This window comes from Oryx dammah, unplaced genomic scaffold (genome assembly GCF_014754425.2).
Source record: "Oryx dammah isolate SB20612 unplaced genomic scaffold, SCBI_Odam_1.1 HiC_scaffold_25, whole genome shotgun sequence".
NCBI lineage: Eukaryota > Metazoa > Chordata > Mammalia > Artiodactyla > Bovidae > Oryx > Oryx dammah.
The window spans coordinates 74,442,838-74,729,868 of record NW_024070209.1 but is presented as its reverse complement, the minus strand read 5'-3'; the positions used below and the strand labels follow the sequence as shown (position 1 = coordinate 74,729,868).

Below are 287,031 nucleotides of genomic sequence, written 5' to 3'. Positions count from 1 at the left end.
CTTGATTGTTGTTGAAATATGTCACACCCTGATGGAGCATTGCAGGCTGTCGCTGCTGATGGATTAATGACAGAACAACTGCCTCACTCACTACAAGCCATGTAGAGGGAATAGGGTTTGGGGCTTTGGCTATAAGAGGCGATGCCTCCCTGGGCAACCTGTAGAACCCTGCATGGGCACAAGTGGAGAGGAGCAGTGACTCCTGGACAGGTCGCTGTGTCTGTCCCCTGCAGGTGAGGTTTGGGAGTCTGAGGCCCATGCTCTCCTAGAAATGTTTCTGAGATGCTTAGGGTCTGACATGGGCTTAGGGTCTGACATGGGCTTAGGGTTTTACTAGTTTTAGCCAACTTGCATTCTTCATTCTTCATGTCCTGTAATCACTTTAACCTGTCTGACATTATGAGGTTGTCTGTGTCTCATCTTTTACCTGCCCATGCCAACAGTGAGCACACACCCACGGTGTGCAGCCGCGGAGGCCTGGGTGCATCTGGGTTATATTATCTTGGGGTCAAGAAGGAGAACCCATCCTGCCCCCAGGCCCCTCACATGTATCATGTTGTATCACTTGGGCTGACTTGGGGTTGATCCTCAGTGTAAGTGACTGAAACGTGTCAAACAGGAATGCAAGGCTGAGTTGTGAAAAAGGGCCTTTCTCTCACGTCTAAATCCCAGGGGTGTAATCGTGGCTCAGCACACCCTGAGATTTCACATGATAGAAGGAGGGATCTGACAGCTTTAGCTCCCCCAACAGAACCATCTGGGCCTCCAAATACTTCTTTGATATTCACTGTCCAAATGCTGTACTCTTTCTCTTTAAGGCACCTTCCTAGACAACCCCTGGAAAGTTCTGGGCTCCCTATCTCAGCCGAGGCTAAAGTGAAGCTGGGCTCTGGGATCCCTTCCTGACTCCTGCTAACTCAGGGTGTGACCTCAACTGAGCAAGTGCCTTCTCTCTGGGCCTCAGCTTACCCACATGCCCAAGGCGGGGGCTTGAAACGAACTACCAGCTCTGAGTTCTAGTTATAAACATTTGCTTCTCACCACACAAGCCTGCACTTGGACATGTGCACACATGCACACATGTGTGCATATGTGTTCAATTGGGTCCTGATCCCTCACCAATGAGCCCAAGGTCTGTCCTCTCCATGTGAGTCCCTTCTGTGAAGCAGTGGTTGCTGGTGGGGGGAAGGGCAGGGAGCTGGGTAGCCACGTGTCCAGGGAGGGGCTGCAGCATGCAGCTGCTCCGTGCTCCCTGCCACGTCAACGATATCAGCCACCATTCAACCCCAAAGGATAGAGTAGTGCTACCACTGTGGGTTCTCACTGTGCCGTATAAATATTTCTCTTTGGCTTTATAACTCACATAACTGCCCTACCAAAAGTTTAGAGACTGGAGATGAGGGGAAGGGAAGTCACCTACACACCACTTCTCCAACAGACACCACTATCATTTTGTAAATTTCCTTCTTAATTTTTCAGATGTGTATTTTTTTTTCATGCATGGCACTGAACTGGGATGTTACATATATTAATGAGTTGAATCTTCACAGCACTCCTGCTGGTTAGGGGTTAATGGACCCCACTTTATGGCAGAGAAAGTGACTAGAGCTTGAATAGATTGCTGAAGGTATTTAGCTGCTGGGCTGGGATTTGAACCCCTCCCTGTCTGTGGCCCCGGAACCTCCCCCCTTCCCCAAGCACAGTGGTCCTCATATGTCGACTATATAAAAATCCCCAGCTTGCTGGACCCAGCTCCAGAGTTCCCGATTTGGTAGGTCTGGACCTCAGAGCCTGCATTTGTCATAAACTGCCAGGTGATGCTGATACTGCTGGCCTGGGAACCACACTTTGAGAACCACCCTGCCGGTCTATACTGCCTCCCTGTGCAGACCTATTTCTGTGGCCCGATTGCCCTCCTCATTCTGAGATCATTCCCCTATGTTGCCATTCGGCTTCACAAACATCACTTTCAGCTGCTACATGGTATAGTGCATGTTCTTTAAAAGAAATCTACGGATTATTTTGTGCTTTGGGATTCACAGACTATGTCTTGAGTTGAGAGCCCAGGAAAACCACCCACAGTTACATCCCTTCCTGAGAAGGATTCTGTGGGCCCTCCAGCTGGTCCAGAAGTGACAGTACCTTGGATCATTGCATCAGTCCCAATACTGTTTCCAGAGGTTACTTAAGTCTGTTCCATTCTTTAAGGTATGATTCAGCTTTCACCTCCACCAGGAAGCCCACCCAGCCAGCACCAGCCTTTCAGTATCTTCTGTGCTGAGCACAGTAACATGGGTGTTACTGTGGTTAATTGTCTCGTTTAGAACTGGGGATGAATTTTGTCTCTTCTAGAAAGTGATCCTCAAAACACAGACTGTCAGCCCTGCAAGGCCCAAGGACACTTGGGCCAGTCCCTTTGGTGTATAAATGATGAAAGTAAGGCCAGAGATGAAGAGACGTGTCCCAAGCCACACAGAGCACTGTCCCTATAAACTCTATTTTGAATTAATTCATGACGACCATAGATTTATTTTTGACTTTCTAGTTGATTTACATTTACTGTTTAAAATGACTTCCCAGATATCCCTACACTGAGAGCATACAGACTTGAGACAGATGGGGTACAGCAGCTGTCCCCACCTCACCCCCAGCCCACACTGCCCCCTGTCGTGCAGCCTGGGAACTGCCTCTGGGGTCATTGCCTCCGTCTCACCTGAGGGCCCTCTAGCACCTGTGTGGGTAGCCTCTGGAGGAAACGCCGGATCCTGGATCCTATACCAGAATTTTTACAAGGGGTCCACTGGAGCCCAGGCACCGTCAGCTCCTCTGACTCCCCAGGGGCTCGGGCTGAGTTTACAAGAGCCTAGAGTTTGCAGCTGGGCCCTTCATCTGAAAGTATAACCTGTGTGCCGAGCTCAGGATTGAGTGAATAATGTGGAAGGGAGCCACAGCTGCTCTTTCTCTGTGGGAAGGAAATATGCCTGGAGGCTTCTGTTTTTATTATCTAACAAGTGTATTTTCTCTGAAGCAGGCTCAAAATGGGTCAAGAATAATTATTCCCTGCAGTCCCACCTCTACCTTCTCCTCTCGGGGGACCTTGTGACAGGCCCTTGGCTGGCTCTGCTCCCCTAGTCCCTCCACCTGGATGGCAGAGGGCTATTCTTCATTTCAAATTTGCTCTTATATTTTTCTTGTTATAGAAGCAATATATATGTTCATTATTTAAAAATCAGAAAATATGAGCCAAAAAGAAATGAATGGAAATACCTCATAATGCCAGCCACCCCAAAGATAAACACAGTATAAAACTGGGTATCAATTCCAGATCATCTTTCCTTTCTTCATTCTTTCATGCAAGATTTTTATGTTCCTATAAACATGCTATTTGGGCTTCCCAGGGGGCTCAGTGGTAAAGAATCCACTAGCTAATGCAGGAGACACAGGAGACACGGATTCAGTCCCTGGGTTGGGAAGATCCTCTGGAGGAGGAAATGGCAACCCACTCCAGTCTTCTTACCTGGACAATCCCATGGACAGAGAAGCCTAACAGGCTACACTTCATGGGGCTGCAAAGAGTTGGACATGACTGAGCGACTAAGCAAGCAAGAAAACATGCTATTTGGTATTATAGAGCTTTTTTTTTTTTTCACCATAAATAAAATCATGATTACATATATTTTCTTTCATAGATTTCCTAACTCTTCTGCTGGTGGAGACTCAGGCCCAGCACTGACATTCTTCCTGCAAGGGGCAGGAAAGAAAGTAACATGCTTTATTCACTTAGAGCATCTTGGACACCTTTGCATGTCAGTGCTGAAAGATCCAATTCACCCTGGTTAAATGCGTTCTAGTCACTCAGTCGTGTCCGACTCTTTGCGACCCCATGGACTGTAGCCTGCCAGGCTCCTTTGTCCATGGAATTCTCCAGGCAAGAATACTAGAGTGGGTTGCTGCTGCTGCTGCCGCTAAGTCACTTCAGTCGTGTCCGACTCTGTGCGACCCCATAGACTCCCCCAGGACCCCATAGACCCCACCAGGCTCCCCCGTCCTGGGATTCTGCAGGCAAGAACACTGGAGTGGTTTGCCATTTCCTTCTCCAATGCATGAAAGTGAAAAGTGAAAGTGAAGTCGCTCAGTCATGTCCCACTCTTAGCGACCCCATGGACTGCAGCCTACCAGGCTCCTCCGTCCATGGGATTTTCCAGGCAAGAGTACTGGAGTGGGGTGCCATTGCCTTCTCCGACTAGAGTGGGTTAGTGTTCAATAATTAATAATGCTGAAGCACTGATTTACTCCATCCTCTCTTGTTGGTTATTTAAATTATTTTCAAAGTTTGCCCTATGAACAATGCACATATCTTTGTGTACTGCCCAGTTACCGCCAGTTAATTCACTAGGCATTTAAAAAAAATTTTTCCATTGGGCATTTTTTAATGGTGAAGCTTATTTATTCATTCATTCCAACAGGTGTTTACCATGCTCCTGCTGTGTGCCAGCACTATGTCACAGGCAAGGGCTGAGATAGCACCCAAGATCCCTATCGTAGAACTTCTAGAAAGGGGACATGGATCATAAAGAAAAAGTAAATTTACAAAGTCACTGCAGATTGGGAGACAGACTCCGAAATCAACATGTGATGGAGAGATAGAAGGAGAAGGTGGGTACATGGGAGGTCACAGGAGATCTTGCTGATCAGGTGCGTTTGAGTTGAGACCTGCAAGAGAAGAAACCGGGCTGAGCAAGATGAATGGGAGTTGAGGCAGGAGGGGCTGCAGTGGCCGAGAAAGGGAGAGGAGGCTGGGCAGATGAAGTAGAGGACCCCTGATCTAAGAAGAGGCTGGAGCTACTGGCAGAGTCAGAGTGCTTGGGAGCCAAAGTCTGCAGACACTATGTAGATTTCCTTCTGGGGCCAAGTGACAGGTCAGTGGCAGGGGGATGGAGAGGAAAGGAAGGAACTGAGATTTATTTTGGAGTTGGAAACTATAGGACACGCTGATGCATCCTGGAAGGAAGATCAGGGAGAGAAATCAAAGGAAACTTCCAGTCCATGGGGTCGCAAAGAGCCAGGCACGACTGAGCACACACACACACAAGCTTCATCCACGAGGAGCCTGATGCCGCCTCCTCTCTGATTTCCAGAGTCAGTGCCCTGGGTTGTCTAGACAATGCCAAGGGAAGGTCTCCTGAACTGGCCAGCCCCCTTGCTGGGGTTTCAGAGGACCCTCTAGTCCACCAGGCTTTGCCCTCCTGTTGGTCTCTCTAGCCCCTTGCAAGAAGGATGTCAGTGCTGGGCCTGAGTCTCTACCAGCAGAAGAGTTAGGAAACCTATGAAGCACATACTGAAATCTCTTTACAGAGTTACCAGGGCACCTGAATTATGGAGGCAAGAGACTTACCAGGATGTTGCCCAGACCCTGTTTTTCTTGGACGATGTGCAGGGCTGTCCCCAGGAGTGAGTGTGGGGTCAGCTTGGGGTGGGGGTGGCCACAGGCTCACACATCGCTATGCAGTGCTGTTCAGGTGTCCTGGCACCTGTGGGAGGTGGGACTGGGAAGAAACGGCACCCACTGCATCCCTGGGAAGATGCTGGTGGGAGGCCCATCACGTAGGTGAACAGATTCCCTACGAGACTTCACAGAGCAGTAACTATCTTTCTAAAAGATGAAAAATGCAGTCTTTAAAGTGCAGTAAGTTTTCTCCCTCTTGGAGGGTGTGTTGTGTAGTGGGATGTGTGCGAGTGTGTGGTCTTTTTAAAAAGCTAGGCCCGTGGGGCATGGTCCAAAGCCAGGAACTCGAGGCTTTGACAAAGAGCAGAACCATGGTTTTGTTTTCTCTGTGGGAGAGAAAGGCCTTGCCTGAACCCCCCATCGGGTGAAGGCACCAGTCAAGAATGCAATCCTAATTAAAACTTTAGGCAGTCAATAAATTACCCTTGCAGAGGGGACTGACGTTCTCCTGATTTCATGCCTGGGCCTTTGAGAAGGAAAGGAAGAAAGAAAGAAACAGAAGAGATTAAGATTCCTTCCCCCAGGCTATTTCTGGTGAACCAGTTCCTGGGGTTTTATATACATTTTCAACAAAGGACAGATATGTAGGACAGATGAAGTGGCTTTGCAGGGGGGCTGGGTCTAACATACTGGAAGTGGTTGTCCTTAATGGGGCGAGACTGGCTGCACTGAGCCATTACCAGGATGGAATCCTCCTCTTCCTCCGGACCGAGAGCAGGACACAAGCATTTTGCCGCTGTTGGGCAGCCTGTGCCAGTCATGGAAGGACTGGGGATGGGGGCGGGGGGTGAGGGGAGATTGAGTGACCCACAGATTGGGCTGTCTTCCCACCTGCCTGAGGGTGAATCTGGGAAATGGGGAGAAGGCAGGGGCTGGAGCTGCCTGAGGTGTTGCCTTAAAGAAGACTTCACAGAGCTGATGGAAACATCATTCCATACTGCAGTGCAGCCCGGTAAGGGTCTAGTATGAGGCACAGACTGGGTGTGATGGTGGGGTGAGGGGATTAATTCACTGGGGTACCCACCCTAACGGGGGCAGCCTTCAAATGTGGATTGAGGCGTCTCGGCAGCTTTGGCAAAATGGTAAGGTGCATTCATTCCGCGGTGTGGGAACCACATGACCAAAGGCATAAACATGAAAATGCATGGTGCGTGTCAGAGGCACAAGGAGGCGCGTTGGGATATGACACTGGGGAGGCAGACTGGGTCGGCTTCTGAATGTTCCTGCAGGCTCTCCTGAGGTCTGTCTTCTATGTGTGTGAGTGATGACATCATCAGAAAGATGGGTCAGTCGGGGAGGTCAAAGCCAGGCTGGATGGGAAAGAAGCTCCAGGCCACTGGGAGCCACACTGCCCTGGGGGACATGTCAGTCCTGAACAGGACGATCCTGGTGGCCTTGGCATAGAATCAGCAGGCCATGGGAATCAGTTTGGGTGACAAGGTCAAGGAGACATCAAGCTTAATTCCCAAGTTTGGGAAATGAGCTGCTGCCGCATGTAAATCAATTTTCTACTCCACTAAGTTTCTTCATTTAAGCACCCAAACTTACATTAAGTCTTCTTCAAAGAAGACGCTCTAAACAGTGACCACTGAACACCACCCTCTGCCTTTTTCAGCAAAGAACTAGAACTCCCCAAAGAGGGGAATGCTTCTATGAGTAGTTGCAACTGACCTCATTGTCACAGGCCCTCCATGCCTGTTGAGGTGTTTGGGACCCTTTGCCCCATCACCCAATGGCCCCAGGCTAGTGTCCTTAGCTAGTTCTCTGTCTTACCCGGAAACGGGGCGGGGGGAGGGGGGGAATCCATTGTTTCCTCCCCATTTTTTCTTTCTGTCTTTGCTCCCAGATGTCATTTCTCATTTGTAGAGCTTTTAAGACTCTCACGCTCCTACTTCTAATCTGCCCCCAGCTTTTCAAATCTACAAACCTTCATACAGTAAAGTATATGGCCACTCTGAGGGCTGTTTCCCTTGTTCACTGGCTGGTTCCCTCCAGTTTCTCCCACCTCCATAGCTTGACTGGGGATGATGAGCCGAGTACACGGGGATGGTTTTGTAGTCCTTTGATGTGACCTGCTGTGCCTGGCACTGTGCTGAACACGTTGTCCACACTCAGTAAACATCGATGGGTTTAAGAGAGGTAGGTAGGCTTCTATTTTTCCATCACCAGGGGAGTTTACCTTTTGGCTTCTGGTAGGCCAGTGTTTCAGAGCCACACTGCAGAAGCAGTTTCTCCTCCCTTCCGTGTCATGCTACTCGTGTGGCAATTGCCCACAGCCCTGTGGACGCCTGCGCTTCTGGAAGAGACTCACCCTGCCTTCTGCGTTCCCTCATTGTGGATCTCGGCACCCAGTGCCGCCCAGAGGAAAGCGGCTGAGTCACACGTGTGGATCTGTGGGGCAGCTCCAGTCGTTAGCCAGACAAAGCCACAGGTGTGCCCTCAGCAGGAACAGGAGTTGCGATGATTTTCCGGGTCTCGGATCAAGTTAGTTATGTGCAGACTTGAAAATGTTTTGGAGATGTAGCCAGGCTTCCACAGCTGTGGAGCAAATGAGAATGATTTCTGCTATTTGCTGTGCAGGGGGATGGGGTAGGGGGGGCACCATTTAAGCCCATGCCTTGCTAGGTCAACATTTTCATGCCCAGAGCTATAAATTAAAAACATGCCTTATACTTGGGTACCATCTCTCTGATGAAAAGCTGGGTCTGTTTATTCTCTTGCAGTTGCTAGGAGCATTACAGACTAGAAGGAAGGGGATGGAGGATGAATTATTTTTAAGCATATCTTCCAAGAGGAATAAAACAGCAAACACAAATTCCCACAATCCGGACAGTAACTGGTTTCCACCCAGTGTAGCAAAAGCTCATCGCAAGATCAAGACTCTGAAAAATCAATCCCCCGTGCTATGGTTTAGCTGGGTCACTGGCTTGATTGAAAGCCCTAGTTCAGCGGAATGTGAGGTCAAGGTGTAGCAAGTAGGCCAAGTCTATGCGAACCAGCCTCTGAATCGGTTACTTGAAACAACAGACTTGAGTGACATCAACAATCATCCTACTCTAGTTCATCTGGGAGCAGCAGTTTATCTCAGAATCTCATTTAATGCCACAAGATGAAGCTTGTTTTCTTGATACATCAGGTTGCAATTGCAAAAATCCTGCAGCATTCTGGTATTCCTGCCCTCTTTCATTTCGACGTGGTCCTTAATGACTTATCCCCACTTCCGGATGGTGTGCAGGCTTTTTCACTTCTACTAGTGATGACTAGGATGAAAGGCCTGATTGTTTACGTGGATGACAAGGCTTTGCTTTCACAGATCCAGAAAGGATCTGATAGAGGACAGGCTCTGCTAATTGTTATCTTAAAGACAGCTGCTGAATAATTATTCTAAATCCAAAGTCAACACTTTTGGTATCTGTTCTTCAGTGTTTCACTGGCTTAGAGCAAACATCCTGTCTCTGTTTATATACATTGCTGAGCAAAAATCCGTCATTAAAAGATCAACAGTCGTTAATTTGTCCAGGATACTGCAGTTTAGTAAGTCTCAGTTCATCGCTGCCTTTCGTGATGGCAGCTAGGACCAAGGCTGGAAGGTGCATTTCCAAGATGGCGCATGGAACTGGCTGCTGGATGGGAGCTCAACTGGGCTATTGATGAGAGAGAACCTCAGCTGTTGTCTCCCCAGGTGGCTAGGGTGGGTTTTTCACAGCATGGTGGTTGGATGCTGAGAGGAAGTATCTTAAAAGTAAAAGTTCCCAGAGGACAAGCCCCACAGTGCAAGTACCTCTCAAGCCTCTGCTTGTATCGTGCTTGCTTGTATGTCATTAGCTAAAACCAGTCACATGGTATGGTAGGCAATATAATGACCATCCCTTTCAAAATGTTCACATCCTAATCCCTAAAAATTGTGAATGTTACCTTGTACATGGCAATAGGGTTTTGTAGATGTGATTAAGGATCTTGAGATGGAGAGGCTGTTGTTTAGTTGCTAAGTTGTGTCTGACTCTTTGCAACCCCATGGACTGCAGAATGCCAGGCTTCCCTGTCCTTCACTGTCTCCCAGAGTTTGCTCAAATCCATGTCCATTGAGTTGGTGATGCCATCCAACCATCTCATCTTCTGTTGCCCTCTTCTGCCTTCAATCTTTCCCAGCATCACAGTCTTTTCCAATAAATCAGTTCTTCACATCAGGTGGCCAAAGTATTCAGCTTCAGCGTCAGTCCTACCAATGAATATTCAGGGTTGATTTCCTTTAGGATTGACTGGTTTGATCTTGCAGTCCAAGGGACTCTCAAGAGTCTTCTCCAGCACCACAATTCAAAAGCATCAGTTCTTTGGCACTCAGCCTTTTTTTCTTTCTTCTTTCTGGAGAGATTATCCTGGATTATATTGACATCCCAATCTAACCACAAGGGTCCTTTCAAGTGAAAGAGGGAGGCAGAAGAGTCAGCGTCAGAAAAGAAGATGTGAGGAGAGAAGCGGAATCTGAAGTAACACAGAGGTCAGCTTTGCAGATAGAGGAAGTGGCCACAGGCAAAGGCTTGCAAGCAGCCTGCCAAAGCTAAAAAGGCAAGGAAAAATGGTTTCTTACCTAGACCCTCCAGAAGCCCTGGCTGATACCTTCATTTTAGCCCAGTGAAATTCATAACAGACTTCTGACTTCTAGAACCATAAGATAATAAATTTGTGGGGGTTTTTTTAAGCCACTAAGTTTGTGGTAATCTGTCACAACAACAATAGGAAACTACTGCCAAGCCCAGAGTCAGTGTGGGAGGGATATACAAAGATCACATATGGGAGCCTTGGTTCACTGGAGGTTCATCAAGGGAACAGTCTACCCTTAAATCAAGATACATTTTACAAACCAGAATATGCTTGGGTTTTCATCATGTAGTTATCTTGCTCAAAGTTAAATATTTTTGTGGATGTGTATATGCTCAGTTGCTAAGTCATGTCTGACTCTTTGCAACTCCATGGACTGTAGCCTGCCAGGCTTCTCTGTCCATGGGATTTTCCAGGCAAGAATACTGGAGTGGGTTACCATTTCCTCCTCCAGAGGATCTTCCCAACCCAGGGATTGAACCCGCATCCCCCGAGTCTCTGGCATCTCCTGCATTGGCAGATGGATTCTTTACCACTGTGGATGCCTTATCAATTTTCCTGGTCAAGATGCACAGTTCGTTATCTATGTTCTATAGTTGTTTCAAGCTAAAATTGTTATTGCCATGCTGAATGGGACAGCACTTTTAGACCTTATTTTGGAATTAATGTAATATTCTTTTTCCCTTTCCCCAATTTTTATTATGAAAAATTTAAGCATAGAGAAAAGTTTTTTAAAAAAAAAACCAATAAAATGAATTTCTGGATACCTACCACCTAGACTCAATCATTGTTAATGTTCTGCCATATTTGCTTGATTTATATGTATGTGCATATTTATCTATCTGTAGATATATTGAGATAGATAGGTAGACAGATAATAGATAGGGAGAGAGGTGTGGGTTTTTTATGTGGAAGTTTCAAACATCCCAACTCTTCATCCCTAAGTACTTTAGCATATGTGTCCTAACTGTAAGGACATTCTCTGGTATTACCACATTACCATTATCACAGATAGTGAAAGAAAGTGAAGTCGTTCAGTCGTGTCTGACTCTTTGCGACCCCGTGGACTGTAGCCCACCAGGCTCCTCTGTCCATGAGATTCTCCAGGCAAGAATACTGGAGTGGGTTGCCATTTCCTTCTCCAATTATCACAGATAAGAAAATTATTAATTCCCCACTATCATCTAATATTTGGTATACATTCAAATTTCCCCAGTGGCTAAAGCATATGTTTTTTTAATAGCTTTTTAAGAATCCATTCATTCAGATCATTTACTTAATGTCTCTGGAGTCTTTTACTCTAAAACAGCCCTATACCTTTTTTCTCTTTTCAGGACACTGACTTTTTGAAGAGGCCAGGCACCTTGGGTTGGGAACATCCCACATCCAAGTTTTGCCCAGTTATTTCTCTCTGATGTTGTCTGACTTGTCCTCAATCCACTGTATTTCCTGTCAACTGGAAGTTGGGTTTCAAGGTTTGATTGGCTTTGTTGACACTTTTGTCAAGAAAACTTCATAGATGACGCTGTGTCCTTCACGTGTCCTCATACCCAGAGGTGCATAATGTCAGGCATCCCCTGTTGGTGAAGTTATGTTTAATCACTGGGTTAGAAGTGATGACCATCAGGTCACATCATTGCTGAAGTAAGTTTTTCCTCTGTGCATGCATGCATACTCAGTCTTGTCCAATTCTTTGTGACCCCATGGACTGTAGCCCACCAGGCTCCTCTATCCATGGGATTTTCCAGGCAAGAATACTGGAGTGGGTTGCAATTTCCTCCTCCAGGAGATCTTCCAGACCTCAGGATTGAATCCACGTCTCCTATGTTTCCTATATTGACAGGTGGATTCTTTACCACTGAGCCCCCGGGAAGCCTTTTTCCTCTGTAATTGCGAATAATCTTTGGGGTGATATTTTGGCACTGGGTAGATATGCTGTTTCCAATAACTTTTGCATACCTCGAGAACCCTTACCCGAGCCAATTATTTCAGGTATAGAATAGGGATTTTTCTAATTCCATCATTCTTTCTACGTTTATTAGCTGAAATCAGCCCCTTCCCCAGACAGATCTCATATCTTCCCTGTTCCAGACCTAGAATCAGCCATTTTCCTGAGGCACCCTGGTTCTTTTTAGTGTGAAATTTAAAACTAACATCTAGGCCCTAGGGATGCTCATTCTAAGGCCATTTAGTGGATAGAGCCAGGAAACTTATTTATTTAACAAATTAAGTGTTCACATTTGTATTTCCAATTCAAATACTCAAGTCTTTTTCTTCTTAGTTTTATTTGTTTGTATCTCCTCAAATGGAAATCTTCGATCCATTTTCAAAACATCAACATATTTACTTTTTTGTACTAACACACACATGAAATATTTTTCAACTTACAAAACCCATACTGTTACTAACAATAAAACTGCTGAGTGAAGTTTCTCTTTGCACTTCTTTTGACTTTAGAATATATCCTATTATGAAAGCACAGTCAGAGTGCTGTGTTCAAAATTCATTCTTTGTGTAATTGTGTTATCAATTTGATAACCAGCTTCATTTATTGACATTTGTCTTGGATTATAGGGTTTAAATTAAATTGTTGTTGTTTAGTTGCTTAGTTGTATCTGATTCTTTCACGACCCCATGGACTATAGCCCACCAGGCTCCTCTGTCCGTGGAGTTTTCCAGGCAAGAATACTGGACTGGGTTGCCATTTCTTTCTCCAGAGGATCTTCCTAACTCAGGGACTGAATTCACGTCTCCCGCATTGGCAGGTGGATTCTTTACCACTGAGCCACCAGGGAAGTCCATAAGTTAAATTAATCCTTCTTAAATTAATTTTTTGGGGAAATGCAAAGCCTTTACATGGTTTAAAAGTCAAATTGCATGCTGCAGTCCATAGGGTCACAAAGAGTCGGACATGACTGAGCGACTGAACTGGAACTGGACTTAATAATAAGGTTGTTGTTTAGTCACTACGTTGTGTCCAACTCTTTTGCAACCCCATGGACTGTAACCCAGCAGGCTACTCTGTCCATGGTATTTCCCAGGCAGGAATACTGGAGTGGGCAGCCATTTCCTTCTCCAAGGGATCTTTCCAACCCAGAAATCAAATTTGCATCTCCTGCATTGGCAGGTGGATTCTTAACCACTGAGCCACCAGGGAAGCCCATTTAATAAGGTAACCTCAGAGAAATCATGACTCCATATCTGTCTTCTCCATCACATCCCTCAACATAGGAAACCCTTTTGTTAGCTTTTGGTTTCTCTTTTTTGTATCCACTCTCATTTCCCCATCTTTCTTAGACCACAGTATCACAGTGTCTGTGTTCTTCCTCTCCTTGCTTTGTCCGCTTTTCAGTGCAGCCTGGAAGTCTCTCCATCAGCCCATCCTCCTTCTCCCTAGCTGTGCTGCTCCTCCTTGTCTCAGTGGATTCAGCCAGTTTCTATCCACAGGTGGTTTCTGAGCTTTTCTTTTACCAGCAATGCCATAATCAGTCATCTCTAGCATATGCTTTCTCATACATGAGAAGGTGGGATGAATGGGTCAAAAGATAAAAACATATGTAATTTTGCCAGGTATCTCTGAATTCTTCTCTCTGAGAGTTGTACCATTCTGTATTCTCCCAGTGATGTATGAGAAGGCCTGGGTCTCCACAGCCTTAACCACAAAATGCTTGCCATACTTTTGGATATTTGCCAATATGAGTAAGAGATGAAATTCCAGTTTAGTTTCATTTATATTTATCTTATTAGTGGGCTGCTATCTATGGTGGAAAAGGCAAAGGCAACCCACTCCTGTACTCTTGCATGGAAAATCCATGGACGGAGGAGCCTGGTAGGCTGCAGTCCATGGGGTCTCTAGGAGTCGGACATGACTGAGCGACTTCACTTTCACTTTTCACTTTCATGCATTGGAGAAGGAAATGGCAACCCACTCCAGTGTTCTTGCCTGCAGAATCCCAGGGACGGGGGAGCCTGGTGGGCTGCCGTCTTTGGGGTCGCACAGAGTCGGACACGACTGAAGTGACTTAGCAGCAGCAGCAGCAGCATTATGAGTAAGGTTGGGCATTTTTTCAGGTCTAAAGGCCATTTCCCTTTCTCTCTCTCTGAACTGTGTACACATTGTGTTTTTCTGTCAGGCATTTGGCCTTTTTATTCTCAATTTTAAGAGCCTTTCCTTATATTATCAGAGATAAAGGTATCTCTGATAAGAGTTGCCGATGTCTTCCTTTCTGGGTTTTATTATGTCTTTTGGCTCCACTTGTACTTTTGCCATCCGTTTGTCTTATTTTTATGTAGACAAGTTTATCAATCTTCTCTACCAGGCTATCAAGGAATTCATCCATGTCATCTTCTAGTTCTAGTGTAATTCCATTGTTTGTTTAGATCATTCAACCCATCTAGAGTTTATTCAAGTGAGTGGTATATGATAATGGATTCAAATTTAGATTTTTCCAAAAGCCCATGCATCTTTCCTCCACAGGTTTGAGATGCTACCTTTATCACATGCCAAATTTCTACATGTACTTAGGTCTACTTGCCCATTTTCTGTTCTGTTCAAGGATCTATCAGACCTGAGAATCATGTAGATCATCTTGACCCACCTTTGGGAGGAAAGACCATGTGTCTCTGTCATGTCCTTCCATTGTCCAGGGTCAGCCCAACTGCAGAGGATGAAAGCTCATGACGGATCACTTAACCTCAGCATGCAGTAGCTGTGGTCCATACAATCAGACTGTGATGGACATCACAGCAGACTCTCAGCAACCCAAATTGTACCAACAGCTTTGCTAAGGCCAACAGTACTTAGAGAGAAGGTCTAGGGAATGGTCAGTGCATCTAGTCCTCAGGAGTGGATGCTCTGAGAGTTCTTCCTGGGTCATGCTGGACACGCAGGTAATGTGTTCTAGTCTATGCTGGGCTTCCCCGGTGATGCAGTGGTAGAGAATCTGCCTGCCAATACAAGAGAGGAAGGAGACAGAGATCTGATCCCTGGATTGGAAGATCCCCTGGAGTAGGAAATGGCAACTCACTCCAGGATTCTTGCCTGGAAAATTCCATGGACAGAGGAGCCTGGTGGACTACAGCCCCTGGAATTGCAGAGTCAGACACGACTGAGCACGCACACGTACACACACCCCAGTCTATAGTCTGTTGGCTCCCTGAGGAACTGCTTTTGGTAAACAACCCTCTGTTGACTCATATGGTCCTGAACTGAGAGCTGTGTTAAGGAAAAAAACTGTGTGAAACTCAAAGGTATTGTTGAACATTTACTATACCATTCTCTCCCTCCGGTTTTATCTTTTTTTTTTTTTTTGGTATTTATCCTGATTTCTTGATTCTTTTTAATTTTACTTGTATATTTTTTCAATGCATTTTTGCAGATTGTTTTGAAGTAGAGGGATATATTTTCGCAGGAGAAGGGAAGGAAGGAAACTGCCAGAAGGATGGTTTGGCTCTGCTAAAATATATAAACAATGTACCATCCTTGATTTCAGGCTAGATTTACTGCACTTTCCAAAGGAACTTCTCTTTGACAGGTTTACCTAATGCAGAAAAACACCTTTGCTTCCTTCCAGGTCAAGCAGCTTTCATCCTTTAAATCTTACCGTTTCTAGAACAGAGAGGAAAAAATGCAGACGGATTTTAAAGGCTGATACAGGTTCAGACAAGTGTTTTAGTGACTAAAGTCAGCTTGAGGCATTTGTGTTTGACTTGATTGAACACGCGTGCACCCTGACTCACCTTTGCCATCAGTGGCCCACCTGGGGTAAAAGCTGCATTGGCAGGTGGAGCAGACGCAGACCTTTCTGTTGGCCTGCGTCACCACGCTGTCACTGTCTCTCTCACTTCCTGGTCCTCCTCATTTGGTCCAGCAGCCCTTTGAACCTTTGTGGAGACCACACCACAGCTAGGAAGTCTTGGCTGCCTCATTCCCTTTCAATTCCTTCACTCCAGTCCCCCCAGGTCTGGGCTCAGCTTGCACCTTAGGTGACAAAATTGACCTTTCCTGCTTCATAAGTTCATTCACCTTTCTCACAAGTGTGCCCAGAATCCCAGCACTAGGACAGCCCTCCCTGAGCAGCCTGTAATATCAGTCCTGTGGGGAGGAGGCTGGGTGGGTAGGACATGTCCTTGCCCTTCAGTGCTGCTGAGAGAGATGGCCTGGGCACCCGCACTCACGTTGCAGCTCTGCAGGAGGCACAGTGAGGGGGCCGTGTCTTGAGACTGTTCCGTGGGGAGGCCGAGGGCCATAGGTAAAATAAACCTCAGAGAAAAACGTGGTCTGAAAGGATACATGCACCCCAGTGTCCATTGCAGCACTGTTTACAATAGCCAAGACACAGAAGCAACTTAATTGTCCATTGACAGAGGAATGAAGAAAGAAGATGTGGTACATATATGCAGTGGAATACTACTCAGCCATAAAAAAGAACAAAACAATGTCATCTGCAGCAACATGGATAGACCCAGACAGGGCCATACTGAGTGAAATAAGTCAGGCCAAGAAAGTCAAATGTTGTATGTATACCTAATGTGCAAAATCTAAAAAAAATATGCAAATGAAGTTATTTACAAAACAGACTCACAGTCTTAGAAAAAGATGGGAAAAAGATGAAGAGTGTAGCAGAATACCGGCTACAGACTCATGGTTACCAGAAGGGAAGGGGGAGGGATAGTTAGGGAGTTTGAGATTGACATGTACACACTACTATATTTATAGTGGATAACCAACAAGGATCTACTGTAAGCACAGGGAACTCTGCTCAACATTATATAGCAACCTAAATGGGGAAAGCATTTGAAAAAGAATAGATATAGGTATATGGATAGCTGAATCACTTTGCTGTGCACCTGAAACTAACACAACATTGTTAATCAACTGTACTCCCATATAAAATAAGAAGTTAAAAAACAAATAAACCTCAGAATGAAACCCCTGCCACCTAATTGGCTTCTGAACACTGGGGACTGCTAGTTCAAAGCATGTGACTTCCGCCGGTATTCTGCTACACTCTTCATCTTTTTCCCAAAGTGATGACACTGCCCTCTGCTCCCCCAGAGGTGTCTTCCTTTGGTGTCTTGTCTTCCTGTTCTTTTAAATGTTTGAAAAGAGAAAATAGCTTTTCTGGAATCATTGCTTGGGAGGTGCCTGCATTTGTTGCATTCAGTCAAACATCCTTGCAAATATTTTAAAAAATCGCACAGCAGCCTGCCATGTCTTCTGAACACTACCAGCTGCCTTGGCTCAGACCCCACTGACCCTTTGTGGCTGGCCATGCACCCCTCAGTCTCAGTACTTAGGCCTTTGTCGTGTCATTATTCCTTATGCAAAAGCCCATCGTTCTTATCTGAAAATCTGAAATAGGGAAAGCTCTGGAAACAAGAAATCATTTGACAGCAAGTTCAGTTCAGTTTAGTCTCTCAGTCGTGTCTGACTCTTTGCAACCCCGTGGACTGCAGCACACCAGGCTTCCTGTCCATAACCAACTCCCGGAGCTTACTCAAACTCATGTCCATTGAGTCAGTGATGCCATCCAACCATCTCATCCTCTGTCATCCCCTTCTCCTCCTGCCTTCAATCTTTCCTAGCATCAGGGTCTTTTCCAATGATCCAGTTCTTCACATCAGGTGGCCAAAGTATTGAAGTTTCAGCTTCAGCATCAGTCCTTCCAGTGAATATTCAGGACTGATTTCCTTTAGGATTTGACAACAAAACCTGACCTAAATTGCCATGAGGCCACTTGGAGTCCTTGTTTATCCCAGTAAATGTAAATAGTCCTATCTTTTACTATAGAAATGCTAATATACCTGATTCTGGGGTACCATTTCAGAACCTCCTGGAAGTATCATGAGGTATGACGTTCATATTCTGAACTCCAAAGCGGACCTGGTCTCAGGGACTTGGGATAAGGGACTGTGACCTGCATAAAACCAGAGACTCGAAATGCCTATAATTTCACTCCATGTGACTGACAAAGTAATTCATGGAGACAAGTGACCCACACCAAGAAGACTAAAAGTATATGATATCCAAGACTCTGGAAATATCCAATGCAATCAGTATACTAAGAGCTTCTTCATCCCTGAAATGTCCAGAAGACATGCATAAGGTTTAGAAAAATGTGCCCAAATCAGATGTAACTAAATGTCACACAGTCCCCATAATTTGTCAACGGTGGGTTCCCTGACACCAGCAAGTTTCTAGAAATCTAATAGTAGAAAGATTTTAGATGCTTTCCACATGCCAGCACTGTTCTAATTGCCTGATATGGATTAGCTAATCAAACTCTTTTGACAACCCTTCGAAGCTTAAACTATCTCTGTCTCCCTTTACAGAAGAGGAAACTGAGATCCAGAGAGATGAAATGTCTCCATTGCAGTTCAGAAGCCAGAAAACAGAAACTCTCTGGCTATTTAAGCAAAGGTTACCAGAGGGGATTAGGAGTTTCCAGGATCATTAGAAGGCAGGATCTAGGCTCAGTCTCCAGAAATACTCATGCTATAGACTGGACCACCAGGCCTGCTACTTCCACAAGTGGGAAGGTTGGGAATCATGAGGTATGACGTTCATATTCTGAACTCCAAAGCGGATCTGGTCTCAGGGACTTGGGATAACGGACTGTGACCTGCATAAAACCAGGTTATGAGAACTAGCGACCTCAGAAACACCCACCGCCACCCAGAGACCACAAGGGGTCACCGAGGGTGTTGCTTCAGCGTTCTGCCTGCTCCATGGGTAGTCTGCTTGCCAACACACCCACAAAGCCAGTGACTGGTCTCCTCACCCCTGCCTGGCAGAAGAGCAGCCGAATCTATGATCATATGGCCTCCCCTCATTTCCTTGCCCTCTCAGATCATATTCAAGCACATTTGCTTGGGAGAACCGAAAACACATCTCAACCCCTGGAGGTGCAAGGGAGTAGGCCATTTTAGCATTCCTGCCTTTGAAATACAGGAGGAAGCTTGAATGGATGTCAGCTGAGCCAACCTATGGTTTCAGGCATTAACTAACTTCTCAAAGATGACACAGGAGTGGTGCAACCAGGATTTGAAGCCAGAAGCCAGACTGTCTGGTTCCAGAGTTTAAGTTCTGTAAATGCTACCACCTCTCCATGAGCTCACGCCTGGCTCGACTGGCCCCCTCATGACGTGTCTTCTCCATGCTCTCTTCCTTCAGCAGATCTGCAAGTGGTCCAGATGTCTATATGGTTCACAGAGGCCTCCAGCCCTAGACTCTGAATTTGGTGGGGGGCTGCGATTGATGATATCCATCTACCCTGGATTATCCCCATCAGTCCTATATTGGCTGGCTGAATCAGTTCCCTAGTGACCCAATAGTACCATGCAACAAACCACCCCAAACCTCAGTGACTGAAGACAATAAATACCGACTGTTGCTATTTAGTCTGTAGAATAACATTCTTCTGGTTTTAGCTGGGTTCATTCATGCCTCGGCGGTCAGCTGCAGGTCACTTAGGTGGCCCTGTTATCTTGGCTGGCCTCTCTCACACTTGGGCTGACCTATCTCTGGCTGGGTAGGCTGATCTCTCATCCTCCAGCATGATCTTACAGTAGCTCTTGAGAAGTGAGAGAGGAAGTAGGAAAGCACATGTACGTCTCCAAACCAAACCCCATGGCCATGCTCAGGGTCATGGCGGAAAGGGTACTATGGATACAAAGTTCCAGGGCAAAGGGTGTGGATACAGGGAGGCCATTATGTCAACCTTAGACACAACATCTAAACTCTCAGATGAGCCCATTCACCTGGTGCCAAAGAAAACACTGCTTAGAGGCTTTCTAGGGGAGGCATTGAGGGCCAAGGCTTCTGGAACCTCACAGCATCCAATCCAATGCAGAGCTCAGCCCCCAGGGGCTATCTGGCAAGGTCCTGCATAAACTGAATCGCCGGTTCTTTTGGCTGGTTCCATTCTGTGCTCAGGCCAGACTGGCAGCTGACTCGGAGACACAGCCCCTTGACTCAGGGCTTCCGCTTAACAGAGCTGCTGCTCAACAAAGACAGTCTCTTGACATCTCAAGCGGCGTGTCTGCTCGCTCGCCAATTAAAAGGCTCATGTCCTCAATGTGACAAATGCCAGGGAAAACAATTCTGCAATTCAGAACACAAGTGGGGAGAACACGAGCGAGGTAATCATGAACCAAGCGCCGGCCTTGTCCTCGGCGTTCATCTGGCTTCTCAGCAAGACGGCACGACTCTCCCAAGATTTCCTGGGTCATGCCAGCCACTGTGCCCATGCTGCAGGATCATGTGAAGGGTCAGAGTTGTTTTTCCGTAGCTTAGATTTCGGCAGGCAGATCTTACGTTTTCTTAATTCATATTTAATAGCCTGACAGTGCTGCCGGGTGGCTGTGCTGTGAGGACAAAGTGGAGATGAGGTCCCTGGGCAGCTAAGCCCTTCTCTGCCTATCAGGACAGGCTGCCCCAGGCCTGGGTCTGAGGGTCAGAGAACAGCTCTGATATTGGAAGACTGTAAGGAAAGCAGGTGTTCCTCCCAGTTTTTCCTCTGGATCAGTTTGTTGCCCTACGTTCCCCCAGTGAAAGCAGAGTTGTATATTCCTTGGTTTATATCCAGGCTCCTCAGTCCATGGGATTCTCCAGACAACAATACTGGAGTGGGCTGCCATTTCCTTCTCCAGATCTTCCCAACCCAGGGACTGAACCCAGGTCTCATGCACTGCAGGCAGACTCTTTACCATCTGAGCCACAAGGGAAGATTTAAGTTAAAAAAAAAAAAGTAACAGCTTTATTGAGATATAACTCACCTCCCATGCAACTCACCCATTTAAGGTGTACAATTCAATGTTTTTTTAAATATATTCACAGATACACGCATCCATCACCATTGTCAATATGTTCATCACCTCGAAAAGAAACCCATACCCATTAGCAGTCTTTCCTCATCCACCCCTCCCCCCAGGCCCCTGGGAACCACGAATCTGCTTTCTGTCTCTGTAGGTTTCCTTATTCTGGACATATCAAGTAGATGGCATCATATAATATGTGGTCTTTTGTTATTGGATTCTTTCACCTAGCTTTAACCAAGTACATTTTTTGAAGTTTCATCTTTGAAGGCAGATGAGTAGGTTTGGATCCTGGGTCCATAGCCTGTGTGGGATTAGGCAAATGGCTTGATCTCTCTGAGCTTCAGTTTCTCCATCTTAATATTCCAGTATTAATACACATAAAAGGCTTTGAACTGTGTCTGACGTACAGGCTTTGGTCAATGGGAGTTTTTAATCATCTTTCTCATCCTGGCTGTCCCTAAACTCTGTTTGGGGGGGTGCCCACTTCTCTGTTTTCATTCCCTCAACAATTTCTGCAGTCTGCACCACTCTCCCACTCAGGCTGCACCTGTCACCCTGCGTATGCCTTTTAAGTCCTCACAAAGATTCAGAGCCTCCTGCACACCACCCCTCTTCCCAAGGCAGCCTCATGGCCCCTGCTTGGGCTCCAATGTTCACAGTAGTTCAAGGAACATCACCTGGTGGGCCTCCGATTTGCATCCTCAATGTTTCTACTCAGCAACTGGGAGAGAGTGTCATCACAGCCCTGGTGGAAAGGAACCTCCCTCCCTTCGCTCCTACTTGTCCATATGCCATGATATATGAATGTTAATATTATAAACCATAAAGTGACACAGACACCTTTAGAAAGGTCACAGGGTAAAAGAAAAGGAAATCTATCCCTCCAGCCTGTACACGTACTGACTTCCTTCTGGAGTCTTTCCATCTCCAGGTGGGTAGCATTTTATGAGACCAGCGAACTCCACTGGGGGGACTCTGAGAAGACAGAGTGCCCCCATCCCAGGGAATTCCCCGGCAGTCCAGTGATTAGAACTCTGTGCTTTCAGGGCTGAGCATGTGAGTTCAATCCCTGGTTGGGGAACTAAGATCCCACAAGCTGCATGGCCCCCCAAAAAATTTCTTTTAAAGATTTATCCACCCCAGAGCACTAAAGCAGCATTTCTGTGTCATCACCCCATTTATATTGGGACTGTGGTTTCTTTGTGTGTTTTTATATCTTTTCCATGTCTGGGTTTATCTCCCCTGAGAGCCTGTAAACTTCTAAAGAACAAGAACTGTGTTGTCTCCCTTTATAGGAGTCTGTGTTTCATAAGAAAAATAAGTAAAAGAAAAAAATTTTAAGGTTTCTTATCTATGCACACAACCTCCTCTCATTGACATAAGGATCCAGTGTCTCTAGAAATTGTCTTGCAAACACTTCCCCTCACACCATGGTTTAGTCCTCATGTTCACCCAGCGGTGTCTTCTGCCCCAGAACTGTGTCATCTGTGCTGTATAAGGCGACAGGAAAATTCAGCCAGGGCCAGCGCTGGGTCAAGAGGTAGGATGTCTCTGAAGCTTTAGGATTTTGTTTGCTTATACTGCATATCCATACTGAGACTTTTCAGAAATGCTATTGAAAATAAAAGTTTCCTTCCTGCCGTATGGGAACTCTGGGAAAGAACCCACCCTCTATTCTGGGCCTTTGCTTTATTTCACACACCCGGAGGATGAAGAAGGAAGCTTTTGGTATAGTAACCAAGGCATCATCATGGCCTGAGACAAGGCTGTAGTAAATATTATAATCAAGTGGCTCACTTTTACTGCATGCCTACTGAGTGCCAGGCCCTTTTCTAAACACCGCATTCTCTCCTCCCACCTTTGCAAAACTCTGTAAAGAAGAGTTGCTCATTTGCCAGCAGGGCAACTGGGGCATTGACAAGAAACAACCTCAAAGCCCCACACTAGTCACTGTGGCACCAGGATTCCTGCCATACCAGCCACATCTGAAAACACAGAATAACGACCTCAAAGCTCAGTCCTTCTGGTTTCAGCCATCCTCCACGATGGGCAAAGCATGTGGCCCCATTTTCCCACCAGAGTCTCATAAACATCCTTGTGAGGTCAGGAGCAGAGTGTGCTCATGTGTGTGTTTCCACCCCATGGACTGTAGCCCACCAGGCCCCTCTGTCCATGGGATTTCCCACGCAAGAATACTGGAGTGGGTTGCCATTTCCTTCTCCAGGGGGTCTTCCCAACCCAAGGATTGAACTGGTGCATTGGCAGGCAGATTCTTTACCACTGAGCCACTAGGGAAGCCCCAGGAGCAGGTCACAGAGCCCAGATCTCCAGGGGGTATAGGTCCGGGCCTTGGGTGCACCCACTCCTAATCTCTCGCATCAACTGCTTCTTTCTTAACAGACAAAGATAAAGGGAAGGAACCTATTAAATCTGCACAACAGTCCCATGGAGCTCAAGTGTTAACGTCCCCAGAAAGGTTAAGAGATGCTCCAGATTAAATCAGGCTGGGAAGTAGCATCCCTCCCTCAGAGAATTGCAGGGCATATTTGTTATTTTTCATACTTGGTCAAGCACAGGACATCTGTGGTGTGAATAGGGGAATATGTGGCTTTATTTTCCCAGCGAAAGCTGGCGCTCCCTTCAATTCATGAATGTAGGCGACAAACCACAGTAGTATGTGGCTCTGTCACCCGTGGGGATCACAGATATTTTCCTCCTTGTTGCACATGTCTCAAAGTATCATTTATATTCACCACTACTTGGAAGTTACAGTAGTTTTAAACACGACTCTTAAGACTTCCCTGGCGGTATAGTGGTTAAGACTCCACACTTCGCAGTGGTCGGGGGCTGGGGTGGGGGCGGGGGTGGGATGGGATGTGTGTGTTCCATCCCTGGTTAAGGAACTGAGATCCTACATGCTGTGCAGCACAGTCAAAAACCCAATTAAAAAAAAATGACTCTAGACTTTATTATTTAATGCATTGATAGAGAAGGATATTTGAGATATTAACATTTGGTTTTTAACATTTTGATAACTATGTTTAAAAGTAACAGGTTTCTTGAATCATCCTATGCAATTTATTTTATATATTTAAAAGCATTATTCTAAAAAGGACTCTATGGGCTTTTCACCAGGCTGCCAAAGGTGTCCATGGCACCTGGCTACCCTCTACTCACAGTACCCAGAAAAGATGGGAAATTCAGGGGGAGTGCCTTACACACACACACACACACACACGCACACGCACGCACACACACACACACACGCACACGCACGCACACACACACACACACACACACACTATCCTTGATCCTCACTGACACAGGGGGGCCTTTGCCCTGGAACCAGAGCCCCTGCCAGCTCCTGGCAGCCCGGTTCTCTGAGCATCTCCAGGAATGGAAACCACTCCTGACTCGCAGCAAAACACCTCTTCGTTTAAGCCAGAGAAACACGATTTATTACCAGCATGTTTTCAGTTCCAAGCGATGCCTTGAAAAGGTCAGCTTATATGAATATTTAGAAAAAGCAGATCATAAAATAAGAGAGACTTGGTATTTTGTCTTTGTTTTTGTTTTTCCCTTTGATGAAGAAAATTCAGCGTTGCTCTTACTCTGGGCAAACTATTGTACTTGTTACTCGACCTGCATTTACTCTTTAAGGAGGAAGATGTCCTAGGACGGCATTTGGGGAAAAGATGTATGTCGTGGGAATTGTACAGCACTTGAAACTGGGGCAGCAAGCCCTGAACATGGGACCTACTTGTTATCTACTGTCTGTGAAGGCAGCACAGGAGGAGAACATGTCTGCTTTGAGGGGCCTGTTCAGTGCCTAATTGTTTTGTATTTGTTTCAGCTGATGGCCACTCTTTTCATTAGGGGCTTTTAACCGGTGAGTCATCTTTTGAAAACACAAATTTGATGGGGCCAGTTCTTCTTTTAAAATCTGTTGGCTCCCCCTTGCCGGAGGAGAAAGTACAAAACCCTTAACCTCGCGGCCAGGCCTTCATGCTCTGACTACAGCTTTCTTGCCAGCCTCGTACATGACTCTCCTCTCCTTCCTCCCATCCCTTCCCCTCCCATCCTCTCCCATTCACGCAGTGATGATTTACTGGATTATACTGTACAGTGAGCTTTGTAAAAGAGGAAGCTAGTATTTGTATTCTTTATTTCATGTAATAACTTTTAAAAATTATTTTTATGCTTAGTAGGATGGATTTTCTTTAAACCCTCAGGTTTTCAATCGGCCTCTAAAATGTAGTCTTGATGTTTTATGTAACCTTGATAAACATTCTTTGCAAAATTCTGGGTTTATTTTTTGGAAAGATGCAGATTATACATTTTAAAGCAGTTATTTGTTCAGCTTTTTCTGCTCCCTTTTCTAATTGTATCAGACAACTGAATAGTGATTTACTTAGTTCATTTGCACAATCTCTGATGATGGTTAGGAGGCTCAGCTCATAGTGTCTCTGATTTCTGCTATCCCTTGATTCTTGCTTTTTTCTAGTCTTCCCTCTTTCCCAGATCTCATCCACAGTGATTATGCTCTTCCAATTCCATATGAGCACTATCTCTTGGTTCCCTACTGCCCACCAGACTCTATGCTGAGTGCCAAGTGTAGACTGTGGAAGAAACAGCCAGGTTGCCTCCCCCTTGACATCTCATTCCACAGAGCCTGACACTTAAAAAGAATGAAGGCTTTTATGCAGAGTTTGACAACTTGTAGAAACAGAAGGTGGGGGCACGTTTATTTATTTTCTCATGTCCATACCCCCACGTGCAATCAGTTTGTAGTCTCTGGAGAAAACTCACTGTGAATTTAATAAGACCTCCCTTGGATGCCTCCAAAATAGACACTTCTCAGGTCTGGCTCCTTTGGGTAGTGTTTGCCTTTAGCCTCTTAAATAATCAGTAATAGCATTTTGTTTCACCTCTAAAATTAGACCACTTCTACAAAGTTTGGCCTTTTATGACTGATTTTCAGTGCTCTGTAAAAGGGTTAGCTAAATATATATTTTAGAAATGCCATGTTATTCAGAGTTACAGTTCAGGTCTAAAACAAAGCTTGTCAACTTAACCTATTTTGACTTAAAAGTGTTTGTAGCTTTGCTTGGTTTGGTTGGTTGTGAGCTGATCTACTAGTATTTTCATCATTGTCATCATCACTGGTTTAATTCATCTGTTTTCAGTGAAGGCTTTTGTTAAAGTCAAATAAATAAGTAGAAATCCAGTGAATGTAAGGTATTTGGGGATATGAATTGAATTCGTCTTTCTGCTCAAGAACTTCCTGGGAGGGCAGATAAGTTTGCCATTACGTGACGCATCCGGGGGGAATAGTATCCTGTTTTCCTTAATTCTACCATGACATAGTCAAGCATGTTCTTTAGCTCATTATTAGCTACTGTCATACACTGAACTGTGTATCCCCAAAATTGATATGTCAAAGCCCTAACCCCAAGACCTCTGAATGAGTCTGTATTTGAAGACAGAGCTTTTAAAGATGCCATTAAGATTAAGTGAGGTCCTATGGGTGGACCCGAATCCAATCTGACCAGTATCCTTAGAAAAAGAGGAACCTTAGACTCACAAAGACACACTAGGGATGTGTGTGCACACAGAGGAAAGACTGTGAGGACACGGCGAGAAGGCTGCCATCTGCAAGCCAGGACGAGCAGCCTCAGGAGAAACCGAAGCTGCCGCGCCTTGACCTTGGACTTCCAGCCTCCAGAACTGCGGGAAAACTAATTTCTCCTGTTTGAGCATCCCTATCTGTGGCATTTTATCTTGGTGGCCCCAGCTGACTGAGACAGCCACCAAGCCTATTTCAAAGGATCCCATTTCAGAGCAGAGTCCTGTGAAATGACACGAGCTGGCATCCTCTCTGTCTTTGTCAGTGGGGAAGTCGAGGCAGAGGAGACTGCAGGCTCTTGATGCAGTGGGGCGGCGGCAGGGCTGAGGGGAGCCACCTCTGCTGGACCCCCTAGCAGGGTCCCTACCTGGGGGCCCAGTGCACCTAGAGCTGTGCCAGGGACCCGGGAGGATTCAGGGAGGAGGGCCTTCTAGAATCCTCGGAGCAGTGATCTGGGCTTCACCCAGGAGTGTTCCTTCTCTTTCCCCTGGATCTTAACGAAACATCTGAGCACTAAATCTGAAACTCTTTCTCTAGTAGAGCCACGTGGTGCCTGCGTCTAGCACCCACGAGTGAAGAGCCGGAAACATTCTCCCACGCCAGCTCTGCGGGTTGCTGGCTACTTGTGCTTGGGTGTAAATGCTCACATTGCGTCTTCTGTTCCTGCCACATTTAACGCTTCAGCCTGGATGCAGCTTTATCTCTGCTTTGGGAATTTTCTACATCTTATTTATGAGTATTAAAATTCTGGAGTCTACCCCCACTGGGATGGCAGCGCCAGAAGAAGCCTGCATGGAGTTCAGGAACCTCCAGGCTGGCCGCTGGAGGCACCTCGGCTGGTCTGAAATGTGCTGACAGGGCCCAGCTGAGCCAGCATTGGATAGAGGGAGGTGGGAGGCAAGAGGCACGGTCACTCTAGGTCATGCAAGACACAGAAGAAGCAGGCCTGGGCAGGAGGGAGCTGGGCGGTGGCCATCAGCATCTCAGATGTCATGGGTGGTGCAGCTGGGATCCAGAGTGTTCTGAGGCCCTTCTGCCTTTCTTAGGTGTTTGCAAGACCCTCCTGTGTGCTTTGTGCTATGCGTTCCTGACACAGGGATTGGAGTTGGGAGGGGTGGTGACAGAGATGGGAGAGGGTAAAGCGATGGCGCAGGGTAGAGAGGAAGGAAGGGCCCTCGTGCAAATACAGTGAGCAGTATAGGATAATGTTGGATGAAAGGCTGAACTCAAAGTGAGCTCTGAATGAGAAATGGCCAGGTCTCTGGGGGCTGGAGTAGGGAAGGTAGTCTTATTCTGGACGGAAGCTGCAGTCTCCTGGTGGCCTTGGCAAAGTGGCAGGAGGAACAGCCAGGGGTGAGCAGGTCTGTCCTTGGGTCTGTCATGTTAGGGGTTTTGGGCTTCTGGGCTCCTTCCCCACCTAAGAGCCCACTGTGTAGCTGAGACTTCTCATGGAGTCCCCATAGTGCCCCTAAAGTTGGGGGTGGGCTGGGGAGGCACTCTGAAATTCCCTCTTCCTTCTTTAGGGCTGTCACAGGATTGTGACAGGGTCAGGCAGATATAGGATGGCCAGGGAGAGTTCCCCTGGCTCAGAAGCAGCCAGGAGCAGGGCACCCCATCATCAGATCAAAGACCCTTTCCTTACCCGTGGTGACCTGTTGGCTGGGAACCCAAAGAAAACTCAAGGAGCCCCACTCCTGGGCAGAAGAGTAGGGGTCGGCACGTCGGTAACAGCCCCCAGTATTCTCATGCAGGCCTGCAGCGGCCAGCGCTGTCCTAGAGAGGGCTCGTTTGAGCCACTCAGCAGACAGCAAGGCACCTATTAGAAACTCATTTATTCCTTGCTCGTTTACGCTCCACTTAGCGAATTTGTTTGGAATGTCTGCTTTCTGTTAGACACTAGTGCTCCAGCCTAGAGCAGGGGATGGCAGCCTTTTTCTTTTTCTTTTGAAGTATGGAACACTTCACGTATTTGTGTGTCATCCTTGTGCAGGGGCCATGCTAGTCTACTCTGTATTGTTCCAGTTTTAATTTATGTGCTGCCAAAGTGAGTACAGGCTTTTTCTATAGATTAAATATTTGGGGGATTCCCAGGTGACTCAGTGGTAAAGAATCCACCTGCCAATTAAGAAAACTCAGGAGATGTGGGTTTCATCCCTGGGTTAGGAAGATCCTCTGGAGAAGGAAATGGCAACCCACTCCAGTATTCTTACCTGGGAAATCCCAGGGACAGAGAAGCCTGGCTGGCTACAGTCCATGGAGTTGCAGAGTCAGACACGACTGAGCGACTAAACAATAACGGCAAAAAGACTTGAGCTTTGAGGGCCATGTTGTCTCTGTTGTACTCACCTCTTCTGCAGAAGAAGCAACCACAGACAATACACAAGTGCATGGGTGTAGCTTTGTTCCAGGAAAACCTGATGGACAGGCACTGGCCTGGATTTGGCCCAGAGAGCACAGTTAGCTCCCCACCCTGGACTGGAAACACAGAGGTAAACAAAAGTAGACATGGGCTCTGTCTGTATGGAGCTTACACTCTAGGCAAGGAAGACAGGCGTTAATTCTATAATTATAAGCATAAATTATCAGTATGAACCCAGGTACTTGAAAGGAGAGAGACCCTCTCTATAAATAGGAGAGTGATACAGCCTCAGGTCAAGGCAGGCTTCCCTTGGGAGCTGATACTTGACTTGGGCTCTGAATCAGCATTAACAGGTGAAGAGAGAGGAAACAGTGCATGGAAGGGCCCTGTGGCAGGAGTGTGGAATATTCTGGAAACTGAAACACGGCCAGTGTGCAGGAGCATACAAGAGGACCAGGAGCAGGGGGAATGAGGCAGGATGGAAAGTAGTCACCAGTCCAGGCACAGCCTGGAGCGGGGAGGCTTACAGCAGGGGAGGAAGAGGATCAGATGTGCATTTTGAGAAAAGTCTCTTGGCTGCATCAGAGAAAAGCAAGTGAGGACTGTTGCAAGAGAGGGAGGCAGCTACGGAGGTAAAGAGAGTTGGATGGAGATAAAGAATTCAGGAGTGTTGATGGGGTGGCGACAGAGGGAGAGGCTCCTAGGTGTCAGGTTTATCCATTCGATGATTAGCAGTGCTGTCTGTCTACCAGAGCCCTGGGGAAGTCCCTGATGCTTTGCCTTGTTTGGGTCAGAGGAAGAGGTGTGGCACGTTGAGCTGCCTTTGAGACATCAGATTAGAGGCGGTGGATAAGCAGTGAGATGGACAGATCTGGGAGGCAGAGGAAAGGTAGGGGCTGAGACCATGTGTTTTCAGGAGCCATCAGCATATGGAAGGTAAGAAATGCCCTGAGCATGGATCATGTGGGGAAAGGAATAGAGTATTAAAAAAAAAAAAAAAAAGGAAGAGAGCCTAGAGAAAATCCTCAAGGAACTCTGATATTTAATAGCCAGAGAGAGAGAAGTGTTCCTGCAAAACAGAATGAAACAGCAACCAAGGGAGTGGGGGGGAACGTATGAGGCTGGGAAGGAATTGTTTAAGCAAGGTTTATGTTCAGCTTGTACACACTGACCACTGATGCGCAGAGACTATTCTGACTGGTCAGTGCATCCACATGGCCGGTGCCGTGCCATCCCAGTAGTTTATATCATGATAGTCATCCCTGCTTTTAAGGAATGATCATCAGTATGGAAGTCTTCTGGGGTGGCAAACAGGATGAAAAGTAGAAACCTTCTATTGCACTCAGCACAAGTAGTATATCCTGGTGGGGGCTTCCCTGGTGGCTCTGGGAAAGAACCCACCTGCCAGTGCAGGAGACATAAGAGACACAGGTTCGATCCCTGGGTCAAGGAAGATCCTCTGCAGGAGGGTATGGCAACCCACTCCATTATTCTTGCCTGGAGAAGCCCATGGACAGAAGACCCTGGCAGGCTGTGGCCCATAGGTTTGCAGAAAATCAGACACAATTGGAGTGACTCAGCACACAAACACATATCATTGGTGACCTTAATAGGAGGACTTGAGGGGCAGTGATGGGCTGAGGAGCGAGCTGAAGAAGGAATGGGAGGTGAGCTACTAGACAGGAGGCCCAGGAAACCCCTGAAGAATTTTCACTGGGATGCAGGGAAGCTGAGCAGGACAGGTAGGGGAGAATCCAGAAGGGGATGGCGGTGGGAAGCTGAAATTTTTTTTCATAAGATGTTAAATGATGAGATGGATTTATTGGTTCAACACACCCTCTGTGTACTTAGTCACTAACCACACTTGTATCTGTTTCATTTGTTGATTCATTATTTGATCCAACATTCTCATCTCATCCTTGGTGGAGATATTTACTATGGCATGAGCACCAATTCATTTTATTTCCTTCTTTGCTTTTCCACAGGTATTTGTTGAGCACTTACTATCTGTCAAGTATGGGACAAGGTCCACTGATAGAAAGATGAGTAAGTTAGAGTCTGTGTGTTCAAGGGACTTATAGTTTCATGCAGTGGTTATCAACCAGGGATAATTTTATCCCTTCCCTTGCCTGGGGAACACTGGGCAATGTCTGGAGATATATTTTGTTGTCATAACTTGGGGTGGGCCTGTGAGAAGGAATCTAGGAATGTTACCAGCACCTGGTGGGTGGGGCCAAGGATGCTGCTAAATGTCCTCTGGTGCACAGGACAGTCCCCCATCCCCAAAATTAGTATCCAGCCCAAAATGTGAATAAAGCAAAAAGCACCTCAGTAAATGGTAACTGCAGGAGCTCAGAGGATAGGTATGTAAGCACCACATGGAGCTGGCCAGGCAGGAGGTGAGGGACAGACATGAGGGGGCAAGGTTCCTGCTTGGAAACTTCCAGTAACGCAGTATGAGGGCACCATGGCCAGAAAGGCTGAAGTCACTAGAGTAGGGCTGAGGCTACAGATACCTTACTGAGTATTTTGGCGTTTTTGTCTATTTAGTAGGAAGCCTCTAAAGGGTTTTCAATGAGAGGAAACCAGATTTGGGTCTTAGGAAGATCATTTAGGGGACAGACAAGAGCAAGCAATAAGTGCTAATATTTATTAAGAACCTACTGTGTGTCAATAGGCTTCTGAGTACTTTCTTGAATGCTTCATTTAATCTCCCAGCAGCCCTATGGGTAGGTGCTTGTGTGCCCATTATACAGCTGAGGAGACTGAGGCAGAATATCAAAATGCTGATGAATGGGGAAGTAGTCCTTGACTGAGACTGAGCTTATGCACAAACCTGAGCCAGCCTGCGGTTTCTCCCACCTTCCACTTTGGGTCTGGGCTCTCGGACCAGATTGGAGCGTCCACGGGGTCTCAGTTCATAACTCGTATGTTCCAGCTCTCCCTGCAGCTGCTCCCAAAGTCCCACACCTGCAGCTTTGAGGAGTGTGGAATCGAGGTAGCCAGTTTAATTCTTCCTGAATAGGAGTTCTCATGGAGCTGTTAATTTTTTAGCGACTTTGTGGCTGAGATGCCCCCATGGAAAGAGAAACACTTGCTTCTGGGAAATCGTATTCACTCTTTGCTGCCTGAGACCTCTCCGTGGACCCCAGTGACCTCATGTAGCTTCCCTATTAGGATACCCTGCCTCACTATCAGATGCACCTTTTCTCCTCTATTTTTGCTAGGGGTAAGGAGGGGGAAAGTGGGTTGGCATGACTTATAAAATTTAAAGTACATCTCAGGACCCAAATCCACATCATTAGCCAGCACAGATCTTGCTTTCCTGGGTTTTAATTACAGTGGCTCCTCCTCCCATTATCTGGGCTTCCTGGTGGCTCAGACGGTAAAGCGTTGGCCTGCAATGCAGGAGACCCAGGTTTGATCGCTGGGTCAGAAAGATCCCCTGGAGAAGGAATGGTAACCCACTCCAGTTCTCTTGCCTGGAAAATGCCATGGACGAAGAAACCCGGTAGGCTACCATCCACGGGGTCTTTCCTTTTCCTCCTCCCACTGCTGAGGCTGCTGAGTCGCTTCAGTCGTGTCCAATTCTGTGCGACCCCAGAGACGGAAGCCCACCAGGCTCCCCCTCTCACTAGGAGGGACGATCTAATGTAATGGCCCCTGGCCCAGGACTGACAGAGAGAAAGAGCTGGAGGCTGGGTTTGCCAACCAGGGGGCAGGGAGTGCTCCCCAGACAGAGGTGGGACCAGAGCACTCCCACCTGGCACCTTTCAGCAGGGCTTTTCTCATCTGGAAAGAAGACTGGAAATGGATTTTCATGTTTACATACACTTTTCAATAAAAGTGTCTTCACTTTTTTAAAACAATGGCAGCGTTCTGGCAGGGCTGAAGAAAAGCAAACTAGTCTGGGATCCAGAAGGAATACCCAACAGAAGAGTAGGCAGGGTTCAGTGTAGAGAAATAACCTGCTACCAGGGGATTCTTGAGGTTGGCTCTGACCAGAGAGTTCACAGCCCCAAATTATCCCCAGCTGACAGATGCAAAGCCTAGGCCGTCTGCTGTCACCTGGCCTGTTCATGCGAGAAGCCATATTCTCCTGCACTGTTGGTGGGAATGTTAAACTGGCTCAACCACTATGGAAAACAGTATGGAGGTTCCTTAAAAAGTTAAAAATAGAGCCACATATGACCCAACAATCTTACTCCTGGGCACGTATCTGGAAAAAACAAAAACTCTAATTCGAAAAGATACATGCACCCCAATGTTCAAAGCAGCGTTATTTACAACAGCCAAGACGTGGAAGAAACCTAAGTATCCATCAGCGGATGAATGGATAAAGATGTGGTTTATATGTGTGTGTGTGTGTGTGTGTGTGTGCGTGCATATGTGTGTGTGGGTGTGAGTGTGGGTCTGTATGTATATATGTGTGTGTATAGATATGTATATTCCATTACACACAATGGAATACTATTCAACCATAAAAAGAATGAAATTTTGCCATTTGCAGCAACATGGATAGACCTAGAGATTTCATACTGAGTAAAGTAAGTCAGACAGAGAAAGGCAAATGTTTACAGTATCACTTACATGTGGAATCTAAAAAATACTAATATTTACAAAACGGAAACAGATTCATAGACATAGAAAACAAACTTATGGTTACCAAAGGAGAGGGAGAAGAGGGATAAATTAAGAGCATAGGATGAACAGATATACACTATTACATATAAAAGACAAGCAACAAAGATTTACTGTATAGCACAAGGAACTATATTCAACATCTTGTAAAAACCTGTAATGAAAAATCTGAAAATATATATCACTGAATCATTTTATTATATACCTGAAACTAACCCAATATTATAAATCAACAAAGTTCATTTTTTAAAAAGCCATGTTCTTATTTTCAGGCTTCCTTCTATGTTTCACTTCTTCCTTTAAGGATTCTGTGGTAGGACAGAAAATTCTCTAGGCTTCAGATTTCCTACCCAATGAAAGGGCTGTTGCAGTAAAGACCTGCTCGTGTCTCTAAGTGGGTTTGGATTGTAGAGTAAACCAAGGCTTTGCCAGTAGGACAACTATACACCTATGGTGCTAAGGAAACTAACTTTGCACCCAAATGTAACACAGTTCCCCACATTCCCAAATAAAAGGGCTCCAAAAAAAATTTTAGTCCACCTGAATATATGGATATTTTTGGAATACAGTTTAAATGAAACAACAAACTGTTTACTTATAATATGTAATTAATTACTTTAGTTACACATCTTTAAAATCATAAAATAAGTAAACTGTTAATTTTTAAATACTACTTTCTCCCACTTTTATTAGATGAGTCATTCTCCAAACCTGTCAGGGGCAGTTCCCACCGCAGTGTCTTTTGTTCCCAGTGTATTTTTTTATCCCTAGCCTAGAGCAGGTTCTCAAGTCCTCTGACAGTTTACAGAGCTCATGAGCCTCACTTCCATCTACATTTTCAAGACAGCGCTTTTAGAATCAGTGGATTATGCCTTCCTTCAAAATTTTATCCGAGTCGCAGGTCCCAGTTCCCATAAGTTGAGGCAGTTTGCTTTTTTCTTTTTCATTTGCCTCATAGGTGACTATTCATGATCTCTTGCAGCAATTAACCATTGTTGGGTTTCTGTTTAAAGTGACTTTTAAAAGTCTTGTTTACAACAACCTCCAAACACTAAAATTATGAAGTCATAATCCCAAGAGTAATTACCACATCTCTGTTAACTAATCAGGTGGGAGAGTACATCTGAGAGATAAGAGTTTTTACTGATACAGAATCCATCAAATTGGATATTGGATATATTGAATTTAATATATTATTAAATATATTTATATATTTATATAAATATATATAAATACAATTTATTTATAGTAAATAAATTTCAATAAATTTATATAAATAAATATATATTTAAATAAATATGTATTTATAAATTTATATAAATAAAATTTGTATATATTTAATATATTGAATTTAAATTAATTAAATTCAGTAATATATTGAATTTAGAATATTTAATAATTTAATATATAATACCCTTTTATTGAAGTACAGTTGATTTACAATGTTGTGTTAATTTCTGCTGTACAGCAAAGTCACTGTACATATATACATATTATTTTTATACTCTGTTCCATTATGACTTACCCTTTTTTCTGAGGGATAATGGGAGATTCAAGGGAACAACCGTCATATATTAGGGCGTAGACAAAAAGTTTCAACTTCTCAATTCTCCTCTAACACCCATCAGCTTATTACATTGCACACAGGAGAATTTCTTTACTGGCTATTCAGTAGTTAGTGTCTGTCCACATAGGTGGACACATGCAATGAATCCAGAGCACAGAAAATGGTGCTGAGTCCACTGGGCCCCGCCAAGAACTCTGGCCACCACCTTTCCCCACTTCCTAAACACCAGTAACTGCAAGCCCCTTCTGCCAACCTGCCGCTGGGCTTTTGTGTGGTTTAATGAACATAGAGTCATTTGGAAATATGCACTGTGCTCCACAAAAGGAAACAGTAATATAATCAGAAATCATTATATTCCAGTACTTCAGCACTATTGCTACTATTAATGTCCATTATCAGTATATTACCTGAAATGTGTTTAACAGTCACAGGCACTAATCAAGTTGCCTGTCCTAGAGAATGTATATTCTCTCCATCTGGATCACACCATGTATTGTGCTGTGACTGTTTTAAACTTTTTTTTTTTTTTTCAGAGTATTGGAACCTGCTACTTCATATTCTGAAAAGTAATGTAGTGGGTGAAGCCCTGAGAGGTTCAAAGCCTAGGCTTCCATCAGGGAAATAATGCAATTTCCAGGCAGAATGATTATAATATTATTCAGTGATTACATGAAAGTGGGGGGGGGTCTGTTTTTGTTAGACTTTTGAAAGTGGCAAATTGAATTCCATCCAAGTAATCAGAGGTTATGAGTTTCCAGCACAGTATGTTTGCACATGTTGGAGGCTTATTTTCCCAGAGTCCTCCCTAGCCTGCTGCCCCCTGAGCCTTTGCTGGCCTCAAGGGACAGACCTGAAGTGCCTGGCAGTGAATTCGCTGACGAGAACTCTCAGCTGATGAGAACTGGGAGTTGGTGGCAGAAGCTCCAGCTTCCTCATAGCCCGGGTGGGGTAACTCTAAGACATGTCCTTCTCCTTCCTCCCAGAGGTCCCCGGGGACACTGGCCCAGGTGCCCCCAGTGGCATCCTGCTTATCTTGGGCAACCTCTGTTGGCTTCCTTCACTTACCTGTCTCCGTTCCCCTCTCACTGGCCTGAGCTTTCTGGCCTCACTCTCCAAGTAAACCACTTGCCTCAAAGCCTTGTCTGGGTTCTAGTTCCCAAGAGAGGCACACCTAGGCCCCCTAACCCTCCCCCTTCCTGTTTGGAGAGCACCCAGAGCCCTCTCAGGCTTTCCCAGTGACTCAGTGGTAAAGAATCTGCCTGCCAATGCAGGAGACACAGGTTCAATCCCTGGGTTGGGAAGATCCCCTGGAGGAGGAAATGGCAACCCACTCCAGTATTCTTGCCTGAAAAATTCCATGGACTGAGGAGCCTGGCGGGCTACAATGGATGGTGGTCACACTGAGTCAGACACAACTGCGTGACTGAGCACACAGATGCCTTGCTGGAGCCCTCTGTCCTTTAAACTGGCAGCACCCAGAATCTTCATGTTTCAAAGCATCATCCTCCTGAAAAATGAAAATTCTGAACCTTTTTTTTTAATCAGGAAAGTGATGGATATAATTTATTTCTCCCTCTTCTCTTAATTATTATTACCCCATTCATGTGAGACAAGATGATTTCATCCAGGTTGTATTTTAAATGCCCATAATCGATGTCCTCATTCTGAGCATGAATCTATGTGCTCTTAGATAATTTATGTATAATTTTAATAGATTTGTCAACGGCAGCCCTTCCTCATCTAAACAGGCTGCTTGCAGACAGATCACTTAATTTGCTCCTCGATGCTATTTTTCATACATGGTTGCTGCGCAGCCGACAGATAGCAGATGATCCCATTACAAACACATTTGACAGGGCATGGGCTGTGAGGATGAGCAAACTCAAGGTCTCCTATGGTGGCGAGCAATGTGTGTCTCCCTCTCACTCAGAAGGGGAAGTTCCAGGGCCCAAGGCAAGGTGCTGGGGCTGCAGTCACCTGCAGCCCTCGGGAGCTGACGAGCACTCCCGCTTACTTGCGCTAAGAGAGGTTGTTGGTGCCCAGCACATTCCCCTCCCTGGGGATCACCTGTTGACAGTCCCTGCTTCCTGCCTCTCTCTGTGTGGGGGTGCCCAGCCCATTCATGGGGCAGGCTGCAAGTCTTCGGGGAGTGATGTATCAAAAGCACTTGTCAATATCACTCAGCTATTAAAAAGAATGCATTTGAATCCATTCTAATGAGGTGGATGAAACTGGAGCCTATTATACAAGGTGAAGTAAGTCAGAAAGAAAAACACCAATACAGTATATTAATGCATACATATGGAATTTAGAAAGATGGTAACAGTGACCCTATATGTGAGACAGCAAAAGAGACATAGATATAAAGAGCAGACTTTTGGACTCTGTGGGAGATGGCAAGTGTGGGCTGATTTGAGAGAATAGCATTGAAACATGTGTATTACCATATGTGGAAAAGATCACCAGTCCAGGTTTGATGAATGAAACAGGGCACTCAAAGCTGGTGCGCTGGGACAACCCTGAGGGATGGGGTGGGGAGGAAGGTGGGAGGGGGGTTCAGGATGGGGGACACGTGCGCCAGTGGCTGATTCATGTTGATGTATGGCAAAACCCCCACAATATTGTAAATTAGCCTCCAATTAAAATAAATTAATTTTTTTTAAAAAAGCACTTGTCAGCCAATGAGAGGTGGGAGATGATGAATAAACACTGCAGCTTCCTCCTTTGTCTCTTGGGAGGACAAATTTGAGATGGGTTCTCCCCAGCCTCTTGGAGCATCCTCAGTAGGAATGAGCCCCAACTGCCCAGGCGGAAACTGGTTGATGCTTCCTCAATTAACTTTTCCCCATCTCCTACCTCACATTCCTACTTCCTCATGGTGATTCCTTGGATCAACTAAAAAAAAAAACCATACTCGCATCCAAATTGCTGTTTCAAGGGCCACTTTGGAGGGGAACTCAAACTGAGATGCTTGTCCTTCTGAATGTCTTCAGGTTGATCTTTTAGGCGTGCTTGGCAAGGAGCTTCCTGTACCCCAGGAATTCTCCCTCTTCTGACTGCCTCAGCCCCACCAGCAGAGTTAACTTAGCCCTCACCGTCTGCAGCCCTGGGACCTCCCCTGTTTCTGCACATGGGCGAGCGATGGAGTAGACACCGAGTCTGCCAGCTCCTTGCTGACCTGAGCTTCTGTCCGAGAGGTGATGGTGCTCCAACCACATCCTCAGTCAGGAGTGAAGACCAGAGGTGCCCAGCAGGGCAGAAGATGGGATAGCCAGACCACACAATATTTTCCCCCCTTTTAGGGGAAAAAAGTACAGAAACCCTTCCTTCCAAAGACTGATGTGAGCCCTGATGGATTATTTGCACCATTTCTGTCTGCTGGGGTAATTGCAAAGGCGAGTGTGCTGTGTTCCAAGGGAAAAGTGTTCCCTAGACACGGTAATCCTTGCCATGCCAGCTTGTGACAGAGAGAACCACATCAATTTCTAAATTTTCTCAATGGAGTGAGATGTGTGTAATGTGGAATAAAATATAAACAAGTCTTAAGAAGCATCTATGTGTTTCTTTTTATCAACCTTTAGATGCGTTAAAGCCAACCATAATTTCCTATGAATTCTAGATGATATGTAGTATTTTTATTTGCTACTTCATTGCTAAATGTTTCATATAAAACTGAAGAGGGGGGAAAAAAAAAAACACAGTCCCACATATAAAAGAAGCAGCAGATGGCTAAATGTGGCCGTGGGAGAAAAGCAGTGAATGGAGTGGGTTCAGAACAGAGGCTCCCCGGTTGGGTACAGGCCCGAGATTGGGTGGAGGGAAATTCAGGTATGAGGTTACCTGTGCTCATTAGCCATTTGCTTCCACTGTGTTTTAAGTAGCCCATTAGTATTCAGAAGAATCTACAGGTATCTTTGTTACATTTTTTTTATCTTTTAAATGTACATATAAATGAGTATGTGTTATTTATAGATATCTTTGGATTTAGAAACATCAAGCTTGCAAACTAATGCAGCAGGGAATGTTTGATTTACTGCTCGCTGGAGAGCAAGGACAGGGGTGGGGGCTTTCTGCAGGAAGGAAGACTGGATTGGGATAAGCTGTTTAATCTTTCTAGGGGACTTTCCTGGCAGCTTCAGTTACAGTTAAACTGTGGAGAGATGACTGGGTGGGGGAAAAAAGAGCAGCGGCCAGGGAGTTTACAAGCCAACGTTGTTGCCCCAGCTCTCCTGCTAATCAGCTATGAAACCTTCAGCTTGTCACACACCAGCTCTTACCTTTGGTTTCCTGCCCATATCTGGACATCAAGCCATGCCAGGCTGTGGCCCAGTGATTTGGTGCGTTTGTACTGATGGCTGTGGGCTCTGGCAGGACTCATAGGTTGCAGAAGTGCCATGAGTTTGGTGAGCCATGGTTCCTTGTTTTTTCAGATGGAACGTGAAGCTCTGGTGCGATCAAGCCCCTTGCCGTCACACTTTGGTAGAGACCAGGAAAACAGAATTAGCTTCTGCTTCTATTTTCAGTTCCTAGGCTGTTTCTATATTGGCCAAGAAAAGCAGAGAACTTAGAGAAATTCCTGGTAATGACTGCTTTCTGCCTGGGTATGGAGAAACTTGCCTGTCTGTGGTTTATTTTTAAATGGATAACTCATCATAACTGGATAAAAAGTACTGTAATCTCCAAAGACTTTTCTTTCACAATTTTTTTTTTTTCCTCTCTGAGAGTAGAGAAACAAGGCTCAGGTCTACTCAAATAAAATCATTTTCTGCCCGGTGAGGAAGTGACACCTCTCAGAACCACTTGGGGCTGGGAAGGGGTTCTCAGCCACTGGCCCTATGGCTTAGATTCAGAGAAGAAGTAGAACAAGTAGGGATTGAAGTCATGAAGGCGTCTGTCCTTGGGCCTGGTGTCTAGTAGTTGCTGGGGAGGAGAATGAGGGGATGGTAAGGGCTGAAAGTGTCCTCCTGGAGGAAATTCAGGGAGATGCAGTGAAGGCAGTGGGAAGCGGTAGCTGACCAGCGTCAGATACACCCAGGAAAACTACATACATGGTCAGCCCCTTGATCCACTAGCTCCCAAGGAAGATCCCTCCCCATCCATTTGTCCTCTGCGTGCTCACCTCCGCAGAGAGGTGATGGGAAAAAATGCACCACCTCCCCCTGGGTGAGGTAGGTGTTCCAGCCGTACCTAGTCTGTGCTTTAGTTGGCAGGCATGGTCATAACAATGTTAGAGCCAGCAGTTAATCTGTGCCATGGGCTATGCCAAGTGCCTTTCTTACACCCGAATATTTAACTCTCAGAACAACCACAGATGTTCAATAATGTCATCCCCTTTGGACAGGGAGGAGATTGGGTCAGAGGGTGGGAGTGGGGTGGAGAGTCTGCCATTTAGACCCAGGTCTAATTAGAGATTTAGAGCCAGCTCTCTCAGGCTATAAATATCCCATGCTCTTGACCACCCCACAGGCTGAGCCAGCCCTGAACCAGGTGTGTCAGGGTTTTCTAAGATGAAAATCCAAGGTGAGGCTTGGATCGTGCCTTATAGGCCATGAGCGAGGCTGCGGGGTTCGGTCTCGGGGAAGGGGCTCCAGAACCTCTCTGCACCTCCACCAGGAAATCAAAACCCACCGAGTCTATGAAAGCTCACCTTGTCTTACTCTGTGGAGCTGCTTTTCCCCATCCCTTCTCTCTAAGGCTATCAAGAGGCCAAGACCCAAAAGGTCAGTGGATGCTGAGTGACCTCGACCCTGGCAGCCGTGGTTTCGGCCAGGACAGGCTCAGTCCAGACCCTGGCAGTGAGCAGATGCTGGACCCGTGAGCTCCCTTGGCCACTGTGTCCTGTTCTCATGCTGTCTCCACCCCCCGATGTGTACAGCTGTGGGCCTGACAGAGGGCTGATGTGGTGGCGACTTGAATGCCTTGAACACAGGTCAAAGGCTCCCTTGAAGCACTGAAGCAGCCAGTCCCAGAGTCTGCCACCATGAAAGGGACAAGCCTCAGAGAAGAAACTGGAACAGAGAAGGTGGGAGGGAAGGGGGAAATCCCAGTCTCTCTGGGCTCTACTGAGGGTCCAGACTTGAGGTGGACTCTTCCTTCAGTGTGAATTCCAGTGTGGTTGGTGCTAAGATGGGGGCTGCCCCACATAGCCAGGATGGACCCTCCTGGAAAACAGCTTGGCAGGGGGGAGCAGCTTATCAGGCCGAATTCTACTTCCTCTTTCGCCTGCTCTCAACCCCCTCTTGGCCTGTGGTTCTGTTTTACTCCCCAAGAGTCGAGATAAATCTTGTTCAAATGTTACAGCCTGGCCCTGGGAGTGCAGGGGGAACCAAAAGAAGAGCCTTATTCACATTTGGGTCAGAGTTCTCAGTGGGCAGCAGGGTCATGCAGGTGGAGCCTCCACAGATGATCCACCCACCTGGCCACCTGGACGGAGCTGGAGAGGAGAGAACCCCATCCCTCAGCACCAAGAAGGAGGGAAACACCCATTCGCACCGCAATCCGGCTCAGCAACACAAGCAGCTGGCCTTCCTGTCTCTGAATTAGGATGCCAGCCCCTGCCCTGCCTCCCGCGGGGTCTGCATGGCCGTCTAATGAGGGAGAGAAGATGCAGAAAACACTCCACCAAGCCCATGGTACCAGGCAAATGTGAAGCGTCATCATGAAAAGCTTCAATTTATGGGTCTGAAGGAGAAGCAACATCTGGGAAGGAATTATTGCAATTTAAAGGGAGGATGCAGGCCTGGTTTATAAGAGCGAAATCTGGAAGCCACGTCTGATTTTTTTTTTCTCAAACTGGTTTGTATTCCAATCATGAAGCTGTGGTGTGAACGTCCAGATGTTCGAAGTGAAACTGTAGAAAATGAGTGGAGTCTTGGAGGCATTCTCGCTCCTTCAGCAGAGCCTTACTGAGCATCTACTACGTGCCAGGTGCCACACGTTCTGGCCGCAGCTTCCCGCCGCCATGGGCCAGTCGGTGGAACAGGTTTGCTGGCGTCTCTGCCCTTCTCTCCAGCTTGCAGCCCTCCGGAATTGCACGGTCATCCTGGCCCTGGATCCAGGCACAGGAAAACCTCTGTTAACCTGTGCAGGACTCTGAGTGGTGCCACTGACTTAGGGAGCCCTAGTTAGTTGAAGTGGGTCGGCCATGCAACCAGAAAGTAATTCATGTGGGAGCAGTTGATTTGCAACTTTCTTTTACTGAAACGTTTCAGTCTGGGTTTCTGGCGATCCCTGTTGTAGCAAGACTTCGGAACCAGTCAGTGCCTGGGTACCCTGTTGTCCCCATCTCCCCATTCTCCTTGTCCAAACCAGCCAAGCAGGACAGAAGAGGGGCTGCTGAGAAGCCTCCATTGGTGACACTGAGTTCTTATCTAACATTCCCAGTAATTCACTCCAGGAGGGTCTGTTCTCCAGAGAGTGCAAAAGACCTACTGGAGAGGAGTTTTCAGGAGAAGGGGTGAATGAAGGCAGGAGGAGGAGGGCTGGGAAGGAGGAGCAGGTGTAGGTCTGGTCACAGTGGTGGAGGAGAGCTGATGCCATCGAGGACACGAGGCTGGACACGGCAGGACACTGGGAAGAGTCCAGACTGGCCTGGGTTCTCCAGGGCCCCTGCCATGGAGGGCCGCTGGCCGGGGAGGAATGTGACCTGTTCAGGGTTGAGCACAGTCCCTCTGGCAGCAGCAGAGCCATGTTGTGGGGGGTATGAGGGGGTGCTGTGGCTATGATCCAGGTGTGAGAAGGGAAGGCCTCACCCCAGGTAGCCATGATGGAGACTGGAGAGAACTGTTCTGAGCAGTGACAGGGCAAGTGGTGGTGCTGGGCCCTGAGATGAGGGTCTGGCAGTAGCGAGTGTGGGGGATGGTGCAGTATCAGGTAGGCTGGGGCGGGGATTGACTGCTGGAGTGGAAGCTGCAAGAAAACCTCCGTGCAGTGGTTGTGAGCTACCAAACTCCACTCTGCCCGACAGCATCCGCCTCCTTAGAATAGAATTTCTCTCATAGGAAAGAATTTAAATTTCCTCTTTGGGATGGGGGAGGCTGACAATGAAAAAGGTTGAGAAACTCTGAGTTAATAGTAGCAAGAATCCGGATGAGCTACCTTCGTATTGACTGGGATTGGGGGCGGAGGGGGGGACGCGTCTGTGATCTCTCTGCTGTGGGAAGGGTCTGTGCAGGGTGAGGGGGGTCACTTGGGAACCTGACCACCTCGAAGCATCTGGGATTGGCCGACAAGCTGGCAACAGGGATCGGGGGAGAGGCCAGTTGGGTCATGGGGTTGGTTTGGGCTCACCAGGACCTGATTGGAATGTGATGTCCATTGACACCTGTGCTTTTATTCAGCCCAGGGTGATGACTTCAGAGAAAACACAAGACAACTCTAGGCTCCTCATTGACTGGGGTTCCAGGAACAAGTGGGCTGAAATTCAGAACAAAGACATAGGATAGGAGGACAAACCTAGAGCTCCAGTTCTAGCTCCCTCCCGCTTCCATTTGCTATGTGACTTTAGAGGATTCTTATTTTCCATGAGCCTCAGTTTCCTCATCTATAAAATGGGAATACTAATAGTAATGTATTCATAAGCTTATTAAAATGTACACAATAAACTGTGAACAGCTAGACATTGTAAATGTCAAATGTTATGAAAATATTGTTATTATCCTTCGGTGAGGAGTCATGGCCTCTGAAGATCCTGTCTTTCTTTGAAGAATATGTGCCTACAGAATAACTCGTCAGGCAGTGCATCCCCATCGTGGGGAATATGTAATGGGTCTCATCAGTGGCCAATTCTGGCCCTTAATGGCAACAAGAAGCCTCCACATTGTGCTGCATCTTAATTCTCTCCTTGAAAAAGCAGTGCCTTCCAGACCCCTCAGTCCATAAACTGTCGAGAACCTGATAGATAAACACTCAGAGAGAGTGTTTATTTGGAGATTGGCAACATGCCTGCAAGCCTTGGTGAGACATGGTTGATATTATTAATGGATGGCCTGTTTTTCTCTCTTCTCAAATGCAGGAGAATGTGAATGAGTGTTCCCCTTGCAGGATACATTCAGAGCAGCCATCCAAGCCTGTGCCAGGGGTGCCCGAGGGTCCTTCTCCAGTACTGATGGGAGGGTGGGTGTGGGAGCTGGTTTTCTTGCTCTAGTTTACAGCCTCCAGTTACTTTGCTCTTTTTCTTCTAAGGAAGAATCCTCGTTTCCCAGTTGGCTGAGGGGTGGTGAGCTGCCTGGACACTGGAGTCGTAATTGGGTAGTGTGGTCAAGACCCAGGCAGAGCTGCTCTCTGATCCTGCATCAAATGGGAGCCTCCCTAATTGGTTTCTCCTCTCTTAAGGCAGCTTCTCTCCCCCCAAAAATTGGTATCTTTTATAGGGAAGTAACAATGAAATCCTGGGGCCTTTGTTTATTATTCTCTTGGCTATCAATTTGGTTCATGTCAGGAACCATCTTTATTTATAGACTTAGAGTTAGAATGGGTCTCAAAAATATCTCTGAGTTTAATTTTGAGGATCTCCCAGTGTTTAGACAGTTATGTAACCCAAACAGCCCATCCATGGGTCTTGGTTTTATATTGGCCTTTATGCTCTGTCAAACTCAATTAGCATCTCGTAAGGGCCTTGAGCGGAGAAGGCAATGGCAACCCACTCCAGTACTCTTGCCTGGAAAATCCCATGGGCAGAGGAGCCTGGTAGGCTGCAGTCCATGGGGTTGCAAAGAGTCGGACATGACTGAGCGACTTCACCTTCACTTTTCACTTTCACGCATTGGAGAAGGAAATGGCAACCCACTCCAGCGTTCTTGCCTGAAGAATCCCAGGGACGAGGGACCTTGGTGGGGTGCACAGAGTCGGAAACGATTGAAGCGACTTAGCAGCAGCAGCAAGGGCCTTGAGAAGGTGAAGGATTTAAGACCAATTTCACAGACATTGACTTATTACTTATTTTTAAAACTTAAGTTAAAAAAGTCCCTCATCCTTTGGCTTTTTAAATTTTCTTTTCCATAGGCCTGGAAGCTGTCCTTTGAGGATGAGATTAGTGGGAGAGAAAAGGTTGGTTTGACCAGAGAGGTCAGAAGTCAAGTCCAGAGGTTGAACCTTCATCTCCCTCAGGGATGAAAATTCATACCTACTTCCCTGGAATTCCTAGTTTCTTTCCTGAGATTCATTTCCCCAGGCCATGATGTTTGGAAACTGAAGATTTTACAGTGTTATCTTGGGAATTAAATTGTTACTAGAAATCGGTTTCTAGTCATTTATTTTAAAATCATTTTAAGAACCATGCATCTCATTAGAGTAGAATATGTTTAGGTAGATGGATGGAACTTACAGGCTGTCTAAGAAGAAAACATAGTGCATAATGAAGGGTCTATACATACCCCCATGTGATGTGTGCTGTGGGCCAGAGATTCAGACATTAAGATAATGTCTGTTCTCAGGATGCTCAGGATGCAAGAATTAGTGGTTGGGTGGGAGAAAGAAGAGCTAGAAGAGGAAAGAGATGAAATTACTGAGACATCAACTAATGCTAAATATGAGCCGAGAACAGCTAGAAACCCCTCAAGGGAGGGGCCTCTGGTTGGGGTGGGCAGAGATGTCATGACGGAGGTGTGACTTGCCCCGGGACTGTGAGCAGGTGATGGCAATAGTGAGATGTTGATGCTTTTGCTGTGGATGATAATTATGTACCAGTTTCTCTGATACATTAATAAAGAGAAACGAGAGTTCATAGAAATTAAATAATTCAGTCAGTGTCACAAAACTAAGGGCCATGTTAGAATTCTAATTCAGATGTCTGGTTTCCACAGTCCTGCTTCTAACTGTCTCTGAGAATGTATTCATTAGGGTCTTGACAGGAAACAGACACATCCAAATGTGTAATCTGAAGAGAGTTCAATGAAAGGGCTATTCACAAAGGTGTAAACACAGTGGGAAGAGAGCATACCACAGGGCAATACCCCAGGGCTCAGAATCAGGGCAAGAGGAGGGAGCTGTTACTGGAAGGCAGAGCGAGCTGTGTCCTCCTCAACACCAGCCACCAGCCAGGACCTTCAGCAGCAGGTCCCAGCCATCTCATGAAGACTCTGCAAGGAAGGAGAGAGGGCAAATAAACACCTAGCCCCACCCCAACCCCGGGTCTCCTGCTGGTGTCTGCATTGGCTGAACATAACTGGAAGTCCCAGGGTCTCAGAGCTAGAGAGATGCTCTCCATGCTGACTGGGTGAGCCTCCCACGACACGGAAATGGATGGGGAGCTGACCTGGAGGAGCGGACAGAAGATACCCAGCACAGCCTGTGATGTCTAACGTCAGCTCGCACTAGCATCTTTTCAGAAGCACATTAGGGAATAGTGCCAGAGAACTCCACTCTGCATGCGGTTTATTTTTGTTCAGAACTTTGTTTCAGTTATCTCCTCTAGAAGGTGGCCTCCAGGGACCACAAAGGAGGAAGGAAGAGGCCATTGTCACGGAACAGTGTAGACAGCCCTGCTGGCTCGCCCCCTGAACTGCCCCTCAGCTCCTGTCTGGGCTGCTATATCCATCTGGCACAGCCCAGAGAGTCGAGCCGTCTGAGATGGAGAGAAGGGAAGCCAATTAACCTGACATGGCAACCAAGAGTTTGTCTCGAGAGTGAGAGCTCTTTCTAAAGCTTGGTGGCCAGGGTCTTGGGCTCTCGGTTAGTTAGTAGGCTTTACAGTGGCTCAGCAGTAAAGAATCCACCTGCCAATGCAGGAGACGTGACTTCGATCCCTGGGTAGGGAAGATCCTCTGCAGAAGAAAGTGGCAACCCTTTCCGGGATTCTTGCCTAGGGAATCCCGTGGACAGAAGAGCCTGGCAGGTTACAGTCCATGGGGTCGCAAGAGTCAGACACGACTTAGCAACTAAACCGCCCCCACTCTTCCAGTGGCCTGCAAGGCCCCACACAAACTGAATTCTCACCTTTCCAGCTTAATGTCCTATGTGGCTGTCCCATGTCCAGCCACGGCGGAGGTCCTTGCGGATCCAGGAACACGAGTCACTGATTCTTCCTCTGCTCTGAATGCTCCTCTTCCCTGGACACCTGCATGGCCCATACCTGCGTCACTTTCCAGCGTGCTCAAATATCATACTCTCACGGGGCCTGTTGCCCCAACCACCCTCTCTAATCTGTACCACGCCCCACACTCATCTCCTGCTCCACTTCTCTAACAAATAGTCCTGACTGCCTTCTAATTTACTGTACAATTTGTACTTATTTCTTAAGCTTCTTGTTTATTCTGTGTTTCCATCCACTAGAAGATGAGTTCCAGGAGGGCAGGATTTTTTTCTTCTGTTTTGTTTCCTCGTATTCCTAGTGCCTAGACACTGCCTGACGCATAACAGGGACTCCATTATGTACTGAATGAATGAATGGGTAAATAAATGAATGAGATCCTCAAGGATCTTAAAATGGACTGACCGCTGTCCCCTAGTCCTCTCTCTTCCCCAACACATATCTGCCAACGATCTTTCCCAGAAATACATCGATCGTTTGTTGTCACCAGTACTGTCAATACTTTGTGGCCAAAGGGTTCGATTTAACCGTGAGCTTCACGGAAGCTTGGTAGAGGAAGTGTGCTCACAACTTTGGCTCCATGTCAGAGTTAAATGGTGACCTTGGCTTACTTTGCTTCCCTGCAGAGGTTATTTCTTAATCATAAAGGGAACACACTATCCTTAGAAAAAATACTATTTTTGCCACTTTCAGCTTTAAAGTGGCTGTTCGATATGGCCCACGTGTCTGTCCACAGCAGCTGAAAAAGCTTAAGGTGAGAGGCTCAGAGAAAGACCCATTGTGTCATTGGAGTGAAGCGCATCGTAAGATGAAATTAGTTTACAATAACTTATTTACCTGTCCACATCCTTCATATCACATTAAAGCTTTGCCCAGCTAGCCAGGACTCTGGAGTGCTAAGAGGAAAAGGGAAAATCAATTGATAATGATATATTCAATTTAGAAAAATATATTGATCCCCAGGTAATGACATTGTGCATTTATTGCAGTGGAGGGTGATGTTGCCTGTCGTGAAGATGGTATTCACGTATATTATATTTGAAAGAGGAAACTAGGAATAACCCTGCCTCCCCTTAATAGATAGTCTCTTTCTATGAGGTGTTAATCTATATCTTTCATAAAAAACCTTCTCTTCCGGGAACCCATCGTTTGCCTCCTCAAGGTCTTCTGGTCCATTGTCTAAAACTAATGATATGTTTTGGTGATTCTCAAGTTTGTGTCCTGTTCTCTTTTCAGCATTAAATTAAAGATGTACATTTTTTATTTTTTCCCATCTCTGGAATTTCTTGGTTTGGATTAGATGGAAAGGAATGCCATGATTCTCATTCTTATTGAGTGATTATGGCTTTGCTGTGGGGATTAGAGCTTTGTGCATTGGGGAGTGGGGAATTGAGATCTCGTATCTGCCCCCTGGGGTTCTCTGCTACCCACTCAGACCCCCTTATCTTGGTGGTCAGGGCAGAGTTTGGGCATGGCCTGTGCGTGGTCATCCACACCAGAAAATCCAAGGTAGGGACAAGCTCCCATTTAGGGTGGGGATCACCTAAGATGCTGGAATTCCAAAAAGAGCTTTTTGAAAAAGATGCTGTCTTTTCCCCACTGCACCCTCACTCTTCTCTTCTCTCTTTTTAGACGGCCTGGCCTCCTGGTGATGCTCACATCGTGCTAAGTGTGGGTGGCCATCGAGGATTTTGCATCCTGGGGACGAATCCTGAGCTTGCCAGAGACGGACGGTGCAAGGTAGGTCAGCTCACCTAAAAGTCAGAAAGACTTTTCTCTGACAGTGATTACTTCGGGGAAGTGAGGTATAATAGATGTAGCTTGTCCTCTTGCCATATTCTTCATGAGATTTTTACCACAGACCTGAGATTCACTGGTACCCAGAGCCAAGCTTAGCCCTCTGGGGCCCCACCCTTCTGGAATCAATGCACAAGCATGACTGGCACTCTTGATCACTCACTTGGGGCTCTGGCCCTGTAGGAATTTGGGTCTGGGGGCAGCCAGCAGCCACGTGACTCTTAAGCTCCTCAAAAGTTGTAATTCTTCCTTTCTAATTTAACTTTCTCTTGTTATTAAAATAGTATTGTTAAGTGTCATTAAAATATTATTGATATTGTTAATATTAAAATAAATAATATTATAGTATTTGTTCATTGTAAAAATATTTTTAAAGATAGCACCTAAAATTATATAAATTATTTATAATCATAGTCCTGAGAAATAACCATTTCAGTGTCCCTTTCCTGGCTGTTTTCCTTTACATAGAGGGTACATACACACACAGATGAGGTCACATGGTGTGTACTACTTGGTAACTCATTATGTCGACTTCACAGTCTGTCCCAGGTACCTTTCCAAGCCACTAAATACAATTCTATAACATCTTTAGGGGGGGCCACGCCCTGAGGCATATGGGATTCTAGTTCCCTGACCAGGGATCAAACCTGCACCCCCTGTACTGGAAGCATGGAGTTCCAACCGCTGGACCACCAGGGAAGTCCCTCTAGTATTTTTAAAAGCTTCATATCATATGGCTATAATAAGCTATAAAGTTTACTTGTATGTGTGTTAGCTGTTCAGTCGTGTCCAACTCTTTGTGACCCCATGGATTGTAGCCCGCCAGGCTTCTCTGTCCATGGGATTCTCCAGACAAGAAAACTGGAGTGGGTAGCCATTCCCTTCTCCAGCACATCTTTCTGACCCAGGGATCAAACCGGGGTCTCCCACATTACAGGCAGATTCTTCACCATCTGAGCCACCAGGGAAAGCCCCACAGCTTATTTAACCAGTGCCTTAATAATGGAAATTCAGTGCATTTTCGATACATCACTCTTACCAATAACACTACAACAAATGTTTTTGCGTATGTGTCTTTACATAGTCATTTGATTATTTTCTTGGATTAAACTTATAGAGCTCAGGCTTAAAGTTTTGATTCAGGAGCCTCCAACCTAGACTGTGAAGACCAGGCGGTCAGGGGAGTTAAGGGGGGCGGGGGGGGGGGTCCCAGAATAATGAAGGTGGGAGATGGGGGCACAGGCAGTGGGATTCAGGCCTGTTGAGGCTGAATGGCCTAGGCTAGCACGTCTCGATGACACTCGAGCCTTTAGAGGTCCAGGGGCCAGTGTCACCCAGCATCACTCCTGGGGCCTGGTGCTGGGTGAGCTCAGGTGTGTGCTCTCTGCAGGACCATGCCCTGGTGCCCACTGACCAAGAGCCTCAGGGCCTCTGCCTGGGGCCAGCCTGGAGCCTGAACCCCAGCTTCCTTCCACATCAGGGGCCTTGGCAGCAGACCAGCCAGCTTCCTCCATGTCCCCATTGTCCACTGGTCAGAGAGCTTTCTCTCTGGACTCAGAGGCAGCGGGGCTGGGGTGCCTTCCACTCCCAGGGCCCTCACAAACAGAAGGGATCCCAAGGTGCAGCAGCCATGGCAGTCAGCAGGAAGCTGGAGGGGGCTCCAGGCCAGGCCTGAATCAGCTGCTGAAACAGAAGAAACATCCACATGCATCCAGCCTGCTGCTACCCAGCACCCCAGTAAGGGTGCCCAGCAGGGGCAGATGGGCTCCTGACCTTGAGAGTTGTTCTCAGAGCACCACTGGCTGACTGGACAGTTATCCGGCTACTCATCCTGGACCCTAGGGAATGCTTTGCTTCTGCGACTGCCGGGCCAGAGAGGAGAGTTGGAAAACTAGCTTCAGTCGGAAAACTGAGCCTGTTGGAGCAGTGGTAAAGGGTCCACCTGCCAATGCAGGAGACGCGACTTCGATCTCTGGGTCAGGAAGATCCCCCGGAGAAGGAAATGGCAACCCACTCCAGTATTCTTGCCTGGAGAATCTCACGGACAGAGGAGCCTGGTGGGCTCCAGTCCATGGGATTGCAAAGAGTCAACACAACTTCAGTGTTGACTTCAATGACCATGGCATTCAGTGTTTGAGAAAAGATTCAGGAGATGCTCTTCACTGAAGTCAGCCTGCCAAGAATATGTCTTCAAGTTCTAGGGTGAGTGTGGGTGGCAGAGAGGGGACAGAGAGACCCAGGCAACGGTTCTGATGGCCCTTATTTAGGAGTCTTCTCCTCCCCACCTCTGTTGCAGGGTGACACATGGCTCTTATTCATCCCAGCCTTGGAGAAGCCTGTATTTTAAGACTGGGAGGGCACTGAAGGTGACCTCACCAGGCATATTGATAGGATACGCTCCTTGTGGGCCTCACATCTCTGTGCCCACTGTGAGCGCCTGGTGATCTTCCCCACCACTTGGCCAGCCCTGGAGGATGGGAATGACATTGTTCTCTCTGTGTTCCCTGCCCCCATCCTACCCAGTGCCTGCGGGGCTTTCAATAAACATTCACTGTGCACTCAGTCATAACCATCCCTTGGAGCACCACCTCAGCACGTGGCCCAGTGCTGGGCTGTCCATTTCCTTCACGTGCAGGACTCCCATTGGTTCCCAAGAAGACAAGAAGTTTCCACGGCCCACTTTGGCCCCTTGGTGACCAGTGGTAGAACCATCACCTTCCTGTGGAAACTGGGTCAAATTGCTTTGCTCTGTATTTCCTGCTACAAAGCAGGATCTGCTCAGATAAAGAGCGTGGAGGGCTGCTCTCTGCTTGGCAGTGGTTTGATGAGAATCCTCTGCGTAACTGAGAGGATGGTACCAGAACCAGCCAGTGGGAGGGAGATCTGAGGCCAGCCCTGCAGTGTGTGATCCTGGCTGTGGCAAGGCTGAGCAGTTGGGGGTCAAGCTAAGGACCCGGTTTGTGTAAGGCTGAGGGTTGAGCCAAGAATGGCATTAATAGACACCTAGGCAGAGCTGATCAGTGGGTAGGAATGCCCCTGAGTAGCATCCCCAGGCCCCATCTTGGGACTCTCAGTGCTGCCCACCCAGGCCCCGAGACCCTCTGTGAGCCCGGCATCCTAGGAGGACATTGCAAATGTCCCCAGGTCTAACAAGACCTGGAGTTGTTCCAGAGAGGACACCATGTGTTGTGCCCTGGACTTTTGCACTCACAGCAGCTTCACCCTGCAAAGCCATCCCAAAGGTGCCCTTGCTGACCACACATATCCCCTCCTTCCTTTACTTCCTCGCTCCGCACAGCCTCTCTTCTGTGGATCCCCAGTCCCTCCTCCCTCCTTCCCTTACTCACCCATCCCCTTTTGGCTTCCACCCTGAACCAACGGGCTGGGGCACAGTACTTCAGTGGAGCCTTAGCCAAACCCTGAGCCCTGGCCGGGCATACTCCATGCATCACTGGCCCATTCCCGGCCTGGTCCCTGCAGCTGATCCCTTCCTTCCCTCTTGTCCTCAAGACCTCCTGCCCGCCCTGGACTCCTCAGTCAGGGTCCTTTGCGTTTCATGGAGAAATGGGGCCTCCCACCTTCAGCTTGGGCGGGCTGTATCTCCCTGCCTTTCTGGCCACTCCAGACCGTCTTCCCTTCTGCCTGTAAACGAGGCTGTTTGTGCTGCTGCATTTTCCTCAGCTTTCCTGTCTCTCAGCAGCGCCTCTACCCCCTCTGCTTTGGCTGTCCCCGGGGCTTGATTCTTGGGCAACATCTCTGTCCCAAGTTCCTGACCTCGTCTCTGTAGTTCTGAGAATCCATTACCTACCTGTCTGATTACATCACAGACTCGACCTGGCCAAGAGAAGCCACCTCACGGCTATGAAGCATCGCCTCTCCCTCAGCTCTCTGTGAACCTCTGTCTCCTTTGCCTTGAGCCTCTCCTCCTCCTTTCTGGACCATGAGCTTCTAGAGGACAGGGATCATTTTCTTATCTCCCTGTTATGACATCAGATGATGTTATTCAGTTCAGAGATCACAGGACTGTAGGACAGAGTGACCTCATAGACAGTGTAATGAATGGGACCCTGGAAGGAGAGACCACTGGGCTTTCATCCCAAACCCACCACTAGCTCCTGACAAGCCCCATGCAACTTTCTGGAGGGCATGGCTTCCCACTCCAGTAGTCTTGTCTGGAGAATTCCATGCACAGAGGAGCCTGGTGGGCTACAGTCCATAGAGTCACAAAGAGTTGTATACAACTAAGTGACTAATACACACAGGCTGTCACAAGATCTTTTTTCCTATGGAGCATATGGATACGCCCACATTTAGGATTTTGTGGCAGTCCGTGTCCATCCTGTCACCGTGACCCCTTGGCTGGGACCCTTGGGAGAAGTGTCTCTGATTTCAGCGCAGACATATTCTACCGAGCCTTCATCATAGTATCTCATACTGGATCATGTTGTAACAGATCAGCTCCTTGTTTGCCTTTTGCAAGTCTAAACAATGGCTTTCAAACCCAATTGCATATTAAAATCATCTAGGGAAATTTTTACAGGTCCGATATCCAGGCAACACAATAGGTCAATTAGACCAAAATTTCTCGGGCTGAGACCCAGACATTCATATTCTTGTGACACACCCCAGGCCATTCCAGTAGAAGGCCAAGGTCAGAGGTACCACCAAGCACGGAGGCAAATCTGACCCACTTGTAGCAAATGCATGGGACTTCCTACATGTAGTTTCATGGAGGCAGCATGCCTTGCACCATTGCCTGCCCCTACACTTGTTTGTCTTACAGTATCCTTGTAAGTCAGCTTCAATCCTTTCTGAACTCAGTGAGGTGAAAACAAACAAAATAGAAAGCTTCCTGCTTTTCCCTGGCTAGGCCCTGGGCACAGCTCCTGCTTCATTGGACCTCCCAGGAGAGAGGATTGCAGACGCCCTCCCCTACCCACAAGTGCCAGGCTAGAACGTTTGGTGCTGGTGATCCCACAGTGGGGAATTGCAGCCAGTCTTCCTAGAGCTCTTCCTAGAGTTCTCCGGGGACTGACAGGGTCATCCACCAGAGCAGCACTGTGCCCAGGATGGTGGCTGCACCCTCCTTGTCTGCCCTCCTTGGCCTGTGAGACTCAGCCCCATGCTGAACCATCGACTATCATCAGCCAAAGGCAGGCAATGCCCCAGGGGTGGAAACCCCGTTTCTGGAGCTGAGTTGTTGAGGAACAGAATGCACACAAGGGGTGCAGCTCCCCTTAGCTAATAGGGATGGGGCGGGGCGCACATGGCAGTATTCACTCCAGCTGCAAAACCTCTTTTGGCACCTGGGCCAGAAATAGCTTATCTGTAAACCTCAGAGTTTATTTTTGTGGCCAAGTTTGATTTTCCAGGCGACCTGTCTCCTTCCTTACATTGCACCTGCCCCAGAGACCAGGGCTGATGACTCACAGTTGTGAGTCTGTGCCCTACAGGAGGGCACCTGGCCGGGGGCCCCTGGGAGTTGACACCCAGCCTGCACTCTGCCAGCTTCATTGTGTACTGTGAGGGCTCAGAGGGAGGGCACCTCTTACTGATTTGCAGGAAAATGCCAGATAGACTGGTAGTAGGCCCTGCCAGAGTCCTGCTATGGGAGAGAACCATGCACACGTTTGTCCAGTAACCATGGAAGGATGCTCCTGAATTTGTGGCTTCTGTCTCTTATTGATTGTCTCGTATATTCACAGGTCACTCAGAACTTTTCAGCTTTTATCTTCTAATCATAAATTCTGTGTGTCTGAGTGAGTATGTCTTGCAACATGACAGACAGAGCCAGAAGCATTGAGGCTGTAGGAGGAATACCCAGCCTGTGGTAAAACAAATGTGTATTCCAACATCCATTCATTCATTTACTTAAGCACTCACTGGCAGCCACACTGTATATTGTTCTAGGTACAGGGTCCAGTGAGGTCAGACAAAAACCTGTCCTCAAGGAGCTGGCAGTCCAGTGGGGAGACCAGCAAGTAAATACTTTCATATAATAAGATGTGACAAATACAACAATAAGAATATAGACAGGAACTTACACAATGTGCAATGGAAGAACTCATTCAGTCAACAAATGTTTCTTGAAAGTGCCTGCACTATGCCAGGTATTATTGCAGCATGGGGGATATAGCAGTGATCATATGAGACCAAGTCCATGACCCAGAGCTCACGTCTGAGGCCATGAGAGTACTCAGCTGCTAACTTACTTTGGTCAGACCACAGGCTTCCAAGAAGAGGAAGCTTCAAGCTGGTAATGTGTGTGTGTGTGTGTGTCTGTGTGTGTGTGTGAGTGAGTGCAGGCAGAATTTCAGGCAATAGGAAGAGCTTGTGCAAAGGCCTGAAGGTATAAAAGGACAGGAGAGCCCAGAGCATAAAGGTGACCTAAGAGGTGGGAGATGTGGCTGGAAAGGTAATTGGATCTCTGCCGTGACGGGCACTGGGTGCCATGCTAAGCCCCCAGGAGCCACCCTCTCAGATAATGGAAACATGGCTGAAGGCTCACAGAGCACTGGTTAGAGACCACTGTTGCAGCCAAGCTTCCTGTGCCCTCCCTGACCCCAAGACTCTTTGGCAGCCCTGTGCCCTGGGCAGCCGCTACCAAGCCTCGCTTCATTAGAATACCCAAGGCTAAGGTCATATGACTTACTCTACTCTTCCCACAGCCCAGTGCCTTCAGTTTGCAAAGTGTTTTCACATAATTTCATCTACTTGGTCATAAGGGAGACCCTAGGAGGTAGACAGAGAGTGATGATTGTTGCCATTGTTTATGCCGAGCAGCAGGCTGAGGCTCAGAGAGGGTCGGTGTCTTGCTCGAGGTCATACAGCCAATCAAAGCAGAGTAGGAACTGGAGTCCTTGTCTTTTGATTCCTAATCCAGAGCTCTTATCTCCACATGAACTGCTACTCCATAGATTGAAACCTAAGAGCCCTGAGCAAGTGTCAATCTGCACCTGCCTGTCTTCCACAAACATTACTTGACCAGCTACTGTGTGTCAATCCAGCATCAAATAACCATCCTCTGGGCCTCAATGTCATCCCACCCATGGTGACGCAAGAAGCCCAAAGACTGCCGTCTGGGGCCCAGGCATCACCCACCTTCATCAAGTTGAACAGTGAATGGAATTACCCCCGCTGGCTGGAGACCACTCCACTCACTCCCCGCGTCCTCTCATCCAGGCCACTCGGAGGCGCGCTCGTTACAGCTGCTGATGCGTGTTTTTGCCCTTCCTTGTAAGGGAGCTGGTTGCTAAAAGAAGAGCGGAGACTTAAGCCTCATTCACAGAGCAGGAGCTTCCCTGTGTAAGACAGACGCAGCCTAGCAACCCTCACGGGCCATCTTTTGATTTGTAGCAACTCATTTAGATAAAAGCATCTGGTCCACGAGGTAGCAACAACAACGAAAAATCTTTAAAAGCATATTTCTGCTTTTACAAAGTAACCTAGTAACAGCACAGGAGGTAACAATTAACCCGTCCCCCCTCCTCCAGGTACACAGGCAGGTGCAGAAAATGGGAAAAAAAAGTCAGGACAGGGAGAGGGTGTATCCAGGATCCCTTCTCAGATCAATGCCCATGCTCACGGGTGTGACCAAGGCAGCCTCCGCCAGCCTGCCAGAGAGCCTCGTCCTCCCATTCACACATACAGGAGCCATCCTGCTTCTCCAACCCAGAATAAACAGTGTGATTATTTATTTAGCACCAGTTCAGGGTTTTCTAAAATGCATTCAAAGTGCTCTGCACCTTGCACAGGTGAGAGAACTGCAATATTGGCTTTGGGAATTGGATAAAGGAAGTCTGACCCCGTACCAGATAGCCAAGCTCGCCTCCCATGACATCCACCCCGGAACCCATGTACACACGCACACACAGCCTCTGCTCCCATCCGGACAGACCTTGTGCTCCTAACTGACCCCGCTTCTGTGCACCACATCTCCACTTGTCCTGCTAAGCCTGCATCTTCCAGCAGAGCCTCTCCCATCCCTACCTATCTCCCAGCAAAGTGCTCCCAGGCCACCCACTCCTGGTGAAAATTTTCTCTTCTCCTCTGATTTCCTGATGCTGTTCGTCTCCCTGGAACCCTTTCGTTCTTCTTGGATCAAGGGCAGTCCTTTCACTGTCCAGTGTGCTCAAGGCTCATCCCCAGACTGTGTGCTTGGAGCTGATTACATGTTAACACTGTAAAAGGACTGATCACAAGAGGTCAACTCACACGGCCTCTGGAGTCCCTCAGCCCCTCTGTCTCCCTTCCATCACAGAACCCTCTCACCTGGCACCTGACTGTTTTCTTGTCTGCTCTGGGAGACAGCTAGGAGTCCCCTGGGGCCAGGGGACTGGGTCTCAGTCCCTAGGTCCCTCCTCAAAGCCTGACCCAAAGAAGGCTCTGGAACATTGATAGGATGAGTGAGTGGCATGTGTGCCTCACTCAGAAGACTCTCTTAACCTGCTCACCTGCTCAGGATCCTGCCACACCCATCAGAGCAGCTCCCATCACCCACCTCAGAGCAGCGAAGGCCATGCACTGACCAGCCCTTCCAAGGCCACTGTCCCTGAGGACACCAGGCACCCCCAGGCCAGAGCTCATCTTTCTGCGGTTTCAAGCTCAGTCCCCCGGTCCAAGAGAAAGACAGGTTCCCCGGACCCTGCATAAACACAGGGTCTCAGTATTCTCAATTTAACATTTAAAACATTTTTGGTAAAGCGTGTCTCATATTCAAAATGACCTCACAACATTCATTCGTTCATTCATTCATTTAGGGATAGCTCAGTTGGTAAAGAATCCACCCACAATGCAGGAAACCCCAGTTCGATTCCTGGGTTGGGAAGATTCACTGGAGAAGGGATGGGCTACCCACCCCAGTATTCTGGCCTGGAGAATTCCGTGGACTGTATAGTCCATAGGGTTGCAAAGAGTCGGACACAACTGAGCGACTTTCACTTTCACAATAGTAAGCAGTGTAGTATAGCAGTCAAGGGCACAGACGGTGGAAGCAGACTGCCTGGATCCTAATCCCAGCCCTGCCCTCACCAGCTGTGTGACTTCGGCACATTATTGAACCTCCTCATGCCTGTCTCTTCACCTGAGGATTATAATCCTTATTATGAATACACATATCTGATTTGTTTTTGTTGTTGTTTAGTCCTAAGTCGTGTCTGACTCTTTGCCACCCCATGGACTGCAGCCACCAGGCTCCTCTGTCCATGGGATGACCCAGGCAAGAATACTGGAGTGAATTGCCATTTCCTTCTCCAGGGGATCTTCCCAAACCAGGGATCAAACCTGGGTCTCTGCATTGGCAGGTGGATTCTTTACCCCTGAGCCATCAGGAAAATCACCTACCTCACAGGGTTCATTTAGTAGATAATAGCTGATTAAACAGTACCACACCTAGACTAATTCATGAAACAGAATTTAATGCAAGGACTTGCTGTCATTAGCCTAAGGGCCAGGACCCTGACCGAGTCAGGGACTTACTTCTTACTCTCTTCAGGACCAAATGCACCTTCAGCGAAGGTCCACCCCTGCTCCCACCCCCATGTTGGTCACCCTGTGGCCTTTGCTTGCTGGATACACCCAATCAGCATGGGACTTCTGCTCCCAGGGAGGTGGCCCTCCTTAGCCCACAGGGATCCCAGTCAGCCACCAGAGATATAAACCGATTCTCCACGGCAACAGCGGACATCCTGGGGTCCCTCCTGCCCACTGCTGGTGGGGGATCCCCCAGCCCCCATCACAGAGGACTTGAACTCCTGCTCTGCCCACAGCTGCCCCATCGGCCCAAACCCGGACAGTGAATGCCTGACCATCAGGCACTGGGGCCTGCCCCACCCAGGGCTGCCGCTGGCCAGCTTCGGAACCAGGAAGCACGTCCCTGCCCCTCTGTGGATCTCAGTTTCTTTATCTGTGTCACGAGGGGGGTGGGTTCAAACTTGATCCCCGAGGGCCAATCAGGCAACATCCCTAAGAGTGACACTCTGGATGTGACCACATGGGGGCTTCGGGGACTCCACAATTAGCACTTGTGACAGCTTGTCCTTGGGGCATCTGTCATTAGCAATTATGAAGTCATTATCTGGTAAATAATTCATAACCCGAGAGATGGGATAAGCCGCCAATAAACAATAATCCATTTAGAACCAAGCTTGGCAGGGGCACGTGCGAGCGTGGAGACACGGCTCCCTCTCACCGCCCATGTCCTGCTGAGGAGCCCTCCCCCCATTCCCTCCCCTGGCTCATCGGGTTTAGTCTCTGGAATAACAAGGATGAATATCAAGTGTTGAGCAAAGGCCAAGGGCTATTTCTCCTCAAATCCTCCTAACAGCCCTCTGGGCGGATGTGGGTACCATTATTGTCCCCCTTTCCAGAGAGGTAAACTGAGTCTCAAAGTTCAAAGTGGGCAAATGGGGTGGTACATCACCATCCTGGGCACAGTGATGCTCTGGTGGACCTCCCCGTCGGTCCCCACTGGCCTCAGAGAACTCTTGGCAGAACTGGCTGCAATTCCCCACTGCAGCGTCACCAGAACCGAAAGTGCTGCCCTGGCTTCTGTGGGTGGGGAGGGGAGCCTGCAGCTCTCTCTCCTGGGAGGTCAGGTGGGGCAGGAGCTGTGCCCAGGGCCCAGCCAGGGAAAAGCAGGACGCTTTCTGTTCTGTTTGTTTTCACCTTACTGAGTTCAGAAAGGATAGACAGTGACTTAAAAGGATACTATAAGACAAACAAGTGGGGGCAGGCAATGGTGCAGGGCACGCTGCCTCCATGAAACCACACCTAGGAGGTCTCATGGATTTGCTACAAGCGGGTCACAGATTTGCCTCCATGCTTGGTGGTGCCTCTGACCTTGGCCTCCTGTTGGAATCACCAGGGGATCCTGGTGACTGATGTTAAGACACCTCCCTTTTGCTCATCCTCAAAACAGGAGTGCTTCCCTTGCATTCAGGCTCTTGTTCTGTGTGGCTGGTACCTCCTCTCCCTCTGGCAGCTCCAACTTGAGACCCGCTGTGCCAGGGAGGTCCCAGAAGCCCCCTCTTCTGGGCCGGCTCCCCAACCCCATCAGGACGAGACTTTCCGTGCAGGTTGTGGACCAAGTGACAAAAAACAAAGCTATGCTTAGGAAGTGGGAGGGGGAGTTCTTAGCCCGGGGCCGTCAAAGGAGTGAGAGAATTTGGCTTTTGTCACGAGGCAGAAAGCGTGGCATTTCCGTGGGCTCTGACAGATAGCCAGGGACAACCTCCGACAGTTCTCAAGAAATGATGCTGTTAGGTGTGCGCTCACATGTAATTGGTCCTCTTGTTCTCGGTAAGCGGGAGCTTTGGGGCTGCTAAGAGATGCGCACAAAGGAAGCAGAGCCAGGGGACATGCCAGTGAGCCTCATCCTCCAGTGAGCCCTGGGGATGGCTCAGCCCACGCACGAAAGCCTGCCCCCAGGTCTCCAGGGCAGGAAATTCCATCAGCTCCCAGAGTCCCTGCTCCGCTGGCTCCTACAGACCTTTTTTTTAATCTGACCTAAATCTCCCTTGCTGCACCTGAAGCCTATTTTCCTTTGTTTGGCTTTGAGTGGAAACAGAGAACAGCTAGAACCCAGATGCCTCCTCAGCTGGATAAATCAGAAGTCCTTCAAACCTCCTGTCACAAGGAAGTATTCTCAGAACCCTGCCCTGTTGAATACCCCCGCTAAGTCTTGAGAGAACTGCTTGCACAGTGATGCACAAGACGAGGCTCCATTCCCAGGGGCCGGGGGCTTGGTGGTGGCAGAGCCCCCCCTCCTTCGGCACAATAGAGGGGACCCCTGAGGCTGCTGAGTGAACTGAATGAACGGAGGTGAGGGAGAGAAGCAGAGGGGAGATGGGCGAGCGTGCAAATGGATCAGCCCCACACAGTGAAAATTGCAAGGATGGAATCTGGCCAGGGAACTGGGGAAGCTTCCAGAAGGAGGTGATACCCACCCACATTAAATGCTGAAGGAGGGAAGGAGTCTGCTGGGAAGGAAGAGACTGGCTTTCAGGTGGGTTCTCCTGCCCTCCAGGTCCCTGGTTGGGGGTTGAAAGCGTAGTTCCCTTAGTTACATTCCTCTTTACATTGGTCACACAAACCTTCCCTGGTGGCTCAGATGGTAAAGCGTCTGCCTGCGATGTGGGAGACCCAGGTTCGATCCCTGGGTTGGGAAGATCCCCTGGTGAAGGAAATGGCAACCCATTCTGGTACCTTTGCCTGGAAAATCCCATGGACAGAGGAGCCTGGTAGGCTGCAGTCCATGGGGTTGCAAGAGTTGGACACGACTGAGCAACTTCACTTTCTTTCTTACTCCAGAGCTTAAGCAGACTTTCTCCAGCCTGCCTCAGCTGATGGTGAGTCCAGATCCTCACAGAGTCCTCCACTTTTCAGTGAGCTTGCAGGCTGGGAATCGGGGCAGGCCCCCTGGATGCAGGCATCCATGCAAACACACACGTTCTGGAGCGGTTCTGTTGGCCTTGGCATCTCCTAGGCCTCTAGATTTCTGTCTCATTTTTGTGCCTTTTTACCTCTGGGAACAAGCCACCCCTACTTGTTCAGCTATTTTTCAGGCCATTGAAGCCAGTTCCTGGAAGAGTTGGGTTCATAATTTTTTTTTTTTTTAAAAATCAAATTTGATTGGAAAGCAGTGGGTCGCAGCTCAGTTCTGAGTTTAAAAACAGTGATGCTGAGTGTCCCTGACAGCACTCGGGCAGGGTGCGGTGAATGCAAGAGAAGAATTTTTATTTTTCCTAGGTCAGTGGAATTAAAACCTTCCTACTCTGTCAGATGAATGGAGAGAAACTGAATCCCTTTTTCCTAAGCAGTTATCTAACTGTGATCCTGAGATGTGAGCCATGTCATTTGACTTTTTTTTTTTCCCTAAAAGCCCCCTAGAAACTATTCCCCCTCAATACAAAGAGACCAAAAAAATAAAAATAAAAATGCATTGATTGGATTTAAATAATGGAATTGCCATTAATATCTTCCATAAAAGATGATTGATTCTGACTTGGATTTATGGGAAGTTAGGAGCTGTAAAAGTAAACAGAGTGGTAGGCATTCAATATTAATGTATTGCCATCCCACCTCCGTGTTGGTTAAGTGGATGGGCTCCTGGCCAAACCACCCCCATGCCAGCGGCTGGGTCATGGGGACCTCTGGAGGGTGGGGAAGGTTGCCTGGGCCCAGTCCGGTTCCCAACTGAGCCCCCTAGGGAGCCAGGCTGCTCCCTTTCTGCCTTCTTTCACATTAAATTCTAAGATGATCTCTGCCTTTTTTGTCAAGAAGCTGTGGGTGAGACCAGCCACTCTCTGCATTGCTCTGCAAAACCCACTGCTCCTAATAGAACTGAGGACCCCCTGATGGCCCAGAAAGTCCCTCCCTCCCTATCCCTGCATTCGCAAGAGCTCCCACCCTTCTGCAGACACACTCCCAGCCCCTTGCAGGTGAGGCAGCGGTGGGCGGGGGGGGGTGCGGTTATGAGCCACTGCAGCCTCCAGCTCTGCCATTCCTGGGCCCAGAACTCAAGACCTTTAAGCTCAGGGACATGTGGGCTGGGAGTGTCAGAAGGAGCTGCCCCAGTGACTCTGCTTCTGCTCAGGAGAAGGTTGCGGGGAGGCCCAGGTCCTCCAAGAAAGTGGTGGCAGGGTCCCATGGAGCCTTGTTTGGAAGGTGATGTGGTGTCAGCTGCATCAGGATGCTGATGGCTCCCACTCGTGCCGGTGTCCCACCTAGCCAGGCCATTAGAGCCCTTCTAATCCTCTCACTCTGCCTCTTTCATCCCCATCCAAGCAGTTTGAAACCCTTATCACTGTCCTCCAGCCCTCAAGGTGCTATTGATCTCCTGTCCCTTGGCTATAAACTGGCATCTCCCAGACACGTCCCCAGAGTCTGTATCCCATGTCCCCCTGCCGTCCCCAGGATGACCTCAGATGCCACAAGACCTCACAGGGCTCATCTTTCCTCCAGCCCACTCCCCTTTCCATGTTCCCCACTTCTGGGAATGGCCACACTATCTCCCGGTCCCCATCACTCCCCACCCCCACGCCCAGGTACTCAGCTCTGTCTCCTAACTCCTCCCCACCCATCCTTCCCTCCATCCCCGCTGCTTTTGACTTAGTTCAGCAGGGCCTCACCACTTCCAACCTGCAGGACCCCGTGATTTCCTGCCTCATTCTTGCCCCTCCCTCCTTCTTTGCCCCTTCTGGTTCCTGCACACTGGCCTCCAGCATGATCCTCCAGGGTATAAACTGCACCACCAGTCTCCCCAGTCTGTGTAGGATGAGTCCCAGACATCTGCCTTTGGAACCCCCACCCCCATGCTAACACCACCACCATAATCACACTCTGGGCTTTACACCACAGTGCCTTTTCCATGCCATTCCTTCTACCTGGAATGCTGTTCCCATTGCCCTGTCTGGACTTGCCCACCTAGACCTCCTCCCAAGGCAGAATTAGCCACTCTCTCCCTATGCTCACATGACATGCTGTTTATACCTTAAGTGCAGGAAAGGAAATGAACATTTATGGGCCTTCTGTATCATACATGTTAGGAGCTGCCTGCCTTGCCCATCCCACCTTCTGGAAACATCTGTACCCACCCACAATCCCTCCTGCTGATAGCAGGTCATGCAACCCCAATCCTCCAGCCTCAGTTTCCTGGACGAGGGGCAGAGTTCTGAGTTCAAGGGTATCCTTCCATCAGCTGACCAAGACTGATTGTTCCTGACTTTTAAAAATTCACTAGATTAATAGGATCTCTCTCCAAAGAACCAGAGAGAGTTCCATTTGAGGCTGGGCACTTCAGCCAAATGATAATTTTGATGCAACACAAGAGCAGTTCTTCCAGAGCTCAATGCATGACTTGGTTCAGTCTCAAAGGCAGTGGTCGGAGAGTGGAAGGCAGGAAAAGGGAGATGGTGGCTCAGGAGAAGAAGAACCTTGAACAAGGGACAGAGCTATTGTGCCTGGCCTCTGAAGCTCTTCCTGTTTTTGCCCACCTGTTGGCTCCCACAAAACCTCACATAATCTTACAAGAGTCCTGCCTTTCACATGAGCTGGTGTGGGTGGCTTCTCTTTGGTCCTAGAATGTCTACTTTGGAGGGTCTTGTCATAGTCCTGCCAAGTAGATATTATTAAGACTGTTGTGTCTGCAAAAGAGTGCATGGAGGCTTAAACATTTTAGGTAATGTACTCAATCAAGGTCAGGGTGAGGAAGTGAGAGAGCTGAGAGGAGGGCCAGTCTTTCTCACATATGGTAGCACTGCTTCCCCAGCACTGGCCACCGCTTGTCTCCCACTCAAGGCTGTCTGTCAGCTCCTGGAAGTTAGGGGCTGGATCTCATTCGCCTGGGTGCCCCCATGCCCACCAGGGCTCTAGCATCAAGGGTCTGGTGGGTATAATTTAATATCTGTACTGCCCAGGAGAAAAGCACAGGACTCTGAGCCCAAAAGCCAGAATTCAGGTCCTGCCTCCCTCCACGATGGTTGTGTGATCTTGGGCAAATCACTTTCCTCCCTCCAGTGCCCGCAACAGTGAAAACAGTCTAAGGTGAACAGACAGACCTCATGTTGTTGTGCTTTGCTTTACTGAGCTTTCCAGACACTGCATTTTTAACAATTTGAAGGTTTGTGGCAACGTCATGTCGAGCAAGGCGATAGCAGCACCGTTTGTTCAAACAGCATTTGCTCACTTCGTGTCTCTATCTAATGTTTTGGTCATTATCTCAATGTTTCACACTTTATCATATTTATTATATTTGTTATGGCGATCTGTCACCCCTGATCTTTGACATGACTGTTGCAAAAAGACTATGACTCACTTAATGTTCAGATGACAATTAGCATTTTTTAGCAATAAAGCATCTAAAAAAATTTTTATTGGAGTGTAGCTGCTTTACAATACAGTGCTAGTTTTTGCTGTACAGCACAGTGAATCAACTCTCTTTTTTGTAGTTAAGGTATGTGCCTTTTTTTTCCAATGTAATGCTATTGCACACTTAATAGACTACAATGTAATTCGAACATAATTTTTATATTCACTGGGAAACCAAAGACTGTGTGACTCGCTGTATTGAGATATTCACATTATTGTAGTGGTCTGGAACCAAACGTGAAATATCTCCAAGGTATTCAATAATGGGACAGCTGGATGATTCTGGATGATTTCTTTTTAAAAATTTACTTTGGGTTGTGTCCAGCTGTGGTCCTCTGGATCTTTTGTTCCGGCACACAGACTTCTCTCTAGTTGTGGCACGCAGGCTCAGTTCATCCTTGGCAAATGGGATCTTCCCTGTCCAGGGATCAAACCTGAGTCCCCTGCATTGGCAGGCAGATACTTAACCAGTGGACCACCAGGGAAGTCCCTCTGGATGATTTCTGAGGGCCTTTCCTGCTCTGAAATCCCATGGCCTTGTTATCTCTGCCCCGCCTACCTCACAGGAATGACGTAAAGTAGAACACTCCGCACACCTGGCCAGCTGGCTGTTTGCCGCAACCTGTTCTTGCAAATAGTGCTGCCCTTTTCCACTCCATCCCCTGGAGGCCCCTCGCCTTTTCTTTCATTGCTTGCTGTTTGCAAGGGATTTGTGCCATGGCCACGTGGACCACAATTTTCACGAACCCCTGATAGCAGCTTTATCTAATGAGGATGAGATGCTTACACATATTTTCATTCTTTAAAAAAAAAATTGACTATTAATTTGTCAGAATTATTCATATTTTACTGATGATATTTTCCATGTATCTAATCAGGGAGCTCATGAATAGAAATGAAACTATTTAAATACAGAGATGGTGTACATTGTAAGAGCTTGTTTTCTCAAGCTGTTTCATAATGCAGTGAATACATTTATTTCTTCTAAAAACAGATTTTGCAACCATCAAGAAAGTTTTTTAAATCTTTGATGAAATATGACTCTATTCATATTTATATGAAAAAATATGCTCAGTTGGTGTGAGTGGCATATGTATGAGTGTGTTTGCACACATGTGTGTGTCTGAGATGTGTGCTCATTAAAAGTTGTGTTTCCTTGTTTTCACCATGGAGATGGAAGATAGTTTTCAGTGAGAAAAATGGAAAAACACATTTGGAGCAAATCTTTAGGATGGATGGATGACTGTGAAAGTGCAAATTGAAATGGGGCTGAATAATATTTGAGATAATTATTTGTACCATGTAGACTTTTAAACTGCTCAAAATTCCAGGAGCACTTACCTACATTGAAAGAGGCTTAGAATCATTAAACAAAGCCAGATATTAAATATACTACTGCTATCTCATGAAACATTAGCAAGTAATGTAAAACACATGGCATCTACTCAATGGAAAATCTGAGAATACAAATTATAATAGTTGTCTTATAAGACCTCTGGGAAACCTGAACTAAATTGCTTAATTCCATTAATAACAAACTATTACTCTAGCTATTAAAGTAACATAAGGTAATAGAGATCATGTCAGGAGATTGCACTGAGGCTCTTTCTTCACCTAGCACAAATTTATTCAGGGGCATTGATAGATTTTAATTGACTATGGCAACTGAATAGCAACAAAGGAAATTGAATGTCTTTTGAAAAGCTCCACATTTTGTAGAAGCAAATAGCAACACCAAAGTGAGGATTTGGGGTTGCTGGGAAAGGCGAGAAGGACATCAGAGAACATCTGTACCAAAAATACTTGCCTGTGATTGCCAGAAGTTTCTCAGGAACAGGCATGTCACCAGCCCAAGTATCTTTTCAGCTCCTATAGTCCAAATTGAAACAAAACCAATCCATACTGCTGTAACCCACATGCTTTGTCATGGGGCACTCTTCTAAGATATAAGACTGGAGGGGCTGAAGGCTGCTGAGTCTTCTCTGGAGAGTTCCGAGCACAGAGTTAGTTTCAGCCTAAGGGACTGGCAGTGGTGTGAGTGACCCCTGATCCTGGGCCAGCAATGTTGTGACTGACCTGTCACCATGACCCTGAATGTGAGGACCACAAAAGACTCTCTCAGTTCCCATCAGGTCCAGGATAGATTCTGGTGATCTGTCACCTACTTTTCTCTTCCACTTTTTACTTCTCATTGCCATTAGGATGTCATTCCTGCATCTCATACAGGCCTTGCTTTGCATGAAGTTATTTTCTATTATAAGTCAGCTCTGGCTGCCATAATGAAATACCACTGGCAGAGTACAACAGAAACTTTGTTTCTCACAGTTCTGGAGGCTGGAAGTCCAAAATCAGAGTGTGTGCATAGTCAAGGTCTGATGAGGGCTCTCTTCCTGGCTTGCAGAAGGCCTTATATGGCAGAGAGAGGGAGAGAGAAGACTCAGGCTTTCACGAGTGTCTCTACTTGTAAGGACACTAATCCTAATGGATCAGGGCCCCACCCTTATGACTTCATTTAACTGTAATTCCATAAAACCTCTATTTCCAAATACAGTCACATTAGGGGGTAGGGCTTCAACATATGGATTTGGGAGGGACACAATTCAGTCCATAGCGTCTTGTTTCCTCATTTCATCTTGTCAGGCTAACCACTTCTTCTCCACTCACCCCCAGCCCCAGGTAGTGTCTTAGTGCTGCCTCAGTTCTCTGTTTGAAGGAAAACACATTTTTAAACGAAATTGTAAAAAGATGTGAGGGGCTCCTGGAAGCATCCTTGTGGTGGCATTCTAGGAGGTGGTAGAGAGGCCTAAGAGCAATAGAGGACTTGTCAGCAAGGTCACAGAGTGCCCCCCAGTCACCCCCTCACCATGCTTTTTTTAAACTGAAGTATAACTGATGTTCTAAGATCATGGCATCCAGTCCCATCACTTCATGGCAAATAGATGGGAAAACAATGGAAACAGTGACAGACTTTATTTTTTTGAGCTCCAAAATCACTGCAGATGGTGACTGCAGCCATGAAATTAAAAGACGCTTGCTCCTTGGAAGGAAAGTTATGACTAACCTAGACAGCACATTAAAAAGCAGAGACATTACTTTACCAACAAAGGTCAATCTAGTCAAAGCTATGGTTTTTCCAGGAGTCATGTATGGATGTGAGAGTTGGACTATAAAGAAAGCTGAGCGCCAAAGAATTGATGCTTTTAAACTGTGGTGTTGGAGAAGACTCTTGGGAGACCCTTGGACTGCAAGGAGATCCAACCAGTCCATCCTAATGGAAATCAGTCCTGAATATTCATTGGAAGGACTGATGTTGAAGCTGAAACTCCAAAACTTTGGCCACCTGATGAGAAGAACCAATTCATTGGAAAAGACCCTAGTGTTAGGAAAGATTGAAGGTGGGAGGAGAAGAACACAACAGAGGAGATGGTTGGATGGCATCACCAACGCTATGGACATGAGTTTGAGTAAACTCTAGGAGTTGGTGATGGACAGGGAAGCCTGGCATGCTGCAGTCCTTGGAGTCACAAAGAGTCGGACATGACTAAGCAACTGAACTGAACTGATATTGATGTACACTAATATTAATGTTACAGGTGTACAATATAGTGATTCATGATTTTAAAAGGTTATTCTCCATTTATGTGAGGTAAAAGTCGCTCAGTTGTGTCTGACTCTTTGTAACCCCAATGGACTACAGAGTCCATGGAATTCTGTAGGTGAGAATACTGGAGTGGGTAGCGTTTCCCCTCTCCAGGGGATCTTCCCCACCAAGGGATCAAACCTAGGTCTCCCGTATTGCAGGTGGATTCTTTACAAGCTGAGCCACAAGGGATGCCCAAGAATACTGGAGTGGGGAGCTTATCTCTTTTCCAGCAGATCTTCCTGACCCAGGAATTGAACTAGGGTCTCCTGAACTGCAGGTGGATTCTTTACCACCTGAGCTATCAGGGAAGCCCATCTCCATCTACAGTTATCATAAAATATTGGCCACATTCCCCATGTTGTACAATACATCTTTGTTGCTTATTGTACGCCTAATTGTTTGTAGCTCTTAACCCCGTAGCCCCTCCCCTCCACCCCCTTACCATGTTTTTGCTGAATTGTGTCCAAATCATTGCACCGCCTGGCCTGGGACACATGATAATATCACTCCACAGGTGTTTGAAGCTGTGCCTTTTGATGTCTGGGCTTTCCCCAGGCTTTTGTGTATTTCCTGAACCTCACCCCACTTCAGCCTGTAGGATACTCATAATCTTCTTAGTGGCAGCAAGTGTAATGGTCAGCCCTGCTGCATCCACTTGGATCAGGGACATTCTCTCTCCCACTGCCCTTTGGTCCCAGCTTCTCTCCAGGGCATCAGAGGAGCGTTGGGGACTGACATGCTCCGCAGTATTCACTCTGTGTTCACAGTGCCAGTGAGGGGACCGGCCCTTCTAGGGTCCTGTCAGAGCCAGGCCCTGGGTGTGGTGCCCAGGAATGGGCACCGGTCTCGGCTGCGGGTGCCTGGCTTTCTGGCGCGGGGAGAATCTAATCCCGCCGCAACTGCAGCACATGCTTCTGTTTGAAAACCTCCTTGGCAGGCAGGACCTCCTAATTTTTTCCACTTCTTGTGATTAGCGTTGCAGACTAATCCTAGCACCAGACTCAACACCAGCTGTTCTTCCCCCACTGCTTGTTTTCACTTATAAACCAAATCCTGGAGCCGCTGTCACATCGGCTGGCCCTGCTTCTCCTCCAGTCCGAGCTGCAGCCGGTCACCTGCGGCATGACCTCAGGTGCGTTACCTTTCTGCCTGGCCACCTGGGTCCTTCCCACAGCCCGGGCAGCACTGGCAGGTCCCAGAGGGCCAGCGAGGGCCACGCTCAGTCCCAGAGAGGCCTTTGCTCACCTGCCAAGATGGTTTGATACCCAGAGTCAGGCTCGTCTTAGAGATTTCATTTGGCATCCAGAGACATTAGACATCCCTGGGTACCACATACAGTGTTTGATGCAATCAGAGAGATTCAAAATAGTGCTTGCAACATTTAGATAAGTTTTTATGACCTGACAGTAAAATGAACATACATGATCCCACCTCTGAATGTACAAACTAAGATAGTGCCAGACTATTGAGATGACCTGTTTTCTCATACAATTCTCTCTGCTGCTGTTGCTAAGTCACTTCAGTCATTTCCGACTCTGTGCGACCCCATAGATGGCAGCCCACCAGGCTCCACCGTCCCTGGGATTCTCCAGGCAAGAACACTGGAGTGGATTGCCATTTCCTTCTCCAATGCATGAAAGTGAAAAGTGAAAGTGAAGTTGCTCAGTCATGTCCGACCCTTAGCGACCCCATGGACTGCAGCCCACCAGGCTCCTCCACCCGTGGGATTCTCCAGGCAAGAGTACTGGAGTGGAGTGCTCTAGCACCCCTTAAATTTGGAAAAGTATCTTCAGGGAGAGCACCTCTCTCCTCCCCGCCACCACCTTGTCGCCATCCAGAGGACAGGGACTTCCCCCCAGGGAACTCTGACTCTGTGGCAGTAGCATTTTCATCCTTCAGCAGGGACCTGGGCAGGAAGCAAGGACTCAGTGACTTCCAGCCCAGCAGCAGTGACCAGAGCTGTCCTGTAGAGTCCAGGGAGGGTGACCGGGCAGGATCTTATTCAGCTTTGCCGAACTCTCTGGCAACTCCCCTTCTTCTGATGACTTCCATGGCCTTGTTGGGGGAAGGTTATTTACAGCAGGCAGACACAGGAGCTCAGATTTGTGCCTCCATAGAGGCCATCAATTTGCATTTCTATGAGAGTTTCTTGTGTACCTAGAAGGCCCTAAAGACAAATCAGAGAGTGTGGTGTATGGGACATCTGCCCTCAAAACACTCTAGCATCAAAAAGAATTGTGACTGTCAGAAATATCATATTCCTGTCGAAAGCCCATGAAATCAGCTCTGTAAACTGGGAAACATAAGTCACGGTTCTATTTGTTCTGCCGCCGTATAAGAATCACGAGTTTCTCCTAGGGTAGGAATCAAAACAAAACAAAACCATGAGCCCTTTTAGAATGACTTAATGTCCAATCATAGCCACCTCTACCCGGCCGGGTTGTTTCTCTTGGTATGAAATTTCTGACTCCCTTCAATCTGCACATGTTTGGGGCAGGTTGGCTTTTTTTTTTCTTGGCAATTGAAATTTACTTGAAAACAGGATTAAAGTAAATCACTCATTTTTCCTCTCTGGAAATCTCTCCATGGTTTTCCCTCTCGAGTGGCTGCTGTCCATTCTCATCTCTCTCCTTCCTCTTTTCTCTCCATTTCTCCTTCTGATGATTTCCTGGGATAGAGCCATGCTCAGCACCTCAGGCAGTACACATGTACACACGCTCCCCCTAGTCTAGCTCCCCAAACATTTCACGCAGACCTGTTGGGGGGAGTACAATGGAGCAATAGCTTAGCCAGGATGAGTGGAGGTGGCAGAAACAGACCAAAACTCACTTGTGCCCGGAGAGATAGGGCCAGGCAGAAAGGTACCATAGGGATCTCAGAGCAGGGAAGCAGACAGCTGGAAGAGTCAGGGGAGGTTTGTTAGCACCGAGCATCTTCCACTGTTTCCTAAAACAATAGAGCCTTGAGGTCAATGGAGAAGAGAAGAAATGCCAGCTGGGTAGACAGAGAAGGCTGAGCCAAGCCTGGTGCGTGTGTGCATCTGACCTGAGCCTGACTGTGGTCAGGAGTGCAGGCCAGGGGCTGTTTTCCTCAGTGCTGTGGAAAACCAGCCCTGAGGATGCCATTCGGAAAAAGAAGTCTGTGTTATATGAGCACTGAGCAGAAAATGTCCAGGGGGACAAAGATGGTCTGGGGCAGGGCTCTCCAACCTCTGGGATCTAATGCCTGATGATCTGAGGTGCAGCTGATGTAATAATAAGAGGAATGAAGTGTGTACAGTCAGTGTAATGTGCTTGAATCATCCTGAAACCACCCCCTGACCAAACCCGGTCTTTGGAAAAGTCATCTTCCACGAAATCGGTTCCTGGTGCCAAAAAAGGTTGGGGACCACTTGACTGGGGGAATAGTTAACTCCAGATTTCAGGCCAGAATCCTAGGATTTTATACACTGGCAGTGAAAACAAGATCCTGTGAGTGCTCAAACTCAAATGCTGGGCATGAGAGTGTCTTGTCGCTGTGGTTGTTTCTTTGAATGGAAAGTCATTGTCTGGAGAGCGGGCAAGGATTCCCACTGACAATCTGGAAGTCTAAGGGTTTGCGCAGCAATAAATCTCCTTTCTCTGAGATGCCCCCCCCCCCCCCGCCTCCACAGGGCTCCATTCTTCCACCTCGACCTTGACCTCAATGCCAGATGGGCTGGGGGCTGGAGTGCCAGTGAGGTGTCCTGACATCCAGGTGGATGTGGCAAATCAGAGCAGATGCTCAGCCAGGCAGGAGGGCTACTGCCTGGGGCCTCAGTGTGCTCTGCGGAGCAGGGAGCTCCAGGCTTCTGGGTGGGAGAAGCCCCTCTGGGCAGGGTCAGGAAGGGCTGGGGGTGGGGGCTGGGAAGAGGAGAACAAGCAGACTAGCAGGAGGACTTGATCCTGCTGTAGTCATCACCCAGCCACACCACTGCTCTCTTGCTTGTTGCCTCCATCAGGAAATAGAGCAAGGTTAGGGCGGCGACTCCCTAGAACAGTACTGCCCACTGCCCAGAACTTTCTACAGCCGAAGAGATAGTCTATACTGTGCTATCTCGTGCTTTTGAGCACTGAGAATGTGGTTCATATGACTGAATTTTTTAATCCATTCAAGTAAAATATTGTAACTGAAACAACCGGATTAACTAGTAGCCACAGAATTAGCAACATGACCCTAGAAGACCCAAGGCAGAGCCTGGGTGAGATTGCCCCACACCTCCCAAGACTCCAGAAGATCTTTGATATTTAAAAAAAAATTTTTTACTTTATGTATTTCTTAATTGAAGGATAATTGCTTTACAGAATTATGTTGGTTTCTGCCAAACATCAACATGAATCAACCATAGGTATACACATGTCCCCTCCCTCTTGAACCTCCCTCCTGAACCTCCTTCCTACCTCCCCCAGCCATCTCACCCCTCTAGGTTATTACACAGCAGAAGATCTTTGATTCTGTCTCAAAGTGGCAGAGCAAACAGAGCTCTCAGAGAGAAATCACCCTGAAAATCTGAACGGGCAGAACGCTTACAGAGGCCCCTATGACTGAGGTCTCCTTTCGTGGTTAAAATTGTATTAGGCACAGGAGAAGATCCTATAGGTTTCCCAAAGCCATGTCTTTCTTTCTGCCTGAACTTTCCTCTGTCAAAGGAGATGGTTTTGCAAGGCTTCATTATTTTTGGATTTGGGGCATATTCACTGAAGTCATACCCAGGTTCCCACTTACCATTGGATTTCTGGCTGCTGGGCATTCTCTCCTACCCAGGGTAAGGGGACCAGTTAGAGTTGCCCCCACCCCTCGCTTCTTTGGGGGGTGATTAGAGAGGGAGTCGAGGGGCTGGCTGCCACCACTTACAGAAAATGGGCAGATGGGATCAGTTTGATAAACATTCCACTGGAAATGCCTGCCTTCTTTGGGTGTAAGTTAGGAATGCCTAGATAGATATTTATTTTCTTGCTCTAAAACTGTCAGGCCCAAGTAGTGGCTAGATTTTCGGTGATTTGGTGAAGTGCCCTGGCTCTGGGGTAACTGATAGAGTTGTCATAATCCCTGCCAGATTTTAGCAATCTTACTTCCCAGAGTTGGGGCTTACCTTATAGCTCAGTCGATAAAGAATATGCCTGCAATGCCGGAGACTGGGGTTCAATCCCTGGGTCAGAAAGATCCCCTGGAGAAGGAAATGGCAATCCATTCCAGTATTCTTGCCTGGAGAATTCTTAGTAGGCTACAGTCCATGGAGTCTCAAGAATTGGACATGACTTAGTTACTAAACCACCACCAGCACTTCCCAGAGCTGGGCAAGGATGCTAAGGATAAAAGGCATAGCCGGAGCAGGTCAGAGGCGATACATGGAGGCAGTCCCTGATCTGTGCCAACCCCTTTCCCAGAAGAAGTAAATCGTGGGGGAGGAGTGGGTTGAGAGGAACAGGACTTGAAGATTCAGAATTTCCGGATCCATGTGTGGTCTCAGGAAATAATGGAGGGGGGAGGGAACTAGCTCAGCAACCTTGTGTTTATGTCTTGTCTTTTCTCCCTGGACTGTTCAGGATTCTAAAAACTTATTCTGTGAAGCTCATTTGCTAGAAATAGAGGCTGGTCCACTGGCTAAGTAGCTCAACTGGTAAAGAATCCACCTGCAATGTGGGAGACCTGGGTTTGATCCCTGGGTTGGGAAGATCCCCTGGAGAAGCGAAAGGCTACCTACTCCAGTATTCTGGCCTAGAGAATTCCATAAACTGTATAGTCCATGGGATCACAAAGAGTCGGATGACTGAGTGACTTTTACTTTCACCACTGGCTGAGAAGGGTGGAAACAGATGGTTGCTCTTCCTAGGGTTGTAGGCCTCGTGGCTTAAGGGCACTTGCTTTGGGTTTAGTACTGTAAAAGTAATTAATTTATATGGGACTCTCCTTTTACCCATAAATATGTATTGATGCCAAGTGTATGGCAGGCTCTGTGCTGTCCCCTAGCGAGGGAACACTGAATGAGATCATTTCTGCCCTAAAGCAGAGGTTCCTTCCAGCATGGTCTAGGGGAGGAGGAGCAGGGTATTCAGATAGTGTTAGGAAAGACTCTGGGTGATGTGATCATGCCAGACACTGGTATACAGAAAACAGCAAGTCCAGGAGGACTGCCTGGCAAGGGGAGAAACTTGAGCTGAGCCTTGAAATGAATAGCAGACTTCAAATGTCTGGAAAGAGTGCAGGGGCTTCTTCAGTAGTTGGAATAAAGATGTGGTGGTGGGGGAAAAAAAAAAAGGTAAATGAAGGGAAGCCACAGGAAAAAATGTATTATTATTATTTTCAATCCTTTGGGTATATAGTAACACTTGCTCTGTTTAAATTTTGAATTTACAAATCACCTGGTATTTTTTTTTAATTAGATCCTGGTTTGTGATTCTAGCTGTTGGGACCAATGTTAGGAGAAAATTCTGCCCTTACTGCCTAGAAATGCCCCCTGGCCATCACATGCCTCCTCCCAGGCCAGAAAGGTGTGGAAACAGACAGGAGTCTGATTGCAGTCATGTCACTGTGATGTCAATGTGACAATGTTTTATGTGATGGTCAATCAACTGTGACTCTGAAGCCACTTAGAACACATTTTCTCTGATTTAAAAACCTGTTTGGAGCTTTGGAAGTTGATCTCTAGGTTTGTAAAATAACTAATCTATTTTGAGTTTAGGAACATAACTATTTCCTAGAAAAGAGTTTTAAAATCTGATTACTTTCCCCATCTCCACACCTCCTTAAGGCTATTAAAAAAAAAATCAGATTTCAAATCATGCGCCTGGAATGAGTCGCTTTTTCGAGTTCAGTTGACGAAGCTGCACTTTGACATGCTTTTCAAGATTTGAATATTTTTATAAATCATGATTATGCTACTGTTTAATGAGAACAAAAGTAGAAAGAGCATCTGCTTGTCTGCGGCAGAGCGCCTCCCGGCCTGTGTGTGCTGTCTGGAAAAGTGGAGGCCCAGTCTAGAGAGCTGATGAGCGCCTTGATTAGCTGAAATTGCTTCCTGTGGTAGTATGGGGGTGTCAGTGTTGTGATGAACTGGGTCGTTTCAGGGATCTGGGATATAGCGCTGCTCTGAGATTCAGAGTGGCTGGCGGACCAGAGGCAAGTCCCAAATCCCCAACTCTTCCCAGCATGGATGCGTAGCCAGCTTCCCTTCCGATGCAGGTTGGGCTCTTGGGGTCCATCCTTTGTGAGACCGTGAACTTCTCCAGGGCATGACTAGGGGCTGAGACAAGTTGAACTGAACTAATTGAGAGGCACGTTAGTGACTGCTGGCTGTAGGGAAGGAGGTTACAGGCAAGGGAGGCTGACGTGATGTGACACGGTGGCCACAGCACTGCTATGTGGACAGGAGGGTAGCTTCGGAGCCAAACACTAAGTTCCATTTTCATTCAGCCCCATCACTGGTGTTCAGGTTGAAGAGCTTGTGTCAACAGGATTATAAATAATTTGGTGTCCTTTGTTTTCTAAGTTTTAGCACTTTGCAGCATGCTCGTTTTCTTTCCAAATTGAGAAACTAAAAATATCTTTTATTTTTAAATTGTGACCATTTTTTAATCTGAAAAAGTCATTGATCTGGAGTTCCTTACCACTACACCCCAGAAGTTCCTCTCTAAATAATGGTTTAATGTAACTCTATACAAGGAAATTCCTAGATCTTGGGTGTACTGTCCAATGGGTTATGCTCAGATGTCCAGGTAACCCACATCTCTGTCAACAAAAGGAACGTTTCCACCAGAAATTTCTTTGAACCCCTTCCCAGTCAAGCTCCTTACTCCAGGAGCAGCCACTGAATGGCTTGTTTTTAACATGTATTTTCATTTGATGTTTTAATTTAAAACATTTATAACATTTAATTTAAAACATTTGGAAACTGGAAAGGGCTCTTTCTTTGGAAGAAGGTGGGTTGCTGGCTCCTGGGCACACGGTGTATGTACCAGAAGGTAGCCAGACCAGGGGGACACATTCTTCAGAGATCACGGTGCCCCAGGCTCAGAAGGTGTCTGCAGTCTCTTCTCAACCCCACACCTGGAATCTCAGACATTTGCAATACCTGGAGAACAATGGATGGCAAGCGTATTCATTCTGTGCTTTTTCCAGGATCTCTTGCATGCAATTGTGCCTGATGAGCAGGAAGACTCCAGATTAGAGGGAGAGAGAGAGAGAGGCCTACTCATCGGCTGCATAATCAGCAGCGAACAGATTTCTGCCCCAACAAAGAGAACAGTGTGTTCCTGAGACATTGCTGTGAGGCTCCTTGGCTCGCTGGTGGGCGGCTCTCCTGGAAGGGAGTCGGGTATTTCAGCAGCTCCCCCCGCGCCCACCACCCCTCCGTTTTTTGGCCCCAGACTTTCTGGCTCCTGAGCAGGGGGTGACTCCCATGGGACCTGGCAGAGGCTAGAGGTGGCTCTGGCTTCTGTTCCCCTTCCTCCCTCTGACCCTCAGGAAATAGGACTCCCGCAAACTCACCTGTCTGCCAGGTGAGTTCCCCATCTATGTTCAGCCCTCCCGGCTCTGAGTCTAGTCTCCATTCTGGCCACACTGGTGCCTCTTTAGATGCAGTGTGTCTCATTCCCTGATGCTGATATGGCCACTCCCCATTCTTATGGGGGCTGTGCTGGGCACTCCGAACACTCCCCCTACTGTGTCACTCTTCCAGTGAGTTGTCATCGGGCTCTGTGAGGCACAGTGGACACTTCTAGCTAGAAGCAATCAGGCTGCCGGCTTGCAAGACACCAGTGAACAAATAGCTGGGCTGTGATGTTCAGGTCAAGCCCTTCAAGGTCAGGATTCTCCCCTACTGTCCTCTGTGGTGGAACCCATTGGCTCATTAAAACCCCATTAGGATTCAGATCTTTCTGTGGTGACCAAGCCTGGACAAATTCTTCCTTGCTGTCTTCCTTTTTTTGTTTGTTTCTTATTTTCTTCTCTTGCCTATAATTGTATTTTCCTCTTTAATCATGAGGTTTCAAATCAGGAGACCTAACCTGAGAATGGATGTGGTTTGTTTGAATGTCGCAGTCATGCCCTTTGTGAAATGACCCCCAGGCCTGAGAATTAAAGATGTGAGTAATTTAAGGTGCATGGGACTGCAGCAGGTGAAGACACAGCGTAACTGGCAGTGCTCCCTTGAGGGGGAGTGCAGGGCACAGCCCTGGACTGGGGTGCAGATGCCGTGGCCTGGTCCTCACTCCACTTCTGTTGTCACTCTGACCTTGACCAATCAGTTCCTGGCCCAGGGATCAGAGACCCCACTTGAGTGAGGGTTGGATTAAAAGGCCACTTCCAACATGACCCCCTGAGGCTCTGTAATTTCTTTGATATCAGTGGTCACTTACATGTTTGCCGTGATCACTGCCAATTAGACACATGAATGTTTAGCAGGTTCTAGAGACTCATACCAGAAAATACAGAGGAGGTTATAGAAGGCAGCACTATCCTATCGATTGCCATGGTTCATGCAAACTCTTCCTACATCACCACCACCACTCAGCAGCCCCCACCAGCCACGCTCAGACAGTGTGGCCTTGGAAAGCCCATGCCTCCCAGTGGAAGGCCCACGGCCACAGGGACCCTTCACTTTATTTTGTAGGAGCAGACCCCAACCACACAAGGACATGGGTAAGAAATAAGGGCCCCAACCCCATGAAGCAGCCCATGCCAGTGAAGGAGGAATAATAAGCAGACAGGAGATCTTGGAGCATCACAATCTTCAGTTCAGTCTCTCATTCATGTCTGACCCTTTGCAACTACATGGACCCCCAGCACGCCAGGCTTCTCTGTCCATCACCAACTCCTGGAGCTTGCTCAAACTCATGTCCATCAAGTCAGTGATGCCATCCAACCATCTCATCCTCTGTCATCCCCTTCTCTTCCTGCCTTCAATCTTTCCCAGCATCAGGGTCTTTTCTAATGAGTCAGTTCTTCCCATCAGGTGGCTATAGTATTGGAGCTTCAGTTTCAGCATCAGTCCTTCCAATGCATATTCAGGACTGATTTTCTTTAGGATTAGAAATTAGGATTAGTTCTAATTTCCAATTGGAAATTAAGATTAGTCCTGCACATGTTGCTTTCTTTGTTTAAAAGAAGAAGGAGCCAGCCTTTGAGGCCGTGTGAATTATAAACACTTCTGTATGCCCAAATCCTTCCCCCTCCTCCCCTGGGAGCCTCCTGTTCCAGCCCAAAGGAGTCTACCGAACTGGGAGCATCTCAGAACAGTACCTTCTGAACCAGCCAGGGAAGTTCCCGAGAGCAGGACCAAGCTGTACTCCTGTGGACTATCCCTTAGGGTCTTAAGGCCAGAGGTGCTATGGGGAGACCCAGGGAGCTTCATCCGGTGACAGCTCAGGCCAGCAATGAGTCTTCTGGACAACAACTCCAGGTCATGGAGGGGAAAGCATGCCATATTCCATGTAGTCTGTCCAGGGCCAGACAAGTTGATAATACATGTCACAGTGGGTTTTATTTTTCAATCTTTTTAGAATTAATATTTTGTGCTTAAAGGGACAAATGTCATTTCTCTGTAAAATTCACTCACTTGGAAAAAGTTCAGACAGAGAGTGATGCTTTGACAGCCCACCAGCCTGAACTTCCAGAGGAGGGCCCTCTGAGCGGAGCTGCAGGTGAATGAGGCAGCCGGCGTGGGGCATCCACAGGGGTGCTTCCACTACTCGCTGGGGGCAGAGGCTGCTCCTTCAGTCCTCCTCCAGCCTCAGGGGTAAAAGGCCTGTGGCTGTAGGCAAGGACTCAAAGGTGAATTTGGCCAGCTGTGGCCTTGGGAGCCCCAAGGGCAATTCCTAGGATTTCGGTCTGGGGGGCGCCAGGTCTAGAAGGAGAAGACCAGAGGCAGAGGCCCAGCTTTTCCAGAACCAGACTCAGGGACCTCCCTGAAAGGGGCACAACTTAGGCAGGCCCTATTTGGGCAGCAACAAGGGAGTGGGCTCTGAATTTCTTCTATTTCTAGCGCAGGCTAGGCTCAGATTCAGCCTGTTGTTCTGTGCTCCCTGAAGGAAGACTGCCCTTGGGTCAGCATGTGCTCTTGGGCCAGTGGGCAGCTGTGTTCCTGAGAGTCCCGGCCTGTGGCCTGAAGCTCTGGCCTGTGGGTGTGCCCCCAGCCCTCCCCTCAAGCCCCGCCCCGCATCCCCTGATGGTCTCGGTGACCTCACCTGCACCCAGGCAGCTAACTCAAACTTCCAGGGGCACAGGGTGGCTTTGATCTACTGACCTATCCCTAAAAGGTGATCATTTCAGAAGGCCCTTTTGCCTTTAATCTTCCCACAGGGAACCCTGCAACCTGAAACAGGCTCTCGAAATCCCAGCTTGGATTTCCCTGGTGGTCCTGTGGTTAAGAATCCACCTGCCAAGGCAGGGGACGTGGGTTCAATCCCTGGTCCAGGAAGATCCCACATGCTGAAGAGTCACTGAGCCCATGGGCCACAGCTACTAAAGTCCCGCACACCGTTAGAGCCCACGTGCCACAACTAGAAAGTAGCCCCCACTCACTGCAACCAGAGAAAGCCCACGCACAGCAATGAAGACCCAGCATAGCCAAAAAGAAATAAATTATTTTGAAAAATGAAAAAAAAAACTAGCTTTTATCTGTTAACAGGGCTCCGTCATCCACAAAGCAATTTCCCCCAAACAGCACTCCCCAACCCCGACCTGCCAGAGAGATCTCTCCCACAGAGAGACCCAGAGAACAGGCAGCCTGGGTGATGAGAAGGAGACTTTTCAAGGGTGTACGCGTGCCCATCTAGAAATCTGCAGGTTTGTGAGTGCAGACACCATTTGTGGCTAAGACGAAAGGGAGGCCGGGTGCTGGGGCTGGTTATGAGCACCTCTTCAGCCTTTCCCTGGAGCCTGGGCATCCAAGCACTCCTGACCCAGTTTGAGAATGGCCTCTCAGCCCTGGGGTCTCTGAAGAGGACATTCCGTCTGTCACTGCCAAGGCCAGGCAGCTCCCGGCCAAGCTAATTAGGTCGCCTCCCCCTCCCCACGCAGCCCAGCCAGGCGGCGACCACGGGTCCGGCTCAGGGACGAAATGGCTTCATTACTCAGCCTCGCCTGGCCCTTGAAAGCCACGGGAGCACTCTGCATCCTTTCATCTCCTCTTTCGAGAAAATGATGAGAAAACAGGCCGGTTTCCCTGGGAGCGGTGGGCATTGTCCAGACGTATTCCAGGTGGGCGTGATTCAGAGTCTTCCCCCGCCTCTGGTGATTCGTTTTCAACAGGCTGGGCAGCTGGCCTTGTTAACAGGTCGTTTGTTAGAAGACAGAGCTGCTCGTGCACTTGAAGGACTCGGGAGGTGCCCGTCCTGACCTTCCAGCCACATGTGCAAGGTAGACCTATCATCCCGGGTGCCTTTGTCATGAGATTCCACCTCCCTTAGTAAAATAAGCCACAAACTCTCCAACTGGAGGCTGCAGAGAGTCCCTGCAGGGAGGCACGGTAGGACCCCACAGCCCCACCCACATCCCCAAGTCATCTGTCCCAGGAGCATCTCTCTCAGTGTTTATTGCCCCACCCCCTTGTCAGGAAAGGACCCCAGGTACTTAACACCCTTTGTGCCACTCTGACCTGACTGAGGGTGTTCAGGGCCATTCTCTTCTCTGTGGTCCCTGCAATTGTGCTAGAACCAGGGCCCTCACCTGGAGCAATAGGAGAGCAACCAGGGAGCGAGACAAAGAGTATCACCTCGCTGGACCATCTGGGACCCCTCCCCAGCATCTGCTGCTCCTCCAAGACCCACCAGCAGCTCCTTTCTTGGGTCCAGCCAAATAGCAGACACCATCATCTCACGAGAGATCAAACCGGAGAAGTCTTCCTCAAAGGACCCCCAGGAGTAGGCGAGACAGAGGCAAAGCTCCCCGGAGGCCCACCCTCTGCATCCGGTCCCCATGTGCACTGCACATGCCCCCAGCCCCTACAGGAAGGGTGCTGAAGGGTCTTCAAGAACTTCACGGGAGCCCCGGAGTGGGATTCAGGGAAAGGAGGCTTCTGAGTTTATGTCAAAGAAGCTTCCACACTCAAGTCTTCTAGGTTCTTTGTATACAGTGCAGAAAAGTCGTGACCGGAGCCAGAATGGGCCGACCCTGGGGTTCTGAACCAAGCAGTGAAAGTGCCCTTTCTGGGTGTGTCTGCACAGATAGGCCAGCTGTCTGCAGGCACAAGTGCTCCTGCACATAGGGTCCCAGGCTTCTTGGTTCAAGATCCAAGCCCATGAGCACTATGAGTGTCAGGATCCTATGACATAAGGGGCAGCAAAATAGCTAAGACTCACAGACACTTACCGTGAGGAAGAAATAACCTGTGAAGGAAAAGTGCGTCTCTCAGAGGCCTGATTGCATGCCCTGACCTGCAGGATAACAGGATTGCACATCCCTTATCTCCGCTGTGACTGACTCAGGGCCAGCCCAGGTCCAGAGCAGTGAGACGGCGGGACTCACAGCCTTCCTTTCCAGCTCCCCACCCTGAACAGCAGCAATAGGAACAAATAGGATCCATTTTGGGGATCTGATGTCACCAGCAACTCAGGTTTCTGACTTGGTAGAGCCCCTGGGAAAAGTTTACATTTTTAAGCCTAAGATTTCAGCATTTGCTCTGCGTGTGAATTCACTCATCTGTTTTTTTATGGGTATACTATTTTATTAACATTTAAACTTCACTAGGAGTTCAATTCTGTACTGGCCTTATGTTCAGAATGTTGAAGTGAAGATTAAAAATGGACAAAGCTTTAAGAGTGCAATGTATTGAACACTGCACAATATATTAACTAGACAACCAGGGGATGGTGTAACTGTGTATTTAGGAGCAAAAGTATAGGGAAAAGCCCTGGAATTGGATGAAAAACCCACCATTCAGGACTGAACAGAGGTCCTTGGCTGCTGACAGACTCTTCCCTTGACTTCAGACTTGAAACAAACCAAGGGAGTCTGTCGGTAGACACAAACCATTGACTTCAGGACCAACACTGATAGGAAAGGCCAGATCCAGTTCTGATTGTGGGACCAGCCTGAAGCAAACAGGGGTGGCCGGAGGCTGGAAATGCTGCACCTGAAGTCTGTAGCCGTGGGGTCTGTAGCCATGAGCAGCTGTCTTCTAAAAATCATTGATTTCAACCCTAAGGTGGTTTTCCCAAACAGGGTCACCCATCCACTGATTCGAGAAACCCAGGCTGAGGACCCAGGCTGCACATCTCTGTGGGCAGTTCAGAGAAGCCACCCCTCTCAGGCCTGGCCTTTGGAAATTCACTCAGAGTAGCACGTTTCCTCCTGTGGTGCTGTCTGTCCATCTGTCCACCAGTCAGTCCATCCTTCCCCTACCCTCAGCTCCCCAGCAAGGCTCTGGACCACTCCCATGTGGCCTGATGCTGAGCACAGGAGGGAGCAGGGAATGGCGGGGACCAGGGAGACTGGGTGACCTGGTACCTGTTCTGACCACTGTTGCCAGGTAACCACTCCCAGACCTCAAGGTGTAAACAGGAGTCTTGTCATGTTCACAGAGTCTGCGGGTCAGGGCTTCAGACAGGGTATGGCAGGGAGAGTGTTTCTCTGCAATGCCTAGGACCTTGGGTGGGAACACTCAGGCTGGGCGATTCTACTGTGGGCCCTGGAATCAGCCAGGGACATCTCTCCGTTGGCTGGCGTGGAGGCTGGCTGCCCACAAACTCTGCTGGGCTGTCTACTGCAGCCTTTGTGTGTGACTTCTCTCACAGTGTGGTGGCCCAGGAGGGTGCATTTCTTACATGGAAGGTCAGGGCTGGGGGAAAGGGGTTAGTCCCTTTGATGACTTAGCCTCAGAAGGCGCACCTTGTCACTTCTGCTCCATTCTGCCGGTTACCAGGGAATTACAAAGTCGGCCTGGATTCCAGAGGAGGAAACGGGGGAGGCTTTTAATGGTGGGGGGGTGGCTCCAGGTTATAGAAGAGCTTGAGATTACAATCTGCCATCGCCTCTCTGCTGCAGGTCCCTCCCATATGGCAGATGGAAACCCACAGCCTTGACAAGGTTCTCATGCATCTGTTCTGAGCAGATTCCTTGAGCCTGACCACATTTGGGATTTCCACCCTGGGCTCCCCATGGCCTGTGGTTTAATACAAGCAACTTTGCAAGCCAGTTCCCAGTGACAATGGCTTTTTTGTGGGGCCATTTAACATAAATCACAGCCTAGCACAGTAAAAGGCAGCTTCCGTGTAGTGGTAAAAGCAGAGACTCAAACTAGACTGCTCGTTCCAGGACTGGCTCTGTCACTTACTGTGTGACCTTGGGCAAATTACTTAAGCTCTCTGAGCCTTTGTTCCCTTATCTATGAAACGGGGACAATAAAAAGTGGTACTTTCTGTGTTAGCTGAGGCTGCCATAATAAAATACTATAGACTGAGCGGTTAAACAAGAGAAATTTATTTTCTCACAGTTCCAGAGGCTGGAAGTCCAAAATTGCAGTGTCCCCTGGTTAGTTTTCCACTCCGGTACTCTTGCCTGAAAAATCCCATGGACAGAGGAGCCTGGTAGGCTGCAGTCCATGGGGTCGCAAAGAGTCAGACGCGACTGAGCAACTTCACTTTCACTTTTCACTTTCATGCATTGGAGAAGGAAATGGCAACCCACTCCAGTGTTCTTGCCTGGAGAATCCCAGGGACAGAGGAGCCTGGTGGGCTGCTGTCTATGGGGTTGCACAGAGTCGGACACGACTGAAGTGACTTAGCAGCTTAGCAGCTGGTCAGTTTCTGGTGAGACTTCTCTTCTAGGCTTAAAGACGGCAGCCTTTTCCCTTTGTCCTCTCCTTGTAGCCTCATGTGGCTGTCTGGCGTCTCTTCTTACAAGGACACTAATCCCATCATCTCATTCCAGACCTTCCCAACCCAGGGACAGAACCCAGGTCTCCCGCATTGCCGGTGGATTCTTTACAAGCTGAACCACAAGGGAAGCCCAAGAATACTGGAGTGGGTAGCCTATCCCTTCTCCAGCATATCTTCCCAAACCAGGAATCGAACCAGGATCTCCTGCATTGCAGGTGGATTCTTTACCAACTGAGCTGTGGGAAGAAGCCTCATCTCACTCCAGGAGGCTCTAATCTCATGACCTTATCTAAACCTAACCACCTCCCAAAGGCCCCACCTCTGAACATATCACCTTGGGAGTTAGGGCTTCAGCTCATGAATTTGAGGGTACACTATAGGCACCTTCTTGTAGGAATTCCATGAGAATTAAAGGAGCCACTGGGACATGTCTAGAATGGTATTTGGCCTGTGGTGGTGGTTGTTCAATAGCTAAGTCATGTCAGAATCTTCGACCCCACGGACTGCAGCATGCCAGGCTTCCCTGTCCTTCACCATCTCCCTGAGTTTGCTCAGATTCATGTCCACTGAGTCGGTGATGCCATCCAACCGTCTCATCCTCTGTCATCCCCTTCCCCTCCTGCCTTCAGTCTTTCCCAGCATTAGGGTCTTTTCCAGTGAGTCAGTTCTTGACATCAGGTGGCCATAGTATTGGAGTTTCAGTTTCAGCATCAGTCCTTCCAGTGAATATTCAGGGTTGATTTCCTTTAGGATTGAATGGTTTGATCTCCTTGCAGTCCAAGGGACCCTCAGGAGTCTTCTCCAACACCACAATTCGAAAGCATCAATTCTTTGGCTTGTGGTAGCCACTACAAAATACAATGAAAATGATCAGGAGAGAAGCCCACTGCTCTGAGTGGCTAGAAGGACTGTGGCTTGTAGAGTCTTAGGGACACAGGGCAGTTTCTATCTCTGCATTGCAAGGACTCACATCTTTGATGAGAAAGCTGAATCATATCCATGTGGGCTGGGGAGTACAGTGCAGGGTGATGGGCCGGCCGCCAAGCCCAAGGTCTTGCATTGAACTTCATTGTGGAGATTTCACCTTTCTTCACCTTTGCGTGCATGTGGCTTTCTTTTTTTTTTTTTTTTCCAAGTTCATAACTTATTCTTGTCCATGGTTTTGAGAGAGAGTAGGGGAGAGGAACCAAAGATGTCTTTAATTAAATATCTCCACTCCCTCCTCCTTAAGGTCATTCACAGTCAATAAGGGGGAGGAGAAATATCGTTTCAGAAGGCCTTGCAAACGGAAAATAAAAATGAATGAATGCAAAAATATTCCTATCTAGCCCACATCCTTCCTTGGGTTGTGATTTAGAATGTGCAGAGGGATGTATAGAAATACAAAGCAGCTTGGGAAAAAGTCTCAGTCCTGAGAATCTTATAGTATTAAAACTCAAGTAATCCCGCACGAGAGAAAAATATAGCAAAGCCTGCGCTTGGCCCCTGCCAACTGGTGGGCTCCACCCTCTGTGACCCGGGGGGTTGTGGGAGGTCCCCGGAGAGCCCAGTGCAGGCTGCTTTTGACAGCTGAATTTTATTAACTGTTTTTTCATTACTCCTGATGGGCCTGGCAATGAACTCTTATCAGTGTATTGTGGCGAGTACAAGTCAATTAATTTCTTTTAAATAACTTCAACTGAAATCCTATTTGATTTATATTCCAAAAATGATTTCCATTCCATTCCTTCCTGAGATTATCGTCCCAGCTGAGTTAATCACACTGGCTGCACAGTCACCCATACCCCAGGGAGAAAACAGGATCAGGGAGGGAAGGAAATGAGAAGAGGGTGGATCTGAGAGCATTCTAAAGACCCTTTATTCAGTGTGAGGCCATGTGCTCCGTGACAGGAGAGCTCGTTTAAATCTTGCCTGCAGAAAGGCTTATTTCTAGTCGTTGTGGCAAGGCGTGAATTGAGAAGCATACGAGATGTCCAGAAGGGGGAGGAGTTTGAACCAAGATGCAGTACTGGTGGCCCACCATGGCTGCCAAGGTTTGGGGGTGTACCACACCCTCCCAGCATGCAGAGTTTACCATAGTTCCTGGGACCGGTGTCCCAGGACCGCCCCCGCTGTTGTGAGCATCCAAGCTCTATGTGGGCTGCTCTGTGGGACCACCCCAGACATGGTGTGGGTGACAGTGAACAGACCTTCCACAGGCCTTGCTGTCTGCCAGACAGAGGCTGGCACGAGCCGATGCGCCACCTTCCTGAGGGTCTGCCCACGTGCCCCGGTCTGTCACCAGCCAATCTCCCCAGGTGGCAACTCTGGGCTTTTCTGGGTGGCGGGGAGGACAGTCACACCCTCTCAGAAGAAGTGGCATCTGGCCCCAGAGAGCAGAGCTTAGCAAGCATCTGTGGTGACAGTGACAAGGAGCTCCGCAGGAGGGTAACCCGCATTCTGGGAGAGGTGCTGTGGCTCAGTCCCAAGGCCGGGCAGGCATGGGGTGGGTGAGAGATGCCTTCTCAAGCCATGTCCTGCCCCAATGCCAGGATGCTGAGTCAGGCCTGGCAGATGGTCAGGCGACAGCAAGTCACTGCCCTGGGGTAGGAATAGCTGGTGAAGAACTCAGAGCAGTTCAGAAGTTTGACAGAGATGAGTTTGGGCCCCCCAAAAAATGTCTTTGCAAAATATGTGCTATGGAAGTGAAAGTAAGTTGCTCAGTCATGTCTGACTCTTGGCCACCCCATGGACTGTAGCCCGCCAGGCTCCCCTGTCCTACGGAATTTCCCAGGCAAGAATACTGGAGTGGGTTTCCTCCTCCAGGGATCTTCCCTATGGATCCTATATTACTAGTTTGCCGGGCTGCCCTAACAAAGTACCACAGACTGGGCAGCTTACAAAACAGAACTTTATTTTCTCATAGTTCTCAAGGCCGGAAGTCCAAGATCAAGGTTCCTGAAGGTTTGGTTCCTACTGAGGATGCTGAGCGAAGGCTCTGTTCCAGCCCTCTCTCCTCGGCTTGTAGACAGCCATGTTTACACACACTTGGGTCTTCACACCCTCCTCCCTCCACGTCTGTCTGTGTCCAGATTTCCTCTTCCGAAAAGAACACCCATCTGTTAGTTGGAGCCCACCCTAATGGCCTCATTTTAATTGAATTACCTTTGTATAATCCCTGTCTCTAAATTGGGTCCCCTTCCAAGTCACTGAGGGGCTAGAACCTCACCATGTTCTTTTGGGGAGGACACAGTTCAGCCCATACAGCTGCTGTCCTGGGGTAGCAAGATAGCCGCATTCCCCAAACCGTGAACCTGCCAGCCGACTTCAGAAGCATCTAGGGCACGGGCTTAAGATGTGAGTTATAAGCCAGAGTCACTGAATCTAAATCTCTAGAGTTGTGTCTCGGGATTCAACATTAAAATAGGCTCAGTTAGCTCTCCAGTTGATTCTGGTCCCCTCTGAAGTTGGTGTGTGTGTGTGTGTGTGTGTGTGTGTGTGTGTGTGTGTGTGTGCAGGCAGGAAGGAGAGAGTGCCCATAAGGATGACACAGCTCAGCCTTCAAGGAGCTCCCTAGTCAAAGAAACAAGCCCTACATGAAATAATCAGAGAAAATAGGACGCAATATACTTAAACCAGTGACCAACTGAACAGCACAAAGTGCCCTGGTGACGAGAAGGAAGGTGGTTCCCCGAAGCAGGGCATGTCAGGGAAGGAGTCGCAGAGGTGACGTTTGTCTTCCTGCGCACAGAAGCAATTCAAGGCCGAGGACCAGAAATATGAAAGGACAGGGGTGCTGGAAGATGTGAGGATATGTAGAAAGACTCGCCTCTCTGTTAAGCATACATTTGAGCTGTATCGCTTTTGTCTTTATCAAAAAGCAAATGTGGGTTTTTTCTGGAATTCCTGTTTGCTGTCTTGGATTGTGATTGTCCGTGTCTGACACATGGACGCTCAGCAGAGGGCTGCTGACTTCAAGGTTCGGGGCATTCTGTGTGGTTTGTGGCCTGATGGCTTCATCTCTGGAGGGAGATGTATGGCTGCTGGGGTGACTCAGCTAGTGAACAAGACGGTTTGGTGTTTCTGACTCCAGCAGGTGGGTGTGGATGGTGTTGCTCTAAGTGACATTCACCCCACCTGTTTTCCTGTTTGTGTACTGTTCCTGGTCCACGAACTCATGACAGGAAACCACATGGAAAGAAATATGTCAGGCCTGGAAAAGATAGGAAGCCCAGAGAGTCCTGCAGACTTGGGGCTGTGTTCATGCTTCCTGGCTGGGTCACCCTGCAAGTCACCCTTCTCCCTGGGTCTAGTGTCCTTCATCTGTACCATAGGGAGAATAATAATACCTCTGGCATAGTTCTGTGGTGAGCACTAAGTAGGTTAATTATGAAAGGACTTTTGAATTGTGCCTGGAATGTAAGGATGCAATAAATGGTAGCAATCAATATATATATTTTTTCTACCTGGGTGAGTGATGTTCTGAGATTTACTTCAAACAAGATATCAGGGTTGTTCTCTGGGGACTGGCTAGTCACTAACAAATCCATTTCCTTATCATGATCTATATAGCTCAGTGATTTTTCTGCTCTCTGCTCCAAGCGGAGGCAAGAGAACTTCGCCACCCGGCCTGAAATGAAGCATCAGCCATCTGTGCAGGTCTCAGCCTTCCTGCAAGAGCCTGGCCATGGACTGTGTGCATGCGTATGTGTGTGCACGTGTGTGCACACATGTGTGTATGTGTGCACATGTGTGCACGAGTGCACATACATCTTCAATCCCAAGGTCACTGTGTGTTGGTTAATATTCCTGTTGCTGGAGATTCTGGGAATGAACAGCCTGCTCAGATGACTTATCTGTTCCTGCAGTAGGCGCTCTGCTTCCTGTGAGGCAGTGGCCCTGGTACACACTACCAGCTCTGCCTCAACTACCTTTAGAACCAAGCCCCAGTGCATGCGCTGCAGGCACAGCCCAGGCGCCTCACTGCAGGCCACTGCCACTCACCCTTGGCGGGCTACATGTGTGATGGACTCCGCGCTCCTCCTGGGAGCACAGTACTTCTCAAGCATCTCCCTGTGACACTGGAGCAAGTTCTTCCCTGTGCCTGCACTTTAAACTCACGATGAAATGTTGAATTTGAGGAAGGAGGGTAGGTCCAAGTGTCAGAACTCCTTGACTCTTATTTGTGGATGAATTCTCAGTTGCTCAGCTGTGTCCAACTCTTTGTGACCCCGTAGACTATAGTCCACTAGGCTCCTCTGTCCATGGGATTTTTCAGGCAGGAATACTGGAGTGGGTTGCCATTTTCTCCTCCAGGGGATCTTCCCAACCCAAGGATCAGACCTGTATCTCTTGCGTCTCCTCCATCAGCAGGTGGATTCTTTACTATCCAGCCAGTTGGGAAGTCTATTGTAGATTAATTCTCTAATCCGATTTTTTTGTGTGCAAACAATCTTAGGGAAACCCACCAGAGAAGACTGATAAAAGCAGAGCTCCCTGGTTAAGGTGAGGCTGCCCTCCTTCCAGATCCTCTGAAATTCCCACTCAGAATCCTAGGATGTCTCCTAACCTCCTGATCCTGCTCTGATCTGGGCATCCTCCTTGCCTTCTGCACTGGTCCCCTGCCACTGGTCTCCCGACAGTATCCTCAGCCCCTTCCCTGCAGAGTGGACAGGACAGGGTCCAGATGAGAAGGGACCACTCCCGCCAGAACAGGACCAATGTCCTTTTGGATAATCCCTACAGAACTCTCCGCTCAAATGCGTTGTTTGAACCTGATTTTTCTGCACTCCCCAGTATCAGACTACCAGCACTAACTGGAGGGCTTGAGCTGGGGAATTGAACATGTGTTTACCCAGACTGTTCTTTGTCCCACTCTGGTTACTAGTCTCCTCCTCCCTCCCACGTCACTCAGGGGACAGGAGGACAGCGGGAGGAATCAGGATGCTGGGCATCCGGAAGTGAGAAGGCAGGACCCACGGAGGATGCATGGGCTGTGGCAGGGGAGCCTGCGAAGCCCAAATGGCCCTGTCTTCAGACTTTCACATCAGCCTACAGCCACCCTGATTTTTCTATTATTATTATTCTAACACCTCCTTGGCCCTATTTTTAAAATCCGCCGCACTTGAGCAATTTTTTCTGACGTCAGCTGGCTGCCGGCAACTCTGCTTGAAAACAAGAATAACCAAATCTTCTAAGGAGTAATGCTGAACCTGCTTCAAACGCAATAAATCACAAAAACCATTGTTTACGATAAGTGGTATCTGATTGCTGTTAGAACCTGTGTTTATTGCTTTTGTGCATTATGGTCTCTTGTAATTTGGACAGCCAGAAATTGTATTCCTTTATGCAGCGCGTAGGCAGGGTTTGTAAGGAGGAAGGCATCTGTAATTATGCTGCCAGGGAGTGGGTTTGGGGAGCCTGGGAGGAGTGTGAAATGCAATCACCTGTTTTTCATCGGAGGACCGGTGGGTGCACCAGGCTTCCCACTTTCCCTGGCCTTGGAACCCTCTAGGCTCCTTCAGAGACCAAAGTGGAGGGCAACAAGCAGCAGGGGCCTTGCAGCCATGGTGCCCCAGACCAGAGAGCCTGAAGTGGCCTCCAGGAGCCGAGCAAGGGGTGGGCAGACGGCCGCAGCCCCACAGGAAGCTGGGCAGATGGTTTTCCCTGGAAATTGCCTCAGACGCCCTGGCAGATTTCTTCCCTTAGTCTTACCCATCCTGACAAGTGCCCACTCGGCGTCATCAATGAGGCCTGACAGCAGGGGTCCAGGGCCAGACGCCGCAGAATTCTTGGCGCCTCTGTCTGCAAAATTGAAAAAGAAGCTACTTGGCCATGAAGCCTGGATCTCAATATGCAAGACACTCAGCGAATCAGTCAATCAGTGGATCACTGATGTGTCTTGATTTCTTTGAGACCCTGTTGGGGAGAGAGGCCTTGTCTGGGGCATGGTGGGTGGTCTTTCGTCCTCATGACTCCAACATCTGGACTCTTGGAAGAGGGTCGAGTTTTCCCTTGGTTGGAATGGACCACACTCCATCTGTCCACACTGTGTTCAATCTGTTGGCTCCCCCATCTGGAAGGCTCCATCCTGCTCACCTCACCTGGGTACAACCCGCCCAGCCTTGACATGCCTCGGCTTGCATCAAAGTCATCCTCGGACTGGTTCCTCCTCCAATGTTCTCAATCTCAGTAGAATTTCACCACCATCCCCCAGTCTTTCCAACCTAAAAACTGGGATTCATCCCAGACACCACGCCCCCCTCCACCCCAGCAGTAGCTCAGCACACAGAGCACTCTCGTGAATGAACTCAACAGCCAGTCAGTTGCCAAGTCTTACCAAAATCTCACTCTATTTCTCCACTTTCTCCCTCTTCCACAGCTCGACTGTCATTGCCTTTAGCTGTTCTCAGCTGGAGCCCCTGCCAGTCGCCTGGTGCTCTAGGATCCAGTTGGTGTTTGGGGGCTATGTCTAGGTTTCTGCCTGCCGCCTCACCTCCTGCCTCCTCCTTTTCTGTTTTGCACCATTTACCCCAAGCCCATCTCCATTCTCAACACACTAAGCAGCTTCTTGCCTCTGTTTTCATAACTAAGGTGGTTTTCTCTGCCTAAAACATCCACCTCCCCCTGGCTTCCCCGATTTGGAAATAGCTCAGACACCATCTCCCCTGGAAGACTTTCTCCAGTTGTGCCCATGGGCATTGGGGTTCCTCATGGCTCCCCGTGTTTTCCCCTGGAATAACTCGTGTAACAGTTACAATAAACTATGATTGTCCCCACTTAAAGGGAGAAACACTGAGTTGTCTAACATCCCTGGCACAACATCTGGCCCATAGCAAGGGTCGTTCTACATCGAACTTGCACTAAAGCTCAAAGAGCATGGGAAGGGCAGACAGCTCAAGTTAAGCCCTGATTGTGCATGACTGCAGTTAGAGCAAGTTCACAGATGGCTCCTCAATGACGCTGCACCCCTGCACAGTTCCTTGCATAGCCCAGGCGTCAGGTGTCTGTCCAGCCTATTCCCCCAGGACCTGAGCACTTGCATGGGGCAAGGACTGCAGCCCCAGCGGGATCTGAACACAGAGCAGGTGTTCTCATGGAGGCTCCAAGTGAGCCAGCTCAGAAGAGGCCTGGCCTCATGTTAAGGACTGATATTTATCCCCCACAAGCATGCTTTCTTGACAAGGTAAATGATCAGTTGCAAGCCTCAAACTATAAGCTCTGGTCTGACACAGACACAGAGCTGAACAACACAGAGCTGGTCCCCCATTACCCTTAGTGTTCTTATTCTTAAAATTATTAATGAAATATAGTATGTTGTACAGTATAGTGATTCACAATATTTAAAGGTATACTCCATTTATGGCTATGCAATATTGGCTATATCCTCCATGCTGTACAATATATTCTTACAGCTGATCTATACCTACTAGTCTGTGTCTCTTCATCCCTAACCCCTCTTTTGCCCCGCCACCTCCTCTCTTCTCACTGGTAACCGCTGGTTTGTTCTCTATATCTGTGAGTCTGCTTCTTTTTTGTTATGTCCAGTAGTTTGTGGCGTTGTTTTAGATTCCACACATCAGTGATATCATACAGTATTTGTCTTTCTCTGACTTATTCCTTTATTGTGGGTGTGGTTTTGTTGAGTACCATCTATGAACTTGCTCTAACATGCAGTCATGTCAATCAGGGCTTAAATGAGCTCTCTGCCCTTCACGTGCTCTTTATTTTTTTATAATTTTATTTCTTTGTTTATTCTTGACTGGGCTGGGTCTTCACGGCTGTGCAGGCTTTTCTCTAGTTGCAGCGAATAGGAGCTAAGCTCTAGTTGTGGTGTGCGGGCTTCTCATTGAGGTGGCCTCTCTTATTGAGGAGAAGGGCCTCTAGAGCACACACTCAACAGTTGTGGTGCACACAGGCTTAGTTGCTCTGTGGCCGATGCGGTCTTCCTGGATCAGGGGTAGAACCTGCATCTCCTGCATTGACAGGCAGATGCTTTACCACTGGGCCATCAGGGAAGCCCCCAAGTGCTCTTTAGATCCATGTTTATTTCACTTAGCATAACTCCAAGACTCCTGGACTTGGATTCAAGGTAACATATGGATCCCTCCTGTCCTGTCCAGCCTGGCCAGCAGAGCATTAGAGGAAGTGGGCAGAGAAGCCAAGGCAGGGTCCCCCTTCTGGGAGACCCTTGCTTCTAGGGCCGTGGGCAGCTACTGGCTGACCGGGAGCTGCTGGTCACAAGGTACCCACTGCATGCAGCCTGGCAATTGCACTTATCAAGGCCAAGTGTCACTGTTTTCAGATTTGTTGATTTCAACAAGTCTACCTTTAGTTCACTTACACACACACACACATATGAATGCAAAACTGGCCAAACTCATCACCAGCACCAAGAAACAAGGGGGACCTCTTCCCTCTTTTCTTCCACCCACCCAGCCTCCCCACTACCTCCCCCGGGGCAGACCTGGGCTTTGATTCCCTCAGCGAGCTAGATTATGATCTCGGCCTCCGTGGTGGAGCCAGACAGGCCCATGATCACAGACAGCTTTGACTCTGCAGGCAAATACAATGTGAGTTACCAACCGCAGATCTCCAGTGGACTTTTTAGGACTCAAGCTGTTTATAAGCCAGGGCCTGGGAAGTGGGTAGATCCTGGGTCAGTTGGCCAATCAGTAAATCTACCAGGACTCTGGTCGGGGCCTGGCTTGGGCCCTGGGCAAGCTGGGGAGGAATTAGTACACAGGACCCCCGCTTCCCAGGCCTTTACGGTCTGGTCTCGGGTGAGGCAGCAGGGCCTGGTCTCCTCACCTACGAGCATCCACACCTATGGCTCTGAGCATAGTGGATGGTAGGGCTTTAGGGAGCAAGAGGCAGAGTGGGCTGGGGTTCTGGGGACTGCCATGCCTCTGTCCATCCCAGTTCAGCTGCCTCGTGGGTCTGAGGTCACAGGGCCCACAGGGAGGAGACGTGCAGAGTGTGCTGGGCATGTCTCCTGTGCTCTGGTGTCCGAGGGGCAAGGCGAGTAGCACCCTTTCTTAGCTTGTCTCTTCTAGTCCAGGGGCCTGCCATCTGCAGACTTCTTTTTTCTTTAAACTTAGCAAGATGAGCAGATTGACAGAAATTTTTAAAAAGAACTCAATATATAGAAAATTTGAAATTATCAGCCTTTCCAAGTTCTTCTCGCATCTCTTCAACATGCAGACAGAGTGGATACCAGACTCGTAGTTTCCATTTCCCTCCTAACGGAACTTCACTGCCTCACTCCGTCTCCTCCATCCCTGGGTGGGCTCCCCCCAGACCCAGCCCCCAGCTCAACCCTCCTGGAGTGCCGTGCTCTGCACCTTGGCACCCTCTGCACCGGAGACTGGAAAACCTCTTAGCCCCCACCAGGCACTGTCTGTGCCCTGCTCTCACGCCCAGCCAGAGCTGCCCACCCAACCCATGGCTGTGATCCTGGGCCCTGGGAACAGACTGCCCTCCGCGGTCACTCCCAGCTCAGTCCCGCCCCACCCACAGCTGTTCCCCTCTCCTCTCCTGCCCCCTCCTGGATCCACCAACTGTGCCCCAAGAGAGTGACCCTGGGTGGTGTGTGGAGCTGAGATGCTAAGAGCAGGATGGAAATCAAAGTGTCCCATCCCCTTCAGCTCCAAGAGCCACGTTTTCTTTGATTAGTGGCTCCTGGGTGCAGGGAGAGGCCTCGCCTCTGAGCCCAGCGAGGGCCAGTGCCAGCAGACAGCAAGTGAACTAGGAGCTCATCTCGGGGGTCCTGCGCACAGTGCCCTGAGATGGGTTTTCAGGGCCCAGGGCTGTTTAGAGGCTCCCAGCATCCTGTGCGCAGAGGCTCTGGGGGGACCTGCAGTTGCCCAGGGGGACGGATGGACCCCCACCCTGGGTCAGCCGACCTCACGCCCTGCTCCTGCCCTGCCATCAGGCCTCTTCCGTCCATCCCCAAAGCTACATCCAGGACCCTGTTTGTAGCAAGCTCCTGCTCGCACCTCCTCAGTCTTTGAGATCCTCAGGGCCCCTGTCCCCTGACCTCTCCCCAAACCTCCCCCTCCTCCTGGCCTAGGGCATTCCCACCTTCTAGCTGAGCCCCAGATAATGCCTTCTGTTAACTCCCTGATGACCAGTGGGCCATGGCCTCTGGACAGCTGCTCAGCACCCAGCCAGCCCAGGCCAGCCCCATGACAGGACCAGGGTGTCACCCTACCTGAGGGCCAAACAAACCACGTCACCTTTCAAGGGACTTCCCTGCTGGTCCAGTGGTTGAGACTCTGAGCTTCCAGTGCAAGATGGATGGGTTCGATCCCTGGTCAGGGAGCTAAGATCCCACATGCCACAACCAAGAAAGAAAAAATAATAAATTTTAAAAACCACCTGGGAGAAAAACTGGGTTAGGGAGATGCAGAATGGAGCTTAAGGCCTTTACGTCTCATTAAAGGGGATCAGCGGCCACTCCAGGGGAGGGCAAAGCTCTCCATCAAACACACTTCAGCCCAGGGAGTGCCAGACCCCCCCCCTCCCTCGGAACTGGGTACTGGGTGAGGCTGTGCATTGTGGTGACTTTCTCAAGCTCTGCCTCTGCAGTTCATGGCATCTAGGCCAAGTGCCTGTGCCTCCCAGGACCTCAGAGCCCTAATCTGTGAAATGGAAGAGCTGGGGGGGAGAGAAGCCTGCAGGGGCCTTTCAGCCTGCCCTTCTCTGATTCAATGACCATGTAAAGCCTATTAAAGCCTTGGATGTGGGTGATGGGGAGAGGACAAAGCATGCCTGTTTGCATGTGCTAGAATCCAAAGAGTGCACTCTCCAGCATACCCCCCACCCCTTGCTGGCGGTCAAGGCCAGGTCACTGCCCTGACTTCTGTTCCCTGGATCCTGAGGAGACCATGAGTCCATCAAGAGTGCACTGGGAAGCGTAGACGCTGGTGATTAATTACACATCTTTTCTTTCAGTGAGCTATTTACATACCTCCACTCTTAAGGGAAACAAACTTCTGTATTATAGAATATAAAAGTTTTCCCATGCTAGTAAGGTCAATTTTTCACACATTTTTTTTCCTTAGGACAACACAAATCCTCATTATAGAGATTTTCATATTTTAGCAAAAGGAACGGGACTCATAGAAATGAGGTCCCCGAATAAAGTTCAGTTCATTTTCATGTCTCTTTCCTCCCCGAATATTATTGCTGGAAATGTTACATTATCATAAACTAGAGTTCAGGCTGTATATAGGTTTTCACAATTATTATTTTTCTCTGGATACAAATTTTGATCACTGCCAGCATTTTACAAAGGTTTCTCTCCCTCATGCCAGCATTTTCTTTGTAGGTATGTTTCTTTGCTGGATATACAATCCAGGTGATGAGAATTAGAAGAGTTTATGATGGAGGATTCGATCTGTCCTCTTCTCTGTCAGCCATCTGGGTCAAGAATCCTGGGGCTGGGGTGTGTAGTGAAGGAAGGAGCTAAGCAGGGGGCTCCCCCAGATGACCCTTCTTTCTGCAACCCAGAAGGACCCCTGGAGAAGGCTGTGGGCCTGAGACTTCCTGTCTGGCCCTACCTGCAGGAGGAAGAGAAAGGGCTTTTATAGAGCAGCCTTGGAGCTAAGAGGTTCGTGTGTTGGAAGTTTCCAAGTGGACTTGCTCTCCCCTCAAACATGTCACAGGACTTCCCTGGTGGTCCAGTGGTTAAGAATCCACCTGACAATGAAGGGGATACCAGTTCGATCCCTGCTGCAAGATTCTGCAGCCACTGGGTAAGAGAAGCCACTGCAATGAGCAGCCTGCACACCGGAACTAAAGAAAAAGCCATCATGCCGCAACAGAGACCCAGTGCAACCAAAAATAATTAACTAATTAATTTTACAAAAAGATCACAAACCTTGGGCAGGACTGACACTCAGGCGTCACAGGAGTTTGGGGATCAGGCATTCTCCCTGGTGCACTGCCGCTGTCCATGCCACCTGCCTTTTTCGCCTGTTCACCAGTTGGGTGGTGGACTCAGGCCCAGCGGCTGCTCCTCTCTGCCTCTACCTCCTCCCAGGTGTCGGCAAATGCCTCCCCCTGCCCCCCATAGGCTTTCTGTGAAGCTCAGCATCCTCCCACCCCACTTCCTCCCTGTGCCTGGTAGGGGTTGAGAAACTGGCTTTGCACCCAGATAAATCTGTATTTGAATCCCACTGACCCAGCTTCCTAAAGTAGGAAAGTGTCTTCACTCCTGTATGAGCTCCTTCATCTGTAAAGTGGAGTTTTGTAAGAGGTACAGCCCAGGTGGGAGGATGGAATCCGGTCACACATCAAGCACCTCATGCAGGGCCTGGCACCCATAAGTGATGGACACAGATGCCTGTCTTCATGCCCACCCATGCTTCCTCTTGCTCTCCTCTGGGGCTTCTCTTTGCCACTTTCACCCCCAGTGAAACCCTAACTTTCCATCTTAACCACGTTGGGTAAATCCTTCTGAAGGGCGGGCTCACACACTCCACTCTTCCCAGGCCTGTTGCACATTAGTGCATAGTTTCTGCATGGCCCACGCAGGGTCCTCGAAGCACCAGACAGCAGTCATCTCCCCACAGCTGAGAGTGGATGCTCCCACTGCTTAGGAGGAGACAGAGGCTCCAAGAGCTCAAGCCAACTGCTCAAGGATACATAGATGATAAATGTCAGAGTCAGGACGCAGGCTCTGTTGAATTCCAAACTCTGTGGCTTTAAGAATATCTTTTAGTCTGCAGTGATGCCATGATGCTCTGGGGTCCAGCCCATGGAAGCAGTTAGATTTGTGCCTGAACTGAAGGCCCCAAGGCTGCTGTGCTTGCCTAGGTTGTGCCCCTGTTCTCCACATTTCTGCCTCTCTTCTCATTCTGACCCATCAAACTTGCTCTGCTCCCTGTCTTACCTGAGGCAGCAGCACTCCCTCACCTGCTGAGGATCTGCTTGTTCGAACCATGTGCAGAGGAAGCATTCATAGGCTACAAACAAGGATGCTGGGATTGTCCTGTGACCAGGGAACTTCTGCATTACACAGCCATCCACTTTGCTTGTTCTAAGGTTCTTGACTTGTGGCTATGTTGGAGATAAAGGAAGGATGGTTCTTCCTCATTTCTGGGTGGACTGGAATTTTCACCGTTTTGAAATCTGATTTTTAAAAATGCTTTTTTGCAGAAAAAAGATATGCTTTTTTGCAGGCTTGGATAGTCAACCAAGTGGGTGGTATGTGAAGGTGAGGCAAGCCTTTCAGGTCCCCCTGGAGAGTGGGCTGGCTGCTTCCAGGGGATCCAAGGTCCTGGAGTGCAAGAGGAGGAACCTGAAGCCCAGACCCTGGGGAGGGGGTCTGGTCTCCTCCAACCCCAGCCTTAAATCTGGACCCTCAGCTGACTCCAGTGTCAGCTCTCTCTAGGTAATACAAGCTACCATCTCTAAGCACCAGGCTGCACACCTGTTAAAGGGGTATGTGGCTCTGCTCCCGCCACCCCCCAGAAGCAGCTAGTGCCACATAGATGTGAGGACTTGCGGTGTGGCCTTGACCTTGTCACTGTCCTGATCATGGTCCTTAAAGAGCTGACCCCGTGGCAGGCATTAGAGCTGTCTCAGAGCCTAGTGTTAGAACCCGGGTACCTGCCCCTCAGGGGTGGTTATGAACACTTGGTGGGAAAGGAGGACGGTTTCCCGAGCGTAGGGCAGGAGAGAGAGGGCAGAGGCACTTCGGACTGCCTGGCATTCTAACTTCCACTGGTTCCCCCCCCAGCCCCAATGTGCATTTCATTCCACAAACTCCAAACTGGGAAAGCTTGTCGCCTGGATCCAGAGCTCAGGGCATCTGGGGAGGACCAGGGGCAGAGGGCTTGCATTCCTCTGGGAGAGCTAAAAGGGTGCATACAGTTATTCTCCGGAGCAAGTTTTCAAATCCCTCCCGTGATCCTTCCTCCATTCTAAAGCAGAGGACAGAAATGCTAAACTATGGTTCTTGCCAGTGCTGATAAGGAAAACCAGTGAATGCAGGAGTCTCATTAAGAAAATCCTAAATTTTAGTCTTATCACTGCTGCAACATAATATAGTAAGTATGTTAATTCCACCCTCCCCCTGCTCCCCTACCCCCCGACATCCCTTTCAGCTATAAGGCTGCAGAATGAACAGCCCCACCCGCTACAGCCTCAAGTCCTGTCTGATTTTGGATTTTCTCCTTGCCTCGAGTTACCAAGTGAGTCTCCAATTTGAATGGACAAGGCTTCGCCCTCTCACACTTCCAGCTGCCTCTGCGGTAATCAGCTCAACAAATGTTGTCTGAATCCCTACTGTGAGCAGGGTGCATAGTGGGAACTGTGAAACGTCAGAATCTAGCTGAGTCCATCTCCCTGTGAGAGCCAATGAGCTGATTCACTGTGCTGATTTTCGGGCCAAGCTGTCAGCCGAACCTTGTGCCCAACAAAGACTCATTTCAACAGGCTTCTCTCATCCAAGTGATTATTTGCTCTTTGTACTGCTTGGACTTGGCAAGGATCCTGCAGTTCCTGTCAGCAAAGAGGGAACAGGAACCTTGAAGTAAGAACTCATCTCGTAAAGAAAGGATTCGCTGTCCCTTGGGGGAGCTGGCCTGGACACCTTCAGCCCTGCTCTGTAACGACAATGAACTTTTTGACTAGCACTCTTCCAAATTTCTTCCCCACCTGGCATTTCTTTGGCTCCCAGCAACACCTCCGTGAGGTAGGTAGAGTGGCTCCAATTCTTCCCATTTTGCAGAGAAGGAAGTGATGCCAGAGAGTGGGTGAGGTGATGTGACATGCTCCCCATCTCATGCATATGCCAGGGAGTGGCAGCACCTGCCCAAACACAGTGCCCAGCTCCTCAGTGCCCAGATCCCCATCTCTTTCCACTCCTCCAAGCCCCGAGCCGGCCAGGAAGGCAGAGGACACTGAGGTGGCATGGGTGCCAGCCGGGCCCGCCTGAGCTCCGTGCAGAAATGGGTGCTCAGACGGGCTGAGGAAACAGGAGACACTGACCCACCCGGGACGCGTAAGAGGTGCCAAGGGGCACGGCGGGGCTGCCGCTAGAGTCAGAGTGATAGACGTTCACGGCTTGTGCGTGGGGGGTCGCGGGGCCCTGGTGCGAGGGTGGCCGCGCGGCTGGCGGGTCAGCGGGCCAAGCATCACATTTCAGCAATATGATCTTGGTACGGAGAGTGAGGGGAAGCACGCTTGTGGTCTTCAGCCAGGAGAGGGGGGCTTAGGGTCAAAAGGGACTGGGGGCTGAGATGGGCTGGGGGCCATCAGGAGGACAGGCAGTGTCGAGAATCCCTCTGGTTCTATCTGCTCCATTCCTTTGCTGGCCTTGCCAGTATTTTCAGAATAAGAAATGCTCTGTATCCCTCCCAAGACCCGGTAAGAAAATCGTGCTTAAAAGAGTCTCCGAAGGACTTCACAGGGAGAGGAGCACCCTGGTATGAAAATGTTCCAGGAAACCACAGGCCTCCCAGTTTCCTTGCCTCTCACTAAAAGGATTAGAAAGGTGGTATTCCAACTGTGTGGGGTCAGTGAGGGGGACAGCTTATATTCACCAGGGATCTTTCTTGGAAGTAATTTTAGTCCCTATAATGTTTCACGTTAACCTTCTCAGACTGGTTCTCAGCTGGGTGACTTAGTGATCGCCAGAATATGCTGGCATTCTGGGCTCTGAGAATCCACACTGTGCCTTTTAATGAGTGGGATTTTTTTTAATTAATTTTTACTGCAATATAGTTGATTTACAACGTTGTGTTAGTTTCTGCTGTACAGCAAAATGAACCAGTTATCCATATACATCTACTCACTCTTTTTTAGATTCTTTGGTGGGATTTGTTTTTAAAAGTTTTCCCTGAGCCAGCAGAGCACCCAGGTGCAGCCACAGCGCTGGCCCTGGGGAGCAGAGGCCAAATGCACGACTTAAGGCTGCCAGGAGTATTCCGTCTAGACACGGAGGAGGGGGGAGGGACCAGAGGAGACGGCGCTGAGGAACTGCAGAAGGCGCCCCCGAAAGAAAAGAGTGCTCCCTTTGTTCCTCTGCCCACCGCTTGCCCCTCTGCATGGCCCCACAGAGGAGACCTCTGGGGCTCAGCCCGGAGAATTCCTCTCTTCTTTTCTTGCTTCCTCCTACGCCACGTGGCTTCAGACCATGACATTTCTGTTCGATGCTGTCAGCGCCTTGGTTTGAGGAGAATGTCTCTGTGCCCGGGTCGCCTGGCCAAGAAGAAACGGTGCCTGGAGCCTGCTGGCATCTGCCCTGGCCAGTCCGCCTTCGTCCTTCCCCAGGCGATGGGGCAGGGCTATGCAGGAGGTGATGGGCAAGCCCAGGACCCCAGGGCCAAGCTTGCATGTCTGGCTTCAGCCTGGCGGGGAGGGCAAGGTAAAAAACCAGCTGAAACTTGCCTCACTCCTCTGAAGTTTAGTGATCAAATAGCCACCAGCCCCTGCCCCTGCCCCTACCCAGAGGCCAGCCTGCGGAGCCAGGGCCCACCGCCTATTTTTAGAAAGCTATCAGGTGTGCAGAACACCCAGTTGCCTTTTTCCACCTGTTTGGGGTCATTATAGGGATCTAGTGTCTCTGCCACAAGGCCCTGCCTGTTCTGCCACAAGAGTCTCTCTGCGGCCGGGGCAGCCACTAAGCTCCCTCCCTGTGGAAACCAGCCATCTCTCCAGCCTTGCCCGGCTGTGGCAAGTGAGTCTTTGGGCCCGTGGTCGTTTTGTAATTGGAAGCACAGACATTGGACACTAAGGCTCGGCCTCCTCTGCTTCCTTGAGAGGGAGTTTTCAAAGGTCAGACTAACATCAGGCAGGAAGAACCTTGAATCAGGAGCCCACCATGAGGAGTGCGGATCCATTGAGCAACAGCAAGCCCAGAGTCCTTGGTCCACCAGGAAGGTGCACAGTGAGTGCCATCAGGCCGGGGAGTGCTGGGTGCACTCGGGGTTCACTGCCAACAGATGCGGAGAGCTGGGGTCTATCAGAAGAAGAGCTCAGGCAGGGTTTGATCAGGGAGTGCAGTGGGGTGGGGGTGGGAGGGAGGTGTGCCAGGCAGAGGGAACCTGGTGAGCAGGATCATCCCAGGTGTGACCGGGAACCATGAGGAGACAGCAAGGCTGGCTCAGGGGGCTTTGTGGGGACAGAGGGACAAGAGCCTGGAGTGCATGCTGAGGTGGTGCCTGGTGCAAAAAGCCTTGGATGCCAGGTGAGCTGCTTGGACGTGATCTGATGGATCAAAGCCACTGCGGATCAGAGTAGGGAGAGATGGGGAGCAGTGGTGTGCTGGCCAGCTCTGCTCCCTGCTGCGTGATGGCATGAGGTCTTCCTGGTCACAGAGCAGCAGCCTTGGAGCAGTATCTTTGTGGCCCCAACCTCCACACCCCATCCAGTCTGGTGTGTGTGATGAGCTCCGGCAAGCTTGGTGACTCCCAAGAGCCCAGCTCTCCATTTAGTGACATCCTGTTGGTAGCTTGAAATTGAAGTAGGAATGTTTATTCGACAGAGATTCACAAACGCTAGGAGCCAGGGTCTAGCTGGTTCTGTTGTTTTGTCCCCCACTGCTGCCAGAACCGGCAGTTAAACCTTAACCAGCACAGCCCTGAGTAATGGCAAGACCCTGAAGGGGTTTACACCGAGAAACGAGTGTGGAGTCAGCAGTCACCACACTGAACTGGGAGAGCACGTTGGTGGATGTGAACTGTGCCCCCTTCTTTGTTGAGGAGGCTGGAGGGTGGGCTTGGGGGCAGCCCTGTTCCAGGAGAGTTGAGCTGTCTTCACTCTCCATTGGCCGATTCTGAAATCAGACTCCTTAACATGGACTAGGGAATTATTTGACTCTCCTCACCCAGAGGAAACCACTTCCTCACCGGAATAGGCTCTGTACCAGCCACAGTGAACTGCTTTCAGCATCTCAAAGGCAGACTGCTTCTCCCCCATCCAAACCTGGCACTGAGAGTTTCTGTTCATAGATCTGTTCATAGATCTCCGGCTGCACGCTGGCCAAGCGTGCGGGCCAGAATGTGGTGGAGACCCGGGAAAAGCCACCTGGCTTTTCCAGGTGGACAGAGGAGCTCGCTGGCAGAGGAAGCATCTGAGCGGGGCTTTCTTTCTTAATGGTGGGTCTGATTAGTCTCAGCTACATGGTGAAAGCAGTAGGATTTGTTCAATGCTTCAGTCACAAAGCACTTTGCCCAGAGGATCCTCCTAACAAGTCTGTAAGATGTAAATGGAAAATGTAAACTCCCATCTCAGAGATGAGGAAACTGAGGGCCAACTGGTCAACCCCAGGCCTTGACCCTGACTCCTGAGATCCTGTGTTCTGAGTTGGCTCTCTGATCCAGGGGCTTCGAATGATTCATCCCAAGTGATCTCCGGTGTTAGGAACAGCCCAGCCTCCTCCAAGAGATCAAAGTCCAAGGCCTGACCCCAGAGACAGGTGTGCAGACTTTATCACCACTACCCCTCAAGGACTTGCCTCTTAAAAACGGGCATTAGTGCTGGCAGTGAATGCACTGTTGCTTTTGTTGCTCTTTTGGGAAAAAGAAAAACCTGGCTTCTTCGAGCTGTTGTATTTTATTTTTCTGTAAAGAGGAAATTAATTTTAGTCTTTCTTTTTGGTTTAAAATGTTGTTCTTTGCTTTTTCCGCCCTACAATTTAAAAGGAAACATTTGTCTGTTGAGAAAAGAAATGATAATTATAGACTAAAAATTGTTTCTATTCTGATTTGAAAAAGTGACAAAAAAAAAATTCCATTGCACAGATGGGGCCCTGCTGACTGGGGGTGTTTAACAATGAAGCCCCAGGCCGGCTGGGGGCTCAGAATGGCATTCGAGGTGGATTTGGGCTCCAGTGTTGCCTGGGAGAGGGGCTTTCTCCGAGGCTGGTCTCCACTTCTGATGCTGGGTCGTAGTCTCTGTGGGGTTTGGATGCGCTGATCCTCCGCATGGTCCAGCAGTGGACAGCAGTTTACCTGTGGATGGTGTGGCCCCTGTTGGGTCAGCTGAGTGCTGAGGCCAGGCACTCCCTTGTGTGGCCCTGCGAGCTTGAGAGCCTCCTAGCCTTATTCCCTCAGCCAAGAGTTTTACAAAATTGCAATTGCTCCAAGTCCTCCAATCAATAATGCAGGAAACTGATTAGACTGTGAAATTAAACTAATAATGTCATGCTATTAACCCTCGATCAATGAGGAAAGAGCTCAGAGGGAAGGCTATTTCCTCAACCCATATTGCAAATAGCCATACATGTATTTACTTTTGGGAAGAACTCCTAGGCGCACGTGCATTCCCAGGACCCCTCTCTTCCCCACAGATCTGGCGTGATCCCCCGTGCAGTGTCCCATTTAAGGGAAGAACAAACTGAGGCTGAGTGATTAATGCTGCGTGGTCTCACAGCTAAAAAACAGATGAGCCTGGCTCTGGAGCCCTGATCCAGAGCCGTCTGGTGTCTCAAGTCCTCTCCCAGTGGCTACTCTGCAATTAGTGACAGTGTTTGTCCTCCCATGGCCTTGCCACCAAGAGGAGGAGCTAGCACACCCTTCCCGTTGTGCCTCCCACGGCTGGTCCTCCACCGGGACCTGTCAGTTCCATCACAGTGGAACGTTGCCAGGGATCAGACCCTCTCTCTAAAAGTGGTGATGGTATTTAATAACTAATTACTCTAATGATCCTACAGAAATTCTGGAGACCTGTTTTAGGAGAGATGTCAATTAGAGCCATCTGCACGGTGAATAAAGGAACCCTACCCCAGCTGTACTGTTGAAACATGTTAGCGTGTTCCTACCAGCGGCCATATGGTACTTAACGAAAGTGAATTGTTCACACTGCACAACCCGCGCCTCCTGATGAATACCAGCATTTTGTTTTGGAAAATAGTTCCTCAATCGTGTGGAATATTTGTCAATGCAATAAGTAGCAAGTTGGAAGCCGGCAAGCCCTTGAATGCAAAAAGACTTGCCTCACCTCAAGATGTTCTTCCTCCATCCTGGCGCGTCCCCTACCCCTGCCGACAGTCAAGCCCCGCTCCCACATCCCACTTGGGCCCAGTCCACAGCATCTGCTTCCAAATCTGCTCGGGAAAGCCGAGGACACGCAGGGTGCTGGCCCCACCCCGACTTGGCCTCTCTTTCCGTGTGAGAAACAGCAGCATGATGTCTGAAGCTACGCAGACTGGGAGCATGGGGCCTCCAGCTGGAAAGGCACGATGCATGGGGCAGAAGTCACCCAGGAGTTGAGGAGTGGGTGCAGGACATTTAACTGGGTGCGTAGCTTCAGGGAAGGTTCGCTCTATGTTTGCAGTCTGTTTCTTTCAAGAGGTACAAAGCTCAGGTTGGTACCTGGATGCTCAGAGAGGTGGCGGAGAATGGTTTCTGGGGCTCAGCAGAAGCCTGCCTGAAGCCCCTTCCTTGTCACCAGCATGTCAGGGCCTGCAATCAATAGTGACTTCAAATTATTGCCACCTGGTGGCCACTCCTGACCTGCACCCAGACAGCTGGGTCCAGGGTGCAGCCACCCTGTGAGTTCTGTTACCCACAGGCAGGTTTCCAAAGAAGACCAGAGCCAGGACCAGACTGGTGAGGTGTTCTGAGAGTTCCACCCCCACAACCCACCCGCTGCCATGTGCTTGGCAAGGGGACACCCCACACACACACACTGCCTTTAGGGGCTTTGTGCCCCCAACGAGCTGAAGGTCCTGCTGCCAGGGCCATAGGAGGAAATTGTTTTATTGTAGTTGGCTCTGAGACCAACAAGATTTCAGTTGCCAGCAACATGTATCTCAGAATTTTCCCTAGAACCAAAGTCACTTATTAACACTTAATAAAAGACAAAATTGGCTGCAGTTCGTGATACAGAAGATCTGCTGCAAAGCCTGAAATCCGAGATGTTCTTTACAAAACCATGGTCCCTTTAGTCTCATTTATTTCCAGCTCAGCAGCAACAGATTTCCCAGTTACAACAGTGATCTGAAGTCCAGCCGAACACATCCTTGAAGGAAACCCTTCTGGGTGAAAAATAGCAGGAATAAGCTTCCATCTGTCCTGTCCAGCAGACTTCCCCATTTGCTTTCCACATCTGTGCCCTGTGTGTGGCCCTGTTCTCCTGACACCTCCCCTATCGCAGACGTGGGTCTGAAAGAACCATGCCACAGTGACACCCCGCTAGCCACCTCAGCCCTGTGACTATGGCCTAGGGCAGCCTCCATCATGCTTGACCATGAAAGGTGCCCAGAGCATCTCAGATAAGTCACTAGCCTTTCCATGGGCTAGTTCCAGCATGACCCTGGCAGACCGGAGCTCACGCTGCTGCCTTTCCACCTACCCCATCTGGGGACAGTGCCTGGCAGTTACCCTAAAGAGTTCACCTTTCCTCATTTGAGGGTGGGGGCGGTGGGCGGTGGAAAGGGTAGAGGAAAGCTCGGGCCAGTTTGACATATGTTGCCTGGTCTGAACATGAATGCTGTGCTCAGATGCTGAATTTGATGAATTGCGTTATAAAATTTAAAAACAAATTTAAAACTCTATTAACTCCCCGTAATGGCCTCCTCCTGGAATACACAGACAGCAACGGCTCACTGACAAGGAGAAAAAATACTCTCGTTTGCAATGTGCTTCGCTTGCAGCAGAATGGAGGCGGGTGGGAGGTGGAGGCCACACACCCTCTGCACCCTACCGGCTTCCTGCTCCTGGGCCGAGCGAGGCCCTTGTGAGCAGGCCATCAGGGGATCCACACGGCCAAGGCTAGACTTCGTCTGGCTCCTGTGTCAAAAGCCACATTGCGTTTGCTTTCGAGGCTAAAACATTTCTTTCAAGACTGAACCGTGACAGTGATGAACTCCCAAGATGTGGGGCAACCTGGAGGGGCGGGGTGGGTAGCCTGTAGTTTGGGGGTCAGAATGTGATGTGGGGCTGGAGGAGGTGTGTCCCCAGGGTCACCCACCCCACCCTCTGCCCCGGGAGAAGGGGCAAGGCAAGGAGGTTGTTCATTTGTCACTGCTGGCCTCTGCAAAACCAGGAGCATTTGGGGCAAAGGGCCTGGTTCCAGAAACCCAACTGGAGAGAGATGGACTTTTGTCGAGAAAGGAGGCAGCCTCACAGCCGTGTGTGCACGTGGGCCAAGGGAGGAGCAGAGCTGGCCGGGAGGAGTCCCAGGGGAGAGCTCCTTCCGTGTCTCTGCAACTCAGAGACCCCAAGCTCAGAGAGGAGGGTGAAGGGCAGTGCTGCCTGGTCTTTGAGGAATTCAAGAGGCTTTTTGCCAACCGGGGGCTTCTCCATGTGACAGCAGCTCTGTCCCTCGGTGCACTTCAAGGGGTTTGGAGGTGTTTGGGGAGAATGAAGCATGGTGTGCACATATGACAGCCCTGGGTGTCCAGAGGCAGTGAAGAAACCGTGTATGTATGTGTGTGTAGGTTGAGGGTGTGTGTGCACACGCATACAGATCTGTACGTGTGCAAGAAGGCTGTGCCTTGTGACATGGCTGCCCTGGGGCTGCAGAGTGTGCATCAGGGACCATGCATTTCTGGGAGCACCCTTCAAGGTAGTAGGGAAACAAGACTCACTTAAGAAGCCTGAGCCTCCCCTGCCCTCCAAGACTGCTGGCTGTTTCATCCACTTTGGGGCTGGACTGGGGCACTGAGGGGGTGCAGCCGGACTCTGGACCCACAGCCTCTCCCGGGAGCTCAGAATCAGATGCAATGCAAAGATCTCTAGGTTGGGGCTGCAGCTTCTATGTGGCCTCTCGGGAAGTCTTGACAAGGATAAAGGCCAGGTAGACCCAGGAGTTCCTGGAAACTTGCCCCCATGGCAGCTCCAGGTGGGGTGGGGCATTTAGGGTAAAGAGAAGGGAGATGACGTTTGTAATACTTTGAGAACCCCCCCCTCTACGGACTAACAGTATAAGCAAGAATGGAGGCAGAATTCCTCCTGCCAGCATACTCTCTAGAAGGCCTGCTCTTGGACAGTCATGTTAATTACAGGCTAACTGTGCCTGCAACCTTTGTGGGCCTGCTTTGGGCCATTTTGTATAAATAAGACTGTTCATAGAGAAAAAATAATATTGCTAATTAGCCTCCATTGTTTTAAGTAAATGAGATTTTCCTACAGCATTAAAAGAAAACAGAGATGTGTGGGGACAGAGTTTACAGAGCTCTTTCTGTGACTGTAATATTGCTCCTGCCATCTCAGTTCAAATCTGAACCAAGGGAGGAACCACCCAAGTTCCCAGTCTTTGGAACACCATTCAGAGCAACTCTGGTTCCTTTCTTGTTTCCCCTCTGTGCATGCAGCCACCCTGTGCTTCCATTTTTGTGTGTTTCTTCCCATAGTACAGTGAACAGCAGAACAACATGGCTTCAGAAACATCCAGACTCGGGTTGAGTCCAGATGCAATGCTTTGTGAACCTGGGCAATCACTCAGCCATCCTGCACCTGATAGAACTTTGCTCATTAGGTACTCCTCGTCATTATTCTTTTATTTTTTTTTTTTTATTCTTTTATTTTTGCTAAACAAAATCCTGAATGTGAAACACCAAGCCCAGTGGTTTGTACATAGTAATAAATTACATCATGCACACGTGCGTGCTAAGTCACTTGAATCGTGTCCAACTTTGCAACCCATGGACTGTAGCCCACCAGGTTCCTCTGTCCATGGCTTTCTCCAGGCAAGAATACTGGAGTGGATTGCCATGCTCTCCTCCAGGGGATCCTCCCCTGGGTGAAACCTGCGTCTCTTCCATCTCCTGGCATTGGCAAGCAGGTTCTTTACCACTGGCACCACCTGAGAAGCCCAAATTATATCACAAATGATAGTTTTTCTGTCTCGGTGCCCTTATTAACACACGATGTCCCCCAGCTGGGAATGGTCTTCTCTTTCATGCCTTCTATTGAAAAGCTGTGCATCCTTGAAAAGGCTGGCCTGAACGCCCCTGCTCTAAGAAGCCTTCCTGGCGGTCCCCCCACCAGAATGAGGCATCTCTGTGAAATCCCAAGACACAAATTTTTGTGTTTCTCCCCAGATGTCTTTCTTTCCATCCTGTTCAGTGTCTCCGTGTCTGCCTGTCTCCCCATTCCTACCCCGACCTGCCGTGGCCACACCCAGCCCCAGGACTGGCCAAAAGTGTGTGCACAGGACACACTTGTAGAATGAATGGGGTTTGAATTGTTGAGTGAATCCAAGGAAATACAGTGTGCTTTGGGCTCCTGTGGTTCAGAATTTCCCTTGCCAGACTACTGGGGGAGTCTTCAGGCTGCAAAATTAGAAAGGAAAATAAGTGCCTTTTATGGTAACTCAGAGCCAAGGACATCTGGGTTTCACAGCCTAGAACCACCAACCCCTCCCCCAAGGCTTTTTCTAAGTTCCCTAACCCTGTTGATGCTGCAGCAATTTGGCTCTGAAAGAAGCTGCTAACTTGCAGTTTGGCACGAAGGAACTTTCTGGGCTGATGGAAACAGTCTGTATCTTGATTGGGGTGGTGGTTATGTGGATGCATACATTTGTCAGAACTTGTCAAACTGCACACTTAACACTGAAGCAGTTGCTTTATGGAAATTATACCTCCATCAAATTAGTTAATTTTTTTAAAAATGCAACCCAACCAGACAGGTCAGTTGGAAAGTCCTATTCTTTTTTGAGACTTGTGGCTAAAGCTGGGAGGTCCTGGGATTGCTCTGGGAGGAAAGGAACAGAACAGCCTCTGCCTCTGTGAGACTGTCATCCTTTCAGTCTGGAGCTCAGCCTCAGTGCATGGGTACCTCCCCCCACCTCCCCTGGACCTCATCTCAATCTGCCTGCCACCAAAGAACTGCCAAACACTAGCTCTCAGCCTCACTCAATGTTTTTGCAGCCTCAGTGTTTGCAGCCTCACTCAATCCCAAACTGGAGTCTCCCACCTCCCATCAGAGGAAGAAGAGTTAACATTATTGTGAATCCAAAGGCACCTCCAATGGATATTCCCACACCCATGTTTATAGCTGCATTGTTCACAATAGCCAAAAAGTGGAAGCAACCCAAGTGTCCATGGATGGATGAATGGATACACAAAATGTGGTATGTACACACAGAGGAATAGTATTCAACCTTTAATGAGAAGGAATTACTATATTCATGGATCTATGCAATAACATAGGCTTCCCGGGTAGCTCAGTGGTAAAGGATCTGCCTGCCAATGCAGGAGACGAGGCTTCCACCCCTGGGTCGGCAAGATCCCCTGGAGAGGGAAATAGCCACCCACTCCAACATTCTTGCCTGGAAAATCCCATGGACAGAGGAGCCTGGCAGGCAATGGTCTGTGGGGGGTCACAAAAGAGTTGTACACAACTCAGCAACTTAACAACAATACTACAACAATGGTGAGCCTTGAAGGCATAATGCTAAATGAACCAGACCTCAAAGGACAAATGTGAAAGGATTTCACTTATAGGAAGGACATAGAGTAGCTAAATTCATAGAGACAGAAAGGAGGAAGGGTGATTACAAGAGGTTGGAGAGAGGCGGAAACGGGGAGTTCGAGGTTTAATGGGTGCAGAGTTCTAGTTGGAGTTGGAAAGCATTCTGGAGATGGATGGTGGTGATGATTACACAACAGTGTGAAAGTATGTAATACCATTGAAGAACACACTGAAAATGGTCAATTTTATCCTGTATACTCTACCATGATAAAGAAAATCTTTTAAGAACAACAATCCAAGGCCTACACCTGCCTTCTGAACCCACAAATTTCGATATCTGATATTTCAGAGGCAATGCTTTGCTGATGATTGCGTTTCTGATCCTGAAAACGAAGCATCAGGAAACAGGCCATCTGACACCTACCCCTTTCTTAAAACCCAGGTGCACACCCTCTCAGAGTGGCAAGCCAGGGTGCATTTGTCGAAACAACACGCTCACACCCCTGGGTTAACTTGATTTTCTCTTGTTGACTCTCTCAGGCAACACCCAGCCCCAACCTGACAGCTGAGGGGTGAATTTTCCTTTATCACTCCGGAAACCCCCAGCTCCGTAATTGAGGTGACCCGGTCCTCGAAACCCTGGGGGCCTCCAGCTGCAGAAATTAGAACACACTCCATGGAAGGAGCCTGGCTGTCAGGGCGGTTGGGTCCTGGCCTGTAATGTGGAGTGACACTCAGCACTTGTCACAGCAGGGAGCCGGGCCGCAGACCGCCGGCTGAGGACTTCAGGAGGCCGCCCTCCCGCCTCTGCCTGGGGGGCCAGATTGGAGTTGTCCCCTGAATGTCATAACCCTGCAGCCATCACCACCTCAAACTCAGTCAGAGCTCACACTTTGCAGGCTTCCAGGAGAGACCGTCTCCTCACAGCGGCATCCTGCACGGGCTGCTGACCTCTTTGTTTGCAAAACTCACCCGGAATGTGGAGCCCTGATCCCTCTAGACAGGCCTTGAGGGGAACAAAGGGAGGATTTGTCCAAAATGCCTGAGTCCCCTGGGTGGAAAGAAGCCGTATGCTGTTTACTCCGGATTGATATAAATAAATACCCACCACACGTGGTAAACAAGGATGGCGGCACTGAGACAAAATTTCGAGGCTCTCCTCCTGCCTGATGATTTAGCGGAAACTAAAACACTCCACACACAGATACACACACACACACTCACAGACACACACTGATACACACGCATACACTGACACACACACTCTCTCACATACACACACAAAAACTCACAGACACACACACACATACACATACTCTCTCACATACGTGCACACACACACCCTTCTCCAAGGACGGTGGGAAAGACTATCTGGACCTGCCTGGCCTCCCCTTTGTCTGTTGGGCTCCTGTTCTCTGCAAAGCTTGGAGGAGTACGTGTCACTCCCGGACCCACACCAGCCCCACCCTCTGATCACTTTTCTGCGATCTGCTTCTGCATTTGTTCTGAGGGCCCTGTGGGTGCCGTCCATGCGCACCTGGACCCTTGGGCAGCCTGCAGCCTCAGTGAAAACTCAGTGGACTCGAGGAGAGGGTGGTCTGCTTTCCCTCCTTTGCCCCCTCCATCATGCCTTTGAGAAGGGAAGGGCATTTAAAGTCCTTTAGGAAGGAAGAGTCACTTCTCAGTTGGCTTTGAGCTTTAGATTCCTGCAGTGGGCAGAAACATGGGGTCTATGATACTTTATGTGGAATACAATTTAACACACACACACACACACACTCACCTATAGCAGATCAAGACGAGGCGTCCTCTTAAACCACTCGTAACCAATATTATGTCAGCTGCATTGGTGCTTGGAATGCAGAGTTATTTTAACTATAAAATATACCAGGATTCATTTGTCGGCAGAGTTCAGCGCACAGAACTACAGGGACTGAAGGAAGCAGGATACCCCATCTGGGTATTTGGGAAGGGATGATCCATGGCCTCTTTGTTGGGATACTGGGCATTTGGGGATTGGCCACCTCCAGGAAACTGCACGTTGAGGGGGAGCTGGAGTGGAAGGTGTCAAGCCAGCCCAGCCCCTTCATACACCCCTGATCATGTAGAAGGGCTGAACTCTAATGACGCTGGCTCAGTTCAGTATTCAGGGACGGATGGAAGCTTTGGAATGTGTCCGGAGGATGTCAGGATTTATGCCATAGCCTTTGTGACAGTAAGAAATGCTTCCAAAATCCCATGATGACATATCCATGAGGCAGGAGGAGGCCCTGGTCTGCAAATCAAAGTGCCTCTGTTGACACAAAGGGTACCTACAGGTCTCGCTTTGATGTTAGAACACAAGTGTGATGCTGAGCCCATTGGGCTGGACCCCAAATAGCATTTAGGAAAACAGAGACCAGAAAGGAGAAAGGACTTGCGCAAATTTACACCGCCCATAAGGGGCAGAACTAGGGCTGGGACCCAGGTTTCTCCTGACTCCCCATTCAGTTCTTTGATCACCTAAATGAATTCTGTGCTGGGTAAGGCACTCTCAGGATGCAGTCAGTACTCCTGAGGACTTGTTAAAAGGCATATTCTGATTCAGTAGGCTGCGGTCCTCACTGCATTCTGCATTACTAACAAGTGATGCTGGTGCTCTTGGTCCTAGGACCACACTTGGGGAGATAAAGATGCTTAAGGTCAGCTCACCTGGCAAGGAGGCTAGTGGTTGGGTGTGCCAAGCTGGAGTTCCTAATTCTGCAACCTATCTGCTTGGCTCCATTCTTATTCCATGTTATCTTTTTTTTTACCAAGAGGTCTAAAACCTTTTGGCTAAGACCCCCAACAAGTAGGTTATGCATCACCCTTAGTCAGCTCCTTGCTACCCAGATCTCTGGTGCTCTCTGGCCCGCAGGAAGCTGGAGCCACATCTGAAAGGTACATTCTCATCCCAGACACTGGGAAGAGAATGCCCGTGGCTTTGAGGGACTGAGGTGAGAAATGATCTCTGGTTTGTGGAGGGGGGGACACTTTGTGAGATGCATCATTTTGTGAGTTGCCTGGGTTGTAGCTTGCCTCGCTCTACTGTGCAGTGTCTGTCCTCCACATTTGTGATGATGTGACAGTGTGCACCACTATTCTCTATCAGAATAAGAGGTCCTCAGTGGCAAGATTGTCAGGGCCTCAGCTTTTTCCACCAATTCTTTCTTATCAGGAAGCCTCCTGCCAAAGCCTAGATTGAGAAAAAGCCAGAAAGCAGCTCTGAAGAGTTGACAAAGCAAGTAGGGAGCAACAAATGTGTGCACCCAAATCTTTTCCTTTTGTTCTTCAGTCATCCCTAGGGCTTTAATTCAAATTGTTCTTTAAAAAAATATAAACTGATTTTAAGATTGATTATTTGCATTCAAATTTCAAAGCAAATGTTGCAAATTCCCAATCTGGCAAGAGTAAGGAAGAGAAGTTGGAAAGATAACAGAAGCAAGAAATGTTTGCTAGAAGCTAATCAGAGATGTGTGCTCAATCATTTCCAACTCTTTGCAATGCCATGGACTGTATAGCCCGCCAGGCTTCTCTGTCCATGGGATTTTCCAGGCAAGAATCCTAGAGTGGGTTGCCATTTCCTTCTCCAGGGGATCTTCCCAACCCAGGGATTGAACCTAGGTCTCCTTATCTCCTGCACTGGCATGCAGATTCTTTACCACTATGCCAGAGAAGCCCAGTCAGAGATGAAGCAACTGAAAAACTCTGGAAGTCCATGTGCACAGTTAAGGAAATACTGCAGTATGGACCCATCAGTGTGAGGGCACTGGGTCCCATGGCAGTCTTTTAGTCCTAAACATGATGCTGTTGAATAGTCTGGTGTCTCTGTTATGTCCAGTTCTGTTCAGCTTATTGGGAAGTATGTAGTGTATTTCAGAATACTTTTTCCTTACAATGGCTAAAATATTTTATTCTTGTTCGAGATTGAAAGGACTCAGTTTCAGTTATCTCAAAATGTGTATGGACATCAGAAAAGTAAGACTCTCACCAGTAATCCCAGTGAGTGTGATGTGGTGGCGTGCTACACCACACTTATTCCACCTCCTGCTGGTCATTTCCTAAAGCTCTTCCTTTTTCTGTCTTTCTTCTGACCTCTTAATGAGCATATTCTCCATAGTTCTAGCCATCTATATTTTTAATATTTCTACAACTTAACCAGTTACTCCCTAAACCCTAATGACTCCAAAAACATGTCTCCAACCTCCAACTTCCTATTAAACGACCCTCAGCCTGATGTCCTCTCACCTGAGAGTCCATAGATCGCAAGCCCAAATCCTCACTTCCCTGAAAAACCCCCATCCTCTTCTGCATTCCTCACTTCAGTGAAGGATCTCGCCATCCCCCGGTCCTGGACACCGGCTCTGATGTCTCCCCCGCTTTGTCACTGCTCACTGCAGCACCTCCCTGACTCCTCTGCTAAACCTTAGCCCCCATCCTCTCATGGGTCCTCCCCTGGGCTGTTTGCATGCCTGTTTTTAGCTTTCCACCCTCCACTGTCTCCCTCATATCTACCTCCAATCCCTCAGAACTGCTTCCTCTTCCTCATACTTCCTCCCCAGAGACCACAGCTGTGCTGTCCCATACAATAGCCATAAGCAATACACTCTTTAAATTCAAGTTAAATAAAATTTAAGATACATCCCTGGTGCTTAAGAATTCACCTTGCAATTGTAGGGGACTTGGGTTTGATCCCTGATCAGTTCAGTTCAGTTCAGTCGCTTAGTCATGTCCGACTCTTTGCAACCCCATGGACAGCAGCACACCAGGCCTCCCTGTGCATCGCCAACTCCCAGAGTTTACCCAAACTCATGTCCATTGAGTCAGTGATGCCATCCAACCATCTCATCCTCTGTCATCCCCTTCTCCTCCTGCCTTCAATCTTTCCCAGCATCAGGGTCTTTTCTAGTGAGTCAGTTCTTCGCATCAGGTGGCCAAAGTATTGGAGTTTCAGCTTCAGCATCAGTCCTTCCAATGAATATTCAGGACTGATTTCCTTTAGGATAGACTAGTTGGATCTTCTTGCAGTTCAAGGGACTCTCAAGAATCTTCTCCAACAACACAGTTCAAACCATCAATTCTTTGTTGCCCAGCTTTCTTTATAGTCCAACTCTCACATCCATACATGACCACTGGAAAAACCATAGCCTTGACTAGATGGACCTTTGTTGGAAAAGTAATGCCTCTGCTTTTTAATATGTTGTCTAGGTTGGTCATAGCTTTTCTTCCAAGGAGCAAGCATCTTAATTTCATGGCTGCAGTCACCATCTGCAGTGATGGAGCCCAAAAAAGAAATAAAGTCTCTCACTGTTTCCATTGTTTCCCCATCTATTTCCCATGAAGTGATGGGATCTTAGTTTTCCGAATGTTGAGTTTTAAGCCAACTTTTTCACTCTCCTCTTTCACTTTCATCAAGAGGCTCTGTAGTCCTTTGCTTTCTGCCATAAGGGTGGTGTCATCTGCATATCTGAGGTTATTGATCCCTGATGGAGGAACTAAGATCTCACATGCTGTGGAGCATATAAGCCCATGAGCCACAACCAGAGAGCCCACGTGCCACAACCACTGAGGCCTCAGCTGCTGAGCCCTGGTGCCACTACTAGGGAATCCGTGTGCCACAATAAAAGACCCCACGTGACACAGCAAAGACACTGAGTGCCACAACTGAGACCGGATGCACCCAAATGCATTCTTCTTTTTAATTTTCAAATCAGTTCCTCGGTCACAGTAGCCAGTTTTCAAGTACTCAGTAGCCACACTCGGCTAGTGGTTGCCATGTTGGATAACACAGATTATAGAACACTTCCATCATTGCGGAAAATTCTGTTGGACAGTGCTGGTCTACACTCTTCTTTCATCTTGAGCATCTTTATTTCCCTCTCCTTCCCTCTGAATCCTCTGAAAGATCCTCACAAGGAAGTTTCCTTATATCCCAAACCTCATCTGGAGCAGCCCAGTGCTTAGTTCTACTGAGAACATATAAGGGCACATTAGAACCCCTTTGACTGCAGCAGACAGGCTCCCAACTCAAACTAATCTAAGCAAAAATGGGAATGTGTCGGCTCTTGTAACTGAAAATTTCAGCACCAGGTTCCATCACAGCAAGACCCAGGAGTTCACATAATATCAGAACTCTCGTCAGGCTCTCATCTCTGCTTCTCTCTGTGGCTGGCTTCATTCTCCGCTGTGCACACTGCTTCCTCCCCATGATGGGGGTAGCCAGGAGCTATCCCAGCTCACAACCACCATACTCTTCAGGATTCCGAGGAAAGAGAGGCCGCAGGTTTCTGAGTTCACACAGCAGATCTAAGATATTTGGGTCTGTTTGGGCAGACGGACCCTGAGTCAGCAGTCATGGCCGGGAGGACGGAATACACTGGCCTGGTCGTGTGCTTACCCCAGGGGTGGGTCAGAACACCCAAACCATATCTAATGGGCTCCCCGTGGGAAACCTATTATCACCTGAAGGTGGGAAATGGATCTCAGACAACAAAATTCACTACTGAACTCTGCTCAGAACCTACCTCCCCTTCTCCACTTGACAGTCATTTTTCTGGTGCCTGGCAAACATCTAAACAGACACTCAACAAGGAGTTGGTATGTTAATGGATAGATACAGAAATTGAAGGATGGAGGGGTAGATGAGTGAAGGGACGGATGGATGGATTCATACATGATTAGCTAATGCTGTGTAAAAGGCCAGGGGAGAACACCACGTCCTGGAACGCAACAGGTTTCACACTCATGTCCAGCAGAAGCACCGCTCTCTGTCTGCTGGTCTAAGATCCCCTTGAGAACTGGTCCAGCCCCTCCAGATGGGGGCTTCTTAAGAGCATCTCTGTACCCCTCATAGCCCTTGGCAGAGTGCTGAGTGCCGACCAGGGCTGGCTGAGGGGCTGTAAGTCTGACAGCCATCTGCGCATCTTCTGTTTTAGAGGGAGAATAAGACAGGAGCTGGCCAGTCATGCAGGGTTCTTCCAGCGTCTGAGGCGGCAACTCTCCCCAGAATCCTGGTCTCGGACGCTGTATCTTCACCTTTCTTACACAAGCAGGTGTGTATTGGTCTCTGCCCCCAGTTCCTGGCACAGAGCTCCTGAAACCCTTGGAATTTCCTAAGAGGTAAAAACACTAGGAGCATCTCTTGTTCTAATACAGGTCATTGACCTCTGTTCCCAACACAGGGCTCCTGAAACCCTTGTAATTTCCTGGGTGATAGAAGTGTCTTCTGTTCTAGAGGGCAACTCTGGGTGGGCTCCTGGATGAGGACTGGTCAGTGGAAAGATCAAGCCACATGAATAGAAGCTTGGAATTTTCAGCCATACCCCTCATTCCCTTGAGAAGGAAGAGAAGATAATAACTGATCATGCTTATATGAAGAAGCCTCCATAAAACCCCAATCATACAGCATTTGGGGAGCTTTCAGGTGGGCACCCCAGCTCCACGGGGAGACTCCCAGACCTCCCCCTGTAACAGTATCATGTGGCTGTTCATCTATAGCCTTTATCGTGTCCTTGAATAAACTGGTGAGTAGAAATGAATGTTTTCCTAAGGTCAGTGGGCTGCTCTAGAAAATTAATCAAGCCGAGGAGAAGGTCATGGGAAACTCCATCCATTGCTGGTCAGTCAGAAGCACAGGTGATGACCTGTATTTGCAGCTGGCGTCTAAACTGGGGGTGGGAGGTCAGTCTTGTAGGACCAAACTCTTAACCTATGAGACTTAAGTCTATCTCAAGGTAGACAGTGTCGGAACTGAGTTGAACAATAAGACACCTGGCTGCTGTTGGAGACTTGTGGGGAAAAAAACCCCACACATTTGGTGACCAGCAGTGTCAGAAGTACTCTATGTAAAAGTACAGGAGACCCACAGGATAAAGACCCACAGTAGGGAAGAACTAGGTTTACCTCTGCCTGGAAAAAAATCAGAGTTTTTCCTATACAATGTGTTTTTCTAAGAAAGTCCAAGCCAAAAAAATTTCACATAATTGGTGCTCCCAGCAGATAGCAGCCGAGCTGGTGGGTTTTTTTTTTTTTTTTTTTGCCTTGTACTAAAAGAGGTGTGGGTTTTGGCCCAAAGTCCAGCTCTTGGGAAACAGTAGGTGTACCTTCCATCCAGAGCTCTTGTTTCTGGCACAGCTGCGGGAACTGTCTAGTAAACTGAAGAATTAATCCTGGCAAGTAATTAGCACCCCTGGGAGTGGTTGGGGTGTGGGCCGTGTGTTGTCAATAATGTCGCCATGCTGGTGGCCTTGGGCAGCAGCACTAAGGAGCCTGAAAAGCTCAACCAGGGCCAGGCAGTGTTCTGCTTTGCTCTGTTTTAATTTCCATCCCTTTAATCTGGTCTAAAATAGCCTCTCTAAATTCAGATAATGCTTCTTCCCTGGTCAGTCAGTCCTTTTTCCGTCCTTCAGTTGCATCTTTTTCTGTGCACATGTTTGGCAACCCCCTCCAGTATTCTTACCTGGAGAATCCAATGAACAGAGGAGCCTGGCAGGCTACAGTCCATAGTGTCACAAAGAGTCGGAGACGACTGAAACAGCTTAGCATACACCACATTCATTAAGGAACAAAAATTTGATGGGCATCTAGGGGACATACTTCAGCCTCAATAGAGCCATTTGTCTGGAGGCATGCACACCCAGGGCTGCTTCTGCAGACAGTAGGGCCGTCGGCTATAATCAGATCTGCAGGGGAGGCACCCCTACTCTGCCGACGTGATCTCCTTGTGTTTCCATGAGGCACCTATGCTCTGATGGGGAGGGCTACTCAGGGTTTGGCTATTAGGAGATTTGCCAAGTCTTGCTTTCTGGAGCTGACCTTTCCTACGAAGCATGTGCCGTGCACAGGGCTTGCCGGCATTTGGAAGAAGATGGTCCTGGGGAAGCCAGAGTGCAGCCTGTTTCCTTCCTGCCTTCCCTCCCCAGGATGGAGGCAGGGTAGGGACCATGTCCCAGGGACAGTCTCCTGCCAGGATCCTCAGGGATTCTGCCTCAGAATTGGGAGTTGAACCTGGAAGGTGGGCTCAGAGAAGCTTCCTAGGCCTCTCACCAGGGATACCTGGGGGAGGAACCAGGTTGAGTTAATGTTAACTACACTAGTTAATGGGCTTCCCCAGTAGCTCAGAGGTAGAGAATCCACCTGCAATGCAGGAGACACAGGAGACACAGGTTTGACCCCTGGGTCAGGAAGATCCCCTGGAGAAGGGCATGGCAACACCCTCCAGTATTCTTGTCTGGAGACTCTCATGGACAGAGGAACCTGGTGGGCTACAGTCCATGGGGTCACAAAGAGTTGGACACAACTGAAGTGACTTAGCACGCATGCACCAGACTAATTAACAGCTCCTGCTTGGCTGGATCCAGGCTCTTGGGAACCTGGGGCAAGTCTCTTTCAATTCTCTGAGCCTTTGTTTCCTCACCTGTAAAGTTAAGATTGCATTAGGGCAGGCTGATGACTGACCAGCCCCCAAATCATAGTGGCTTAATCCCATAGAAGATTCTTTCTCTCTTGGTCACAGTTGGATTGGGTCTCCAGGAAGAAGCTTTGCTTGGTGACCCCAACAGGAACCCAGGCTCCTTCCATGGTACGTCTCTGACGCTGGGTCCTTATCCTGCCCTGACAAGGACAGGGACAAAGGGAGAAGAAGGCAGTCCAGCTCATAACCACGTAGTTCTGGGGGGACCCAAATCACTCCGAAGCCGCAAGTAGAATCATGCAGGAACAGGTGGTGTTCTCCCATTATGAACCCCAAGAAAGAGGGGGTCACAGACATGGGGTGCACCAGTGGCCTCTGCCAGAGAGACAGCAGTAAAGTGTTTCTCCCGGGGCTGCCCACGAAGGTTAAACATGAGAAGTCATGGCTCTCCAAGCACAAGGCCTGGCCCAGGAGACGCAGAGATCTTGTTATTTTCCTTCTCTTTCCTCTACAGGTTATTCCCTTGAGGCTTATGCAAATAGCAGACCCAGGCAAGAAATTAAGTGTGTGTCCCTCACCTCTGCAGCTGCTTATTTCCTTGTTTCCTTGCGGTGTAACATTTCATTAGACCTTCCAGATGGGGAAAGAGCAGGCAGATTAAAAGTCAGATAGTGCCTAGAAGCCTGCTTCCTTGGTTTCAGGGACGGCTGGTGCTTCAAAGCTATTTGGTATTTCTACTGCCGAAAGGCCTCCTCGGGAGCAGTTGTGTTTTAATAAATGGCTGCCTGAGTAATTTTCCTCGAAGGAATTGCTTCATGGATATGTCTGCCCCCGGGGAGCTCTGGCTGTTCCTGACCGGTGCTTCTAGGGCTGGTGCCTTATGACAGGATGCTAGGGGCTAGGACCCCCTCCAGTAGACCCACCCCGCTGTCAAAATGGGACCCCCCCCCAGGCCCCACAAGTAGGCTCTCCAGGGACCTGCGGAGGGCACCAGACAGGGGAGAGGCATGGGACCCAAGCTGTGCCAAGTGCGGGTCTTGGCCACAGATCTGATCCTTCCTGGCAGCCATGGGCAGAAGGGAGCACCTTTAAGATGAGGGCAGATTTGTTCCCTTCACTAACCTTGACCGCCGTAGGCCCCATTGGGGGTGGGAGCCAGGTGGGTGGGGCAGCGTAGGAGGGGACAACAGGGGTCCCCCATTCGGGATCACTTTGCCCATAGGAGCCACTCCTTCAGGGAATTGCAGTGTTCATTCATTCATGGACACATCCTTTACAAAGCACCTACAAAGAGGCTAGGGCAACATCTGAGCCAAGGCCCAGCAGTGAATAGATTGGTTAGAGGGGCTTGGTGGCTGAGAGTCACACTGCCTGGGTTTGAATCCTGCCTCTGCAACTTCCCAGCACATCCTGCCTCTGCAACTGGGCACATTGCTTGTCCTGTCTGTGTCTCTACTTCCTCACCTGGAAAGGGGTGATGGCCATCATTATAACTGATTGCTATGTGAATTAAATGAATCAGCATTTGTCAGTTCTAGTGAGGTGAATGAATAAACCTAGAGCCTATTATACAGAGTGAATTCCATCAGAAAGAGAAAAACAAATATTATATACATGTATATGGAATCTAGAGAAATGGTACTGATGAACCTATTCACAAGGCAGGAACAGAGACACAGACATAGACAACAGACTTGTGGACACAGAGGGAAAAGGAGAGGGCAGGACCAATTGAGAAAGTAACATTGAAACATATATGCTACCATAGGTAAAATAGCTAGCTAGTGGGAAATTGCTATATAACACAGGGAGCTCAACCAGTGTTCTCACAGTGACAACCTTGAGGGATCGGGGGTGGGAAGGAGGGGACTTATGTATACTTATGGCTGATTCACATTGGTGTGCAGCAGAAACTAACACATTGTAAAGCAATTATCCTCCAATTAAAAATAAAATTTTTTTAAAATGAATCGACATTTGTAAGGCACTGCCTTTATAGAACTTATATTCCAACGTGGAGGAAACAGAGAAATCTAAGTAAATTATGTAGTCTAAAAGAAATCAATAAGAGCTATCGAAAAATAAAACAGGGAAAGAGCTTGGTGAATTAAAATAAGATGGTTAGAGAAAGTCTCACAGAGAAGGTAATATTTAAGAAGAGACCAGAAGGGAAGCAGAGCCCCAACAATGGGGCTAGTGGGCAAGAGGTAGCAAGTGCAAAGATCCTGGGATAGGCGGGGGCTAAGGTGCTGGAAGAGCAGAAAGGAGGCCAGGGCCCTAGAGCAGAGCCATCGCGGGTACAGTGGGGAGGAAGATAAAGTAAAAGAAGGAAGTGGACCCCAGGCTTCACAGACCTTATAAAGGTCTGACTTTTTCCTCAAGGTAAGATGCAGGCCATTGCAGGAACTTGAGCAGAAGAAAAAGATGGTCTGGCTTGGGTTTCATCAAGATCACTCCAGCAGCTGCATGGAGGATACATACACTGAATGAAGCGAGAGGCAAAGGAGGCAGTTGAGTTAGGAGGGTCGGGCAGAAACCCAGGTGAAAGACGATGGTGGCTCAGCCCAGGGCGGCCAGGGTGGAGGTGGGAAGAAGTAGGTGGGGTCAGGGGTGGCCCACAGCTGTCAATCAAGGGAGCTGGACATAGAAGAAGTATCGTGAGTTTGAGGCAGAGGATCTGCAGGGCCAGGCTGGCAGGGAAAGTAATTCCAGAAGTGAGGGGATGTGGAGAGAGCACCAGCCTCAAAGCCAAATACAAGAACCTTTATCTTGGCATCACTTCCTCCCTTTGTGGCCCTGAGCAAATCACCTAATATTGGAGTCTGTTTCCGCCTCCCCAAAACAAAGGCAGTGCTAGGACTTGGCTAAAGTGGCTTGCAGAGTGACAGGCATGCTGCAGGAGCTCAATCAGTGCTCCTTGTCGCTCCACCCTGCTGTCTCCTTGCAGCTGGGTGAGGAAGGCTCAGCAGCAGAGAGGGGTCCCCAGGTCAAGAGGTCCCCAACAGAGGCCAGAGGTGTAGCGAGTGATCCCCAGGAAAGAACGAGGGGTATGCCATCTGTCTCTACTTCATGGTGTGAGTTACTAGCCACTTCCAGTGGGTGGCAGCCTCAGGTGAACACACTTCTGGGCATAGGTCTTTTTCTGGGCAGCCAGGGAGTGGATGCCAGGTCAGTCCTTTTTTCTGGCATAAGCAATACTGAGCTGCTTTTATTCTAGCTCCAGAAGTCCATTCTGATGGTGCCAGGCTGGTATCTGACACCAGAGTTCCCCCAACCTCAGGCAAAAAGATCTCCCCACCCTTGCCCCTTCCCTATCCAAGCCCAGACCTCTGCAGCATCCTTTGTTGAACTCCAGACAGTGGAGTATCCGCCCCACCCTGGGTGCCGCTGCAGCCAGCCCTCTGTAAATAGACTGCTTGTGCCTGCAGACTGGGCTGGGCAGAGCCAGGGCCAGATGGTTGTCTCACTCCCTCTCCTGGGGCTGCTGCAGCTGAGATCTGGCCCGCAGACAGCTCCATTCAGTGGCCCTGACCCTGTTGTCCCCAATTGTCCTCAAGATGCCCACTCTTTTGCCCTCAGTAAACCCTGGGACTGAGCCCTATGCAGCTGGGGTCTGCACAGATGTGACTGGCGGCAAAGGATGTGACTGATGGGTGTAAGTAGGGATTCCACCCAGGCTGCTGATGGGATGTGGCGGATAACTAAGTTTTCAGAGCTCAACATGTCGACCAGGCACAGGGAACCCTGCAGAACGAGGGTTGGAAGGAAGCAAGGCCAAAGGGTGAGCCCTCAGAGAAACCTGGCATCATGGGGAAGGCTTCCTTTTGGAGACAAGAACTGAGCTAGAGAACTGAATCAGTTATTGAAGGATGTTCAATTTGACAGTTCTTATTGTCTTAGAGTCTCAGATGAGGCACAAAGCTGAGCATGAAAGGTACTCAGGACCACACGTTGAAAGAGGGGTTGGGTAGCCCCAAGATCACCTCTGCCTCTCCCAGCCCAGAGGTTAGAAAAGCCTTGTGATGACTTTTCTCAGGAAGGGAACATCCTTCCCGAGAAGAGCGTTATCCAAGGGAGGAGTGATGAAGATGTTCCTCCACTCCTGGGGAGACATCGCTGCCAGCCATCCGCCCAAGCCTCTCCTTCATGTGACCTGGCACCGCCCAGAGCCTGGGGCATTTGGGAGAATGTGACCAGGCACCAGCACCATGCCTGACTCTGCAAGACCAGAGGTGGCCGATCAGGGTAACCTCATGGCCACGCTCTCCAGGTGGACACTGCATGAGGGAGTCAGGCTCGAGCCATCCTGGGAGAGCCCACCCAGGAGGACAGCCCAGCGGAGGGTGAGCCAGCAGAGAGAGCCCTTCAGGGACCTCGCTGAGTACAGTCAGACCATCCAGTCTACTCCTGCCAAAGAACGCATAACGGTGCCCACTGGGTCTCTGCCCCCCAAGAAGCCACCTCTGCAGGCTTGCCCTGCTCTGGCCACACCATGCCTTTGTCTCAGCCTTTGTCCTGGGCGCTCTGAGGAAGCCAGGAGCAGCAGTTAGTGAGTGACAAAGAGGCAGTACCTGGGGAGTGTCCCATGCCCACCCCCGCCCCACACCCCTGCTCCTATTTCTGAATCCTGAGACTGGGTGAGTGGGGACTAGGCCCAGGAGAGAAACTTGGAACTGGGCATGAGATCAAAGTTCCAATAAGAGATCAAACTTGGCAAAGGAGAGGCTTCTGTTGTTGTTGTTCAGCCACTAAATTATTTCCAACTCTTTGTGACCCCATGGACTACAGCACGCCAGGCTTCCCTGTCCTTCACCATCTCTTGGAGTTTGCGCAAGCTCATGTCTGTGGAGTTGGTGATGCCATCCTACCATCTCATCCTCTGTGGTCCCCATTCTCCTCCAGCCTTCAACCATTCCCAGCATCAGGGTCTTTTCCAATGAGTCGACTCTTTGCATTAGGTAGCCAAGAAGAAGATAAGGATAAGATTGTTTTTAGAGCTGACCTTGCCAATAACTAAGTCTGTGACCACACACCCTACTTGAACCTCTCCATGCTTCAGTTTAGTAAATGTACCCTCCTCAGAGGTTTAAGAGAGCTGAGGCATGCAGCCCTGATGCTCAGTAAGCAATAGCTCTCAGTAGTAGAAATATCTGCAGCAATAGTAATAATAATAGAAGTAGGTCCCAAAAGTGATCAAGGAAAAAAAAAAAAAGCTGTTTGGGTTCAACAGGGTAGGTTTGAAGGGAAGTAGTGGGAGAAAAAATAATCTGTTTGCTGCTGATATCCCACTGAGTTCAGCCTGTTTAGTCAGCCTTTTACACAACTATCATTTTGCAAAATCTGTACTAAGAGCAGGGCTGAGTGTAGGGGGAATCCCAGAGCACTATCCATGCCACCTGGGTTACCCAGGAAGTCTTATGGAAAGAGGTGGTACAGAGTAAGGCCTCATGCCATGCAGTGAGGATACACCATTGGAAGAAGAAAGTGGTCTCAGGACCCTTGTCAATTTTATGACCTCTTTGCTCAGAACTCAACCCTTGAAACAGTTCAGCCCAGTAAACATCGGTGAGTTCTTCTGTTGCACCCAGCCCACGGAGAGGGTGCCTTGGTCAGTGAGATGAGGAGGAGGCAGGCTTTGCACTCAGGGAGCTGCCAATCTCCTGGGATGGGAAGACAAAAATCGTAGCGTGTGAAGCAAATGTGGCTGTTGGTAAGATGGAGGAATTCAGGGATGCTGCAGGGTTCAGAGGAGGAAAACTTAGATTAGCCCAGGCACTTTATAAGCACACACACAGACACACACACACACACCTCCTTGGCTGTCTTTCCCTCAAAACCAGTTCTTCTACTAAGCACATAATACATTGCACTCCTCTACCTACTTAAAGTTAAACATGGCCATGTGGCTTGCTTTGGCTGATAACATGAGAGCAGGAAGGGCATGTGTCCCTTCTAAGGGACAGTTTTAGGAACCAGTGTGTGTGATTCCCCCAAACCCTCTTTTGCTCTGCAACCACAGCCAGCAGGGCCCAGGCAAGGGGCAACACTCTGCCTGTGTCTTGAAGAAGAAAGACATGGAGCAAGGTCCCCAAGTGACCAGTGGTGAACAGGTAGTATGAATGAAAGGCAAGTAATTGTAGTTAAACCACTGAGACTGACTGTTAAGTACATTCAAGCCGTGTCCAACTCTTTGTGGCCCCATGGACGATAGCCCACCAGGCTCTTCTGTCCGTGGAATTCTCCAGGCAGGAATAGTGGAGTGAATTACCATTTCCTTCTCCAGGGGATCTTCCTGAGCCAGGGATTGAACTTGGGTCTCCCACATTGCAGGCAGACTCTTTACTAACTGAGCCAACAGGGAAGATCACTGAGACTGGGGGCTGTTTATCATCATAGCCTAACTCATCTAGCCAGGTGGAAGCAAGCATCATTTTTTTAAGTAGTCCAAATAGAAAACTAAACCCTGAGAGACTCTTCAGAGACTCCTCTCTGAGTCCTGTAACCCTTCCCTCGTTGGGGCCACCTTGCCCAAGGAATGGCAGGACTGGATTACAGTTCCATCTCTGCCCTGACACTCTATCCTCAGGTAACACCATTGTGACTGTGAGAGTCCAACATTGTAGGGATGCAGTCTTCAGGGACCTGGAGCTTAAGGAACAGCCAACAGAGAGCCTGCATCCATCAGCTTCTCAGCCTTGTGCCCTGAGGGTCACTGTGAAGGTCAAACCTAGAGTTAGACACGGGACAAACCCAAGGGAGGGGGAGGGAACATAGTGGTCTTTGCTGCTGGGGGCCATGGGGCCAAGGGTCCCAGGCTGCCCGATGGGATGGAAGTGACAGCCTAGAAGCCAAGTGTCCCTGCTTGGTTAATCTAAAAATAAACAGAAAGGCAACAAAAAAATCCATGTTTCAATTACTGCACACAAGCTGTTCAAACAGCCAGCTCTGCACTGGAGATGTGAACTTGTCAACAGAGCCTGCCTCGTTTGCATGCTCGGGTGGTGATAAAACACACAACCTCGCAACAGGCTGCCCTCTGGTCTGGGTAGGCTTTTTCCTTTTTAATTAAATTAAATTAAAAATACAGACATAGAATAAAGAGTGAAAATCTGAAGCAAGTGCATCAAGATAGATGTGCTCAGTCATGTCTGACTCTGCAGCCCCACGGACTGTAGCCCACCAGGCTGCTCTGTCCATGGGATTCTCTAGGCAAGAAGACTGCAGTGGGTTGCATGCCCTCCTCCAGGGGCTCTTCCAGACCCAGGGATTGAACCCCTGTCTCCAATGACTCCTGCACTGGCAGGCAGGTTCTTTATCACTAGGACCACCTGGGAAGTCCGCACATTGGACAGCAGCTCCCAAAACGGAGGCTCTGAGGGCTATGGTAAGCCACACCCTTGGGAGAGAGGTAAGCAGGAGAGTGGCCAACACAAAGGGTCAGTGGCAGGACCAGGGGACAGAAGACTCTTCCAAGTGACCCAAAACACTTCTCCCCTCCCCAACGCTGATCATGGTGAAAACCCCAGAGAGCAGTGCAGGCCCTCAGCTCCCAAAGCCAAGGTGAAGACTGTTTAGGGACCTCTCCGTGGGAGAGAGGTTGTTACAACCCACCTCTGGGGTGAGCTTAGCGGGCCGGATGCATGGCGGACAGAGCTGCGACTCCATCCTTGGCATTTCTTTCCTCTTCCACACACCCTTCCTCACTGTCCTTGTTCAAACACAGTCTGTCCTCTGAAATGAATAAAGCCCCAGGAAGCTGGGCTCCCCTGGGATCCAGGGCCACCTGGACCCACCCTGCCAGCTCCAGCCCAGACCAGCCACTGCCTCCCCTGAGCCCAGGGGTGCTTGTGTCTCTCTATTGGGATAGCCGTAAAGTTCATTCAGTTCAGTCACTCAGTCGTGTCTGATTCTTTGCAACCCCATGGACTGCAGCACGCCAGGCTTTCTTGCCCATCAACAATTCCCAGAGTTTACTCAAACTCATGTCCATTGAGTCAGTGATGCCATCCAACCAATGATGGCATCTCATCCTCTGTCATCCACTTTTCCTCCCACCTTCAATCTTTCCCAGCATCAGGGTCTTTTCAAATGAGTCAGCTTTTCGCATCAGGTGGCCAAAGTATTGGAGTTTCAGCTTCAACATCAGTCCTTCCAATGAATATTCAGGACTGATTTCCTTTAGGATGGACTGGTTGTATCTCCTTGCAGTCCAAGGGACTCTCAAGAGTTCGTTCAGGGGCTCCATAAGATCTTACAAGAAGCCCAAACACTTTGGCCATCATAATGTATCCTTACTATGTGCTTTTCTCTTGCCAGCACTACTTTCCCCAAAAGCCAGAACCTTGCCCCATCCTCACCTGGTTTCAGGATCTTGCAACGAGTCATGCATTATGGCTCAAGAGGCAGTTAGTACTGTTGATAAGACCTGACAAGGAAAGGGCAGGACATGTGTTCACCCAAGGCATGCCCGGGGGGTTGCTTGGGAGGGAAAGGGGGTCAGAGCCCTGACCCATGATGGTGGAGCCCCAGAAGAGGAAGCTGGCTGCCTCTTAATTTCCCAGGGAGGGGTTCTGGATAAAGAAGAGCCCTCCCCCGGAGATGGAGATGAGAGAACAGCGGGCTCATGCCAACGCCGGTGAAGGCGCCACAGATCCTGCCGCTGAAGTGGCTGTTGGTTGTGTATTCACTCTGGACAGGGATTTTAATGTCCCCAGCCCTCGGAGCAATTCTGCAGCCATCAGCCCAGACACTACTTACTCACTGAAATAAAAAAGCAGTCGAGTCTCTCCCAAGGAAGATAATATCCTGTCACAGGCAGTATGATCTGCCGGCCATGTGACGGCCGTTCCCTAATGTTTCCAAATAGACTTTTGAATAGACTCTTGTCTAGAAGAAAGCAAATTGCAAGAGCATTTTTGGCAGCCAAATAGAGAGCGCGTATTCGTCTTTCTTCTGTGCAACTCTAGCTGCTGGTCTGGCTCCAGGCACCGAGGAGGATTCATCCATCAACTTGGGTCACTGATGAACACCATTTGCTGTGAAGAGAAATCTCGTCGAATTAGTCAGTTCTGCAAGATTCGGAATAATGAGGCGTGCCAGAGGCAGTCTGCGAGAGAGCGGGAGGCCCTCTTGGAGAAGGGAGGTAACTGTGAAGTCTAGCTCCCAAGTCTGCGAGTGTGTGTCTGCAGGACGGTGGGAAAGCAGGCTCCAGACTGTAGTGTTGTGATTCTCGGTGGAGCCACCCAGCGCAGGGAGTCAGAAGGAACCAGAGATGGTTACTTGTCCCAATTACTCTGGGTAATGGTCCTCCAGGACATCAAACCATACCCACTGCCACAGCTGCCTCGTCAATCCTGATGTTTACGAGCCCCTAACTTATACACGCCTCCCTTCTTCCCTCCGTTTATGCTGATATTATGCTGCCAACTGTCATTTCCAATATCTTTTTTATTTTTCATTATCACCATTATAATGATTTACACCAAGAGCAATAGCACAAATGCCTAGTCAATTAGTCCCATGAGAAAAGTCTCTGAATCATGTGCGCCTTTTCAAAAAAAAAAAAATTACTACATCAAAACAGCCACAATGTCTCAAAGCAAAGGTGCACATGAGCAGGAACAGAAATGGGAGCCTTGTTCTTTTAATATCATTTATCGTTCCTCTAACGCATATGCTAGATACCACCTTTCCAAGGAAGGGAGATTGCTTTTTGCACCAGAAATTGTGCCCAGAAAAGGAATCAGTGGCATTTTTTCTGGAAATCTATCATCACAAAAGCATTTTGAGACATTTGTCTTTTTAGGTCGTGTAGTAAGCTTCCCAGGTGGCACTCGCGGTAAATAACCTGCCTGCTAGCGCAGGTGACTGAGATATGGGTTCGATCCCTGGGTCCAGAAGATCCCCTAGAGGAGGAAATGGCAACCCACTCCAGTATTCTTGCCTAGAGAATCCCAGGGACAGAGGAGCCTAGCAGGCTACTGTCATAGGGTTGCAAAGAGTTGGACACAACTGAAGTGGCTTAGCATGCAGGAAGCCCTGTAATTACGGAACATGGATTTTCTCCAGACACCTTTGCCCCACCCCTCAGGGCCATCCAGGGCGATCACAGTGCACTGGCAAGCACTGTAGGAGCGTCAGAATGCCGGGGTCCTCAGGCCAACTCTGATCCCGCTAACAGCTGATCTCAGGCTAACGTGTCTCAAGCTCTGCTGCTGCTGCTGCTAAGTCACTTCAGTCGTGTCCGACTCTGTGCGACCCCATAGACAGCAGCCCACCAGGCTCCTCCCTCCATGAGATTTTCCAGGCAAGAGTACTGGAGTGGGGTGCCACTGCCCTTTCCAGTCTCAAGCGCTACTTGCATTCAAGTCCTCCTGAGGGATCTTGTGAAAACAGTAGATTCTGACTCAGTGGTGCTGGGGCGGGGCCTGGGATTCTGCAATCTACAAGCCCCAAGGTGGTGCCAACACCACAGACATACAAGCTGCCCTTGGGTAGGGGGTGCTTAGGCCACCACCCAAGCCCTCATCTCCATCCTCTCCTTTTCATCTTCCCCACTTATAAAAGCCAATGCCAACACATCCGCAGTAAGCACTGCAGCCCTAGAAAGCCATGCTGTTGTTGCCGTGACCACCACTGGACCTTTAATGCAGGGGCTCCCTCCCCACCCTGCTCTGAGCCAGTCCACCCACTGGCCTGGAATCTGCCAGATTGTGTCTCCCTCAAAGTTTTTGGATGAGCTAAGACCTAGGAAAAGCAGGCAGGTTTAACTGGCAGTGGAAAAAGTCCCTGTCTTCCTTTAGAGATAAAGATAACACCCTCAAGCCTTCTATTACAGAGCTTCATGCCCCCTAGGGTCAGACGTCACTGCCCTGGTTTCTAATCTGAGCCGTCGCATCCCTGAAGCCCCTCTCCCCCGAGGCTCAAGGGTCTGGTAGAGGCTGCTCATTTGGGTCCAGACCCTGAAGCTGCCAGCAGCTAAGCAGCAGTGCTGGGACAAGCCACCCCAAGCCTGGTACCAGGGCTGGGCAATCGTCACACTTGCCCTGCTGAGTGACCAGTGATGGCTGGGAGTAGGGGGTATAAATAGGAGAGCAGTGATCCCTCCTGGCTGGACAAGGCAGGTGGAAGGAAAATTCCCTTTCAGAGCAGGGGTGAAACGTGACAGCAATGTCTGTGCTCAGTTCTCTGGGGCCTTGGTGTTTGAAAGGAAAGGACCTAATCATAAAACCATACCCAGGTCAGTCCTGTGGCTGAGAACAGGGAGAGACTGGCATTAGCCTGAGGATGTTCCAGAAGTTGCTTGGCTTTTGAGCTGGTCAGAGGATTTGAAACAGGGCCCTGGATCCAGTCTGGCCCCATGACTGGCACATCTTATGTCCACTTGAAGTCCTAAACACCTGCCCCTGCTGAGGAATGCTGCACCCCCAGGAGCAGGGCGTGGGCTGGAAAAGCCATGAGGAGGCCACGCTTTCAAGACCAGACCTGAGATGATGGCCTCCTCACATCTTTTCACCCTGGGCATCTGTCTGGCCTCAGAGTGTGTTCCAAGCTGGAAAGGGCTTGCTGCCTTGATCTGGGAGTGTTTCCTATGCTCTATCTCTGGGTGCCCAGCCTGCAGAGGGGTGGCCGGGATTCAAACACAAACCTCTTGACTCCCCACTGAGGATGAGTCCTGGAGCAATCACCAGAAGCTGAGCTGGCAGAGCAGAGGAGGGCTAGGTCCAGCACTCAGACCCAGGCAGCTGTGCCCAGTCAGTTCCATGGAGGAAACAGAGGGGGCCCTGTCTTTAGGGAGCGCACCCTCATAGGAGCAGCATTCACGGGAGAATAGAATGTGCCAGCCCATTCCTGGGTCATCGGCCAGCCTCTGTGAGCTCGGAGAAGGGAGGGCTGGTGGGAGGAGGCCTCCTGCAGGAGGGCTGGAGTGGGCCCAGCCCCCCAGACTCAGCCAGAACCAAGTTGTCTGAGTCGGTGGGGCCTTGGTGGAGACAGGGGGTCCTGGGAGCCGAGGCAGCCCCAGGGAGGCGTTTCCCCGTGGCATCCCCAGCTCCTGCTGACATCGGTGCCAAGTCACAGGACCAGGCCAGCTTCCCCAGAAGCACCCAGAGAATTCCTTTGTGCTGCACTTGCCAAGATGGTGTTCCGGCTGCCGTTTATTATTTTGCTCCAGAAGAAACACTAAAGATGCAGAGAGGGAAACGAAAATAAGAAAGATGGGCAGGGACTGTTCCAACCGACTTGGCAGCACGTCTCCCCCAAACGAGGCAATCATACATTTTCCGATCGGGCTGGACGGGCCGCGGCTCATTCCTCAGCCCCCTGTCTGGAGGCAGCGCGGGCTCCCCACCGTCCTGTGGATTAATCGTGCCTTCGGGCCCTCACAGCCGGCGCCCACTCCTCTGCATGCCTTAATGATAGGAAGGAGGAAAGGGTCATTAGTCACCTGTGATCTTGGGGCCAGCGTGCACACGGAGCGTGTCAATAGTTGGGGACACAGAGCACATCCCAGGACATGGAGCACCACCGTCCTGCAGTGAGTTTGGGGGTGCACAGAGTGCAGGTCGGCAAGCGCAGGAGTCTCAGGGGCCAGTGCCGTGGGCTCCTCAACAGTGGCCCCTGGGCCCCAGTGCTGCATGGACAACACAAAGCAAAGGACTGTGACATTCACAATGATTGATTATTTATTCATGAATTATTCATATCGAGGCAAGTCTGTGGGACAAGATGCTGCTCTGGTATCCAGCAGGCAGACATGACACCAGATTATAGAGACACGGCCCGGCCAGCAGGGCTGAATCTGGTCCCCTCTGGTCCCTGCCTCCAGGCCACCCTTGGGCCTGGACCTGGTCTGTCATGGCGTCCCTGAGCTGCCGCAGAAGCCCATCTATCAGGGCAGGCTCTGGGGTTTGTGATAGGAGATCCCCTTGAACATAGACGTTCTGCTGAAAATGACCTTCCTTCCACTACGGTGTGTTGTCCCCAGTGGCCCTGAGTGACAGAGCACCCCAAAAGGTCCCAGCCACTCAGCACAGGGGGTCTCAGGGAGTCCATGAGACACAGACCCACACAGCTCCGTAGTTCACAGCCGCCTCCTTCATCATCATCCCAGAAACCTGCCTGCTTCCTGTTGACCTTGGGGGCCTATCCTTGTCCTCCCTGTAATTCAGATCTGGTCATTATCCAGGGATGGGGCTCTTTCTCATGCACAGAGGGTCACGAGGTTTACAGTTTGGTCCTCACAGTGGCCCTGGGGGCAGGCAGAGCTGTCCATTGCTGCTTTCCAGATGAATAACCCACAGCATCCCTGAGTTCCTGGGGCTCGTGAGGGGTGGCAAAGTGAAAGTGAAAGTTGCTCAGTCATGTCTGACTCTTTGAGACCCCATAGACTATATACTTTATGGAATTCTCCAGGCCAGGATACTGGAGTGGGTAGCCTTTCCCTTCGCCAGGGGATCTTCCCAACCCTGGGATCAAACCCAGGTTTCCCACATTGCAGGCAGATTCTTTATCAGCTGAGCCACAAGGGAAGCCCAAGAATATTGGAGTGGGTAGGCTATCCGTTCTCCAGGGGATCTTCCCTACCCAGGAATCAAACTGGGGTCTCCTGCATTGAAGGTGGTTCCTAACCAACTGAGCTATCAGGGAAGCCCAAGAAGGGGTGCTGGGGTTCAAATACAACCCTCTTGACACCTCAGTTGGCTCTCTTTCCATTGTCTGAGGGCCCTAGGATGAGTCCTGGCGTGGTCAGCTGGGGCTGAGCTAGCAGAGCAGAGAGAGGGCAGAGCCAGCATTCAAACTCAGGCAGCTAGTGGGGTGTGGCTTCTCCAAACAGAACAAAGAGTGTGGACCTTTGCAAGGAGAGCCTGGAACCCAGCAGCTCAATGGTGAGTTGGCAAGGCAGGGTCCGAGAGGTGCCGAACACCTGGGGCCTGCCCAGCTCCCGGGGTCTGACTGGAGCGTTGAGCATGAAATGGTCCAGCTCTGTGCATGCTTTCCAGTGTCTGAACCAGACCTTAAGCCAGGCAGTGACTGGGATGGAGCCCATATTTCCCAGTGGGAAAGGATGGGTAGACTCTGTAGTGCCAGACTGGTTCTTATACAACTCTAAAGTAAAGACATTCCCTTTTCTATCATTATAAACGTAATCTAACCACAACAGGGGCTTCCCAGGTGGTGGTAGTGATAAAGAACCCTCCTGGCAATGCAGAAGACATAGAGATGCAGGTTCAATCCCTGGGTTGGGAAGATCCCCTGGTAGAGGGCAGCAGTTTGATCCTCCAACCCATTCCAGTATTCTTGTCTGGAGAATCCCATGGACAGAGGAGCCTCGGTGGGCTACAGTCCAGAGTCAGACATGACTGAAGGGACTTAGCACGCATGCATGCATGCAACCACGGCATAGAAAATGTAAAAATAAAATAAACAACACTTAAAACTTTTGCTCAAATTCCAGGCGAGCAGAATCATTTCTTTCAGTGGCTGCAGCAAAACTAAGACAAGCAAGGCTTGGTGCAGAGTGAAGGCCCAAGGTACACTTTCCATTTGGGCATCAGGAGCCCAGAGAAGGAGAGAGGCTGGGAGATGAGCGTTCTAGGGGCAGAGGTTTGGGGCAGGAGCTGGAAGTCAGGGGCTGGGGCAGTTGCATCATTTTGTTTTCATCCCAGTTAGCAACCCACCTCTGACTCCTCCAAGGGAAGAGAAAGAGACCCAGGACAAGGTGATGTTGCCTGCATCCCAGCACACCTGGTGCTCAGTGGCGATGACCAGAATGAGGGCTTGGCCCCAGTGCCCAGTAGGCAGGGAAGCCGACTTCTGACTTCCACTCACTCCAGGTGAAGGGGAGCCCAAGCGTGGAGCGCGTGTGTGGAGGTCCCGGGCCCAGGCCCCTGGTCGGGGAGCCCATACCCTTTCTGGTGAGCAAGTGAGTCATCATGGGAGCCAGCACCTTATCCCTCAGGAGTTGGGGGGCAGCAGGAACAGACCCTCCTCTCTCTCCCAGGGAGGAGTCCTGGATGAGGAAGAAGGTCTTCCTCACAAGGGGGCTTGGAGGCTGACCCTGTAATACTTTTGAGGGATCATCTCAGCCCTGAGTTAGTTGGACTGGAGGGTCATTGTTCTCCCTGGAGCTGGTCAGTGTGGGCCTCCTCCCCCGTTAGGGTGCTGTGGGGCTCTTTCCTTAGGCTTGGCATCAACCCGTGTGTAATGAGCTCTAGTCTGTGTGGCTCTGATCGGGGAGGTAGGGGCAGGGCGTAGGGGAGGGGTGGTGCAGGGCCAATGGTTGTGCACCCACAGCAGCCCTTGGGCCCTTCAGGAGTGTCCCAGGGTGACGTGCTCACCCCATTCTTCCCCTCCACTGCGATTCTGTGAGCAGGGCCTCCCCTACCCTCACTCTCCCCAGGGGAGGAGAGGCGTGTGCAGAGAGAAGGTACTGGGAACCAGAGTTGGGGACCAGTTTCCCCAGTGGTGTGCTGGGCCCAGGCTCTCTGAATCTAGGTCTGGTTCTGGAAGAGCGGAAACCCAGAGTCTGCACATGGGGCCACCATGCAAGCTGGTGGTGGTGCATGCCTTTAGGGAACTGGGAGGTGTGAGGCTTCAGGCAAGCAAACATGGGCTTCCACCCGCCCCAGTTGGGGGCCACATCCCCCTCCCGTCGTCTCTGCCAGCCCAGCATACCTGGGATGGTGCAGAGGTCAACACCCCTGGTGGAGGAGTGGGTCCCCTCCCAGCACCCCAGCAGCCAGAGCCAAGCCTCCCACATAAAACCCCCGCCTCTGAGAGGCTCTTCAGACTGAACCTGGGACCTGCCCCTTAGGATCCCCTGGAGGAGGGTATGGCAATTCACTCCAATATTCTTGCCTGGAGAATCCCATAGACAGAGGAGCCTGGAGGGCTACAGCCTTAGGTTGCAAAGAGTCGAACACGATTGAGTGATTAACACTCCTGGGAGACTCTTCAGATTGAACCCAGGACCTCCCCCTAAACGTCTCTACCCTGGACCTTGGGCTAACCTGCCCCCACCCACAAATTAAGCCTTTTTAGATCCTAGAGATCTTTCTTCACACTTGTGTGTAATTTAAAAGATGCTAGCCACACAATCACCCCACCCAGGGGCGAGCCTGCTCCCTGATTAAGAGTTCCAGACCTGGGAATGACTGTGGCCAGATTCCCTCCTCTCTCGTGCCTGGGGCCCCGAGCCGGGCTCTGCCCATTCACAGGCCGCCTGCCGGGTGTGCACGTTGACAAGGAAGCTTTTCTGCATGTTTTGCCTGTAATTGCTTGACCAGTTTCGTCTGAGATGCCTTGTGCACCTGGGGCCTCCTCCTGCCTTGGCGAACGCTTCCTCCAGCCCCAGATGCACGTGGGGTCCCACAGGCCGCAGCCCAGCAGGAAATACTGACATGGCCACCTCTGGTGCTGGCCCTCTGCCGTCTCACCCGGGTACACCGGGCAGCATGCGCCTTTCATTCCGTTTTGAGAGGGGAAATTAAACTGAGGGATGAAGTCGAGCCCAAACCTGCCATGCAAATAGCTGACCTTTGTTTTGAATATATTAAAAGAGGCTGAGACCAGATTGTGGGGCTTCCAGCTGCCTGAGTGTCCGTCTCCTCTCTGGTGTTTTCAGGAGACTCACAGGGATGTGCAGCAGGGTGGGGATGGGTAGAGGAAGAGCTGCTGGGCTGGCTTTGATGCCATGCACCAGGACTGTGAGGAGGAGAGAGCCACAGTGTGGTCCAGGGGGCCCCTCTCCTCCAAGGTAGCAAGCTGAGAGATGTGATCGGCACCAGAGGTATTGTTGGGGCCCAGGAGGGCCCTGTGACTGGATCCCAAACATGCTGTGCCAGCTCTGGGCTTGTCTCAGGGGTGCAGGCCACCTGAATGCCAGCCCTCCTGATCTCCATCCTCAGCAGCTGGAAGGAGATGGTTCCTTGACAATATGGGAGGTTGTGTTGTTCTGTAGGAAGGTAGGGGCTGATTTAGTGCCAATCAGGCTAGGTTAGACTTAGGTAACAAATAAACTGCCAATCTCAGGGCCTTAAAGATAAAGATTTATGTACCAATTGTGCCAAGTCTGGCAATGGGGTTGAGATGGGGAGCAACCCTCTTCCATCAGATAATGGCACTGGAGGGGAGATATGGTCTCTGAGGTCACCAGGGCAAGCAGAGGGTCACACCAGATGTTTTTAAAGAGAGGGTTCTGGAGATGGCCTTATCCCTTCCCCACTCATTCTGTCTGCCTGAATTCAGATGCATGATCCCAGTCAACTACGAGGGAGGATTCAGGGGTCTTCATGGATGGGCAGAAAGAGGACATTGTGTTTTAAACTCGGAACGTCATGTCTGCCCCACTTAGGATCCAGCCTAGGAAGGCAGTCAACCCAAGGGTGCTGGTAATTAGCAAGAACCCTGCCTTGACGGGTGAGCCTCAGGAGACCAGAGTCTAGGCCCTGGCTTCAGCTGCCTCTGGACATGTAGAGCCTCCTTTCAGAGCTATCTTCAGAGGCTCCAGGTCTGCTTTCTTAGAAAGGACAGTCCCTAGCTCCAGTGCCTTCAGGGAATTTCCAGCTGGAAGACTCAGGGTTTTATGTCTAAGGTTCTCCTTTTGCACAAATGTGTTTGTCTTTTCCTTAAACATTGAGCAATTAAGAAGAAATAAACATATGTTTATTTATCCAGCAAATATCTCCTGAACACTCTTCTAAGCCAGGCATTGCTAGGTGCTGGGATTATAGAAACAATAAAGGCTGGAGTTTACTCTCAAGGGTAGCAAATGTACAACAGCCATCCACAGATGCTGGAATGATAGTGGGTGCAGATGTTCAGGGGCACAGAGGAACTCTCTCACCTGATCTTGGGAAAGGAGTGGTTAATACAACCTCTGAGAAGAGTCAATGGCTGAGTTGGATCATAACAGACACACAGGACTTAGCCAGACTCAGGGGAAGCCAATTCTGGCAGAGGAACAGAGTGGGCTTGTCCGCAGGCAGAGAGAGGGCGAGATACCTTCAGAAACTAATGTGTTTGGAATGACAGCACCTCATCCCCAGGATGGGAAGAATGAGAAGTGAAAATGAAAGTCACTCCATTTTTGCGACCATGATACAGTCCATGGAATTCTCCAGGCCAGAATACTTGAGTGTGTAGCCTATCCTTCTCCAACAGATCTTCCCTACCCAGGAACTGAACCTGGGTCTCCTGCATTGCAGGTGGATTCTTTACCAACTGAGCTATCAGGGAAGTCCATTAATGAATTAATGATGATGCCAAAAAAGAAAGCCAACCCAGATGCTCGAGAGTCCCCTGGCTACCCTTAGGTGTCTGGATTGTTATCAGATTGTATTTAAAGCAGGAGAGAAAAGGATGGTGACCAGACCTGTGCTTTAAAAAACCTTAAGGGAGGGATTCTCTGGCGGTCCAGTGGTTGAGACTGCCACCACCAATGCAGGGGACTTGGTTTCAGTCCCTGGTTGGGGAACTAAGATCCCACACGCTACAAGCCACGGCCAAAAGATTCAAAAGGCAGTAATAATAAAATAAACAAAGTTTTTAAAAAAAAAAAAAAGCCACAAGGACTGTTGGTGGAGGATGGACAAGAAGGATGAAGCTGGGGGCAGAGGACCAGTTGAGATAATGTATGTGGGAGGCATGATTTTGGGGTGGATGTGCAGATGGAGGGAGGCAGATTTTGAGAAACAACTAGAGCAACAGACGCAAAAGCCCTGCTGTGAGTTACGGGGATGGACGTGGGGACAGGCAGATGGCTTTCTCTGAGAGAGGGAATTCCTGAGAATGCATGTCTGGGCAAAAGAACAATGTGTTGATTTAAGGATGTACCATGTTTAGGTACCTTCAGGCAGCAGGATGGTGGGCGTGGTGCAAGGCGAGGGAGGCTCCAGGAAACGTGGCTGAATGAGGTCATCCAGGGACAGCGTGGAGGGTGGGAAACGAACAGAAAATAGGGGCCCTCTTAAAAATGAGCCAAGAAAGACAGGAGGAGGGGTGGCAGAGGAAGGAGGAAGAATGAGAGAACATAATGTCACCCAGACTGCACAGAGGAGCTTTCCAGAAGGTCAGCTCTGCCAAGGAGGGTCGGGAGGGGCTTTAAGGAAGACATGGGTGTAAACTTCCCATTGGATGGACCAAACAGGTCCTTCTCAACCTCAGTGAGAATGACCCCAGACAAGTGACCGGAGCCACACGGGAGCAGATGACAGAGCAGGAGCGGGGACCATGACCCCAGGCGCAGCCAGCTCTCCTGAGAACAACAGTTGGAAAAGTTTGTGAGGATAATCAAAGGGAGGTTCATTTTTGTTTTGATGATGTTACTATTGAGTAGATGAAAAAACAACTTTTGTTACTATTGAATACAATTTTTGTGGCATGGTGTAAGCTATGAAGCATAGCAATGAAATTAAGTGAGCCCACCATCCAACTTAACAGGGACAGTCATCTCTGCTTCCGGTGGACCTGCGGGCTTAGCCCAGGCTGTGGGGGTCGAGTATCCAGCAGAGGGGACAGTGCCAAGATAGGGGACAGCTGTTACCAGGGCCCTGTCCATCACAGCCTGGATTGGGTTGGCCCAGGCTCTGGCTCTGTGGCACTAGAAGTTGGCACCTAGGTCTGGATGAGAAAGGACCAGAGTGGTATCAGGCTTAATATAAGTTTGTAAAATAAAGTGGTCCATTTAGTAGCCAGCAATTCCAGAGCCCCCAGCCCGAGCTGAGCTGGACTGGCAAGGTTAGGAAGGTGAGCCAGGAGCTGTCCTTGACCTCCAGGAGCTCACACCCTAGACAGAAAGTGTGTGGAGAAAGGAAAAGAATCAAAGAGAACCACATCGTGCCTGAGCTGGGAGCAGAGCTGGGGATGTGATGTGCAGGGGGACAACACCTCAATCTGCCCCTGGCACCCTAGCACTAACTTCTCCCCCTCTGCCTGTGCCTCACTGAGGCCTCGCCCACTGCGACAGGTTTTCTTATATCTTTACATCCTTCCTGACTGAGGGTGACTGGTGCAGAGCCAGGCAAGTCATGGTCATGCTGAGCAAAATTCGATCCCTGATGATACAGGAGGCCCTCGGGGTATCTGGTATGTCTAGGTCTCCATGACAACATGGAGGGCCTTATGTTTGGATATTCGGGAAAGCTGCATGGAGACGGTCTGGTTCACAGAGCCTGGGGAGCCCGGGGGACTCTGGTGCCAGCAACTGAGTCGCAGGTTATAAAAGAAAACTCCCAACTCCCTAAAGCTTAACACCTCGGACTTGAGTCCTACACTGAGTCACAGTCTGGAGGCCAGAGATCCTGGCCACATTCTCACCTTCTAGCTTTTGGACCTTGAGGGAATCACTTATTCTTAATGAGTTCCCTGGCCCATAAAGTGAGGATGACCTTGCCAACTCACAGGCCACTCTAAGGATCAAATGAGATCTGTTGTCAAGGTCCTCGTTCACCGCAAAGTGAGTCTCCCGACATGGCTGTTTCACCCTACATAGGGTTGAGGATAACAGGGCCTGAGGGGTCCACAGGATCTTGTTTTCACAGCAGGGATCGGGGGATAAGTCCTAGTCGTAATTATCAGGCACACGTCTGCATCGTCCAGGGCAATGTGATGCCACCGAACAGAAAGCATCACTTTAAACTATGACTGGGTTCAAATCTCATTGACTACACTTCTCCCATGTGATCCTGGACAAATCATATTCCTCATCTGTGATGGGGCTAATGATCCATGCTTTGTGGGCTTGCTGTGAATATGAAATGAGCTAATGGTTTTGTGCCCAGAGAAGACGTTTAATGGGTACTGACGGCCATGGCTGTCCTCGCATCCTGGTGGGGCTGCCCTTTGTTTAAACTGCCCTCCTCTCCACTCTGTGCCCGCAGGTCCAGCCTCTGTTTCCCCGTGAGGAGCAGCCACGGCCCAGCGAGATGTCCCGGCACCACAGCCGATTCGAAAGAGATTACCGGGTGGGCTGGGACCGCCGAGAGTGGAGTGCCAATGGGACGCATGGGACCACCAGCATCTGCAGCGCCACTGCTGGGGCAGGGGGCAGCTCTGCCAGCAGCCTCAGTGCCCGGCCCGGCCTCCTGCCGCTGCCCGTGGTGCCCTCCCGACTGCCCACACCTGCCACGGCCCCCACGCCCTGCACCACCGGCAGTGGAGAGGCCATCACCAGCCTCGTGGCCAGCTCCACCCCCGCCACCACCACCAAGGTAAGACCCCTCTGGTGTCTGCTGCAAGCAGGAGCCGGGCGGGGGGCCCTGCTCCCCCACAGTCCCTGGCCAGATGCTTCCTTCTCCAGAGTACGGGTGTCCCTGGGGCCGCGCCAGGCAACTGTTAAAGTCCACGTGGTTTTAGTTTCCATAAAGCCTCTCTCTCTGTGACTAACTTGTGGGAAGACAAGCGGATGCTGAGGCCATGTGTTGCCCTCTGTCACATGGACAAAAGACATTTAACCAGAAAAAGGGCTGTGAAACTCTAAGGTGGTGATACAGGGTCTCTAAGTGGGTGACTGTAGATGGGTAAGACCCTTGGGGGCTCCGGTGACAAGTTTGCAAAAAGATTCTGCCCAGCAGTTGGTCCTAAATGGCCATAAAACTGCTGCGTATCTACCAGCATTCGTATCAAGCATGCGCACACCCAGGGTCCCCTCCAAGCCCCAGACAGCCCAGTGACATCAGTACTTTTCTCCAGTTGAGGACTCCGAGGAACCAAGTCTATGGGAGAGGTCCAAGGGGCGCCTTCCTGGAGGAACCCAGGGCTCGGGGGCGTCAGTTTCAGGTCACCTTTCCCTCTTCCAGAAGTGGCTCCAGCCCCCAGAAGCAACAGCAGAAAGCAGTCTGGGTTACCAACCACGACCATGGAAGTGAAAATGTCGCCAAGGCTCCTGCCTGGCTTCCAGCCGAGCTGGTGTCCCTCAGGCCACTCAGAGCCCCTGGAGGGACGGGACCCAGGCTGGTGGCAGGAAGCCTGTTCACGGCCATCCGGTGTCCTGGGCAAGCAGGCGCTCTGCAGGTCCCTTCACCTCTGCCAGGCATTCAGAGCTGCCTCCTAGGAGCCATCTCAGGGCCAGCGTGTGTGTGTGTGTGTGTGTGTGTGTGTGTGTCTAGTCTTTTGTGCTTTCATAAAAGTTGCAGGAAAAGTTAAAGGCAGGGGAGCCCCAGCCCCAGCCATTGTGAGGTGGCGGTGGTGTTGGAAAGTGGCGCTCCAGGTGTGCTGAGCCTTTGTCTCGGCGATTTTCAAAGCTCCCTTTCAGCCCCGTTTCCCATTAATAACTATGAGTGCTGCCGGCGCAGTGCCCGACAGAGGCCCGAGACAATGGAGCCGTTGGAGGCCAGCTTGGAGCGCACTGACATCTTCGGCAGTGCCTTATTGATTTTATTTTCCTGTTATGAAAACACCACCCCACTGAGGTGGAAAGGGAAGGAATGTTGGACAGGGGAGAGGAGACGGAGGCTTAATGTGGGCACGAGGCCCCTGGACCAGCCAAACACATTCCTCCCCAGGCGCCAGCCCCCAGGACGGCTCCGGGGGCAGTGACCTCGGCCCAGGGGACCCAGCCGGCCGCATCTGGCAGCTGCTCAGCTAAGCCAGCTGTTGGCCATGTGGAGGATGGCAGCATCTGGAGCTGATGGCCGGGGTTCCAGGTGGGGAGGGAGGAGCTGGGCCTGGGAGCCCTCTTGATGGTTTCCACCCTCTCAAGGATGGAGGCCTTTTTAGGGACAGTGTCAGGCTGGGCCTCAGGCCGGGGTTTGGGCTCTGCCAAGCCAGGGAAGTGGAGGGGAAACTCAGGGAGGGCCTGCCCTGCCCACACGGCTCCTGCTTTGCTCTCAAGCAGCTTGATATTCATCATCTCTATCTGGCTGGGCCCCAAACCACAGCATACAGAGGAAAGGAACCCAGCCTCAGACAGAAAACAACAGCTGGGCAAGAAAAAGCTGGGCAGCTAGGAGGGGAGAGGGGCCAAAAGTTTACGCCTGTGTGGACAGCCAGCTCTTTGGCACACCTTCCCCCGTAACCATCCCCAGCCCAGTTTCACACCTGCAGAGGCTTGTCCAGTCAAGCAAAGTTGTCTGACTGCACCCTGGATTCCTGGGGTGCTCAGAAGAATGGGGCAAGGGGAGTGGGGGTGGGCAGGGAGGACAAAATACAGCAGTGGCTTCCGTCTGGGGCCTTGGGACTGAACTTGGGCTCTGGTTCCATTCTGCCATTCTGGCCTGTCGATCCCCTAGACTCCTGTCCCGAGTCTAATTGTCTAAGCCAAGACAGGACCACATCAAGTGACAGGCAAGCCAGTAGGAGGTATCTGTGGTTTCTCTGGTCGACCAATTGTGTCTTCCCTGAGCAGCCAAGGTTTGGCTCTTGCCCTCAGGGAACTCATGGGCCAGGATATAACAAATCTGCGGCCTGGATGGTGCAACCAAGTAACCCGAGGATGCCTCTCCCGTTGAGGCTGTTGGCAGAGGCCGCTTTGTGGAGTGGAGGAAGACAGACTCTGTAGCCAGACTGCCTGGATTTGAATTCCATTCTATCTCGTGCTGGCTAGTGACCCTGGGCCAGTTGCATAACCTCTCTGGGCCTCACTTCTGTAACACGGGAATAAGTGGTTGTACCTGCCTGTCACAGTTGTGAGGATCATGTGAGTTAAAACTCGTGTAAAGAGTTCAGAATCATGTCAAGCCTGGCACATGTCCTATAGAGCAGTATGCTCATCATCATTGTCCCCGTCTCCCAGGGGAAGCCTACGGAACAAGGCCACACCCCTGTAAGGAAAGGTGATCATTTTCTGGCCTCACCAAGAGGAAAAGGTAAGGCTTCAGATGAGAAAACAAGAGCTAGGCCCCAAGCAGGCAGGGACAGGAACTGAGTTTGTGAGTGGTTAAGCCTCAGGCTGGGCTCCCCAGCGGGCAGTAAAGAACCCGCCTATAAATGCAGGAGACATAAGAGACCCAGGTTTGATCCCTAGGTCAGGAAGGTCCCCTGGAGGAGGGTATGGCAACCCACTCCAGTATTCTTGCCTGGAGAATCCCATGGATGGGGAGCCTGGTGGGCTACAGTCCATAGGGTCGCAAGGAGTCAGGCACAACTGAAGCGACTTAGCATAAACACAGCCCTAAGCTGACCTTGTGACATGACCATGGTGACATGTCAGCAAGACGGGCTGGAGGGAAGGGGCCATCCAGTGGGCCTCAAACAGAGACTGAGTTAGCACCTTTTGTCAGCCATAGGCCCTTTCTTCCAAGAAAGCCCAGTGACTTTTTTTTTTGGCTGCATCCGGTCTTCACTGTGTCATGAGGGATCTTTCATGGTGATGCATGGACTCTAGACGTAGCACGCAGGCTCAGTAGTTGTGGTACACCCGTGTAGTTGCTCCGTGCTGTGGGGGTAATCTTACTTCTTAAGGATTGAACTTAGGGATTGAGCCCAAGTGCTCTGAATTGGAAGGTGGATTCTTAACCACTGGACCACCAGGAAGGTCCTGAAAACCCAGTGTCTACACAGGGCAGAGGCCCCCTCTGGTGGACGACCTGGGGAGGCAGGTAGCTGCATGGAAGCCAGAAGCAGAGCTGTGGGTTTCACTTCCTTTTGTGTATTCCTACCGCCCTGCCCCACGTGTGGCTCACACAGTGGCCTGCAGTGCAGGAGACCTGGGTTCAATCCCTGGGTCAGGAAGATCCCCTGGAGAAGGAAATGGCAACCCACTCCAGTATTCTTGCCTGGGAAATTCTGTGGACAGACGAGCCTGGTGGGCTAGAGTCCACAGGGTGGCAGAGTCAGACACAACTGAGCAACTAACACTTTCACCACTCCACTTTCACTTTCACCACCCCATATTGGTAAATGTTGTTTGAATGTCCTGGCCTGGCTTCCTCTGTAGAGGGTCTAGTGCTGCGTGAGCCAGAACCACCCCTGAGATGACAAATCTTGGCACTGTCAGGCCTTAGCATCTGCAGTGGGCTGGACGTGGAGCAGGGGGAGTGTCACACAGTCTGCGGGCGGCAGGCACCCCCATATCCCAGGCTGTCACCACCCATGTAGAGACGGCAGCCCCTTCATCTGCCCTGCCCAGTGTGGGGCTGCTTCTGCCCAGGGTTAGGGGCAGTCCTGGCTCTCCAGGACGAGGAAGGCTGGCTGTGCTCCCAGTGGCTGCTCAGGGAAATGATGACAATTTTTCTGTCACTGCAGCCTCCAGGCCTGAGTTGATCTTTTGGTTTCTTCCTTTTTCCAGAGCCTGAAGATTTCTTGCATGTTTTAGATGCAAGGCTGAAAGGCCAGTTGGACAAACACAACTCCTGGGTGACTGAAGCATGGGGAGGGCCTAGCCAGATACACACCACACACACACACAAACACACACACACACACTCACACCACACACACACACACACTCACTCACACACACAGTCCAACACACACACACACACACACACACACACACTCCTTGCTCAGACCGATAAACTGCTTCCCTGGGGCATAGGTCAGCTCTTAATCCTCTAGGACACAAGTTTCCAGAGCCCAAGAAAAGTAAGCCTGCAACCCCACCCCTTTTTTTGTAGGTCAGAAGAGTGAGACTGAGAAAAAAAAAGACTTGCAGAGGTCACCTAGGGAATGAGAAACAGAACCAGCCTGGGCTTGCTCCTTCCCCAGCCCAGGCTGCCTGGCACAATGTGTTCACCATGGTAACCAACATTGCAGCATTGTTATAACTTTTCCCATCCCCTCATCCACCTAGCTGACAGTGGACACTGAATTTTGGCAAGAAAATGGGTATATTTACCTCTTGTGTTATAGGGAGAAAAAATCTAGGCTGAAGATTGTGTCAACTCAACATTGCACAGCTGGTGAGAACTTCAAGCCCTTGAGTCCAACAGAAATGGGTTTGAATCCTGTGTCTACCGCATAGGAGCCAAGGACCTCTCCAAGCTTCAGTTTCTTTGTCTGTAAAATGGGAATGATAATGATATGTTTCTCATGAAAGTGTAGTGAGAATTGGTTAAACTAATATGTGCAGAAAAGCTTAGACTAGTACCTGCCACTTGTTAAACACTCAATAAAAGTTCATTTTGAAAACGTAAATGAGAAACTGAGTTCAACAGAGTATTCATATATTTGGGGGAGACCAATCCCCCTGTTGTTGGGAGCCAGTACTCTGGCTCTAGGCTCCAGGCAGTCAAGGGCCCAGGGGGAGAGTGCCGCTGAGAAGCACAAAGGCTACCAGGCCTGTTTATGGAATAGAAAGGAAGCTCCACAGCCCTACAGTTGCTGCTGCATGAAATTTAAATTATTCTCAACAAACCTGCTTGACAGATGAAACAGAAAAGGGATGGCTTCATAAAATGCAATTTTGTTCCTGAAAGAATGGACTTTGCAGGATCCTTGCTGATGTCTGTGAAATGTATCGGGGGCCTTTTCTCCACATGGTCAGGAGCACTCATGCTGAAACATTCCCGTCGTTCCTCAGAGCTAAACCCTTGAAAATAAATCTAAGTCGGGAAGAGAGAGACTTCGCCTGTGTCCCAGGCCTAGGGAAAACCAAAAGAGGCCATGGAATCTGCAGGCTCTGTCCTCAGATTGTTTGACATTTATGGGCATTTGAGGCTTTCAGGGGGGACCTAATGACCCCAGAGACAATGACTTCCTCACATGACCTAAATTCTTTGGAGAAATGTTCCTCTTGTTGGGGGGGATGATCTGGGGTTTCTATGGGGAATCATGAGAATGACCACAAGACCACCAGCAGAGGGGGCACCCTCTCCTGTGGTTCTGGGGGTCCAAGAATGGATAGAAAGGCAGCTTTTGCACAGTTGCAGAATGAGAAGTAGTCGTCTCTCTCCTCCTGTTTCCATGTTGAAAACCAAGGGCCGCAGTAGGCTCAGTAAGTTGGGAGAACCACTCAAGCCCCTTTTACGGCACATCTCCAGACTGTGTGTGCTTCCCCAGAAGGCCGTTTCTTGCCCCACGAACAAGGATTTGTGATCTCCCTTGTGAGGCATTACCAGGCACTGATAATGCATCATGAGACGACTTGTGTCTGTTCGTGCCCAGCTAATGGGTTTCGCCTGCACTTTAAGTGGCAGCCACAGTTCAGGTTGCATCCTCATTGACTTAAAATCCATCCATCAGTCACGAAGTGTGTGCAAAATTGAAAAATGTCATGATTGCCCAAGCATCTGTTCCAAAGCCTATAGTTCGGGCAGGGTAGATTTGAGTGGCTTGATTTCTTAGACTTTTGATGAAAGGGACAAAGAGAAGGGAGAAGGTTATACGTGTTACCGTATTCGTAAGGGATGAACCATATCTATATAGAAAGGCAGCTGTGGATTCTGAAGGCAGGTTGTGAGATGGGCTTGACTGGAGACAGTTGTGTATAGAAGTTAGCTTTTGCTTCGTAACAACCATCCCAATATTTAGTGGCATAAAACCATCTCAGTTCTGTGGGTTTGTTGTCAGTTCTGGACTGGGTTCTCTCATTTGCATGGTGGCTACTTGCTGGTGGCTCATTCTAGGATGGCCTCACTCACACACCTGTGCTTAGCGGTCTGTTGGCCGAGACATCTCAGTTCTTCGTGTGGCCTGTCATCCTCTGTACAGCTTATTGCAGGCTTGCACACTGGAAGGTCTCAGACTTCCAGGAGCAGTAAGAAGTCAAGGCTCAGGGCACAAGTGCCTCTGCTTGAGGAACTTTTGCTAAAATCTTTTTGGTCAAAGCAGTCACAAGGCCAAGTCAAATTCAAGTGGGAGAAAGGTCCTACCTCTGGTTAGAAAGTGCTTCACCACATTGCAAAGAGGCAGACACAAAAGGACAGGAAGGCTTCGGGTTAATTTTTGCAATATGTAACACCCCCCCCCCGCCGCCGCCGTGCTGTCAGCACACTTGCATTAACATGGTTATTCACTCTCTAGCTTCTGGCCAAGGCTTGCATTCCTCAAGCAGAAGGAATAGGACCAATCCGACAAACCAATCTACATGGCCTGGCGGGCAAAACCAACAGGGAACCGGCATGACTTATACATACCTGCGTGACACCCAAGCCATCCACACCAAGAGCTGCCCTAGGGAGATCTGAAAGGAGACACCTGGTGAGGATGCTGTTGCCATGGAGAAGGCAGTGCAGCTGGCCCCCAGGGAACCTTGCCCGATGCAGTTACCTTGAGAATGCCCCACTGGCAGGTCTTGGACCTCAGCCCTCAAGGCTCCAAGGCGTAATCCCATCACTGCCTCAGAGCTGGTGGGACTGAGACACTGCTCTTCCCAGAAGATTCTCAAAGACAGATGCTAACCTACTGATTCAGAATCAAAAATTCACCCCCAAGGAGACCAACTTCGTGGACTTTGCCCAGTGAGAATCCACATAAGAAAACAAATTTAGACCAGAAGACTTTCTGAGGAGCCTAAAATCAGGAAAGGGAGCCAGTTACATGGTGCAAATATACAATAACTGCGGATCGGACAGAGTCCAGGCTGTTTCTCCCTAATAGGATAAATCCCGCGCCATTCCCAAAAAAAGCCCTTGGAAAGACCTCTTCTTAAATTAAATTAGGTTTTCTGCAAACAGCATCATTCAAGATGAACATAAATCTACTTCTTATTCAGTTTTAATGGTTTTCCTTGTTTCATTTAATTACTCATGTTGCAATTAAACAATTTTTTTTTCATTGTAGAAGGACAGTATTTTAGCTACATTATGGGTTAAATAGGCTTTGGAGAACTAGCCTGGGAATCTCATCACCATTTATAACATTGTTTTTTTATAGGGAAAGTATGTTCCAAAATCTAAACAGCCAAATTACAAATGAACTTTAAGAACCCAGCCCATTTGTTAACTGGAAATTGTCTGTAATGCTAAAAATAACTCAGGGAAGCATGCATAAAAAGGAGAGCTGATTGCCCCTTGGTCTCACTTGTTCACCATCAGCATCTATGGATTCAGTTTTGTTTCAATGAGGAGAATCACCTCCAGACTCAGACAGACCATACCCCTGCTTTACCCACTGTTGTGCCACAGGTGGCCACTTGGTCTTGAGTCTTCCCAGAGCTTCATGCCACCGTGAAGGGCCATTGTGGAGTCCCTGCCGAGTAACACTGAGGTAACATAGCAGATTATCCATTTGCACACCGTATTCACTGCCCTAAAATGAAGGCTTAGGAGAACTCTGTGCGGCTCTGCTGCCATGTCCAGAGGCCCAGGCACATTCACTTGCACTGGGAATCTGTACCTCTAGAACTCGTAGGCAGGAAACCTCATTTTCCTCTGGCAAATAAAGAGCCATGACTGGGACTTCCCTGGTGGTCCAGTGATTGACTCTATGCTTCCACTGCAGGGGGCACAGGTTTGATCCCTGGCTAGGGAACTAAGATCCCAGCATGTCTTGCAGTACAGCCATAAATAAATAAATAAATATAAAAAATAAAGAACCGTGAGAACCCAGCAGAGCATCAGCCTACGTTCAGAGAAGCCTGCCACACACCTTTCTTGATGATCAGGGTAGGAGTCCGGCCTCCCCAGCCTCCCCTCTCCTGATGTTTCATGAGATGATGGATAGGTGTTTTGTGCTCCCTAGCACCATAACAGGGGTCCTGGGAGCCCAGAAGGAAGCAAGGTGCCCACTCCAATCACAGAAGGCCAGTCATCAGCACCTCTATCCAAACTGCTAGCTGATGATGACTACAGTCCCCTGAGGAAAGCACTCTCTGTTACCTCATGACCCCTTCCTTGCCAGACATGCTCCGAGGCCCAAGCAGCTTGGTTAAGTTTGCTGTCCTCTTTTGTTTCTAGAAGGCCACAGGGGTTTCCCCATGCCCCCACCCTGTGGGGCTGCCAGCAGAGTGCTCCATGCTCTGCCCAACTCAGCACGAGACTAGCATCAGATAAGAACCAGATTCTTGACCTGCTCCTTAAAGAACTCCTTCACCAGGTGAGAAGTGGCCCTAAAGCCAGCAGGCTAGGGGATAGGAGGTAGAAACAGGGAAGTAGAATGGCCAAGCCTGTGAGTGGGTCGGGTGGCCCTTGCTGTGAGGGTGCAGAAGGTGGAGATCCACACCAGACTTGACAACGTGACCTTTGAGGTCTGTGGTGGGGGTTGCTGGCTGTCTACCCAGCCTCAGTTCTGTTCAGGCAGCCACCACTTCCCATACTTTGGGAAAGCAAACCCTGGTCCACACTGGGATTATGGTGCTTCAACACCAGGCGTGGCAATCCCATTTCCCTTCCCCCGTCATTGGTTCAGGAAGGGTCATGGACCCAGTGCTGGGCAGCGGAACACGAGGGTAATCCTATCTGGGGACTTGGGGAAAGGTTTTCTTGCCTCTAAGGAAGAGTCACAGAAAAAAGAAATCCTTCCCCTGGACATGGTCATGTCTGGACATGATGCCTAGGACTGCTATAATCATCATGCTACAAGCCTGAGGGTGAAGCCAAACACACAAGGAAGAGAAAAACAAGAGAATTCCAGCAATCTGGCACCAGAGCCCGAATGCTGCAGCCCTGCTTGCCTCTGGGCTTTTGTTACCTGAACTAATACCTATGCTGGTTGTATTTTTAAAATAAATTATTTTTAATACTGTCTCCGCAGCATAGACAGTTCCCAAGCAACAGTATAGATGTCTTCTTCCACCTCCCAGACCTCGCCTGCCACACTGGTTGCTAAAGATGGGCGCAGTGGCCTTTGTGATGCTCTCTGCCTATTACTCATTGATTTCAGCTCTGCTGTGTGCAGGGCCTCTTCTGTCTGCTGCTTCCCTGAATGCCAACACCAGGGCACAGCTTGCCGCCCCTATACTTCATGGGGCTGTGTTTCTGTCTGAGTGGAACCCAGCACCTTGGGTGCCTGAGCCACGGGGTCATTTAGGAGCATCGCCCCTTTCACCCACTTCAGCCACATGAGAGGAGCTCTCAGGCTCCAGGGCCTCTGCCACTTGCCACTTCCTCCTACCAGAATTTTCATTCCCTCTCTTGCCTGCCCAGAAACACTCTTATTCATCCTGCAACTGAAACTCTAAATGTTAACACCTCTGTGGTGAAAAAAAAGGCTATGATTTCTTATTTCCCATGACACTTTTGTTTATGTCCATATAAATACCTATAATATATGGTACCTATCCATTTATTAATTTGTCTCCTTACTAGGCAGTGAACTCCATAGGAGTAAGGTCCACATGATACCCAGTATATAAAGGTTCTCAATAAATGTTTGAGGACAGAATGAATTTAGGCATGTGAATATTTATTCTTTTTGTTGTTCAGCTGCTAAGTCATGTCTGATTCTTTGCAACCCCATGGACTGCAGCACACCAGGCTTCCCTGTCCTTCATTATCTCTCGGAGTTTGCTCAAACTCATGTCCATTGAGTCAGTGATGCCATCCAACCATCTCATCCTTTGTCACCCCTTTCTCCTCCTGCCCGCAATCTTTCCCAGGAACAGGGTCTTTTCCAATGAGCAGGCTTTTCGCATCAGGTGGCCAAAGTATTGGAGCTTCAGCTGCAGCTTCCAATAAATATTCAGGGTTGATTTCCTTTAGGATTGACTTGTTTGATCTCCTTGCTGTCCAAGGGACTCTCGAGAGTTTTCTCCAGCACCACAGTTGGAAGGCATCAATTCTTTGGCACTCACCCTTTTTTATGGTCCAACTCTTATATTCATACATGACTACTGGAAAAACCATAGCTTTGACTATTCTGATCCTTGTCGGCAAAGTGATGTCTCTGCTTTTTAACATGCTCTCTAGGTTTGTCATATCTTTTCTTCCAAGGGACAAGCATCTTTTAATTTCATGGCTGCAGTCACCATCCACAGTGATTTGGGAGTGATTTATTCTTTTATTTAGCACCTATTGTGGGGGTAGGTAGGAATACATGCCTTTGACCTCATCTTTACCCATATCTATCTACATGGTGGATGAGTCTTCAAAGAAGAGTAATTTCAGTGTCTGCCTGTGATGGGGATGAAGATGAGACCTGCATGTGAGCCACACTGAGGGCTGTGTGGGCTCACTCTCTGTGTTGCAACTAACAAAGCCATGCTGGCTGTATGGATTCTGTGCATCGAGGTTTTCACCCTGGGTTCCACACCTCTTCCCTTCTCTCATTTGGAGTCCTGGGATCGAAACCTCTTCTCTCAAGTATTCATACCTCCTTGAGATTTTTCTCCCATTTACCTCTAATTCCCTGCAGTTTATGTTTGTTTCATTTAAAGCATTTGTGCAGTCATTACTTTGTTCCAGGCACTGCTCAACATTAACTTTTAATTTATTTACTTATTTATTTATTCGGCCGAGTCAGGCCTTAGGTTGCAGCATGCAGGGTCATCACTGCATCATGCAGGATCTTTCATTGCAGCACACGGACTCTCTAGTTGTGACTCAGGGGCTCCAGAGGGGGCGATCTCAGTAGTTTCAGCACATAGGCTTCGTTGCCCTATGGGCGCATGGGATCTTAGTTCTCTGGCCAGGGATCAAATTCACATCCCCTGAATGGCAAGGCAGATTCTTAACCCCTGGACCACCAGGGAGGTCCCCAACAGGAATTTTTTAAATTCTCATCGCAGGCCTCTGAGGTCATTATGATGACCTTTACTTAGAATGAGAAAGACCAGGGGACTTGTCCAAGATCACCAGGGCTGGGACTCAGCCCTGGGCAGTCCAACTCCAGGATCCAGGCATCTAGCTCTATATGGGCCCCCTTCACACAGTCCTCAGTGAAATCTGTTAACGTGAGTAACTGGCTGAACATCTTTCCATGAACATCTCCCCTGGAGTCAGCAGCATCTCCTAAAGAGATACCACAGGCTCCCCACTGAAGCAGGTAAGCTCATCAACAGCCTGAAACAACCAGGGATGTCAGGACCGAAGCATGTGTAGGACTGCATAGTTCAGCCCCACACCTCCCAGGGATGACGAGCCAAGCTGAACCAAGCTATGAGGAAGGTGCAGACACAGCTTAGACACAGGGTCCTGGGGAATACTAAGCCTCGAGACTACCTCTTCTCTTTCTCACGGTTTCTGTGTTGGTCTATGACATTGTGCACAGCTGGTGTCCACATTTATGGCTGTGTTCAGACTGCTCTGGCCTGTTCCACCCCAGAAGGCTAGTCTAGATTATCAAAACTACCCACAGGCATTGCCGGGTAGGCTTGGAGCAATACCAGCAATACCCAAGCTCAAGGGGGCACTCTTTCTTGGTGCCTCAGCTGTTCCCATGGATTTAAACATGGGCTGGGCCCTGGAGGTGCCATGGAATCCTGGCCTTTAACTTCAGATGGGATTGAAGCAGCCATGACTTATGACTGCCTTCCCTGTCGGGTCAGCACTGCTTTGGGGGAACAGAAAGAAGAGCAGGAAAAGGTAACTGTTACCATCTCCCTTCTGGGAGGCATTCTTCCCAGGAATAGGGGGAAGACCCCAGGTCAAAGGAAGGAGTTTGGGTTCAAGGCCCAAGTCCACGTTTCACTGGATGAGTGACCTCAAGGCGGGACACTTAAGCTCTCCAAGACTCCATTTCCTTACCTATAAGGTGGACACAATAGTGCCCACTTCACTGGACTGTTGTGAGGTCCACAAGAAAGAGCAAAGCAAAAACACTTTACAAAAATAAATGCCCTCATTCATAGAGACAGAAAGGAGCTCAGTGGAGGATGGGGAGTTACTATTTAATGGGTACACTTTCTGTTTTGGGTCATGAAAAAGGATTAGAATAGTGCTGATGTTTACAGGCATTGTGAATGTAATGACTGCCACTAATTGCGTACTATAAAATGGTAAAAATGGCCAGTTCTGTGTCATACATATGTGACCACAGCAAAAAAGAATAGAAATAAATAAGTGCCCGGCCATCAAAAGAGAGAGGAAATATCTGTGTAAATCCGGGCAGAGCTGACTCATCATAGAATTTCCTTTATGCAGAGAAATGAGAGCACCAGTCACAGGGTCTAGAATGGCGGACAATCAAACGAAGGCGCCTGACACAGACCCACGCAGGCTTGACTGACACGTGGGGAAGAACCCCCGAGGAATGGGCGGGAGGGCGGCCGGGCCTCCAGAAGCGGGGCCTGGGTGACGGCAGGGTCGGTGTCATGGAGGAGTCCTGTCCTGACTCACGAGGGGGCCTCGCTGCCTTGGGAGGATGCTCAGCCTTCCCACTCTCAGCAGGTGACTGCCAAGCATGGCGGGGAGCCACACCCTGAGGAAGGAGGGTCCTGGGGGATGATGGAGCCATTGGAAGGTGTATTTGTGATCGTTTTCTCCAGCACCTCAAGACCTGGGGCTGCAGGTGCAGCCTCAGCTGTGTCCCGTTCAACAGCAATTCTAAATCTCGCCAGCTGTGTACTCTGGACATGACACATGACCTCCCTGGCACAAGCATGCACTCTCCTCGTGAACTCGGAAGCCATCCTAGGATCCAGTTCAGGACTGCTGGCCAGCCAGGGCCCCAGACATGTCCTTGAGGTGGCTAACGTTTGTTGAATGCTCTCTACTAGGGCTGGCCAGGGTTCTAAGTGTATGCATTCACTGCCTCCCACAATGATTGTACAAGGTGGGCGCCATGCTCACCCTCACCATATAACCCAGCCAGGAGGTGCAGCGCCCAGGCTCACATTGTGAACACCCTTCCAGCCGGCTTCCTGACTCCTCGTGTTGCTGCCATGATGTGGAGACACGGGCCTGCCGTGGGGCGGGAAAAACCTGAATCGGATGGTGCCTGGGATCCCAAGAAGAGAGCAGAGGTTGGGGAAGCCTCAAGCCCTGCAGCTTACTCACCTCAACTGAGCTCGGGGGCCGGGGGACCCCCCCTCCAGCTCTGGCACCTCCACCCCAGCAGGAACAGACAGAGTCTGCACCGCCATCACCTCGTGCGTCAAGAATATGCTGAACGTATGATTTTTTATTTGCCTACAACATTAGGCTGAGGAGAGAGAGAATATTGGGCAAAATATATTGTACCCATAATTCATATTAATGGGAATTCAATAGTGGCAACTTGTCACGTGCTGAGATGAGAAGGGAATATTGTGAATACTGTGTTACGAAGGCATTAAAGAGGCATTATGAATTAGATTCCATTCCACCACATTGTGTTCCTTGTAAATAATTGAGAAAGACACTGGTGCTCGGAATTTGGGTGCATCATTTCTGAGATCCCAGTGGTTCTCTCCCCAGGCTGACGGCGCCCCTTGATCTGACAGCTCACACGGCTGTGGGAAAAGCCTGTGCACGGCTGGTCCAAAGGTTCTCTAAAATTAGCATCAGGCTTCCAAGAAAACCCTCCTTCCCAGGAGAAATCAGGAACTGCCGCGTCCAACACCAGATGCTGGGTTTTCTAGCAAACTCGCCCGGAGTCTGGATATTCTGTGTTGCTTTCCTCCCGTCTGTGGAACCCTGGCTTTGCAGGCTCTGCTTAGCATCACAGGGTCAGCAGCATCCTTCCCACTACTTCTCACACCCACCTTTGCCTGTCTTAGGTGCAGAGATCTAAACACCCATACATCCAGGGTCCGGGAGCTGGTCATGCATCGGCTGCTTTGGCCCCAGTAAAGCAAGCCCTGGCTGGTGACACCCGTCTCCAGTGGGTCTCTTGGTCCTGCTCGGTGGTCCCGAAAGATCCATTACCTGCTGGCTGTGCCAGCCTCCGGAGTCTCCACATGGCCCTGGCTAATGCTGGGTTCCATCTTTTGTCTTTGAAGTCAAGAACTTGGCTTGAAGCAGTGGCCTGGCTGCCCCCAAGAAAAATCTGAAAGGAGAATATGAGAGGGAGCCCCGAGCCTTTTTTGCCCCAAGTGCAGAGCTGGACAAAGCAGGTGGACACTCAGTCCCTGCCTCTGGCCTTGTTCAGAAGCCCCTCTGTCTAGAGACTCCAGGGGCTGAAAAAATTTTCCTGTGACCACTGCTAAATTTATGGGGAGTTCTGAAGCAGCTGGTCACTGGTAAGTTAGTGATTCCCCTTTATTATTAGAGAGGTTGTTCCCGGATTGCAACTTTGGCGTCTACTGGGTAGAGCTCCTGGGGTGACTAGAGAGAGGAGGCGGGTGGGCAGTGTAAGAGGCGGTCAGGGTCAGAAGGTTTTTCACATGGACTGTGGGACAATCAGTAGGTTAGCTGACCACATTCATTCACCCTAGTGGGGACACCCAATGTGTAAACACACCAGCTATGAAGTACCAACACTCCTCCACCCCAGCACAGCGATGGGATGAGGAGCCTTGACTTCAGTGTCAGCCTCGCTGCTTTTAAACCCTGATGCTTCAGCTCTCTGCGTGTATGCATGCTAAGCTGCTTCAGTTCAGTCGTGTCCGACCCTTTGCGACCCCATGGACTATAGCCTGCCAGGTTCCTCTGTTCATGAGGTTCTCCAGGCAAGAATACTGGAGTGGGTGGCCATTCCCTCCTCCAATTCAGCTTTCTAGCTGTGTGATTTTTAGCAAGTTGCTTAGCCTCTCAGAGCCTGGTTTCCCCTTCTATTAAAGGGGGTAATAATATAATCTTCTCTATTGGGTTGTGAGGGCAATTAAATGAATTAGTAATGAGACGTCTGGTGTCTAGTACACAGTCCATAGGTGTGATCTCTTATGATGGCCACGGCCTTCAAAACGTGGCCTCCCTTCCCTTGAGACAAAAGATTCTGTAATCTTAGGTTTTGCATTGGTAGCATCTCACACTGGCCTGCTGTGTGCTCAGTATGTGTTGAATTATTAAACTGAAGTGTTAGAAGAAGGTGGAAATTCACTTGCTTTACAATAAAAAAATAGTTGTGCACTTTTAAAAATCATATTCCACCTTTCCGTGGTCATATATTCTCATTTCAGAGAAGTGCTGTGACTGCCTCTAGTTCTTCGTGTGCCTCTCTGTGATTGTAGTCAATAGCTACAAATAAATTCAATACGTTTTGAAATACACTAGTTTTTCACTGATTCAAGGAGCCCCAAAGTAGGGCATTTTGCAAAGCAATTACTGTGCTTCCATGAAATGAAAAATCATCTCCTGCATCCGATGATCTCAAATCCAGGACTTGTGTCCTGAACAGTCAGTCCTGGGCTCCAACCCACATTCTGCTTGTGAGTGGTTGTGATGGTAGTTGTGTTTTTGCTGTTGTTTTGCTTTTTAAACCATTTATGGAGACCCAGGCACCGTGCCAAGAGTTTGCCATGTTCTGTTTCAGTTCTTACAACAACCTCATGTGAGCCCACAATTAACCCCGTTTCACACACGAGGAGATAGAGTTTCAGAGCCTGGGCAAATTGTTCATAAGTGCTAAAAATGGGACTTGAACTCAGACCTTTCTTACTCCAAAGCCCATGCCTCTGAGTCCCAATTCTTTTGCTTGGATGTCTCCCCTTAGGTATCTGCCAGGACCCTCAAATAGAAAATGCCCAGAATTAAACCCTGCCTCCTCAGCCTCAAACTGCTTCCTCCTTCTGGAACTCCTGGCTCAGGGCCAGGTCCACCACCCACACAGCTGTGTGAGGGACCGGGACTCTCCTCCATCTTCATCCCATCACCTCTCCTCACCATCTCCATCACTTCTCCTCAGCACCCCCATCACTGCCCATCAGGTCCACCTTCAGATGTTTCTCAAGTCCACCCATTCATTTCCTTGTTTCCATTTCACTACCATGGTCCAGACCACATCACCTGGGGAACAGAGGAAGCCTCCCTGCCCATCTCCCTGCCTCCAGTCTGCCCACTCTGTCTCATCCATTCTCCCCATCACTGAAAACCTGATCTTTCCACACCTGCTTTTAAAAGTGCAATTACTCCAAACTGAACATAAAGCGGCTTAGGGCCCTCAGCGATTCCATCTCTGCTCACTTTGTGTGCCACACTTCAGCCCAACGACAGTTCTAAGCCCCAACTCTGACACAGGTGAGCTCAGCCAGGGCGTGTGGGAGCCCGTGGTACCACGCAAGGCAGAACATGAATTGGGAAGGACACAGGTCTTAAAGACAGATAGCCTTGGGCTCACATCATTGTTAAGTTGCTTAACCGTTCCATAGCCTCATTTTCCTCATCTGTAAAATGGGGGCAACAACAATACTACCTTACAGGGACTATGTAAGAATTTTGGAATTTCTGGTTAAAAATTATTGCCCATCCCTGGGCAAACAGGAAGTGCTCAGTAATGCTGGAGGTGGTAGTGTCAACGTGTAAAATACGGGTTTAGTTGTTTTTTAATTTAATCTTTTTTACTGAAGTATGGTTGATTTACAGTGTTGTGTCCATCTCTGCTGTACAGCAAAGTGACTCAGCTATACACATAGAGACATTATTATTTTTTATTCTCTTCCATGGTGGTTTATCACAGGATGTTGAATGTAGTTCCCGGCACTCTATTGTTTATCCATTCTATATACAAGAGTCTGTATCTGCTGATCCCGAACTCCCAGGCCTCCTTCCCCCTACCCCCTGCCCCTTGGCAAGCACAAATCTGTTCTCCATGTCTGTGAGTCTGATAATATGGATTTAGTTTTATAGAGAAATTCCCTGGGGGGTAATTTTTTTTTTCAGATAAATGGACTCTTATCAGAGAAAACGCGAAGTGTGAGCATTTAAACACTGACGCCTTGCTGGTTTCTGCCATGTTCTTCAGATGCCTCTTGCCTCGTGGGACAGCTCTAGTGAAACTCTGGCCTTTTAGTGTGTGTGCTTGGTCTTCTCCTGGCCCCCACCATCCCGCCTGCCTGCCCTTCCAGCGTGGGGCACATTGCTGGAATTCTCTATTGTTTAGTCATTCTGCAAATGTACTCACTTTATTTACTGAGAAGATTCTCTGGCTCATCTGTTTGGTGTGTTTTTTTTTTTTTCCTTTCAATTTTTGGCTGTGCTAGGTCTTTGCTGCGCACAGGCTTTCTCTAATTGCAATGAGCGGGAGCTACCCTCTAGTTGTGGTGCCTGGGCTTCTCATTGCAGTAGCTTCTCTTGTTGCAGAGCACAGGTTCTTGAGCGTGGCTCACAGGCTTAGTTGCCCCAAGGCATGTGGGATCCTCCCAGACCAGGGATCAAACCTGTGTCCCCAACATCAGCAGGCGGATTCTTAACGCTGGACCATCAGGGAAGTCCCAGTATGGACTTTTGTGAAGGCAGTGTCCCTCCCCATCGTAGGCATCTCATTTGTGGTGAAGGACAAGCCAGTCACAGGCAGTGACCACACATCAACCTAACCCTACAGCCACCCCCGCCTAGCTCAGCACTGTGGAGCCAACAGCATCGCTATGTTTAAGCACTGGGGTTCACCTTGGGAAAACCCTCCCAAGACACAAGCACTCATTAAGTGGGTTACGTTCTGATGACCTGAATGGTAGCTTGTCCTGAAGCCTCCCCCATGTGAGTCCAGCCCTCTGGCCGCTACACCAGCCTTGCTTCCCTCAGATGCCCAGTCAGAGTCAGGAAACCAGAGGTCCCACTCAGAGGTTAACACCGCTGCCCTGGGCTCCCACCTCCCGTAGTCTGCTCACCAGGGTGGGCCACAAAACAAGGAAGAAAAATCTTTTGCGACTGGAAAAATAGGGCTGCTGCTGTTTTATGGTGGTGTGGTTTATGGTTTTCAAACATTTTAATTAGTTTCATTTTTTAATATAAATGCACCCTGATGTTTTGTGCAGGAAGGGCACAGTTCTTAAAATCTCAGGAATAAAGTAGGAAAATGAAAGATTGGCTATTAAAGCGTCACACTCAGACATGTTATTATTATTATTGTTATTTAACATTTCTAAGCACCAGCCCAGAGCCGGGAATGGTGGTAGAAGTGGAGGGCAAGAAGGCCTGGTGGTGTCTCAGGGCCATGACTTGGGGGGGCTTCCCGGGAATGGCAGCGGCTTTCACAGCTGCCTGAATGGCCCTGCCCCACAAGGGACTTCTTGGGGTTCCAGGCAGCCATCTGCTTTGTGGTCTGAGAACACAGCTGGGGGATCTGGGCTTTGTGCCTCAAACCTGTCCTCTGCTTACTTGAGACTTTACCAAAATTTCCCAGCCACACCAGCCTCACCAGCCCCACCAGGTAGGAGTCTGATCTGTATTTTAAGATGGAGCTCTGTGATGACCTAGATGGGTGGGATGGGGGTTGGGATGCAATGGGAGGCACAAGAAGGAGGGAATGGATATGTATATATATACACAGATAGCTCATTCACTTTTTTGTACAGCAGAAACTAACACAACATTGTAAAGCAATTATATATACTCAAAAAAAAAAAAAAAAAAAGGACTTCCCTGGGGGCACAGTGGATAAGAATCCGCCTGCCAGTACAGGGGACATGAGTTTGATCCCTGGTCTGGGAAGATTCCACATGCCGAGGAGCAAATAAGCCCATGGGCCACAACTATTGAGCTCACGCTGTCGGGCCCGCCAGCCACAACTAATAAGCCTGTGAGCTGCAACTAGTGAGGCCTGTGTGCCTGGAGCCTGTGCTCTTCAACAAGAGAAGCCACTGCAACCAGAAGCCTGTGGTCCCCAACTAGAGCGCAACCCCTGCTCTCTGAAACTAGAGGAAGCCTGCTTGCACAGCAACAAAAACCCAGACCCAGCACACAGCCAAATAAACAAATTTTTAAAAAACAAAGTGATCAAACGTTAAAAAAAGAAAAAAGGAAAGAATGGGCCTCCTCCGAAAATGCCTATCTCATCTTTAAAATTAATGAGAAAGCAGAGTTAGGATTTAATGTCCGAGAAGTGGGTTGAACAGTAATCCTCCAAACCAAATGTCCACCCAGAAACTCTGAATGTGATCTTACTTGGAAATAGGGTCTTTGCAGGTATAGTTAAAATGAGGTTCTCAAAGTAGGATCATCCTGGATCAGAGTGAGCCCTAAAACTAGCGGTAAGCATCGTTTTGAGAGAACGGAAAGGGAGATTTGACACGCAGAGAGGACAGCCGTACGAAGACTGGAGACTGGAGTGGTGCTGCCACAACCCAAGGAATGCCTGGGGCCAACAGAAGCTGGGAGAAACGACACAGCCTTCTCCCTAGGGCCTTCAGACTGCCTGTGGCCAGCTGACCCCTTGACTTTGGACTTTTGGCTCCAAAACTGAGGAAGGATACATTTCTATCACGTAAGCCCCTCAGCTGGTGGCAATTTGCCAAGGCCACCCTAGGAAACTGCTACAGTACAGGCAAATCCCTCTTCCCTGGATCTCCTTAAAGAAGGCCCACCCAAGCAGGAGCTGGGCATTTGGGCCCTTGATGCTCGGAGTTTAACCCTGGGTCCAGATGGCCTGCTGACCTCCTCTTGGCCGAGGTGAGATGAAACACCATCACACCTTTTTCCTCCATGTCAAAAAATGTTTCCAAAAGCTTTCTATTGACCACCTGCCTGCTTCCTATAACACAAGTGATCCAATTTAGAAAACTTTCAAAGTGCAATTAAAGCGAGTTTCTCCAGCCCTCCCACACCCTTCTCACTACCTATGGCAGTAGGCACAGAGGCTCATGGATGAGCGTTGTTTTCTGAAAAGAGGGGTATGGATTTATGAGTGCCGGGCAAGCCTCCCACTGTGTTGTTAGTCACTCAGTCGTGTCCGACTCTGCAACCCTATGAACTGTAACCCACCAGGTTCCTCTGTCTATGGAATTTTCCAGGCAAGAATGCTGGAGTGGGTTGCCATTCCCTTCTCCAGGGGATCTTCCCAACCCAGGGGTTGAACTTGGATCACCTGCATTGCAGGCAGATTCTTTACCAGCTGAGCAACCACTGTGGCCTCCATGTAGTGAGCCTGTGTCAGATCTCTTGTTTAACTGGAGTAAGAAAATGGGAACAGACAGGTCCTATTGGTTATTCCTCTGCAGAAGCCTCTTGATCAAACTCAGAGAGCCTTCAAGTAAATTCTTTAAATCAGAAAACCGCACAAGTCAAATAAAAGCTCCGAGCACCAACCACTTCCCTCTTCTCAGCAACTTTCACTCAGAAGAAAATTCTCTTTGCAGCCTCCTCTGCCCCTATTTATGTCGTTGTAATTGAAAGAAGAATTTGCCAGAGCCATGGTCTCAGCCACTCCTCATCTTCAGAGGTAACACTTGGACCGTGTTATTGCTGGCAGTTTACAGAACCACAGGAATGTGCTGGCCCCAGGGATCCGAGGTTGGCCCTCCTTGGGCAGAAGGCCTCTCCAAACCCACATACCTGCCTAGACCCAAATGTGAGCTGGGGTTTCTGGGCCTGTCTCAGAAGGCGACAGATCCCCAGGTCAATTCCATCAGCCCCGTTCAGTGTTTCTTCCAGCTGTCCCCGAGAGTCTGGGAGTGAGATTAGTCTGCAGCCCAGTTGCTTGCCCAGCTGTTGCTGGCAGCCCAGAGGCCATAGTGGGGCAGGCATCGGTGCTGCTTCAAGAATATCTATTCTCCAGTCCCTCCGGGGTTGGAAGCAGAGCGGTGCATGGTGATCCTGGACAAAGGCCACCTCCTCCTGGATTCGCCCCCTGGGGACTGGGGCAGTGAGAACTCTGGGAGTAGAGAACTGAGGTTTGGGGAGCATTGGCTCTGCCCAGGGGCGTACGCGCTGGTTACTTACGTCTGGGAAGTGATTTCACGACATTGGGTTTAATTTATCTGGAGGAACAGCTGCATCGTTTGGGCTAATCATGTCCATCCAAGCCTTTGGCAATTGAAGCAGTTTGAATCTGGCAGTGCTGGAGGCACAGAGACTCGGGGATGACCGTGGGGGACAGAGAAAGTCAGGGGCAATACCACTTGAAATGGAAAAGTATGTACACGCATACGTGCTCCACTGCCTGTCATGTCTGACTCTTCTTGACCCCATTGGACTGTAGCCCAGCAGGCTCCTCTGTCCATGGGATTCTCCAGGCCAGAATACTAGAGTGGGTTCCTGTGCCCTCCTCCAGGGGATCGCCCTGACCCAGGGATCGAACCCATATCTCCTGCATAGCAGGTGGATTCTTTATTATATTGGCCTCAAACGAAGAGATTAAGTGGAAGATGCAGATGGTGATTCCAGACCCCACCAGAGAAAATGAACATCAGTGGGCACAAACGAGCAAGGAGACCTCAGGGGTCCCCGGTAAGGCCAAATAAAGGAATAGATGGGCTCCGTTTTCCTTGTCTGCCAGAGACTGCTGTAAAAAACAGGGCTGTTAAAGGTCAGGGTGTTTCTTCCAAGCCCTCAGCAACATGGCAGCTGAAATCCGTATAAGAAAGAAGATAGGAGGTGGAATCCGTTACTGAAAGATTCTTGGAGTCTGGTGGTGGCTGCAGCTCACTGCTAACCGAGAGATTTATGTGACAAGATTATCAATGGTATTAAGCACATTTAGAAGAGAGGATTATACCTACTTCTGGGTCAGTTCCGTGTCACCAGGCCCCGATCTGGCCAGCATATTAACAGATGGACTGCTGGCTGCACGAAGGGGAAGTAAATATTTGCACAGCACAGAAGGAGGGGAGGCTCGGACGATGAGTTCAATCCTGAGTGGTTAGTTCAAGCCCAAGAGAAGCACCTGTGTGGGGGGTCTCTGTCAAACCTGAGGAAGCTCCATTTCCACCTTCTCCCATTTCTCCCCCCACCCCTGGTGGTTTCCCCAGATCTGTGCCTCAGCAAACTCCCTCACCGAGAGGAAAGGACCACTTGTAACTGGAAACAGAAGGCCAGAGTCGGGAGGCATCTAGGGGTAACAGGAACGAGGCTGTACCCAGCCCACCATACACGTTCCGAGAAGTGAACTTGTATGCACTGGCCAATTCCTCTTGAAGGAGGAAGACCACTTTACTGGCTATGCCGCAGGAGAGATTACAGTTAGACCAGGCAAAGCTCCAGGAAAGATGCTGCTGGGAGCAGCTTCTCAGTGGACTTTCAGAGGGAGGCTGTGATGTGGTATGACAGATTCTTCCCGTCTCGGATGCCAGGAGGCAGGATTGTGCCGCTTGCTGGTGGGAGTCAAGCCTCTGGGACGGCATCACTGTCTTGGGGTTCCCCCCACTTCTTTCGGGATACCTTTCCATGCCCCACCTCATCATTGTTCAGTAACGAAGTACAACCCTTCAAGTAAACAGAGCTTAAATTGAATTTGACCTCAGAAAGCATTCCTGTTAAAAATTGTGCTAAAATATCCATAAGCATAAAATTCATCATTTTCAGGTGCACACAATTCAGCAGAGTTCAGAGCAGTCACGAGGCTTTGTGACCGTCACCTCTTCCAGATCCAAAACATTCTCAACACCCAGAAGGAAACCCAGGCCCAGTGGGTGGGCACTCCCATCCCCCACTCCCTGAATCTGTTAACTTTTTTAAAGTTAGGGTAGTAGGAGGGCCTCTTGGAAGGTGCAGTATGCCAGTGTGGTAGGTATAAAAAGGGCCTCATACTTGGGTGACCCTCTGCTCCCAGGAGGCCACGTGCCCCAGTGACTTTGCCCACACCGTATTTCAGTGGTTGACACTCTCTCCTGCTCTCTCCGACTCTGCTAGCATCTCTTTCCTCTCTGTGACCCCAGTGCCTGGCATAGCAGCTGGCACATAGCAAGGCTCGGGAACATTTGTTGGACAGAAGGATATAAAAACCAGTCATTCAGTAGCCAATGTGCTGCTTTTTACTGTTTGGGGACATAACTCTTTGTCCTCGAGTTGTCAGACTTTTGAACCCTGCACAGAAAGAAAAAACACCCAGAGTAGGAAGAAAAGGCCCTCCGTGTTGCTCCTTTTAATTAGACGCCCTGTTAAATTGCAGCAATTTTGCACTGTGGTTCCTGCTCAGCGTGTCTGAAGAAGCCCTTAACCAAGGAAGCCAGGAGTTCATTTTGTTCTTTCTCTCGTTAGTTTCTTTCGAAGGCCAATTACTTTTTTTAGACATCTTGCCTTTTGCCTATGCCATGCGTTGAGATCTGTGTCTTTAACAATGCTCCTATCACAAAGGAGGTTAGTGTGGTATAGTGAAACCCCTAGGGTCCCCCACTAATCACTTTTGATGGAGTAAGACCTGCAGAATCAATTATTTTGCCTCATAGTCTGAAGAAATGCATGGTTCTCTCACCCTCTTACAAGGAAATACAAGCCACCAGGAGAGAGCTCGGCTCCAGCCCCCTCCTCGACAGCCTCCCCAGGCCGCCCAGTCCCCCCCTCTGCTCTCTGGCGGGACCTGGAAAGATCAAAGGGACAGATGACAGTGCTTGGCGCCCATTTGTCACTCCATTGGAGGGAACCAGTTGCAGTGTTAACAGTCAGGCCTGGTCCCATGTTTCATGAATATTTTAGACTGTTTGCTGGCAGAATTCTAACTGTGCCGTGTCCTCCTCCGTGTACGTGTCACCCATATTCCAGCCTTTAATCGGAGCTTAGGGGAAGGAAGAACCACTTCCCCATCCGTCGCCCTTATTATCCTAAAACTCACTGGCTAAGCCATTCCGTCCGTGTCCAGGGTCTAAAGTCTGCATGGTCTCTGGCGCCACGCTGAATCCACACATGAGGGCAGGGAAAGTGGTTTCGTTTTCCTGGACCGAGAATTTGGGGGCTAGAGAAGGAACAGCCAGTGTGCTGGCCACGTTGGCATTCCTCTCGGGCATCTTCCTGCCTGTCTTTCTGAGGTGGTTGTTTCTGAAACACCCTCTCCCCACAACCTCGCCCATCCTCCAACCCCACCTGCTGCCCACCCCTCCAGTCAAGCTGCCCAGAGATTTCGGACGATTCTAGTCCCCTCTGTGGGGACCCAGTGGCCGGGCCTGCTCCTCCTTCAGGCAGATGCGGTCGTCACAGAGCTGTTTTTTAGGAGCGATGGAGCCGCGGACTCTCTCTCCTTTGCTGGCAGGCACGCAGACTCCTGCTTGCAAACAAAATGATACCATGAGTATCTCCACATCCCTGAAATGGAGAAACACTCTGAATCTCAAATTCCTGATTGGCCTTCATGAAAGAGGCTCCCCCTGGCATCCCTCTGCCTCATGCCAGGCACACTGTGTGTGAGACCAGTCACCACGCACAGGGCCTGCGGGGTGCGGGCAAGCCTGGGACCCAGTCCTTAGTGGGACTCTGTGCTGGGCACCTTGGGGTGCATCCAACGTGGACCCTGCCCATTGCTATTGCTACTGTCTCCGAAAGTCATACCCGACTCTCTGCAACCCCATGGATTGCATCACGCCAGGCCTCCCTGTCTTTCACTACCTCCCGGAGTTTGCTCAAACTCATGCCCATTGAGCCAGTGATTGCTATTAGTGGACCCAGATGGGGGTCAGCACAGGACAGTCGGCCAGCAGGTTTAACAACATACAGAAGTGAGAGAGCAAGTGGGAGAGGAGGGTTGGGTTGTATTCCTATCTTTGGCGCATGTGGAATTTGGATGCTTCTTGGACTCAGGATCTTAAAAATCCTGTGTGTTTGGGTTGGCGGGGAGTGACAGGAGCTGAGAGGGAGATGAACACCCCTGGCCCCTGCCCACAGAGCCCATGGCCAGTCCCCAAGATGCCTGTCTACCAGGCAGATTCCCAGACACCATCCCGCCCTCAACCAAAGGTTATCAGTGCTGCGTCTCTGGGGCTGTGGCCTCCATTTGCATTTTTAACAAGCCCTCCGTGGACTTTTTATGCACGGAGAGCAGAGGCTGAGGTGATTCCTGGCTGTCCTGGCAGGTGCATGGGAGGATACGGAGAGGGGACAGAGAGAAATTGAGCTCCTCCACCCCGGGAGGGGCTGCCTCACCCCAAGCTCTCCCATCAGGCCCGGCTGCCTCCACAAGGACCCCAGAGTCAGTCTCTCCATGCTCAGCTTGTACACCCTGGGGGGCCCACCCAATCCGGTTCACCTCGTGGCCGACACCAACTGTGCCCCACGATGGTTGGGTTCAGACACTGGTTCTCTCTGGCCCACTTACGCGTGCACCATAACTCTCCACACAGGGGTCTTTCCCCTTCAGTATGCTCACTCCTCCCAGCCCCGGGCCCTCTCATTCTTCCTTCTCACCCTTCTTTGCCCAGCAGGGTTTGACATGTTGAAGGTGCTCCATAAATGTCTGTTAATTGAATGTAATCAAATCACCGAATTGAGGCAGACAGGGGCCTGGCAGCCTGTGTGCCCCTCTCCTTGGACTCAACAGCGGAAACGGAGAGAGGCCCAGACCTGCCGTTGGAAGACCCTCCACCTCTCCCAGTGAAGGAAGTATTGATTCTGCTGTTTGTTTTGCAAGAAAGCCGTCCCCACTGGGACAGCCAACCCAGTGCCAGCGAGATGGAAACTCAAAAGGAACAGAGAGCTAGCAGCTGGGCTATTAATAGGGCGGCCTGGGCACATCCAGGCTTAGGAGAGGCCCCATGCCTGTCGGGGGGCATGGTCCTGGAGCTGCAGGGCCTTGGGGGATACTCTGGAATCCTGCCCACCCACCTCCCTCTGCTCTGCACTGCTGAGTCCACCCAGGCTGCTTGAAATGGGAGCCCAGTTCTGAGCAGCCCTGGTGCAAGACTCCAGTGAAGAACTTCTAAAACCCCACCTGGATGCAGCTCAAGGGTCAGCAGACAGAAGGCATATTTGAGAGGGAAACAAGCTTTTCCTTTTTCCTCCAGAGGAAAATTTGACTTAAGGAAAGCAGGGCCAGCCCAGCAGCCATCTGGATGCTACACAGCTCAGAAGCTAAATCCAGTACTCCCGTTTCCCAGAGCAGTTCTCAGAGGAGCCTTCCCAAATGTTGGGCCCTGATAGACTTTTAAAACGGTGCTCGTGTCCACAGTTCAGGATAGATGAACCTGCCATGTACAGCTGCACAGGCTGTGCACTGAACAACTGTGGACTTCCATTCTGGGTCTTGCCATATTGTGATAACTTGCAAGGGAACACAGCTGGCATTCTGGGATAGCCCAGCTGGCTGTTTTGAAGGAGGCTGCTAGAACACCAAGAAATGGAACAGCTAGCAGAGCCAGAAGGCCCACTGTTCAAACCTCTCACTTTTTACACAAAAACAGAGGCCTAGGGAGGGAAGGGACTTAACCAAGATCGCACAGCGCCTACAGAAGAGGTGCCGGTGTGGCTGCGCCTCCTGGCCCCGAGGCCCCTCCTGCCTCTTGTCACCTTTTCTGTTTGATTCCTCTTGAAGTTCACCTTCCTTAGTACCAGTGAGGGATGCAGCCTTGAAGAGAAAAGGCCACATTCTGGAGTTCTCTGCCTTCCCAAGCAGCGTCCTAAACTGCGATTTTTCTCAAAGGCCTAGGCTGGGCTGGCCCTTCTGTCTGCTCTGTTTATTCAGGCTTTGTGGCCCATATGTTTTGTCCATTTCAATCTCCCCCTCCTGCCTTCCCCAGATTGTTTCCTGTAGGTTTAGGGTTTTATTTTTTGCATCTGCCCCCGCCAAAGTATGTGTGTTGATGTGCAAGATCTAAAAACTCTGGGAGCCTTTGGAGCAATAAATTCCATCCTACTCCAGGCGCCCTGCCCAGGCTCTGCATTCTTCTCCAGACTGATGTGAGGCCCAGGGGTGGCCTAGCGTGCGCCAAGATCACCACCCACCGGCGGCCAGTTTCCTTCCGACTCTGCAGAGCAGCATCTGAAGTCCAGGAGGGTCCTGAGTAGCCCTTCTAGACCCTGAGCCTTCAATTCCCAGTCCCGGAGCGAGGCCAGGAAGGGCACAGCCCTGAGTCAGCAGCAAATCAAGGTGTCCTGGATTCAGGGGTGGTGGGAGTGAGGCCAACCAGAGGAGACTAATTTATTCATCCTTTCATAAATATTTATTTAGCACCTACTGTGTGCCTAATCAAAGCAAACATCCCTGCCTTTATGGAGCTTACACGCTAGTGAATGGATGGAGATCAACAAATGAATAAGTAACTGTCTGAGGGTGAAAGCGTTCCGGAGAAATAAAGCAGAGAAGGAAGTCTGAGAGTGTCTGGTGGAGAGGGGGGTTTGCTGCCTTTTTAAAAGCCTGTTTAGATGAGCTTTGAACAAAGACCTGAAGAAGGTGGGCAGGGAGCCAGGGAGGGGGCAGGATTGTGGGGGAGAGGGTCAAGAACATTCCAGGCAGAGGGATGAAAATGTAGAGGTGCCCCTGGTCTGTGCAGGGAACCCATGAGAGGCCCCGACTCGTGGGGCATTTGGACTGGACCCCTCTGGTCACCTCATGAGGGAAGAGACCGAAAGGACCAGGGCAGAGCCAGGACCCGGCTCCAAGGCTCCGTGTGTCCCATCTCCAGGCCAGCCCTCTCTCTGGGTTCCCAGTCCACACCGCTAGCTAATTTCTGGACCAAGCCTTGGGTGCCATGGGCATCTTAGTGTCACTTCATGCAGCCTTTCAGCCCTCAGCCTCCTCAGTTGGGCTTCAGGACTCAGACCCCCATGTCTAGCCCAGAGTCATCCCTGACTCTTCCCTCGCCCTTTCCCCCACAGCCCATGGCTAATCACCATCAACCTCCTAGTTAAATCATCCCTGTCGTCCATCCCAAAGCCCACAGTGCCGATCTAGGCCCTCACCCAGACTCCCCTGATCACAGGCCTCCAAATGGTCTCCCAGCATTGCACCCTGCCCTCCAGCCTTCCCCTGGCCCTCACCCAGGGAAGAACTGCCTCCCTGGGGCTCCAGCCAGGTCTGCTGAGCCTCACCTTCCACCACACCTGCTGGGCAGCCGCCCCGGAGGGAAACAGCAGTCTCTCAGTGCAAGTTCATCCCAGCCTCTGCCCCCATGCCTTCTTCTTCCTGCAGGGACCCCATCACCCCTCCCACCTGGGAAGCGTCGATCATCTCCCAAAACCCAGCCCTGTCGTTCCTCCCCGAAGTCTTTCTGGCCAACTTCTCCCACTCCTGAAAGAGGATTGACTTTCCCCTCCTCTCTCTGTCTTGAGTCTGACACACTGAGGTCCTCAGTAAGGGTCGAATGGAGAAATGAGGACCCTTGACTGCCCCCCTAACTTCCTCCTTCAGCACCTGGCCACACGGGCCTCAGAGCTGTCCTGAGCCCACTGGACTGGGTGCATGGCAGGTTTGCGGAAACTGTAGGGTGGGTGAGGGGGCATCTCATGAGCATCTTGCTCACTGCTATGGAAGGAGAGGGGTTTGAGTAGCCTCTAGGGACTGGGCCCCCTCCTCAGTGAGGACAGTGAGGCCAGTTGGTCAGTGGCAGTTGTGGCGTCACAAAAGGGAGATGGCCAGGAGGTCAGGAGGGTGTTAGAAGCCCATAGATTGCATGATGGCAGCTATAGCGACATAGAGGGGCAAGAATGGAGGGGAGGTGATCCCCACATTGAATCCCATGCTGCCCACCCAAAAACCCAGGAGTCCTGGAAGCTGAGCTCAATCATCTCTGAACTCAGTGCCCGGGAGTTGTCATGGGCATCGCAGGGCAGCTGCACAGGCACACTCTGACCTAGGGGAGCAGGGCAGAGGCTGGTAGGTGAGCCCCCAGGGAGGGGCTCAGGTTCCACATGGTGACAGACCCAAGGCCTTGTAAGAAGCTCACAGCCCTGCCAGGCCAGCTGCAGCCAGTGCACCCCAAGGTCAGCCTGTGCTTTGGGGTCACATGGACATTTTAGCAGGAATAATCCATCCCCTGTCCAGAGTGAACACGCCAAGGATATAGCTTATCTGCCCAGAAAACAGGGGACAGAGAGCTCAAGGTGACCTTGCTGTGTCAAAGTGTTATGACACCTCTTCACTGTCAGGGACAGCCAAGAACAGATGATTCTTCACAAATCTGTTGGGAGAAGAGGATTGTCTTCTGGCCCCCAAAGAGTTTTGTGTGGAGCCTCCCTGACCCTTGCAGGTAAGCCCTCAGCCCCACCCACCTGGCACATTTGTCCAGGACTTCATATCTGACCTGGAAGCCGTTTTAAGGAAATATTCGCCATTTGATTTTTTAAGTTTTTTTTTTTAAGCTATTTTTCCCCACTATCCCACTGGTCCCCTCAGGGTCCTCAGCTCAAGTGCTATGCTTTCTTTATCTCTGTGTCCATCATGGAGTCAGATAGGCATTAGCAGGCAGGATCAAGAGGGGATCTTGAAAGCCCTGGTTGAGCTGGGGTAGGCCACACATGTCCAATGGGTGGGAGGGCCTCCCCAAGGCCCAGGTGGTAAACCTCTCAGTTATCAGGGAACCTGGTCTGGTGGCTTGTTGACAGTTTAGTGATTTCTAATGAGATTCAAAAGTGGGGGAAATCTGTCCTTATGCCAGTGCTTTGATTACAAAGCCTGGATGGTTTGGAGGCATTCAGACACTGAAGGGCCTGGGTTGGACTTTTCCTTCCTTTTCTACCAGGAAGAGTGTGTCGTATCAGAAGAGTGAACGGGGGGTGGTCTGCATTGAATAGCTCCACGGGGCTTTCACTCTCCCCCATGGCCCATCTTCTCAGGGTGCTGATGATTCTGGGTCCCTCTTTCCCATGGGACAGTCTCTCCACCACTCTTTTGGGACAGCGGTGATCCCTCAGGGGATGTGGAGTCAGAACCAGGGTCCTGCTGACAGGGCAGATCCAGAGAGCCTTCCTTTTCATCTCCTCCCTCCCCCAGGGAGGCCCCCCAGCTACACAGGAGCAGCAACCTAGAGCAGGATTCTGCCCCTTGCCCTGTCAGCACTTCTTCTGAGCTCTGGTGCCTCACTTTCCCTGCCTGCCCTGAGGCAAAGAGCTGACATCCTGGAAAAGACCCTGATGGTGGGAAAAACTGAGGGCAAAAGGAGAAAGGGGCAGCAGAGGATGAGCTGGTTAGATAGCATCACTGACTCAACGGACATGAGTTTGAGCAAACTCCAGGGGATCGTGAAGGACAGGGAAGCCTGGCATCTGCAGTCCATGGGGTCACAAAGAGTCAGACACAACTTAGCAGCTGAACCACAACACTCGGAATAACCATCGCTGCCCCACCCACCTCACTAGGTAGTTAGACGGCCGAAATGACAGGCTGCATATGGCAGGGCTTAGACATATGATAAAATGGAAAGGGTGTTTCTACATTTCTTACACAGCAGTGGTTGGAAGTTTCTGCCTGGCACGTTGCCCTGCAGCTTCCTGGGCTGGCTGTATTTGGAGAGCCCGGGGAACCACAGGCTTCATGGACCGAGCAGCAATTTCACGGTAAAGTCAGGCACGGGGCTGTCGGGGGGCAGTGGCAGGGGGAGCGCACCATCTGGAACTGATGGGTGTTTTCCTGAAGTCTGAGGCCATCACACACTTCCTGCCCAGCTTCTCCAGGCCCTGGAATGGTTCCCACCTGGACGCAGGAGCAGGGGCTTTTCATTCACCCTAGAAGACGTGTGTCCCCAAACCCTTGGGCACACAGCACCCCCAGGCAGCCCCGGCACCGCTCTGTGCCAACCCCTTTTCATCGTCTTTCTGTAAACACGTTAAAAATTGCCTTTCTGAAATTCCGTTTTCCACCCCTCCTGCAATTTTCTGGCCTCCCCTGATTTCAGCCTCCAGGATTGAAATTCTTTCTCCCAGTCTCCACAAGGAATTGGTGAAACAGAAAAAGCAGGAAATTAATGTCCCAGCCTCAAGGCTCCACACAGCATTAGATGGAATTAAAGGAGAATAATGAGTCGATACACACACAACTCTGTTGTTCTTTGATTTTCCTTTCAAAATTCATGTAGTGAACGCTTCCTCCATCCCACACCGTCTTAGGCTGGGAGACTCGCTAGCGTCCTGAATGAATTTACATACCAAATGGGTTTTAATTTTATATTTTCGCTTAAGGTCAGGACATTTATTTATTATCATTATTTATTACTGAAGCACGAGTGGTTTTAATTATTTTAGTGTTCCTCCTACAAAGCCGGATCGCTGCTAGCTACAGAACATTTTCCGTTTCCGCTCACATAAATAATATAGTTTTTAATTTCATGAAGATTTAGTATTCGTCTGCTTTGTAAATTAAAGTCATCGTTTACCACAACAGAGACGGAGTGTTTGGAACATCCTGATGGACTTTCTTGGCGGCGTCTCCTTTGGCAATTGCTTTACCCGGTTTTGGTCATCTGGGGCAGGTGCCCAGAAAGGGGGACCCTCCACCAGGCCAGGAGGAAAGAAGGCAGTGAAGCGTGGAGGGCGAAGAATGGGAGGAAGGGGAAATGAACCTCCCTCTCTCACGTGGCATCACTTGAGTTTACATGGATCACCCCATTTGGGCCCCCCTAAACCCTTCCCAAGCCCATGTATGTGTCTATTACACTGGTCAGGAAACTGAGGTTCTTGCACATTAGCTAACTTACCTGATACCGCTCAAATCCAGACCACAGGTTCAGATCCACACGTGTCTGACTCCAAGGCCGAGCCCCTCTCCCTCCCTCCTATGAGGACACGCATCAGGACACCCCCTGGGTAGAGGCTGATGGAGGCTGCGGCCGGCATGAGTGGGAGCAGAAGCACAGAGGAGGAAGAAGCAGGCAGGACAGGTGGGGGGCGGCAGCCACCAGCCGGGCCGTGGGTGTGGATGTGTGTATCCTCGTGGAGTAGAAGCATCCTGACTGTCCAGGGGGAGGGACAGAGGCCCCTCGTCTTGTGTAGAGGCAGTGTCCCCAGCACACAGCCAGGATAATCCCTCTGGATACCCCAGAACCGCTGAATCCTGTGGGATCCCCTCCTCAGAGTCTCTTCCGTCCCCACCACCTTTCCTTTCCACCTGGATCCTCTCCCTTTCAAGGATGCTATGTGTCGGTAAATTCTGAGTTCCCTAGTGCAAGGAGTATCCCCCATCCATAACCCGTGATGCCTTGTCTGTGAATTACTCTCCCTGGCCTCTCTAAGGCCATCTCTGGCCGTCCCTGGAAGTCTGGCTTCCTTCCTGGAAGCCTCTCCGGCAGGCAGCCAATGGCCAATCAGGAACCATTTTCACACTGCCTGTTACGAGGGCACCACACCATGGCACCAGGGCCACTTTTGCTGCCAGCAGAGCCTCTGGAATGAATAGGTTGTTTGGGGTTGCCATGGAGAAGCTGGGCCCTTTGGTGGTTTGAGCTGTGCTACGTGTTAACAGGAGGCCCTCACCCAACAGCAGGGGCCAGGCAGGGCAGCAGCCTCACACCCTGGTGCCCTCCCCAGGCAGTCAATGCCCCCCACTCGGACCCAGCCAGCCAGCTGCATCCCCATCCCTTAGGGCTATTAGCAGGTTAAAAACATATTAAATTTAAATGGCAACAGCTTCATTCTGCATGAGGTTTCTTGAGTTCTCATCCAGGCTCCAGCTACAAATCAGCCCCTTCGAGACTCAGTCTCCAGGCAGAGGTCTTCGTGTCCTGGTGGCTGTGTCCCTGGGGAGAGCAAGGAGCCCATTTAGTAACCGCACTCATGTCGGCCCAGAACAGACAGAGTCGCTCGGATGCACCATGATTAATCAGGGGCTGTGCCACACTGTCCTTGCGCACAACGTGGCTTAGATCTGAGCAGAAAATAGAGCTCACACTGAGTCATCCTTCTCCATAAGAGAAGATGAAATTGCGTTAGCTACTTAGCTAGCGGGGATGCGGTGCGTTAGCGAAAGTCCCCTGCCGGAGCAGGAATATCCCTCTTTAGCACATCTTTAATCCCTCCCCTGTGAGCATCTCCCTCTAAATGGGCGAGATAGGAAGACTTCGATCCTGGGACGAAGCCACCTCCTACCTAGAATGGCGAAGTGCTTTCCTCCATCTCAGACACAGGAGGACATAAATAAACAAGAGATGCCCAGTGCCTATGACACCCATTTTTCAGATTTTCTTCCCTCTTACTCATGGCACTAACGTAAGTGGTACTTCTGGATTGGTACCAGCCAGATAGGTGCCTGGGGACTAAGGAAGTTGCAGGGCCGTGTTTAGATTCAAACAGAGCTAATGGCCAAGCCTCTCTGCACCGAAAAGGAAAATAAAATAGCTTTCAGAGCCGGGATTGCTCACTGCTGTATACCAGGGGAGGGGCAGGGGTTTTGTTTTCATTAGATGGGCTTCCCCTGAAATACAGGCCCTCACATGAAAAAGACGTTTGAGGGGAGGCTTTCTTTTAAAAATGTGCAATTAGATATTTGTTTAGTGTTTCCTTGATTTTATAGAGGAGGAGATGGAAGCTTGGAGACTGAGGAGCTTGCCTGAGGTCACACGGCCTCTAAGGGAGGTATTATGAGTCATCTCAGCTCAGCATTTGGCCTCAGGAACCCTTGTTCTGCCTGCACAGGCAGAATGAGGCCAAGAGCAGGTCAGAAAACAAGTTAAGGGGCATTTGTAATTATGGCGGCCGTCTTGTAGGAGGTGGGGCATGATGGATTTGGGAGGCAGATACTTGAAAGGACCGAATGAGGGGCAGCAGGAAGGCTCAGAAGAAACCAGCCTGGCCTGGCAGGAGCAGACAGGACCCAGCAGAGGATGGGGAAAATGAGTCTGCATAAGGGAAAGGGGGAAGGAACTGGGACTCAGATGCCCAGATGAGAGTTGGGCTTGATCTGAGGGATGGAAGCAGTCCTGGAAATGAGGTCCAAAGCCCTGCACATTGTCCAAGCTGTGCTGCAAGCTTGCTGTGCGCCCCTCCGTGCATGCAAGCTGTCACTCAGTCATGCCCGACTCTTTGCGGCCCCATGCACTGCAGCCCGCCAGGCTCCTCTGTCCATGGAATTCTCCAAGCAAGAGTACTGGAGTGGGCTGCCATGCCCTCCTCCAGGGGAACTTCCCAACCCAGGGATCGAACCCGCGTCTCTTAAGTCTCCTCTATTGACAGATGGGTTCTTTACCACTGGCACCACCTGGGATCCTCCAGGCTGTGCTGCAAACCTGCTGTGTGCCCCTCCACCCGTCTCTAAAATGAGCATCTGAAAGGGCCTTCTCTGGCCCTGACGTGCTGCCAGTCCAGAGCAGGACATGGGGAGATGGTGGGGTTCTTCTAAAGAGAAGATTCAGGGGCTTCCATGGAGATGGGTCCCCTGGGTCCTTTCTCACCCTGCCCTGGAGTCCTGGGCCTTCGAGCTGAGAGAACAGCTCCTTCCCTGAGTGCTGGGGATGGGCCCGGGCTCCTTTCCAATCTGGGGACTACTTGGTTCTGCAGAACTTAAGAGGCATCAGAAAGGCATCTGGGCAGCTCTGCAGGGCATGGGGGACATGGCGTCACTTCGAGAGAACAATAATAACCAGACTGAGTGCACACGAGGTTGGTGATGAAAACAGTGGTGACGGTGGTTGGCATGTATTGAATCTTTACTGCCTGCCAGGCATAGGTGCCTTGCACACATTTTGCATCACACCCTGTAGGGCACCATCCCCACTTTACAATAACTAAAAACTGAGGTGCAGGGAATTTCATTTGCCAAGGCTATTTGCAAAGTAAATAACCTTCCAAGATTCTGACCTCAGGATCGTCTGACTCCAGGACAGTGTGTAAGAGTTTACCTTCCCAGTGTTTGCCTCAAGCAAAAAATCAGAATTCTGGCAGCATTCGTTGTACTACTTGCAGACACACGTGCACACTCGCATGTGGGTTGTGCATGGGCACACCCAGCCCAGTCCTGACTGCACCCAGCATCCCTGATGCCAACTCTCCCTGCAGCCATGGATGGCTGCATGAGAGCCATCACTACCCAGTCACAGAAGAAATGATCGCCCCTCTCCAAGGACAGATCACTAACTCACAAGCACAGCAGGATCTGCAACAGAGAAAACTCTCAGCTTGCCAGCTTATGACCGTGGAGGCCCCAAGAAGGGGAGGCTCCAGCAGAGGCCAGGGCTGCAGTGTGCTTTGCCTGTGATGGGGAGTCTTCACTATGCTGGGTCCCTGGGCTGTCCTCATGCCTGTGGTGTCAAGGGGAGACTGGCAGCTCAAAAGGGCCATATTGAAATGAGGCTTGAGAATACAGAACTGCAGGGCCTCTGCCTGCTGGATCCCAGGTGACAATCCTCAGGCCCAGAAGGCCAAGGGAGAGGGATGGGCCAGGGAAAGCCAGGCCTGGTGTGGAGCCTTGTAGGAGCTGCCCATGCACTGGCCAGCTGGCCTGTGGGAAGGTCACAGGAAACCCCCGCATTCCTCTCCCAGCATTCTTTCCTATTTAAGGGGCATTTATGACGTAAGCAGCTACACTGGGGCAGGCAGGGGCAAGAGAAGTAGAGAATGTCTCAGTTTCTCAAGGTCAGACAACAGGCAGGAGAAAAGTGCCTCATGCAGAATCGTCCAAGGCTGGTGGTAAGGACTCTGGCTGAGCTTCAAGCTCTCGGTTCAAGGCCCAGGTGCGCCCCTGGCCTTACCTGTCTCTTAGCTTGTCTTGGTGCTGTTCACTTACCTGTTAAGGGGGGAAAACACAATACCCCTGAATCCCTCGTAGGCAGCTGTAGAGGAAGTCAGGGCTTTCCCCATCAGTAATAACAAGACATTGAAGGTAATGTTGATTTCTTTAGTTACCTTTTCAATTATCATCAACTCCTACAGTAGTGAAATATATTTAAATATTTGAATATATATTGAACATATATCACACAATATCTTATATACACTTAATATAGAAAATATTTTTATATTTACATGTAGAAATATTTATATTCTCACATGTGTATACATGTAAATACACAAGCATGTATTTTGGAAAAGTGGGCTTCGCACAGAGTCGGACACGACTGAAGCGACCCAGCAGCAGCAGCAGCAGCACAGCAGCTTAGCAGTAAAGAATCAGCCTGCAACACAGAAGATGTGGGTTCTATCCCTGGGTTGGAAGAACCCCTGGAGAAGAAAATGGCAACCCGCCCCAGTATTCTTGCCTGGGAAAACCCATGGACAGAGGACCCTGAAGGGCTATGGTTCATGGGGTCACAAAAGAGTCAGATATGACTTAGCAACTAAACAAACAACATTGTGGAAAAGTAAGAGTGTAAAACATTCTAAATGAGGAAACTGGTACTCACCCTTAATAGTATCCATGATATTTTTTCCTGTAGCGTTTTCTGTTGTGTGGACAGAGAATGTGTGCATTACTGTTGGTAATTTTAAAACAAAGGGGAGGGACTTCCCTGGAAGTCCAGTGGTCAAGATTTTACCTTTCAATATGGGAGGTGCATGTTCAACCCCTGCTTGGGGAGTTAAGATTTCACAAGTTTCATGGCCAAAAAAAATAAAATATAAAGCAGAAGCAATATTGTAACAAATTCAAGAAAGATTTTAAAAATGGTCTACATCAAAAAAAATTAAAATTTAAAAAAATGGGTGGCAGAGGCAGGGACTGAGCCCAGCCTCTTTGCAAGGTGCTACAAGGTGCCAGGTCCCTTCTCTGCACTTCCTCCCACGCACTGGTTACATAGCGATACCCTGGCTTCAGCCACAGCCTTCTACTGCCTTCCTCAGGGTGTCCCCCCAAGGTCCCAGCCCTCCCTCATTCTGCAGCGAGTGGCCATATATATATATATATATATATACACACATATATATACCTCCACGTGAGGGGATCTGCCACATTATCCACAAGGTTTCAAGTGTAGGGCAGGGGTAAGAGCAAAGAGGAAGTTCGTTCCCGCATATTAGCTGGAACACAGCCCAAACTGGAGGTTGGTGACACCAAAATAATTGGAGGTAAGAGCTGTGAGACCATTAAGATAAATTTTTGACATAAAAATGTAGGCTGGTTCATAAAAGGTTGCAGTGACAATAGGTTATAGTGACAGCTTTTCAACAACTTTATAAGTCTCCAGATGGAAAGGGATTCAACATTAATGAATTATGGGCAGTCTGGACAACACAGCAGCCTTCTATAGGTATAGATATGAAAGAAGAATAAAGTTATTCAGATGGGCCCATATTAAATAGCATTATTGTTAAAACATGGGGCAGAGAAAGAGTGAAAGGGCTAGAGGCTTAAAGACTCAGCTACCAAGGCGGCAAGTCCTTGGTCTTCCAACCTGGGCACTGGGTGGGTGTGGTCCAGTCTCTTGTCTAATGAGAATCTGTGTCCCAGGATCCCAAGCTGACATCCACACCTACCTGGAAGGGCTCCCGGGACTTCCTGTGTAGGGAGCCTTGTCCCTCCACTGGCTCTGCTTTTACAGTTTTGCCCTTTTGATTACATTGCCTCCACCAACTCCTGGATGAGACCTTCTTAAGTGGAATGTTCTCTGGAAGAGGGAGTCCTAGAGACTTACACAGTTGTTGAAAAGCTGTCACTATAACCTACTGTCACTGCAACCTTTTATGAGCTCTAGAAACCGTGGGATCCATCAGACTGGGAGATGGGGAAAGACCTGGCTCACACAGCACTCTCCTTGCCAGAGTCTGCTCAGGGCCACTGATCAAGTTCTTGTCCCTGAGTCAGAGAGCAGAAGAGGCCACCTTTGACCCTGTCCACCTGTATTTAGCTAAAAATAACGACAGCCACAATGATAAACATCATCACTGCATGCTCGCAGTGTGTCTGATGCTGCACTGAGCACACTGCATCATCTTATTTAAGGCTCAGACAACCCTATGACATAAGTACATTATTCCCATTTTACAGACAATGAAACGAAGTCCTAGGGAAGTTAATCTGAGGTTAGCTAATGTTCAAATTGCTTGGGATTTAAATCTGTTCTGTCTGACCCCCAAGGCTGGACCCCTGACCACTCAATGATACTGTTGTGCTGTGCTAGTCTCTCAGTTGTGTCCAACTCTTTTGCAACCCCATGGACTGTAGCCCTCCAGGCTCCTCTCTCCATGGGATTTCCCAGGCAAGAATACTGGGGTTAGGTTGCCATTTCCTTCTCCAGGAGATCTTCCCAACCCTGGGATCGAACCCTAGTCTCCTGCATTGCAGGCAGATTCTTTACTGCTGAGCCACCAGGGAAGCCCCCCACTGTACTGTACCAATCCATGAATAATCATGTGCTCAAAAACTAGACAAAAACCATCATTAAAAAGGGGAAAGGGCTTGTAAATGCCTGCAAGAGCCATTGAGAGGCTCAGCAAGCAGGGATGCAATATTTGCTGGGCTGCTGAAATTCACACAACTTTAAATGGGCTTTGGTTGGAAGGAAAGCATCCTTGATAGTAAAATGTCTGAGTTCAGTGATTTCACTCTGGGTGTGTGAATTTAGATTAATAATTTGCTAATAGCAGTTAAATGAGATGAAGTAATTTATGTGGCTGTAAGGGAGCAAAACTCCACACTGGAACAAGCATCTATTTTCAAGTCTCCGCTCTGAGTGGTTTGCCACAGGAAAGCACTGGCAGGTCTGCGTCTTATTAAATCATGCTGTGCTTATGGATGATGCCCTCAGATAAGGACAGACCCTTTAGGAGCCACCTCGGTCCCCAGAGTGGGAAGGTAGAACCAAACAAGGCTCTATGAGAGCTAAGCTGTGTTCTCCATCTCACTGTGACTTCCTTCCAGCTTCCACAGTTCTGGAAAAAGAACAGATTCCTTCAGGCAAAAGCACTGGATTTGGGGAGAGAGGGATGCTCTTAGCTCCAAGATGCCCAGTAATTTAAAAACAAGGGTGCACCTCTGTCTCAGTTCTCATTGCTATAACAATTACATCAACAGACTGGGTGGCTTATAAACAAGAGAAGTTTATTTCTCATAGTTCTGGGAACTGAAAGTCCAAGGTCAGGGTGCCAGCTTGGTCAAGTTCTGACAAGGGCTGTCTTCCAGCTTATAGCCTGCCCACTTCTTATTGTATCTTCACATGGCAGAGAGAGGGCTAGAGAACTCTCTGGGGTCTCTTTTATGAGGGCACAAACCCCGTTTGCAAAGGGTTCCACCCTCATGATCTAATCACCTCCCTAATACACTACCTTTTAATACCCATCACATTGGGGGTTAGGACTTATAAATTCTGAGGGGACACAAACATTCAGTCCATAGCAACCTCCCCACTAAATAGAGTGTCTTTGGTCTTTAGACTCTCAGGTTAGCCCACAATACTGCCCAGATAGGTCTTGCCTGATGACTCTTTTATGATGTCAGGGATTTCCACCCATAATCCTAGCAGGTGATTTGTTTGTGGCCCAGCCTCTCATGGGACACACCAGATATTTACCTGAGCCTCTCTGGTATTGGGGACATGTGGGGCTCAGATAACAGCTGCTGCTTCAAGGTCACCCAGAGAGGGGAGCCCATGGGGCTGAGTCCAGAGAAGGGTGAATGGCCAGGCTGAGGCAGGAGCAATGAGCAGAGTCCCAGTAACCATGGCAGTCACAGCCCTGGAGACACCTGCTCACCCAGGGATGGGGGACTTCTGTAAGGGAGCCTGAGTGTGTCCCTGGTCCTCGACACCTCTGACAAGCACAGGATAGGCCCTCTGGGGGGCCCCTCTGACCAGGCCTAGTTTCTGCAGGATTTGGAGACACGCAGAGCACAGGGCTTCTTCCCCCTAACCAACAAGGGGGATGGCGTGCAAGACAGTTCGATGTGACACCGACTCTGAGCCCCCTGGAGAAGCCCCTGAATCATCTGCCCCTCCTCCCCCCTCAGGCCTGTGCCGGACAGGCGTGTTGGGTTACCCTTCCTCCTTGGGCTTTTCTTAGTAACAGCGCTGGCTGCGGCAGCTACACAGAAGACTCCTGGAGACATTCTGTCCTGATCACCCCCCAGGCTGACCCTGAGTCAGCGCATCCACCCAACCTGGGAAGCCTCCTCCCCACCTGCTCCGGGTCCTGGGTGAGGTCAGTGGAGCACTTTGAGAGCCACCAGGGGGTGTCAGGAAAGCCATGATCATGGCATACAAGTAAGTGACTGTCCCTCCCAGCCAAGGAACAGCTCTAGGCAGCTGTTCTGACAGAAAATGCTTGTTTAAACTCAGGTCCTGTCTCCAGAGAGTCTGATTGCTGGCAGTGTGTGAGGCTGGATCACGGGTACTAATTCAGCCCAGGCCCAGGGGACTGCACCCTGCTGGCTCAGAGAGGTAAGGGCACAGAAGGGTCTGCCTTCCCAGGCCAGCTTGGATTGGCCAGCGATTCTGCGGCACATCAACCCCTGATTTCTGGGGAAATGACATCACGACTTTCGCCCATCGGCAGATGAGATCCTGGATGTGGAGTGAGTGGCCCTCTGGGCCCCACCTGGTGGTGAGCAATCTGGGATGAGGTCATAGGTCAGGACAGTGCCTCACCTCAGTGTAGGCCAGCTTCAGGGCAGCGTGTTCATTGGCTTTCCTTGACCCTAGCACCAGAGGGAGGACATGCCTCCCTGGCTATGCCTCACCCAGCAGCCTCTTTCAGAAAACCATCCACGGGCTACTCTTCTTCCATGTAGCCCAGGGCCTTTGAAAGGGCCTGGATTTCCAAGCCCACCTGTAAAGTGAGTGGCTGGGTGCGAGACCTTGAGGTGCCTTGAACTCTACAATCCCAGAGTTTCGATCTGAGACAACCAGATTTTGGGACCAGCCAGAGATCAACCCTGGGGAGCAGCTGCCTGATTGTAGAGACCCCAGTGGAATCATTACCAGAGGCCCTGATGCAGATGCAGTCAGGGGCCAGAGGGAAGAGGAGTCTGCACTCAGTTCACCATGGAGCTCAGGGCAGGAAAGTGTCATGGGGAGGAGGGGGTGATCATCCAGCCCTGGACCCACATCCTCCAAAGAGGCTCTGCCCAGAGGAGGGGCCTAGAATTGCCGTGAGGAGGCCATAACACCAAGGAGTCACTTCTGTGGACTCAGGCTTCTGGGCCTGGCAGAAAGACAGACAGACAGACCTATTGTGCTCCTGGTCATCAGTGCCTGGGGCTGGGGCAGGCCCGGTGGGGCCCTGTTGCTATTCCACATGAGGCTTCTGGACCCAGGACCGTTGGACGGCTGGAAGAGCATTGCCCCTCCGTAACTGAGGCAGCTGGTGCTGGTTACAAGGCCTGCTGATAAGTGGTCCCACTGGGACACGGGTGTCACCAAAAGAAAGAATTGACAGTGATGAAAGTGGTAGATTTCCTGGGAGACAGCGTCCCTTCCAGGCAGCAGCAGGAGCCCTGGAGGTGGACACTGAGAACTTTTCCTTCTGGTTCTGACACTGAATGTGCCCTGAGGACTCGGGTCCCTGGAGCACTGAGTGCTCCTCTGAAAAAGGGAAAGACCATGTCACTTTGGGTCATTTGAGTTCATCAGAGAGAGAGGAATGAGAGCAGCCATGAGGATAGAACTTTAAAATATTCGTGGAGGGACTTCCTTGGTGGTCAAGTGGCTAGCACCTGTGCTCCCGATGCACAGGCCCTTGGGCTCGATCCCTGGTCAGGGAACTCGATCGTGCATGCTGCAACGAGACATTCCACATGCCACGATGAAGATCAAAGATCCCGTGTGCCGCAACTAAGAGCCGGCACAGCCAAATAAATAAATAAAAGCAAATTTAAAATACAGTCAAATAAGCATGGGTTCCATGGCACCCTCTGAAATGGGAGAGAATCCCATCCTTGAGGCTGCCTCCCTCCACCCCTCTCCCACACCTCTTCTTCTGCACCCCTTGGCTGGCTGGGGACAAAGGTCCCATCCTGACTCAGTTCCCTACCCTCGCCCAGGGCTGCACCCAAGGCTCAGAGGCAGCTAGATGTCTTCTTAACCTTTTTTGGAACCCAGGGCCAGACCCCTCTGGTGGTGAAGCAAGAAGGTCCTTATGGAGGGTCAATCAAGAGGTCTTCCCTGCCTGCCAGAGTCAGGCCTGATCCAGCCTGACCTGACCTCCTTACTCTGTAAGACCCTGCATCAGTCCTCAACCCCCTAGAGGACAATATGGCCTTGTTTCTCACTGGGGACTGCAATGCTGCCCTGTGTCCCTGCTGGAAGAGGCCCCGTGGGGTCTGTCAGGCCCTCCACGGAACATGGTCCCTGGCTTCAAAGGAACCACAGCCTGTGAGGGACATGGAGGAAGCCCTCACCCTCATCTTCCCTTCACTTTGTTGAGATATAAGGCAAATTCTGATCCTATTTCCAGAACATGTAAATCCTTGCTGATGTAAGTGTCCATGCAAACATGCATATCCTAGCCTCTGGGTCTGACAGAGAGATTCTATTGAAAGCAAGAAAGTTATCCAGAACCCTCCTTTTTCTTCTTCTACCGGATCTTCAGGAACTTCAGGGAAAACTCTTGAAGGACAAGTTAAGAGTATATAGAGGTAAGGGTCTGGGTCAACTTTTGAGTGTATGTGTGAGTGTGTGGGGGGAGGCATGGAGGGAGGAGAGAATTTTAAAACATCCCTTAGGTATTCAGGGAAGTGGTATAAGCAGAAGCTGTACAGTCAGCTGCAAACCTGGGGCTTGTGCACAGTGGGTACTCAGAAAGGTGAAGCAGCCTGTTCCCCAGGGCAGACTCTGCTGTGAGGTGTGGGGGTCTCTGTGAACTCATTGGTTCAGGATCCCCTTGTGGGGTTGCCTTTCCCATGACTTCTACTCTCATTAGCAGATTTTCGATTCCATCCAGCTGCGAGATCTAAATGCACCGTATTAGGCATTGCCTGACAGATTCTTAAGGGATCTGCCCAAAATTCTGTGTTCAGCCTGACCAATTTAACAATGAAAGGTTCACTTTATGAAATTCCTCTTCTTATGAAATGCAATTAGCAGTTTTAACCTCTTGAGGGAACAAATCATTCACTGCTTGGAGTGAGTAGGTTTTATCAGACTTTTTTCCTCCCAAAGCTAAACGGAAGTAAGAGGGGAGGGGAAGAGGAGAGTCCCCAGAGGTTTGAGCACCCAGAGGGTGGGCACTGTGGGCACGTCAGGGAAGGAAGGAGGCAGCTGGATACTTGCTGAGCCTCCACTAAACGGCAGACAGTCTCCTGGGACACATACCCTGAAAAGTTAACCCAGTGGTCTCCTGGTAGCTCACATGGTAAAGAGTCTGCCTGGTGTGCAGGACACCTGAGTTCAATCCCTGGGTCAAGTAGATCCCCTGGAGAATGAAAGGGCAAACCCACTCCAGTATTCTTATCTGCAAAATCCCATGGACAGAGGAGCCTGGTGGGCTACAGTTCATGGGGTCACAAAGAGTCGGACACGACTGAGTGACTAGAACATCTTGGGACTTTAGCCACTCAAGGAGTAGTAAGGGTGCTGCCACTGGTGTCCTGCAGGCAGGAGATGGGACCCAGAGAGGACCAGCCAATGGCTCAGAAGACACAGGGAACAGAGATCGGTGGGGGGCTTGGGAGGGGGGTCCACTGACCCCAGACAAGAATCTTTTCCCCCTGCTCTATGCTAGATATCCCTAGAAGGATGAAAGGGGATGAGGAAATGATTGCAAAACACCAGGGGATGGAGAAAAGGAGGTGGGAGACCACTAGGGAGGCACTTTGGTTTTTTTCATCTTAAACCAAATGGGGAAGACGGGTTTTTAATATTCATTTATTTATTCTTGGCTATGCTGGGTCTTCACTGATGCACATGGGCTTTCTCTAGTTTCAAGAGAGCAGGGGCTACTCTCTAGTTGCAGTGTGCAGGCTTCCCATTGCAGTGGCTTCTCTTGTTGCAAAGCATGGGCCCGAGGGCATGTAGGCTTCAGTAGTTGCAGAGCATGGGCTCAGTAGGTGCAGCTCGCAGGTTCCAGAGCACAGGCTGAGTAGTTGTGGCACACGGACTTGGTTGCTTCACGGCATGTGAGATCTTCCCTGACCAGGGATCAAACCAGTGCACCTTACATTGCAAGGTGGAATCTTAACCACTGGATCACCAGGAAAGCCCAGGAAAGTTGTTTTTAACTAAGTATGTGAAATTGAATTATATCTGATTATATATAGACTTCAAACCTCATTCATTTTTCTTTGATGAACAAGGCTCTGTCGCAATATGAACTGCCATTCCCCCAGTTTATAATTTAGTCAATTTAAATTCTCACACATCCCTCTTTCTCAGGGCCCTTGAATTGACCCAGAGGGGCTGAAAGGCTCCATCTTGGAGGTTATCAGTAATTGACTCAAAATGACACCTTTTGGTGTCCACACAAGAATAGTGATATCCAGGTCTGTTCCTGCTTTGATGAGAGAGAAAAAGGCAATGCCCAGAAATAATTAGAAAGATGTTACCACATACAGAAGGGAGTAAAACTGGGTCTGTAAACATGAAAATGGCAGTATCCACTTAGTGAAGTTTTAGTCTTTCACTTTGTTTTCTCTTGAACATATCTCTAGCTTATCCTCTGTACCAGGAACACTCAAACGCCATGTGATGATGACACACCTATTGCCCCAAATCTCATTGACTGTTTTGGTTCTGTCTGCATCCTTCTCCCCAGCAAGACTGCAGTCTCCTTGGAGGTAGAGCCCAGCCTTTTTCCTCTTTGTCTTATCTTCAGTGCCTGGCATATCATAGGGGCTCAGAAAATGTTTGTTGTTTTGTGTTTATTCAAAGTTAGAGCTATAATTCACAAAACACACACCTCACATGTACTCTGGTAAATTCTTCCTTTAATTGAAATGCATTCATTTGAGAAAGTGATGCTGATAGGAAGCAGATAACTGGAGAACTGATGGTTTTCTAAGTGCCATGGGCCCCTCAGGATGTAAATTACAATATGGAGCATTTAGATACCAAACCCGTTCGGGGGAAGTACTGAGGATTATCCATTCTCACACAGAACATTCAATACAAAACCCAACTCATATTAATTAAAAATTCTAAATCACACAATTGTTTTTTTCTGGAAATACTTTTATGCTCTGTTTTATTTGTCACTGTTAATAATAACAATAATGATAATAATAATAATAATAAAACTACTATGTGATTAAGGTGCAGATAAGCAATTAGGAAGCAAAATATTTACGGGTTTTTAGCAACCTTGCACTAGGAACAGGAAGAGAATAATTACAAGGAGGTTTGTATGAGAGCTGGTTTCAGAAGATTCTTCAACTGGGAATTGAGATTGGTCGCAGGGCTCTATTTTGTCTGTGATTCTGTTAACCTGTTCCTCTGATCAGCTGGTCACTCATTCACTTGACAAAATTTTATTAAGTGTATGCCAGGCAGAGTGCTAGATGCTGGGAATGCAATGCTAACTAGAAGAGATCCCACTCTCGAAGCCTGGGGTTAGCTACAGACAACTGTAGCTATTACAACAATAGACACAACTGTACTGTGTCTATTACAGTTAAATGTGGTATGGCCTTCCCAGGTGGAACTAGTGGTAAAGAACCCATCTGTCAGTGGAGACATAAGAGATGTGGGTTCAGTCCCTGGGTTGGGAAGATCCCTTGGAGAAGGGCATGGCAACCCACTCCAGTATTCTTGCCTGGAGAATCCCATGGACAGAGGAGCTTGATGGGCTATAGCCCATGGGGTCGCAAAGAATCAAACATGACTGAAGCAAGTTAGCGCACAGCATGTGGTATGGCTGGCAATGGTGATGGTAGGTACTGCAGGCTCTGGGGGAGCCTCTCTGTGGGTATTTTGTTTAAGCTGAGACCTATGAAATGAGTTGGAGCTATCCAGGGGAAAGTTGGCCAGTGGGGAAGAGAGACCTCCCTGAAGAGTCCCAGTAACCAAAATCAGCTTGGTAATTCAGAGAACTGAATGTGCTTCAATGGACAGAAGTAGCAGTCAGACCTGAGTTGCAGAGGTCAGTTTGGACCATATCCTGAAGGCAGTGGGGAGCCACTGAAGGGTTTAGCAGAACAGTGATCAGGTGTGCACTTCAGAAAGTTCACACTGGCTGCATTGTGGGGTGATAAGACAGGAAGCAGGACCACTAAGGTGGAGTCAGATGCAGAAATTCATGATGATGGTGGCCCAGATATGGGTAATAACAGTGGGGACAAGAGAAATGGGTGGGTTTGAGAAATTCAGAACAGGTAATAAAAATAACAATGATGAGTATTCAATTAGCTCTTACTCTACTCTTATTTTACTTTTCCCCAGACCCTATAGTAAATGCTTTACATGTTGATTTGATATAAGCTTTAAACAAAACCTATGAGGTAGTGTTTATTATCTAAATTTTATAGGTAAGGAAGCTGAAACACAAAGAAGTTAAATAATTGGCCCAAGACAGTGCACACCAGTAATCTAAGTGTCATTGGTGAACCAGACTCCTGTTTGGACTTGAACCCAGACCCTTGTTTAATTTTGGAGCCCGTGGTTCCAACTACTAGTTGCATAGCAATGGGCGGTCCATCACTCAGGTAGGAAGGAGGGGCTGAGCAGATGAGTAGTAGTGTGACAAAGACATCAGACCACCCCTTGGGACTCACTTGATGCCAGAAGCAGTAGAGAACCCTCAATGGCTGGACAGGGAGACACACATGAAGACAATATGAACAAAAATCAGCAGAAACAACAAAAAAATAAACTGAGACTCATAGGGGCTCCAGATATATTAGAGTTTACAGACACAGACACAAACTTTAAAATAACTACACCTTATCATGATCAAGGTGTCAACAGGCAAAATTGGAGTTTTCAGAAGAGAATGAAAACTATATATATATAAAAGAAACAAATGTGAATAAATGCATAATACCCAAAATTAGGAACTCAATACTGAATTTAACAGATACAACCAAAAGGAGGAATATGAACTAAAAGATTGGTTAGAAAAGATATCCAGCTCTAAGTACAGAGAGACAGAGAAATACCCCAAGAAATTAAAAAGGTGAGAGACATTGAAGTTCCAGTGAAAAAGTCTAACACATGGGTACTTGAAATTCCAAAGAAAGTTCAGAGGAAATGAGCCAGAGGCAGTATTTCAAGAGATAAGGGCAGAGAACATTCCTAAACTTTCAAAAGATATCAAGTCACAGATTCAAGAAGCATTACAAATTCTAAGCAGAATAAACAAAAAGTTTGCACTGAGACATTCATAGTAAAACTGCTGAAAACTAATGACAGAGACAAATCCAAAAAGCAGGGGAAGAAAGGATTACTTCCAAAGGTATAATAATTAAACACAAAATTTTGGAAGTCAGAAGACAATGGGAATATCTATAAAGTGCAGAAATAAACTGTCAGCTTAGAATTTTATACCCAGTGACAGTACCCTTCAAGAACAAAAATGAGTTTTTTTAATGTGCAGACAAACCAAAGCTGAGATAATATATCACCAGAAAACCCACACTAAAGGAAATACCAAAGCATATTTCTCAGGCAGAAGGAAATTAATTCAAGATGAAAGGTTGGAGTTTGGGGAAGGAATGTAAGCAATAAAAAACTGTAAAAATGTGTGTCTAAGTGGATACTAACTTATAAAACAATAAAAATACTTGCATATGGAGCTTAACACAGACAGAAAAAAAATAGATGCAAAAATGGCATAGGGAGGAGAGAGGGGATGGTAAATGGGGTTTAATTATTTTAAGGTCCTTGAATTTACAAGGAAGAGAAGGTAAATATCAATAAATTTTAGACATCAATAAGTCAAGGATACAGGTAGTAATGTCTAAGGATATTACAATGAAATAATGCAAAATATTTAATCTGTAAGAACAGGAAAAAAGAGAAAGGAATCTAGAACACCTGAGACCAATAGAAAGTGTTTTATAAAGTGATAAGTTTATACCTAAGTACATTAGTAAGTTCATCAAATGGATATGTTCTGACTAAAACAGAAAGTTTTCAAACTGAATTTAAAAATCCTGACTCTATGTTGTCTATAAAAACACATTCAAGGATAAAAGATATAGAAAGATTAAAAGTAAAAAGATGGAGGGGAAAGAGTCCATGTGAAAATCAACTGTAGCTACATCAAGATCAAACCAAGTAGACTTGAAGACAAAAAGCAGTATTTTTTGAGTTAAAAACAGAGTTAAAGGACATCTACTAATTATTAAAAAGCAAATCTTCATTTCACCAGGAAGATACAATAATTGCATACACAAAAGAATATAGCTCCAAAATGTATGAAGCAAAAATTGATAGAATTACAAGGAAAAAAGTAGAAAAATCCACAATCACGGTGGGAGACTTTTCAGCACATCCTCTAAACAACCAATAGAAACAAAAGTGAGTGTATAGAAAATCTGAGAATGCAATTATCATTCGTAATGGGCAAGTATAGAATACCATGCACAAAAACTGGGGAATATACATTCTTTTGAATCAGACAATATTTTATAAGCACCATGGAGAAAAATAAGTATGGAGTGTTGGGTGTGTTAAATAATGGGTTCGGGAAAGACCTCACTGAAGTGGCATTTCAACAGGGACCTAAAGAACTTAAGAGCATAAGTGACTCAGACACCCAAGGGAAGAACAGGCTTGGGGTGAGGATGCACATGCTGTCGGGTCAGGAAGCAGCCAGGCCCCCCAGGGCTGGAGCAGAGGGAGCCGGGAGTGGGGAGGAGATAGTGTCCGGCCAGATGCGGCTGCCAGGGGTCAGGGGCTGCTGCTTCTTACAGAGCCAGACCATCTCTGCCTCCATCATGTCTATTCCAGACATCAAGTCCCTTCTTCCTGTCCATGTGTCTGCTTAACCCTCCAGTCTCCCATCACCTCTGGATCTTTACCCCCTTTCACAGCTCAGCCTTCCTCTGTGTCTCGTCAGCCATCTTTTAGGGGAAGGCAGTCACCTCAGTGTTTATGGAAAACACACTGCAGACCTGGGCAGTTTTTTAAGGAACCTCCTAGCTATTCTCCACAGTGGTTGCACCAGTTTATTGATACATTCCCACCAACAGTGTAGGAGGGTTTGGGGAGATTCTTTTAAACATAAATCTGATTTAGTCATTACCCTGCTGAAAAGCTTCCAATGGTTTCCTATGTCACTCAGAAAAAAAAAAAAACAGTTGCCGTATGATCCTGCAATCCAATTCTTAGGCATATATCTGGACAAAACTATACTTCACAACGGTACATGCTCCCCTGTGTTCATTGCAGCACTGTCTGCAAGAGCTATTGTAGATAGGGCTGCAGTGAACACAGAGGTGAATGTCAGCGGCACAGTGGCAAAGAACCGCCTGCCAGTGCAGGAGACACAAGAGACCTGGGTTCGATCCCTGGGTCAGGAAGATCCCTTGGAGGAGGAAATGGCAATCCACTCCAGGATTTTTGCCTGGAGAATTCTGTGGACAGAGGAGCTCGCCAGGCTATAGTCCATGGGGTCGCAAAGAGTCGAGCACGACTGAGCAACTGAGCATACAAAAGACAGGGAAACAACATCAGTGCTGGCTCTCCCCACATCCCTGAGCTTTGCACAAAAGTTGAGCATGATCTGAAATCCTGTTATGCTTAATAAAATTAGCAGAATAGTCCAAGTATTTCTCTTGATCCTTTGTACTTGCAGCTGGTATGTTTTCAGCACCCTGATGGTCCATGATTGGAGATGACACCGACCCCTTCCCCTGACCCTGCCTTTGATTTCAGAGCCACTGGGACATTGTAGAAAGGTCCTTGCATGCTTGCTTGTGGCTCAAGGCCAGGAGCCCATGTGCCCAGAAGCCTCTCTCTACTGTGTTCCATGTTGAGAGCTACCTTGCTGAACGTGGCATCACTCCAGGGAGGAGGTCCTGGGCTCTTTGGAACTAGGCTTCATCCCAGGGTGGGCAGGTGTGGGCTGAGCACTTCTGCACAACAGCAGAGGGCTTGACGGGAAGGAATGGTGCTGACATAGCATGTTGCGTGACCCTCACCTGGGAGAAAACGCATTATTCCAGTCTAGGTGACTTCACACCACCAGCTTCACACCGGCACGCTCACTCTTGCAACCAGATGATTTACATGCTCTGGGGGTCACTGCATAGACGCGGCTGGCTGAAGGTTATGTTTTTAAATGAAGTGGCCGAGTCAGTCGGGTTGGGCTTCCCTGGCCTTCAGCAGAGTGATAGCACCATCGCCCTTGTTCAGCACAAGCTCATTTCTGCCCCCTGTCAGCAAATGTTCCCTCCCCATCCCTGCTCCCGGGCCCACAGGACCTGCTTCTGCCTCTGTTTTTGGGAACTGGTTCACTGTGGCCTCTGGTCTGCTGGGCCTGGAGGCCTGGCTTCTTCCTCATGAGGGAGTCCAGAGTCCATCCCCTGGGGGCTCAAGAGAAGGACCTCTCTAGGGCCTGTGGGTCCCAGCAGGGAGTGTGGCCCTCTGTGCTCCTGTCCATGCTTCCCCACGTGGCAGCATGTCCAGGGGTTACACCTCCCTCCCTGCCGTCCCCCCAGGCTCTCCCGCTGACACTCCGCCCCAGGCAGCCCCTCAGAGCCTTTCTTTTCTGACCCGGCTTCTCTCTTCCTACTGAGCCCTGCAGAGAGCTCACACTCAGCTTTCATCAGATTCCTTAATTCTGTGACAGGAAGGCTACGGAAGTGGGTGGAGCCTCATGACTCTCATTTTCCCTAAACTAACCTTTCTTAAATTAGGCGAAAGAGGGAATGATGAAAGGAGGAGAAACAAGACACAGCAATGAATGCCAGAGTGAGCGATTTGCCAAGTATCGCAATGCCGTCCTCGCTGCACTCCCTGTTCCGCTAAATAAAGAAACTAGAGGGGCCTTCGGGCCTTTTTTAAATCAAGATTTTATTAAAAAGAGACGTAGTTTCAATCACCAAGCAAACAATTCACAGAGACATTTTCTAGAATAATGAGAATAATAAAAGCTCTCATTTTGGAGGAGCTGAATCCATGCCAGGCCCTGGGCTGTGGGTTTGCCATCCATCATTCCCGCCCACCCCATGAACTGTAAGATTGATACCATCCCCTTTTTACAGATCAGGAAACAGGCTTGGAGGAGCCTGGAGGCCCGTCCAGAACACACAGCACGTGAGAGGTGGTTCTGGGGTTCATACCCAGACTGACAACTCCAGCCCTGTCCCCATTGTCCCTCACCACAGAGCCCCACTCAGACGGGGGCACACAGCCAGAGGTCACACCGGAGGCCCTGTGGCCACAACTCTTCCGACTCCCACAGCTGAGGGAGCACCACGAGGGATGGGGAATACCTCTGTTTGGTTGCTACTTCCCCTTTCAGAGCTTTCTCTCCGGGCTGGGGCTGTGACCATGTCACAGTATGTTTGCCGGGCCCAGTTTGAACTGTAAGCTGGTGAAACAGAAATATCCTTGGGAAAACAGGAACACGCTTTTATTTACCAAAGGTAAACGAAACCTTTCACTGGTCTGAAGGGTTGCCATGTTTCTGCCTCCCGTCTCCCCCTCGCAGTTCGCTTTGATTGCCCATAACATTAACCTTCAGGAAAAAAAAAAAAAAAAAACAAGAAAGTAAACAAGATGGCAAATCCACGTTATCTGATTTCCCGGCTGCATCCTCCGCGGACCGGATGGCGGGACCTGCCGAGGACCCCCTCAAGAGTTAGCAGGCAGGAAGGCCTCCCTGGGGCTCACGTCCACCCCACACCTGCCCCTCATGCTCTCAAGGGAAGGGAGTTCCTTGCTGGCTTTTAGTCCTTGTGAAGCTTGCATACCTAACAATCCATTTAGCTTTCCCTCCCTCCAGCTGGTCTTGACAAGGCTCAGCCGCAGCTCCGTGTTCATGGCTCTGTGCCACTGGGCTGTGCTTAGTCGGACTCTGTAACGCGGCGGGGGGAGAAAGGCAGGAAAATGCGTTCCGTGCAGGACTTGTTTCTGCGGTAGAAAGGGTCAGTCTTTTACTTTCAGGCATGTTGTGTTAATAGGGGAAGGTTTTTTTCTTGGAAAATATCACCTTCAAATACCGTGAGTCTTTTTCCTGTTATATAAAAGGGCATTAGGCAGACACTTGGAAATTGAGCATTTTCCTTTCTCGGGAGCACAAACTGTGGGTGGGTGGACGGCTACAATGCACCTCTAGCAGCAGCCACGCGGCGTAAGAAGAGGCAGCAGTTACCTTCCTGATCAGCCTTCCGTCTGGATAGTATCAGCAATACTAACGGTTACCGCTTTTTCTGTGATATATTGCTTCTTCAGAGAGTATTAAAGATGTTTTGAATCTATTTTTTAGGAATCTTGAAACCACCAGTGGAACATTTTTGATGTTGTGGGTAATGCACAAAGCAGCAGCTTGGGAAGGCTGGGCGGGAAAGGGTACCCAAGGGTGTTGGAAGCACAAAGACTGCCCGTTAAGAGTTTCAACAGTTCAGAAGCAAGCAAGGTGGGGCTGAGATGCCGGGAGCAGAGGGGCTGGGAAGTGGCGTTATTTCCTTTATTTGCAAGGAGATAGAGAAGAGGTAGACTGACGCTGCCTCTCCTGGGAGTGGGCAGTATTTATTGGGAAGGAAGAACCGGAGGAAAAATTCCGTAATTATGGAAGGAATTCTCGAGCCCTGCTTCACATTCTTATTGTTTTGGCTTTTTTTTTTTTTGCTGCCTGGACTCTCCCTACCCAGAGGACAGATTCGTATAAAAATTGCAACAAGAAGTGACATCATTGTGGAAGTTGTAGTAGACAGTGAATTTTATGTGTCAACTTGACTTGGCCAAGGCAGAGCCGACGAGATATTTAGCCAAATGTTATTCTGGGTGTGTCTGTGAGAGTGTTTCTAGATGAAATTAACATTTGCTTTTTGTTTTTGTCGTTTTTCCTAGTGCTGGTCACACATTTTTATTTTGCCCATATTAAAAATGGTGTTTATACATGTACTATATTTTATGTATGGACTTTACATATATATTTTATGGGCATTGTTTGACTTCTACAAATGTTTCTTGATTTTTTTAATGTCTTTTGCAGAATGTATACCTGTATGTCTTTAAAAAAACCACTTTAAACTTTTTATTTTGTATTGGGGTATAGTCGATTAACAATGTTGTGGTAGTTTCAGGTGAACAACAAAGGAACTCAACCATACATATACATAAGTCCATCCTCCCCCAAACCCCCCTGCCATCCAGGCTGGCACATAACACTGAGTAGAGTTCCATGTGCTATGCAATAGGTCCTTGTTGGTTATCTATTTTGAATATAGCAGCATGTATATCTCCTTCCCAAACTCCCTAACTATCCCGTCCCCCTGGCAATCATAAGTTTTCCAAGCCTGTGAGTCTCTTTCTGTTTTGTTAGTTCATTTGTATCATTTATTTTTAGATTCCACATATAAAGGATGTCATACAATATGAAATCAATATTTGAATCAGTGGAGTGAGTAAAGCAGATGACCCTCCCTAAGGCCTCATCTAGTAGTTAAGTATCTGGACAGAAAGTCTGACCCTCCCACAAATAAGCGGGAACTCTTTCTGCCTGATCACTTGAGCTGTGACACAGGTTTTTTCCCTACCTCCGGACTTTAACTGAACCATCTGCTCTTCTTAGACCTTGAGCCTGCCAGCTTTTGGACCAGAACTTACAGCTTTGGTTCTCCTGGGTCTCCAGCTTGCCAACTGCAGGTCTTGGGGCTTCTAGGCCCCCCTAATCACATGAGCCAATTCTCTATAGTTAATTAATTAGTTAAATAATCTCCTATTGGCTCTGGTTTTCTGAAGAACACTGATTGACTGATACACATGTCACTAATAAAGCAGAGACTGAAATATTACAATCTTTCCTAAATCCATAACCTGACCAGATCAGCTGCGTCCTCCATGAGAGGAAAGGGTCAATGAATCCCCAAAGTATTCAGTATGTGGCCAGTGGCTTCAGAAAGCTGTCAGGCTACACCTCTGTTTTCTTGGCTGTGTGCTCGGTCCCAGAGCCAGTCCCCTGACACAGTGTCCCCTTAAGTGAGACAGACAGATGAGAAACTCAGAAGCCATGAATGGAAATGAGGAGAAGGTGACATGAGGGAGAGTGAAGCAGGCATAGCCCCATCCTCATCTGTCTGTCTCACCTAACATCTCCTGGCTCCTCCCACCTAGAATGCCCCTTAGGAAAGCAAAGGACTCATGCCACGTTAACCTCATACCCAAGCCCTGTCCTATGTCCTCCACTCCCAGCCTGCCTGGCTTCCTAGGGTTAGGTATGGTCTTGCTGTGCTCCGGAAGGGGACACTGTGTCGGATGACTGGCTCTGGGACCGAGCACATAGCCAAGAAAGCAGGTCTGGGCTGGAGAAGAAGACTCTGGAAATCCCACACTGAGTTGGAGGAGCAGGTGGACCATCAAAGTGGAGGTGTGCAGGAGGCATCTGAGTATGTGGGGTGTTGGATTTAAAGGTGGCAAAGATTTGGCAACCAGGTGAAAATGAGAAGGGCATTCTAGAACACTGAGAAACACCAGCAGTTAAGAGAGAAAGCCAAGTCCACAAAGATGGACGTAGAGGCCAATGTACGCCATGCATAAAGAGAACTACCCTGTGGGCGAGCCCGGTCCTGACTATGGGTCCAGCATTTAGGGAGCTACCGCAACACTGTCTTTTTATTTTTTTTAATGTTCATGATTATATATATTTTTTATTTTAATTGGAGGCTAATTACTTTACAATATTGTGGTGGTTTTTGCCATACATTCACATGAATTAGCCATGGGTGTACATGTGTTCCCCCATCCTGACACTCCCTCCCACCTCCCTCCCCATCCCATCCCTCAGGGTCATCCCAGTGCACCAGCCCTGAGCACACTGTCTCATGCCTCGAACCAGGACTGGCGATCTATTTCACATATGATAATATACATGTTTCAATGCTATTCTCTCAAATCATCCCACCCTTGCCTTCTCCCACAGAGTCCAAAAGTCTATTCTTTGAGCTACTGCAACACTGTCTTAATGGTGCTCAGCCTGGCAGCCCAAGGAACCCACAACCACTGCAGGGACAGCTTTGGAGGAGGGACCAGAGTGCTCCAAGCCCCAGTCCCCAGCATTTGCCTGCAAAGGAGGCTGGCCCTGCAAAGTGTCCGGTGCAGGGGTCTCAGGCCTCCCCCAGCAGCAGCTGAGGCACTGGCTCAGCAACCCAGAGCCCCAGGCCACCCCCGCTCAGCGCACCAGAGTGAGGGAGCCCAGGTGAGAGAATGGAAAAGGCCTCCAGGCTAAGACATACTGCTATTTTCCAACTGCCCATTTTTCAAATGAGACCTAGAGGGAAGAACAGTCTTGTCCAGGTTGCCCAGACCAGCCTCCCACCCCACGCCCCCCAGGCTGCTGCCTTCCTGGGCCCAGGTCTGGAGCATCTGGGAGGAGAGAAGTGTGCAAGGCCCCGATATGGATGGGAGAGACTCCTCCAGGCAGAGAAATGGGCAGCCTGGAAAAAATGTGAGAATCCTGAGCCCCTAGAAGAACAAGGGGAGCATGGATATATTGATAGTTTAAATTAGAAGGAGCTGCCACCAAAATGTGAAGCAGGAAGTTGCCCCCTGCATTTGGGGAGTGCTCACCCAATACGCTGGCTGACACACGTCTGTGAGGAACAGGCCCTGGAGAGGGCAGGAAGGGGTAAGTCTACTCTCCTCCCCTTCATCCTGAAGCTTCTGCAGCCTCCCACCTGTTGCTCAGAAGGAGCCCAGAATGATGTCAAGTGAGGGGGTTAAATGCAGCTTTGGCACGCAGGGCCCTGGTGCAGGGGTGGCCAGCGTACATCCCCAGAGACTAGAGCTCAGCGAGTCTGGGGGTGTGCTGCTCGGGGGTGGGAGCACATGTGGGGCATCAGTGCATGCCAGCTGCTGTCTCTTTGTACCCTGGAGTGTGAACCGTGGGAGGTGCGTGTGTGTGTCTTAGCTCAGACGGCCCTAATGAAAAACCATAACCTGGACAGCTTATAAACAACAGGTATTTATTGCTTGTGGTTCTGCAGGCTGGAAGGCTCAGATCAGGAGGCCAGCACAATCAGGCTCTAGTGAGGACCTTCCTCAGGGTTGCCATCTGCTGACTCCTCCGTGGGTCCTCTTGGCGGAGAGCAGAGGGAAGAAACGGCGTCTCTCACCTTCTAAGGGCACCCGGGCCTTTCACAAGGGCTCCACCTTCATGACCTAACCCCCGCCCAGATGCCCACCTTATAACACCATCACCTGGGTGTTAGGATCTGAACTCTGGGGGGACGCACACATTCAGTCCCCAGCCACGTGTGGGGAGTGTGGTTACCGCTGTGCTGGGGGGGGGTGCTCATGCCACTCGTGTGACCTGTGTGCACAAATGAGGCCAAAACAGCAGCCCCCTGCAGTCAGCACCTTGCTGTAAAGGAGCCCCCTGGACACTTTTCATACATGTTCTGATATAGATCTCTCTTCGGGCCTGGGAAGTGGGGACTGTCATTCTCCTTGCAGGTGGAGAAACTGAGACTCGGAGCCACTCCATCCTTGCTGGGGGGACTTCAGCAATGAAAGAACAGGAACCCAAACCCTCACTCAGATGCCCTCATGTTTTGACCCCAAGGGCATCATGTTCCCTGTGCCCAGAATGGCACATCACCCCCTGCTTTCACCCCCACCATACCCCTCTCCTGAGGCTCAGGACTCAGCCCCCTCCTCCAGGCAGATTTCCTGGATCCACACAGCTAGGGCAGATGCTGCCCCCTCCCCCATCACAGCATGTGCTCTCTCCAGGTTGCACTTTTTTCCTTGCCTGTCTCTCCACCCACCTGATCGGCTGGAGGGTAGCATCCTTGTCGTACTCGAACCATAAAGGATGGACAAACAGTGGTCCCAGGGGATGGAGGACGTCAGATTCCAGCTCAGGACCGTGGACCCGGCCATCTGCCCCCAGACCCTCGGGCACCGAACTCCAACATGGGCTTATCCTCTCATCCCTAACCGCAGTGCATGGCTTGCCCTGCCTGGGGTGTGCCCCACCTTTTCAGGACCCAGCTTCTGGCACGCCTCCTCATCCCTCCCTTGGCAGCCCCTTCCCAGGCTATCTGGGTGCCAGACAAGAAGCCGCTGTCTGCACAAGTGATGACAAGACAGCATCTACATACAGCACTCCTGTGTGCTGAGCAGGCTTCTAAGTCTTTTGCACTTATTAATTCGTAATCCCATGCTGAAGGTCTACACTTACCCTATTTGAGGGATGAAAGGAGGGCAATGCACAGAGAGGTCATTAACTTGCCCTCATCTCACCCCACTTGGAAGTGGCAGGACTTGCATTTGAACCCAGACACCCAGCTCTAACTACCACCCACCAGGAGGAACCCCAGCCTGCCCCAAGGAGCTCACAGAGACAGTGCCCCCTGTACAACGGAAGGAGCCACCCCACACAGACCTCAGGCCTCAGACAGGGCATCAGAAGTAATGAGACAGCCTGGAATGTGCTGGAATGTCTAGCCCTTCTTCGCTGGAGAACTGGCGAAGGCCCGGAGGCCTTCGTGCCCGTCGCCCCATCCCCAGTGCTGGCTTATGCCCGGCAGTGGCAACGAGCCCTGGAGCCCTGTGTCCAGGTCTCCCCAGCAGTGGCCTGGGGACGACGCACTGTCTGGGACCAGTCTGTTCGCCTGCCCCTTGAAGAGGGAACGGGCTGTTTTCTCCCTCCTGTAATTGTTACCATCTGTTTCCCTTCATCGTGTTTGTTGATGTTTTCTTGTTTTAAAACTGAAATGAGTCAGATTGGAAACTGATTTAGGAAAAAGTGTCTGGGAGGGAAGCTCGAAGTGGCCATGGGGGACTCTGTGCTTCAGAGCCATCGGAGAGAAAAGATTCTGTGGGGCACACAAGGGGTGCCTGCCAGCATCATCTGCCCTGTGGGGGCTGGAATCCCCTGGCTGCCCGAGCAGGCTGGGGATGTGGGGGTGTGTGCAGGCTTGTGGAAGGCGTGGGGGTGTGGATTTGGTGTGTAGGTAGGCAAGTGCATGTGTGCGCACACTTGTGCACCCACGTGAGCATCCAGCTGCCGTTCTGTCCAGGATTTTAAGTCAGTGTCTGTGCCTCTCCCTTCCTGTTCTCATTACCAGCCACCCTAGGATCTTGGCTCCTCAGTGCTGTTACATAAGCCAAAGAAAGGTGCCCAGGGATTCTGCCCTTGGCTCCCTGGGCAAGCCCAGCACAGCTCTGAGACCTTGACCTGCAATCCAGACCAGTTGCCACCAGAGCTTGGAATACCGTGGCTTTGGTTTTATGGCCCAATAGCTAGGCTTTGGTAGACGTGGTGTGTGAATCACAGTCTAGCCGGCTTTGCTTCTTTCTGTCCTTTCTTGATAATCCATAGCTTACAGAGGATTCTCTAGCTCCAGCAACCCAGGGGAAAATGGACGGAGAAGAAAGACTGCCTTGAGCATGCTTCTTGCAGGCTTGGGTTCCCGAAATAGTAATAGTAGCTGCCCTTGCTGTACCCTGCTTTGCCCCAGCTTCTGTGATAAGCTCTGAAAATGGGGAATTTCTACTCCTCACTGATATCAGCCTTCGGAAGAATCTTTTTAATTTATTTATTTACTTTATTTTTGGCTCCACTGGCTCTTTGTTGCTGCATCCAGGCTTTCTCTAAGTGCAGGGAGCAGGGGCTACTCTCTAATTGCAGTGCACAGGCTTCTCATTGCTGCGGCCTCTCTTGTTGCAGAGTGTGCAGGCTTCAGTAGTTGTGGCACGTGGGCTCTAGAGTGCGGGCTCAGTAGTTAGGGGCCCACAGGCTTAGTTGCTCCATGGCATGTCGGATCTTCCTGGACCAGTGACTGAACCCATATCCCCTGCATTGGCAGGCAGATTCATAACCACTGAACCACCAGGAAAGTCCTGGAAGGATCATCAGGGATGTTTTCTAGATGAAAAAGCAGGGGCTCTAAGAGGTGAGTTGACTTGTGCAAGGGCACAAGGCAAGCTGGAGGTGGTGCTGGCCTGGAGCCCAGACCTCCCACTTGCAGAGCCAGAGCTCTGGTCATTATGGAGATGGCAGGCACTGCAGGAGACCCTGTGCTGTGAGCTGGGTGATGCCACAGGGAACCACCCAGGCTGGCCGGGTTTCCACCAGAAATTCTCAGATCCTGCTTCCATCCTTGTACCTCTGATACCAAGCTCCTCCTTCCTGGGAAGCCACCTGGCGTGTGCACAGCCTCACTGCACGAGGCGGGGCATGCATCTCACTCCACTTACTCTGATGTTTAGGAGCAAGCATAGGAAACTTCTCGTGTCTGCATATTTAAGCGCTTTTATTAAGTGGAACAAGCTATTTCTGAACACGAGAGTGGCCAACAGCCTTAGAGGAAATTAAAATGAACCATGACAATGGAAAATTGCACAGGGGCACGGCGGATTCTCCGGAGATAAATACAACAAGGCTTTCAACAGCACTCGGGAAAGACTAGAGATCATGGAGATTATGTTGTGAGAGAAAAAAGCAAACCACCGGAAAATTAGAGCTCAGGCTGATGGGAGGACCAAGCAAACGCTGGTCAGGCCTGTAGGTGGCCGGCCCGCCATTAAACACCCCGGGGGTCTGGTGGACAAAGTGAGGCAGAGAAACAACAACAGTCAGACAGAGCTCAACTCAATATGGCAAGCCTTTTCTCAGTACCCACGGTGTGCATGCTATGTGGGTGGAAGGACTGAACTGTGTTCCCTCCAAATTCCTAGAGCTGAATTCCTAGCCCCCACTGAGGTGGTATTTAATGATGGAGTTTTGGGGGGACTTCTCGTATGGACCAGTTATGAAGACTCTGTGTTTCCACTGCAGGAGGCGAGGGTTTGATCTCTGGTCTGGGAGCTAAGATCTCACATGCTGTGTGGTATGGCCAAAAACAAAGCAAAAAAAGACCAAAAATAAATAAATAAATAAAGATGGGGCCTTTGGGAGATTGTTTGGTTCAGATCAAATCATGAGGATGGAGGCCCCCATGATGAGATTAGTGTTCTGATGAGAATAGGAAGAGACTAGAACTTTCTCTCTGATGCAGCTAGAAGGTGGCCATCTGCAAGCCAGGAACAGGGTCTTCAGCAGGACCCTGCCATGCTGGCCCCCAGACCTGTGAGGATTTCCATTGCTTTGTCACCCAATCTATGGTATTTCATTATGGTGACCCAAGCTGACTCATACAGTGAGGAACGGAAGTGGACACACTGATCTTGATACCTCAGAGAACTCTTAGGCCTTGAGGATTGTAAACGGGCACATCCAAGGGTGTGACAGATATTAGCTGTTATAATTGTGATTTCTCCTATAGCCCCCTAGGCCAGAGACTATTTATCATGGTCTCGAGTACACGATGGCTTCTCAGTAAAAGTGGGGTGAATGAATGAATGATGCACTTGAGGCCAGGGGCCCCAGCACAGGGGCCTGGAGCTGTGGTGTCCAGGCAGCTCTGTGAAGAGGGAAAGGAGGGGAGTGAGGGCCCAGGCAGTCTGCTAAGGAGGGAATGTCAGTGGAGGGGCTTTGTCTAGGACCCTCTCCATCACCCAGGATCCACAGAAGCAGCCACAGGCAGAAAGCCTCTCAGGCCATCTCCAGGGTGGGTCAGGTCCAAGGGCTCGGGGTTGGGACAGTGCCTGCCCCATCTCCTTGCAGGGCAGGGCCAGGCCCTTTCCCTGTGCTGGCCACCAGAACCCCACTCCTCCTCACATGTCACCCCCACTGGAGAAGTCTATCCGTCTACCCACCCTAAGAGGGCCTCCTTCCCTGCCTCTCCAGCCCCACCACTTCGGAAGGATTTTTACCACTTTCCCTTTCGCACCTGGACCTCCAGTGAATCTAAATAGAATCTGTCTGTCCCAGCATGTTTTCTGAAGCCTGAAAAGATGGGCTAGAGCTGAATGATGCCATTTCCTTTAAAAAAAAAAAAAAGAAAGAAAGAAAGAAGGAAGGAAAGGAAAGAAAAAAGTCACTCAAACCGCCTCAATTCTGAACTAACGTAGCAGAGCTGGGCTGCCACAAGAGGGCACCCGGTACCCCACCCCACTCCACCTCACCCCAGGACCCTGCCTGGACGCACACTGCTCTGTCAAAAAAAGCCCAGGCAGGAGACAGCAAAGAGAAAGCACCAGGTGGCAAGAGGATGTCATTCCAGAAGATTCCACCGCGGACCTGGTCGACCCTCGGGGCTCCCAACCTCACACTGCGGCAGAACCCAGGCTCTGAGTTGCTTCAGTGAATCTTGAAGTCCCGGCACTGAAACAATTTGAGCTCCCTCAGCTGCGCCACCCCGTCTGCGGAGTTGCCTCTATTTGTGTGACGTTGTTTGTTTCTTTGTCCTGCCTGGCCTCGGGGTGACCCTACCACAATCCTCTCTCTTATTAGGCTTCTAATGAGGTCGCTGAAGATGTCTGTGTCAGACCCGTCTTATCAGGCGTGAGAGTCGAGTTCTCAGTCGACTTCTGCCCGGAGGGTCAGGTCAGGCAGACGGCAGAGGGCTCAGAACTCAGAACTGTTCCCTCTCCTGGGCAAGCCTTTGTCTGTGACAACAAACAAGGAGCGCTCCATCCAGGCCCACGACTCAGAAGGTGGACGGTGGGTTTGAATAGGAATGTCAGGGGTTCACTGAAGAAAGGACCCCAGAGGAGCCGCAGACAGCCGGCCAGTGAGTGTTCTTGGGGTTCTTTCTGGCTCCGGTGGGTCCTCCATACAAGGAAAGCACAGATGGTCCCAGAGTCCTGTCTGCAGAGAGGCTGGGAGGGCCTTGCGGGTCCGAGGGGCCCGGTCAGCCCCGGGCCAAGCTGTTCTTGAGAGCCTGCTGCTTCCCCAGCCTGGGGTGCTTCAGAGGCAACTCTGGGAAGGCCTGGTTCCAAATTAATATTGGGTGCTCAGAGCACAGGGTCTGAGGGCCAGGCCAGGTCAGCCAGAGACCCCAGGCATGTCCCTGCACCCACTCTCAGCTCAGCCGCCCCGCACAGAGGACCATTCTTCACCAGATTCGCTGAGGATTTCCGATCTGAAGATAACAAAAGGCTCCCAGCCACTGGCCGTCTTGTGATGTGTGTCTGTGAATCCGGAGCCGACCAGAGGAGGGCGGGTGGGTCACAGGCTCTGAGGCTGGGAGGTCGAGGGGTGGTCCCCGAGTCACCACCTGCAGGGCCGGCCGTTTGGGAAACATCTGTAAAGATCAGAGCAGGGCTGCCCCAGCCTCGCCTACCTTCCCGCCCACTCTGGGGACAAGAATGAAGATGGGTTGCCACGCTCCGGAGGGAGCTACGCTGTCGCCAGTGCAGAGACGAGTGGGAACAGGCAGGGCCGCTGGGCCTCTGAGCAGGCAGGGCCGGTTCCAAGGAAGGAGGCTGTCGGGGGGGAGCCTCGAGGGCCGATTGAAGGGGGCGATGAAAGGCCCGGCCCAGCGCTGGGAGCAGGTGCCTCTCACGCTCCTCCTTGTCCCCCGTCCATCGTCGTTGGTCTGGGCCACTGGCTCGCTTCACATCACAGGCATCTGCTGAGGGCCAGGTTGCCCTGCACCTTTCAGCAGAATGAAAGGGAACTGATATCAGAGGGGTGCTGAAGCTCAGGAAAGGCCTCTTTCTTTTCAAAGACTTTCGTTTGTGATGGGCTTTTTTTTTTTTTTCCAGGTGATCTTATTTCAAAGCCCCTTTGAAAATTTTGTGGGTTTTTGTAATGGATGAAAAGTTACTTGGAAATGGGACTAAGAAGTTTCCCGTTGAAAGTTGTTAGAGGAAAGTTGAAAGCTTTGAGTTGTAATATTCCACCAGATATATCCTTTCTTTTGTCCACAAGGCCCATCCTTTGGGAGGGGGTCTAGGGGAAGGGGCCGGGGAGGGGGGGCCTGGACAGGGCACTGGAGAGAGCAGGATGCAAAACCCAGCCCCCACCGCCGCTGCTGTACGTGTGCAAGGGAAGCTGTCTGAGCCGAGCCTTCAGCAAAAGTGTTTCCACAGTATAGGCTTTGATGTTGGAAAAGGGGAAGGCACATATACTTCTACTATACTATAGGAGGCTGGATTCTACCAGAGACAATGGCTATCGCACAGACATTTCACATCAGAAAAATAACTATGAAAGAGGATATAGCGCCCAAATGGACCTGAGAGAAGGAAGGGGCCAGAGCAACACCGAGTGTGAGCTCTCAAGTGCATCCTCCGTGGAGAACTGGCAAGAGAAGGGGTCAGTGAGCAACAAGACAACCAGGAAAACACCACTACAGGAAACCCAAGGGAAGTGGCTCCAGAAGGAAGGAGGAGGAAGCTGGTGTTAGGGATCAGAGAGAGAACACGAGGAGATGCTAAGGGGCTTGGGATCAGGAGGTGACTGTCCATTGAAAGGGGGTGGTTTCAGGACCTCCCTGGTGGTCTAGTCGTTAAGAATCCACCTTCCAGTGCAGGGGACATGGGTTCAATCCCTGGTTGGGAAACTAAGATCCCACATGCCGCGGGGCAACGAAGCCTGTGTGCTGCAACTACTGAGCCTTCTGGCTGTAACTAGAGAGAAGTCTGCAATCCCGCAGGCCTCAACTAAGACCCAATGCAGCCAAATAAATATTTTTTTAAAGGGGAGGGGATGATTTCACTGAAGTGCAGGGCTGGGAAGAGGTAAGGGAGTGAAAACTGAGGGGTAACTGGAGTGAGTACCAGGTGTCCTGAATCCCAAGGAGTGGGTAACTGCAAAAGAGGATGGGGAAGGCAGATGGATGCTGAAATGGCAGGTGAAGTGGTAAACAAGGATTTTTCAGTGCTTGTGATGGAAAGCCAAGGGGAAGGGGCTGATGGAAAGGGAGGGAGAGGGGGAGTAGATGCTGAAGGAGATGTGAAGGGAGTCTGTGCATTGACAGCTTTGGAAAAGGGTGGAGGTGTCAGTTTGTGCTGCCCTGGTCTGAGACGGAAGAACTGGCCTCATTGGAGGGGCCAGGACCTCACTGGCAGGGGTTGGCAGAACACATTGGTGGTGGGTTAGAGTCTAGGGTGTCTGACTGAGTGGGAGAGGTGATGGAAGGCTAGCTTCTGATTCAGAAGGGCAAGGGCAGGGGACCCCAAAATGTGGCTCTTTAAGAAGCCTACCAGCTGATGCAGTCATGGACTTCACTTTGCGAGGGCAAGGACAGTCCTGATGTTCAAGTCCACTGGCTCCCTGGCCCCAGGGTGTTATCAGAGCAGGAGGCCCACTAGGGCTGGATACAGTGGGGGAAGGAGAAGCCACGGCTGGCATACCTGCGGACACCAGAGGAGGGGTTCTACGGGCAACCCCAACAGGGTGGTGTGGACATGGCCTTGATATGACTAAACCTATTCATGGAGCTGTCAACCGCAGCAGCGGTGGTCTGGAGAGAGGTGACCGAGGTGCACTCTGGCCATTGCATAGCACTGCTGAGGGACTTAGGACAGAACAGACCTGGGTTTGTGCCCAAGCCTGGCAGGCTCTGCTGTCCCTGGAGTTCTCTGGGTCTTCTTACTCTCATCTGTAAAATGAGCGTGAGAACACAGATAAGAACACAGATGAAAGAACTCACATCATGCACATGCCTGGCATGTAGGAGTGTGTGTTAGTGTTAGTTGCTCAGTGGTGTTCGACTCTTTGCCATCCTGTGGACTGTAGCCCATCAGGCTCCTCTGTCCAGGAGATTCTCCAGGCAGGAATACTGGAGTGGGTTCCCATTTCCTACTGCAGGAGATCTTCCTGACCCCAGAGATTGAACCCAGGTCTCCTGCATTGCAGACAGATTAGGCAGATGCCTTTCCATCGGAGCCACCAGGAAGCACTCAATAAATGTGACCCAAGCCATTATGGTTGATTGGATCCTCAGGGTGGTCCAGCAAGAGACAGAGGGCACGGGAAGCAGTTGATAGTTTCAACGTAAGGTATTATCCTGAGATCATAAGGCCAGGTTACAGTCTGACCACTGGCCTCTGCAGTTCTGTCTCCACCCCAGCACAAGGATGCCCTCACCGCAGTGCCCCCCGGGGTGGCAACCTCCTTTCTCAGCTCCCTTCCCCCTTCCCCCATGACATCCTCTGCCCCCACCCAGCTCCTTGCAGCAACGCTTGCCCTCCAGAGACATCATCATATTCAGTAATATGATTGGAATCTGAATATATATTTAAAATGACAAGTTTGAAATTAAAATTTAAATAAAGAATTACTTTTCTGTAAGTTGCTCCGAAAGCAGTAATTTAGCAGCAAATTGATAGAGAAAAGTAAGCACTGGTCCTTTAAACCATCGTGCAGTTTCCGGCATGCGAGCCAGAAGTGTCTCAATTTAACACATCATTGGTTAGTATTATTAGAAATTTCATCGGGCCCCAGAGCGCATTATGGCACTGCTCTGAGGGGGGTGCCGAGGGCACAGCCTGGGTTCAGGGGGCCAGAGAGGGCAACCTGGTTAATGAGGGCAGGAGGGGTTCAGGAGAGCCTCCTCTGGCCCCAAGAGGGGATTTAACTGTGATTATTTTCTTGTTTGTAGTGTGGTAGTGATCTTGAAATGAGAACTGAGAGACTCATAAGTGTCATTTGCTCTTCCCAGAGGTCACCAACTTATAGCATTGGTATCTGTCAATGCGTTTTTCTGACCCCTTGAAACCTAGGCTGTGAACAGCAGTCCATGAAAACAGTGTCACCTGTCTGGCTCCCTGAGCCACATAAGCAAAACCCCAAAACCTATCCCAGTTGTGACCTGCCCAGTGGCACCAGCCCCTAAGTTCCCCACACTGGGGCATAGGGGTCTGGGAACTTGAACATCAAGACCACTGTTGCCTCCACCAGAGTGAGGCCGACAGACCGCATCAGCTGGCAGGCTTGTTAGGGAGCCACATTTGGGGGTCCTTCAGCCCAGACGTACAGAATCAGAAGCTCTGAAGGTGGCATCCAGAGGCCCACATTCTCAACCCCACCGCATGCAGGATCTTCCTACATGCACTCGCATAAGGCAGAGGGTCCCTGCCATCGAGGTGGTCGATGTTCTACCTGTCTGATCTTAGAAGCGGTGCTTTCATAAATAATCTGCAAATCCTAGAAAGCCAGCCATCTAGGTCTAAACCCCTGAACTATAATCTAAAAAACTCAGACACCAAATTATCTCTCGCCTACCCCCAGCCTGAATTTCCACCATTAAGTAAGGATTGTCTTCCTGGGCACCTTTATAGTTTGAGGGCCCCGGGAAGTTCCCAAAGCCCCAGTCTGAATAAGTTTACCAAAAACCAGTCTCCATTAGTCCTCACGGGTGGACCTGGGCACCAGGAAGCCCCTAAATACCTTGCAGGGGGAAGGATGCTGAAAAGGAGGTGAAATGTCCACTCTTTGCAGGGAGCAGGCTGCCCAGCTATGCTGGATCCTGGAGCTGGCAGTCGGTGAGAGGTGATTCCCAGGACAACCTGGGCTTGGTGCTCAGGGATGCCCAAGCGTTCACATCTGCTAGCAGCCTGTAGGAACCCACACGAGGAGCCTGAGGACCCTCCCGAGGGAGAAGGAGAGGGAAATGAGAGCATTCGTCACTGATGCTGGACCCAGGACACCAGACCCGTGCGTGCTCCCAGACCCGTGTGCCTCTGCCACCACCACTGCAGAGCGTGAACTCGGAGCTGGGTTGGCTTCCTCATACCGCCCAGCACCCCCAGACCGAAATCACACCCCAGGGTGTCTGAGCAGCCGGGCACAATCCTGTGCTCCAGCCCCAAGGGAAGCTGGCAGAGCATGTGTTCTGGCTTCCACTTCAAGATGGGGGCAAGATAGGGGTGTTCAAAAAGCAGTCAGGAAAAAATAAAAAAGAGTCAAAAGGCCCACTGCAGGGCTCAGGCCATATCAGCAGTCCCTTGTCAGAAGGGGCCTTTGAATTCAGAACCAGGGGTTGTATGCGGGTCTCACCAAAGACTCTCTTTCCCAAATTAGGTGAGGATTATGGGGAGCCATGGGATAAAAGCTTCCCAGGTGGTGCTAGTGGTAAAGACCTCACCTGCCATGCAGGAGACATAAGAGAGGGAGGCTGGATCCCGGAACAAACCTGGAAGATCAGGAAGATCCAGGAAGGTCCTGACCCTGGAAGGAGGTGGAAATGGCAACCCACTCCAGTATTCGTGCCTGGAGAATCCCATGAACAGAGGAGCCTGGTGGGTTACAGTCCATGGGGTCGCAAAGAGTCTGACACGACTGGAACGACTTAGCACGTGAGATTAAAAACGCAGCTGTGGGTGAAGCTCAGAGTGCGGCCAGCCGCAGGCTTCCCACTACTGTGCGCCCTGCCGCTTCCGTTTTCGCTAAGGCCATTTCCCACCCCCAATCCCCGCCCGGCTGGGGTGCACCTTGGTGTCCAGTGGTGCTTCAGGCCCAGAGGGAGCACTGGAGTGTTGTCTGAGGGATTAAAGCGAGGTGAAGGCTGGGGGACGCTGGGCTCCCCTGGGGGAATAGTCTCACTGCTGAGAAGATGGGGCGGCTGTTCTCAGGGACGCTCAGCAGATGGCAGTCCCTGCCCGCGCTGTCACAACACACAAGCGACAAGAGCTTTGAGACACGCAGGTTCCAGGCTGTGGAGGCAGGTCCATGGGCAGGAGAAGGACTTGGACACTGGTACTGTCATTCCTCTGGGAGGAAGCCCACATGAGCCCCAGAAGTGGTCCCTGGAGCTCTGTCCACTGCATCTAGACTGGAAACGCACCCGCAGCTCTGGGCTCCTTTGGTGGCAAATTTAGCCAAAATCGTCAGCCTTGTTGAATTCCGCCTAGTTTTCGTGGTCCAACATCAGCTTTCCCTAACTTCTGGGTTTCACTAGTTCACCTGCTCCTGATGTCGTTGGGTGAACAGTGGGAAAAACTGAGTTCTGGCTTCTTCCCCAGCCCCACGGGGGGCAGGAATCAACCTCAGCCCCCACATCTCCTATTATACTCAGGCATTGAGCCAGGAGGTCAGCAGATTGGGGCATTAGACCTTCCAAGCAGCAGCCAGGGCAAGTGTTGGGGTCATAGCACAAGAGGCCCCCACAGTCTGAAAACGACATCTCCGCAGCTAAATGTCCCAGCGTCTCCCACTCTAAGCCATTCCACATCTCTTTTCTGTTACTCCCATTATTCTCTCTCCCAGAGTGTAGGCCAGGCCATACCTACATGCTCTTGTGAATCAACAGTGATGAACACTCCTACTGTTGGCCAGCACTGTAGCTCAGATACCCTGCCTTCCCTGGGCACCTACACCAGGCTGGCAGGAGCTGGGCCAGGCACCGTGTGGATCCCTGCCATTCTGGAGCCCACCTGCCAGTGCAGATCAGTACGGGCCCTGAAGGGCAGCATTTCAAGGCTGTGACCAGCATGTGTGCAGGGCAAGGGGTGAGAACAAGTGAGGCGTGGCAAGGCCCCAGAGAGTCCCATTCCATCATCTTTCAAACTTCCTTGACCACCTGGGATGCTGCTGGCCTCTATGGCACCTTTGGGAAAAGCAGGAAAAAAGGGCCCCCTTTGGATGGACAGATCAGCAGAGGCAGCCTGTCGAGGCTGTTGTAGGTTCGCAAGTGTGCAGCCTGGTGAGCAAATGATGTTCCTGGAAGGAAAGGCATGGCTGCCCCTCCAGTGGGGTCAGCCCCTTGCCCACCCCTGCTACCAGGCATCTTCACCACCTGCAGCCCTAAGTGGAGCAAGGGCCCCAGGGCAGCTCTAAGGCAATGTGTAACTGGTTGCCCCCCAAGCTGGAAGAGCACAACCCAAGGGCCTCAGGGTGGGGCTGGGGGGGGAGCGGCTTTGTAACAGGTGGAGGTTCCCAGCTCCCCGACCAGCGGGCGCCTCAACCCTCGATACCCCTCACAGAGGATGGGGGTCCTCAGTGTTCTTCAGCCACTGAAAGAAGCAAGATGCTGTCAGCCACCATAAAAATGTGACCTTTGAAAATTTACAAGAGCTCAGGGTTTAAAAGCTGCTGCGTTAATGATGCATCCCATTAGCATCTCATTAAAGAGAAGCAGAGAGAAGCCTGCTCGGCCAGTGATGGGCAGGGAGGGCCACGTGGAGGCACCAGGCAGGAGGAGGGCTCCCCTTGCCCGCCTCTGTGCCAAAGGCCGTCATGTCATGGGAGCAAGGCCAGGAACACTGGGGAAAGGTCGGCGATGTCCTCGGTGATGGCAGTGGGAGAGGGAGAAGGGAGGCTCCCTCACCCTGCCTTCCTCTCCCCCACCCTCACCCGGGCTGGTCTCCTGGCTGGTGTCTGTGCCTTCTTGGGGTGGAGCCCCCTGGCGAGGAGAAGTGAAACTCAAGGAGGCCTGGCCTTTGGAGTTCAGAGCTGGAGGTGCAGACCCACACATGGTCCCCCAGAAACCTCCAGAGCCTGGGGACCTCGAGTTTACCTTGGGCCTGGAGCCCCACTGTAGGAGGACGGGGCTTCGGTCAGCCAAGCTGACTCACATCACCAGCTGCTACATTCTTCATCACCTGGGCGTCTAGCCGCCTCCGCAAAGAGCCTCGCCCGTGTGTATTTTTCTGGAGGGAGTGAAGGAGGGAATGTTCATTTATTCAATAAAGTAAATAAAAAGCCCTGAACTGCACATTGCTCATAGCTTCAGAAGTTGCTAGTGCCAAGCAGAATGAGTGTCCTTATTTGTCTTTCCTAAAGAAAAGACAAAAAATAGGCTGTTTTTCTTCTCCAGCACAACCTCTTTCTTGTAGGTAGGAACTCGCTTGTGAGAGTCAGGAAAGACACAGGCAGCCAGCAGGCCTGTTGTAGCCACAGCTCAATTGTGCCCGTGCCCCGGGCCCTCCCCTGCACCCCCAGCTTCCCTCTGGAGTGTGTCTTGGGTCACAGATTGTGTAGCGGGGAGCAGACCCCCAAGGGCAGGGCTGAGTGAGTCTCAGCCACAGCGTGTCCCCGGTGCCTTGGGCAGGGCCAACCACAGAGCAGGGGCCCAGTTAATTGGAGAGCAAACCAGATGACCAGCAAAGGCACGAGCGACCAGCAGGAACTCCTGAAGTTTCACAGTCTGGTTGCCCACTCCCTGGTGGCTCAGAGGGTAAAGAATCTGACTGCAATGCAAGGGAACCAGGTTTGATCCCTGGCTCGGGAAGATCCGTTGGAGACGGGAATAGCAACCCATTGCAGTATTCTTGCCTGGAGAATTCCAAGGACAGAGGACCCAGGAGGGCTATGGGGTCGCAAAGAACTGATTGAGTGACTTTCACTTACCCACTCTCAAGGAGGAGACCCCAGCCACCCCTCCTGGCAGCAGTGGCAGCCTCTAAGGACCAGGCCCAGGGCTCCAGGTCCACAAAGCCCTTCCCCCTCTGGTCGAGTTAACCAGGCTGGGGCCATGGATACTGATTCATTGGAGGACAAAGGGCGGCTGCAGGAGGACCTGGAAAACCAAACCTGCCTCTAGCCTGGGAAGCCTCCAGGAATTCCAGGCCTCACAGAGGAGCTGTGGCGCCCCCTACTGGCAGAAAGTGTTGTTGTATTGCCAGTGAAGGAGGGGACTGGTGAGAAGGCCAGAGGACTCCACATTCAAATTTCAACCCAAAAACAGGGCCCCAAACAGGACATCACACTGGCTCCTTCCCCCCGCCCCGGTCCAGATGCCTCTTATTATAAGGGAAGCAACCTCTGCACCTCTGAGCCCACGGCACCCCCAGAGCCTGGAAATAGAGTGCTGCAGACAGGACACGCGGGAAAGCCGTCTATATAAAGACGCTGCAGATGCCAAGCTATTGTTTCCTAAATTCCCTAAGACTATTGGTGAGGGCGGCTAAATCCCGAAGCCCCTCGCCTACCCTAAGCTCCCATCTGTCCCGCAGACAGAAATGGGGCAGAGGCCTCCCTCTGATAAGGAAGCTTGTCCGCAGAATTGTTCCTCCCTCGGGAGATTCACTCTTTTCCTTTGTTCCTGCGCTGTTCACAGAAGCGAAGCATCTGAAATGCAGCCCCGAGATAAAGTGCTGCCTAATGCAATTAGCTCAGCGCAGCCTACGGTCCTAATAGGATGCGCTCCGCTCCTCCCAGCAGGCCCTGATGCAGGCGCTGTTTGTCATCTGCATTAGGCATCAGAGCCGGGCTAAGTGCGTCCACCCTCCCACCTGCCGGGACTCTTCCCGACTTCCTGGCGAGTAGAGTCCCGCTGCTCAGAGATGCCCACAAGGGGGCGCTGCCTCCCTTCACCCCGCCAGCTGGGTCACTGAGTCAGCTTCCAGCAGGAGTCCAGAGCGCTGTGGCCTCACTGAGAGAGGACTGCAAGTGTCCCTGGAGGCCCCTTTGGCCTCCTGTGACTGTCCCCAGTGGGTGACTGTCTGCCCAAACCCCACCTCACACTTTACCCCCAACCTGGCTGGGCTCTGGCTACCCTTGTACAAGCTCTGGTCAGTCCTCCTGGAACCATCTCTGTTGAGATTCACCCGTCACATCCCAGTATGAGGCCTTCCAATGTGTCTTTTGGTACTTTTTTTGTGTTTATTATAAATATTATAATTTATAAATACCGAGAATGGCCATAGTAGACAATTTGGCAAATACAGAGGTGTAGACAAAAGAATAAAATTGTCCATTAATCCCTTCACCCAAGAATGACATTCCTGCTACTATTTTTCCATATTAATCCATTCTCGGATTTTTCCCTCCTGCACATATTATTTTACCCAGTGAGGTTATATGTGTGTCATTTATATCCTGCTTTTCTCATTCAACATTATCGTGTAAGCATTTTGCCATCTCCTTAGGGAGTAAGCATGATTTTTATTGACTATATAATATTCCATGGTAAAGTGTAAGCTCAGGGAGACCAATGCTGTCCTAGTGTTTGTTTCTGCATTGAGCTTGGTTTTCTCATTAAATACATGAATTACTAAATGAGGTCCTGGGCAGAGAGCCTCCCTGCTTTCCATAGGGAGGAGCTGAGGGTCCCAGAGAAGATGCTCTCTGCCTTCTGGCCTGGTGTCAGGACCTGCACTGTCCTCCCAGGGGCCCCAGTCCTCACCTTTCCATGCCTCCTCTGTGGAGTGGGACGCTGGGGGCCTTGAAGGCTGGCGTGGAGGTGGGATGGGGCCTGGCGGTAATGCCTCGGAGTCGTCCTCTCACAAGTCAGAGGCTGGGCACATGATGCTCCTGGGCCTGGACTGAGTATACAGTTGGTGCTCAACACCTGCCCATCCTTGGTTGATGTGGTTTATTAATGACCCAAGGACTGGGGGAACTTTACTTCTCACAATACAAGGCTCTCATTCCTTTCTGATAGCTCAGGTGATGGGGGAGGCACCAGGTTAGGTTGGGTGTTCCTGGAGGCCAGGAGCTTAGCTGAGGCCACCGCTGCTGCTACTGATCCAAGACACCCTGCGCTTCCCTTGAGGGACTGGAAGCAGGGCCAGGTCTCTGCCTCTGGAGACTGCTGGGGGTTGGGCACCAGGGCAGGACTCTTGCCAAGCGGTAGGTGCTCACCCCCCTGCTCCGCTTCTTTCCAGGCCCCCGGAATCTCCAAAGCAGACAATCAGTCCCAGGGACTCACAACCAGCATCCGGTGGGGGCAGACACCCATCAATCAGTCTACGCCTTGGGACACTGATGAGCCGCCCTCCAAACAGATGAGGGAGAGCGACAATCCAGGTGTGTACTTCAGGGTGGACAGAGACACCTACCCTCCGGCTGGGGCGGGGGGAGGTGTCCAAGACCTCCTGGGCGGCCCAGCTCCTCAGCAGTTCCTGAGCCATGGCCTGCAGCAGCCCGGACCTCAGGCTGTATCAGGGACGGCGGGGGGTTGGGGGGGCAGGAGATGCGTAACTGTGTGTGATTCCCTGGGCTGTGTCTCCATCCCTTTCTCTGTTGCTCAAGAAAATACTGGGAAGAACAAGGGAGAGAGAATGACATATGAGTGACTGAATCTGCTTTAAGTTATTTTGGTTAGTCATTCCCAAACCTCAGTACTCTGATTCATAAATCTCCAAAGTCATCCATCCAGTGAGGTCTTGCTTTGCCAACAGTTATATGAGAACTGAGAGAGGTTCCACTCACTGGGAACTGGGGGTTTACCGCCTCCTATAGCATCTCAGGCCTTCTTTGGACAGCTCCAACCATAACAAAAACCTTCCCTGTTATCTCCCATTGATCCCAGGCCTCCCCTGGGGTTACACAAAACATGTGAGCTTGGCATTCACACCACAGCCTTACGGATATCTAAAGACCCCCATTCATCCCCCTCCAAGTCTTCTGCAGGAGGAAGACCCTGAATACTTCAGCCATGCCCTCAAGCCCAGTCCCTTCACCTTCCTGGGCATTGTTCCTCTCTTTGCATCCCTCAGAACCCAACACACAGAAACCACGAGTGGTCTGCAGCACCTTCTTCACTCAACCCCTCTACCTGGATGATTGCAGCCTCACCTCACTTCCGCTCTGCTGGTAACCACATTACATGATCTCTCAACAGTAAGACCCCAAGGCTGTCCAGGTGGCTACTCTGTCTATTTCCTCCCAATCTGGCTTAAGCAGCTGGGTGTGGGGGACCCAAGAGCAAGACCATGTCCATACCTTCCTGTATGACTCTTGGCATCTTTTCCTGCTTATATTGCTGACCTGTGCCTAACCCTCCCAACACGATGTCACCTGCAGACTTGGTCATACGTCTTCCATTCCATCATCCAAATCACTGATAGAAAAGGTGAGCACATCACTAGAGACCTCCCTTTACATCTCCAGCACCCTCAGGGCCATTAGCCAGCTCATGAGTCAATCACTTCTGCGGCTCTACCTCTCTATATGTTCACCATGGAGTTATCCAAGGTTTCACCAGCTGTGCTCTGAAGTTCTGATGTGTTTTTCCAGGCTCCCTTACTAGTCCTGCAGAGGACTGAGTGTCAGAAGGCATGCCTTATCCTTAAGACACCAGATTAGCTCACAGTGACACCACCTCCTATTCTACAGGCTTGGAAACAAGCCCCCTTAGCAGCCCATTCTAGAATTTTGCTGGCACTGCTTCACGTCACTTGTCAGCTTCTAGTTTTCTCCAGCCTCTCTCATTATCAAAATTGGGGGCCTCATTCTGTGTGTCATCTCATTGCTCACAGCAACTCTGTGAAGTTGGCAGATGAGGAATCTACTCATGGAAGGCTTTGCCTAAGATCACTCAGCTAGTGAGGGCCGACCCAGCGAGGCTTCACCTAATCACAGATTCCTAGTCTGTGAGCTCCAAGGACACAGGGGCTCCTTGCTCACCTCTCTGACCCCAGCACTCAGCCCAGGGCTGGAGACAGTTGGTCGGTGTTTGCTGAATGAATTGTGTAACCGGCAGATGACATCTCTCCCATTTCCCTTGCAGGCACAGGGCCGTGGGTGACCACGGTGGCCGCCGGGAGCCAGCCTGCCCTGATTGCACACTCCTATGGAGTGGCCCAGCCTCCCACCTTCAGCCCGGCGGTGAACGTCCAGGCCCCGGTCATCGGGGTGACCCCCTCACTGCCTCCCCACGTGGGGCCCCAGCTCCCGCTGATGCCAGGCCACTACTCACTCCCACAGCCGCCCTCCCAGCCTCTGAGCAGCGTGGTGGTCAACATGCCAGCCCAGGCCCTGTACGCCAGCCCACAGCCCCTGGCTGTCTCCACACTGCCCGGCGTCGGGCAGGTGGCCCGCCCGGGACCCACGGCCGTGGGCAACGGCCACATGGCAGGGCCCCTGCTGCCTCCACCGCTGCCGGCCCAGCCGTCTGCCACGCTTCCCAGCGGTGCCCCGGCCACCAACGGGCCCCCCACGTCAGAATCGGCCCACGGGCTACAGATGCTGAGGACCATTGGCGTGGGGAAGTATGAGTTCACGGACCCTGGGCACCCCAAAGGTAAGTCCTGCTGCCCACGTACTCCTGTGTGCCTCCCCCGTGCCCCCATGTGTGGTCACCCCCACAGCGTGCACAGGAGCCTGGTTCCTGGGGCCCCGCTCCCTGGCAGTCCTTCACTGCTTCAATCCAGGCGCAGTGCGGCCTCCCTGCCCGGGGCCGCTGGGTCTTAGACCGGGGAGGCAGAGGGGAAGGTGGAGGGCAGGACAAGGAAGGCAGGGAAACGTGTGTAGACAAGCAGAGGAGGGTGGGGAGAGCCTGCCGAGTATAGGGCCTTCTGCCTTCAGCCCAAGCCCTGGCCCATTCTCCCATCTGACCCAAGGCCAGGCCACAGGCAGCATGAGCAGGAAGCCTCCTCTTAGGTCCCCCTAGAACAGTCCCTTCGGGGCCCTTCTCCATTTTCCACTCATAAGGACAGTCAGAACATGAATTGGCTGTGTGCCCATCCCCCCACTCCCAGAAAAGTACCCATTGTTGAGCGTTGGATGAGAGCAGCTCAGGGGTCTGAAGTGAGGCCCAGAAGACCCCCACCACCTCCCTGGCCCATCCTGAGACAGCTAAATGTTTGGTTTCGAGAACCCATGGGTGGTTCTGTAAGATCCCAAGAAAGAGCACCTCCAGCCTTGGCCTTCATTTAACCCCCTTCCCCAGGACCCATTTTCATTCCAGATTCTTGAGAACAGAGCCGGGGGAGGGAAGACACCAGGATATGGTTCTAGGCTGGGCCCCGGCCCGAGGCTTAGAGCAGAGGGTGTCAGCAAACCAGCCTCACTCTTGACCAGACTGAGGGGTCTGGCAGCCGGGATGCAGAGCGTCTGGGAGGACCTGAGGCTGCAGTTGAGTCTGGGGGCACGGAGGCAGGGAGCTTACATACCCCTAGACTCGCCCATCCCCTCAAGGTCCACTCCTGCTGAATGGAAAGGCAGGGAAGCCAGGCCTGGACCCAGGTGTGGACAAGAGGGTACATAATGGGTGGTCTGCCCTGCTGGGCTTCCAGGCTCCTTCTGAAAGAGGAGTAGATGGTCTAGAAGTGTGAACCTCGGGCGAGACGCCTCAGCCTCCCAACTTACGAACCCTGAGATGGGGAGGGGGGCTGTAGACCAAAGTCTTAGCAGAGTAAGGGCTCCAACCAGCCATTCTCATCCAGCCTGCCCTCCTGAATCTCTATCTTTATCCCTACAAGCAATTTCTAGGTCTTGTCAAGCGTCCCAACAACAAAGCCGTGTCTAGATCTCTGTCGGGTTTAATTCCCAATCTGATTGAGTCCTGACTGCCTTTGTTTTGAAAATCAGCACTAGTTTTAAATGAGAAAATTACATCTAAATTTTGGTAAACTCTTGCTTTGTTTAAGATCTTTTTTAAAAAATTGACTACATTATTTTTTTATTTTTTTGTTTGTTTGTTTGAATTGTTTTGGTTAAGCTCCCTCTCCCTTTGAAAAAAAAAAAAAAAGTACCCAGTTTTTATGCCACCAACTGTGACACACTGGGTACTGGGTGTCCAGTTACTCCCAAGGCTGTGCCGAGGCCTGAGACACTGGGAGGGTTTCCATCTCCTTCCATCAGGTGGGAGGAGGAGTGTGTGTCCACCCCACCCTCACCCCATCCCAGGGAAGCTCCTAGAACTGATGAAGTTCTTGCTGCCTTGCCAGTTTCAGGCATCCCCCCAGGAAAAGGTGTTGGTTCTGTGCAAAAAGGTAACCGGCCCAGACAGGACCGGTTCCTGGTTTAGGTCTTAACACAGAGCTGGGATCCACCCCGTACCCCACCCCCTGAAGCTGCCAGGAGTAGGCACATCTGATCACCATTAGGCATCTGAGTTCATAAGATCATGAAGATGTAGGTGGTCAAGGCAGGTCCCTGCTGAGCTCCTGTTCATGCCTGTAACATCTTGTGGGGTCAGATAGCATGAACCATCCTCTATCATGGGCCTGAGCCCACAGACAGGAAGGAGGAAACCCCTGGTGGGGTTTGCTCTTCCAGCCACTGGTGTGAATTCCGTGCCAGGCCTGGGGATGCTGTGGGCCTAGAAAGTGTTCACAGCCCCACCTTCTGGGGAGCCAGCTAGATTCTCCCAGCTCCAGCTGCTGACCTAGTGACCTGTCCATCACACCAACTTCCATAGTTCTCCAGTGAGCCGGCTGAGCCCCCAGAAATTACATTGAACTCGCTTCTCTATTTACGGCCCTCGTCAGCTGATTTCTCCCCCCGCCCCCAGTATTTGCAGTGAAGAAAGACAATGAAGCCTGCACGCACAAATGCCTCCCAACTCAAGCCTGGGTGGGTTTTTTTCTTTCTTTCCTTTTTTTAAGGTAATTTCTCCTTTCATTTCTAATCTTAAAAGCCTTTATTGCTAAAGCTATAATTTATCTGTCAGATCTAATGTCAAACAACTGCATATTTTTTAAAATAAGAAACCCGAATTTTGAAACCAAATCTTTGAAACTTGCTATGTGAGAATCATCTTCCTGACAAGCCCACGTGGGTTTGGATTTGGGTCACTTTTAATTTTGCCCCTAGGGATTTTACATCTCCGAAGTCCAATTGATTTCACACTCCTAAATGACAGGCAGCTGGCTCCAAGCAGGAACCAGGAGGCCCTGCATGAGAACATCAACACTAGTCAGAACTCTACTTTAAAAAAAAAGAACTTTCCTTTTCTCCTGTTCTCTGTCTGAAAGCTTGCCGGGCATTATAATAAGATCCACCACAGAACTCCTTGAGATCTAGCTCATTAAAGTCCCATGATTTTTCCTACTATTGTTTGACGTGACAACCTGGTCTCTCGCGGAACTGAGTAATTACGAAAAGATCCCCTCCATGAAGAACAGGTCTTGCCAACCAAAAGGATGGGCTACTGGTATTTTTAGACTTCATTAGTGCCCTGATTTTAAATTTCACATTTTGTTTCTTGTAATTATCTTCCCATCGACTGAGTTGAAATTTCAGTTGGGACTCTGTAGTGTGCCTTCCCAGAAAAGGTGCTGGGCTTTCATTTAAAACTTAACCGGTTGAAAAATACAGGTGGTGTGGAAATGCTTTTTGATTTGCAATAGGTCAAGCGATTGTCTCTCATCTCTTGACTAGAGAAGCCGGTTTGCATGCAGCTCCCTGTAATGAATGTTATTTCAATGCATTGTGTGCCTATAGATTTTTTTCTTAAGAAACTTGAGATAAACCTCCTTTCTTTCTCGAAGAACAATTTGGGGTGGGAGGAATCTGTAGGATTTCTTTTCTTTTTTTCTTAAGATTATATATTGAAAGTTAATTAAATTTTATGTGTGCAAAGTGATAAGGGGGGGATGAAGATTTAGTTCTACTCAAATCCTATTAGAAAATACCTGAGCCGTTTGTTGGTCTTGTTGCTCTGCACCCCTGAGCTGGTCCACGGGCAGAGGTGGTGACCAGCATCAGACCTTGTGAACCCATGAAGTCCAGTGTCTCTGCACCGGTACCACATGAACCCAGCTATGTGTGTGTCACTGCAGAGGTGCAGGCTACTGCTGTCATTCTTTCTAGCCCCTACCTTCCTCCATGAAGGACTTCCGGTGGCCAGGAGGGTGACCAGAGGCCCCTGAAAGCCCCAAACACTGGACCTAGTGGTGAGCTGCAGAAAGGCTGTTGTAATTTCATCTGCATGTCCAGGGAGAGAGAAGCCAGGCTGCAACTGTCCCCTCTGGCTTCTGGACCAGAAAGCAAAGTCCAAGTTGATCAGAAGTGAAGAGGCTTGTCTCTTTTGACTTTAGATTTCATAGGCCCCAGGTGAAGGGCCATGAGGGTTCTCAGGGCTGGGGAGTCCTGTAGTAGGTGTGTGGGCAGCCCCTTCCTATGGGTTTTGCATCTCCTCCCATTTCACCCTTGCTTCTGAGCCTCCACACCATGCAGCTCTGTCTATCCTCTGCCATCTTCTATTTGGACAGCAGTTGCCCCAGCCTCCACAAAGGGCAAAGACAGGATCCAGGAAAGGAACTTGGAGGCAGAGTGGACAGCTGTGTGACTGCAGCAAGACTTCTAACCTCCCTGAGCCTTCCGTGCCTCATCTTGAAAATGGGATGACAGTACCACAATCATCAGGCAGAGAGGAGAAGTGAATGAGATCACAGGCTTGACCGTACTGTGCAGAGCACTGTGCCCACTTATTGCCAACCCGGTTGCTTCTGCTGACATAGGCTCTAGGTTTGGGGATTTTAGCAGAGAGAGAAGCTGGCAAAGACACAAAAAGCAGGGCCTCCGCCCCAGTGCAGAGGAGATGGGAGGAGCCCAAGCTTGTTCATGGGGCTGCCAGCCCCTGGTCAAGCTGCTTAACAGGAATGCTGTGTCCCCATCCCTAAGAGGGTGTGGGATGAGTCACCTTCCTCGCCCCCAGCCCTGGTGTTCAGCATCAATCTCATCTCTCCCTGCGTCAGCCTCTGACACACTAGGGCAACCAACTCCCTTAATAACAGATTCTAGAAGAAGCTGGGTATGCAGGATAAAGCTGTTTGCCCACACACAGTTAGCCCAGAGGCACAAATGTCCCAACTGACATCACGCTGCCACAGACCTGCTCTTCCTATCTCTGTCTCAGAAATGATACCTTGAATCCATGCCGGAGTTCAGACTCCAAACCCATGGCCTTCCTTATGCCCTTATGCGCTGAGTCTGGAAACTCCTTTGATTCTGCCTCCTCTAAATTGATCCTCTCCTCTCAGTCTCCATGCCCTCCTTTCAGACCAACATCACTCCAGGCCTGCATCAATGGCCTCAACTGTACAACCCCTCCCGTCCAGGGTCCATGCTGCAGCCAGAGTGATCATTTCAAAACACAGGTCTGGTTCTGTTACTCCCTGCCAAATGCCTCCAATGGCCCCGTTGCTCTCAGAACAGAGCCCAGCCCTTGACACGGTGCTCCAGCATCCAGCTCCTGCCTGCCTGCCTCCCAGCTTCATCTCTCACCGTCTCTCATCGGTCTGCTAGCAAGCTGCCCTGTAGCCATTCCACGGTCTGGGTTCTCTCCTGTCCAGCTCTGCTCTGGGCCTTGGCTGAGCACTTATGATACAGTTTGCCTGTTCTGGGTCATTCTCCCAACTAGACTGTGAGGTCCTGGGTTGGGGGCCGGCACAGACTCCACCCCATTCCACCCCACTTTCCAAGCTAGTACCTGGCACTAAACGGTGAAGGGTTAGAGGAATGAAGGCATAGAGCACTGGGATGGGAATTATCCAGCAAGGTTCTGTGACTTCTCTGCAGCTGCCTCCTCCCTTTGTATGGTGAAAACAGGTTAGTACTTGAGGGTCAAGACACGCAGTCTATGTGAGACTATGTGAGACAAGTCTATGTGAGACTTCCTTCTGTAGCTTCCTGGTCCCCCCATCCCTGCCTCATACTTCTGGGAACAGAAGTCTGTTCAAAGCTCCTCCTGTAGCCAAGCATCTCCACCAGAATATTAATCCTTACCCCAGAGCATATGGGAACTGAAACTCTGCCTCAGTTTCTTCATCTGTAAAAGAGGGGTAAAAAATAGAATCTGCCTCTTACAGTTGTGAGGATTAAGCAATTTATTTTACATAAAGCCCTTAGGATAGTGCCTAGCCCTTTGTAATTACATATAAAAGTGTTTCCTATGATGATGGTACAGGACCATCCTTCAATGTCCATTGCCTTTTAGAAACCCAGGGGAATGTGAAAAAGTAAAGACCAGTTTGCCTTCCAGAGTCTTAGGAGATTATGTTAACATCATGATGTTTGAAGCACCTAGTTCCCAGAGGTCCACTTTGTACAAGAGAAAATTGCCTTCTCTCATTGTAACATTTTACAATCCCCTACCATCACCATAACAACCAGAGGGAACCAGCCCGTTGCTGGGAACCTCCTCCTAATTCCAGGAGCCATTTGTCTTGGGAGGACTCCTCCTAATGACCCATAAGGGCTCTCAGCATCCTTTGATGTTCAGCTTGATATTGGGGGTGCCCAAAGCACTGCAGGGGTCCTCCCCCATGGCCGTACCAATAGATGGGACAAATAGAATTATGTCACTCCTGCAGACAAAACAACTAAGGCTGTAGGTGAAGGGGGTGAGGAGCATGTGGCTGGCAGCATGAAAGGTGGCCAGAAGCCCAGGTCCTGCACCAGACTGCTTGGGTGGAATTCAAATTCCACTACCCACTAATCCAATGAACTTGGCTAGAAACCTGGTATCTCTAAGCCTCTAAGTTATCTGTAACACAGAGATAATAGTGCCATCTTCTTAGACCTGCTTTAAGGATTTAACAATGTATGTAGAGTCTAACCATGGTGCCTGGCACATAGTATGCTTGCAATAATGTTAGCTGTTGTTATTACTACCACGACTATAAATTCTAAAGAATGCTGGGTGGTAGGGCAGGGAATACTGTCTGAAGCACCTTTGGCTCAGGATCTCCGTTATTATTAAAGCAAAGTTGTCCAAAACATTCTCCCAGCTCTAACTGACACAACACTCAACACAGACCTGGAACCAAACCCACAGTCCTGCCATCAAGATAACTTTCCCCTTTCCAGCCCCCACCCCAACACACACGCTCCCCCAGAAACTAAGTGTCTCAGAGCCCATGGAATCTGAAAGTCCATCTCATCTCCATGAGGTCTTTCCTCCTCTCCTGCCCCCAGCCCGCCACAGAAGGCCCTCCTGTCTTCATAGGGCTCTGTCCTCAAGGGATTTGTGAATCATTAATTGGAGGATTGTCCAGGGCTTAACGGTTTTGTTAACAGATCATTTGACAATAAATGAACCAGGCAAGTGGAAAATGCAGCACAGTGGTCAGACCACCCAGCGATGGTGTCATGCTTGGAGCAGGAGTTGGGCCCTGAGCCCCAGCCTGCATTTGTCCCTCTCGGGGCCCCACTGCTCAACAGAGCACAGGCAGAGCGATGTGCCCTGGGCCGCTTCTCAGTGAGCCAGGAGTGGTACATGGGCTTTCAGCCCCAAATCTCCACTGAGCATCTTCCAGTTCAGAAATCCCACTCTGGCCCTAACTGCCTGACAAGCAGGGCGAGAGGAGTCCAGACACCGACTGGAATGGGGTTGTGGGGGAGGCTCTTCAAGTGGGAGCCAAGGGAGAAAACGTTTCCAGTCCTGGGATTTCAGAAAAGGATGGTGATCCACAGCAGGAAGCCAGCTGCCAGGGTCCCGAGCCCTGTCTTCTCTCAGAAGTTGTGACCCAAGCAGACAGCAAGCAGGAATGACCACTAGGTTCTGCATCACTGACTCTCAGAAGCCACTGACAAGCTCCAGCCACGTTACTTCCCTCCCTACTGCAACACTAGGTGTTTACTGAGCAACTAGGGCGATTCCCCGGTGGCTCGGTGGTAAAGAACCCTCCCGCCAGTGCAGGAGACTCATCCTTGGGTCAGAAGGATCCCCTGGAGAAGGAAATGGCAACCCTCTCCAGTATTCTGGGGAATGCCATGGACAGAGAAGTCTGGCGGCCTACTATCCATGGGGTCGCAAAAGAGTCAGACAGGACTTAGTGACTGAACAACAACGATGTGTGTGTAGTATTAGGTACCTACTGTGTGCTGAGTCCACACTTGGCTTCTCCCAGGCACAAGAGGCATGCCCCGTGCAGGTCTCATCTCCTGCTGAGCCTGAGGTCCTGTGATCATGTCCACAAGGTCTCAAACACCATGTTGGGGGCTGGGAGGGATGGAGGTCTCCCTGGAAGATCCTGAATTCCACTTGGAGGGGGATAGAGGGGTAGTAATAAGAGCTAAGGGGCTGGAAAAGAGAGGTCAGTGTGGACTGAGCCTTTAAAGGCAGTTGAAATGATTCAGAGAAGGAAGCGGAAGGCAGGTAGTTCCACAGACACCAGCTCTTAGGAAGAAGGCCTGAGATAAGTGCCAGGGACCCAGAATCATGACTTCAGTTCCACAGAGTTACACACACACACACACACATCTACCCAAATGGTCCTCAGTGCCCATCCTGATCAAGGACAGGTTCAACTAGTGGTTTATGCTGATTTACACCCATGAAATTCATTTTCTGAACCCTTGACACATAAGGTCCAGAAAGCCTGGGCTCTGCTTGGGCTTCCCAGCAGTTCTCTTTACCTCTCCCCATCAGTGATGGCACAGTAAGGGTCCATGATCTTGGGCAATTTCAACTCCTCAGTCCCTGTGCCATTCTGGTCTTACAAGGTGAAGACCTCTTGGTCTTCAGGGGCTTTCCTCTGGGAAGGAAGCACTTCAGGGTCATTAGCTTCCAACTGGGAAATTGATGCACACTCGGGATCCATGAAGTCTTGATAAACATCTTTCTCCTATCGTAACAGATGTTAATGGCAAGTTTCCTGTGGCCTGATCACTATTCAAACAACTAACATGTGCCATCTTGCTAGGAAAGGCATGTCCTGTCAGGCTGGCCCCTAGGGCTTTTTAGTTCAGTTTTCAAGGTTAGAGATGAGTTTCAAGAAGGGGAGAGCTGGGCAGGTCTGGCGTGCCTGCTGCTTCTTCCCCAGGCATAGGAAGGCATACCCCAAACTGTGAGACTGTGGCACACACCTGGCTCAACAAAAAATGACTCAGTTACAACTACATTCCATTCAGGAGCATGCTTACCATTCTAGAAACTGAAAATGTGAAAATAATACAGGCATAGTAGGTTAGGAACACAAAACATCATGTCAGTTGCTTGAAGCAAACAATGGCCAAAAGGTTGCCATCTATTGAAACTATTGTCATTGCCTATTTTCTTAGTGTAACTCTCTTTAAAAACCTGTATCTTAGAGGGAAGCCCAAGCATTTTCAGTGCAGCACCAGAATGTTCTTCGCCTTGTAGCTCTCCCTGCGGGGTTTTGGGTGACCAAGTACAGCACCGTTGACCGTCTTGTTTTGCCCACTGGCTTCTCACTGCCTTTTCCTCCCTTCTTCCCAGTGACCACTCAATGCTCTCATGGATCAGTGTCTCAGACCCAGGCCCAACACACACTCCAGGAAAACACCAATTAGTTTTTACCACTTTCTGCAGGATCAATGTCATGGGCCATATGTTAGTCAGATCAGGCTGGCATTACAGAATACTACAGACTGACTCAACAGAAGTTAATTTTCCCACAGTTCTGAAGGCTGAAAATCCAAAATCAGGGTGCCCACAGGTTTTCTAGCAAAACCTCTCCCCTTGGCTTGCAGATGGCCATCTTCTCAGTGTCCACATGTGGCCTTTCCTCTGTGCATGGGCTCCTGGAATCTCTTCTTATAAAGTCATATTCGATTAGAGCCCTATCCCACGCTCTCACTTAACCTTAAATCCCTCCTCAAAGGCCCTGTCTCTAAATATAATCACACTGAGGGTTAGGGTTTCAACATAACAATTTGGGGAAGAGGGACCTTCCCAGGTGGCGCTAATGGTAAAGAACCTGCCTGCCAATGCCGGAGACGGAAGAGACTCGGGTTTAATCCCGGAGTCAGGCAGATCCCCTGGAAGAGAACATGGCAACCCACTCCAGTATTCTTACCTGGAGAATGCCATGGACAGAGGAGCCTGGCGGGCTACAGTCCACAGGGTTGCATATGGGAAACTTGGATATGACTGAGGCAACCTAGCAGCAGCAGGACACGATTCAGTCTGTAGCAGGCTATATGTATCAGTTGAGCTGGCAAATGGAAAGGGTAGCCCCTCACCACAGCAAAGTCACTTACGTGACAGTTACAGTGTAACCGCATGTATTTTCAATGCTTGATACTTATTTGAACTTTTTCATCGATTTACTATTATCATTTTTACCAGTTTAACTTTAAGCCACTCACTCTATTCCTTATCCACTGAGCACTGTCTGTATTTTCCACTGTTAGAATCATCCATATTTGGGGTTAATTTTTTATTTCTGTAGAACCTTCATGCTGGGAGGGATCTCAGAGCCATCCAGCAGAGGCAAGAATCTGCCCTCCACCACTGGGGACTAAGCCAGGCCACTCACAGCTAGATGGTTTATGATGTTAAACGGTCAAGAGCTGTCTTCCTGTAACTTCCATGCTCTGCCCTCTGGGTCCATCAGAGCGAAGCTGGCTCCTGTTCTCCATGACAGCCCTTCAGATTTGTGATGGTGGCAGAATTTCCTTTTCTACAAATATCTCCAGTGACCTCGGCAGTTCATCCTATGTGTCCTTTGGTCCTTTACCATGCTGGAGTCCTCCCTAATCATGCTCCAGCTTGTCAAAGCACCTCTTAAAGGACACCAGGCAACGGTCTCCCCCTTGGTCCTGAGCATCACACTGCACATAGTCTAACTTTTCTATAAAAATCATGATTTATTTGTATAAAACACACTCATACACACCCAGGCACACACACACACTCCAACTTCCAAGTTAAAAGAAAAAACAACCTCACAAAAATCCTCCTGTCCACTCCACCAAATCTTTAAGGTCCCTTCCCTCCTCTTTCTCATCAAGGTTGGGGTTATAGATCATTACTCTTTATAGAGCTCCCTTTTCCTACCCTTTTCCCCCTAGTCTTGGCCGTAGCAGAAAGCTGACCTTTCCACTGAGTTTTCAAAATTATTTCCTCTGGAGACTAGGGGTTAGATGTATCTCAGCCCAGCCTCTCCACACCTACCTCACAGCTGTGCTTTCCCCCAAGTGCTCATCACCTGCCCCTCCTTTAGTGGAAATCTACTCCCAAGCAATACTCTATCCCCCTCCTTTCCACCTGCTGCCCCTCCCCCAGGATGCTGAATGTCAGCGTAGGATATTATCTTAAAGGTCATTTAGAGACCCGCCACTCCCTCAGTTACAGGTGGGGAAACTGAGGTTCAGAGGTGTCACCAAGATATGACAAGGAACCGCCTCTAGCAAATTCCCTGTGACCACCCCAGTCTCTAGGAACCTCTGCTGCTAGGAGTTCTCTCTAGAAGTTTCTCTCTCCCTGCAGACTGAACACCGCTTGGAGTCAGGCCCAGCATCTGCCTGGATGCGCTGGGCTGGAACACCGTGCCTCTCCAGGACCCACCCGGGGGGTACACACTGCCTGGCACACAGCCCACAGGAGTGCTGTGCTGGCTGGCAGCTCCACCAGGCCCGAATGAGAAGAAGGGGAGGGACAAGTTGCCACATGCTTAAAGGGGGGCCAAATCATGATGCCAGCATGTGGGCAAGGCCCGTGGTGGCCCTAGGAATGTGGACAGATGGGGAGGAAACACTGACCAACAAGCAGAGGGGCAAATTCTATAATGTGGGCTCCGGGGCCCTCATCCCATCACTTCCGTGGCTGGGGCTTGTCCTAGAAGTGCCTGCTCAATGTTCCCCTAAGCAGAGACCCATCCTCCAGGTCTCTACAAATACTGGGTGGTTTGGGGCTTTGCTTTTAACTCGGGTGCTTTCAAAACTGCCGTTATATTGTGGTTATTTCAGTAAGTCGAGGCCCATTTAAAGAGCACAGCTCCCTCCTAGAAACATGAACATCTTTAGTGGCCAGCCATGTTGGTCCATTAGAGTCCAGAGAATCTTTAAGAGCCAAAATAGTGGCCCAGTTCACACACCCAGGATGTTTTCCTCTTGTTCAAACCCCAGGACCTGTTGCCAAGGACCTCACAGGTCCCTATATTTAGGAACCACCAAGTGGTGACTCTGAAGGCTCTCAGACCATCTGGCCATTTGAACAGACAGCTTTCAGAAATTCTGATTGATGCAAAAATAAATCCTGTATTTTCAGTCTTTCTTCTATATGGAGATATTCATTACCTTCTTAGACCCACCAACAGTTATTTATGAGCTGAGGTTTTTTTGGTGTGAGCAGGGACTCCAGAATTCCTAATTTCATGTCATTCATCCCAGAAGGCAGAGAAGTAGCCATGTGGCCTGCCTCTGGGTGTTTGCATTAATGACACCAACCCAGGCTGCAAGGCTGGACCTGCCAGGTGCTCTCGGACTGCGTGTCAGGGACCACCATTCCAGGGGGCCAGTGCTGATAGAGGTACCCTTATCTTCTGGAAGGGCACAGGGTGGGGAGCCAACATTTTATTATCTATTCACTCTGTTTATGTAATTCTTGCAGTGGTCCTGTGAAGTAGATCATAGGTGGAAAATCAAAGTCTGGGTATATAATCAAGACCCAAGCATAAGTGGTAGAACAAGAAGGAAGTCGACCAAAACTACCTGCCTCTGACACCCACCCCATTCCAACACACCACACCTTGAAGCTTCAGGTTGCAACCTGTACTGTCACTAGGTATGTTTGGAGTAAGGATGGGCAAGTCCCACAGTGGCTGTCTTATGTCTCTAAGAGTCATGCGTCTGATATTTCTCAATATAGACTGATGATTCTTGGGTTCTTTCCTCATCTCCAAAAGTGTCATGTAATGGATGGGTGACTGGACGGGTGGACTTAAGTCCCAAAGTTAATCCTTGCGACACATGGGCATTTTAGAGAAGCCACAGATAGGGCATTCGCTGACCACGACCGAAGCCACTGGAGCTTGGAGGTCAGGCAGACTTTCCTGTCGCTACATCTCCCACGCCTTATACAAAGTATTGCCAGTGCAATAAAGTTAATGGAGCCCGTCATCCTGTGAAAGAACCAATTCTGGCCAAAGATGATACATCTTTGAAGTTAACAAGGTCTATTAATTGAGCTTATGCCCTTTTAAATGAGCAAAATTTTTGAAATCTACTAAATAGCAGCACATCCATCTAGACGTAGTTTTACTGACACCTCATATCTCTGTCCCTGGTGGTTCAGACGGTAAAGAATCTACCTGCACTGCAGGAGACCTGGGTTCATTCCCTGGGTCTGGAAGATCCCCTGGAGAAGGGAATGGCAACCCATTCTAGTATGCTTCCCTGGAGAATTCCATGGACAGAGGAGCATCATGGGCTACAGTTTACGGGGTCGCAGAGTTGGACACTATTGAGCAGCTAACACTTTTCATATCTCTGTCACCGATGGACAAGGAGCCACCAGGGTAGAGCTCTGGGAACTGGCTTTCAGCCAACATCTAGCACAGCCACCAGCTCCTTGGGAGCTCAACAGATATGTCTGACCAGCCATTCTGGCCTGAATCAGTCCAGTGCAGCCATGGGGACCAGACAACCATATGGTAAATCGCTCAAAGAAAAAAAGCGATTCAACTGAAGCATGCTCTCTTGAAGAACACCCACCCCAACCCAGAGCCTCTGAACCCTTTAGTCCTGGCCTCAGGATTAGCGGGGAGAGCTGCACAGGACTCAGCTAGTCGGCTAGCCCTTCAAAAACCACCACCGCACAGGTGGCTCTAGGGCTGGGTGGTCCTTGGGCTCAGGGAAGGGGAGCAGACACCATTCCCAGGAAGTCGAGACCTGGAACTGGCCAAGCATAAGGACGAGGTCCAGACCAAAGAGGGCCCATCATGCCAGGGCCCCCGGGCCCCTGAACACACACCAACGCTCTGCCCAATTTCAGTCTCCCCTCAGCTACCACCGCTCACAGTTGCTAAAGAGCACAAAGTGATACTTGTTGTGCCCACAGAACATCTGCTGAAGGCAAAACTTGTGTTTATAGTTCTTCACTTCAAAAGACTGGCCATGTTATAAAAAGAAAGGGACCATCTGTCCCGCTTCTGGACCCCAGCGCCTCTTGGAAAAGATTTCTGTGCAAGAAGACAGTGAGAAGTCAACACTGACTTCAGGAAACTATTTTGAGGCCGGAAAAGAATGGTGCCTCCCCGCCGAGGGGAAGTCGAGGCGACAGATGAAAACCGCTTTGTGGAGGTCAGGAGATGGCAGGCACCACGGGAGGAGGTGGGCAGTGGCCCCGCTGGCACTGCCCAGATGTGCTGGCTATGCCGAGGGCCAGCTGGGAGGACAGAGGGGTGTGAGGAGTGGGCCAGGGACCCTGGAGCCCCAGGAGAAGGCAAGAAAAAGTCAGCACCAGTTGGCAGTTACACGAAATCCAAAATCGTCTCTCTGCATCTATTCACTCCAGCTTGTCCAGCCTTTCTTATCCAAAACGCCCTTTAGGACAGCATCCCTTTCTGCATCTTGGGGACCACCTTAGGCTCAATGATTCCCTTCCAGAGGTTGGTAACTGAGGCATTCTTCCAGAGTGCACAAGGGTCCAATCTGTCTGTGAGGCCTGCTGGGCAAATGTCTGCCCAGTTTTTGGGCACCAGTACGGAAAAGTCACAGAAGGGGCCAGGAAAGGCAGAGTGAGCGCTGAGGTGAGCATGGGGTAGGACTTGAGATGAGGGGTCCCCAGCCTCCCAGTCACACTCCCCCAGGCTGGAGCCCCTCCAACCACAGCTCCCCAATAAGGCTCTTGCCTCCCTGTCTCATTGGCTCAAGTCTCAGCTCATTGGCTCTGAAACAGCTCCTTCTCTCTCCCTCCTCCCCACCCCAGGAAAAAGTTGGGTTTCTACCAGATTCCAATCTGATTCCAGAAAGCCTTGGTCTGTGCACCTCTAGCTTAAGGCTTCTTTTGTTTCAGATCAAAACCTGCTTTCCTTCTGAGGGTCTGTCCCTGGGGTAGGCCTGGGGAGAGAGGAGCTGGAGGTCAGGAGTGGGGTCCTCTGAGAACACTCCTTGTTCTCTTCCTGCTTGTCTCTGAAGGAGCATCCCCACCGGCTCATCGGGATAAATGAATTGAGAGCTTCGCCTCCGAGATGGAGAAGATTCACAAGTTGTCATCCACGATCTCAAACTTACTGAATTCTCCCCCACTACCCCGACTTGGGCACACACATTTAGATTCCAAGGATGAAGGCAGTTCCTGGAACAGCATATTCAAGGCTCCCAGAATCCTGAAAGGTCACCCTCCTTTTATTCTTGCCTTCTTTTACGTCTTTTCTGTTCTTATTGATTTCTTTGGGCACATAAGAAAACACAGTAGGCAGAGCCTGCTACTTCCATTGAAATAAACTATTCTGCAGTCAGACCACACACCATAAAGAAATAATTGCAGTCTGTATATATTGCTAATGGACATCTCTCAGCAATTCTCTGTCTCATAAGCTTTAAACACAGACATTAGTATAAATATGCAGAAATCCCCACTCGGGCAAATTACTCTGCATTTCTGAACGGAGGGAAGATTACCCATGTGCTGATATCTTTGAAGGAGCTCAGCACAGCCGGAAAAATTCTCTGGCCCTCTCTGGGAGGGAGTTTGGAACTCTGTGAAGCTTTGAGGACAGAGCTGCCGGCCGGGCTGGCCTCTCCTTTCCCCGAGACCCCCACCCCTAAGCCCGGGGCTCCCCTGGAGCACTGAGGAGAGGGTGGGCCCCAGCCAGAGCAGCCTCTCCTGAGCTGGTTGGTCACCTGCTTCTGCAGTCAGAGGCTGAAGATGCATTTTTCTCCCCTGGCCTCTCAGCTGCCTGACAGAAGCTCTCAGGGATCATCAGGCCTTGAGGTAAAAGGCTCGTGAGGAGCCCTAAGGAGGTTTATAGACGCAGCGTCAACCCTGGAACAGGGCCTCCAGTCCCCCTTTCTCTGGCCCTTCACACTTGGCTTCTCCTACTCAGCTGACTCTCCCTGAGGGTCCAACACTGCCCCCCACAAAGGCCAGCACAGGGGCAAGGGTCTCTGTCTTCCAGGGCTCCACAGCCTGTGCCACCAGAGCTGAACCCCAGCTCAGCCTCAAGTGTCTGTGAGGAAAGCCTGCTCCTCTTTCAGAAATCACCCCTCACCCCTGCTCATGACGGTGGGGAAGACATCCCCCATCAGCACAAGAAGATGCTATGTCTGAGGGTGAGGGGGTCAGCTGATGGCTGATTAGAGGAGGCAACAGAGGTCAGGGAGGGCCGCACACCCCCCCCCCCCCCCCCCCCAACACACACCGTGTTCTCAGCACAGGCCATGGATCCGCTCTACAGACAGAGGCTAGGAGCTCGGTTTTCCCTGGGCTGGGAGCAGGGGAGGTGGGCCAGGCGGGAGGGCCACCTGGGGGACTGTGGGAGGTGAATTATGAGCTAGTCAGGAATCCCCGCAAAGCCAGGGGAGCCCGGGGCACAGAGGTCTTCCCGGTTATTTATTTTACATTCACCTGCCTTTGCCACAGCAGAACTGAATGCGTCAGGAGAGGAACATTTACAGTTCTGAGGCAGAGGAGAGGGAGTTGGGCCTCTCAGAGCTAGAGCCGCAGCCCCGCAGCCTCACCTGTAGCAGGAACGTCTGGACAGGATGGTCAGTCAGAGGGCCTGGGAACAAGGCTGTCTGCACCACCAGGCTTCCCATGAACCTGAGGTTCCTATAACACCCGGTCTTCAAGGCACCAGGGTCTGAGGCACCAGCCTCAGCAAGAAGCAGGGGAGCTCAGGACCAGCAGATCCTCTCCTTAGCCGACCCCCATGCATGGCATACTTCACTCACCCGGCTCGCCAGCGAGCATCTTGATGGTCTATTTTCAAGCCTGTCTCCCCCACTCGACTGTGAATGACTTTAGAACACCCCCGCCAGCGGCCGATTTAGCAACTTTATGTGAAATTTTTAAAGATACCCTTTTCTCAAGACCCTTGCCTGCCACCTACCAGAAAACTGTCACAATAACTAAAAAAAAAAAAAAAAACAAAAAAAACTATAATACCAGATGCATGGCGCCCCCTGGAGGTGTGCCATGAGCATTTGTGAGAGGCCTGTTAGGAACCTGCAGAGGGTGTTACCTCCCCTCACCTTTAGAAGGCGCTCTTCTGAACACATTACTCTTGTTGACACCTTTAATTCTCACAACCACCTATGATGTGGTCTGCAGTTATGACTTCCATTTTACACACGAGGAAACCCGGGTTCAGAAACATGAAGTAACTTCCTCGTGTTTACCCACCTGCTCAGGGACACAGTTGGGATGAAAACCCAGACAGTCTGGCCCCAGAGCCTTGCCCTTACCCCATATGCACCGTTACATGCTTGGCACCAAGTTCTGGGTCAGGCCACAAGGATGCCCAGCAAGTGTGTGTTTTCTGGAACAACACGGAAGAGGCCTGGCTTCCGGTCCAGTTCAGCCTCCCTCCATTCCCCACACACAACCCTGAATCTCTCTAAAGTTTCAGAGTTTCTGGGACACTGACTCCCTACAGAGGCTGAGACAGGTTTCCATGCAGCCAGACTGAAGGAGATGTCCAGACATGTGCCCAAGCTGGGGAGGACTGGGGAGCCCCAAACCTCCAGGAAGACCTTGGGCCTGTGAGCTCTTCTTCACCAGAGCCTTTCAGCCTCACCCACCTGACCCGCCACATCCCCTCCCTCATCCAGGCCCTCCTGCCCACCCAGTCAGCCTCCATGTGGTCTTTCTACCTCCCACCCTCTGCTCTGCCTTCCATCCCTCGGGGCTCCCTGGTGGCCATGCAGCCTCCCCATCTCCTCCTGCCCGTCCAGGCCTGCCCCTTCTCTCCCACTCTCCAATCCACATTTAGAGCATCACTAAAGTGCTCATCTGACCAGGTCCTGCCCTAGTCAAAATCCTTCAGTGGGCCTCATTTCTCACTAAGCACCCTCACCTGTCTCTGGAGGCTGCCGCCCCTCCAGCCACCCTAGCTAGCTATGACTCTGGTCAGTGCCAGCTCCTGCCACCTCCTTCCTGAAACGATACCCACCCCTGTCTCTTCTGATTCATGCGGGTGCCTCCACCTGAGCTGAGGCAACTGGTGCTCCCTGGGGAGAGTCAGGGGTGGCCTCATCAGGGTTTCCTAGCCACCATCTTCAGACACCCCCACACCCCACGCTGTGGCTGCCAACCAGAAACCAGAGAGCCCTCCTGAGGAACTATAGAGACAGAGTGTGTCTGTGCCTACCTGAGAGTTCCCAAAGGGTAGAGAATTCCAGGAAAGAGGAGCACCCACCCCAACAAGAGCTGGTTCTTGCAGCCAAAAATGGGGGAGAGGGGCTCAGGTTACTGTCCCCCAGCCCCAACCCTTGAGGCTCCAGCCCCCTGGGAATCCAGATCCCTTCCTGCGGGGCAGGAATGAGAATGAGAGCTGGAGGTTGATCAGGAACATCCAGCCAGGTTCTGCCCTGGTCAGTCAGTAGGAAGAAGAGAAGCCCAAGCTCTGAATGTTGTATACATCCAGAAGGCCCCACCCGTCCAGACACACCTGCGCATGCACACATGTGCGCATGGCCTACACTGCGTTCATCACAGGGCCAGTCCTCCGCCCTGCCAGGCTCTAGTTGGGACTAGGCGTGGAACACACCTGGCACCAGAGCAGGGGGAAAGGAGAACATGGATGTATAATCCCCATTCCAGGACTAGGTGATTTATCTGGAAGGATATGGTCTTATCCACCTGGGAGTAGAGACTCCCCCTGCCCCCACAACATACACACTGATTTGGGGCCTGAAAAGGATCTCCAAAAAAAATGAACAACCTCCCCAGCCGACTAGGAAGAAGGGCAGAGAGATGATGAGTCAGTGCAGCTTGAGGCTCTGAAAAGCCATTTGCTGGGAGCTCTGGGACCAACTGCAGCCAAACGCATGAGTGAGGATGTTTCTCTGCATGACTGTGCTGCCCAGTCCTCACGAGCCCACTGAACCACACCTGCCCTTGAGAAGAGGGGACAGAGAGGCCAGCAAACATCCTCCAGGATCTATGTTCCACAGGGGCAGGGCTTTGGGTCCGTTTCATTCACTGCCGCACCCCAGTGCCTGGAACATCGTAGGTGCTCCGTAAATATTTGCTGAATGTAGGAGTGAATAGAGTAAGTGGATGAACAAATGAGCACAGCTGAAAGTGGTCGATTCTGCCTCCAGTGCTGAAGCATAAACCTCACCCCAGTGCTGAAGCATAAACCTTACCCACAGTGCTGAAGCACAAACCTTAGCCCAGTGCTGTGGACACAAGGTGAGAATGTGGCAGCGATGAGACGAGACACGGGGTACGAACCCAGGGCTTGAGCAAGGGCTTGAGATGGTGCCAGAGTTAGCACGTCTTTAAGACAGAAGTCATTAGCTGTCCTCTTTCAGTCATCTTCTGTTTTATATAACTTAATTCAAATATTCTGTCTTCTGTCACATTTTCTCTTGTGCAGACACTTTTGCAGGGTTTAACCTTATTATTTTATTGTTGCCCACTGATCATAGGTAACTCACGCTCTGATGGGTCCTTGCCATGGGCGGACCATGTCACACTCCTGGGCAACGAGCAGAGAGCCTCTTTCTCCTAAGGGGTAGTTGTGATCTTAGGGGCTTGGACCACATAAGACCTTGGACATTCGAGGCACTGGCCATTACTAGGGTCACCTGGGGGGAGTAAAGCTTCTGGTCTATGGCCACTGAGTTCACCAGAACCACCTGCAGTCCCAGCCCCTCCCCCAGGGTCCAGTCTGCCTTCCTTCCCATCCTGGAGGCCTGAGGTCCCCTCACCACCTCAAGTCCAGAGCCCAGGCCCCCAGCTGACTCCAGATCCAAGGCCTGGTCTTAGCCTTGGCTTCTTCCATCCCACTCCAGGGGACCCTTCCCAAGGACCTCACCCATCAGGCCCCACCACTCAGCCCTCCAGCTTGCCTCCCCAGTCAGCCCTACCCAGCCCCACCACCCACATCCTCCTTTCTCTGTCTACATTGTGACCGTTTATGGTGTTTCTTGGATCCTGAGCCTCACCAAATGACCCCTAAATCTCTCTAGGCCCCTGGGCCAACCCTGCCCCACCCTGAAGAAAGCAGTGAAGGCAGGTAGGAAGCAGCGAACTATAGCACTGAAAATTATAAAAGCAAGGCTTCGAATTAAACAGAGCTTGATTCAAATCTTGCTCTGACACTCTGTGTCTGGGGATTCTCTCTGAGCCTCATTTTCCTCATATGTGAAATAGGGACCTTCAATCATAAAGTTGACAGGAGAATAAAAAAGAGATCATGTAATCTGTGGATCTCAGCGGTATGGCAGAAAACATGCACCCTGGGGCCTTTTCAAAGTATGGCTGCATCCTTTTATCCTCCCAACCCGAAGGCAGGGTTCAGGGTTGGCCATTGGGCACATATGACAAGGAGTCAGAGAGATGGAAACGGCACCCCACTCCAGTCCTCTTGCCTGGAAAATCCCATGGACGGAGGAGCCTGGTAGGCTACAGTCCATGGGGTCGCAAAGAGTCGGACACGACTGAGCGACTTCACTTCACTCACTTCGCTCACTTCTTCCTTTATCACTGGAGAAGGAAATGGCAGCCCCCTCCAGTATTCTTGCCTGGAGAATCCCATGGACAGAGGAGCCTGGAGGGCCATGGTCCATGGGGTCGCAGAGGGTCGGACACGACTGAAGTAACTCAGCAGCAGAAAGATGGCTGGGGCAGCGAATGTTAAGTGCCCCTGGCCCAGCACCTGACACGTGATAAACAACCCAGAGAGGCGCTAGTTCCGTACGTTGGGTTTTAAGGTTGGGTCCTGACTCCTCGCTGGCCTTAAAGCGCCTCACCGCACCCACACCTAGCAAGTCCCTCTAGTTGGGCCGCCGGTGCCGGCGTGGGGTTAGGCGCACGGTCCTCGGAAGACGGAGGCCCCGCCCCCAGTGACGTAACCGGGCCCGCCCCCCGCACGTGCGGGCGGGGAGGGAGGGACCGCAGGAGGTTCCTGGCTCGCCAGGCGGTGGCGCGTCTGCAAACGCTTATTTGCATATGCTCAGGCTGGATATTTATAACTTCTCTTCAGCCAGTTCCAAGTTATTGATGTCTTAAAGTGACTTTAATCTGAGCCTTCTTTTTCTCAAATGGGCTTTTGATTTCCGGAGTGATATTATACATGGCTGTAAGCTATTGACTGAGCGATCGCCGTTGTGTTCTCAATGTGCTGATGCTGAAAATCTGCGATATAAATAAACTTCCTCTGGTAGAATCATTATAAAGCACAAGCAGCAGAAATTTATGGAAAGAGCAGATTAAATGCTTAGACTTAAATTCTTCAGTGTGCTGCTTGCCCTAAACTGCTGTGTCTGGAGTTTGGGCTGCTGATTCAGGTGGAAAAAATCAAACGGACACATCGCTTGTCGGTGCATTTTTACTATGATCTATTGTGTTGCCAAAAGAGAAAGCTCAAAAGCTGCCATTGATAATCCTGGTTAAAACTTGGAGCATAAATTATTAAGACGTGTAGTTTCTTTTCGGAGTGGTTGGGGACTGGGGCGTGCAGCACTATAAAGAAATATAACATCAATATGTGCTTATGCATTGTAATGTGGGACATTTTTATGCCCATAATAAAACATTCTGCCTACAACTATGTTTATGAAAGCAACAGATAGGAAGATCCATAATGCCACTTAATAGAGTTAATCACCTCCCCTCTGAATGCTTTAAAAGGCTTTTTATTGCACATTGAAAGGCTCTGACCATAATTAATACTCCACACACTGTCAGGTGCCAATCGGTGGGCTGGAGGCAGCGAAGGGAGCTTTCTAGCACACTTGTGCTGGGAAGGTTCTCCGAACTGGGTCCAGTTGTCTGAACTTCAGGGATTTTTGTGTTGTTTTTTAAAACATGGACTTAGTCACTCTGTGGCATGTGGGATCTTGGCAGATCAGGGATTGAACCTATATCTCCTTCACTGACAGGTGGATTGCTTACCACTGAGCCACCAGGGAAGTCCTAAACTTCAGATTTTAAACCAGAAATCTAGCTTCTGTGTCAAACACTGGGCTCTGACTGGAGCTTGAGGTTCTAAATTTTAAGCTCTGAATGGGAATTCTAAGTTTGTTCTAGATCCTGGGCTCTGGACTAGCTCTACCCTCTCAACTATAGGCTCTGGGTGACCCACTCTGGGCCCCTGGGCCCTGAGTGAGATGGTCCCACAGCACATCTGTACCCAGAGCTGAGAGAAGGGAATGGATGTTTTCCAGCAGTCTTGGTTTAATTTGCTGTCAGCTTGGTGGATCAGGTTGAACACAGAAATTTATGCTGTTTGCCCTCCCTTCACCTCTGACCATCGCAGCCAGTTTTCATCAAAGAGGAGGGGAGCCATGGCTGGCCTGCCCCAAGGTCAGCATGTGGGTGAAGGCTGGCCCCTATAGACAACAGCCTGCCCTGGAACAGACCCAGACTCATCGACCAGGTCCATAGTCAACCAACCATGGAGGCTCCTGGGCTAATCTCTCCCCCTTCTTCCAAAGGAGATGGCTTTATCTCCTTTGTCCCTCATCACACAGTCACCGAGTGACTGGAGCCACAGGGAATCTCCCAAACAGCCCAGAAAAGCTGAGGAGGTGAAGGGTTAGCCTGAAATAATTAAAGAATAGAATCGCCCTTTAGAAGCTTGGTTCAAGCCAGCAAGAGTGAGGCAAGCGGCAGGAAGATAGTGCTCTCAGGATGGGGGCGGGCAGTGGGGGTGGTTGGCTCTCTCAGTGTCCGGCAGCCGCTATGGAGAGGCTGGTAGCTTAGCTGAGGTGAATACAGTCAGTACTCTAGCCAAGATTTTCCTGGGCGAAAGCTCTTTTTCCTCTTGGAGAGTTGGGCCAACTAGAACTAAGAGTGCCCCCTGAGGACAGCAAGTGGAGGGAAGATGGAGAGGAGGGCTGTGTGCCCTCTCCCAACACCACATGGCTGTTGTAAGAGCTCTTTGTTAAGACAAAATCACACCTGACTTGACTTCTGGCAGGGCCTCCCAGATGGCTCACTGGTAAGGAATCCACCTGCCAATGCAGGAGATGTGGGTTCAATCCCTGGGTTGGGAAGATGCCCTGGAGAAGAAAATGGCAACCCACTCTGGTATTCTTGCCCAGGAAATCCCATGGACAGAAGAGCCTGGTGGGATCACAAAAGAGTCAGACATGACTTAGCAACTAAACAACAGCCCACCTGGAACCCCCAGTCCTTAGGTTTCCATCATAGCCTAGAAGAATTGATACCCCTCTGCTACCTCCTCACCGCCAGCACCACCCAAAATGAGAGCTGCGGTCAGATGAACTAGCCTTTCAACTCAGGAGGTTTTTCCTGACCTGATCCGTGCACTGGGTCCACAAGGGATACAGTCTACAGCAGCCCTCCCAGAGGTGAGCACCCTCTGGGGGACAGACCACAGTTCCCCCATCCCAGATAGTACACATGTCATAAGGACAACTGGGAAGATCGTGTCATGCATGGGTGTTGTAGGGGAAAGGAACAAAACAACAAAAATGTAGTGAGCACCTGCCATGAACAACCAACAGAACCGTCTGCCCTCACAGAGCCCACATTCTGGCTCCCCAAAGCCTCCCACTCTCTAGATTCGACAGCGAGAGAAACATGACTTTTCCAGGGTTGTGACAGCAGGCTGAGCTGAGATGCCAAGGGCCTGGTTCTCAGGTGAATCTTCAGGCTCATGTCCCAGGCCCCCTTGGGAAACTCCCTGCACCCCAGGCAGCCACTGGGGAAGCGTGCCCAGCTTGGGGAGGGCACCCTGGTGAGAGCTGAGCCTGCAGGAAGGAAGCACTGGGGTTTCAGTCTCTCTCAGTCCTTCTCAGGGAACAGAGCCAGCAGCCAGCAGACTGTAGAACCAGCTCATCCTTGAGGCAGCAGAGCAAGAGACTGATGTTACAGAGGCCATGACGATCTGACAAGTCCTGGGAGAAGGGGCTGCGCACCGGTGCTGGGGGCGGTTAACATTCATTGAGGGGAGGTGAGTGGGGATGCCAGTCTCTCATCTTGACCCAGCAAGTTGTCTTCCAAAGTCCAGCATCTCCCACTGGGCTTATGTGAGTGAGCTGTGGGACCTAGTCTGGCAAACAGCACACACACGGGGCACGCACTGACAGGGCGGGGCTGAGTGCCCAGCCACAAGCCAGCCCTCCTAGGCTGGCACAGTCCCCCTAGACCAGCCAGGCCCTTGGCTGTTCTCCAGTCACTCTCGGGCCCGCAGTCTCTCTGCCCACAGCCCTGGTGGCCTTGAAGTTCCCACCCAACAGCTGTTCCTGGTCCCTTCTGGTCTGTGGCCTTAGGGGAACCCTGAGGTCTGAGCAAGGAGGGGAGGGGGTTTTGGTGCATAGAGCTGGGCTCAGTGAGGGGTTCCTTGGGGGACTTCTGGGATGAGTTTGCTAATAGAGATATATCTTCTGGGAGGTCATGATACCACCTGTCATGAACAGGAGCACCCTGCACGGGTTCTCACTAAGAAATCACAGGCAGCTGCTTGCAGGCGGGTGAGCGATTTGCAAGGACCACGAGAATATTTGCATAAACATATGTATGGAAGTGTGTGTTTATTTGCATTCATTTGCATAAATTGCTGGCTCTTAGAACTGTCGTTCCTTAATTATATTTTTTTTCACTGAATTTCTTTGAGCTCTGAGCACAGATCTGGACATTTCAGGAATGGGAACAAAAAGCCAAAAACAACAGCAGCACTGGGGCTGGAGACCAGAGGTTCTCAAACTTTGTTGCACGTTAAAATTTCCTGGGGAGCAGCTTAAAATCCTAGTGCCTAGATCACCACCCACCCCACCCCACTCCCATACTACTGAATAGAAACTCTGGGGTTGGGGCCCAGGGAATCAATACTTTTTTAAGCTTCCAGATGAGTTTGAGGCAAGTTTGAGAACTGATGTCTTAAGCAGGGCAGCCCCAGGTCAGATCAAATCGGTCTCAGCCTCCAGTTGGAGACACTGGGCACTCACCTCAAGTAAGACATTCAAGACACTCAAGAGCAGTGAAGTGTGTGAAGGGCCATGTCAGCACACACAGGCTCTCAGTAGACGGTCACCATGGCCTTCATCACCATCTCGGTGCAATGTCATCACTGCAAAAGCAGAGCATCTGGGGAGTGGGCTGCTCCTCCTGGCCCTGCCACCCAGGTCACCCTGGACTTCACCTGGGCCTCTGATCAGCCCCTAGGAGTATCGAGTGCTCCAGGGTGGGCGTGGGTCTCTTCTGGCTGAAGTCCTTTCTTGTTCGAGATGACTTCCAGCCTGGTGGTCCCATCACTGCCCAGACGCCTGGGGATTGGGTGCTTGCAAGGGAGACAGTGTCTTCCCAAGCGAGCCCGTGCAGCCCAGCTGGCCTCCCTCTGTTCCTCTCTCCAGGCTGCGATGCCAAGTGCTGGGGATGGCAGGGTTTCTCTTTCCCTGGTGGGTGCTCCCTGGCGAAGGAGAATGCTGACAATCTGGCAATGCCGACTGTACTCGGGATGGTTGTTCCTAGGGTTCTGTAGCTTCTCACTCTCCTGTCCACCTGGCCTGCTGCCTCCATGGCATCTTTGCTCCCTCCACGTGATTTTCTGCCTTTGCTTATGCCATGCACACACTCTGGGGGCAGCCCTTCCTCCATGGAAGGACTCTCAGGATTGGTTGGCTCAAATCCAATCCATTCAAGACCCACTCAGCCCCTCCTGTTCCGAGACGCCTTCTCCAATCCAGTAACCATTCATTCATTCCCACCGTCACTCATTCAAACATTTACCTGAAATTTGCTCCAGGCCAGGAGCTGTGCCAGGTACGGGGGTACAGAAACAAGTCAGATCCAGGCTCTGCTTTTGAGAGCTCTTCTGAGCAGTGAGAGGTTTTCTGAGCATTGATCAAAGACCATTGCGTTCTCCTCCCCAGCACCTACCAGAGAGATGGAAGCTCCTGTCTCCTCCTGCTGTGTAGACGTTCCATGTTAGCAGATGCTGCTTGGGGTGGACAACGTAGGTCTTGCTCACAGAGGACAGGCACGGCCGTACTTTGGCCTGCAGAGGCCGAGGAAGGAGGGAAGGGTTGGTTTCTGAGCCTCCAGGAAGCATGTGGGAGCTGAGAAAGCAGCTTCTCGTAGCAGCCAGCTCACTCCTCTCCTGGACACGTGAGGTCACTCCCGGGGCCTCAGGGAACTCTGTGGCTTGACTCACAGACCTTCCCAAGTCCAGGTCAGCTATGCTGGGAAAAGCCTTCCTCCCAGGCTGCCCCGGGATGCTTCCTCCTGGAGTTGGAGCTGTAGCTACCCACCCAGACCTTCTTATTCCATGGAGTGAGTCCCTCTCACCCCCACACACCCAAGGCAACACTCACTCCAAGAGGGAGCTGGCCCAGACCATCACAGGAGAGTTATAGAAGCTCCAGACCCACAGATGGCTAAAGTGGCTCCCAGGCCAGGCTCAGCATCATCCCTGGGCCCAGACTGGAGCTGTGGCTGGAGCCAAGGAGGACTGTCCATCAGACTTGGTGTCACAGCTGGGGAGCCCTCCAGGTCAGGAACCCTCATGTGGCCAGGCTGCAGTCTCAACATCTTCAAATTCCAGAGGATTCTCCTTTCTTTCCTTCCGCTTTTGGTCAAAGCCATTCACTCCATCAGGAAACACCCTCCCTGCCCCTCTTGACTCCCCTCACCAGGGTCCTGTCTGTGGGCACTCAGTCCAAGGGCCTAAGAGATAAGGAAATAATCTTGGCTCTGTGGTGAGCCAGGTGCGGTGGGATAGGAGGTGGAATTTGAACCTGGTCTCATGGGACAGGTAGACGAGTTCTGCAGGATGAAAGGGAGGGCATCCCAGATGAAGAGAAGGGCTGGCCCGTCCAGAGAGGGCTGGGAGCTGCCCCTCCACATCCACACCATGCCCTTCATGTCCCATCACAGCCATCATCTCCACCAGTGAGTGTACAGTGGCGCCTCGTGGCAGGAAGGCTCATGAGGGCAGAAAGTAGGATGGTGGGGTCCCCTTGGTCTCCTCCCCACCTGCACACAGTGACACTCCATTCCCATAGGCTGACTTCTCTTGTACTTGGCCTCTAGGGGAGACTGGGCTGGGGCTGGGCTTCTCAACCTTTGAGCCATGCAGGGGGTAGAGCTGCCCCACGTGCCGACCCCTAGACAGCCTCTGAGCATAGTGGCAGGTGCCCAGCATGCCTACCCCTGGCATCCAGCCCACCCAGAGCAGGGGGACACCAGAACCCAGGGCTGTAGCCCAGACACCGGCCCGGCCCCGACCGGAGCAGGACAGTTTCTCTTGGGCGGTGGTTTAGTTGCTAAGTCACGTCCAACTCTTTTGCAACCCCATGGATTGTAGCACACCAGGCGCCTCTGTCCATGGGATTTCCCAGGCAAGAATACTGGAGTGGCTTTCCACTTTCTTCTCCAGGGGATCTTTCCAAACCAGGGATCCAACCTGCATCCCCTACATTGGCAGGCGAATTCGTTACCACTGAGCCACCAGGGAAGCCCTCCTCCTGAGTAATTACTTCCAATAAGAGTTTGTAAAAACAGTACTCTGGCTTTATTATAGAGTCTAATAGGTTCCACTTCTCAAGAAAAATAGACTGTCAGGCTAAATACCTGTGGGGAAGTGACTGGGCAGAGAAGGGTATCATTAAAGTCGGCAGCTCCCATATGACCCAGCAATCCCACTGCTGGACATACACACCAAGGAAACCAGAATTGAAAGAGATACGTGTACCCCAATGTTCATCGCAGCACTGTTTATAATAGCCAGGACATGGAAGCAACCTAGATGTCCATCGGCAGATGAATGGATAAGAAAGCTGTGGTACATATACACAATGGAGTATTACTCAGCCATTAAAAAGAATACATTTGAATCAGTTCTAATGAGGTGGATGAAATTGGAACCTATTATACAGAGTGAAGTAAGTCAGAAAAAAAAAACACACACCAATACAGTATACTAACGCATATATATGGAATTTAGAAAGATGGTAACAATAACCCTATATGTGAGACAGCAAAAGAGACACAGATGTATAGAACAGTCTTTTGGACTCTGTGGGAGAAGGCAAGGGTGGGATGATTTGAGAGAATAGCATTGAAACATGTATATTATCATATGTGAAACAGATCGCCAGTCCAAGTTCGATGCATGAGACAGGGTGCTCAGGGCTGGTGCACTGGGATGACCCTGAAGGATGGAACAGGAAGGGAGGTGGGAGGGGGATTCAAGATAAGGAACACATGTACACCCATGGCTGATTCATGTCAATGCATGGCAAAAACCACTACAATATTGTAAATTAATTAGCCTTTAATTAAAATAAATAAATTTTTAAAATAAATAAATTTTTAAAATAAATAAAATACCTGATGAAAAAATAAAATAAAATAAAGCCAGCAGCTCTGCTGAGACAATGACAATGGTGTGAAATGTCCCATGTCAGGGAAATCCACCCAGAAGGTCAAGGAGCATGGCCCGCATGCATGCCGAGACAGGCCTGTCCTTCCTGCAATAGGGTCTTGGCCATCAGGCCTGAAGCAGCCCCAGGAAGTGGTCCTGTGGGTTCCAGAGGCTACTCCAGGCCCTGGGAAGTCAGGGATTGAAAGGCGGCATCTCTACCCCACCAGAGCTCACAGTCTAACCAGAGAAAGACTTTAGCGGGTGAAGATCACTGCAGAAGAGGGAGGGACTGGCAAGGGAGAAGCCTGAGTTAGCAAGAAGGGAGTGGGGTCAAGGCAGGTGTCAGGAGGGCCCATCTGGAGACCCTTCTGGGGACCCTATGGTCTGGGGTGCACCCAGGACCCCACCAGCCAGTGTGAGGTTCAGGTGTGCAGGACACATGCCTGGTAGACAGGGCACCAAAAGTGGGCCCACCTGAGGCAGGACCGGGAGCTCTCTCCTCCCCAGTGGCCATGGTGTCTCCCAGGTGTGACACCTGGGCTAGCTCAGGCACCCTAAGGCAGACCTGACCCTCTGGCCCTGCAACAGGTACCTGCTCACCTGGAGGGCACTGCCCCACTTTCTGCTTTTAGGTTTATTTCCTAATTTTCCTAGAATGATGGTGGCAATTAAAGACCATTTGCAATAGGAGAAACTGAACTATGGCTTAGGCTTTCACCTCCCCTGAGATGACAGGCTTGAGGTGTTGCCCCAGACCTGACCCTGGCCAGGCCCTCGGGATGGGTGAGCACAGATGCAGACCCAGGGACAGATGGCCACAGAGGGACACCCCTGCAACAAAATTGTACAGGACACACTTGGGGCAGAGAGGAGTCCCCATCCCCCTACACACACACACACACACACACACACTCGTGCGTGCGCACTCACTCCTCCCCTGCCGCCTCGCCCCAAGTCCTTCATGGCTGTGAATTCTCTTCTCCTGTGATGTGATTCACAGAGCTCTGAGCTGTCATTAGCCCCTGGCATCTGGGGTTTCCATTTCATTTCCTTCTTTACCTGGGTAACTGAACTGATTGTACTCCCAGCTCCGGTTCACTAATTCTCACAAATCCTTTTAAACTATTGATTTATTTGCTGGGACCGTGGCTCTCAGAATTCTTGGGAAATACTGGCTTTTGCTAAAGCATGTGAGGGAGGGCTGTGTGTCCTTTTCTCCTGACCGGTGCCCCATGCTCCCCAGTATCTCCTCCCACCCCTTCTCTGTGCCATCCTGTCCCTTCCTCAGGCAGGTGGCCGACTATCCCAAAGCCCAAGCTGGCTGGACCTTCCTGAAGAATCGCCTCCAGGAAGCTTACAGCTGAGTGAGGTTCTCTAGGATGTCCCCACACATGATAATGTAGGCCTTGGGACTGTTGTCTGGTTGTTGGGCTCTACATTCCTTATTTGAGATCTCATTTCCTCACTCGGGTCCACTCTTCTGTTTGCAAATCATGCCCTCCCTAGGGTCTGCGGTGTTGAGTGCAGAAGCTCTGGGGCCCCCTCACTCTCCTCTCCACCATCCCCCCCACCACCAGCCCCTTTGCTCACCCACACTAACAGCTGTCTCACCCAGACTTCCCTGGAGCCTGGTGGAAGGCAGGTCAGCGGGGTCTCTGGGTAAAAGAGGATGGGGCCGTCATGGTGGCCAGTCATGGTGGCCAGTCAAGGTGAAGAGGCGAGGCCCTTCTGAGAGTCCAGGGCAGTGAAGGAGGGAAGCAGGGCTCCTTGTAGGCCCTCCTGCCCTGGGCTGCCCCCTGGGTCAACAGCACTCCTCACTTTTGCCCCAGTTGAGAAATCTAGCGTGCATAGTAGTGTATTTTTCAGACCTGGCACCTGGAGTCGCATCTTCTTTGCTGGAGGCTGAGCTGTTGGACAGTGTGGTGGCCGCTGCCATCAGCTCCTCGGGTGCCTTAGTTGAGCTCTGAGTTCATATCTATCTGGGGGCATGTTCAGTATTGACATCTTTTTATTCAAATTCTCTGGCATGCCCCCCCTCTAGGTTCTCACGGGTATTCAGAAAGCTGACATCTTGCCCCTAAAATAATGAATGGTAAATCAGAAAGCTGTAAAATGGTAACAGAGCCCAGAAGAGAGCACAGGCTGGTGGATTCTCCTCAGAAGAGGGTCTCTGTCCTTGGAGCCCCAGAGGCAAGGCCCGGGGACCCACTGTTTGAGGGGTTGGTCCAACAATGCAGAAGGAACGGAAGCAGCAGCCAGCCCCTGGTTTCTGAATGTCTTGTCCCAGGCCTCGCCCAGAGGTAGGGGACCGTATAGCACCAAAGGCAGAGACTGTACTCAGAAACCCCCTCCTGGGCCCCCGCCCGCCATGGACTCTCCAAGTCCTGTGATTCTGCTTCCCCTGCAGACCTCAGGGCCTCTCCACCGTCCTCCAGGCTCTAGACCGGGCCTCACCCTCCACTCACCTGCCCACAGCAGCACTCCTCGGGGCAGGGTCTCCAGTCATTTGTCCCCTTCCATCTCAACCCTCTGTGCCCCCAGTGACTGGGGTCACTTTTTGAAATTTCCCTCCCAGGTCCACAGTCTACAGGTTCTAAGCACAGTTTATCAAGCCTGTCAGGGGAACTGTGGCTGCGCTGCACTCTAGCCTCCATCCTGCCTGTCCCCAACCCCTGCTCCAGCCCTACTCGACTGCCAGCTGCCCCTGCCGTGTGCTAATACAGGGCTCCAGGCCTCTGCACAGACAGACCCCCCTCCCCTCTGGTACCCCATGCTCCCCACACACCCCGGGGAGCTCAGCGGAAGGAGCGTTCACCACACAGTGTAACACAGGTGCGTTCATGTCTGTCCCACCTGGGGTCCTGGGACGCCAGCCACAGACTGCAGCTCTGATGGAGCTCAGCAGAGCAGGGATTCATTCAAGGCTGAGCAGTCGTCCCGCCACTCTGCTTGGAACCCTGCCCTGGTACCATCTCGCCTAACCCCCATGCTCAAGTGCCACTGACCCACCAGCCCAAACAGTCACCACCACTATAGTCATGGCTGGCGGGCCCTACACGCCTCTCTGGAACCACCAAGTCCAAGGCACAAGCCTCAGACCGGCCAAGCCCAGGACTCATGGTGACATGCCGGCTGCCAGGCAGCCACCTCCACTCCACTCCCCATGGGGACAAGGTCCAGTTCCCAGGGTGGGGCTCTCCCCAGTAGAAAGGGGGCTCTGATGCCAAGCAACCAAACTGACATATGTCCACTGCAACGTCTCCCTCCCCTATCCTTGGTGATGGAAACTGGTTTCATCTTCATAGTCCAGGGTCTGGCAAATAATAGGTCCTCTGTAAATGTGTGTTAGACTGTGAGCTAGCAGGTTAAGAGTAATACCCCTCCTTGTGTGCCTTTGGTTCTCCACAATGACATAGCCAGCCATCACCCACCACACCCTGCTCTGTCTGGTCATCCTGGGGCCGCCCAGCTCTCCCTCCTCAGTCAGCCTTCAGCTTGTGTCCCCACTGAGTCGCACTCTCCCCCAAGACAGGGATAGTCTGGCTCAGCTACTGCCTCACCTGCTCAGCTACTGCAGCTCCCACCCCCGAGCCTGGCTCTCAGCCTAGTACCCTGCACCTTGAAGGTACCTGACCAATGTGCTTTGGCCAGTTGACTATGTGCCTGGGGAAATTCGGGGGAAGGGCATCAGAAAGTGTTGGAAGAGCAGAGTGGCTGTCAGGAAGAAGGGAAAGGCTGCTGGTGGGCAAAAGGCCAGGGGTGACAGGGGCGGGCACAGTGAAGTAGGTGGGCCCAAAGGTGAGGGGCGAGACCCCTCCTGGTTGAGTCTGAGCAGCCTTTTTAAGTGTAAGAGACAAGGCTGATGCTCTCATTCCCTCTTGTAAAACCCACCATGGCATCCAGACTTTTCTGGGATAAAGACCTGGGGAGGCTTAATTTCTTTCACAGCCTGGTACAGGCCTGCCTGCTTCTCACACTGCATACTCAAACATACACATTCACACACACACATATGCTTGTACACATACAGGCATGCTCATACACACATCATATGCTCATACACACCATACGTTCACGCCCACATACTTAACACACTTAAACACACACATACATATCCCTGTGGTTCACACCTTGCCCCTGCAGCCCACCTGGTCAGCTCCTTCACCATCACCAGCCCCATGGAAGCCTTTCTGCTCTCCACGGAGCAGAGTCAGCCCCCTCCCATGTGTCCCCTGCCCAGTGCTTGCCCCTCTAAGCCTTCTCACCCAGCATTACAGTTATTTAGTGTGTCCCCTGTTACAGTGAGCTCCCCAGATCTGCAAACACGTGCATTCACATATGTCCTGGGGACCCCACCAAATGACCAGCCCACGGGAGACAAACACCTGTTTAATGGGTAAATAACTAAGCCAAACAGACACAAGGTATCTGAAGTTCCCAGAGTCTCCAAAAGGGACATCCATGTCTCAGCCTCATTCAACTGTGGACCCAGTCTCCTGCTCCAGGGTGTCCCTAACCTCTCTAAAGCCCTGCCCACTACTGCCTGCACCCCGGGGCACTTGGAGCTCTCCAAGGTGCTGAACTTGGTTCGTTCACTTGTTCCTTATCTGTACTGGCCTCTTGACTCTAGTTTCTGTAGCTGAGACCCACCCCCACCTTCCAGGAATCTACTCTCTGACGGAAAAGAAGCTGTCTCTAAATACACTATAGGCAGAACCCAGTTCACAGGGACATAGAGAACTATAAGAGTACAGAGAGAGGAGAGTGTTCCCCAGCCCCAGCCCCGGACATCTGTTTCAACTGCGTCCCTGCTGCCAGACCCAGTCTTGTCCTCCCCTAGTCCAAGGACCAAGGCTCCTCCCAGTGCCCACCTCCCTAAGAGAATTCTAACCAAGTTCTAGCTCCTTGAGGGGGCCACCTTCCCTCCAAAACCCCTGACCCCTGGCTGCTCTCAGATCATCTGCCTTGGGCTCCCACCAGGCCCTTGGGAACCCCACTTTCAGCATCCTGACTTGACTCACGTGGATCTTAATTCACTGCACATCGGCCATCCCTGCTCCAGCTCCTGGCCGAGCTCTCTGCACTCTGCTCTTGACCTCATTTCTCACCCAACTCTCCTAAGCCCTGGCCTCCATCCAAGGTCTCTCTGACTCCTGCCTCCTTCCATGACCTTTTCATCCTCTCCTGCTCAGAGTATTCCCATTGCCCCCTCGGCTTCCTTGAAGCAGGGGAAGGAGCCAGGTAGAACCTTCTTTAGCAGGACAAGAAGAACTAACAGCTGCCAGTGTTGACCTAACCAGGCACCTTCCTCCAAATGCAGCCTCAGGGTTTGCCCAGTGGCCTTCCCTGCTCAGCCAAAGCTCTGCCCCCACTTCTGCAGCCTTCTGGCAAGTCTCCTCAAGCTGGTGCTGGGATTCTAACACTCTGCTCCCCACCCCGCCTTCCTTCATCCCTCCCCGAACAAAATGCTGTTCCCTTTGACTCTTACCCCCAGGTCTCAGGCCAGAGCAGTTAGTGAAGTTATTGGCCTACATGTGGACAGATCTTACCATCCAGGCAGCTGGGACCCTGGAATGTTGAGAGGGGACTCCTCTCTCTGGCCACTGTGTGTGAAAGCCCCTGTTCTGAGGATCCCACGCTGCACCTGTGCTCAACAGAGCTGGTAGGCTAGTCCAGTGTTTCCCAGGAGGGCCTTTAAGGCTCTTCAAAGCCATAGGAGCTGGACAGAAAAAATAAACCCTTCCCTGAGGAGGACCTACTGAGTGCAGTCACGCTTGTGCAGCCAGAGATGCCATACAAAGTGTGGGGTCATCACCATTATTGTTAACACTCATGTCTCCTGAAGTTAGAAGGGGCTTGGTTTTCACATTCTTTCCCTTTGATTCCACAGAAGTGTGACATTTCAAATGGTTCTTTTGGATCATGTTTTGGGGAAGCTATTCTTACCACCCAGAACATGTCTGCATCTGGTCTATAACACGCCCTGAATTCCAATCAGAAAGGAACTTTTCATGCAAAATGTGGTGTCAAATGTTCAGGGGGTATAGGGGCTGCAGAGAAACAAGCCCCCTGGGAGATCACACCCTAGAAAGGAGACAGACAGGCAGACATTCCTCTGGAATTAGGCAGCCAGGAATCTCTACTGCAATTGAGTCACCAACAAAGTCTCCTGGAGAGGTCTGTGATCAGAGAACTGGGTTAGAATTCTTAAGGAAAGGAATTTAAGCTGAGGCTTAAGGGGTGGATGAGACCTTAAGAAAACAAGTGTTGGGGGATACTTGGCCTAAGGGGCAGAAAGAAACAACCAAAATGAAGGAACAGGACATAGTGGGCATGAATTCAGAGAGAGAGCTGAGGGGTGTGGGGAACATAAATAAAAGAGAGTGATGCTATAAACAAAGATTAAGAACAGGTCCTAGAAGGCTCTGGGAGTCACTGGGAGGAGTTTAGCAATGAGGGATCAGGCATTCCTTGCCTAGGTGGGTCTCTAGATGAGGAAAGAGCCCTTCCTCAAGGTCACAGGGCAGTGGTGATTCTGTGGCTTGACCTAAGTCTCCCAGTCATGCTTCCCCCACAGCCAGGCTGGCAGCTGCCTCTGGTCAGTCCTCGAATCTGAGAGACAGAGGAAGAGAAGGGGATGTCCCTGTCAGCTTTAGGAGGGCTTCCGGAAGTTTTAAGAAGAAAAGTTTTGATGATTTTTACATCTTCTTAGAGGCCATGAGGATGTTCCAACTGGAAGGTAACCTTCATTCTGCCCAGGAAAGGCTTAATCAACACCCACTGGCGCGCGGCCTTGGGGCAGGGCCTGTAGGGACAGAAAGGACCTTAGGTGCCTTTGTCACTGCTTGAGAAATAGGTCTGTCACCCAGGGTTGGACAACTTGGAAAAGGCAGGCTGCTGGGAGGCGGTGACTGCTCTTAGGGCTTTTGTTCCCTTTCAGGTAAATGGCAGGAATTTCCATTTGGACAACCAGACAACCTGACTAAAACACTGAGTCAGGCAGGAAGACTTCTCTAGAGAACCCCATTTCCTGGGAGGGCTTGCCCTTGGGATGGTGGGGCTAAGATGGTGTGACTTCCCAGGAGAAGGCCTATCCTTCCGACTCAGGCTGGGTGTGCAGCCCACAGGTTTTATTCCATCTTACCAGGAAGCTGGAGCCCAGCTGGCTCTCAAAACTGATTCTGAGCCCAGTTCTTCTTTGTAAAAGAAGGTGGAGATGTGTATATGTGATGGTGGGGGAGGGAGGAAGTAAAAGAGCAGTGTCCCGCTTGGCAGCCCAGCCACTCCCTGACTGCCTGTGAAAGAAGCTGCAGAGGCTGTGTTTGTGTAAAGCCACCATTTGTCCCCACGGTGTCGACATTCGTCGGGCTCCCGCTCCCGAATAAATTATCCGCTGGGTGTGCATCACACAGCCTTTGCTGGGCTTTCTCAGTATATTTCACAACTGCTCTGAGTTTATAATTGTTTCAGATCCTTTATCAAATATGTGTCATAAAGACCAATGGGATTGGGTTTATTTATCACCTAGCTGGGTTCTTACTTGAGCTCTGAAAAAAATTATTTGGCTGTACAACCTTTCTCGGGGCTCTGAGTTAATGGACTTCTCTGCTGCAAAGCCATTGAAATTCGTTGCCTTTTAATATTTGACATCTCTTCCTCCTTATTACCACCTCAGACAGCCCTTCCAGTCTAGCTGGAATGAGCCCACTCGTCTCTGACAAATAACTTGTGTCGTTTGGTGAAAAATATGCAGAAGTCTGGCTGCAACTTCATCTCCAGTCTTGGTTCTGTTTGTGGCTTCACTCTCCTCTAAGCAAAGCATCCAGGGAATTCCCTGGTAATCCAGTGGCTAGGACTCCAAGCTCTCACTGCTGACGGCCTGAGTTCAATCCTTGGTCAGGGAACTAAGATCCCACAAGTCGTGCAGTGTGACATATAAATTAAAGAAATAAATAAAGCTCCCTCCATTACAAAAAACACACACAAACAAGCAAAGCCTCCAGCCCCAGGCAGACCCTTCCCAGGGTCTGCAGTCTCCTTTCTCTCTGATGCCACTGGCTGCTGGATTCATAGAGCTGGGTTACCCTAATCAAGTTAAATGAAGTTTGAGACAAGGAATTTAGAGATGTCTGTGACTAGGTATTTAAATTAATTATTTTTTTAAGTTTAAAAATAAATAAATGCTTGGTTTCCAAAAAAAAAAAAGAGAGAGAGAGAATTAGCCTCACAGTAGTACTTTTCACAGCAGCTCAAAGAAAGAAGCAACCCAGAGGTCCACTGACAGATGAATGGATAAGCAAAAGGTGGTCAATTCATACAATGATTCAATACCTGGTTGGGGAACTAAGATCCCACAAGCCAAGAGGCACAGTCAAAAAAAAAAATTTTTTTTTTAAGGAAGAAAAGAAGACTATCTGTTTTTCCCATAGAAAGGAAGGACATTTTCACACATGACGGAACATGGATGAGCTCTGAGGACACTGTGCTAAGTGAAATAAGTCAGCCACAAAAAGACAGATACTGCACGATTCCATTTATATGAGATACCTACAATAGTCAAGTTTGTAGAGACAGAAGGATGTGGAAAGAGGAGAACAGGAAGTTGTTGTTTAAGGGGTACAGAATTTCAGTTTAGCAAGATAAAACTTGCACAGCAGTAAAATGTATAATATATAACAGTTAAACGTATAATGTAGAGTAATAAAATGTATTTAACACGGCTGAACTTAAAAATGGTTAAGATGGTAATTTTACAACAACAGTGGAAAGAATGAACTTCAAACTGAACCAGCAAAGGAGAAACGGACACAAAGGAAGTGCTCTGAGCATTTGAGTTCATCATCTATTCATGCCTCCATATCAGTTAGATGTGTTGCTACATAACAAATAATTCTAAGATTTAGTGGCTTAAAACAACAACCACTTCCCTGGTGGCTCAGACAGTAAAGAATTCACCTGCAATTCGGGAAACCTGGATTTGATCCCTGGGAGGAGGGCAGGACAACCCACTCCAGTATTCTTGCCTGGAGAATCCCCATGGACAGAGGAGCCTGGCGGGCTACAGTCCATGGAGTTGCAAAGGGTCAGACATGACCGATCGACTAAGCACAATACGCACAGCACTGTTTGGGTTGGGCTCAGGTGTCCTGGGTCAGACTCAGCTGATCTTGACAGGGGCTGGCTGGTCTAAATGGCTCATCTGCGAGGGCTCACCTCTGCTGCACATGTTCTCTCATCTTCCAATAAAAGTAGCCCAGGAGTGATCAAATGGTGGTGGGGGCATGAATTCCCCAAAAAAATAAGCAAAGCCCCTTGAGGCTGTGGCTCACCCTCAGAGAGTGTCCTTTCAACCAAGTTTTTGGGTCTGAAACAAGTCACAAGTCCAGTCAAGATTTAAAGGGTGGGGCAAATAACTCTACCCTTTGATGGAAGGGGCTGCAAAGAATTTTTGCAGTCTAGCACACTGGCTGTATACATATGTCAGGCCGTGTGCTAAGTGCTGAAGATAAGATACAATCCTGTGCAGGAGACATCCAAGTAAATAAATAATTACAACACATATTGTGCTCTAAAGAAGTAAGCAAAGGATGCCAAAGACAGTGGAGGGCCAAGAAATCTGGAGGGAATAGGGGAAAGAGGCAATGAGGCCTGGGACAAAAATAATGCCTTAACTGGTATTGCAAGAGAAAATGATGATTAGCCCAAAGAAGCAGGGAGGAAGAAAGACCTGAGCAGAGAGGCAAAGAGACGAGTAAAGAATGGAGGGGGACCTGCCTGGAGTTCACTGAGGCTTCGGTGGGGAGTAAAGGGTTCATGGAGAGGGGAGGAGCTGGGTGTGGGCCAGGGAGACATCACAGAGGGTCTGGCTCCCACGGCTAAGCCATGAAAATTTTACTTAAGCAGAGGCTGATCGTCAGGCTGCTGTGTGGAGGGGGCTTGGCCGGAGAACAGGTCAGAAAAGAGTAGACAGACTTGGAGGCTGTTGCAGGGACTCAGGTAAGAGAGGATGGTAGCTCCGATAGGGCGCTGATGTGAATGGGACAAGTGAATCAGGGCAGAGATTTCTGGTAAAAGAGGCAGGACTGGGTGGGAGGGGAAGGGAGGAGTGAGGGAGAAGCCTAGTGAACGGGTGGGCCTGTGCTTTCTTCTGGGTGGTCTGAGCTGAGGGAGTTTCCCAAGGAGGGGCAAGGTGGAGGGCACAGGGGAGCCACTTGGGTGGTCAAGGCAAGGGCGTGGGGTCCCCACTCAAAGCCAAGAAGACCAGGAAACAATTTCCTGATGCCAGCCTGAACCTTGAGGTCAAGGCCTGTCCTCCTTCACAAGTTGAGGCATATTCTGCTTGCCGTCCTCGGAATCCAATTTGAAGACATACCCCCTGGCAGGCTGGCCCTGAGGCCTGCAGACCACCCAAGCTGGGCACCATGTGGCTGGTCTGAAGGCTTCTCCAGGAACTCACAGGCCTCCAAGCCCCTCAGACATGAAGGGGTTTCCTTTACCAAGACAGGGTGGGCAGGGGGGCAGCTTGTGCCCAGAGCCCATGCTGGCTTCCTCCCGCGGGTCCTCAGTCACCATGTCCCCAGATGCCTGCTCTCCAGCTGGGCACTCAGCCAGCAGCAGTAAGCACGTACTGACTGATCAATACTTCCAATGCACTCGGGGCCCTGCTGTGAGAAGGACTCCTCTAGTGAGCCCTTTCATAAATTGAAAAATTCTCCTGAAACTGAGTAATCTTGCCCAGCTATTAAAACCAGATTTCCACAAAGCGAGGGTAGGAAGCGCCCACAGTTCCAAGGATCTGGCTGTCCAAGCACCTCCCAGATCCAGCCTGGGGAGCAGGCATCGCTGCTGGGGTTGGGGCTGCAGATGAAATCATCCCTGGGAACTTAGTTTGAAGGAAAATTTTCCAAAACAATCAGAATTCTTTGGGCCCAGAAGGCGTGGCATTCCGTGCAGCTAGCCCTTCATTCTCCCCGTCACCTGAGCACGGTTAACTCAGCAGGCATCTGGGCCGTATCCATCGACCACTGGGGCCACCAGAGCATGTGCCCATGGTGCTTGGGGGAACTGAGTGCCAAAAGCTGGAGCAACTTGCCCAGGGTCATCCAGCCAATTAGTGGCAAAGCTGGAACAAGAACTGGAACTTCCAGCCCAGAGCTCTTTCTCCCCCCACACCCCCCACCCCATCTCCCCATGGGATTTCACTCCAAAAGGTGACATCATCCATCTGGCTCACAGTTTGGGAATGAATTCAGCTGGGGCTCCTTTGTGGAGCTAATGTGCGATGCGAACACAGCAGTTCAGCCTTAACCCAGCCCAACCCTGCAGGTTCACCGTGAGTCGGGTCCACCCCCGCAGGCCGTGTGCTTCAGGTCCCCACTGCCCACTCTCCCCAGGTGTCCCATGGCCCTAACCTTATCCCCGCAGCTGAATTCATCACCCTCTCCCTTCCCGAGGTGCCCCCAGCAGCAGGAAGTGGTCTTCATGCCCCCCAACCCCATTATGGTTCCTGCAGAACTGATGGCCGTGGTGGTTGTTCAGGCACCCAGTCATGTCCAATTCTTTGAGACCCCCATGGACGGCAGCACGCCAGGCTTCCATGTCCCTCATCTCCTGGAGTTTGCCCAAGTTCGTGTTCATTGCATCGCTGATGCTGTCCAGCCATCTCATCCTCTGACTCCTTCTTCTTCTGCCCTCGATCTTTCCCAGCATCAGGAACTTTTCCAGTGAGTCGTCTGTTCGCATCAGATAACCAAAATACTGGAGCCAGGGTACCCATGACCTAAATACTTGTGTTTTTTTCCGGTCCTTCTGTCATCATTGCAGCTCAGGCCTTTGTCACTTCTCACTTGGATTGCACAGTGATCACCACCATCAACAAAAACATCGAACTTACCACCATTGAGTGTTTAGCATGTGCTGAGCACAGGGCTAACAGCTGACCATGGGATAGTGCCATTAATCTTCACCAGAAGGGGACATGGAAGCTTTGGGGACTCTGGGTAACTTTCTCAAGATCACACACCAATAAGAGAGTTCAGGGTCTCCCCCAGTCCCGGCTCGGAAGCCCAGCTCTCTCTCCGCAGGGTGCTTTCTTGCCCTGCACCCTGCCTCTGCCATGACTGTTGGAATCCACCCTGGCCACCCCCCTGCACAGAACCCCTGCTGACTTCCTTTTGCCCAGAGCATTAAGCTGGCTCACAGGGTTTTGAGATCTGACCCCCTCCTGTCCTCCCATCATGTCTCTGTCTCTCCCCAGCCCTTGTGTCTGTCCCCTGTATCCGCCTCACCGTGTCCCCCTTGCCCTCCACCTGGGGCTCTGCACCCTGCTGGTTTCCCTTGCTCCAGGTTGGAGCACACCCATGGGAGCCTCTAGAGTCCCCAGCAAATGAACGCCCTCCCCAATACACACACACGCCTGTGGGTGCCCTGCAGTGACCCCAGCTCAGCGTGATGTTGGTTTGGTGAGGGACAGTGATTTGGCATTGCCCGAGCACCTCAGTACCCACCCCATGAGTTCCCTGTGTGTCCCCTCAAAGGGTCTGGCTGACCTCAAAGCCCTCAAACTCTTGCCCATCCTTGATTGTGAGCATCTGATCTTCACCAAGTTCTGGGATTAGAACAGAGGGAGCCTCCATCCCCATTTTACAGACATAGAAACAGAGGCTCAGGAACCACAGGGCCTTGGCCACAGACAGGAGTGTCAGAAGCAGAGCTGGGCTCGGCAGGTATCTTGGCTGGCAGCTGATGATGGCCCAGGAGGACAGAGATGAGTGGTTAGGCTGGAGCAGGGCCCACTGGAGGGTAATTCCAGAACACCAGCCAGGGTGCTACAAAGACCCACCCACGGGGCTCGGGGTTCCAGTGGGGGACTTAGAGCATGGGGCTCAGTTCTGCAGACCATCCTTTCCCATTCAGCTGCTGAATAGTCTAAGTCATTCTAGCCCAAGAATCTGGACCCCTGATGTCCAGCTACCAGGAAAGCTACAGGCAGCCTCTATCCAGGAGGAGGTCAGGTCTGGGGGCAGGCAGGCTGGGCAAGGCTGGTGGGAATGTTGCTCCTCTGAAGGCTTTAACTTTGCAAGTGAGAGTGTTTATATAAACTAAGCAGGATAGTTAGGCTCTCCTCCTTCCCTCCTCTGAGCCTTGAAGTGGGTCTGGGAGAAGCTTCTGACATGCCCACGTTTGGAGCCCAAGCACCTGGGGCGCCTTCTGTGCCGGCCCCAGGTGGCCAAGACACCAGGCAAAGGTAGGTGTGCGTCAGGCTGGAAGGCCACTTCTTGGAACCTCCTGGGGCTGCAAGCCAGGCTCTCCTGTGCTGAAGACCCAGGTGAGGGGAGGGGGTCCTGAGAGGATGACTCAGGAAGTGGGAGGAGGTGTAGACTATCCTTGCCCCTGGCTTGCTTCCCCACCCTCACCCCCAAACCTCCACATCAGTCCCAGAAGTGTGAAAAGGAGGTGCTCATCAGGCCCCCACTCCACCCCTCCTTTCTTGGGGACCCCTCCCCAAGAAGCTCACCCCAGCCATGGCTGTGAGTATCTAACGTAAGGGACGCTGTTTTTGCAGGTTTTGTGGTTTTTATTCCTTTGAACCATATCCAGCCCATCTTACATCACAATGCCATGCTTTACTTGGTATCAGATACATCAGCACTCATTGGCATTTGGAGAACTTGTTCTGTAGCTAAATTCCAGTTTTCAGTTGTCTATGATGATGTATTCTCTGTGTTTCCAATTGTTGGTATGGGAAAATTTTCTCCCAGCCTTTCAAGTCTGGGTTTGGTTTTTTTAGTTTCTGGGTTTTTGTTGTTGTTGTTTTGTGTTCGGGGTTTTTTTTTTTTTTTTTTTTTTGCTTTTGAAAGCCGTATTCCTTTGGTTATGTAACCCCTCCCAGTTGCTGCTTGTTTACGCATTGTTTGTGACTTCTTTTGACTGTCAGTGTTTGAGCCAGTCTTGCCAAGAAACAGTATCAAGTATTTTCCTATTTCTCTACTTCTTGAAAAAAAAATTTTAATTAAAAAAAAAAAACTCTTAATGGGAACCTGGCCCTGTCTGTCTTCTCTGTTCTGCAGAAATGTTGAAAGAATTGAACCAGCAGCGCAGAGCGAAAGCGTTTACAGACCTGAAAATTGTTGTTGAAGGCAGAGAGTTTGAAGTCCACCAAAATGTTCTAGCTTCCTGCAGCTTGTATTTCAAGGACCTGATTCAAAGGTTTGCCTTCCTTCCAGCTGTGGTCGGGTCTGTTCCTTTGTAGGACGCTTTTGTGTCGCTTTTCTCCTCCCCTCTCTTACAGGTTCCTGAAGCGTGACTCCCTGTCACAGAGCCAGTAGCCATCTCTCCTCCCCCTCCTCCTCCCAGTGCCCTCTCACACACAGCCTCAGAGCAGCCACTGTCCCCAGCCCATCCCACACAGCTTTGCTGGTCCCTGGGGTGGGGGGCCTCTGCCAGCAGTAGGCAACATTCCACCCCACCCTTGAGGGTCCTGCGTTCTCAGTGGCTTGCGAGCCCTCGCTGAGGTTAGGACTGCAGGCTCCACTCTAAGGGACTACTGCACACTGCCCCCACTGGGCCAGCACAGGCCCCCAGCACCATCACCGCTGCTGTCGACAGTGAACTTAATGCTAGGACAGCACATCGACCAGACTGTCCCCCACCGAGGAGCACGAGGCACCCACGGGGCTACTCTTCCAACAGCCCAAGTCAGGGAGAACTGACCTGTAGCCAAAGCCTCATTCATGCTGCATGTCTCGATACTTGTACACTGAGCCTAAGCCAGCCCTTCTGAGCACAGACCAGGTGTGTTCTAAACACGGTCTCTCTCAGCCTTTGCTCCCCTCCCTTCCTACCCTCTGCCCCGGCTATTTCTACCTGAATGAGTCTTAATGGTGCATGAGCATCTTTTTTTTTTTCCATTATGTTGATTTTCTTTTTTTTTTTTTACTTTGTCTGCTTCATACCCTTGCAAAGAAGTCAGGGGCCACCTTCTAGCGCCTTAGTGAGGGAGAGCAGACGAGGGGGCCAGCCCAGGGTAACGCTCCTCTTTCTCTCACCCATCAGCAGATTAATGCCGCTGCTCATTTTGCCTTGCAGCCTCTCCGGGGCGGACGCTGAGCCAGGACTGTGCTCAGAGTGGGAGGACAGACCTCTGCTTGCTTCCCACTGCTGTGTTTGGACTTGCCAACTAACCCCAGAGTGACTGTGTTTTGTTCCAGGATGGCACACTGGCCGGCATCTCCTTTCCAATCTGTTGTGTCCTTTCACTTCGAGCTGAGCTGCCCGGCGTGCGAGCCCCGCGCAGCCGCACTGGCCCCAGCCATGCAGGAACGGGCAGGCTCTTTGTGACTTCCAGTCCCATGGATAGCTTGGCTCTCCCGCCCCCAGTGCTTGGGTTCTCTCTGACCGAGCACAGGGGTTGGGGCACGAGCTCTGGAGTGAAGGGGCACGGCCAGTGGCTTCTTCGGGCCAAAGGAGGTCTTTGTGCTGCCACTCTTGGCAAATTCTCAACTGACAGTGGCCGGCACCCGGCCGCTGGATTGCAGAACCGGCATCCTCGGCCTTGGTCCCTGCTCCAGATCGCTGGAGAGCACAGAGGGGGCAGGATACAAGGGCAGCTTGGTACTGAGCGATGGCCCAGCCCTGGGCTAGAAAGATGTGGGCGAGGGGAGTGCAGGAGCTCTTTGACTATTGTCAGAGACCATACATGTAAAGCCAGAAGCTCACACATGACAGAGAAGAGACACGGCTAGGTGGGAACCCAAAGTAGTGAAGGCTTCTTGGACAGACCAAAAAGAAGGAGGAAGAACATTCCAGGCAAAGGATGGGTTGCTTGGAATGTTCTGGAATGCAAAGAATGTTCTACAATGTTTTAAAATGTTTCAGGCAAAGGATGGGTTGCCTGGAATAACAAGCTGAGGACAGAGACAGTCATGAGCAGTGGGGATGAGGAGATGGCCCTCCCAGAGAGAAGTGTGAGCTAGGGTGAGATGACATGGCATGGGACGGCATGGCAGGCCCTGATCTCCAGGCCAGGGCCCTGGGCTCGCTCTGAGGGTGTGGAGCCCATCAGGGTAAGTGGAACAGAGATGCCCACTCTCAGATGGGAGAACTTCAGGACGGGCCTCAGTGACCCTAACCAGAAAGGCTGGGTGCAGGGGCTGAGCAGAGCTGGGAGCCGGGAGACCTGGGTTCTACCCCTGACTCTGTCCTGTGACCCCAGTCTGGTCACGTCCTCTCCCTCAGGCCTCAGGGTTTTCTCATCTGTAAAACAGGAGGTTGGTTCAAATAATGTTCAGGTTTCCTTTCTGCTCTCACAGGGTGACGGTGAGGGGATGGGCAGGGCTTCCTGAGTGCAAGCACAGACAGGCAGGTCCATGGACCAAGGTCAGGGGCGAGCTGGGGGAGGTGCTGCATTGAGTGTTTGGCCTGTCAAGTTTCAGCAGCCTGAAGATACCCAAGTAGAGATGACTGGTAGGCAGCCAGAGGTCTGAGGTCTGGGGAGACAGGGCTGAGTCTTCAGCGTACAGGAGGGTCACTCAGCAGGAGAGGAGGCCACAGCAGAACCCAGAAATGCCCTGCAGTTCAAAATCATAATGCCAGAAAATTCCAAGGCCATCTGGCTCAGGTGGTAAAGAATCTGCCTGTAAAACGGGAGACCTGGGTTCTTCGATCCCTGGGTCAGGAAGATCCCCTGGAGAAAGGAATGGCAAACTACTCCAGTATTATTGCCTGGAGAATTCCATGGGCAGAAGCTATAGTCCAAGGAATCGCAAAGAGTCAAACACAACTAATCAAGTCAAACAGGACTAAGTAATGAACACCTTCACTTTCTAGTGGTTAGGACTTGGCACTTTTACTGCAGAGACCCAGATTCAACCCCTGGTGGGGGAACTAAGATTCTGCAAGAGGCAAGATGCAGCCAAGAAAAAAAAAATTCCCTCGTCCTAATCATGGGCACACATCGCTATTTCTGCCCACAGAGGCCAGAAGATGCCTTCATGGGAAGGGAAGCAGACTCTATGGGAAGATGCCTTCCTTCCGGGCCATGTGAAATCCTCGAGTGTCTCACATTCTCAGTGGTCAGGGAGCACCTGCCATTGCCATGTCATGTCTGCCTCCTCGAGTCTGTGACGCCAAGACTTAGTGCGCAGTAGACAGAATGACCCAGCAGGAGAGCAAGACCCTGCCCGCCAAACCCCACGCAGGGTCTTTCCTCTCAGCAGCTGCACTAACACAAGCAGAGGTGTGGGGGCCATCTGTGGGCCATGACACCCTGGCCCTGCCCTTCCCCAGGGCCTAGGTAAGCCCTGTCAGGGGCAGAGGCCCTCCCTCTATTGTCTGGGACCCCAGGCCTGGGGGCTCTGGCTGGCCTCCTTCCAGCCTTTGGCCTGGAACATGTGATGCAGTCCTTGCTCTGAACCCACTGAGTACCCATCCCAGCATCAGCCCCAACCCCAGTACGATGCCCTCACCTGGAGCCACAGACCAGACATGGGGAGCCCAGTCATTCCCTACTCTTCACCCAGCAAGCAAGCAGGAGCCCCTCCTGGGTACAGGGAACCACTGGATGAGATGGGCGCTGGCCCTTGGGGAGACCACAGTCTGGGGAGGAGGAAACTGTAAAGTGCAACTGGGAGTGCAGGGTGAAGGCAGCAGAGGAGGGTTGCTGGCTCCCAGGCCAATTGCCTGACTCCACAAGGGAGGGAAGTTTGGAGACGGCCCCTGGGATAAGGGTGGCATCTGGCCTGGGTTTTGAACCCAGAGAGGAATATTGGCAGAGCAGACAAGCTCAGGGCCTCAGGATGGCAGGGGGTGATGGTAGCACAGGTGAGCAGGTATCCCTGCAACATCAAGTGCAAGGTGAAGACGGAGGGGAGAGGCAGTGCGGAAGGCAGGAGTCAGCTCACAGGACTTGTTCTAAACCTGGGGGTGTCATGTTCAGGCTTGCAGTTAATAAAGATGACAATTGGACCAGGAGTGGGACAGCCATGTATCAGAGTGTCCTCTGGACCAGCCTTCTCAGCTTAGAGCCCCATCAGCGACCCCCCTTAGCAGCCCCCAGCCCAGAGCCCCAGGCTGGATCCACCTGTTCCTCCTTCACCTGGGTTTATACCTTTGCTGAGGCTGCAGCAGCCTTTTGCCCTTCATCTTCCCTTATTTAGTTTCAAACTCTAGTCCTTCCTCTGACAAGGGCAAGACCCAGCCCACAGGGAGAACTGCTGAGGTGCTTAATGTCACCCTGCAAGCCCCACCCCCATTGAACCTGATGAGCAGGTGCCCCCATTCTACAGATGAAGGGATTGAGGCAAGGGAATTCTAAGTAACCAGTAGATCTGGGATTCAAACTGAGGCCCTCATGCTCTTCAGTTCAGTTCAGTTCAGTTCAGTTACTCAGTCGTGTCCAACTCTTTGCGACCCCATGAATCACAGCACGCCAGGCCTCCCCTGTCCATCATCAACCCCCGGAGTTCACTCAAACTCATGTCCATTGAGTCAGTGATGCCATCCAGCCATCTCATCCTCTGTCATCCCCTTGTCCTCCTGCCCCCAATACCTCCCAGCATCAGGGTCTTTTCCAATGAGTCAGATCTTCGCATGAGGTGGCCAAAGTACTGGAGGTTCAGTTTCAGCATCAGTCCTTCCAATGAACACCCAGAACTGATCTCCTTTAGGATTGACTGGTTGGATCTCCTTGCAGTCCAAGGGACTCTCAAGAGTCTTCTCCAACACCACAGTTCAAAAGCATCAATTCTTCGGCACTCAGCTTTCTTCATAGTCCAACTTTCACATCCAAACATGACCACAGGAAAAACCATAGCCTTGACTAGACAGATTTTGTTGGCAAAGTAATAGGTTAGTCATAACCTTCCTTCCAAGGAGTAAGCGTCTTTTAATTTCATGGCTGCAGTCACCATCTGCAGTGATTTTGGAGCCCCCCAAAATAAAGTCTGACACTGTTTCCACTGTTTCTCTATCTATTTCCCATGAAGTGATGGGACCAGATGCCATGATCTTCGTTTTCTGAATGGTGAGCTTTAAGCCAACTTTTTCACTCTCCTCTTTCACTTTCATCAAGAGGCTTTTTAGTTCCTCTTCACTTTCTGCCATAAGGGTGGTGTTATCTGCTTATCTGAGGTTATTGATATTTCTCCCGGCAATCTTGATTCCACCTTGTGCTTCTTCCAGCCCAGCATTTCTCATGATGTACTCTGCATAGATGTTAAATAAGCAGGGTGACAATATACAGCCTTGATGTACTCCTTTTCCTGTTTGGAACCAGTCTGTTGTTCCATGTCCAGTTCTAACTGTTGCTTCCTGACCTGCATATAGGTTTCTCAAGAGGCAGGTCAGGTGGTCTGATATTCCCGTCTCTTTCAGAATTTTCCACAGTTTATTGTGATCCACACAGTCAAAGGCTTTGGCATAGTCAATAAAGCAGAAATAGATGTTTTTCTGGAACTCTCTTCCTTTTTCCACACTCCAGCAGATGTTGACAATTTGATCTCTGCTTCCTCTGCCTTTTCTAAAACCAGCTTGAACATCTGGAAGTTCATGGTTCACGTATTGCTGAAGCTTAGCATGGAGAATTTTGAGCATTACTTTACTAGCGTGTGCAATTGTGCAGTAGTTTGAGCATTCTTTGGCATTGCCTTTCTTTGGGATTGGAATGAAAACTGACCTTTTCCAGTCCTGTGGCCACTGCTGAGTTTTCCAAATTTGCTGGCATATGGAGTGCAGCACTTTCACAGCATCATCTTTTAGGATTTGAAACAGCTCCACTGGAATTCCATCACCTCCACTAGCTTTGTTCATAGTGATGCTTCCTAAAGCCCACTTGACTTCACATTCCAGAAGGTCTGGCTCTAGGTGATCACCATTCTGATTATCTGGGTCATGAAGCTCTTTTTCGTACAGTTCTCTTGTGTATTCTTGCCACCTCTTCTTAATATCTTCTGCTTCTGTTAGGTCCATACCATTTCTGTCCTTTATCGAGCCCATCTTTGCATAAAATGTTCCCTTGGTATCTCTAATTTTCTTGAAGAGATCTCTAGTCTTTCCCATTTTGTTGTTTTCCTCTATTTCTTTGCATTGATCACTGAGGAAGGCCTCTTATCTCTCCTTGCTATTCTTTGGAACTCTGCATTCAGATGCTTATATCTTTCCTTTTCTCCTTTGCTTTTCACTTCTCTTCTTTTCACAGCTATTTGTAAGGCCTCCCCAGACAGCCATTTTGCTTTTTTGAATTTCTTTTCCATGAGTATGGTCTTGATCCCTGTCTCCTGTACAATGTCATGAACCTCCATCCATAGTTCTTCAGGCACTCTATCAGATCTAGTCTCTTAAATCTATTTCTCACTTCCACTGTATAATCACAAGGGATTTGATTTAGATCATACCTGAATGGTCTAGTGGTTTTTCCCTACTTTCTTCAATTTAAGTCTGGCAATAAGGAATTCATGATCTGAACCACAATCAGCTCCCAGTCTTGTTTTTGCTGACTGTATAGAGCTTCTCCATCTTTGGCAGCAAAGAATATAATCAATCTGATTTCAGTGTTGACCATCTGGTGATGTCCATGTGTAGAGTCTTCTCTTGTGTTGTTGGAAGAGGGTGAACACCCATTTTCTGACCCAGGGAAGAACAAAACCATCCTTTCTACTCCTGCACAAAGTTTGTACAGAAGAGGGAAGTAAAATCTCAGGGTTGACGGTGTAGAAGTGTGCAAGAAATGGGGACGCAGAGCTTGTGTGTGTGCACATATATTAGAAATGCTTGTAAACTGGCCACAGAATCCACCCAAGAAAAGACATAACCCCTGCCCCCATGAGACAAGCCCTCTCCCCCGTACCCAGGAGAGGCTGTGTCCACTGGAGTGAGGGCTGGAGGAGGCTCAGAGAGGCTGGAAAAAGAGCACATGGGGCCATGGGAAAGTTCAGCACAAAGCCCAGGATAAGATGGCAAGGCTGTCGAATCATCCTTCTATGCCTACTCTGAGTCCCCCTGACAATCAGGTGAAAGCCCAGCAGGAAACAGAGCTGCAGCCCTGTCTTTGGATAACATGAAGCCTAGTGCTGCATAACAACCAGGCCCTACCTGCACCCAGGCTGGAGGGTGAACACCAGCAGGACTGAGTGGAGAGGAGGACAGGGGCTCAGTGGACTGAGCCCCAGGTGTCAGGAAGGAAGGAGGATGTTTTGAGCAGACTAGACCTAGACATAAACTTGGTCAAACTCCAGGAGATGGTGAGGGACAGGGAAGCGTGGCGTCCTGCAGTCCATGGGGTCGCAAAGAGTCAGACATGACTTGGCGACTGAACAAGACCTAGTGGAGTCCTGGGGAGGCAGGCTTCTGAGTCAAGGGTCACTCCTCAACCCCAGTGAGCAGGACTGAGGTCTGCCTTTCATGAAGAAGTCCCTTCACTTTTCCCCCAGGAGCCAAGGAGCTCTGGGGGACCACTGGTCCCCTATTGGTGCCAATGGGGGCACTGGCTGCACTCACTGACCTGGTGGGCTGCAGGCCCCTTCAGAGGGGACCGGTCTGTTCTTCTTTAGAGACAGCAGGGGCCCTGCCTCCCTGCCACAAGTGTGGGAGACAACGCCTAGCCCCAAAGGAGCATTGCCCCCGCATCTCACCAAATGGGACAGAGACCTGACATTCTACCTTCTCTCTCCTCTCACTAAGCCTGCTGGAGCCACCAGCACATTTGAGCTCTATCCTCTTTTCATAGTAAATGAGAACAGATGGACAAATTTTCTGCAGGTTGATTTTCACAAGCCCCATGTGTAGACGCTGGACTTCTCACTCCAGCCCCCTCTCCAGGGGGAAACTAAAAGGATCTCTGTAATTGAGTGGCACAGACCTGGCATGCAGGGGAGCCCAGTAGAGTTAATGCAGTAGCCTAGCCATGTGCCTTTCTCCCTCCTTCCCTGAGAAGCTGGGCATTTGTGGGTGGCAGGCTAACCCTTTCTTGGGAGAACAGAGCAGTGTGACTAGAAGAGCAGAGAGAGAGAGAATCACACATCCCAAGTCCTGGGTGGGGTCGCCCTCCTGAGTGGAGCAGGGTGCCATCCACATTCATCCCTGCTCCATGTTTACCCCCACTCCCCACTGCCCCAACAGTTCCAGATCCAGCTTGCAGAATGAATGCATCTGATCTCTGAGGTGTGTGGGGGTGGATGAGATTCTGTCCTGAATTCTGAAGAGGGCGGTTCTTATCCCGCAAGAGTGAATTGCTAATGGTGGGGTCACAAAAATCCTAACATTGGGGTAAGCCATTCCCAGCATATCTGCCAAGATCTGCCAGATCTGCCAAGCAGAGCCTATGTCCCATATGCTGGGGACATACCCCTGATTGGGAGGAGGTGACCCCAGGAAGTTTTAGTCTCCTGAGAACACCTGTGGGCCCTGCGTGCACTGGACAGCTCCAGCCTACCTCTCACTCCCATGCTCCTGCCCCCAGTGTCAGGCCACAGCCCCACCTTGCCAAGGCTGTCATTCCTGCCCTGCTGCCCTTCTCTCCAAGGTCACATCGTGACCCCGATTATCCAGCAGCTCCCCAGATACTCTGTGGGGCTGAGGGGAATAGGACTCTCAGAGCCCATGAGCCAGCGTAGGACAGGGACAGAATTGTCATCTAGGGAGGACACAGCTCCCCACTGGTGATCAGGACCACCCTTCAAGGGTAATGCCTCCCAGGGGGTTCTTGCTCAGAGGGAAGAGGCCAACGGAGCACAAAGGTCCTGTCCCAAGATAGTCTGATGGTCAGGGGAGGAGAGTGACCACTGGCCTGCCTCTGTCCCCACAGCTGCCTGGGCCACCCAGGAATGCCGGTGTGGACCATGAGCCTGCTGTGCAAGGGAGCTGCAGGAGGCCTCACTGTCAGGGGCCTCGCCTCCTCCAGATCTTGAGCTCCACCACCCAAAACAGTCTCCATGAGGTCCCCATGTGCTTCTCTGCGGCCAGGGGGAATGGTTGTTCAGCTCACAACATCTGGCATCTGGCCCCAGGGGCCTCCAGCCACTCCCCACAGATCCTTTGCTCAGTGGCTCACTCCCCTCCATAGGTGGCCGCAGTAGTGGGGGAGTGGGGGATATGGGGGAACAGAGCCCCGGCTGAGCATCACAGGAGCAGCAGTCCTTGGACAGCCCCTGCCATGGTCAATAACCCCCTGTGCCCCTCTGGGCAACCCTTGGCTCCTCGGCCATGGGGCAGCACCGTGTCCCCAGGACCTATCCTTGGCTCAGACTCTGGGCAAGACCACACAGGTCCCACCAGACCCATCACTTGGGGCCGTGGGCTCCACTGGCCTTCCATCTACCCAACACCCCTCCCCATGGGGTGACTCCATGGTCCTCAGGGTCACGGGTCACATGCATGTCAGAGCATGTGTGTGCACGCGTGTGCATACATCCTAAAGTCCCACCTCAGCTCCTCTCTGATTTTGTGCTGAGAGTTTGCAGGGAGACAGGAGAGCTGGCCAGATGGAGCTAGGCAGCAGGGGCTGGGAACCTTGGGAGAAGGGGAGCAGCCCTACTTTGGCCTCATGAGCCCTGCCCTGGCTGTGGCCCAGCATGACCTCCCGAGAGCATGAAGGACAGTGGTGGGGGTGGGGGTGGGGCAGAAAGTGGCAGGTAGGAATGAAAGCAGAGTAGAGTAAGAGGTTGACCAGATAGCTCCTGAGGCCTGGGGTGTTCAGAATGTCTGTGGTTTCAAGAGATTCCATAATAAACCACTTTTATACTTAACAAAGTCACCCAAGCATGGAAATCCATCCTGACAGCTGAAGACTAGGTGTGTTAAGACACTTTAAAACTCACACAAACTGTGTATCTATGGGCTTGAGAAGGAGCTCTGCTCAGATGCTCTGTCTAGCCTACACCTTCCCACTCAGCTTTCTGGGCCTGCCCAGGACTTGTGGCAGAATAGACCCTTCAGGCTCCTGGTTGGGTGAGCCATTCTGGAGGGGGATCAGCGCAGTAACATGGGATGGGCGGCCTGGATGCAGACTCACAGCTTCACCTGTTCCCCGCCAGGTCATATTTGTGTTGTAAAGGCCCTGTGAGGCCAGTGCCTAACCAGAGAGAATGTTGTGCTAATGGTGGCATTTCAGGTTCTGTCATGTAGAGCAGAGTCTCTTGGGAAGGCATTTTCCAGCCTCTGTCACAGAAATGCTCCACAGGACTCTAGACCTCATCCAGTCCAGTCTTCTTGTTTTGCAGAAGAGGAGCCTGAGGGCCAGAGAGGCCAAGGCTGCCCGGTTGTGGGTGGCAGAGCTGAGGCACCCAGGTTCCCTTACGCCCAGCTCATACAGGAGCTGGCCTCTCTGGGGCTAGCCTGCTTGCTTGCCCGACACCTCCACACCCCCACTGCCAGCCGCAGGGGCATCCAAGGGACCTGTCACAGGAGTCTGGGCCCCTGGCCTCCTCAGGGTGGGGTGAGGAACAGGGAGAACGCTGCGGTCATTTCCCAGTCACGTGGCTGAACACAGCCCCAGGCAGGACCAGGCTCAGTGTGGGAACCAGGACAGGTCAGAGCAGCCAAGACCGGGTGCCAAGCCGATCCACTTCTGATAACCCTGCCTCCTGACTCTTAACATTCTGGGTGTTTCTCCTCCTGGTCACTTCTCAATTGGTGTTATTTTTGCTTCATCTTATCTGTTTCCTTCCAGGTCCAGCTTTAGGGCGCGGCTGCCAAGCCTTAGGAGCCTTTGCAATGGTTTTGTATTTCTGTAGACACCAGATATAAACATATTTATATATTTGTGTCCCTCCCCCGCTCCCCCCAGTTCACAAGCCCGATGCACACTCTACACGCAGGCCACTCTGACCTCTGACCCCGTGTTCCATGTGGCAGGAGGGCCCCGCCCCGGGCCAGGTCCTAGGTCATGGCTGCTGGCTGTCTGTGGCGGAAGTCCTTGGTTGTTCCCTTCCCCTCCTCCCGGCTCTAACCATTCTGTCCGTCTATCTCGTCTCGTCCTCAGTTTCAAAGCAATGTCATGAAGGGCTTCCTTTCCATGCCTAAAAGGAAACAATATGCTTTTGGGGAAAGAGGTGGGGTTGGAGTTGGGGTTCCAGGGCGGCTTGGGGTCCTCCGTCTTTGCGGTGATCAAGGGGTCGGCTGTGATCACGGCCGGTTGGGAGCCTCAGTCATTCTGGAGATTCTCCCATCCGAGGCAGACCAGGCCCCCGGGGCCCCGGGCCTGCTGACCGTGTTTGGCGGAGATGCCGGGGCCAGCAGCAGAGCCAAACCGTATTGTTTCCCTTTGAGGCCAGTCCTGGTCCTCGTCCCCATCCACAGCTCATGCTTTTTGATTTGCATCTTTTTTTTGCATGGACATGCCGAGTAGTGATAAGCAGGGCTTTCTGTTCTTCTGGGCGTCTCTGGTCAGACTCTTCTCTTTCAGATCCCGTGTCAGGTCGCTAGATTCAGGTGTGTCATTGGCCGTGTCCCTTGAGTCCTAAAATGAAGGGCTGTGAGCGAGGTGTGCAGGGAGACCCAGCCCTGTGAGGAGGCGGCGCCCTGGCCGCGGGCCCACGGGTAAGGACACCCTGGTCTCTGTGCCTAGGTCGGTGCAAGATGGCAGCCAGTGCGGCCGGGAGAAGCTGGAACTGGTCCTGTCCAACCTGCAGGCCGACGTCCTGGAGCTGCTGCTGGAGTTTGTGTACACGGGCTCCCTGGTCATCGACTCGGCCAACGCCAAGACCCTGCTGGAGGCGGCCAGCAAGTTCCAGTTCCACACCTTCTGCAAAGTCTGCGTGTCCTTTCTCGGTGAGCCACGGGGAGTAGCACCAGTGAACGAAACATTCAAGGACTGAGTGGGGACTGAGTGCATGCCCAGCCAGGTCGTCTGGGGCTGCAGCTGGATTTCCCAGCAGATTTAAGATGATCATTCGGATAAATGTGGGCAGAGGCCTTTGCTCACCAGTGGACAGAGGGGTTCTCTGCCTTGCTCCCCCGGGGGCCAGAAGTGCCATGCTGGGCCCCCCAGGCAGTCTTGTGAGAACAAATGGGCTGAGAGGCCCGTGTGAATGGTCTGTTCATGGCCCTGGCTTCCCAGCCCTGTTATCTAAACACTAAACCAAGTTGCTTCCATCAAGGCCTCAACCCAGAGAATGTGCTCACTTTACACCTTGGAGCTGCCCAGTCTGGGTGAGAGCAGGGAGAGGGAAGGGCAGAGATGGGAGTCACCAGAACCAGTCTGGGGGTGGAGTGAGAGAGATGGGGGTGGGGGCAGGTCAGGGGATGGCCAGGGGCCTAAGATGTGGCTTTGGGGCAATGGACCATTTAGAAGAGTCAGGAACTATGACTCTAGAGTTAAGTCCACAAAGGTGAAGGGCCTCCTAGGACCCAGCCATGTCTAGATTAGAATCACCATTAGTCAGATCTCAGGAGCCCTGGCCAGACTGACCCCAGGTCTGGAGGTCAGGTTGGGTGAGGCCGAGTTCCTGTGGGAGATGGTGGGTGGGCTTATGCGGGGTGTTCCTGCTGTCATGACGCTGAAGTAGAAGTCTATGACCCCAGACTTGTCTGTCACAGTTACAGAAGACACTCTAAGCCTCGGTGTGACCCCTGCCCCCAGCCCAGGCCTCCTTCATGCCCTGGCAGTGAGGAAGCTCTAAGCCTGGTGCTGACACCCCATACTTCAGTCTCCGTCCTGCTGAGGGAGGCCTCAGGAAAGCCAGTTTGAGACGGGGCAGAGGAGAATGCAGAAAATGGGTATGAAGTTCCAGGGACACAGGAAATGGGCTTATGGGGACTCTGCTGAAGGCAGGTCACAAGGACATGGGCTCAGAGAGGGGTCCGGAGAGGCGGGCGATGAGCACGGGCGGGGACCCCTCCCCTGCAGTCAGCGGTGCTGTCCTGTGCTCCTGCCCCCAGAGAAGCAGCTGACGGCCAGCAACTGCCTGGGGGTGCTGGCCATGGCCGAGGCCATGCAGTGCAGTGAGCTCTACCACATGGCCAAGGCCTTCGCACTGCAGATCTTCCCCGAGGTGGCAGCCCAGGAGGAGATCCTCAGCATCTCCAAGGACGACTTCATCGCCTACATCTCCAACGACAGCCTCAACACCAAGGCCGAGGAGCTAGTGTACGAGACCGTCATCAAGTGGATCAAGAAGGACCCCGTGTCCCGTGCGCAGGTAGGGCCCAACACACCTGCCCCGGTTCCCGCCCCTCTGCCTCTTAGTGAGGGAGGGCGTCTGGAGCAGGGAGTTGGGGTCTAACCTGGTCTAACCAGCAGTGGGAGCATGCGAGAACCGGCGGGCCTTGCAGAGGGAGGCCGGACCAGCTCACACGGTGCAGAGGGGTAAAGGCGGATGAGAGAAGAGAAATCAGGCACCAGAGGATTCTCGAGGGCTGGCATTGTACCTGCAGGAGACCCAAGCTGACCGAGAGTCCACAGGGTCAAGCAGGCATCACAAGAGCCCTGCGGAGAGAAGGGTGTGCCTGAGTCAGGGGCCCTGGGCTCCCTCAAACACAGCAGGAGTCCCACCCAGGCTCTGGCAGTTGAGAGGGGAGGGACCACCTGGACTGAGTGGAAACCAGGCTGTCAGGAGGGAAGGCAAGTCCCTTGGAAGGGACAGCTAGAGGAAATGAGAGCCAGAGTCCAGAGCAGAAGAGCAGGGCGTGATATCCCCAAGAGAGCCCCTGAGTCACAGGAGGTCAAGCACAGCCCCAGGGATCTCCAGCTGACTAGGGAATTCCTTCATGGGGGTTTTAAACAGAGAAACCACAGGAACAAACATTCCTAGGAAGACCAGCAGGCTGCAGGGATGGGAGTGAATTTGGGATCCTTGCTTTGGGCCAGACTGCCTGGATTCTAAAGTGCTAGGAGCCCCCCACAGTTAGTGCAGACACGCAGATGACTCTTAGGAGAGCTCAGAGTCCACCCAGAAAGCATGGATGGGAAAATGGGGCAGGGAGATGGGAGCCCAGCAAGAGCTGAGGCAGCTGAGTGACAGATGACAGGGCTACTTTGTTGCACATGGAGCAATAAGAGGCGCAAGGGAAGGAGGGATGGGGCAGGGACTGGATCCACAGCATCAAGTGTACACAGGATGCAGAGATGGCCTGCCCCAGCCACTGGGCCAGGAGAAGGCAGTCCTCTGACCTACCAGGCGGGGATGGAGCAAGATTCATTTTCAGAGGAAGGAAGTCAAGTTAGGCCGCTGTAATAGTGACCACCACCATCTACCCCAGATCTGCCTCCAGCCCAGACCTCTGCCTTTGATTGTCTACAGGACCCCTCCAGCCAGTGTCTCCCAAGCCCCTCTCATTCATAAACCCCCAGACCTACCCATCTTCTTGGGTTCCTTATTGCAGTTCTGCCCACCAACCATGGCAGAAGCCAAGTCCTCCCACGCCTTCCACCTCCATGTGGCCACACATTGCTGCCATGGTTGCCTCCTCTTATGAGGGCCAAGTTCTCTCTCTTCATTCCAGGCCCCCTGATCTCACCAGGATGACCACAGTTGTCTCCTGAGAGGGTTCCCTGCCTTCAGTCTCCTCCTTCCAAATTCATTCCCATCCCTGCAGCCTGCTGGTCTTCCTAGGAACATGTTTGGTCCTGTGGTTTCTCTGTTTAAAATTCCCATGAGGGAATTCCCTAATGATCCAGCGGTTGGGACTCCACGTTTCCACTGCAGGAGATGCAGGGCTATCCCTCGTCCGAGAACTAAGATCCCACATGCCAAGCAGTGTGGCCAAAAAAATTTTTTAATAAAATTTTTTTAATTAAAAAATATAAACTCCTCATGAGTGCCCTCATCCACTCTGCAGGAAGCACTACACAGCCCTTAGCAAGCCAAGCCTGAGGTCAGCAGAGGCCAGAACCCAGCTCACCTCTCCAGTCTTATTTCTTCCTGTCTGCTACCCAACCCCTCAACGGAAGCCTTCTGCATCCAACAAGAAAAAACTCCATGTGTGTGCTGAGTTGCTTTAGTCGTGTCTGACTCTGCTAGACACATATGGACTGTAGCCTGCCAGGCTCCTCTGTCCATGGGATTTTCCGGGCAAGAATACTAGAGTGGGTTACCATGCCCTCCTCCAGGGGATCTTCCAGACCCAGGGATCAAACACACATGTCCTGCATTGCAGGTGGATTCTTTACTGCTGAGGCACCGGGGGAGTCCCAATAAGCTCCAGAGGTCTCTCCAAATGCACCACCATGCTCTCTCAGACTCCAGTGCCTCTGTGTGTGCTTTGAATGGCCTCCCTCTCCTTTACCTTAGGCCTAGAGAAGTCAGCAGTCCTTCCACAGCAGGCTCAGACATCACCCACTCTGGGGAGCCTCCTCTCCCACATCCCCACCACCCCTCACTAGACTCTTCTTTGGGAAGAGTCCTTTGATGTGATGGATCCTCTCCCTGCCATGAAATTGTGTACACCTAGAGGTCAGAGACTAGGTTGTACTGGCCTTTGCACCCCAAAAAACAAACTCAGTGAATGGCCTAGAGTGGTCACCAATACTTGTTTGTTGAAACCACAGCGATGAGCAAAGAGTTTGCCAGACAAGTGGGGGATTCAAATCAGTCAGCGAAAAGGCTTCAGTTCAGGGGTGGGGTCCAATGGGGTGCCACTCCAGGGGTTTGCTGGTGAAGGGGAGAGGCACAGGTTAGAATGGTCATGACTTTCAAGCTTAATGATCACAATCAGCTCTCTCGGGCCCTTCCACCAGTCCCTGAGTTTCTGCCCCCACGCACACCTTTTTGAGGATCAGAATCCTCATTCGGTCCCCTGTAGCCTGGTATGAAACAGAGGCCCGTGACCTGGGAGGAAGAGGCAGGAAGAAGGTGCTCAAGAGACCAAAGGGTGGTCCACCCCAGGGTCAGCCCCAGCACGGAGACCTCTCCCTGGGTTCCCTTCTTGCCTCTGGCTCCTGGGAGCTCCCATGATCTCTATCTCGCCTGGGTGAGCAGGATCGGCACTCCCAAGCCAAATGCAGATGAGAATTATCCCTGCGCTCAGCTCCACATCCCTCCTTTCTCCCTTCTCAATACCACTCACATGAGGCGGTGCCACCTTAGGATCTAAGAAGATCCCATGTCTCCTTGAACCCGCAGTATGCAGCGGAGCTGCTGGCAGTGGTCCGCCTCCCGTTCATTCACCCCAGCTACCTGCTCAACGTGGTGGACAACGAGGAGCTGATCAAGTCGTCAGAAGCGTGTCGGGACCTGGTCAACGAGGCCAAACGCTACCACATGCTGCCCCACGCCCGCCAGGAGATGCAGACACCCCGAACGCGGCCCCGCCTCTCCGCAGGTATGGCAGGACCTGCCCCCAACCCCCCAAGGCAGGTGCCCTGTCGTCAGCCCGACTCTGGGTGGGTCCCCCCAGGAGGCAACAGGCACAGATGCTGACACCGCGTCAGGCTATCCCAAGGGTGCCCCTCCGTGTCCCTGCAGGTGTGGCCGAGGTCATCGTTTTGGTGGGGGGCCGTCAGATGGTGGGGATGACCCAGCGCTCGCTGGTGGCTGTCACCTGCTGGAACCCACAGAACAACAAGTGGTACCCGCTGGCCTCACTGCCTTTCTATGACCGCGAGTTCTTCAGTGTAGTGAGTGCCGGGGACAACATCTACCTCTCAGGTGAGGCCCCCTCAGGGCTGGGCTGGGCACAGGGCACAGACTTCCCCGGGGGTCCTCTCCCCACACCATGGCTAAGGAAGACACAAGGCCCAGAAGTGTCTACTTTGCACGTGAAGCCTCTTCCTGCCCCCAGGGCTGGGCCTCCCGGCCGTGGGCCTTTCCTCACTCCCTGCCCACTCTCTGGACCTCCCTCCCATACTGCCCACAGGTGGGATGGAATCGGGGGTGACGCTGGCCGATGTCTGGTGCTACATGTCCCTGCTCGATAACTGGAACCTCGTCTCCAGGATGACGGTCCCCCGCTGTCGGCACAACAGCCTTGTATACGACGGGAAGATTTACACCCTCGGGGGACTCGGCGTGGCAGGCAACGTGGACCACGTGGAGAGGTAATGAGACCACGGTCATGACAGGGGCACCCTCTAATGTCCCCCAAGAGTTATAAAGCCCATTGCTTCTCCTCCTCAACCCCTACCCAATTAAGACCCACTGGAGCCCGGACATTTAAAGCCCATCGTCCAGGCTCTTCCTGCCCAGCAGAGGGAGAAGAATCGGGATGGTGTGGTGGAAGCAGAAAGAGTGGCAAACTGCCCAGTCACCGAGATGGGGCACTCTTGTCCCAATCAGGGGGACAGACAAGCTGGAGGCATGAGATCCAGTGGTGAAAAAGCTCAGGGTGGGCCTGCTACTGTCCTGACCAGGCAATTAGGGAGCTTACTAGGACTGGAAGCAGCAGCCCAGAGATGTGCTGGGATGTCGGGCCAAGCGAGGGGCTTCCCAGGTGGCTCAGTGGGTAAAGAATACGCCTATAGCACACAATCTCCTGCCTGCAGGAGATGCAGGCAGATGCGAGTTCAGTCTCTGGATCAGGAAGACCCCCTGGAGGAGGGCATGGCAAGCCACTGCAGTGTTCTTGCCTGGAGAATGTTATGGACAGAGGAGCCTGGTGGGCTACTGTCCACGTGTCACAGTCAGACATGACTGAGCATGCAGGCAGGGCTAAGCTGGAACCATCATCCAAATGTGACCGTCATGTCCCTACAAAGTGGAGGTGACACTCCAGGGACACTCCCTTCCTCCCTCTATCCCACACATCCTGAGAAATCTGCTTGTAATAATAACACAGGAAAGGGTCACTGCACACAGGCCTGGCCAATTCTCTAGAACTCTCTATGGAAGTTGTGTGTATAAAGCCTGCCCTCTGCTGGAAGTCCTGGGCTGGCTTCCTCATGACAGTCCTCAAATCTGGCCTCACCCAGAACAGGGATCTGCTACAGGCAGGAGGGCCAGAGGCTGGAGGAGGGCAGTTTTCCAGGTAGAAACAGTCATTGCCTTTGAGCAACAGATACCTTGGAGAGAAGCTGCAGGAAGAGCTCCAACAGCTTTGTGAGTCAGCAGCAGTCAGTGGTGCAGACCTGCTTTCCCAGGATCTACCCCAGAGAGTGGCAAGTTAGTCTGAGCTGGCCTCCAGTTTCAACCCAGGGTGGGTCACAGCTAAGATTACTGGAGTCCTTTTCCCATGTTCTTCCCACACCCTAGGGGCTTCTAAAATGGCTCAGCAGGTAAAGAATCTGTCTGCAATGCAAGAGCCTCAGGAGACTTGGGTTTGATCCGTTAGTCAGGAAGATTCCCCTGGAGGAGGGCATGGCAACTCACTCCAGTATTCTTGCTTGGAGAATCCCATGGACAGAGGAGCCTAAGGGCTATAGTCCAAAGGGTTGCAAAGAGTTGGACACAACAGCACATTCACAGGATCCCACGGCCTAGCCCACCATCCTGGCCTACAACATCGACTCCCACGGAAAGCACAGCTTCCCCCCTGTGACAGCTTATTGCTTGTGGAGACACACATACCCCTCAATTTGTCTTTTTCCCCTCGGTGGCTAATTGGACATTTGACAAATGTTACGGCAGAGACGGATTCAGAGAGACACAGGCTCTGGATGCTCACTGTGGGCTTTTAACTCCCCCAAGTGGAGCCCAGAGATGGCTCAGTAACATTTAATTGTCATATTGATTTGGAGATAATGGGGAATCCCTGTGTGATTATGAAGATATTAATACTGCTGTTGAACCTGGGTCAGCCCTGGTGCTGACAGCCTTCTGTGGGACCCACTGCACGCCCGTCAAGCCCCAAGCTTTCCGGAAGCACCAGCTTCCAGTCGTTTGTCATCCACCATAAACACATGAAAAGGAGACATTTTCTATGTAGGAGTAAACTGAGCTAGATCTGTCATCCTGTCTTGCTTTTGTCAGCTATTTTTAATCTCCTAAGACGCTGATTACTCATTTTGCAAACTTATACTTGTTGATAAATACAGGGATTTGTTCAAGGATCAAATGCACCAAGATGGGGGACAGGCTCCACTCCCATTGGGCCCAGGAGCAGTGCTCCAGTGCTCGGGAGCAGCTGATATCAGACCGCCTTGGTGGCTGGCTCAGCCTTTGTTCTGCTGTGAAACATCAGCTGGGGCACAGAAGGAGCAAGACCCCCCTGGGACACCCAGAGATTGAGGAGCAGTCCAGGGCATGGTGCCCTGAGCCCCTTCCCCAGCCCACTGGTATCTGTCAACTGTCCTTGTTGGGACAGGACACAGACCTGAAGACCCCTGGGAGGAGGGTGCATGGAGGGATGCCCAGGGTTTCCCAGGGAACAGAGCTGGATCTCTTTGGTCAATTTCTGTGCCACACAGTGGCGATGATGGAAACTTCTGGGTGACAGGAGGGTCAGGAGAACAGGGACAGACATGAAGACGCTTTGTTCCCCAGGAAGCACTAATGGTACAAATCGCTCTTCTATCGATAATGAACGAAATGTATGGCACATGATAATTACATTACATTACGGCATTACAGGACTCGAGCAAGATTATATAATTATAGATTAAAACAACAGTGTCATAGACAAACCTGTATTATATCATTATATAAATAACCGGGTCTAATATTTTATGGCCATATATTGCGGTAGCTGTGGTTACTGGATAAATGATAGCCGAGTGCCTCACTCCGCGGGGTCATTTGCATGTCATTAGCATATCCTTCCCAAGCAGGAAGCTGACAGATTGAGCTGATGGAGGGCTGGTGGCTTGGCAATCAGCCACCTGGAATAACGAGAACATTGCGTTTGGCGGAAGGTGCCATTGTACCAAAAGCCTGAAGACTAATAGCCACATAACCTTCCACAGTCTTCCAGCTCCTTGTCCAGAAGCTCTTTGGATCTCTGCCACATTGACTTAAAAAACAGATATCCAAACTTCTGACACTGTCCCAAAAGGCATATCTCCTATTTATTCCATCTCCTATTAGCCACATAGCGTTCCTTTGGGGCTTCGTTGAATCAGCTCCTGCTGCCCTGCAAGGTGCTGGAGCCTCTTCTCAAATCTTGAAGTCTGTGCAAGCTGGATGTTTCCACAGCCAGGGGCACCGGCGAGGAAAGACCGTCTTCCTGGGTCACCGAGCTGTGACTGTGCAATGACTCGTGCCCCCAAGGAGGCTCACAAGGAAAAGTGTGCCTCCCAGGAAAGGTGTGCTGGGGGAATCCCATGTGGTGGTGTGGCAAGCCCACGATGGAGGTCCCGCCTTGGGTCCAGAGCTCTCAAAAGCACAGTCAACTGTGAGCTGTGAATGAAAGATCCAGAGAGAATGCTTGTGAGAGCAGCCCTCAGGGAACAACGGACAGACACAGCTGCCCCAGGAAGAAAGGCCTCACTGATCCCAGTTCAGTGGCCAGTGTGCTCAACACCAAGTCTACTCTTGCCATCAGCTGCTACCTGTTCTCCTGGTTTCCCCCGTCCTCCCTGGAATGCACATTCCATCACGTCTCCATCCTCTGACTTTGCCACTTTGTCCTGCACCACACATCCTGCCGATTTGTTCAGTCCAACCCTTTACCATCTCCACACCCGCCCCCTAGGGCTGATTGCATGAGAATATCCCATGATCTTGGAGACTGGCTCCACTATGTATTGAAATCTTCCAATCTTTACTGGATCTTCACAGTACAAGGCATCTTTTCAAGTTTCCCTTGTCAACCACTTCTCCCACTCTCGAGAGCATATGTCTCCCACCTTCATTTCTCTCCTCAAGGCTCTTACCCTGCAGACTCCTTCAATACTTTACTCCTGCTTCACAGAGAAATTGGAGCCATCAATCAAGAACTCTATCCTCTTCCAGCCATCACTCTTGCCTCTACCTTTACTCTCATGCCATCCTTGACTTCCTCCCTCATACCTAAAGGGCCACCACTTTCCTTTCCACTCTGGATCCAATCTGCATCCAGGTACCAGGAGCCCCTGATCACCAGCTCTCCCCTTTCTCTCATATATAACTCATCTTTCATTATTCATTTGGCTCCTTCCTATTAGCATGTAGACGCAATCAAACTTTCCCCTCCAAAAGTAAAACAAAACCTGTGCTGTGCTGGAGCTGGTTCCTACTGATTCATGGGAGCCCATGCTTAAATCTCGGAGGAGGCAATGGCACCCCACTCCAGTATTCTTGCCTGGAAAATTCCATGGACGGAGGAGCCTGATGGGCTGCAGTCCAGGGGGTTGCTAAGAGTCAGACATGACTGGGCGACTTCACTTTCACTTTTCACTTTCATGCATTGGAGAAGGAAATGGCAACCCACTCCAGTGTTCTTGCTTAGAGAATCCCAGGGATGGCAGAGCCTGGTGGGCTGCCATCTATGGGGTTGCACAGAGTCGGACACAACTGAAGTGACTTAACAATGCTTAAATCTTCAGGAACTCTGCATGTCAATTGTTAGCTACAAATATTATTAAAAATTAAGTCGTATAGGGAATTCCCTGGTGGTCCAGTTGTTAGGACTCCATGCTTTCACTGCTGAGGGCACAGGTTCAATCCCTGGTCAGGGAACTAAGATCCCGCAAACCCACAAGCCATGTGGCAAATAAATAAAATAAAATAATAAAACTTGTCTTATAAACTTAGGACTAATTTTAAAACAAAGGCAATTCATACTCAAAATTCACCATTATCTCATTTTTTACTCCATTTTACCACTGCCTGTACTCTACGTGTCGGCTGCATCTGTATGTGAAGGAGATTCTGTGTCCTGGGGGTGCTTCTGGGTCTCTCTTCCCAGCCTCACAGTCAGTGATGTCCTATTGGTAGCCTGAAATCAGTCATGAATTTACATCACAGAAATCAGCAAAGGCTACACACCAGGACTTTCTTCCCTGGAGAACTGTTTTTTTACAGTTTATCAGCATATCACGGACAATACCTCTTAGCAGTACCTTCTAAGTCCCACATTCTTGGCCCATCTTCCCAGTGAAGTTTCACCCAAGAGATGTCTCCACCATCCATTTCTACTGCCTGGCTTCCCGCTTCCTCCTCCATACACCAATAACCCTGTACTTCCTGTCTCACATAATGTGCCCTTGACACACCACCAGCGACCTGCTGGGGACTTCCTGACCTCCCATCACATCTTCCATGCTGCAGCTTTGTCTCCTGTCACACCACCGCTCCTCTCAGACCCCTCTCAGCTCCCCTCTAGAGGCCAGCATCTCCCCAGCGTCCTCAGCCCATCTTCACCGCTCATATTCCCTGTGAACCCCCTTGCCTTCAATTTCCAGCTACATGTTGATGATCCCAAAGCTGAATATTTAATCCAGACCAAAATATCAACTGCCCCTACACATCCAATGGAGAAGGCAATGGCACCCCACTCCAGTACTGTTGCCTGGAAAATCCCATGGACAGAGGAGCCTGGTAGGCTGCAGTCCATGGGGTCGCTAAGAGTCAGACACGACTGAGCAATTTCACTTTGACTTTTCACTTTCATGCATTGGAGAAGGAAATGGCAACCCACTCCAGTATTCTTGCCTGGAGAATCCCAGGGACGGCGGAGCCTGGTGGGCTGCCGTCTATGGGGTCGCACAGAGTCGGACACGACTGAAGTGACTTAGCAGCAGCAGCAGCAGCAGATATTTTACACTCCTCAGGAACAAAAGCCAACTCATCCTCCTTCCCAAACCTTCCCAACTTTGATTGCCTGTCCCATGAGTAGTGCCCCCTCTGCCCAGACACCCTGAGGCATCCTAGGCAACTCCCCAAACTAAGACAGCGATTCATGCTGCACCATCTCAGTTCACCTCTCCTTCTGTTCCCACCTCCTTCTTTGGGCCAGGCCACTATTTCCCCAGTTTTCAGTCCATCAGTTCAGTTCAGTTCAGTCACTCAGTCGTGTCCAACTCTTTGCAACCCCATGAACTGCAGCAGCCCAGGCCTCCATGTCTATCACCAACTCCCAGAGTTACTCAAACTCATGTCCATCGAGTCGGTGATGTCATCCAGCCATCTCATCCTCTGTCGTCCCCTTCTCCTCCTGCCCTCAATCCCTCCCAGCATCAGGTCATAGTTGGGTATATTTCAGCCCATGGGAGATGCCCAGTGCAGGACTGGGGAAGAAAAGAGCAGGACTGAGCTGGACAGAGAGGACTACGGGCCTGGAAGATGGGGAGCCCAGTGTGAGTAAAGGAAGGAAGACAAAAGTCTGTACAGAGGTTTCAACAGACAGACAAGAGCTCCCTGAGGTTCAGGAGGAAGGTGGAGAGGGCTGGGTTGGACAAAATCCTGGGTGGTCTTGAGTGACTCATCCCAAGGCCCTAACTCTGTGATCTCCAGTTACACCCAGGGCAGAAAGAAGACAGTGGGGCTTCCCCATGTCTGCTGCCTTGGTTGGGGCCCCTGCCCTGCACAAGGCCCATCTCTGATTCTGGGCGCCTATTCTCCTCTCTCAACAGGTATGACACCATCACCAACCAATGGGAGGCAGTAGCCCCTCTGCCCAAGGCAGTGCACTCAGCAGCAGCCACAGTGTGTGGTGGGAAGATCTATGTGTTTGGGGGTGTGAATGAGGCAGGCCGAGCTGCGGGCGTCCTCCAATCTTATGTCCCACAGACCAACACGTGGAGTTTCATCGAGTCCCCGATGATTGGTGAGAACCAATTGTCTCCTCGGCCCAGGACCAGGGCAGCAGCCCCACTCGATTTATTCAATCTCACTATCCCAAGCCCAGATATCCAGCTGAGCCCAAGGGTTCTGCAGACCCAAGTCTGGGCTGGGGGGCAGAAGGGGCATGTGGGGAGGTGAACCCCCAGCCTAGGTGCAGCTGCAACTGCCACTACCCAGACAAAGGGCCAGTTGGTCTGTGCCAGGTGCTTCCTGGCCCCAGCTCAGTCCTCAGGCTACCCAGTGATGCTGGAGGTCTCTGCAGGCCCAGCAGAGGACCCTGACCTGTCCCTTGCTCTGCTCTTCCGGCAGATAACAAGTACGCTCCAGCCGTCACCCTCAACGGCTTCGTTTTCATCCTGGGTGGGGCTTATGCCAGAGCCACCACCATCTACGACCCAGACAAAGGGAACATCAAGGCCGGCCCCAACATGAATCACTCTCGCCAGTTCTGCAGGTGAGGGGGCAGGAAGCAAGGAAGTCAGGGGGAGGGACAGCAGGAGGGGTTGGCGCAGATAACGGACCACCATCCTGTGACCAAGGCGGTGTCCAGGCCAGAGCAGCACTGTGGGTGTGGGTGTTCATGCAGAGCAGAGCAGGAAGCGCCCCAGGGCAGCCCCTGGCCCAGAAGCCCAACCCTTGGGCTCCAGCAGACCACCCCCCTCAAAGCTGCACAGGAAAGGCTTCCAACAGCCCTGGGTCCTTAAGGCCTCACCTTCTCTCAGCGAGAGGAGAGGGTGGTGTTGTGAGGTCTTCCCTCCCCAGGCCTGCCTGCTGGGTCACAGATGAGATGTAGTGCTCACCCCAAGCTATGGATACCCTACATGGGATGATGGTGGTTTATGCCCTGACGACACGTATGATCCTGATGGATCTTCGGAGCTGGGCCCGGTGAGGCACAAGGCATGGCTGCTCTGGAGCCCCGAAGCTGCCTGGGCAGAAACACACCCAGACCAGACCACCCACAGGAAGAGAGAGGTAGAAGTCAGAGTGTGGCCTGGTTCCTAGGATGCTCTGGTCCCAAACCTTAACCACTCTGAGCAGTGAGGTGCACATTGTGCTCTTCCAGCCCCATCCTTTCCCGGACTAAGAGGAATAAGGAAACTAAAGGGGTCCCAGAGACTACATTTGCAGCCTTTCCGTACAAAGCCTTCCTGAAGACTCCTAGAGGTGACCCCTGGCCCTCAGTGTGGGAAAAGCATTTACTGAGTGCCCGCTGTTTGTTGGCATGGCCAGGAAAGCGACAATCCACTACTAACATGTTATGTGACCTCAGGGAAATAACGTCCTCTCTCTGGGGAAGTTCTAGCTATAAGTGGGCCCTTGGACCAGATGAGTGCCAAGATCCTGTTAGTATGACAGTGTCACGGTTCTTGAGCCCTCTTTTACATGGTGCCCATGTCCATGGTAACTCTAACAATATTGTCCTGTGATCAAGACAACCGGGGTGTGGGCACCCCTTGTGGGTTGGGGGGACTCCCATGCCTCACGTGAGAGTAAAAGTGAGTGCGGGGAGACGATGCCTGAGGGGAGGTTGAAGCTGAGTCTTGCACTGAAAGCAAGGACAGGATATGCCACCGCGGGAGAAGCATGAAGGGCCCAGACAGCATGGAGCTGGGAGAGAGAAGGCTGGGAGCTTCAGAATCTGGGAAGAAATCTAGACACACAGGTTGTGTCCAGGCTCTCAGGCTTTCAGAAATGGGTGGTGACTTAGGAAGTGCATCTGCTCAATGTCAGGGGATGGCCAAGAGAAACAGCCACTAGCTGAGATGAGAGAACTCGGACTGGAAGCACAGGGGTAGCCGTCTGTGTGAAGGGGTAGCTGAGATTGGCAGTTAGGGAGTCAGTGCAGGAGAGCAGGGAGCTGCCCGAGACGGCAGGACCCAGCCAGTGAGTGTGGCACAGGGTGGGCACCCAGGCCACTTGGTGATGCCGGGAGCACACTGGGCCCTGATGGCAGTGCAGGCAGCCGCACAAGGTCACATGTGTGAAGGAATCACAGCAGCAAGCTTTGACTCTGAGCCCCTCGGCCAGGGTGAAATTCCTATTCGAGTAGCCCATACTCAATTATGGTTTAGCTCCTTACACCCTGTCTGCTACCATTCTGGTAAGTCATGTTTCCAGCTGGATTGAGTGGTAGGAAGGCTCTGTCCTGGCAACACCAACAAGATGCTGTGTAGAGACCCGTGACCTGAGCTAAGCACCTGCACATAGAGTCTCCCAGGCAATCTGAGTCAGATGCATAGGTCCCGGGCCGCCCAGTAGGCATCAGTGTCACCCGCAGCCAGAGGGTAGTATAGCGTGGCATCCTGATTGGTCCTGGAGGAGAGGTGTTTTTCTTACACCAGCTTAGGTCAGAGGGCAAAGAAGAGCAGCAAGATCCCATAGGACTTTTTTCTTCTTAAAATTTATTTTTACTTATTTATTTATTTGGCTGCACCGGGTCTTACTTGCAGCATGTAAGGATCTTCAATCTTCCTTGAGTCATGCAGGGTCTTCAGTTGCAGTATGTGGAATCTAGTTCCCTGGCCAGGGATTGAAACTGGGTCCCCCGCATTTGGGAGCATGAAGCCTTAGCCACTGGACCACCAGGGAAGTCCTCAAGATCCCATAGGACTTTTGCAAAAGGGGAGAGGCAGCCAGCAACAGGACAGGGCTCTCTTTGTCCCAGGGGGGATCCCCAGTGGCTAAGTCTCTCCCCACTTTCTCTGACAGCGCCGTGGTGCTCGACGGCAAGATTTATGCAACCGGAGGCATTGTTAGCAGTGAAGGGCCAGCCCTGGGCAACATGGAAGCCTATGAGCCTGCAACCAACACGTGGACCCTCCTCCCCCACATGCCCTGCCCTGTGTTCAGACACGGCTGTGTCGTGATAAAGAAATATATCCAAAGCGGCTGACATCAGCAGAAAGCCCACACCGAGACTGTGGACACGTCTGGTGAGGCAAATGCTACTCACAAAGATCGACTTTCAGCAACACCCATAAGAGGCCGACCAACCCAATCAAGGAACTCACTGCGCTGGACATTTTGAATACTCTCTACATTGAATGTAGGAAATCATCCTCGCCTTTGGGGGGACAAGAAGGAGTGGCCTCCAGGCAGCAGGAACCACAACCCTCCCAGTGAGCGAGCCGGGCCTCAGCGCTCCTGCAGGGGCGCTCTGAACAGAGGCGCTCACTTGGCCCCATGCAAAGGAGTTTCACATAACTTTCCAGCTGGGAGATAGCAGCTGTTTTTTCCTTCCTGCAGAGCAAGCTTGACCCCCAGCCAACCATAGATCAGTCATCCTCTGACAATATTAGACGTCAGGCTCTTTTGGAATAAGATCAAAGTGTCCTTACCACTTTGATTCCTACTTTTGTTTTTAACCAATCTACACTTTCAGTGGCCGAGGGAAAACAAGGGACAATACTATGTTATGGGGACACCAGGCCAAGGAGGCCGCCAGTCCCCACTGGGTCGATAAGTCCAGCCACCACGTGGAGCCTGATGTGACTGGGGCAGGGCCACCGTGGGGAGAGCTGGGGACAGCCGTCTGTCCCTTCACAGGGTTTTCTACCGTGTTTTTGCTGGAGAAGGACAAGGTGATTGTGCTAGCTTTCTCTTATCCAATATGAATTATTTAGATTTCCAAGGCATTTTCTTGATAAACAAAAAGGCTATTTTTAAGTACCGAGAGAAGGAGGCGGCCTCAAGAGGGATAATGTGGGAATTCCCAAAGCTCTTTGTAGGTAGTGCCAGAGTGGGGCATTTGCTCCAATTTTTCTATGTGCAGAATAGAGGATCTCTCCTGGGGGGCTGGGGTGGTGAAAGCCCCCATTTTATTTTTAGAAAAAGTAACTCCCAGACAGCCCTGTAAAAGCTGTGCCTCATGGAGGCACTGTCAAGGAAAGATGACTGTTCCGGAAGGTAACCGGTTTTGGCTCTCAACACCAGGCCAGCTCCCTCCATGAGGTAAAGCTGAGGACCCGGGCCAGGCTGGAAGGGAAGGGGGGAGAATACATGTCTACAAAGCACAGGAGACTATTTTTGATATTTATAGCTATATATTAAGGCACCTGCCGCAAAGAGCTCTCAGGATGGGGACAGCCTTCTCAGACGAGCCATGCCAGGCAAAGCCTGATGGGTAAGAGCAGAACCGCTCTTCTAGTAGCATCTTAACCCCTGAGGGGAGGCCACCCCGTGGCTCACAGAGAAAGGCCTTCCCGCTAGTCCTCAGACCCTCAAACCTCACACGGTGACCAGTTTCCATTCCAGGGCACGAAGGATGTGGCTGCCACTGCTGCGCTGTTGAGTCGAAGTTGGTACCAAATACACATTTACCATTTTTATATCTGGGAAGTCGACTTGCCGTCATCTCATCGTGAAAACCATTTCTAAGGAGAAAAGGACAGGACACGCGTTCCATCTTTCAGTATTTGATGACACAAGGTCCCAGTGTTGGGCATCAACTTCTCACACTACAAGTGTGGCTCCCACTTGGACAAGATACCAAGCTTCGTTATGCAGTTTTTAATATTATTTATTCTTTTAAAAAAGTAATAAGCACAAAACTACATACGTTGTATGTCATTTAAAGTATTTATGTCAAACAGGGTGCAAGTGTGAACCCAAGGACTGGAGCACAAGTGTCTAACTGCCTGGGGCAGGGCGGATGTCAGCGTTGGTGTGCGTCTACCTCCAAAGGAGGTGCTAGTGGTCAGCGAGTCTCAAAACAGATGACATTGAAATCCCGTTTCTCTCCTCATCTATCACACTGGAGCAAAACTGGCTATTTCTGTGAATGATATAAAACAGGGTTCTCTGTAATGCTATTGTACATAGTATATGTTTATTGTTAAGTTCTTGTTATATTATAATAAATATATTTATAGATCTAGACTTGGAAGCCAATGGAATGCCTCTGTGTGCCACCGTCCTTGACCCCAAGAGGAGCAACCCGGTGCAGGCCTGTGTTGCCTCTCCTATCAGCTGTCTGGGCTCTGCCGCAGACTCAAATGCAGATCTTGGTGCATTCTGCATCAAATGCAGAAGACAGGACTCCTTAGCAAGGCAACGTGTAGAGCTGAAAGTCAAGAGTCAAGAACAATTAAAGTCAAAGTTGAAAGGGACTTGCAAACACTCTGGCATTGACTCTCAGGATCTCCCTTCAGTTTAAATGCTTTTTTTTTTTTTGGCTGTACTCCATGTGGGGTCCTTAATTTTCTGACCAGAGATTGAACCCATGGCCTCTGCACTGAGAGCAGGTTATCTTAACCACTGGACCACCAGAGAAGTCCCCAGTTTAAGTGCTCTTATTATATTTGTGCAACTGAAAGCTTCAAGGTTAGCTTTCTCCTAGTCTGACTCCTGTGCCCAAGACCTTTTTGAAGGACTGTGCCAAACCCACATGGCA

At 50.3% G+C, this 287,031-nt stretch overlaps 1 protein-coding gene and 2 non-coding genes across 4 annotated transcripts; 2 read left to right on the top strand and 1 right to left on the bottom strand.

Moving 5' to 3' along the window:
• Positions 1-28,497: 28,497 nt before the first annotated feature.
• LOC120852389 lies at positions 28,498-28,604 on the bottom strand. The gene has a single exon (XR_005718562.1). It is a non-coding gene; the product is annotated as a U6 spliceosomal RNA (small nuclear RNA).
• A 20,179-nt stretch (positions 28,605-48,783) lies between these two features.
• KLHL29 (kelch like family member 29) lies at positions 48,784-286,517 on the top strand. 2 transcript variants are annotated; one of them, XM_040224542.1, is made up of 13 exons: positions 48,784-48,887; positions 140,948-141,277; positions 213,811-213,952; positions 215,658-216,170; positions 258,141-258,279; positions 269,630-269,832; positions 270,943-271,202; positions 274,125-274,323; positions 274,467-274,649; positions 274,858-275,038; positions 281,426-281,619; positions 281,946-282,090; positions 284,349-286,517. In XM_040224542.1, exons 2-13 carry the CDS (start codon positions 140,993-140,995, stop codon positions 284,530-284,532), a joined length of 2,628 nt encoding a protein of 875 aa, XP_040080476.1. In that variant the 5' UTR covers positions 48,784-48,887; positions 140,948-140,992; the 3' UTR covers positions 284,533-286,517. The 2 variants fall into 2 exon arrangements, with proteins under 2 accessions (XP_040080476.1, XP_040080475.1); XM_040224541.1 differs by lacking the exon at positions 48,784-48,887 and adding an exon at positions 101,834-102,165.
• On the top strand, positions 61,039-61,110 carry TRNAR-GCG. Its single transcript has one exon. It is a non-coding gene; the product is annotated as a tRNA-Arg (tRNA).
• Positions 286,518-287,031: the final 514 nt, after the last annotated feature.

What these genes read in the sequence shown, in the direction of transcription:
- KLHL29 (XM_040224541.1), top strand. Translation starts at nt 102,100, where the DNA reads ATGAGGAGTGCGGATCCATTGAGCAACAGCAAGCCCAGAGTCCTTGGT. An exon ending in GGACCCTGGGCACCCCAAAG is followed by an intron (nt 216,171 to 258,140) that starts GTAAGTCCTGCT and finishes TCTGTTCTGCAG; the next exon opens with AAATGTTGAAAGAATTGAAC. An exon ending in GGACAACATCTACCTCTCAG is followed by an intron (nt 274,650 to 274,857) that starts GTGAGGCCCCCT and finishes TACTGCCCACAG; the next exon opens with GTGGGATGGAATCGGGGGTG.